We start from the raw sequence: 288,358 nt of genomic DNA on the forward strand, positions 1-288,358 counted from the left end.
CAGCATGAACAGACTTGGTAGCAATATGAATGCTAGAGGTGCTGCCTGTGAGGCCTCAGGCTCAGAAGGAGATGAGGAACATGTCATTGGAAACTGGAGGGAAGGGTGATACCCAGTGGCCAAAAAAAAACCAAACAAAAAACCCCCAAACCTTAGGACTGTGTGCCCTGCAGTTCTGTGGAAAGCAGAACTTATCAACAATGAACTTGGATATTTAGCTGAGGAGATTTCCAAGCAAAGAGTTGAAGGGTGTGGCCTGGTTTCTTGCCACTTATGGTAAAATGAGAGGGGAAACATAAGTTGAAAGAAGAACTGACCAACAAAAAAGAACCAGGACTTGATGATTTGGGGAATTCTCAGCCTATCTAAATTGCACATGATATTAAAATGAAGAGATTCACAGCCAGGAAAGCTGCTTGAGGGGAAAAGCTGAGGATGTGCTGGACAATCTTTTGTTAATTTCTCTGAACGATCCAAAGATTTGCGCATTCAGCCACATAAAGGCTTTTTGGAGAGATTAAGTATGTGACCCAGAGATTCCCCTCAGCTATCTCAACAGAAGCCAAAAATAGAAATGAAACGATCTAGGGAAGATCTGTGGAGGAGCCTCTTGTCTAATGGAGTGAATTCTTGGGACTTACATGAGAGACCTACAAGGTTCTTGAGAATTTTATACCAGGAGAAACAGTGGAACTTGGACTGAAAGGGACAGAGAGGATGAAATGAAAGAAGATTACATGACTCCCAAAATTCTACAGGCAAGAAACAGGCTGATAAAACTAGCCTTGAAACAGCTGCTATCTTTCAAGAAAAAAGAAAAATGACTCAGGAGGCGGATCTGTGGGCCCGGAGAGCTGAGCCTTGAGCTACAGTGTATTATTCCTAGGCCTTGAAACTTACTGGAGTTTGTCCAACTTAACTTTGAAATTACTTGGGACTGGTGATTCCTTTATCTCTTCTTTTTCTCTCTTTTTGTACACGAATATCTATAACTGTTACCTTATGCCAGTAGCACCATTCTATTTGGGGAGCAGAGAGCTTACAGGTCCACAGATGGAGAGAAACTTCACTAGATTATACCGAGTGTCATCCAATACCTAACAAACACAGACAATTTCAGTGGTGAGACTTGAGACTTTTGAGCTGATGAGATTTTGGACTTTGAGTAGATACTTTAATGGGCTGAGACTTTGGGGGAACTTTTTGGAATGAGATGAATGTATTTTTCATGTAAGACAGACATACTTGGAAGGCAGAGAGACGACTATGGTGGGTAAAATAAGAGCTCTCGTGTCCACATCCTAATCCCCAGAATCTGTGAATTTCTTACACTGCATGGCAGGAGGATCTTTGTAGATATAATGAAGTTAAGGATCTTGAGATGGAGAGATTACCCTAGATTATACATGGGTCCAAATGCAATCACAAGGAAATGTGATTTTTTTTTTAATTAGAGGAAAACAGAAGAGAGAAGCATAGAGAAATTTGACTCTGAACGAATGGTCAGAGAGATGTAATTTTTCTGACTCTGAACGAATGGTCAGAGAGATGTAATTTTTCTGGCTTTGAAGATGGAGGATGGGGATCATGAACCAAGGAATGTGGGAAGCCTCTAGAATGTGGAAAAGGCTAGGAAATGGACTCTCCCATAGAGCCTCCAGAAGGGAACACAACAAACAAACAAGGGGCAAAACTGAGGCAAAGAGTCAAATTCAGAGGTGGTTGCAATCCAAGCAAAAGAGGCTGGAGTCCAGAGTTGCAGTGGGGATGGATTGATAAACATATATGAGGTATTGTGACTGGAACATGGTGATAATACTTCTGGGGGAGAAGAGAGGGAAGAGTCCAGGCTGACACCCAGATTTTTGGCTTAAGCAACAGGGCAAAGGAACCATTGGCTGTGTGGGCCACACAGGAAGAAGAGCAAGCTTGGGGGCAAGCGGATCATTTCATTTTGGACATATCAAGTTGGTGGTACCTGGGGAACATCCAAGAAGCAGTTGGATAAGTGCTCTGAGGCTCTGGGGAAAACTTAAGTGATAGTTAAAGTCAGTGGAGTGGGTTAGGTGGCCCAAGAAGAACATATGCATTAAGAAGAAAAGGACAAGACAGGACCCTTTGGAGTGGTAAATAAGGGTATGCAGAGAAAAGAAACCCACAAAGGAGCTTGAGAAGGGACACCTATAGAAAAGCAGGAGGAAAACAAGGAGAATATAACTCATGGAAGCCAGCACTGGGGTTTACCAATGTTGTACCAGAACTGGGAAAGAATCAGATGCAAGAAATGGGGGGAATATGGAACCAAGACCAGGATCGGGCAGTTCACAGGAGTCTGGAGGAGCTCTGCTCTGGCTTGAGAAGGAAGCATGGTGGTTGGCATTTTCTGCTAGGCATATGACAGCAGCCAGAGTCCAGGGGAGCAAACCTACTTAAGGCTGGGGCTCCGCTTAGAATGGGCAGCTGGTTCGAAGAAGGGCTTCTAGCTCCTCTCACTGTGCTGTGGCTAAGAGACCCGTGCTCCGCTACCCCCACCCCATTCCAGCAGGGAGGAGGGCTCATGTTATCTACCCTCTGCTCTGAACATTCGTCCTGTTCCCTGTCTTTACTTACAAAGTTCCTTCTACCTAAAATAAATATCCAAAGCTTGCAGGGCACCGTGCTAAGCACTTCATGGATATCAAGAGGCATTAGTGTTGCCTCTGTTTTACAAATGAGGAAACTGAGGTTCAAAGAGGTGAAGTGACTTGCCCAAGGTCACACAATTAGTTTGTGGTAGAGTCAGGACCCAAGTTTAGCTGAATACAATTTCTAAGCTGTAATTCCCCAGAAGCTGTGATCTCTCCCTCAGTGACTTCCCACCGTGTTTTATCTTCTCTCTCCATTCCATCTCCCTAGGAACTTTTCTACCTGAGAAAAAGGCTTTTATTCACCTTGTGAAGTTTTCAGCATGGTGTTATGCGGCAGAGAACCACTAGGTGACACCAGAGGACCAGAACCCTGATTTTCTGCAGGCCAGGAGTTGGACTCTCCCAGAGAGGGAGGAATGGGTGGGGAAGGGGGCGTGACCTTTTATTCGTGACCCAAGTCCACATCTCCTTCCCATCAGAATTGCAGAGAAAGGATCAGGGATTGGAAGATTAGAGATTAGAGATCCGAGTATTGTAAACTGGAGTGGCACAGGCCTCAAGTCTAAGAATTCACTAAGAGGAATTTCCCTGGTGGCTCAGTGGTTAAGAATCCACCTGCCGATGCAGGGGACACGGGTTCGAGACCTCTTCGGGGAAGATCCTACATGCCGCGGAGAAACTAAGCCCGTGCGCCACGACAACTGAGCCTGAGCTCTAGAGCCCGTGAGCCACAACTACTGGAGCCCGAGTGCCACAAATACTGGAGCCCGCACGCCTAGAGCCGGTGCTCCCAACGAGAGAAGCCACCGCAATGAGAAGCCCGCGCACCGCAACGAAGAGTAGCCCCCGCTCTCTGCAACTAGAGAAAGCCCTCGCGCAGCAACGAAGACCCAACGCAGCCAAAAATAAATACACAAATAAATAAATAAATTAATTTTAAAAAAGAAGGTCTAGGAGCAGCAAAATAAAAGTGATGGCAGGCTTGTGGCAGGGCTGGATTTCATTCCACTCCCTGCTCTGTCATCCATTTTTGTGCAGAGCTCAAATTGCACAGCCATACACGGTGATCTTAGTGGAAAAGGGAGGAAATGCATATTACTGGTACCTACCATAACCAGAAACAGGGGAAACCCAGCTGAGCATCCTTGGGGAAATCACTTCATTCCTCTAAGCCTCAGTCTTCTTTTCATAAAATGGGAATAATCAAGGGACCCACCTCATCCAGGGGTTGTGAGGACTTAACAACCAAATGCACATAACACACTAGTACAATATTTGTCATCTAGCAAGTGCTCAATATGTATTATTATAAATATATAATTATATTATAATAATACAAATATATAAATGATAAATGGTCCTAATAAATAGTAGTTTTTAGCTATCCTTTTTATGATTTTGTCACTTAATTAATTCCTCACACTATAGGCCTGACACATAGTAAGTAGGTCTGTGGGAAGTAATAGTGGAAAAAAAATTTTTTTAATGAATTTCAGTCATGTGCTCTTGGCTAATCCAGGTTGGCTAATCCAGAGGCTGGGAAGACTTTCTGGAGGGGGAGTCTTTAAGGACCAGCTAAGGATAACCACACCCTCTGTAGTACACAGAACAGTGCCTGGGTATAGAAAAAATGTGCAGCGAATATTTTAGAAAGAAGGAAGGGAAAGAAGATAAATGGAAGGAAGGAAATGAGGGAGGAAGAGCAAAAAGAAAGAAAAACTCAAGGAAATTTTTTGGTTGAGCTAAGCATATCTGAGAAGGAACTACAAATAGGACCCCTAGCAAAATCCTTGGTAGAGAGTTGACATCAATATACCCTTGGCCCCCATAGTCCTCCAAGCCTCCTATAACACAGCCTACAGCATGCTTCTTTTTTATCTGACCCCCCCACCCCCAAATGTGAGCTCTGTGAAGCGTCTACCTTGTTCAAAGTTATACCTACCCAGGATAAAGCAGGTGTTCACTAAATAGTGTTAAATTCCTAAATTGGGCTGAGTTCCAGTTCTGGTAACAGTGGAGGAAGTTGTCAAAATATTCAACAAAAAAACTGAATTATGGAACAGGAAAGTGACCAAAAGCAGGCATAAACTGAAGAAGGATTCAGCATTTAAAATAAGGGAGCCACGCTAGATGTGGATTTTCTGCCAAAGGTATTTCTCAATTTTCACAGCACAGGGAAACTAAAATTCAAACAGAAATCCAGAATCCTATCGGTTTGATGAATCAGAGGACAGAGTTCAGAGCTGCCACAGTGACTAAAAATTTAGGGGAAAACACCAAAAACAAAAGAGCCAAAAGGAGGGATGGCCAAAAATTTGTACATAAACTGCCTTCTAATCCTTGGCTAACTTCTGAATTGCACATGCACAAAGAAGACTCCAAGTACCCCACAGAGAAATCCATAATGAAGGATGAGAGAACTCAGCAAAGATTTTAGCTGCTGTCCACTGCAAGAAAGACAGTTTGGAGTTTAAATTATGCTAGGTTAGAAATGCTTGGTAAATACCCAGGATTCTATTAAAATCCCAGAAAGACCACAGCTTAGGAAAAACCTCTACATCCTATAACTAAGAGATATATCCTAGATCTAGGAGCAGAACCAAAAGTAGACTTACCCCAACAAAAAGCTAACATCCGTAGGTTCAGGATGATCCACCAGTAAGTTAACTGTTGGCTGAAAAATATTTTGACACTTTGACACTCTTCAGAGGAATATTACAAAATTCAGAGTCTCTATAGCACATCATTCATGTCCAGTATATATATATATATATATATATATATATATATATATACTGAAGAAACCAAGAAAATGTGATTCATAGTCAAATAGAAAAATAAGTCAATAGAAACAGAGCCATACAGAAATAGAGACACAGATGTACAGAACAAACATATGGACACCAAGGGGGGAAAGTGGCAGGGGTGGGTGGTGGGATGAACTGGGAGATTAGGCTTGACACATATACACTAATATGTATAAAATAGATAACTAAGAAGAACCTGCTCTATAAAAACTAAATAAAATTCAAAAAAAAGAGAAAGAAACAGAGCTATAGACAATCCAGATATTGGAATTAGCACCCAAGGACTTTAAAATAACCATGAAAATATACGTTTAATAGTCTACAAGAAAAGATGGATTTTATATTAGGTAAAAAAATGAGGAAGTTCAGGAGAGACTTGGAAACAGTAGAAAAGAACCAAATGGAAAGCCTAGAAATGAAAAATGCAATATCTGAAATTTTAAAATGTATTGGATGTATTAATAGCAGATTTGACACAACTGAAGAAATAATCCATACATGTAAGACAAGATAATAGGAATCAAGCAGCCTGAATCATAGAGAAAAATAAAAGATTGGGAAAAAATAATCACAAATTTCATGACCTATGGGACACTACTGAAGGGTCAAATATATGTATAATTAGAGTTCCAGAAAGTTTAGAGAGAGATTATGAGAAATAACAAATTTTTGAGGAAATATTGCTAACAAATTTCTAAATTTAATTTTAAAAAACCCCATAGCAATCTATATACACAGGAAGCTCAGAAACACAAAGTATGATTAGTACAAATCAAACCACATCAGAATACATAATAGTCAAACTATTGAAAACTTAAAAATAAAGAAATAACTTAAAAGTGGCCAGAGATTTTCAAAAAACATATTACATACAGGGAAACAACTATAAAAATGACAACTGAGTAGTCACTAGAAACAGTGGATCCCAGATGACACTGGAACAATATCTTTAAAGTGCTAAAACAAAACAAACAAAAAGACCCCTGCAAATCTAGAATTCAAGGTCCAATGAAAATATATTTCAAAAATGAAGACAAAAATGAAGAAATTTCAGTTAGATTGAAGTTAAATTTGTCACCAAAGACCCAAATGTGTGAAATGATGTAGACGGGACTTCAGCTTGAATGGAAATTATATAAAATGTCACTTTGGATTTACACAAAAGAAGGAAGAGCACTGGAAATGGTAAATATGTTGATAAACATGAAGTATATTATTTTTTACTTTCTAAATTCTTTAAAAGTCAGTGGGGGCTTCCTTGGTGGCACAGTGGTTAAGAATCTGCCTGCCAATGCAGGGGACATGGGTTTGAGCCCTGGTCTGGGAAGATCCTACATGCTGCGGAGCAACAAAGCCCGTGAGCCACAACTACTGAGCCCACATGCCGCAACTACTGAAACCTGTGCGCCTAGAGTCCATGCGCTGCAACAAGAGAAGCCACCGTGGTGAGAAGCCCACACACGGCAACAACGAGTAGCCCCTGCTCGCTGCAACTAGAGAAAAGTCCACATGCAGCAAGGAAGAACCAATACAGCCAATAAATAAATAAATAAACTTATTAAAAAAAAAAAGTCAGTGGACTTTTGGAGAGTGATGTCAGCAAGATGGTGCAATAGGAAGTCCAGACCTTGCTCCCCAACAAAGATACAGACTTAACAACAATATACAGTTCAGAATGCCTTTATGAGAACTCAGAAACCAGTTAAGAAGTCACGGTACCCCAGGCAAATGCAAAGCCAAGAACAGCCATGTTGAAACAGTAATAGAAGATAGTACCTAAACTATTTGTGGAATTTAATTCTAAAAATACAAACGTTATAGGTTCTTATGAAGATAAAATATTTTTATTTCTCTTGGAAAAAAGGTCAATGGACTTCTTAAAGCAAAAAATAATGACAACATATTGTGGGGTTTATAACATATGTAGAAGTAAAATATACAACAAAAACAGTACAATGAACAGGACGGGTGGCAATGAAATTATACTGTCGTAAGGTTCTTACATTATACATGAGGTGGTATAATATTACTTCTAAGTAGACTGTGATAAGATAGAGGAGCATATTGTAAATCCCCACAGCAATCACTAATAAAAGAATACAAAGAGATATCATTAAGATGCCAGTAGAGGGGTTTCCCTGGTGGCTCAGTGGTTAAGAATCCGCCTGCCAATGCAGGGGACATGGGTTCGAGCCCTGGTCTGGGAGGATCCCACATGCCGCGGAGCAACTAAGTAGTTGTGCCGTGTGCCACAACTACTGAGCCTGCGCTCTAGAGCCTGTGAGCCCCAGCTACTGAGCCGGTGCGCCTAGAGCCCGTGCTCCAGAACAAGAGAAGCCACCGCAATGAGAAGCCCGCGCACCACAATGAAGAGTAGCCCCCGCTCACGGCAAGCCCGCACGCAACAACAAAGACCCAACACAACGAAAAATAAAAAATAAATAAATAAAAATTTTTAAAAAAATAAATAAAATGCCAGTAGAGGAGATAAAATAAAATGCTAAAATATACTCAATTATACCAAAAGAAGACAGGAAAGAAGGGACCAAGAAACAATGTTCATTGCAGCTCTATTTACAATAGCCCAGAGATGGAAACAACCTAAGTGTCCATCATCGGATGAATGGATAAAGAAGATGTGGCACATATATACAATGGAATATTACTCAGCCATAAAAAGAAACAAAATTGAGCTATTTGTAATGAGGTGGATAGACCTAGAGTCTGTCATACAGAGTGAAGTAAGTCAGAAAGAGAGAGACAAATACCGTATGCTAACACATATATATGGAATTTAAGAAAAAAAAATGTCATGAAAAACCTAGGGGTGAAACAGGAATAAAGACACAGACTTACTAGAGAATGGACTTGAGGCTATGGGGAGGGGGAAGGGTAAACGGTGACAAAGCGAGAGAGAGGCATGGACATATATACACTACCAAACGTAAGGTAGATAGCTAGTGGGAAACAGCTGCATAGCACAGGGAGATCAGCTCGGTGCTTTGTGACCACCTGGAGGGGTGGGATAGGGAGGGTGGGAGGGAGGGAGACGCAAGCGGGAAGAGATATGGGAACATATGTATATATATATAACTGATTCATTTTGTTGTGAAGCTGAAAGTAACATACCATTGTAAAGCAATTATACTCCAATAAAGATGTTAAAATGAAAAAAAAAAGAGAGAAGATAAAAGAAAATAACAAGTTGATAAAATTAAACTCAATCATGTCTATAATTACTTTAAATGTAGGTGGGCCACTCTAATTAAAAGGCAAAGATTATCAGGCTGGAAAACAAATCAAGACCCAACTATGTACTGTTGACAAGAGGTGAAATGTAAATATAAAGACACAAAAGGTTTAAAGTAAAATGATGAAATAAGATGTCATGCAGGGGCTTCCCTGGTGGTGAAGTGGTTAAGAATCTGCCTGCCGATGCAGGGGACCTAGTTTCGATCCCTGGTCCGGGAAGATCCCACATACCGCGGGGCAACTAAGCCCATGTGCCACAACCACTGAGCCTGTGCTCTAGAGCCCACAAGCCACAACTACTGAGCCCACGTGCCGCAACTACTGAAGCCCACGTGCCTACAGCCTGTGCTCCACAACAAGAGAAGCCACCGCAATGAGAAGCCTGCGCACTGCAATGAAGAGTAGCTCCCACTTGCTGCAACTAGAGAAAGCCCACGCGCAGCAATGAAGACCCAAAGCAGCCAAAAAAAAAAAAAAAAAAAAAAAAATGGTGTCATGCAAACTCTAAACACATGAAACCTGGAGTGACTATATTAATATCACACAAAATAGCCTTCAAGACGAGGAGTATTACCAAAGATAAAGTGGGTAAGTTTATAATGATAAACAGATTAATTAATCAAGAATACATAACAATCCTAAATATCAACACACTTAATAGCAGAACTACAAAATACACAAGACAAAAATTGACAAAATAAAATTGAAAATTAGACAAATCCGCAATTGTAGCAGGAGATTTTAACACCTCTTTTAAAATAATTGATAGAATTTATAGACCAACAAACATGAGTGAGGATATAGAAAATTTGAACAACACTACCAGTCAACTTCGCCTAACTGGCATTTATAAAATCTTGAAAGCAGCAGTTGAAAAAACACTTACATTACCTCAAGGGAGGAAAAAGCAATGTGAATGCTGATTTCTCACCAGTAACCATGAAGTCCAGAAGGAAGTGGCACACTTTTCAAGTGTTGAAAGAAAAGACTATCAACCCAAAATCAGTGAAAATAAACTTCAGTAATGAAGGATAGGGCTTCCCTGGTGGCGCAGTGGTTGGGAGTCCGCCTGCCGATGCAGGGAACACGGGTTCGTGCCCCGGTCCGGGAGGTCCCACATGCCGCGGAGCGGCTGGGCTCGTGAACCATGGCCGCTGAGCCTGCGCGTCCGGAGCCTGTGCTCTGCAGCGGGAGAGGCCACAACAGTGAGAGGCCCGCGTACCGCAAAAAAAAAAAAAAAAAAAAAAAAAATCAGGTAATGAAATGTTAGCAAGGATGAGGAGAAATTGGAACCCTCATACACTGCTAATAGGAATGTAAAATGGTACTGCTGATTTGGAAACAGCCTGGCAGTTCCTTGAACGGGGAAGCCCCAGAATTTCTTTTTTTTTTTTTTTGCGTTACGTGGGCCTCTCACTGTTGTGGCCTCTCCCGTTGCGGGGCACAGGCTCCGGACGCGTAGGCTCAGTGGCCACGGCTCACGGGCCCAGCCGCTCCGCGGCATGTGGGATCTTCCAGGACCGGGGCACGAACCCGTGTCCCCTGCATCGGCAGGCGGACTCTCAACCACTGCACCACCAGGGAAGCCCTCATTACCTGATTTTTTATTATAGCCGCCCCAGTGGGTGTGAAGTGCTACCTCATTGTGGTTTTGATTTGCATTCTCCTAATGACTAATGATGCTGCATCCAGGATCTGTGCATCCTTTGGGAGAGATGAGGTTGGTAGGGTGTGATGTCAATGTTTCCTTCTGATCAATGTTTCCTTCCTGGCTTCTTGGGCCACCATTTTCAGGTTTATTCTTGCAGAGGTAATTACTATGGTAGGTGGAAAGACAAGAGCAGACATTTGAGTTTCTTTTTTTGGCATTTTGAGGTGATCTTAAACTTTTCTTCTTTAATAATGTGGTGAATTACATTAGTAGATTTTCTAATTTTAAACTCGGTATAAAACTAACTTGGAATTTATAGACTAAGTTGACATCTTTGCAACGTTGAGGCTTCCTCTCCAGGAATGTGGATATATGACTCTCCATTTATTCCCTGTTCCTTAACAGCTATATGAGATTGGCTGGAACCTCTGATCCATGTCTTGTGTCTAAGATTTCTCCTGATCAGCTCCTGCTTTGAGCTTAAGCTTCCACTGGATTGGTTCAGTTTATAAGCCTGAGTGTGCTAGGTTGTACTTTCCAAAGATGGCTGCACCAATATATGTCCCGTCCTCCATGCTCTTCTTCTTCTTTTTTTTTGGGGGGGGGGGTTGTTTTGTTTTGTTTTGTTGGTTGTTGTTGGCTTAAACAACAGAAGTTTATTTTCTCTCAATTCTGGAGGCTGGTAGTTCAAGATCAAGGTGCTGGCAGGGTTGGTTTCTCCTGAGACCTCTCTCCCTGTCTTACGAGTGGCTGCCTTGTCGCTGTGATTTCACACGGTCTTTCTTTTATGCATGTGCATTCCTCATGTCTCTGCTTCTTCCTACTGGTCTTGGAGGGTCTCCTGGGGAGGTGGGAGGGGGGCCTTCTCTTGGGACATGAAAGCTGGTGGCAAACATACCTGGGAGTACTCACCCGAAGGCTAACATCTTGTTTGGGCCCCCATGCTCTTCTTGAAATGTGACATTGACACTCATCCATCAGGAGTTGAGGGTCTCTGTTCCTTCCCCTTGAAACTGGGCAAACCTTTGTAATTGTCTGCACCAAAAGAATGTGGTGAAGTTGACACTGTGTGATTTCCGAGCCTGGGTCCTGGGAGGCAATTCTGCTTTAGTCTGGTGTTGTCCTGCTCTCACTGAGCTGCTGTGTAAGAAGTTCAGCTACCTAGAAGTTGCCATGTAGGAGATACTTGTGGCAAGCTCACAACGGGATCAAGGAGAGAGCTGCCCAAGAAATTCCATTTGTTCCAGCCTATTGAAGGCTTCCCAGTACAGACACCAGAAACATGAGTGAAGAAGCCTCCTGCTGACCCCAATTCCAGTCACCATCTGACTGCAAACTTATAATAGACCTCAAGTCAGAACCAATCAGCAGAGCCATTCTTGAATTCCCAATCCAAGAAATGGTTGTTTTAAGCCACTCAGTTTTCAGATGGTTTGTTATGCTGCAATAAACAATGAATACACTCATGTGTGCTGTCCAAATGTGAAGCTCATCCCCTTTTCACAAACACACAAAAGAACAACACTTACTCCTCGGAGGCTTTTGTGTGTTTAGTCTACAAAGAGAGGAAGAAATAAACAACATAAAACCAACAACTTTGGACATCCCATTTCTTAGACGTCCTTTACAAATAGTTCCGCACACCCAGGCAGTGCCCATCAGCCCTCTCTCACCTCCTCCTCCTCTCATCTTACTTCCTACAAACTCCAAATCCTTCTTCACTCTGTTAGGCAGTGCAATTAAGTTCTCTCAAGCCCTTTCTCCCAAACTCAGCTCCAGGAACCCCTTTCAAAGCCCAAGGCCCTTTGCCAACATGCCCAATGGAGCTGAACTTTCCCAGGTTCCAGAGAGTATTCTCCTTCACTATTTTAGCTGACCTGCTTGTGGTTGTTTTCCCCACATTGGGTGCAGGACTGGTACACAGAGAGTCCTCAATAAATCATAATGAAAGCAGAAGTGTACCAAGCACCTACTATGTGCTGCTTGCTAGGGTAAGGACATCCTATGCATCATCCCGTTCAGTCTTCACAAAAACCTGCAAGATAGGGACTATTGTTATTTCTTTTTACAGATGAGCAAACTGAGACTTCATATGGTTTTAGGTCCTGTGGTCATACTCAGAGACAGAGTCAGATTCCAAAGCACTCTACCAACATTGCTTAAGTGAATGAAAGGGAAGGTAAGAAACTCTGGAGAGAGGCTATACTTGACAGGTTGGTTTTGGAAACTCTGGTAAATAAGGTGATGGTTGTTTCCATGATCATGGAGGAGATCACTTGGAGGGAGAGAGCTGGCCAATCCCACAGACTCTGGTGCTTAAGGGAGCTGCAGAGAAGAAAAAGCAATAGAAGAAGGGCTGGATGGTGGACACCTGGACAGGGAAGACTTCAAGAATGGAATGGCCAAGGCAGACCTAGGTGCCAATAGCTTCATGACCGGAGGACTGAAGAGGGGTTAAGCCTCACTGGTGACCTCCAGCAGGGGCAGAAGCAGGGAGATGAGAGGAAGATGAGGAAGTTTAGAAGTGCTAGTGAAGCCAGAGGGAGGAGGCGGAGTGGGTATTCACAGGATGGCTGATCCAGGAAGGGTATGTTTTAATACGGAAGAGGCCTGATTGATTGTTTGTGGAGAGGGACGAGGTGGGTGGGGAGGGGCAGAGCCTGCTCCAAGGTCTGCAGAACCTGAGGCACCCTGGGCCTGGGCCCTGGCGTAGAGCACCCAGGCCGGGGCTCGCAGGCAGAAATGGCCGAAGAAATGGCTCAGGGGATGGGACGCGGACTGTGGGTCGGGGGAAGGGGCTGGGTCCTGGAGATCAGGCTGGACAGGAACCTGGGAAGGCTCTCTGCCTCCTCAGAGAGAAACGGAGGCTTGGTCCCCGTCCCGCATCCTGGCGGCTCTTTGGATTACCCGGCCGATGCCTCGGGGAAGCCCGAGGCGAGGATGGAGGGTGGGCGCTGGCGGCTAGACGGAGCGGGGCGGAGCTGGGCCGACGGCGCCGGCCTCCTTCCCCGGGTCCTCTCAGGTGACAGACCCCCGCGGGTCCCCCGCCCCGCCCCGCCGCATATTCAGGAGGCCGGACCCGCCCCGTCCGAGAGCAGCTAGCGCGGCCGCGCCGGAGCCTCAGCGGTCGGTGCGTGCGTGGAGCCGGCACCCATCCTCCTCGAGTCCGCCGCCCGCCATGGCCCCTGAGGCCGCCCGCCGCAGCCTCCTGGTTCTCCTGCAGGTGCTCGGGCTCGCCCTGGCGCAGATCGTAAGTCCCGCGCCGGGGTCCGGAGTGCGGGGTCTGGGTCCGGGGTTCAGGATCCCGCGGTCTAGTCAAGGGCTCCCTCTGCCTGACCTCCACCCTCTGCTGACACTCCCTAGCGCGAGGGGCAGCTTCGGACAGTCCCGCGGCGCACGTCCCCTTAGGAGGGGCACAAACGGGGGGCGTCTCGGCACAGTGAAAGGAGGTGGATGAGCCGGGGAGCCAGAGGGACCCTGTCCCGAGATGCTCGGCCCTGCCTGGGACGGGCAGCGTGCGGCGAGAGCTGGCGCCGGGTCCTGGCAGCCCGGAGAGCCCAGGTGGCGGGGGACACAATGGTGCCTATTCACGGGGCTCCGGATTCTCCGCCCCCGCCGCCTCCCAGGGGGCGCCGGCTCCAGCCAGACGCCGCTCTCGCTGGCTGCTGCCTCTCTGCCGGGCTCGCGCGCTCGCGTCTCACTTTCGAGGGCCGGCTGGGGGGGAGGGGGGCCTAACGGGACGCGGGCGCGGAGGGGCAGGGCCCGGGCGCCAGCCTGGCACTTCTCGGCCTGGGGAGGGCGCGGGCACCTGGCAGGCGGGGGACCCTCACCCGAGTCGGGGGTGGCCCCGTAAGAGAGCCACCTAAGGGAGGACGGAGGAGCGTTGCTGCGAGAGGGGTGCTCTGAGTTAGGAGGAGAGAACAGGCTTCCCTTCCCTGGGTTCCCTCACGCCCCGTCTCTCTGCGCCTCCCCAGCTGTCCCGTCGGACTTTATCCGCACCGGGGGGAGAGGAAGGGGTACCTACTCACCTTCAGTATCTGTTGTTCACCTAAAAATAGGTGAGCAACCGTCCATTGCCGTCCAATGGACGGCGAGCAACCGTCCATTGAGGACCAAGCGTTTCTAGGCACCATCTTCCTTACCATCGGTTATTTATTTGAGCCATCAGCATCTCCATCTGTTCCCACCCACGACAGCGCAAGGGCAACATGGTACAGTGGAAGGAGGTGGGCAGACCTAGGACGGAATTCTGGCTCCACCGCTTACTTCCGGTGATCACGGACCGCTTCATCTTTCTGAGCCTGTTTCCTCAACTGCAAACTGGGGCTTGTTAGTTTCGGCCTCAGAGTTCTGAGCATTCAAGAAGATAATATATGTAATGGTGCACAGTATCTGGTACACAGTGGGTTCTCGATAAACGGGGAGTTCGCGGCTCCCTGAGGAGCTCCCTTTCCTTAGGGAGGGGCGCACTCCTGGATGCCCAGTTCCCTGCACTATCTGAGGGCTGCACCCCTGTATGTGTTTTCAGAGAGGTCCACCAGGAGAGCGGGGGCCCCCGGGGCCCCCGGGGCCACCGGGGCCACCGGGAGTGCCTGGATCCGACGGAATCGACGTGAGTCTCTAACCTGGGAAGGGAGGGGGAGAGAGGCGGCGGACAAAGGGGAACTTTGTGAGTCCTGGGAGTGGGGGGCGGGGGGCGGGGCGGTGAGGTTGACGCCTGGAGATGCAGTGCCCCCTGTTGCCAGTAGGCGGCGCCAGCCTGCACCACAAGGAGACCGTTTGTTCTACAAAAACCTCAAACAGCCCCGAGAGGCAGAGCCCCTTACAGCCGCCGGCGGACAAGGAGCTGCTGTTCGGTCTGCCCGCCACAGCTCACAGCGATTCCTTATCCCTCGCCCCCTCCTCCCTTCTTTTTTCGGGTGGGAGACGCCCTGCCTCCTCTCCCTGCCCCCTGGCACGTCTGGATGCTTCTTCAGGGTAGCTTGGGAGCCTTGGCCAGACCGCTGACCAGCTAGGGCCAGACTCCGGTCTCTTCCCTTTGCATTTTTCTCCCCGATTTTAGCTGGTCTCGTTCCCTGCTCTCCCTACCACAGTGAGGGTTAAATAGCTCATTCTGGATGCTCCCCCAGGAGGTCAGCCCCATGTTTACCCATCTCGACAGCCTTCTATTCAACCTGGTGCCCCACCCTCCAAACACAGGGTGAAGGGTCCCTGCCAGGCTCTCTGGCCGCCACAGGCTCTGAAATGCCTGGAAGCCTCTCTGGGGCTGAATGTGATTCCACAGCCCATATCTGTCCTCCACCAAGGATCCTTTGTCATAGGGGAAGGAGGTCCTTCTTGCCTTGGTGACACATTGAATCTGTCCCCTTGGTCCTTGCCCCTGCCCCATCTTGTTTTCCTGACCCTAACCCAGAAGGCCACCACTGCCCCCTTCACTTACCTCCCCTTCATGTTTTCCTAAAAACCCCATGTTTCTCCCCACACGTGCTCAAATCCAAGAGGCACCTGCTCTCCGAGGTAACTTGGAGCCAACAACCCTGTTCGCAGGTCTCCTAACTGGCCCCTTACTAACACTGGCATGACTAGAACACACTCGCATGCTGTTATCACCCTCTCCAGCCTGCCTGGGATTGGTGTCAACCCACCTATGGTTTTCTTGAGGGAAAGGGAGCTATTTTCCTAAAAAGCACAAGGCTTGAGAGGACCCAGGACAGAAGAGAGGAGAGTGAGGAGAGGAGCACGTGGGACGGGCCAGCCAGGGCTTGTGTGCCCATCTGGGGGAGCACGAGCCATAGTGTGCTGTCTCAACAACTTGTATCTTGCAGGGTGACAAGGGGCCCCCTGGGAAAGCTGGCCCTCCGGTGAGTACTTTTTCCTCCTTGACCTCTGACCCTTCCAGGTCTTGCCCTCTTGTGTCTAATGTTTGCTTCACTTCTGTTTTCAAGGGACCTAAGGGAGAGCCTGGCAAAGCGGGGCCAGATGGGCCAGCCGGCAAGCCCGGGATTGACGTGAGTACCTACCTGAGCGTCAGGTAGAGCAGGTGAGGGCTCCACCCACTGACTTCCAGAACCCAATTCTGGCATTTTCCCTGATCTGCTATTCAGAGCAAGACGGAGACTCTACAGCTGTGAGCCCCCCTCATCTTCATATGAGATTGTGGCCTCACACCCACCCCAGGAGCATTGAATCACAAGCAAATGGGGGTCCAGAGAGGGGTTCTGCTCATCGGCAGCAGGCAGAATTTAGTCTCACATTTCTGGCCCTAAGTATCAAACTGAATACTCTGGGCAGAGCTGTCCTTATGCTCCCTCTCCCTTCCTCTCCTTTTCCCTTCCCCACTCCACCCGTCACAGCCCCAGGCACCACTCAGGAGAGGAACAGTATTTGGCTGATAGCACAGAGTTCCCGGGGACCCCAAGGTCACAGGCTCCTGGACACAGCCAGGGGCAATGGGAAGTCTTCTTGTTGGGGCATGCATCTGAGTCAGTCACTGAAAGATGGGAGGAAGAAGAGGCCCCCATGAGTTGCCTTTGCCCTGTTGGTGCAAGAGGTGCCCATTAGGGCTGTGACCAGCCACCAGGGCCGTTCCAACTCGTCCACGGTTACAAAATATATTGCCTTCCACATCGGTTTTCATAGCCACCCAGAGAGGCAAGCATGATTATTAATCCATTTTGCAGATGAGAAAACTAAGGCTCAGAAAAAGTTGCCAAGGGCAGACATCAAGAAAATGGCTAATCCAGACCTATGTCTCTCTAGGTTTTCTAGACTCCTAGACTGGAGGCATGAGGTCTGGGCTGACAAATCTTTGGGCCTTGGTTTCTCATCTTTCAAAAGACAATAATCGTCAAGGACTATGGTGGGAACTGGGGGAAGGGAAAGTGAGGTGTGGCCGCCCTTAGGCCTTCATGGAGTGTGGTGAAAGGCAGCCTGGGCCCACCCAGGAGAGACCTCTGGACCCGCCCTGCCCCGCGGGTCAGGGAGCAGGTTCGCCCCTCACGGATGAACCTTCTCTTTCTTCGCCAGGGTCTAACTGGAGCCAAGGGGGAGCCTGGTCCCATGGGGATCCCTGGAGTCAAGGTAAGTAGCCTGCTGGGGGCCTCAGCACGGGCAATCTAGCGCCAGAGTTTGGGAGGGGCTTTGGCAGACAGGAGCAGGGACCCAGGAGACCCTAGCCTCTGAGCCTCTCCCATTGTTCTTGCAGGGGCAGCCTGGGCTCCCAGGTCCCCCCGGCCTGCCGGTGAGTATAACTGGCAAGGGCTTTAAAGGACCCTTTGTGGGGAGGGGGACTTGTAAAAGGAGCCATGAACCCAATCTTTTCTTCTGTTCCAGGGCCCTGGCTTTGCCGGACCTCCTGTAAGTCTGCAGGGATGGGGCAGAGTCCCTGGGACTCTCTGGGAAGGAGGGTACAGAGGGCTTCCAGGGGACCGACCAGCATGGGGAGGGGCCAGCATTCTGTGATGGTGTTGGAAATGGGCAGACTTGTCAGAGAACTCTGGGCGTATCCACTGGCTCTGAGATTCTCTGGCCCTTAAAGCCCTAATCTGTCAGCTTCTCTGGTGTTGGTTGCAAAGTGAAAGTGGGGAAGAGGGCTCTGGGTCCCTCTGTGCCAGGACTGGGCTGACCCTCTGAGGCATCCCAGCCACTGATGTCTCTGTCCCTAGGGACCAGCCGGACCTGTTGGCCTCCCTGGTGAGATGGGACTCACGGGCCCCAAGGTGAGCCCCAGCTAGCCCTCTGCTCACCCTGCCTCCTGCCCTCTGCCTTCAAGCTGGCAAGCTCAGTATCTCTCCAGGATTTCCTGAGTCTGCCTCTGGCCACCAGGGAGCTCCTGCAGTTCTGGGGCAGAAACCCCTCCTGCTGAGCCCACCCTGTGGTAGGTCTTCCAGGGAGGCCAAGGGCTGGGGCCATCCCCCCGAAGATCAGGCCTTGATCTCCCCAAGAGCCCAGATCTCAGGAGGTGACCTGGAGGGCAGGGTGGACAGTGCAGTAGCAGGAACTGGAGGAGGGGGCAGGGGTGACCTAGGCAGGACTGGACAAGGGTATGATTTGAGTCCTTCTTGCTTCCAGGGGGATCCTGGACCAGAGGGACCAACAGGGCCCCCAGGGCCCCCTGGGAAACCGGTAAGTGTCCTCAGACCTCCCACATGGCAGTGTGTGGCCGGGGAAGGACAAGAGTCCTTGGCGCCAGCCTGGGGTGGGGACAGTTTGCTTCAGACTCCGTCTCCATACATCTTTTCTCAGGGCCGCCCAGGAACCATTCAGGGTCTGGAAGGCAGCGCGGACTTCCTGGTGAGAGGCGGCGGGGGTTGGTGGGGGGGCCTGGGGCGGGGCTAATCCGGGGAAGGGGCGGGTCATCTTGAGAGGGGCGGGCAAGGAGATAGGTTCCTTCAGGAGGTAGGGTCAGAGGGAGATGGGGAGGGGCTGCAGTTGAGAGGTGCAGCCAGGTGCGGTGGGAGGGGGGAATCGGAGCTGGCAAGATGGGGAAGCACGGCCCAGTTGGCCTGGGGCTGCCCAGTGACCACAGAGCCCTGCGGGATTTCCTTTCCAGTGTCCAACCAACTGTCCAGCGGGCGTGAAAGGGCCCCCGGGGCTGCAGGGAGTGAAGGTGAGCTCCTGGCCCAAGTCTTGGGGGCCGGGGGGTGGGGGGCGTGGGGTGGGGAGAGACCTACTCTGAGCTCTCTCCTTCCCTGCAGGGGCATCCTGGCAAGCGCGGGCATCTGGGAGATTCCGGCCGCCAGGGGAAGCCGGTGAGTGTGAGGGCCCTGGGAGGGTGTGTGTGGAGAGGGGCCTACAGGAGCCTGCCCCCCATCCTTCTCCCTTCCCCTTCCCCTGTGGGGCTCTGGGGATAAAGCCTTGAGCTGGGAGGCAAGAGGCCTAGATTCTAGGTCAATGTGTCCCTGGGCAAGTCTGTTCTCCTTGCTGTGCTTCCATTTCCCCATCCGTCCGTCACATGGGACCGTATGGTTTCTAGGAGGGCTTCCTGTCTGCTTTTGCTGGGAAGAGGATGGTGTCTTTGGTTGTCTGTATGTTTGTCTCTCGATCTGCCTGCCTATCTGACTGCTCTTTCCTGCCCCTTAGGGTCCCAAGGGAGATGTGGGTGCCTCTGGAGAGCAAGGCATCCCTGGACCGCCGGTAAGGAACACTTTCTAAGGGCCCTCCTCACCTCTCCTGGGAGACCTTAGTGGAGTCATTCTCGTGCTCTGGGTTCTAACTTGTGAAAGAGACACCTGTGTCCAGCTGGTGTGTCTCTGGGTGGGGGGGGGGGGGGGGAGGGAGGCTGAGGCTGACTGGGAGAGGCTGGGGGACAGGAACAAAGGCTGTCAGCCAGAAGACTCACCTGAGGCCCAGGTTCTGCCACCGTCGCTTTTGAGTGACCCTGGCGAGTCTCTCCCATCTCCGAGCATCAGTGACCATCTGTGATAGGGACTCCGTGCCTGCCTCAGAGAGGCACTGACAAAATTAGGTGGGGGTCAGGGAAGGTGTCACGAAGTGGGCCTTCTAGTTGCCATCGCTGTCATTCTTCTGTCTTGACAGGGTCCCCAGGGCGTCAGGGGCTACCCGGGCATGGCGGGACCCAAAGGAGAGACGGTGAGTGGGTCTGGGGTGTCCCGCAAGAGCGGCTGGAACCAGCCCCCTGGCCTCTGGGGTCCAGCCAGGACTGACCCGCGACCTCTGCTCTCCCCAGGGTCCTCAAGGGTACAAAGGCATGGTGGGCTCCATCGGCGCCGCCGGGTCACCAGTGAGTCTGCTCCTGCTTCCGCCCACACCCACCTCCTCCAGACACAGCTCCTAGGGCTGCGGAGGGCTGGGGCTCCCCCTGAGCCCACATAACTTGCATTTCTGTTTGTCCTTCTTGCCAGGGTGAGGAAGGTCCTCAGGGGCCACCAGGCCGAGCTGGGGAGAAGGGTGACGTGGTGAGTCCTCAGGCACTCCTGTCCAGTCACGGCCCCTGGGGAGAACTGGGTGGACTCAGCTCCACCCAAGGCTCACGTGCGTGCACAAACGTGTGTGTGTGTGTGTGTGTGTGTGTGTGTGTGTGTGTGTGTGTGTGTGTGCATATGTTATTCTGCGTGTCTGTGCATGTGGGTGACTGATGTGAGGGAGGAACGTCTGTGCCCAGAGCCCAGCCAGCCCCCTCCTCCAAGCCTAGCCTGTTGCTGATCAAATTCAGACTTCGGGAGAACCCTGTAATGCAGTCCCACGGTCCCTGGGGCCAGACAATGAAATTCCTGGGAATCAGTCATGGGGCTAATGGGATTTGGTCCAGATCCCAGTTCTCTTAACTCTCTCTTTTTTTTTTTTAAAGTAGAAGACTATCTCTTTTGAGCAGTTCTGAGTTTACAGAAAAATTGAGCAGAAAGTAAAGTTAGGGTTGTTTTTCTTTTTGTTAGTTTTTTTATTGTGCAAGTTTTTTAACAAACGCAAAAGTAGGGAGAATAATATAGTGATCCCTTATGTACCTACCTCCCCAAATTAACCTTTTACTGCTCTCACTTCATCCATGCTCTTCTTCCTTTCTTTCCTTTACTTCATTGCTTTGCTCTGATATTTTCAAGCAAATTCTTAACATTACGTCACGTTACCCACTTCCGAATGTATCTCTTACAAATAAGGCTCTTTCCTCACATAACCACGATATCATTATCCCTCCAACAAAATTATCAGTTATTCCTGAACATCATCTAATCATCAGCTTGTAGTCAATTTTTCCCAGTGATCTCAAAAATGTCTTTTCAGGGTTCTTGTTCAAAGCAAGACCCAAACCAAGTCCACACATTGTCTTTAGTTGTGTTTCTTCACATCAGTGTCACTCAGGGCCGTGGTGGGTCTCAGGAGCGCTGGCTCCTCCCCTGTCCTGCTCCAGCCCAGCCTGCTTGGTGCTGACCTCTACTCCCTCCCACTAGGTCCAGGGCAAACTCATACAACTAGGCCCCTCTCCTCCAGCCCCTGCACAGCATGGCCTGTGCCACAGGGACCCTGGGACCCGGAGGCCACTGTTCTTAGCTGTTCCCTTCTCTGAACAGCCAGACAGGAGTTCAGCCTCCTGAAGCTGATCTGATCTCTGTCTGCTTTGCAGGGCAGCCAAGGTATCCGAGGACCCCAGGGAATAACAGGCCCGAAGGGAGCAACCGTAAGTGGACAGAGGGCGGGGTCCAGGAAGCTCTCCAAGCCCCCAGAGGAGGAGGAGCCTGGGATTCTAGACTGAACTCTGTTGCCGGTGGGCTGTCACCTCGGGAAATGCCCTCTTTCTGCGCCTTAGTTTTTTCACCTGTAAATAGGGTGGTGATGTAGGAGAGGTCCTGGGACACTCATTACCCACACAAGGGAAGGACTGTGGTCCATTCCACGATATCCCTTCCCACTTCGACTCTCCCACCCCCAATTAGCTGGTGGGGCTTCCCAAGGTGACCTGACCCATACAGGGACACGGGTGGGTGGCCTGACCCCAGGCATCTCCCCATTGTGAGTGTCCCTTCACTTTCCTCCTGAGCAGGGCCCACCAGGCATTGACGGCAAGGACGGGACCCCAGGCACACCTGGCACGAAGGTAGGAGGGGGGACGGCTGGTGGGATTGGGGCAAGGGTCAGGGGCCTTTCCAGCTGAGGCTCTGAGTCCCATCACACTGAGCCTGGAGGCCTAGGAGCCTGGGATCCTCACACATGTCACGGACATATTCCTGGTGGCCTCGGGGCCTCAGTTTCCCTGCCTCCACTCGGGTGGGAGACTCATCTGTGTCTCTGGTTCTATCTCTTGCAGGGCAGTGCAGGACAGGCGGGGCGGCCAGGAAACCCGGGCCACCAGGGCCTAGTGGTGAGTATGGGGCGGAGCCATGGGGGCTGCCACACAGCCAGTTGCTTATCCTCCTCCGGGAGGCCAGGCACTCTGTGGCCCACCTCCCCAAGGTGGCGTGAGTGACTGATGAGATGGAAGTCACACAGCCAGGGCTGTGCTCTAGTCCTTGTCCCCACCCAGCTCAGGCCTCCTCACCAAGTCTGGCCTGGCTTAGGCTTCGTCATTTGGACAGTTGTTCCGGCCTTCTCTTTGACCATTCCAACCGTCCATGTTGGCTAAGTGGAATCTGACCATTTCCCTGCTAAACACCTTCCGTGCTCCCCCTCCCCTGCTGCCTCCAGGAAAGTCACTCTGTCCAGTCATTCAATAGAGTTACTGAGGTACAGTAAGTGGCAGGGAAAGTTACGAACAGGACAGCTACACTCCTCGTCGTCACAGCTCATCTTAGCATCTCAGGACCACCATAATCTGACCCCAGCCTATCCCTCTGCCTCATCAGCCACTGCCTCTCTTCATCCTCTCCCTTCTCAACATGGCCTTGGCTTTTCTGCCTCCACACATTCAAGCCTGTACTGGTCCCTCTGCTTGGAATGCCCTTCCCATCTCCCTGTGCCTTCTCACCGTCAGGCCCACCTCCAGCCCACACCTTCTGGGAACCCCCGTCCCTCCCTGCCAGAGGTACTGAGGCCGAGGCCTGCTAACATGTCCACGTGCAGACTGCGTTCCTGTGCACACTCACACGTGGCCCTCTTCTCCCCATGGACCACAGGCACTTGTAGGCAGGCCCTTCTGTACCCATCTTCTCTCTCACCAGGGATTCGCGGCTAGGCACAGTCAAGTTCATGGCTGGGCCTTCTGCTGTTCAGCTCCCACAAGGCAGGGGAGGAATCCGGGAGGCAAAGCAGTAGGTGCACAGGGCTCCCCCTGCCAGGGGAGAAACTGACATCAGCTTCCTTCTACAGGGTGTGCCCGGCCAGCCTGGGACAAAAGGAGGCCCTGGAGACAAGGTAAGAGGGCAGAGTTGGCTTCATCTGAGCAAGCGAGCCGGGGGGCGGGGGGCGGGGACCAGGGTCACGGCTTAAAGACTGCAAGGCCCCGTCCTCAGCCCAAGCTCAGAGACTTGGCCTGGACACAAGTCCTTTAGAGGAGACAGGATGGCATGGCTGCATATCTAGATGAGAAACAAGAAGATCAATGGAGTCCAGAGGACCTCACCAAGAACCCTCTCCTCTCCCCAGCTCATTTGGTTCCAGAGTCTTTTTCAGGTTCCCTGGGCTTCTCCAAGGCCAAGGGCCTGACTGGGCTACACAGACTGACCTCAGAACTCTGTTTTGCTGCAGGGTGAGCCAGGCCGGCAAGGCTTCCCAGGAGTCTCTGGTTCCCCCGGGAAGGAGGTGAGTGTCCCCTCTTCTGACACAAGGCCTCTTGCTTTGCTCCCTTCCCCCGCTCCCCCAGGCCTGAGGACCCTGCACACATTGTATGGGGCCTGAGTGAGACTGTGAGGTGGAGCCCTAGCCTAGGGGTGCCCTCGGTGCCAGTCGAGGCTCTGCCACTGACGCAGGGAAGCTCTCTTCTCTCTCTGGGCACCGGTTTCCCTGTGTACAATGCAGAGAGGGTGGGAGCTGCTTCTGTCCTGGGGTAGGACCTCTCCAGATGGCCCAGCTGACTGGGGCTGAGAATCCAGCAGGAAGTCATTCATTCATTCATTCCATAAACATTCACCAAATATCTGCAACCCGCTAGACGCTGAGATAGACAGTCTCCTACTCACATGGAGCTTACGGTTTCGTGGGAGAGACAGACATTAAATTAAATAAATGATCGCATGATGACTACAACTGTATTGGGTCCTATGAAGGAAAAGTACAGGGACCGGAAGATGAGGAGGTGAAGGAAGTCTTCCTGATGAAGCAAATTAGCTGCGCCCCAAGGGTGGGTAGGGGCCGGCCAGGTGCGGAAGGGAGGGATCCTCCAGGCTATTGCTCACCTCTGATTTCTCTGTCCCCCAGGGAGAGCCAGGGCCTCGAGGAGAAATCGGTCCCCCGGGCATCATGGGGCAGAAGGTAAGTGCCTGGCACAGCAGCCCCTCCCTGGGGGCCTCTGCAGCAGCTGGCACTGCTGGACCCAGGATCTGGGTCCTCTCAAGGGTCCAGTGCCTGCCCATCCTGCCCAGCCTGCATGAGGCCTCCCAGTCAGGGCCTCAGTCTGCAGGTCTGAAGTGGAGCCCAGGACCTCCACGGTGGTGACAGCAGGAATGGAGGGCACCCTGACCACAGGGTCTGGTATCGGGCAGGGAGAGGCTGCCCCTGCTGAGAGCCAGGATGTGACGTTCACTTTCCATTTCAGGGTGACCACGGTGAGAGGGGGCCAGTGGGGCAGCCAGGCCCTCAAGGCCGACAGGTAAGTGCAGGGTGGCTGGGATGGGCACGGGGAGCCTGTCTGGGCACCTTATCTGACTTATTCCTCTGGTTTCTTTTCTGCTCAGGGCCCCAAGGGGGAACAGGGTCCCCCCGGAATTCCAGGGCCCCAAGGCTTGCCAGGCATCAAGGGAGACAAGGTACCAAATAGGGCTGGAAAATACCAGGGAAAGACGCCTTAAGACTCTGCGGGAGGAGTTGGTGGAGGGCAGTGAGATCCTTGAGCACCGCAAATCTTCGTGGGAAAAGTTCTCCCTGCGGGTCCCAAGGGACCCCGGGGTGTGGGGGGGACGGTGAGAGGCAGAGCTGCAGAGGGGTGTGTGGCCAGGAGCCGGGGTTGGGGGGACCCTGTGGACCCAGCCTCCCCTGGACCCGAGCTCACCAAGCCCTGGACTCCCCGCTTTCTCCAGGGCTTCCCAGGGAAGACCGGGCCCCGCGGTGGAGTGGTGAGTGCCAGCATGTCCCCTTCCCCCGCCGTCTGGCATCCCGCGTCGGGGCGGGGGACGCGGGTGTCACAAGCCAGCACAGCCGCCCCGCCCCTGCTCCCACGCCACGCGGGGCCACCGCGGTCTGACTCGGTCTCAATCTGCAGGGCGACCCGGGGGTGGCTGGCCTCCCAGGAGAGAAAGGCGAGAAGGTGAGCCAGCTGCGGGGGGCGGCGGGCGGGCCCTGGGACCCCACAGCCTCGTGACAGCCCTTCCTTGTGCTTGCAGGGCGAGTCTGGCGAGCCAGGGCCCAAGGGACAGGTGAGTCCTGCAGCCGCGACACCACCTCCCCCCTCTCCCGCCACCCCCCTTCCCTCGGCGCTGCTGGGGACCAGGACCGCGGCTCCCCAGGCTTCCCCCCTCTCCATCCCATCCTTCCCCGACCCCGACCCCCGCTGCTCCCAGCGCGTGCGTCCTCTGACCCCAGCTCTGCCCCGACCCCGCTCGGCAGCAAGGAGTCCGCGGAGAAGCCGGCTATCCAGGCCCCAGCGGGGATGCAGGCGCCCCGGGGGTGCAGGGCTACCCCGGGCTCCCGGGCCCTCGAGGACTGGCTGGAAACCGAGGCTTGCCCGGACAGCCTGGGAGGCAGGGCGTGGCGGTAAGTTGGCCTCCAGGGCAGGAGTCATCTCTTTGGAAGGACATCTCTTTGGGTTGCTGCTTATCGCTCCAAAGGCTGGGAATTCCCAGAGGAAGCTGGCTTCCCTGAGGCTGGTTCCAAACCTCAGGGTCAGAGAGGATGGGTGTGGGTGCAGGAGGGACTTCAGTCAGATGCTGAAAATACTTCTGGTGAGAAAACGGGAACAGGAGGGGGTCATCGCACTGGAGCGGTCAGCCCTGGCAGCCAGGGGCTTCTTCCTGAAAGACCTCCTCTGCTTTTAGGGCCGAGATGCCAGTGACCAGCACATTGAGGATGTGGTGCTGAAGATGCTGCAAGGTGAGGGGCGGAGGGGCAACAACTCCTGCTCACAAGCCAGGGCATCGCCATCCTTCAGGAGCCTCTTCAAGTGGCCTTGCTGGAGTGTCTGGAGTCAGGGGCGGCCATTCCAGCTCTGCCTCCAAGGGGCTGGGGACCTTACCTACATCCCTGCCCTCTCAGGACCTTTGACATCCGTACAATAGCCTGAGGAAGGTGGAGGTTAACCCCCAGGCTATTCTGCGTGCACACGTAGGGACCAGGGGCCAGGATGCTCTGCCTTCCCCAGTTTTACTGAGCTGACACCCAGCTTACAGACTTCTGTCTCCCTCCCTCCCTCCAGAGCAACTGGCAGAGATAGCTGTGAGTGCCAAGCGGGAGGCTCTGGGTGCGACTGGGATGATGGGTCTCCCAGGACCCCCTGGGCCTCCTGGGTACCCAGGCAAACAGGGACCCATTGGGCACCCTGGCCCTCGGGGCATTCCTGGCATCGTGGGAGCCGTGGGTCAGATTGGCAACACCGGGCCCAAGGGTGAGTGCTATTCTGTCTGTGGTGGCCAGGGGATGGGGGTTTGGCCAAGACCAGCCCCTGGGGGTTCCTCAGTTACTGAGTTGATTGCCCTGCCTCCTGTTTTGTCTTTTATCATTCCCCTTCCCAGGATGAGGTATAGACACTTGCACCCGTTTCTCCCACATGTGACTCCTGGGCTTGCTTTTTCAGTAGCAAATTGATAGAAATGAATGTACTGTTTTACAGATTGGGTTTTTTGGGGGTTTTTGTTTGTTTTAAATTTACTTAGTGGTACTCCATAAACCTCCTTCCACGTCTCTAAAAGTGGGGAGGCAGATTAACAAAATACTCAAGAAGGCAAGCTCGAGTCACAAGACAGGTGTGAGTCCAGACTCTGCCACTTTCTCATTGTGGCTCCTGAACAGGTTACCTGTTTATCTTCCTGGGCCTTAGATTTATCATCTGTAAAATGGGGATATTAATAGCAACAACCTTGTAGTTGTCATGAAGATTACATTTATAGGTAACTTACATAGAGTTGGCACATAGTAAATGCCAACTATTGTGATTATTAGACACTTTCCTGTAAAGAACTTTACCAGCTGTATAGCCTTCCATCCTTTGGACTTGCCTTTATTTAATCAGTTTTGCAGTCATTTCCAACTTTCCCCTATTATAAACTAGCACAAAACAAATAATTGTTGTGTGTGAAATAGAAATTAAGTAGCAAGCCGAGAAGAAAAAAAGCATTTTCCTATTCTGAAAAACTAAGGCTTGATTCTTTCTCTGCAGGAAAACGTGGAGAGAAGGGTGATAGGGGAGAAGTTGGACGAGGGCATCCCGGGATGCCTGGGCCCCCAGGGATCCCAGGTAAGATCTTGGCACTGCCCAGTGGCAGTTGTGTCCCTCAGCTCTGGGATTAACGATCCAGAGACAACTGGGTCTCTTCCATGGAGGCCTCATGCTCGGCCAACTCAGTCCCACACAGCCGATTTTTGATACTTTTGGAGCACCCAGGAGCCTCTGGGCGGGGTCTGGCTGAGAACTGGGCAGCTGGGATTCTGAGGACTTCCTGGGTTGCACAAAAATCTGCTTCGTGGAGGGAAAGGAAGGGGCATGTGCTCCCCAGGGACACTGATTGGGAGTTGGGAGGAAAGGACAATCAGACACGACTCTCAGAACCTCTGTGACTGGGGCAGAGTCCCTTCTCTCTGTGGTGTCCTTGGCTTCATTTTCCCCACCTGAAAAGTGAGACAGGAAATCTAAAGCTGAGACAGGAGGAGGCCTTGATGTCTTGACCTTCTCCCTCTCACAGGACTGCCTGGCCGGTCTGGCCAGGCGATCAACGGCAAAGATGGAGATCGAGGGGTCGCAGGGGCCCCAGGAGAGGCAGGCCGACCTGGCCTGCCAGGCCCCATGGGGCTGCCAGGATTCTGTGAGCCTGCGGCCTGCCTTGGAGCCTCAGCCTACACGTCCGCACGCCTCACAGAGCCTGGATCCATCAAGGGGCCATGAGCATCAGGCCAAGATGGAGCCCAGTGGGCATCCTGGGGGGAAAGGACTGGATGTCCTCTGGGTGGACATGCATCCCATTCCTCTGCCCAGGAAACTAGCTTTCCCGGGACCTCTGTCTGGGACCCAGGAGTCTTGAGGAAAAGGAAATTCTAAAACATGGGGGAAGGGAAGGGAGGACATCGGAGTGAAAAGGTGAGGCTAACACAGGGCAAGTGGCACTGGAGAGTGCGAGGTCCAGAGGATAGGGTGGCTTTCCTTCCCGGAGCACCGCTCAGATGTCACCAAAACAAATGTCTCCTTAATTTACACCATCCTCCACTGGCCATCTTGTCCTTGGGGCAAGTGGACTGACGCCTTTGCTGGTTCCTGATTCCATTTTCACCCCCTGGGCTTACTGGGTGACTGCCCAGAGGTGGCCATCCTTAAGCCAGTCCACTACTTCCTCCCTGCATTCCTCCCATCTGAATATTTAAACACCCATCTCCCTTCCCTTTCTGGCATCACCTTCTCCCACCAAACCGCTAGATCCGCCCAGGCCTTTCTGTAAATAAAAGCCCCTGACTTGGGTACAAACAAGGATGCAAATGTTGGGCTTAATTTCTTGTGGATTAGGGGTGGGCCTCCACGACCTGAGCAGGATGGTCAAGGGCTCCAGAAGGGGAGGGTGGAGGACGGGGTACCTGCCTCTGGGCACATCCTGAATTATGAGGACGGTACAGCATATTTGAGGAACACCTGTGGGATGAACCTGCAGGTAGAGTTAGGATGGTGACCCTCTGTCTAACTTTGGGCGGATCCTTCCCAGCCCTTGTACAGCTGGGCAAGGACTTGGCCTTGCCTCATTTATTCAGTAGGGCGCACCCAATGTCTTGCCAGGGCCTGACACACAGGAGGTCCTCTGTGAGATTTGGCACCCACCGTGTGCTGGCCCTGGGGCAGGAGCTGGCAGCCAAGACTGGAAGACCTGGCTCTTGCCTTCCAGGGGCTTCTAGGCCCATGAGAAAAACAGACCTGGACCTGGATGATGAGGGCAGAAGTGACATTCACTCATGCCACTTTCACTGAGGGAACATCTAGGGGAGACTGACTCAGATCTGATGTGTCGGCCTGAGGGCTCCCAGCCTCATAGCCGTGTAGGCCAGCAAGGCCACTCCAAGCAGCAGCAGCAGGAAAGGGCGTGGCAGGTACCTCTGACCCATGCAATGATGGGAGCTTTTGAAATTCAGGGAATGACCAATCCCTTTGCGCCATTATTGATTTGGGCATTTATTCCCCCAAATGAAGCATTCTGCCAGCTTCCTCCTGGAGACACAGGACTCCGGCCTGTGGTCCCAGCATTTGTGAAGCTTGGTCTCTCTTACACCTCACCCTAAACTTGCCTGTAAGTCTCCACTTACGCTGGAGCAGGCTTCTCTTCCTCTGGCCAGCAGATGCTGAGAACTGCCCTCAGTAGCCTCCCCTGCCCCAATACACACACACACATATACCCCATGGGTGACCTCTCAGCCCCCTTACCTCAATCCAGGGACAGACAGGAAGGAGAAGGCAGGGTAGCCCTAAGGGCCACAGAGGTGGCTTCACCCTCAGAGCTTTGGCAAATCCGGAGTCAGCATCCCAGGCCCCTCCGAAGGCCCCGCTGCTGCTGTGGCTGCCAGGGGAGCTGTTGGAATGCAGCATCTAGAGCTCAGTGGAGGGGAGAGGGTGAGGGCTACAGGAGGCAGCTGAACCCTGGCCCTGAGCAGCAGGCTTTCAGGCATCTCCTACCCGCTGGGGGAGGGCTCTCCTTCCCCAGGCCATGTCACTTTACTTGTCCCGGTGCCTGAAACTTTGGGCTTAGAGAGCCAGTCTATTCCTTGAGGTTTCCTCATGCGCTGGCCCTGGCCTCTTTCCTTCTCCTTCTCTGTGACTTTCCCTGAGAGTAGTTCCACTGGAGGATTTGAATTACATGATTCACAGATCTTATGCAGAGTTACACCTCATTCCTTATGACTCAGGCATTTGAAGGAGCCAAAAGGGGGCTGATTCCTAGGAACTAGTGGCTGGTAGCCTTTCTGATACTTCCTGGAGGGTGATTCACTCAGGAAAAACACACGTCCTTACTTTGATCTTACAATTCTCCCAGAAGCCTCTCTGACCTCAGGTCCACGCTTGGACCCTGGTACATTCCATTCCAGCCACTCCAGCCCCTGTGCTCCTCCTCAAACGTGCTGCGCCAACACACATGCTATTTATGCTCTCTACCTGGAATGTTCTTTTTCAAAATATCACGGTCAGCAACCTCACATCAGGTCTCTACTCAAAAGTGACCTTCTCACCCCTACCCCAATATTGATACCCACCTTGGGTTTTACTATTTCTCCTTAGCACTTATCACTATTCAACATATAACAACATATAAGCCCCATAACAGCAGAAACTTTGGTCTTGTTTGCCACTCCATTCCCCAGCACGTAAACCAGTGCCTGGTAAAACATAAGTGACTCTGGTTGATAAGACTATATAATTGAAATTTGCTAAGAGGGTAGAACTTAAATGTTTCACCAGAGATATATACATACATACCTCTGTACATAAGAAAAAAGTCGTTTGAAAAGAGAAGAGAAAACAAAAGAAAGTTTCAAAAACAAAACTTCAAAACGGTGCCTGGCACATAGCAGGTGCTCAATAAAATAGTTGTTAAGTGAATGAATAATATGTTCAGGGTGCTCAAAGAAGACCCCAGCAATCGTCAAACCAGGAAGGAAGGGATTTGGTCTCGGCTTGTTTGTGGCTGAGGCATTTTCCAAGATGACCCAGAGCATCCGGGTTGTTCCCTCCTCCGCCAGGAATGGGTACCATATGATGGCACCAGGTGGGCTTAGAAGCTGACAAACCCTCGGCCGGGTAAGCACTGGCAAGAGCAGTGCAGCAGCAGTAGACAGGCTAATCCAAAAGATCCTGGTAGGGGCAGAAATTTCCCCAGGATAAATGGTGGGCTTGTATCTTACCTGTAAAGGAAGGCTTCCATTGGTGACAGGACCCATAGCCAGTTGTCCTGGTTAATGGGCCTCTGTCCTGCTGTTCATGAGGTTACAACCAACTAAAGTCAAGTGGATGAGAAGAAATGTGTCCTTTGCCCCTTTGCACACCCTCTCTGATAAGCACCTCAAACTCAACTCATCCCAAACTGGTCACTCCCTGCCCCTAACCTGTTCCTTCAGGGTCTCCTATCTCAGTAACTAGTTCTACCATCTACCCGGTACCCAGGCCTGAAACTTGCATCACCTTTAACTCCTTCTGCCTTCACCCCTTCTTGCTAATTCATCTCCAATCTCCACCTTTTCACTCATTTGTTTAGCAAATATTCATTCATTCTGTGAGCGCTGTTGTCTCAAGTAGAATGTTGTGGGATGCATGTGGGATCTAGTTCCCTGACCAGGGATCAAACCTGGGCCTCCTGCCCTTGGGAGTGCAGAATCTTATCCACTGTGTCACCAGGGAAGTCCCTTGTGGAAGTATTGCAAGAGACTCCCAACTAGTCCCCTGCTTGCACCCTTGCTCCTCAACATAGCAGCCAGTGATCCTGTTAAAGCTTAGACCATGTCACTCCCTGGCCCAAAACCCTCCAATGACTTCCACTGTAGTCTAATAAAAGCCTGAGTCCCTCCAATGGCCTACAAGACCCTGTAAATCTGCTGCATCCCTACCCGTCAGACTTTATCTCCCACTATTTCTTCCTAGAACATCCCACCCCAGCCTCTCTGGCCTTCTGGTGTTCCTCAAACAGCAGGCCTGCTCCCACATCAAGGCCTTTACACTTGCTGTTCGCTCTTCCTGGAATGCTCTTTCCCCAAACACCTGCAGAGATCACCCACTCACTTTCTCCAGGTCTTTGTTCAAACATTACCTTCAGTGACACCTTTTATCAACTCCCCTCCTCCCCCCAACCCACAAACACCTCAGGTCCTCCTTTTTCTCTAAGACATGTGTCACCATTTGATACCTGTGTCACCATTTGATACCTGGCGTGACCTCAGCAGGAAGTCCCACACTAGAATGTAAACTCCACGAGGCGGGGATTTTCTAGCGTTTACTTACTAACGTGTTCCTTAGCGCCTGGAGCAGAGCTTGGTACAGCACGTGGGCACAGTATTTGCTGAGTAAATGACAGATGGAGAAATAAGGGCTCAGTTACCCGAGGTCTTCACAGTAAGTGGTGTGCTGCATTCTAGAGCCCTGCCCTGGATCTTAACCCTAGGTTATGCTTCCCTGTTTGTCAGTCATCAGGCAGAGAGCCAGAGGGGAGCTCTGACCTGAAGGCACAGGTTATTTGTTAACTGAGATGCCAGCTTCATCCTGCTCGCTGGGTAAGAACAGTCCTGGTTTCACAGGTTTTTAGAACACATGGAGGTATCTTCCTATCTGTCTCTGGTCATATTGTTTGGCAAACCCTCCTCCCTGGAAACTATCCTGGATAATAAGAGAAGAGCCAGAGGTTTCCCTATCCATATTGTCTGAATAGGGCCATACCATTCCACTATGGATTATTCCTGCTTTTCCACCAAACTGTACATAGCCTGACACAAGAGTTACTTGCTCACATCATCATGATCTTGAATCAGGAGTTTCTGGAAAGAAGTTCTCTGTACTTTTCTTCGTATAGCATCTAGGACAGAACTGAAGGCCCTTGAGGTAAGCTTTCTGCTAAGGTAAAGCTTTTCTGCAAATGACGATAGAAAACTCAAAACAGCCAAAGCTACATAAAGTATATATGTACAAACGAATTCAAAAGATTGATGACAAAGACCAAGTGGAAGAACGAGTCCTCAGGGAGGGGAAATACCACATAAAGGATTAGGGGTGAGCGTGAGAATATACAGGTCAAGGGCAAGCTGGAACCACCATTGATACTAAAGTCGTTGATTTAATCCCAGCTCCTATCCTAAACAGAGGTAGGACTTACTAGCAGCTCTCAGACTTCAGCGAAAAGCCAAGTCAGATAAAGGCAGTATGTACACACAACAAGGACTCTGCCTTAGATTCAGAGATAAACCCTGCTGAGGTCACGCCATTTAATCTGAGGCCTTGATCTACTTCACTCTGCCCCCTGCACACCCACCAAATATTAGGGTGCAGACTGCCACCTCTTTCCCTCCTTGGCTGGCCTCTTTACTCCTTCCCCTGATTGGTCAATACCTCAGGAACCTACCAGTATCCTCTGGCCATCCCTACGCCTCCCATAAACTGTAGGTGACCAGGTCAAAACAATCACATATTAAAAAGCTAGTTACTGGGACTTCCCTGGTGATCCAGTGGTTAAGACTCTGCGCTTCCACTGCAAGGGCCGCGGGTTCGATCTCTGGTCAGGGAACTAAGATCCTGCATGGCACGGGGTATGCCCCCCCGAAAAAAGCTAGTTACTGCTGCCACATGAAAGGAAGACTAAAGAGGCAGCTGGAGCAGACCAAACAGGCCTAAGACAATGAGAGGTTATGGGAATGGAGAAGGAATGGTTCTGAATGACACTTCTGAGAAAACACCAGCAAGTGGCACTCTGGAGTGGAGCACTGAAGAGGACTCCGAGTGAGGTGCAGTGATGGTCCTGCTGCCACTCGGCACTCAGGCCGCTCCTTCACACTACTCTTCACGTAGTGGGTTGGCCAAAAGGTTCATTCTGTTTTTTCCATCAGATGGCTCTAGTAGCACTTAGTTGTCTTTAACTTCATTCAAAACAATTTTGTTAGACTGTACGTGACAGCTGTCATATCAGTGTGCATTTAAAAAAAGACTTATCAAAGTTGGTGAATTTCTATGTAGCCATTTTAATATTGAAGATGGAAGAAAAGAGCAACATTTTCAGCATATTATGCTTTATTATTTCAAGATAGGTAAAAACGCAACCGAAATGCAAAAAAAAAAAATTTGTGCAGTGCATGGAGAAGGTGACGTGACTGATCGAACGTGTCAAAAGTGGTTTGCGAGGTTTCGTGCTGGAGATTTCTCGGTGGACGAGGCTCCACAGTCGTGTAGACCAGTTGAAGTTGACAGCGATCAAATCGAGACATTAATTGAGAACAATCAACGTTATACCACGCGGGAGATAGCCGACATACTCAAAATATCCAAATCAAGCGTTGAAAATCATCTGCACCAGCTTGGTTATGTTCATCGCTTTGATGTTTGGGCTCCATATAAGTTAAGCGAAATAAACCTTCTTGATCATATTTCCACATGCGATTCTCTACTTAAATGTAATGAAAAGTTCCATTTTTAAAACAAATTGTGACGGGCGATGAAAAGTGGATACTGTACGAGAACGTGGAATGGAAGAGATCGTGGGGCAAGTGAAATGAACCACCACCAACCACACCAAAGGCCGGTCTTCAGCCAAAGAAGGTGATGTTGTGTATATGGTGGGATTGGAGAGGAGTCCTCTATTAAGAGCTCCTTTCAGAAAACCAAACGATTAATTCCAGCAAGTACTGCTCCCAATTAGACCAACTGAAAGCAGCACTCGATGAGAAAAGTGTACAGAATTAGTCAACAGAAAACGCGTAACCTTCCATCAGGATGACACAAGGCCGCGTGTTTCCTTGATGACCAGGCAAAACTGTTATAGCTTGGATGGGAAGTTCTGATTCATCCACCATATTCACCAGACATTGCACCTTCAGATTTCCATTTATTTCGGTCTTTACAAAATTCTCTTAATGGAAAAAATTTCAATTCCCTGGAAGACTGTAAAAGGCACCTGGAACAGTTCTTTGCTCAAAAAGATAAGATGTTTTGGGAAGATGGAATTATGAAGTTGCCTGAAAAATGGCAGAAGGTAGTGGAACAAAAGGGCGAATACATTTTTCAATAAGAGGTTCTTGGTGAAAATGAAAAATGTGTCTTTTATTTTTACTTAAAAACCGAAGGCACTTTTTGGCCAACCCAGTACTAGCACTTGGTTCCTCTAGGGTAATAAACATATATCTACTAGGTAACAAATGACAGACAAATTTTGTCAAATTAAAGACATAGAACATCAATATGCATTGGCAATTTTTAATGTTTCACTTGTGCGGAGCTGAAATTTGTATTTAAAGGCACGGAAGGAAGGAAAGGCAGTTATCACAGCATGAATTCACAGATGAAAGATGCTGGATCAAATCATAGCACTGTTCCTCTTCAGCCTTAGGAAAATAAATAATACGGTACTAAACTAGATGTTTATTTTTATTATATTTCCATGTAAAGACATCACCCAAATATCAGCTGAGCAAGAGACTTTCTGGCCAGATACCAAGCACGCACAGTTGATCCCACTTTGGAATAAATGCCCAGAAGGTACACATCACCAGTGGGTGGGAGCTCTAGGCACAAAGTTGGGTCTCATTCATAAAGTGGACAGAGATTTGAATCAGTCAAACATGCAGCTTCAAAAACTGGAAATCTTTCATGACATTTGTTTTGAAAATAAAACTTGTCGGCATATCAAGAACTATAATTTTCTAAAATGGAATCAGGCCTGATTAAATAGCACTTAAGACTTACTGACAAAAATTAGAAAAATAAAAACGAAAACTCTTCTGTCCTTGAAAGAGAGAGAAAATTATATTTTTTCCCTGTAACATCATAAGAGAATCATCAGTATTTCAATCTTACATCTCTTAAAATGTCATTTCTTCTTCTTTCCACATTCTCCCACTTTTAAAATAGCAAAGCCTGTTCAACATGGCAATTTTTGCTAAGTAAAAGGATGCACTATTTATTGAATACAAGAGTATGAATGAGAAAAAGCTGAATGTTTAGAAAAATACTCATTTACCCCTAATGGGATCATACCCACCAGGTGGAAAGAAAGAGAAAGACTTTCTTAAAAACAAAAACAAAACCCAGTGATTTAAAACATTCTGTACATACTTCCTAATTTCAAAGCATTATTAGAAACTCCTGATCAGTGTATAGCAAGAGAGGGAACAGAGAAATTTGATAGAACAGGAGAGAGCATATTTCTAACTACTTTCATTTACAAAACATCAGCCTTACCAATTATTAGCTTTCTTCCTTATTTAAAACATTGATTGGCCAGCTTAAATCATAACAGCATGAAAGTAAAAATAAGTCTCAACTTAGGTATGAGCACAGTGATTCAGGACCACTGTTTCTGCCTTACAGAGAGGATTCAGAGGTGTGTTCCCTTTTAAACATATGCCCCCAAACGCCTTATATGCAGGTTCCATATAAGCATGTAAATAAAACAAGTTCTGTATTTTCTCAAGTAATTTTACAAGTTGACGGTAAACTAGATTTTAAAGATAAAACTAAGCCTTTAAAAACATTAAGCCTCAAAATTTCATCCAGTGTTTTCTTTAAGAAATGGATTATTAAAATCATTTTTGAAATGAGATATTAAATGTATTTAAATCTTGGCTTTTCCATACTTAATAATTTTTCTTAAAAAAAAAAAAGTTTAAAAACATCAAGAGCCAGAACATGCTGCCAGGACAGAAATCATCAGAAACGTCTTCAGTTGCAGACCCTGGGCAACTCAGTCTTGTTTTGAATTTTTCAAAGCCTGGAGTCTCTCTAGTAGCGGAGGATGAGAATAATGCCACATAGAGAACAACCAGTCAGAAACAGGGAAACCCAAGTTATCTTTGTTTAGTTTGATTAAAGCAGAATATAAGTCTTTAGCCTTCCCAAGTTTCTTGGCAAACGCATCAGCTTGAAATTCAAATCTGCGGCTTAGGACTGTTAGGCAAAAAGAAAGAACCTGAAAAAGTAAATAAAAGTGTTTTAACCACTGCTCCCCTCTTTGTTGTCACTAAAGGTTTCATGAGCCAAAACTGTAGAGGAAGTTTGGCTCAGGATAAGAGAAACAGCAGGCCAAAAGAAAGATCACTCATATTTAGGGGACCTAGGGTGGGGGAATTATTAAAAATTGAGCCTTTTCCCCAGCAAGCCAACAGACCAGAAACAGACATATGTCCAAAGGAATGTCAGTCTTAAAGAAATACTAACATTTGAGAACCTGCCATGTGCTGGGCACTGAATTGACACTTTACATATTCTCCAACAATCCTACAAGGTAATTACTCTTTCTCCTGTTTTACGGATGAGGAAGGTGTATCTCAGAGAGGTGAGATAACTTGCTTGTAGTCACACTACTAGAAGGTGGCAGTGCTGAAATTCTTGATGATTCCAAAGCCCATGGACACTACCTTCCTCAGATACAGGTAAGATGTGGTGATTTATATTCAGACTCTTCTTTTTCTTTTTTAAAAAAATTCTTGCTCACTTATCCACCTTTAAATGATAACTGAGAACATTCTAATATATATATGTGTGTGTACACGCACACACACACGTATATATATATTATAGCCACTAATGACAATCTCAAAATAGAATTTTCTAAAGTGTTCTGAGCTACGGTAGCTTCATCAGAATAAATGTTCAGTCCCTGAAGGTGACAACTATGAAGAGGACAAATTTCATCCGAAAATATAAATTTTGAGGGAAAAGTAATTTATTTGCATATTGAAGTATTACAGGTTGAATGACATGATGTCTATTTCTTACCTTAAAATATGTCAGCAATAAAAAAAAAAAAGTTTAAAAAGTCTCTCCTCTGTACCTTTTATTGCCACTAGCAGATATAGAGTTTCAACATAAAGTCTGGGAGTTCCTAATACCTTCTTAGATATGTTCAAAGCTAATATCTGAATTCTACCTGAAATTTCTTTCCAAATCTTGAATGTACTTTTTGGGACAGAATCATTAACTAGTATCTATCTATCTATCTATGTATCTATCTATGTATCTATCTCCTGATTTCAAGTGTCCCAGGCTAACTGTTCCTTGAATCTCACTGTAAGACATAAATAGAAACATAAGCAGATACTAACCTATACCTACCTACTCTGCTGTAGGTTTCCAAGCTCTTCTTGATGGGGCAATTTCCCCATTTTCTGGGAAAATATGTCTTTCCTATAATGACCTCTTAAATGCTGACATTAAACATAAGATTTTCTGTTTAAATATTTAGTCTTTTTGAAATGAATCTCCTGGGCTCACCAAAGTTTTTAAAACAGTTGCTAATATCTCACATTTCAAATTACTCTAATACCCCACGTTTACTTAGACATTTTTTGAAGTGAACTCAACTACTCAATATAAGGAGACAAAGACAAAAACTGAGAGGCCAAATTAGATGCCCAAAGGAGAACCACTAACGTTACTGGTGCCTTCCTTACAAGAGGACACTTATACTCAGTCAAAATCTAGTAACTTTTACTTAATGAGTTTATCTGATTTCCCAGTCTATGATTGGGTGAAGAAGAAAATTATAAACAGATAATGACCATAACAGAAAGTTACACTGATATTAGCAAGGATTATCAGCCTGACAGTGATCGAAGAGATAAGAAAATTAGTTAAACAAATAAATAAACAAACAAACAGCATAACTGCTTAAAGAGCAAAGCAGTCTGGGGCATTTCATATACATGACTCAGTGTCCTTAAGGCATTCCTGAATTGTGACTGAAGACAGAAATGACAATTACCACTATAAGGTGTTCTATAACCTCTTTAAGAAGTAACAGTCTATATACAGCATTTTATACTCTCAGCAAAAGGTAAAATAAAAAATTAAAACATTTAGAGTTTAAAGATAATAAATCTCAGTTCTCTGGAAAATGAATGTATATTCTGAGGACAACGCTATACAAACATGATCTATTCCTCTCCATTTTTCTTTGCTGGTGCCTTACACCCCAGCCCACCCCCACCTTTTACGGAGAAAGTTAAAACCTTAACTCTACAACCTGTCCCAAGACAGAATTCTTCTGAATGGAGACATCTCGAGATCCCCGATACTATTTCTTGGCTTAATGTGGAAGTCTAATCAATTAGTATCAGGACATGTTGCCATCACTGGATTTATTCATATACAGTCTCATTAATCTATGTCTTATCACATATACGAAGTCCCCCTACTGAGTGGTTCTTAAACTACACTTATCATAAAACACCCAATTCTGATTCAGAGGGTCTGGGGTGGGATGCTAAGGCTATTATGAATCAGGTGGTCAGGGAATACAATCAGAGGAACACTGTCATACAGCCTCCCTTATCCAGTCATACTTACACTCAATTATATTTGCTTTGTCCCTTCACACACAGAAGGTTTTCACCCAAGCACTGGTGAATATGTGGTTTAGGACATAGCATTCCAATAGTTAATCTCCATCTACCAAGTCTCTAGGTACCTGTTATATCAAGGTTTTCACCACTAAAGTCTAATTCTCCACTTTTTTTTTCCCCCTAACAGTATGCAAGCACTTATTATTTGGGATTGGGTTTTTCTGCTACTTTCTTATACTAGCTAGTAAATCAAGCGACTAAAACTTTGTTTCATCTGCTTGTTAAAACTATAGCTTTGTTTTGTTTTTTCACTACCCTAAAGGTTCTAGATTTGAAATAGACAAGGGCATATGTGAGATAATTTTAAAGAGTATACGTTACCTCATTGTAAGGTGAAAAAATAAACTGGAAGATGATCAATAGTCCAATTAGAGTGGGTTGGCTGTCATAAAAACCAAATGCAACAAAAAGCTCCTTTCGACCAATTAATACAGCAAACAAGAAAAAACACAGGAAAGAATTCATCTAGAAAGAAGGATACAAAATTTCTAAGTTATTTCTAAGCTGATTTCACTGTGGGATCAGTAGAACAAGACATCATGATGTGATTTTTAAGAATGATGTTAGTGTAATCACAGAAAAAGTTATTTAGGTAGTTTTACAGTTTTACTTTTATTCTAGAAGGAGAGAGGGCCTGAGCTGAGGATATATACATTAATTCATGTTAGTGGACAAATAATGGTTTAGCTGGATGACTAGGACCTTGGAACAAACTAGTGGATGGCTAACAAGAAGATCTGGAAAGGGGTATGTGGTAAAACTGCCAAAATTAGCCCAGAGTATGATAATACTTAGGTCTAACGTGAATGTTCACCAAAAGCGTTCCACGGTAGAGGAGGCCCTCTCAATGATCAGGTGGAGAAGATATCTGCTCTGTGGATGTTAGCCAGCTTCTTTCCTTAGCCACTCTAGGACTTGGTCAAGGGCTCATGAACAGAGTGGCCATGGTGATAGGGATGGAATCAATGCATTAATCAGCAACACAGACATCCCCCCACTGGCTCTTGCTGAGTGTACAATTTTTCAGAAGAGGCAATCAACCCCGGCCCTGATGAGGTACCTCAGGGACCAGTCCACCACCCTCATGGTAGGCTGATTCTATTGGACCCCTTCCTTCATGAAAGCAGCAGTGATTTTCCTTATTAAACTGAGTAACTTACATTAAACTTGGATTTGGACTTATTTAATGTCTTACTCACTGCCATGTATCCGTACAACATAGCTTCCCGCCAAGGAATTCATTTTTATACCTATAGATGTAAGGCAACAGGAAGGTACGTACAGGGGTACACAAGTCTTCCCATATAATCCATCACCCAGAACCAGCTAGCCTTTTAGAAAGGTACAAAGACCCATTTAAGTCTCAGTTGAGGCCATATATGCTCAGAACCAGTCAACAAAACACAGTGCTACTTCACTTAGAGCCTTAAAACTGTGTTCACTCTGTTGGTTTAGTGGTATTAATACCCAGAAGAGGAATATTACAGAAATTATTATGTGCTTTATATTTACTACCTTTTCCAATTTTTTTTTCTATGGGTATAGAATGACCTTTTTCCGCTCCAGGGAAGCCCCTATAATGACTTTTTTAAAAGAGAAAAAATGTTCTTTAAAAAGTATTTTAGGGCTTCCCCGGTGGCGCAGTGGTTGGGAGTCCGCCTGCCGATGCAGGGGACACGGGTTCGCGCCCCAGTCCGGGAAGATCCCACATGCCGCGGAGCGGCTGGGCCCGTGAGCCATGGCCGCTGAGCCTGCGCGTCTGGAGCCTGTGCTCTGCAACGGGAGAGGCCGCCAACAGTCAGAGGCCCGCGTACCGCAAAAAAAAAAAAAAAAAAAAAAGTATTTTAATACCCAAGTTATCTGGGCTCACTCCTTTTGATCTTCACAGCTCCTTCGCTGAGTGACTCAGGAGGTGGTGACGATGACGATGATGATAACAACAATAAATACTTCTATAGTACTTACCATATTCCAGGTACTACTCCAAATTCTTTACGTATATTAACTCATTTAATTGTTACATCAGTCCTATGAGATATCATCACTCAATAAGGGAATGGAGACAGAGAGAGGCTCAGGAACTTGCCTGAGGTCACACAGGTAGTGTCAGGGAGCCGTGATGTGAAGCCTGGCTACAGAGTCTGTATTAACCTCTCTACTATATGAACTCTCATGCCTGCTATATTTATAATTTGACTATCCTGTCATAAAAAGAGAATTGTCACTCCAAACTTACCTGGCTAATAATGATATTTTTGACTGTGTGTCCCAACTTCCAGTGCCCCAGTTCATGGCCTAGCACAGCAAGCACTTCCTCATTTTTACATCCTTGTTTCTTATTCTGAATCGAAGAACAAATTGAAAATAAATTATCAACAAACTTCAAAAAGTTTATACCTTTTAACCCAGAAAGAGACCTTCTTATATTCTAACTTAAGAAAACAATCGGACTTTTGTGCAGAACTGTTCATTCACTTAACAAAACATTCCCTGAACCACTCCACATTAAACACCGGGTTAAGCTTGAACACAGAATCATGAACAAGACAGACATATTCTGACTTCATGAGTCTACTTTAGATTAAAAAAAATATAAATATTTATCAATAGGACAATAGTTAAATAAATCATGACACAGTCATGTGACAGCCATATTATAAACCCATTAGAAATTTTGCTTTCAAAGATTATGTTGCAACATGGGAAACTGCTCATGATAGTGCCAAATAACATTTATGTTATACATCCACTAGATGACTATCCACTAGATGTTTTCAAAGATTATGTTCTGACATGGGAAAATGGCTCATTAGGTGAAGAAAGCAGGAAACAAAACTAAAAATATATAGTATGATTCCAATTATGAAAAAATGCAAATGTGTATGTAAAAATACACAAATATAGAAAACAGACTGAAAGTATATCGAAATGTCAACAATAGTTTTTCTATATGGTAGAATTACAGTGATGTTTATTTCATATCTTTCCTATTTTCCAAATTATCTGCTAATAAGGACATGTCACTTATGACCTCCAAAAACACCAGGAAATGCTATTTAAAAAACAGAGACTTCCAAGCTAAGATGGCAGAGGGAACATTCACATCTAATTTTATTCCCTCTAAAAACTCCAGTAAAACTACAATCAAGAGTTGTTTTTTTTAAGATATAAACCCACAAGGATAGGGAAAACAGGTGAGGTGGCAAGAGCAACAACATTTTGGAAGCAGGAAAGCAGACAGACAAATGATAATAGACTAGGCAGGCCAAAGGAAGTTACATCATAAGCTAGCAGTGGAGAGAAGAGAACCAGCCTGATTTACACTGGCTGAGAACACTGATTAACACTGACAGTCTTTAAAGGGCTCGAGAACTAACAGTACCAGGTAATTCTGGAACTGGGGAACAGGAGGTGGTGGCTGAAATAAGAATTGAGAGCTGTGTGAGAAATGGTTAAAGCTCCAGATTCCTTCTCCAACTCCACACCAAAAGGCAAGTGCTCCTCCTCGTTCTGGCAAAAGCCTGAAAGCTCATTCTCCCTGGATAGGGCAAAAGAACAGGACACTTCAACTGGGAGTTCGACATAGTTGAGGGCCTGGGTACACTAGCAACAGATTTCACATGCTGTGGAGCAACTAAGCCTTTGCGCCACAACTAATGAGCCTACACTCTAGAGCCCGCGAGCCACAACTACTGAGCCCACGCGCCTAGAGCCCATGCTCCGCAGCAAGAGAAGCCACCACAATGAGAAGCCCACGCACAGCAAGGAAGACCCAATTCAGCCAAAAATAAATAAATAAATTTATTTAAAAAAGAAAAAGGTTGGGAGATGATGGAATCTCCCAGAAAATAGAAGAAATAAAGAAATGGAAAAGCAGGAGAGAAAAGCTAAGAAAGTTCAATATAAGGAAGCCAACATTCAAATAATAGGAACTCTGAAAAGAGAGAATAAAAAAATGGAGAGGAGAAAATCATCAACAAAACAATTCCAGAAAGTTTCCTAGTACCAAAGAACCTCAACTTCCAAATTAAAAGGGCCCAATGCATACCCAGCACAATGGGTAAAAACAGACCCACTATGTTGTCCATTAGAAACTAATATAATATTGCAAATCAACTATACTTCAATTTAAAAAAAAGGCTCACACCAAGGCATGTGAAATTTCAGAACACAGAGAAAGGATCCAACAATTTCCTAGAAGCATAAAAATTAAGGTAACATACTAAGGATAAGTAAACTGAATGGTTTCAGACACCTTACCAGCAATGTTGAAATCAAGAAGACAATGGAGAGAGTTCCCTGGTGGCCTAATGGTTAGGATTCCGGGCTTTCACCTTTGCAGCCCAAGTTCTATCCCTGGTAGGGGAACTGAGATCCCACAAGCTGTGTGGTGCGGCCAAAAAATTAATTAATTAATTTTTTAAAATAAAGCAATTAAAAAAAAAAAGACGATGGAACAATGCCTTCACGATCTTGAAGAAAAAGTATTTCCAATCTAGAAATCTAAACCCCAGTCAAAGTGACAGAAAAGAATGTGACAGAAAAGTGAAGGCATTTTGATGCCAGGACTCAAAAACTTTACTATGCAGTCTTTCTCAGAAAGGTACTGGATTGAGGATGTTCTTTACCAAAATGAAGGAGTAAATTAAGGAACAAAAAGTCATGGAATACAGAACACAGGAGACCCAATGTAGGAGAGAAGTGAAGGAAATCTCTAATGGTAAAGGGCAACCCCAGAATGACATTTATACACCAGCTAGAGAGGGTAACCCATCCAGATTTGAACAGTGTGACTCGAAAGAAAATCTGTTAAGGGCTGCCATGATCACACTCTCAGTCACCATACCATCTTTTTAACCTGATGAAACTAGTAGAAGATGTACACTATCAAGAGAACACAGCAAATCAACATGGAATCAAGGATGAGCACAAGGGAAGTCCAGTATGAGAACGAAGAGCAGGGCTTCAGAGAAACCACCCCAAAGAAAGAAAATAGAGATCTCTTTTGGGGTGTGGCAGGGATGAGGGGGACTAAAACTAATAAGGTTAATGATGCAATTAAACTTGTAGGAAATTATACTGAAAGACAGCAGAAGTTGTGAGAAGAATTAGCGAAAAGATAAAAGGAAAACTAAGCACACTTAAAAAAAAGCAATTATTAAGCAAGAGGGAAAAAAGGTGAGGCATGCTCAGCAGTGAATAGGTACAACACTGTTTTACAACAATGTTTACAAAAATGTTTTGATACTGATTAAACCAAGAACTGTAACAGGACTATATTGGAAGAATTGAGGGAAGGGAGGAGCAGAGCGGATGTTAGGACAAGAGCTAAATCCTCATCTACCGTAAGTGAAAGTCAAGAGATAATAGTGTCAGGGACTTCGCTGGCGGCCCAGTGGTTAAGACTCTGTGCTTCCACTGCAGGGGGCGCGGGGTGGATCCCTGGCTGGGGAAACTAAGATGTCACATGCCATGCGGTGCAGAAAAAAAAAAAAAAAAAAGAGATAGGGTCAATAAATAATAGTACACATACAATATAGAAAAATGATATGTGTAAATGTCAGAAGAGGCTAAAAGAGTTGCAGTCTGTGGGCAAAGGGCCCTGGCAGCACGCGAGCAGCACAGAGAAGCGAGAAACATGAAACTGTTATATTTTATTATATGCTTTTTTTGTACTCTGAACTTCTAAACAGTATGTTTGTGTTACTTTAATAAAGTAAAATTTAATGTTAAAATTTATTGGAGTTCTGCTTCCCTAACTTTATGATAGCCTCTCAAACCAACATTACAAATATATATGTAAATACACACACACACATATACACACAAAAATATATACATACACATGCATACATATTTTTTTTTCCTTCAACACATATGAAGAATAGGCCAGGAAAGATTAAAAAAGTAACAACAAAGTTGCTAACATTTATTAAACAGTGACTATGTACCAGGTCCTCTGTGCTAAATACTGTATTATAACTCATTTATACATCATAATCATCATATTAGATAAGTACACTTATTACTGCCCTTTAAAGATGAGAAAAGCTAGACAACTGATGGGAACATACTGTATAGCATAGGGAACTCTACCTAATGCACTGTGGTAACCTAAATGGGAGGGAGGTCCAAAAGGGAGGGGATATCTGTATGTGTATGGCTGATTCATTTTCTTGTGCAGTGGCGGCTAACACAACATTGTAAAGCAATTAATTAATAAAAATTAATTAAAAAAATAAAGATGAGAAAATCTAGGTACAGAGAAATTAACTAATTTTCCTATGGACACACAGCCAATAAATATAAAACCTGGGATGTGAAGCCAAGTAGTCTGATGCCAGAGACCTGTGCTTTCAACTTTCACACAGCTATAAATATAAAAGTAAATTATTCAACATTTATCAAATAAACAATTTTTTAGTCAACAGATATGTAATCATTTGCATATTATTATAGTACTGGTTTTAAAATAACTAAACATAGGGAATTCCCTGGTGGTCCAGTGGTTAGGACTCCATGCTTCCACTGCAGGGGGCACAGGTTCGATCCCTGGTCTGGGAACTAAGTTCCTGCAGGCCGCATAAAAATAAATTAATTAAATAAAATAACTAAACCTAAATGGTAGGTGGTCATATGAATGATAAAATATAATGTTTACAAAGCCAAATAAAATTCTCACCGTTTATAAACTTTCCAGATTAAATTTAAATAGTGCCAAGACACAATGAACAATTTAATCTTATACACACACTCTCACATGTGCATACCCACATTCACTCACCAACACACACATACTCTGAAAAACATCTAAAAATGCTTAATAACCACGATGAAGAGTAGCCCCCGCTTGCCACAACTAGAGAAAGCCCTTGCACAGAAATGAAGACGCAACACAGCAAAAATAAATAAATTAATTAATAAACTCCTATCCCCAACATCTTTAAAAAAAAAAACTGCTTAATAAGGTAAAACAAATATCTTTAAACATACAGTTTAGTTTGTTTTAAAGTAAGAAAAAGCCAAAGGTGAGGAGTTGAAATTAACATCCCTTGAATAATCCCATGAAGGGGTATACTCTGAGTTAAAGAGTGAGCCAGAAAAAAAAAAAAAAAATGCTGGTGAAGTAGCCCAACTGTGTCAAGCTCATCTAAAGTGGAAAAAAAAGAAAAGTCTCCATTAAAATTCAAAAACATTATCTGCATGGTCCAGAAAACCCCAAGATGAGATATTAAAGCGCTTCTGGCTTGGTAGCACTGGGGCCAACTGATAGAAGCAAATACAAATCCTCTATTGAGGAATGTACCCTAAACTCAGACACTTCAAGATTCCTGAAGATTAAGATCATTGACGTATTATGAACTCACAATAAAAATTACCAAATACTTCAGAAAACAAGCCACAATGAGTAAGAGTTAGCAGAAACAATATGGAGCTAGCTGCATTAGCTCCTTAAGACCTCAGATACTGGAATTATCAGATACAGAATAAAAAGAAGCATGTTTTATACAAACAAGGGAACTAAAAACATGAGGAAGGAATAAGAGACTACCAGAAATGACTGATTTGAAAAAGAACCAATTAGAACTTTAAAACACAATGGACTGGTTAAAGAACAGATTAAGTATAGCTAAAGGAAGAATCCATGAACTGGAGTGTAGAGCTGAAAAATTACAGAATGCAGCTCCAAGAGACAAATATAGAAGAGCGGTTAGCACCCATGGGAGACAGAATGAGATGGTATAACATTCATCTAATTGGAATTCCAGAAAGATAGACTAGGGAGAATGGGAAAGAAGGAATACTTTAGATAACGGCAAAGAATTTTTTAAACTTCAGGAAAGACATGAGTCCTTAGATTTAGGAACCACAGTATATCCCAAACAGGACTGGGATAAAGAAGTCCATACTTTCACAACACGAAAATCAAAGAGAAATCTTAAGAATAACCAGAAAGAACTAAACAAAACAAAACAAAACAAAACAAAAAAAAACCCAGTAAGCTCAGAGAAGAATTTTTTTTTGGCCATGCTGCAGGCAGGATCTTAGTTCCCCAACCAGGGATCGAACCCATGGCCCCTGCAGGGGAAGCACAGAGTCCTAAGCACTGGACCACCAGGGAATTCTCACAGAGCTGACTTTTTCAACAGGAACAAAGGAAATCAGAACAGAATAGAAAAAAATAAACAAATATTAGGATGCTAGGATAAATAGCTGTCAATCTTGAATTGATATCTAGAATGAGAGTGATATAAAAACAAAAACAGAGACAACTTCCCTGGTGGCACAGTGGTTAAAAATCCGCCTGCCAATGCAGGGGACACGGGTTCAAGCCCTGGTCGGGGAAGATCCCACATGCCGCGGAGCTACTAAGCCAGTGCGTCACAACTACTGAGCCTGCGCTCTAGGACCTGCGAGCCACAACTACTGAGCCCGCGTGCCACAACTACTGAAGCCCGTGCACCTAGAGCCTGTGCTCCACAACAAGAGAAGCCACTGCAATGAGAAGGCTGCACACCACAACGGAGAGTAGCCCCCGCTCGCCGCAACTAGAGAAAGCCCACACGCAGCAACGAAGACCTAACGCAGCCAATAAGTAAGTAAGTAAGTAAATAAATAAAACAAAAACAACTTTCCAAAGACATTTCTAAAGCATATACTCTGGAAGAAGCAAGGTAATTTCTAAAAGGAAGGTGTGAGATGAATACGGAATGGTAAGCAAAGACACAGGTGAGCACATAGGTAAACTTAAATAATGACTGTATAAAATAATAATAACGCTAATTTTAGGGGTAAAAAATAAACAAGATAAAACTAAAATATAATATGAAGGGGGTATAATTAGATCAATGTGTTTATTTAAGGTTCCTGGATTGTTCAGGAAGCAGTGAAGGTACTGTATATATTAAGATTTTAGGTTATATGGGCATGATTTATTTTTAACAGCAACCATTAAAAGAATAGTCATATATGAACCTTGAAACATTAATGACAACCCAAATATCATTTTTTAAAAACCTTCAATAAGTTCTAAAAATAAAGCAAGAGGAGGATGTGTGTGTATATGTTTGGGGTGGAGGTGGGGGTGATATGAAAAGGATAGAGGGGAAAAAAGGCATAAAATAATATGGTAAAAATAATTCCAAATATATCAGTAATCACAATATACATGAATAAATAAAGCTTGTCAAAAAAAAAAGATAGTGAGTGTTAGATTGGATTTAAAAGCAACCGTAACAACAAAGTCTATCTACGTATGAGCCATCTAAAATATAAAAACCGTAAGGTTAAAAGTAAAAGGATGAATGTGATATGGTGATGGTTGCACATTATATACTAAAAACCACTGAACTGTACACTTAACCAAAACATAAAACAGAAGCAATATTGTAACAAATTCAATAAAGATTTTTAAAAAATGGTCCACATCAGGGACTTCCCTGGTAGTGCAGTGGATAAGACTCCATGCTCCCAGTGCAGCAGGCCCGGGTTCAATCCTTGGTCAGGGAACTAGATGCCACACGCATGCCACAACTAAGAGTTTGCATGCCGCAACTAAGAAGCCTGCATGACGCAACTAAGACCTGGAGCAGCCAAAATAAAAAAGTTAAAAAGTAAATATTTTTCGGGACTTCCCTGGTGGCTCAGTGGTTAAGAATCTGCCTGTCAATGCGGGGACACGGGTTCGAGCCCTGGTCCGGGAAGATCCCACATGCCGCAGAGAAACTAAGCCCCTGCGCCACAACTACTGAGCCTGTGCCCTAGAGCCCGCAAGCCACAACTACTGAAGCCCGCGCGCCTAGAGCCGGTGCTCCCAACGAGAGAAGCCACCTCAATGAGAAGCCCACACACTGCAATGAAGAGTAGCTACTGCTGACTGCAACTAGAGAAAGCCCGCACGCAGCAACTAAGACCCAACGCAGCCAAAAATTAATTAACTAATTAATTAAAAAAATAAAGTATGTTGTTATTTAAAAATAAATATTTTAAAAATATTCTTGTTTTTAAAAAATAAACAAAATAATAAAATACTTCATCTATGGGACACATATCTATCCCGCAACAATTACACAATATATACCCTAGAAAGTGAAGGCTAACGGTTTTGAAATAAACTCCAGCTACTTAAAAGAGTGACGTACAAAAAAAAGACAAAAAGGGAATTTATTTTGTTTTATAGACCTTAGAAAAATGCAACCTAATGGAAACACAGGCAGCAAGATACTGGAATCTAGATATTCTACCACTTTTCCACTCCTTCACCAATTCCTCATTTTTAAGGAAAATGACCACTTCAAAATGAGGCTGGGTAGAGGGATAGATTAAAATGACTGGCAAGATAGCATTTACATTTATTATCTCTTTTCCTTTTAAACATCAGTATTTACGTCAGAATACATTTGGTAGAGAAAGTGAAGAATGAGATAACTAGCCTAGTTTCTTAAATGGCTAAGAGACATGTGTACCTGTACCTTCAGGGAATGGCCATCAAGAGGGAATAATGAACAAAGCACCAATTAATAGACATGTATTCTAAGGGGGAAATAAAGAGGTGCAACTGAAGATTTATATACAAAAATATTCATTGCAAGAATAGTTTTAACAGCAAAAAACTGGAAACAACCCATACACCCAATAAGAGGAGAATGATTTTATTTTATTAATTAACTAATTTATTTATTTTTGGCTGCTTTGGGTCTTCGTTGCAGCATGCGGGCTTCTCATTGCAGTGGTTTCTCTTTTTGCGGAGCACAGGCTCTAGGTGCGCAGGCTTCAGTAGTTGTGGTACGTGGGCTCTAGAGCACAGGCTCGGTAGTTGTGGTACATGGGCTTAGTTGCTCCACGACATGTGGGACTTTCCCGTGGGACCTTCCCGGACCAGGGCTCAAACCCGTGTCCCCTGCATTGGTAGGCAGATTCTAACCACTGTGCCATCAGGGAAGTCCCGAGGAGAATGATTTTAAAAAATGATGATTTAAAAAGATTAGAAATATATATAGTAAGATGTTTACGGTTAGTTGGATTATTCATGTTTTCTAATTTGTCTATTAGTTTAATAATAAGCAAAATAGGCTGCTTTGCTTAATAATAATGATAACAGCTCCCACTCATTAAATGGTCTATGTACTAGACACTGTATTATTAGATATTTTACATACAGTTTGTTAATCTCCACTACTACAAGGCAGCTATCATTATCATCATTTTATATAAAGTACACAGTCTTTAGGCTTCTAGTTTCACTAGTTACCTGCTTCCCAGTATGAACTATGAATTAATTCTTTTATAAAACAAGCAGGTCTCTATTAGATAACATAGGCTCTTGTCTCTTGGTTTGATGTCTGGGTTTAGGAAGCTATTCAGAACTGCATGGAGTCACATTCAAAGATATGGAATGAAAAGAGCTTAAATAAGGGTCACTTTCTGCAGAAAGGAGACTTGTTTATTGGTGGTAGATTCTTAGACAAAACTGGATTTTCTTTTCTTCCCATGCAACTTTCACATACAATAACAAAAATAAGTACCACATATCTTTCACTTTTCTATAGCACTTTTCATAAAATTCATATGCTGATTCATTTGATCCTCACAACACCAAGCTGCACAAGATGGGAAGTAATATCTTCATTTTAGAGATAAAGGACACCGAGAAGTTAAAATGTCTTAAGGTCATCTTGCTAATAAGTAGTAGGTAAAAGCCAAACCCACATCTCTGGATCTTGTCCTCTACTATACTTATCAACTGGGAATACTTTCACATGACCCTAGCACTTGCTGGGGAAATACTTGTTTTCTTCTATAAAAGTACAGCTTTTATATATTAAAAGTTTTCCTTTTACTTAAACTGCTTTTGAGACAGGTTGTTCCAATGATCGAATTTGTCTTCTGAAGGATAAAACTGCAGAGAGTAAGTTTCCTAGTCATCTTATAAAATGTGAATAGCCAGTATGGAGATATTCATCAAAATGTTAATAGTAGTTATCTCTAAGAGGAGGGATTTCAGATAACTTTAGTTTTCTTCTGTTCAAAATGAAACACTTCATCCTTTCTATGTGATCCAGACTTAAAACCATTTTTGCATCCCCCACTGTGCTGTACATAGTAGGTGTTCAGTAGCAGGTGCTGAATAAACCACTATTTCCTAAACTTCTGCCACACCTGTGTATTCTCTGTGTGATTATTTAATATCTTTTAAAAAATCAACTCACTTTTTAAAACTTAACCTTATCCTAAATGACAATTTTCATGAAATCATGATAAGCTAGTTTTATCTTTTTCCTAATATACATTAATACACATATAGCCATTCAAATTTCCAATACTGATATACTACCTAAAATCACCTCACCTGTGGTACATGCACTGGCGTTCTGCGTCAATCTTTGATTTCCTCCTTTACTCCCCATAATAGCAATCACCCAAGTACTTTAAATCCATCTTTTATTATGACTCCACACTTATTCTCACCTCTCACTCTAGTGTAGGCCCTTATTTCATGCTTATCTTGGTTATCTTGATGCAATAGGCCCCTAGAAGTCCCCCTGGCCTCTAATCTTTGCTCGATCATATATGTTGCCACCAAATTTTAAACTTCCTAAAACAAGCTTTGGCCTCTACCCAAATCAATCTAAACTTTCCAGGCCACTGAAAACAACCACTCAATGTCTTCAGGAAGAAGTACTTTACAAACTGGTCCTGGCCTACCTTTCTATCCCCTTCTACAAGAATCCGTTTATTCATTAGTCTCAGAATAGCCATTGTGTAGTTGTCTTTATAGCTTTATTCATTCCATATCTTCAACCTGAAAAGCTCCACCCCCAAGTCAAAATTTTGCCTAGTTCAAATATCCTCTCTTTTAAGAAACCTGTCTGACCATTAGCATCTGCATTAATTTCTTAATTTCTAAAAGCCACACTATTTCAGCCACTCACTTACCACCCTCTGCCTTAAACTGTGAGCCATTTGTATACATATCTACTCTCCTCTACTACAGGTTCTCTAGGGTAGGACTATGTAACTTATACATAGATGCTAAAATATTTGCAGCTACTCTTCAAGAAGCCAACAAAATAACTCAAACTCCATTCAACGTGGTTCAAAAGACTAATCTTTTCTAAGATTTAAGCCAAAGAATACTGTTCTCACAGATACTAAAGGTCAGTTATTTCATTACTGAAATCAGCAGACCACTATCTAACACCCAGGTTTGGCTATAAAGTAATCCACCCTGCATGTGGATACCTCTTCAGCAGGTTGACTTGCTGAACTTGTATGATTCCCCACTGTTGTCACCTGGTTACTCTTTTTGGACTTCAGTTTTCCTGTCTATAAGATGACCTTAAGAGCTCTTCCTAGCTTAAAATCCTATGACTCTTGGTCAGACCAAAATGACTTTTATTACAATATCCGGACAGGATAAACCCACTTGTTTCCCTTTTTTTTTTTTTTTTGGCCCCACCATGCGACATGTGGGGTCTTAGCTCCCCAACCAGGGATCGAACCCGTGCACCCTGCCTTTGGAGCGTGGAGTCTTAACCACTGGACCGCCGGGGAAATCTGATAAACCCACTTAAAAATAAATATAATCAAAGGAGTTAACCTTCACCCAATACTGTTTAAGCCCTTCACAGAATTTTGTTCCATCTACATATTTATAACAGGCTAGGCACTCTATTAGACCATCTCGTTAGAGTCAAAACAGATGCTCAGTGATACAAGTTATTTTCTGGTACTTAAAGTACACAGAGTACAAGGTTATTCACATATATTATTTCATTTAATCTTAACAATCCTAAAAGGTAGGCATCTTTATCCCAGTGTTTTTCAACTAGGAGTGATCTTGCCCCCTCCTTCCAGCACCCCCCAACCCCGCGGACATCTGGCAATGTCCAGTGACATTTTTCATTGTCACAGTTGTTGGGAAAGGAGGGATTGATACTGGCATCTAAAGGGAGAGGCCAGAGATGCTGCTCAACATCTTATGATGCACAAGATAGCCTCCCATGATGAAAAATTGTCCGGTCCAAGATGTCAATAGTGCCAAGATGAGAAACCCTGATGGCATTGTCTTTCAGTTAAGAAATCAAAGATTTAGAGAGCTTAAGTTACTTGCCCAGAGTTACACAGATCCCAAATCATCTCTGAATGACACCAAAGCCAATGGCACATTCCATCACACACACAACTACTGGAGACTGTTTCTGATGAAATATGTACTGTTTTCTTATGTATTTCCCCTCCCCATTTAGTCTTGGTATACTTTAGATTTTGCTAATCAGCATTAGCTGACCTCATCCAGGAGAAGATTCAGAAAAAGCTTTCTCAGACTAAAAGGTCAGATTTAACAAACGTCTTCTCTTGTGCTCTCACTGCATCCAGTATTTACAGCTTCAATGCAGCAATTACCATATTGTACTGTGCTTGTATGACTTTCTCCCCTTTAGACTATAAACTCCTTAAGAGCAAGGTTTGCCTCTTTATTTTTGTATTCCTAGTGCCAAGGAAAGTATCTCAGCACAGAGTTTACAGTTCATAAATATTTGTTAAACAAACAAAAGAAAACTGACCAAGTCACATAGTATACCCAAGAATGCACAGCTACTAAATGACAGAACCAGGATTCAAATTCAAGTCTCTCCACTGCCAAAGCCTATAGTTACTATATCTCAATGAAGCTAAAAGTGAGATGTTTATCACCTTTTTATCTTGCCTGTGGGAATTCTTCAATCATAAACATGTCAGGAATTATATATAAAGTCCCTGTTTTAAAGACAGCTTATAATCATAAGAATTTTCCTACCTTATACTTGTGTACATTCTGTGAAAGCTTGCAAGGTAGTTAGCATGTAACGATAGTGATAATCTCTCCCAAATACCACAGTTATAAAGGGGTCACTGTGTTTTTATTTGATAGTCTCCCTGAATTCAACACTCACTACATAGAAATTAATGTTATTTTGAGTTGTCACAGGAACTGTTCATAAAAACTAAGCCAGGGTCTCTTAGGAAGAGAAGAACTCACTTTAACTTTAGCTTTTATTTCTTCACTGTCCCCTTCTCCATCATTGCAGGGTTCCATGCCAGACTCCTCCTGGATGTCTTTGTTTAGTACAGAATACTCTTCTAGTAGAGTGTCAAACAAAACTATTCGCTTGTTCTTGAAGAAGCCATAAAAATAAGCATTGCTGTGGGAAGAGCGTTTAGATCCTAAGGAAAAGACAGTTCAAAGCATGGAAAATAATTAAAAAGTATGGGGTTTTTTGGAGAGACGCCTAGAAACTGAATTACTGGAAAGGACGTTAACATTTTCAAATTGTTTAACACCTGAAGAATATTATATCAACATAAATCACCACCAGCAGTGGAAAGTGCCTGTTTCTTTGCAGTCTTGACAACAAATATTTATGCTCACTGCAGCTTTATAGCAATAAGTAAATAAATAAAGCCTAAATAGCCAACAGTCATGGAATGATTAAATTATGGTAAAGCTATGAAATGGAATTTTAAGCAGCCAGAAAAAAAGTATACTTTTGAAATATTTTAACAAGATAGGAAAAAGCTCACCAACATAACTGAAAAGGATGTAAAACTTCATGTATATACAATTCCATTATTGTCATGAAAAAATGTACATGTAAATAGAAAAGCAGAAACACAAACCTATTAAGAAATACATTAAAATATTGAAGTGTTTATCACTGGCTTCTAGAAATATGGATTTTTGTTCCCTCCCTTACACTTTGCTCTGTTCCAAGGCTTTTAAAGTCAGTATACTTATTTAATCAGAAAAAATTAAAACTATCTTAAAAAGACTGAAAAAAAAAACCCTAAATTTTTAACAGTGGCTAACAGTAGCTGAACTATGGTTGATTTTTATCTTCTTCTTTATAATTTTCTTTGTTTTCTATACTTTATTTTCTTTATATTTTATGTTCTAGCATGTGCAGTGAATTTAGTGGTTAAGAATGACTTTAGGTTCAAATCTTGGCTCTGCCATGTATTAGTTGTGTAAATGTAAGAAACTTTCTTAATTTCTTTAAGCTTTATTTTCCCGTTTATGATATGAGGAGAGGACTTTTTTGGTTTGGTTGCCTGGAAGTTAAGAGCCAAATATGTGGTCCAATTTTATCAATAATATAGGACCTTAGGATCTGGAAAGCTGGGTATCTAGATCTCATACTTCTATCTCATTTCTATCTTCTCTGATTCTAATTTTTAAATTAATTTAAAAATATTTCTTAGAAGCTACCTGAAGTTACCTATGGAAGTAGGCAGATAAATAAAACAAAATGAATGTCTTAGTATCTTCCACTGGTCTAAGTATCTCAAAGTGTGGCCCAAAGAATGCCTACACCAAAATCACCTACGGGTACTTGTTAGACGTAAATACTAGAAACACCCAATATCTGAGAATGGAGCCGAGGAATCTTTAAACAAACTCTCCAGGGAATTCTTATATTCACTAAAGTTTTAAGAGTCCCTGCACTAGACCATAAGCTTTTTGTATCACTATGCCTTGCATGTAGTATTTATTCAATAATGCTTGTTTACTGAATGGATTTATCGTACCACTTGAGGTATGAAGTAATGTATTTGGGAACTCTGAAAACCAAAACGTTCTATGAGATTGTAAGGCATGGCCAGCTGTCTCTTCATCTTTCGTTTATGATGTCTTATCTCAATCAACTTCTTGGCAGCATTTGATACCGTTGACCACTCCCTCCTTGAAACACTTCCTTCTCCTATCTCAAGAGAAATACCATCTTCTCCTGGTTTTCTTCCTACCTCAGTGGTCTCTCCTCTTCAGCCTCCTTTGCTGGCTCTTCCTCCTCTGCTGACTCTGACCTGAGCCCCCTTCTCTTCTCTAAGTGCCCTCATCCAAGGAGGTATCTACATGCCAGATACAGATACTTCCATATCACTATTTCTAGCCCTGACCTCTCCCTAGAACTCTGGATTTATATATCTGGCTGCTTATTTGACAGGCCTACATCTCCACATGGATGGCTAAAGTGCCTATCTGTTGTTTATATTCTCAAGCATAGTTTTTTCCCTGACCAGTATTAGAATTCCCTTGCAGAGTTTAGGGAATTTCACATCATGCAAGTCTTGTGAGAGACTGCTTCTCATTTGAGAAATCTAAAAAGCTAGCTATCTGCTTCCCCAAGCACTCCTGGCAGCTAGCCCAGTGCCCTGGCTCAGTCAATCAGATGCACCCACTGGGGACTCTGAAACAGTTAGCTAATTACATAAAGAAGCAGGGCAGTGAGGAATGAATTCTGCAGGTGCTAGCGGAAGGGATGTTAGGGATACACACTGCTGACTCCAACATCAGGAGCCACTAGCAGTGTCCTCCCCAGACTGGTTCTGCAGGATGATTCTGAGTTCCTGGTCTCCCGATGGAGAGTCCACTTCCCAAGTTTGGTAAACTTAACTTTCCTGGTGACTTTGTGAGTTATCAAATATTGTTTCAATAAGGAATTTCTCTGGTTAAATCAGCTATAGTTGGTTTCTATGGCTGGCATGCAACTAACTACTGCTTGCAGAACTCTAGTACAATGTTCAATAGGTATATAACACACCCATCAGAACTTAAACCCTCACAGACCTGCTCTTCTCCCAGTTTTTTCCCATCTCAGTAACCTACCATTTATCCAACTGCTTAGTCCAAAAATCTAGGTCGTTATCTTTGATGTCTCTTTCTCTCTTATTCCTTTACATGTCATCTACCAGCAAATTCCATCAACCCTACCTCTAAAACACATCCCCAGTATATCCACTTCTCTCCATCAATTACTACTATTCTAGTCTAAGCCACATTATCTCCTCCTGAACAGCACTGGCCTCCTAACTGCTCTCCCTGCTTCTACTCTTGCCTCCCCTACCGTCTATTCTCTATACAGCAACATAAAATAGGTAAAAAGTACAAACTAGGCCATGTCACTTTCCTGCCTAAAACCTTCAATAGCTTTAACCCTAGACTTAAAATAAAATCCAAGCTCCTTACTCTGATTTACAAAGGCCTATGTGGTCTGACTCTCGCCTATGTCTCAGATTTCATGTCATAACACTTTCCTGCCATGAGGTAGCCACACTGGACTTTTTTCTGTTTCTTGAAGATACAAAGCTCTGGAGGGTCTCTCCATTGATCTTGGCACGGATGGCTCCTTCCTTCAGATCTCAGCGTAAATTCATTTGCTCAGAGATGTCTTGTCTGATGACCTAATCAAAGTATCTACTCAGCCATTCTTTATCACTTCACATCAGTTTAATTCTCTGCACAGTACTTACTATCTGATATTTTCTGAGAGCAAGACTCTTGGTTTTTCACTCGGTTTTTCCTTTCAATTTACAAATCCATCATGTGTGTTGTTATTGTTATTAACAACATTCATTTACTCAAAATATTTTTGACAACATTATTAACAACAACAGAAACATGCATTGCAGATGAGTAACTTCTGTTTAGCAGAGGTAAGTTGTCCAAAGTCACACGGGGAATCTGTGCTAGAACTAGAATTTAAACGCAAACCTATTGGCTCCACAGCCTGACCTCTGAAATGCTACCCTCCACCTACTCAAATCTTGATTTTCCACAAAGTCCCAGCTTATGTTATAACCCTCCATAAAGCCTTCCCTGACTATTTCAGCTAAAATCATATAGCACTGATGGTATAGATCACATATCTTCCCGACTACCTCTACTGTCATAGCATTAGCATTCACGTTATCTGATTATAAGTGATCGGCAACTTAGGTTGCCCCTTCAGTAAAAGCGCCTCAGAGATTGTTCTACTATACTGATCATTGTGCTACTAGTTTAATATTATTAAAAGACTAGTAATCTCAGAGGCCAAAGCAGTAGTATGAATTGGCTTCTTTTTCTACTATTTCCCGATAGACACGTTCTAATTGTGCCTTTAGTTGGCTGCCAAATGCCTGAGATTTCTATACTCTTCTCGTTGCTGTTAATTCATTCTTTCCAGTTGTGACCATCTCTGTCCTCCTGGACCCTGCAATTACTTCTCAGTTTCTACTCCTTCATCCGCCATAGCTACTTCTCAATGGGGATTTTTACTTTAGAGGAGGAATGGGCAAACTGTGGCTTGCAGGTCAAATCAAACCTGCCACTTATTTTTATAAATAAAGTTTTATTAGAAAACAGCCATGCTTGTTTCTTTATGTATTACTATGGCTGCTTTTGTACTATCATGGAAGAGTTGAATAGTTGCAACAGAGACCGTGTGACCTGCAAAGCCTAAAATAATTACCGTCTAGCCCTTTACAGAAAGCATTTGCCAGACCACAGTTCAGAGGAAGCAAAACTGAAACCCACAGATGCAAAGTGACTTGTCCAAGATCCCACAGCTGGTAAGTGGCAGAGGCAGAACTACACTCATTCATTTACATGGATTTTAATTTACAGATTCTGAAAGTCATGGTACCACACAGTTTTTCTTTGCATCTTTGTAGGTTTCCTTGAGACTTTAGTAGTCTTACACAAGCTAACAGATAGATAGCTTAATTTTCAAAAGCAATCATCAGAAAAGCAGAGTATAACTAATCCAAAATACCAAGTGGCACCAATCTTGGGTAATCTGCAGGTGAAATCAGAGTCCTGCAGAACACTGGAAGTTTTCTTGGTGGAGACAAAGCCAATAACATTGGTTTTGTTTTTGAGCCCCCAAACCACTGCCAAATGGAAACTAAGCAAGAGTCCAACTCAGTTACATATAGGAGCCAGGCAGGTAACAGAAGTGAAAAAATCAGTCTAATATTATGACATAGCAGGGAGTGATAAAGGCCTTGGTGCAGAATTAAAAACAATAAAACCAACCAAACATAGCTGCAGGCAGGAGCAGGACTTGGCATCAGGCCACCAGTTTCTATCACTGGACTATGTCATCAATTCTTATAAATCTTCAAAAGCCAAAATGTAAAATCCTAATCTTTAAATAACAAAAACAAACAAACAAACAAAACCCCAAACCAACTGATTTGTTCTTTTATTAAAGTTTTAAGAATAAACTAATCAAATAAAACAAATCACTCAAATAAAATCTTCTTACCCCGGGGAGCCTTACCTTGAACAACATACACCTTAGTCAAAGGGAAGTCAATACTCTTTGCCATGATTTCAATTTCTTGTTTAAGCTTTCCCTCAGGAAGAGGTGTGAATTTGTCAAATAAAGGGGCAATGTAATCAGCATAGATGGTGACAAGCACCTGAAACGCAAATATGAGAACAACCTATGAATATGTCCTTAAAGAGAAACTACTCTATACAGATTCAATATTAAAACTATGTGATCCCAGCCCTGAGAACAGGGACCTTATCTTATTTGCTCTGGTATTCCCAGCCCGAAATAGTACCAGTACAGCATTCAATATCTGTTTGATGAATTAAATCAAAATGAATAGTCTCTATACGGTAATAACTGAAAAGCCAAATGGTCCATTCAAAACTATCTTGGGGATTTCTGACACTTCATGAGCCCATCATAACTTGGAATTCTGTCTTTCAAGGTAATCATAATAGACTTGAAGTGTTTGCTAAAAAAAGAACTACTAGAGCTTGACTGTGTGCTATTATTTGGTTTGCCTGCTAATATTACTGACCTGCAGTTCATAACTATACACACTGGTTGAAACAGTACTTCCTTAAGCATTTTGGGAGCATTTCCTCTGCTCTCTCTCCTGTCACTTCAATTTGCCATACAACATATATTTGTAAGTCCAATTAGCACCCATTTTCCAGTCATGATCCCACCAGCAGGAGGTGAAGCAATAAGCATCATGGTAATTCAGACTAAAAGAAACCTCACCATCAGTGCAGTTGAAGAGCTGATAGGACGTATTTTCTGGGGGCTGTTAACAGGCCATTTTGATTGTGTTGTAGTGTTTGTGCTGTGAAGCAGTTTGGAATATCGGAAAGAGAAGAGGAAAAGAAGATGTGAAGAAGGGACAATGGGGAAGCGGAGAGAGGAAAAAGGAGGGAGAAGGAAGAGAGGGAAGAAGGGGGTGCTGTGAGGTGAAAAGGGAAGAGGCAGGGCGACGGGGAGGGGCAGGAGGAGGGGGCAAGGGACAGAGAAGAAGGGGTAAAGGGCAAAGGGGAGAGGAGGAAGGGAAAGGCAGGGGAAGGAGGGCAGGAGAAAGCAGACACGTTTATGCTTTCTTTTTCTTATCCCGCTTACATCTATTCTCTCTCCAAAATATCCATGGTTTTTAGACACTGGAGCTCAGTCAAGAGTCATCAAATTGTCAAACTTAGTCATCACTCTGGTGGCAACTCACAAATGCACAGCCCCAAACTGCTTGACAACTGCATCATTAAAGGTAACTAACAACTAGCTTCTAGAATCTATAAGAGCCAGTATAAGGAGAAGAAAATCTATGGTCAGAGTCAACTCTCCCATTTCTATAGCTAAAAGCAGAAAACAGAAGGGGAATTTATATGAGCACCTATTTATATTTCTTCTGCTTCTTAAGAATCATTTAGATGCTAATGAAGATTAAATGACAGTTATCTCACCAAGGAACATTTTGTAAAAGAAAATCGAAACAAAGATTTCACTTACCAGAGACACAACTAGTGTGAACAGCCAGGCATAAATAAAAAAATAGTCTCCCCCAATTTTAATAATGTAAAGTAGAAGTGCAGACACGGGTAATAAAATGCACTGAGTCACAATAAACTTCTTGATTGCATCTTTCATGAAGAACCCCAAAGTCTGAAAAAATAAAAGGTCATCATGAGAAACTAAGAAACTGCTTTTAAAATAACAAATAAGTGAATAGAAAGGATACATTATTAAAGCAATTTTAAATATTAAAAGGCAGTGAGACTACATGACAACAGGTAGCCTAAGACAATAAGTCAATGTCTTGCATTTTATAGTTTAAAATAAACTCATTTAAATGTTATTAGCTGAAAAAACACTAGACATTAGTGCTAGAAGAGTTTATGGCAAGACCTTAAACTGTGATCTTTACCATATCTTCAGTTCCTTTTCCCTCGATTAATTCATGCTCTAAAATAGCAAATTATGTTTTAATTATTCCCAGCAGAGGACAAAAGCACAAAAGAGAACATTGCATTCTCTATTTTACCTGCTGATTGAAACCATGTTTTTCTTCTATCACAAAAGTATTATAAAGACTCCACGGCAAACCAGTCAATGCACTGAAAAGTGTAGCCAACAGCAGAAACACCAAGGACTGAGTGATCTAAACACAAGAAAAAAAGAGGCAGTTTTTTAATATTAATGCATTCTTCAAATGAAATATTAGGGAACCAATCAACGAGTATTTGCTGAGTACTTACTATAACTCAAGCAATGTGCTTGATTCTACGGGCCTGAAACATCACTGCTACCCTCAGAGTTTATTTGCAAGACAGGGAGGCACTAAAACACTTCCTCTTTTATTACACGGGCACCATATGAAAGTTAATTGAAGTCATAGAGACAAAAAGGTTAAAAGAACTTAAATTCAGCCACATATGCTGGTGAATTCAAGAAAGGCTTACAACACTGATGAGAAATGGAATGCTACTCTGAAGAAAGAGATAAATTAGTGGGACAGAAGAGGCAAGGAGGAATTCCACACAATTTGCAAAAGCAAGGAGAAAGAAAAGAGCACCTTAAAAGTGAAAGATGACAAGACGACGGGCCTAGTTGGGACCAGGCAGAGAAACATAATGCAGCATCAGGAAAGCTGGGCCAGGGCAGGTGGGGCAGAGTGTGCTAAAGTGTAAACAGAGCCAAAACTCAAGAGAGAAAATAACCCTCTAGAACTCCTTTAATTGCCTCAACAACAGGTCCTTAGGAGATCAAAAGCCAAGAACTGCCTCATTTTTCTTTACAAATATCTTTTCCTATGACAGTGGAGGATGAGGGCTAATTGGTATGAAGGGACTTGGGGGGAGGGGAAGGCAATGAAGCAAATAAAACCCTCGCTCTCCCTCCCACCACACCATCACTCTCCCTCTTACTCCCCAGTGTAAAACTGAATTCTTTTAAGTGTGAGTACACCACCAAAGCATATTTGACGTGGTAGTAAAGATGCAGCCACTATGTTTCTAAACATAGGAAGAGGGAGAAGGGAAGAGGAAGAGGAGATTTGTCTGGCTACAACATGCAGGGTGGTTTATGCCGGCATTTGTCCCCAAATGGGAAATGAGAAATTTTTTAAAAGTAGATTCCAGGACCTTCCTCAAAATTACTGAATCGGAATCCCATCTTCAAAAAATACAACCATATTGTATAGATTGTTTGAATACCTGCTTTACTCATTTAACATATCACGAACATCTTTCTATATCAATAAATATAGATCTACTTCATTGCTAATGGCTCCATTACATATATTTCCATTATGTATGTAGCATTCATTCCAATGCTACAATGAACCCGTTTCATTCATTCCCCATAAATTTGTAAAAGTGAAATGTCTGATGTCAGACTTTTTTTTTTTTTTTTTTTTGTGGTACGCGAACCTCTCACTGCCGTGGCCTCTCCCGTTGCGGAGCACAGGCTCCGGACGCGCAGGCCCAGTGGCCATGGCTCACGGGCCCAGCCGCTCCGCGGCATGTGGGATCCTCCTGGACCGGGGCACAAACCCGTGTCCCCTGCATCGGCAGGTGGACTCCCAACCACCACGCCACCAGGAAAGCCCTGGTGTCAAACTTTTAAAAGATTTTTGATACAAACTGCCAAGGTGTCCTCTAGAAAAACTATACTAGTTTTCAGTCTGACAGCACCATGAGACTAGTTCCCTATCCCTCAACAATTCTGTCCTATGATTCTTTTAACTGTTTTTTACCCAATATGATATGATAGGCCAAAACAAAGAAAGAAGCACGACTCCTCGATTCTTCATTTTTGTATTAAAACACATTTCTTTGATTGTCAGTATGGATTTATATTTTTCATGTATTTTATGATCATACGAATTTCTTCCTTTGCCCATTTTTGTGTTGAGGTACTCAATTTTTTCTAAAGTGTTCTTTCGGGACTTCCCTGTTGGCATAATGTTTAAGAATCCGCCTGCCCATGCAGGGGACACGGGGTTGAGCCCCGGTCCGGGAGGATCCCACATGCCGCGGAGCAACTAAGCCCCTGCGCCACAACTACTGAGCCTGCGCTCTAAAGCCCGCAAGCCACAACTACTGAAGCCTGCGTGCCTAGAGCCTGTGCTCCACAGCAAAAGAAGCCGCCACAATAAGAAGCCCGTGCACTGCGATGAAGAGTAGCCCCCGCTCACCGCAACTAGAGAAAGCCCGTGCGCAGCAACGAAGACCCAACACAGCCTAGCTAATTAATTAATTAATTAATTAATTAAAAACTCTAGATCATATTAAAATTTATAGTTTCTTCAGACTCACAGAATTAGAGAACGAACTTATGGTTACCAGTGGGAATGAAGTGGGGAAGGGATAGTCAGGGAGTTTGGGATTGACATGTACACACTGCTATATTTAAAATGGATAACCAGAACCTACTGTACAGCACAGAGAACTCTGCTCAGTGTTATGTGGCAGGCTGGATGGGAGTGGAATTTAGGGGAGAATGGATACGTGCATATGTATGGCTGAGTCCCTTTTCTATGCACCTGAAACTATCCCAACATTGTTAATCGGCTATATTCCAATATCAAATAAAAAGCTAAAAAAAATTATAGTTTAAGTATTGTCAATGTATCTTTGTTTATATTTAAATACTCAATTCATCTAAGTCTTTCTTTTTCTTGGAGGATATAAAATTGGAATTTATTTTTTTCTCAGTTGTCCTAAGAAAATTTATAACCTATATATTCCTCACCAATCTGAAATGCCACATTTATCATATACCAAGATTACATATACTTAGTTAGGCCTGTTTCTGGTACCAATACACTATTTAAAATTTATGATACATTTTAATATCTAAAAGTTACCACTCATTATTTTACTTATTCAGAATCTTTCTGGCTATTTCTCTGTCTTTAGTCTTTCAGATTAACTATAAAATGTTTTATCATGTGCCCTTCACAAGCTGCTCTGGGATTATACCTGGGCTCTATTCTTTTTTTTTTTGGCTGCATTGGGTCTTAGTTGTGGCACGCAGGCTCTTCGTTGAGGCATGAGGGCTTCTTTCTAGTTGTGGTGTGCAGGCTTCTCTGTAGTTGTGGCGTGTGGGTTTTCTCTCTCTAGTTGTGGCACAGGCTCCAGGCTCCAGAGCATGTGGGCTCTGTAGTCTACGGCACACAGGCTCTCTAGTTGAGGTGTGGGGGCTCAGTAGTTGTGGCGCCCGGGCTTAGTTGCCCTGCAGGATGTGGGATCTTAGTTCCCCGACCAGGGATTGAACTTGCATCGCCTGCATTGGAAGGTGGATTCTCTACCACTGGACTACCAGGGAAGTCCCTCTACTCTTTTTTTTAAAGTTTATACATCTCTTCTTTAATAATTCACTGAAGAATTGTGATAAGGCACTGATTATCAAGTTTAGCATTCTGCACAGAATGTACCATTTTCTCCTTTTGAAAGTCTAGATTTTTTTTTTTTTTTTTTTTTTTTTTTGCGGTACGCGGGCCTCTCACTGTTGTGGCCTCTCCCGTTGCGGAGCACAGGCTCCGGACGCGCAGGCTCAGCGGCCATGGCTCACAGGCCCAGCCGCTCCGCGGCATGTGGGATCCTCCCAGACCGGGGCACGAACCCGTGTCCCCTGCATCGGCAGGCGGACTCTCAACCACTGCGCCACCAGGGAAGCCCTGAAAGTCTAGATTTTGCTCACCTGTAGTCTTCTGAAACATTCTCCATTCTCCCTAGTTTATCAACATATGCCATAAGTTCAAGTTCCTTCTGCACACTAACATATAAATCATCTACGTATGGAGCCTTGAATTAATTTAAGATAACTTGATTTCTTCTTAATCTCACTTATCTTATGCATAAATACCATTTAAAATGAATAATTCTATCAATAAGCCATTTTTCTTCTTAAAGAAGATGAACAGTAAGTCTAATTCCCCAATCAGTAGGCTTATTCCCTCCTTAAAACACTAAGATTCCAAGAGCATTGTAAATTATTTTGCCTTAAACAGTAAAACAGCCTCTGAAATGGTCCCCCTGCCTAATATCAATCCCTCCCCTTTCGATCCATCCTACATACACACCAGATGAATCTAAAACTCCACTTCTCTACTTTAAAAGCTCGTAATGGCTCTATAACAGGGGTCCCCAACCCCAGGGCCACAGACTGGTACTGGTCTGTGGCCTGTTAGGAACCAGACCACACAGCAGGAGGTGAGCAGTGGGGGAGCGAGCGAAGCTTCATCTGTATTTACAGCTGCTCCCCATTGCTCGCATTACTGCCTGAGCTCCGCCTCCTGTTCAGATCAGCTGCAGCACTAGATTCCCAGACCAGCGAACCCTACTGTGAACTATGCATGTGAGGGCTCTAGGTTGTGCACTCCTTATGAGAATCTAATGCCTGATAATCTGAGGTGGAGCTGAGGCAGTGATGCTAGCAGTGGAGAACAATGGCAAATATAGATTATCATTAGCAGAGAGGTTTGACTGCACAGAGACCATAATAAATCAATTGCTTGCAGACTCATATCAAAACCCTATCAGTGAGTGGCAAGCAACAATTAAGCATCTGGTGGCAGGCTTTATTGTGGCAAGTGAGTTGATGTACATCAGTTGTACAGCTGCATCTAGTGGCAGGCTTTAAGTCAGAATCCGACACGTTTTAGTCTGCGCGTGGCCCGCCCATTAATTTATCTACTTCCATCCATGCCTCTTTCCCACACTGCACACTTGTCTCAGCCACCGTTTTGGTAAGCCCACAAGCTAACCCTAGCCAGGATGAGTAAAAAAACAAACGTCACTGGAGAGCTTCTTTGGAAAGGGGGAAAGACCCAGTGATGAGACAGCAGAAGACTCTAAGACTGCCAACAAAAAGAAAGCTACATTTAAAAGAAAATACCAAGAGTCCTACTTAAATTACGGGTTCATTGCAACAGGGGATTCACATTCTCCAAGCCTGCTTTATATAATACGTGGCCACCGGCTATCCAATGAAGCCATGAAACCTTCAAAACTGCTTCGCCACATGGAGACCAAGCACCTGCATTGAAAGACAAGCCTTTGGAGTTTTTCAAAGGAAAAAAACCATGAACACGAAGAACAGAAGCAATTATTGAAGGCCACCACTTCATCAAATGTGTCTGCACTGAGAGCATCCTTCTTAGTGGCTAACTGCATGGCTAAAGCTAAGAAGCCCTTCACTACTGGTGAAGAGTTGATCCTGTCTGCTGCTGAGGACATTTGTCATGAACTTTTAGGAGAGACTGCAGTTCAGAAGGTGGCACGTGTTCCTCTTCCGGCTAGCACCATAACTAGACGAATTGAGAAATAGCAGACGATATTGAGGCACAATTGTTAGAGAGGATTAATGAGTCACCACGGTATGCAATCCAGGTTGATGAGTCTACCGATGTTGACAACAAGGCAACAAGGCTTGTTTTTGTGCGATATATTTTTCAGGAAGGTGTGCAGGAGGATATGTTATGTGCACTTTTGTTGCCAACCAGCACCACAGCTGCGGAACTATTCAAGCCTTTGAACAATTACATATCAGGAAAACTGAATTGGTCATTTTGTGTCGGTATATGCACGGACAGGGCGGCTGCCACGGCTGGACGGCTTTCTGGTTTCACTACTCGGGTCAAAGAGGTCACTTCTGAATGTGAGTCTATGCACTGTGTCATCCATAGAGAACTGCTGGCTAGCCGAAAAATGTCACCTGAACTTAACAACATTTTGCAGGATGTGATTAAAATTATCAACCACATTAAAGTACATGCCCTTAACTCACATCTGTTCGTGCGGCTCTGTGAGGAGATGGATGCAGAGCACACACATCTTCTCCTTTTTTAAAAAAAAAAATATATTTTTTTTTCTTTATTTATTTGGCTGAGTTGGGTCTTAGTTGCGGCGTGCGGGCTTCTCTCTAGTTGAGGCACATGGGATCCACAGCGCAAGGGCTCAGTTGCCCTGTGGCATGTGGGATCTTAGTTCCCTGACTGGGGAGCAAACCCACGTCCCCTGCATTGGAAGGTGGATTCTTTTTTTTTTAATATATGATTTATTTAAATTTATTTATTTATGGCTGTGTTGGGTCTTCGTTTCTGTGTAAGGGCTTTCTCTAGTTGTGGCAAGAGGGGGCCACTCTTCATCGCAATGCGTGGGCCTCTCACTATAGCGGCCTCTCTTGTTGCGGAGCACAGGCTCCAGACGCACAGGCTCAGTAATTGTGACTCACGGGTCCAGTTGCTCCGCGGCATATGGGATCTTCCCAGGGCTCGAACCCATGTCCCCTGCATTGGCAGGCTGATTCTCAACCACTGCGCCACCAGGGAAGCCCTGGAAGATGGATTCTTAACCACTAGCCTACCAAGGAAGTCCCATGTCTTCCCTTACACACAGAAGTGAGATGGCTTTCTAAAGGTAGATCACTGGCCAGAATTTTTGAGGTAACGAGAGCCGCTCCAGAAATTTCTTTTAGAAAAACAGTCACCACTGGCAGCACATTTCACTGACACAGAATGGGTCACAAAACTTGCTTACTTGTGTGACATATTCAACCTGCTCAACGAACTCGATCTGTCACTTCAGGGGAGAACAACTGTGCTCAAGTCGACAGATAAAGTGGCTGCATTCGGAGCCACACTGGAATTATGGGGTCGACAAGTGAACACTGGGATTTCTGACATGTTCCAAACATTAGCAGAGATTTTGAAAGAGACTGAGCGAGGGCCTTCTTTCTCCCAGCTGGTGCATGATCACCTATCTCAGCTTTCAAAAGAGTTTGAGCATTACTGCCCAACCACAAAAGACCCCCGAACTGGCAAGGAATGGATCCGCGACCCATTTGTGAATAAGCCAGGTGAACTAACTTTGTCTGTGCTAGAAGAGGATCAACTGCTTGAGATCGTAAATGACAGTGGCCTTAAAAGTGTGTTTAAGACAACTTCAAATCTCCATACATTCTGGATGAAAATCAAGGTGGAATATCCTGAGATTGACACAAAAGCACTGAAAAGCCTGCTTCCATTTCCAACATCCTGTCTTTGTGAAGCAGGGTTTTCTGCAGTGACAGCAACCAAAACGAGACCACAGAGACATAAGCAACACACTTCGGGTGTCACTGTCTCCCGTCACCCCCAGATGGGATCATGTAGTTGCAGGAAAACAAGCTCAGGGCTCCCACTGTTTCTGCATTATGGTGACTTGTATAATTATTTCATTATATTTTACAATGTAATAACAATAGAAATAAAGTACACAATAAACGTAATGTGCCTCAGTGGTTAAGAATCCGCCTGCCAATGCAGGGGACATGGGTTCGAGCCCTGGCCCAGGAAGATCCCACATGCCAAGGAGCAACTAAGCCCGTGCGCCACAACTACTGAGCCTGCGCCCTACAGCCCACAAGCCACAACTACTGAGCCCACGTGCTTAGAGCCTGTACTCCGCAACAAGAGAAGCCACCACAATGAGAAGCCTGCGCACCGCAACAAAGAGTAGCCCCGGCTCGCCAGAACTAGAGAAAGCCCACGCGCAGCAACGAAGACCCAACATAATCTAAATAAATAAATTAATTTTTTTTAAAAAATGTAATGCTCCTGAATCATCCTGAAACCATTCCCCATTGTCCCCCCACCCCATCCATGGAAAAATTGTCTTCCATGAAACTGGTCCCTGGTGCCAAAAAGGTTGGGGACCACTACTCTATAAGACTGCAAACTCATTATACTTTTAAAGATTTTCATAATCCAACCCCAAAATGCTACTTTTCACTACTCTTCTCTAAGACCCTTCTACTCCTAACAGACAACTGTGAGCTGGAGTTTAGACAGGTGACTGAGTTAAGGAAGATATTCTATCTGAAAAAAAGGAGTTGTGACAGTCACACTGGGGAAGTTGGAGAATACACAAACTTCCAGGAGTTTTTCTCAGAAGATCTCTAATTCTAATTCAGGAAGGAGAAAATATCCTAGGAATAAGATCTACTGGGCAGTGAGGGGAAGGGGTTTTGACTCATAGCTTCTCAAAGGCAACAAGATCTGGGCTCTAGCCCTATCAGTGAACACTTGAAGACTCCAGGACACAGAACATTATAAAGTGCTGTGCCATGAGGGCAGAGTGATCCAGACCAAAACATCCTGATGGCACAGTTCACCTCTTGTCTGAGATGAACCTATTCATTCCATCTTATATGTATAATGTAGCAACAGAACTCTGGAGCATCCTGAGTCATTAAGTTGATTACCTGCTGAAAAAGGCTGGGCCAAATATCACTGTCAAAAAATAAGGACACTGATAATAAGACCATTTGTTGGTAGTTTGGAAAGCAGAAAGTCCTGCCAAAAGACACACTGCCTATGCCTAAGGATAAGCTGAGGTCCACTTAGTTTTCTTCTTCTTTTTCTAGTGAAGAAATTGGTTTTAATTATATGAGAAGTAGATGTTCATTGCTGAATTTTCTTAAGAGATAAGCAAAAATAAGGAAATAAAAATTACCAAAATTGTCTCCCGAGAAAACCACTTTTGGAATTTTGGTATATACTATTTCAGACTTCTTATAGATGTGGAATATGTGCACAACGACATGTGTACAAGGATGGGCACGAGTGTATGCAATTAAGAAAAATTGAACTGTACTTCCCTGGTGGTGCAGTGGTTAAGAGTCCACCTGTCAATGCAGGGGACACGGGTTCGATCCCTGGTCCAGTAAGGTCCCACATGCTGCGGAGCAACTAAGCCTGTGTGCCACAACTACTAAGCCCGTGTGCCACAACTACTGAAGCCCAAGCACCTAGAGCCTGTGCTCCGCAACAAGAGAAGCCACTGCAATGAGAAGCCCATGCACTGCAACAAAGAGTAGCCCCCGCTCGCCACAACTAGAGAAAGCCCGCGTGCAGCAACGAAGACCCAACATAGTAAGGAAGGGAGCTGGGGGAGGCGGGCGGAGGAAGAAAGGAAGGAAGGAAGGCAGAGAAGGAGGGAAGGAGGGAGGAAGGAAGATTGAACCAATCTAAATGTTCATCACCAGGACACTAGTTATATTAAAAATCTGTATGGATATTCACACACACTTTTACTTACTTATGGTGCTTCATAAGTGACTTTTCCATTCAACAAGTTCCATTCAATAAGTTGTATGAAATAACAGCACAATAACATTTTTTCCCTGACTGGCAAAAGTTAAAAATCATGTATATAATAAGTACTGGTGAGGATCCAGGGAAAGGGTATTTTAGTGCTTCATACATTATGAAACAACAAAAACCAAAAAAGCTTGTTTCAGGTGGGAATGTGGTCAGCTGTTTCCTCTGTACCATGTACATTAGATTTGAATTTCTTTTTCTTTTTTTTGGCCGCGCCACACAGCATGCAGGATCTTAGTACATCAGCTAGGGATTGAACCCATGCCCCCTGAGTGGAAGCGTGGAGTCTTAACCACTGGACTGCCAGGGAAGTTCCTAGATTTGAATTTCAATTCCAGTGTTATCATCTTCTATTTCTTTGCTACACTTTCATCCTTGTTGGCCAATTCCCTCTTTCAGTGATCCATCTTTGTAAAATGTCATGTGGATGTATAGCCGGGAGACCAGGAGGCAAGACGACTGCACGCTCTGAATCACTGAATAGCAGATGTGCAGTGACCAGTCACCAGCAGAATTTGAAAAGACTGATATGATTGGTCACTGCATGAGCATCTGTTATTTGCACAGTGATCTGTGAACTGAAGAGCTAGCAGGGAACTTGTACTTTATGCAGTTATGCCTGTAACATACTGTGGTAATTGAAATTTGAACCTGCTGAGGGACTGGTGTTACTAACTAAACCATGGTAAGTGAAATGTGTGTATATCAGAACTGTGCAGAGTGAGGACTGCCAGTACCATGCAGCCATTAAAGAAAACAAAGATCTATATAAACAGGAAGAGATCTCTAAAGCATTGTTAAATACAAAAATAAGGTCTCAGAACATTATATAAAATATGTCCCATTAACGTAAGGAATATTTTTATATGTATGTATATAAATTGGGTTTATTCGTTCAACAAATACTTATGGAGTACCTACACCATGACTGGCATTGTTCTAGGCACAAGTCACAGCAGTGAAGAAAATATGTAAGGTCTCTGTCCCCTTGGAGCTTAAAAGTCTTGTCAGGGTGACAGATAAAAAGTAAACGAATAAACAGTAAGATAAATGTAAATAGTGGTAAGTGCCTCTATAAAGAAAATAAAATAAGGTGATATGCTTCACTAAAGAGTGACAGAGGGGGAATCCCCCGGCAGTCCAGTGGTTAGGACTGTGCGCTATCACTGCCAAGGACCTGGGTTCAATCCCTGGTTGAGGAATTAAGATCCCACAAGCCACGTGGCTCGGCTGGGGGAAAAAAAAAAAAGAAGAGTGACAGAGGGATGCTATTCTAGATGAGAGTGGTCAGAGAAGGCCTCTCTGAGAAAGTGACATTGAAGATGGGAACTAAAATAGGAGCCAGTCATGTTTATACAAAATCACCTTAAATTTTTTATGAAACAATACAGAGAACATGCAATTAAACTCTAACAGCGCATATAGCAGGTCAGGACAGAGTCTATGAAGATACAGAGATATCACAGGAAGAAGAGGTCTTAAAGAGTTTGGCTCCTTTAGAAAACGGTACACAGAAAAGGGATACAGGATGAGCTGAATTAAAGCCCAAGGTACCTACATGTATAGATAAGACCCAACATTTCAAATAAACAATCAGGAAGGAGAGAACAGACTTGGCAATTTCCAAGAAAAAGTCAAAAGCAGTGTCCCAGCATCCGTTACAGGCAGAAAGTCTCAGGTTGAAGGCTTTGATTCCAATAACTGGAATTCCTGGAAGAGTGGGCAGTCAACTCAAGCAGCTCAGTGGAGATTCTAAGAGGTATACTCTCTGTCTCTGTTGAAAGTATCTGCTAAGCATGTGTGGCACAGGGTATCTGCTTAGCATGAGTTCAACATAATTCATGCTTCCCCTTTCATAGAGTTGTTCCCAAGAAGCAGCTGCCTACCAGAGACTACATTACTCAGCTCTCTTGCATCTGAGACTAAATGATTGGCTCACCAATGAAATGTGAATGCAAAGGACAGGTATCACTTCGGGGCCAAGGGAGTTAAGAAGAGGATGTACTTTGTCCGCCCTCTCATTCCATCTGCCTGTTGGATGCAGAGAACTTAGGGGCACTTAGGGAATGGCAGAGCCATATAAGAAAAGACTGGGTCTCTGACTTACCACATAAAAGATGTCACCTGCTGACACCCAAAATACTCACACTGGGTTATTATGTGATTAAGAAATAAACTACTGTGATAAGCCATTGAAATTCTGGGGTTTGCTACAGTAACTTGCATTATGCTAACACAGGTCAACAAGGACTGCAGAGACAGAGAAGCCTAATAACGGTAGAAGCCAAAAAATTAACTTTAGTAGAAAGCTGGCCAAGGAAAAAGAAAGACTGACAAATATATGCTAATGAATGACATACCTCATATTCTGGTCCAAAGCCAGCATAGCCACAGAACCGCCCAGAGAGTCTCCAGAGATAAGGGATTCCTCCAAAGAGAAGAATAAGCTACAAAACAAAGCACATGTTGGTCACATTGAAGCAGTACTAGAAACTATCATATGAAAGTATGTTAAAAAAAAAGAGAGATCTTATTTAGGATAAAATATGCATTTAGACAGATACAAACCAATTGAGATACTAAGTTTACACTGTTAAAAGGTTTTTGCCTGTACGCTTTATATGGATGAACTGTATGATTTGTTAATTTACCTCAATAAAGCTGTTTAGAGAAAAAAAAAACTTTTGTCAAAAGACCTTAATAATCAGGAACTAAGCTTAGAAAGGCTAAGCAACGTGTCGAAAATCCCACAGCTAACAAGTGAAAGAAATGGAATTTGAGCCAGGCTTTATGGCTCCATAGCTGGCTTTTCCTTGAAAGGAAATAGCCTCTTGGTTAGGACAAAGTATTAGTATCGGTATAAGTACAGAGTCATGTCCACCTACCATGTTGGGGGACAGAATGAGCTATCAGAGCCTTCTCTGGGTCAGGAAAAAGTGAATCCTGAGGTAGGAGTCAGGGTATCATAGGAGTAAGGCACTTTCTCAGCACCACCCTTTGTCTTGGGCAGATAAAGCGAACACAGATATTCACCAAACCAATAAGACATATGAACGACGGAGCAGCTCTTAAAATGTGAAAAGAATACATGCTTACAAAACACGACTTCTCACAACAGATACCAAGTTCGTGGAATCATTTTGCCCAGAGGAGTCAACGTACTGTTTCTTCACTTGTGGAGCCCCGGAGTGTGATCACACTCCTTGGTTAGAAGCACAATATTCCCATCCGTTCAGACATAGTTCCTTGTGGCTTTGAGGGGTTTGGGCACTATCATATATTTCTTAGGTGTCCTTCCAATCTACTTTCCATTTTTATATATGTATCCATAAATAATAAAGCGGTTTACATATGCTTTTTAAGAATATATATATATGTGTGTATATTTATACACACACACACACACACACACACACACACACACACACACACACACAGGGACTTCCCTGGTGGCGCAGTGGTTAAGAATCAGTCTGCCAATGCAGGGGACACGGGTTTGAGCCCTGGTCCGGGAAGATCCCACATGTCGCGGAGCAACTAAGCCCGTGCGCCACAACTACTGAGCCTGCGCTCTCAGCCCATGAGCCACAACTACTGAGCCTGCATGCCACAACTACTGAAGCCCGAGCACCTAGAGCCCGTACTCCGTAACAAGAGAAGCCACTGCAATGAAAAGCCTGTGCACCACAATAAAGAGTAGCCCCTGCTCGCCGCAACTAGAGAAAGCCCGCGCACAGCAACGAAGACCCAATGCAGCCAAAAATAAATAAATAAATAAATTTATTTAAAAAAAATTTTTTTAAAAGAATATATATATATACACACACATATAAATGACATCATATTGTATTTATCATTCTACAACTTACTTTTTACACTCTACACCTTTTTAGACCAATATATGGTGAGTTTTAACTCTATCTGGTATTATCAGCTTTTTCTTTAAAGTGTTTACATCAATTTACACTCCCATTAGCCATACTTGAGCATTCTTATTTCCCCACAATCACACTCATACTTGATGCTATTCATCTCTTAGACTTTTACCAGTATGCAGGGGATTGATACAATACCATGGGTCGCAAATATGGTCTCTGGACAGCAGCATCAGCGTCGCTGGGAACATGCTAGAAATGAAAAGTCTCAGCCTCCACTCCAGAACTACTGAATCAGAAACTGGAAGTGGGGCCTAAGAGTCAGTCTCCAGTTAAATGTGATGTACACCAAAGTTTGAAAAGCACTGTTTTAATAGACTGCCTTTTTAAAGGCCCCTTAACTCTACATCCAGCTTAACTCAATCTTGGATATAAACTGTTTTCCCAGAAGACAGGCTTTGGCACCACTGTATGTGGTATATGCTCCACTTGTTGAACTAATTGACTTGGGATGGCATTTCCTTCATCCTATTCTCAATACTAATAAATAATGCAGAATTAAGGATTTATAATGCTTTGGGGGAAAGGCTGGAACACCTACTATTGAAAGTCCAGCTTTTTTTTTTTTTTTGGCTGTGTTGGGTCTTCTTTGCTGCATGTGGGCTTTCTCTAGTTGCAGCGAGTGGGGGCTACTCTTCGTTGTGGTGTGCGGGCTTCTCATTGCGGTGGCTTCTCTTGTTGCAGAGCACGGGCTCTAGGCACTCAGGCTTCAGTAGTTGTGGCTCGCGGGCTCTAGAGTGCAGGCTCAGTAGTTGTGGCGCACAGGCTTAGCTGCTCCGCGGCATGTGGGATCTTCCCGGACCAGGGCTTGAACCCATGTCCCCTGCATTGGCAGGTGGATTCTTAACCACTGTGCCACCAGGGAAGTTCCAAAAGTCCAGCTTTTAAGTAAGTATCAAGGGTACCTATAATATGAACTTTGAATGCATTTATGAATGCATTTGGAAACTGCTATTGCAAACTTGCTTAGCATGCTTTGGGGAATAAAAAACAAAACACAGTGAACAGTAAAGTTTCTCTGTATTGACAGGATGTCCTGTAAAAAGAACTAATGATGCCTGCGAAAACAAGTCCTGTGCTTCCACATATATTATTTCACTAACGTCTTGAGAAGCAGGCAGGGCAGGGAGCATAGTCATCTCGATTTTACAGATAAGGCAACTGAAACTCAGAAATGTTAAAGTAACTTGCCCAGAGAAACCCAGTGACTAAGTAATTGCTATGTGTTGAGTACTATACTAATTGCTTCATTACATTATCTTACTCAGTCCCTGCCACAAAACATACGAAATATGGTTTAATATCTATCTTCTTCTCATCTTAAAGAGGAGAAAAAAATGAGACTCAAAGAGGCTAAACTGCTGACTCAGAAACAAGCAGAAATTGGAGAAGCTGTAATTTGAACTTTTCTACTCTGCCCGACTCTACTCCCCAGTCATTCCATTTCTTGAGAGGGCTCTTTATTGACACCTATGAGATATCAGGAAAGTTTGTCTCAGAAAGGGGGGACATTTTATCTCTGGGTGCTCTGTCACATTTGTGTGAACAGTGGCATCTGTAATTTGTCACAAGGGCCTCTTATGTTCCCTCAGGTAGAAAGTACCATGGCAAAAAAAAAGTCTAAATTAATCTTTGCACTTGTTCTTTGTGACCAAAGCTTACAAACCAATTAATTTTAATCAACACAAAATAGGAATTAATGAAATTGTTTTCAAACAGAACAGGATTTCAAAGTAACACAAAATACTTCCTATCTAATGGAAAATGTAGTTTACTAATTCCCCAAGGATAAATTTAGCACCTTCATGTTGCAGTCCCTAGAGTTTCAAAAATGGTTTCTTCTGTGTAATTTTAAAGACTCAGAAGAGCAGAGTTTGAAATTCAGTTCTCCCATTTAGCAGTGAGTGTCACCTGGCCATTATATGGGCAAGCCATTTAATTTCTCTGAGTCTTTGCTTTAAACCACACTAGTCTTAGTATTCAATATTTGTCAATGCAAATTTTGTGACTAACTAGACAATTTTGTAATCATTTAACAAAGCTACAAACAGCCAGTTTCTTCTCTTTAAGTGAGGAAGCAATTATGGTAGCCAATCCCAATTATTTTTACATGTCTGTATCTTTGCCATAAGCTTCTTTGCCTTAAATACCTTGCTGCAAACATTTTCGCTGCATAACCAAACGGCTGTAAGGAAATTTTGCTGTGAAAGATAAAATAACTGGTTGACAGTTTTGGGGTTGACAGTTTGGTTTCAACTGGTTAGTATATCCTCCAGTTAGCGATGTTATTGATGGCTTTATTGAGCTGACAGATGATTTGCCCCAAGAGTTGGTTTCTTACTTTGAAACACACTACTTTGGAGGAGAAAGAGGTCTCCAAGGTGCAAAGTTGAACCCACATTTCCCATAGAGCTTCGGAACATCTATCAGTGGACATCTGACTACATACCAAGAACGAACTATGGTATAGAGGCTTTCACAACGCAATACAGAGCTCAGTTACAAACATGCCTCCTAGTATTTGAAAACTGATACTTCTCTTAACAAAGGAAGAAGTTTTAGCAAAAAAGAAAAAGTGCAATGCTGAACGATGAGACAAATCAACAAGAAAAAAACTATAAAATACTATGAACAGAAGACTTGGAAGACAAGTGCTTAGGTACAATTCACAAAATAAAATCAGTTATTTGTGCAGTATTGTCATGAATCCACACACATTTTAAATGTATTCAAATGTTTTGTATTTTGCAATAAAGTCTTTTTAATTTTGTTATTCATTTTACGTGTTTATGTCCTTTTTAATGTCCCTCTTTTATTTTTCATTATTTTATCTTTTACTGCAAAATTGCCTTACAGTCAATTGGTTATGTGGTGAAAATGCTTACAGCAAAGCTGTCTACAGCAAACATGCTTACGGTGAAAGTACCTACAACCTTATTATCAATTTAGGAATCTTTCTCTTAGTGGTACTGAGGGACCTAAAAGAGTTCTGGAGGAATTATGACAGAGCATTTTTTCAAAAAGAATATAAAGTCAAGCCATGCAAAGACATGGGAGACTCTTAAGTGCATATTACTAAGTGAAAGAAGCCAATTTGAAAAGGCTATAAACTATATGATTCCAACTATATAACATTTTGGAAAAGGCAAAACTATGGGAATGACAAAAAGATGAGTTGATGCCGAGGATTAGCGGGGAGGCAGGGATGAATAGACAGAGCACAGAGGATTTTTAGGACAGTGAAGCTATTCTGTATGGCACTGTAATGGTGAATACAAGTCATTATATTTTTGTCCAAACCTATAGAATGGAAAACGCCAAAGGCGATGGTAATGTAAACTATGGATTTTGAGTTATAATGATGTGTCAGTATAGGTTCATCTATTCTAACAAATGTACCACTGTGACTCGGGACATTGACAGTGGGAGAGTTCTGCGTATATGTGGGGGCATGGGGTGTATGGGAACGCTCTGTACTTTCTGCTCAAATTTGCTGTCAACCTAAAACTGCTCTAAAAAATAGTTTATTTTTTAAAAAGAATATATACCCATTTTTCATTAATATAAACTTCTGGATTCTGTTCATGTTTATATCACTTTATATTGCACTATTTTGTAGCCCTTAAAAATTTCAACAAGGGATTTCCCTGGTGGCACAGTGGTTGGGAGTCCACCTGCCAAGGCAGGGGACACGGGTTCGAGCCCTGGTCCAGGAAGATCCCACGTGCCAAGGAGCAACTAAGCCCGTGCACCACAACTACTGAGCCTGTGCTCTAGAGCCCGCGAGCCAGAACTACTGAAGCCTGCACGCCTACAGCCTGTGTTCCGCGGCAAGAGGAGCCACCGCAATGAGAGGCCCGCGCACCGCAACGAAGAGTAGTCCCTGTTCGCCCCAACGAGAGAAAGCCCGCGCAGCAACGAAGACCCAATGCAGCCAAAAATAAATAAATAAATAAAAGCACAATAGCCAATGCTTCTGGAGCACTTACTGCAGATCCAGCACTATTCTAAGCGTCCTACATACATTAACTAATTTTCAATCCTCTCACCAACACTATGAATGAGGAACTATTATTACCATACGATTTTAACAGAAAACCGAGGCACAGAAATGTTGAGTGACTTGACTGAGGTCTCATAGCTGGTATGGTACAGCTGAGACTCAAACTCAAGCCACCTGAATTCAGAGTCAGCGCTCAACCTCAACGCCATGCACTTTCAGTTGTTCTTAGGAGTAGAGAACCAAGAACTGGTCTGTGGTGGCAGGGGGAATCTTACTCATTTTATGTGTAAAGCACACACACACACACACACACACAAACACACACACACACATATATATGTATACATACAGTACAGAAACAAACATACAGTATATCTCTGGTATTAAAATTTCATGGAGGGGCAACTAGGAAAATTGGCTAAAAAGGTACCAGGGTCAGGGGCCAGGGGAGATCATGAAAAGAAGACTGAGAAACATGGCTCTGTACTTTACAGCCTCTCTTCTTTTAGCATGGGGGAAGACTGGCCCTGTTGTACTAAGTAAAAATTATCTGTGACTCATTATTTCATTCAATACATATGAATTATGTGCTTATTATATGTCAGGTACTAGGTATAAAATGATGAACAAGACTTTAAAGTACCCTATCTTTAGGGAACTACCAGTCTGTCAGCTAAACAGCAAATTCAATACAATATGCTAAGTACTCTGATAGGAATAATAATGGGATGCTACTTTATCCAGACTTGAGAGATGGGGAAGTTTCTTAGAAGAGATGATGTCTCAGCTGGATCCTAATGGAACAGTAGGGATTTATCAGGCCCAGTGAGAGAGTGGAGACAAAGTGGGAGAGGAAGGGCACCCCAGACAGAGATACCAGCATGTGAAAAGACTCAAGGTCATAAGAAACCAAGCTGGGTATGAGATGGACAATAAAGAAGCGGAAAGAATTTGGGGGAAGGAATAAAAAGATGAGGCTCAAGTAAGCAACTGCCAGGTCAAAAGGACCTCATAAAGCGTGCCAAGAAATTTGGCCTTTACCCTGAAGGAAACAGCGGGCCAGCAAAAGGTTTTATGTAGGAGAATAACATGATCAGAATCGTGTTTCAGGATTCCTTGGGCTACAATGTAGAGGACAGGTTACAGAGTTGAGAGGCAGGAAGAGGAGCTGGGATTGCTACAAGAATAACTTACAACAAAAGGTTCGTTTTTGAGACTTCCCTGGTGGTCCAATGTGTAAGACTCTGCGCTTCCAATGCAGGGAGCCCAGGTACAATCCCTGGTCAGGGAACTAGATCCCACATGCCTCAACTAAGAGTTCGCATGCTGCAACTGAAAGATCTCGCACGTTGCAAGGAAGACCCAGCACGCAGCAATGAAGATCCCATGTGCCCCAATGCAGCCAAATAAATAAATATTAAAAAAAAAAGTTCTTTTTCATACCTGGCCTCAGGGTGACAGTTATCATATTCTACAGTTTTCAACTGCCTAAATAGTTATGTTTCTGCCTGTTTTGCTCCACACTCATTACCATCAATAACAAAGGTTAAGAAAGCATTCTGGGATTTGTAGGTGTGGTACCCTCTTTTGTGTCACAAAAATACAAAAATGAAAATAAACATTCCAAAGTATTAAATAAGTTGACAGACTGTCTCCCCAAGAAGTAAATTACTCACAGTGCCTTCAACCTCTGAATAGAGTCCTGACCAGAAGCTGAAAGTACTTTTATCCAGCTGATACAGTCGAGATTTCTCAAATGTTTCTGAATCCATGATCTGTCCTAACTCCAGTGGTACATGAGTTGTTGTTTTATATATCCGTCTCTGAAATATTTTGAAGAAAACACCTTAAGGAAACAGTCAAGCTAACTCATTACTTATTACAAGTCATTTACGATCAAACTTTGGTTTATAACATTAACTTGTCACTTAAGCCTGTTGAATTTGCTTTATACATACACAAATACTGCGTTTGATGAAGTACACTGACCACTAAAACAACTCGTGCAGGAAAGTAAAAGCATGAGAGAACCTGCAACTAGTTGACTAGTGAAATTAAAATCAAAGCTGTCACACACTTTGGTTTGCAGAGGTAAACCAAAATTGTAACATTACAAAGAGTACTACTCATTCCAGGTACAGCATACATCCTATAATATAGAAACTAAATTCATGGACAGAAGGAAGTAAATATGCTAATCATGAGTTTTAACAGATAATGTGGCTAGTCATTAAATTTGATTCTAGAAGACAAATTAAGGGAAATTTGAGGAACGACAGAAACAGATCAGGTCTTCAAGAAAGACAAACTTTCTCGTTATACCAAATTCTAGAAAGTAATTTCAGCCCATGGTACATAATACAGAGAACAGATACCAAACAATATAATGGACAGCATTTTCTACAATGGTTTTACAATAAATCTCTATTCTCTATTTATTATTGGATACCTTACCAAACCCTTGATAAAGGGCATTACATGAAAGCATAACTGAAGAAAGAAGACATTATTGAAAAGTAGTTACTGTAACTAGGCTTATTATTAAAGTAAGACAAGTAGGTAGATGTTCAATACCCCATCTCCAATTTAGACAGTACATACTGTGTGCTTACTTTCTGCAAAGGATCTTCTCTAGGCCTACAGCATTCTGTACTAATGAAGCTATCTTAAGAGCTAGTCAGAGAACCTAGTGCTATACAGCTTAACACCTCTTTGAATATCCTGGACTAAAAAAAGAAATCTAGATATAACCCAGACAATGACAGATATAGAAAATTTTTTAATTTTCAATTTAAAGATTCATACAGAATGTAATCTGAGAAGAGAAATTTGCAGAGGAAAAAGATTGTAGTGCTCAAGGAAAAGGTTCCAGCAGTTAAAAAAAGAAAGGTTTTCCTAACCATTACAGTTGACTTGATTCAGTGCCAACACAGAAGAAAACCAGCAGTGAAAGACTGCCATAAAGTGGTCAATTAAACTTCAAATCTATCTCATTTAAAAGTTCAGATCTCAGAAATTCCCTGGTGGTTCAGTGTTTAGGACTCCGAGCTTCTACTGCCCGCCAGGGTGGGAGAACTAAGATCCCGCAGGCCACATGGTGTGGCCAATAAATAAATAAATAAATAAAGTTCATATCTCTAATCCATCAAACTGTTAATTGTGATTATCTCCAGGGAACTGTTATTAAGTAACTTTCACTTTCTACTTTACTGTTTAATTGTTTGAATAAAAACAATAAAGAAGCCTTTAAGACAATGTTCTTTGGGCAAAAACAACAATATACACTTTTTTTTTCTTTCTTTTTTATTTTTTAAAGGGAAAAGAGTTCAGGTCTTTGGAAGGACTGAGAAATCTTCATTTTCAGAAAATGGCTTCCCAGTGCTGTGGTTGAACATGACACAAATATCGTGGGGAGGTTGTGATTATAAAATTTTAGTATCTTCTTTCTGAAGGTTTATGAGTTGCTGCCAAAAATAAAGGAAGTAAGTCTGGGCCCGAGAATCCTTAGGAAGCTGTGGGGCAGGTACAAGAGCTCAGGCCTGAAAAGGCGGCAGCCCTGCCTTCCCTTTCACCAGATCCTAAGTGGCCTGGGGCCCATGATCACGTTGCGGAAAACGTCCTGAAGCACCAGATCCCCTCAAGGCCTACCCCATCATCGGGCCAAGTTAGGAGGCTCAGTAGGGACCCATAAGGTCGAGGCTGGTGCTGGGGCCGCAGCAATCATCCAGGGACTTGGAGTCGAGACCGAGGCTGGCCTAGAGCTGGCCGGGTGTCGGGGTCAGGTGGGCCCTGTCTAGGCTCACCTGCCGCCGTGCTAGGAAGGTCTCCCAGAGATACACTGTCCAGGAGAAGAGCAACACGGCCCCGAAGATACGCTTCTCGGCCGACATCTCCCACACCGCGTCCAGCGACGCCCACATCCCCATGACCACCCCGTTCCGCCGGCTCCTTCAGCGAGCACTGGTGCCACACCGACACCCGTCCCCTCAGAGCATCCCCGCAGTGTCACAGCGATATACGTCCCTCCCGAGAGCTCCTATACCGACACCCGTCCCATCCCACGCCCTCTGCTCAGCCCGCAGTGTTACACAGACACTCTTCCCCCGGCTGACGCTCCCTAGGGCCGCCTAGTGTCTGCAGGAACAGGATAAGCTCCGCCTTCCTCACTTCCGGCCCACAGTCCGAGTTCCGACCTCCGCCAGCCGTTTTTCCCCTGAGTTGTGTTGCACCGACATTCTTTCCCCTCCCCTCCACGGCGTGTTCCTGCCGAGGGTCCGGCTTCCCTCCTGGGCCTGGCAGAGCCGCGGACTCTCCGCTGTCCAGCCTCCCGAGTGGCAATTTCTTCTCTTCGTTCCGGGGCTTGCCCTGGCTGGGCTGCAGCCTGCGCCGTTCTTTCCGCGGTCAGGACCACTGGTCTTCGGGCTAAGCGGGAACGGACAGAGTGGGCCGCCGCTCCGGCCCTGAGGTCGCTGGGAAGAACAGCAGAGGAGCCGGCTTCCCAGGCTCTAGAAATCATTCCTCTGAACTGGTGCTTCTCGGACTGTGGTGTGTTCATCCCTGGGATACCTTAAGACTAAAGAGCGGGACTAGGCATTATAAGTGTGTTTTGGCCTATATTGGGCTGTTCTGAATTCAGGCATATTAGAAAGTGGGTAATGAGTTTTGTTTTTATTTTGAACCCCTCGTGCAGCTTGCAGGTCTTAGTTCCCCCACCAGGGATTGAACCCGGGGCCGCGGTAGTGAAAGCCCAGAGTCCTAACCACTGGACCGCCAGGGAAGTCCCGTAGGCAACATTTTTTGTTTACTGAAATGGCAGGCAGCATTTTTTTTTTGTCCACAAAACCAAAGAATTGATTTAATATTCTAACAAAACTACAAGTATTATCATACATTAATGTGAGTAATATTTCTCGGCACCGTATCTACTAAAACAAAAAAGAAATAAAATTGAAAGTGGACCCTGCTTATCTAACAGTAAGAAATAGTCATTCAGATACATGAATTAATTGGTGGAGAAGCCCCATCTATCTCACTGAGAGATGCATTTCCAGTAGAATTTTACCTTTTATGTTTATGTGTTATCGAATTTGTAATCGTGTCAAAAGAGCAGCTACATGTTAAAGGTAATTGTAAAATTACTCAGTTCAGAAGAATTCTAATATGTAGAGCCATACAATTACAGGAAAAAAATTTAAATTTTACTTTAATACATACATATTTTTATTGCAAAGATGTGATCTATAAAATGTTTTTCAAACATAAAAAGTGTTACATTTGGATAACATGGGGAAGTGGAACATAAATATAAGTTATAAAGGAACAGTGTAGAATTATCGAATGTTAAAGAGCTCATTCATGTACTTTTAAATGGGTGATGGTTATTCAATTGTTATGTAGATTCTGTTGGACACACTATGAAGAAAGATTTAACAGTTTTATCTTATATTGTCATTATTTACAATTTGCCAGAATTTACATCCATTGCAACTATTTCAATTTATGATGAAAACTTTTAGATACCAACTTAAAAATATGAGGGGATAAACATTTTTTCAGAATGCTCACTTGGACTATCACTGCTATGTCCTCTTCAGTCTTGTCTTCTCCTGTCTGGGTCCACCCAGCCTGCTGCAGTTAGTCCTAATCCTCACAAAGCCCCTGCCACCCAAACTGTGTGGCTAAGGGCACAGGTTTAGAGTCATTGTTTACGTTCTAGTCACAGCTGCACCGCATATTAACAGGTTAACCCCTCTGTGCATCACTTCCTCATCAGTAAAATGAGAATAATAGTATTTACCCCCTCACACTGTGAGGATCAAATGAGAAAAATCATATAAAACTCTTAGTCATGTGTCTAGCTCTGAATAAGTGTCCAATAAGGATTAGCTACTAGCTCACCGTACTTGGGAGAATTGCACCATAGTTGATCTGTCACCATGTGTCTGAGGAGATAAGGGATCAGGAAGCTGGTATGAGGTTTCTAAAAGTCAAAACTGGAATTCACTCATTTATTCAACAAATACTGTGTGTCTGCTAAGTACCAGACAGGGTTCTAGGTGCTGGGGATATAGCAGTGAACCAAAGCCCCTTCCTCTCCTGAAACTTAACATTCTTAGTGGGCTAGGGTGGATGAGGAGTTGACAGATAAGAAGCATATATGTAACAGTAAAAGCAGAGGAGGTGATAAGTGCTATGAAGAAAAAGCAGGGAAAGAGGGATGTAGTGTGTTGGCAGGGGCGCTGTAAGATGGTCAAGGAAGACCTCTCAGGTTGTTACTCAAAGACTGGGTCACCTCTTGGTGGGTATCGAGCCAAAACACACAACCAATGGGAATTCCCTGGCGGTCCAGTGGTTAGGACTCCATGCTTTCACTGCCGAGGGCCTGGGTTCAGTCCCTAGTCGGGGAACTAAGATATTGCAAGCCGCGTGGCACAGCCAAAAAACAAAAACAAAAACAAAAGACACAACCTAGCCAAAGAGTGGGAGAAGGAAGGATTTACTACTTGCAGCAAGTAAGGAGAACACCAAGGATCTTTCCCAAAGCAGCGTCTCCCCGAACAGCAAAATTGGGGAAGTTTAAGCATATTCGTGAAGGAGCTTGAGCAGAGGAGAATTCAGCATAGAATTGGGGCAAAGGTTGCCAGAGCCCAAGCTCTAGTTGACTGAAGTCATGAGGATCAGAAAAGGTCAACATCATCATTCCTTTGGTTTCACCCAGTTTGGGATCTTTGCATGTAGTTACCATCCTTCACCTGGGTGGGGACTTAAGTTCCTGAAGAACAGCTCAAAGATATGTACCAGATTGTTACAGGAATCTGTTTTAGCACTGAACTATTGTTTCTTTTCTTTCTTTCTTTCTTTTTTTTTTACTGGTGTATAGTTGTTTTACAATGTTGTATTAGTTTCTACTGGACAGCAAAGTGGAGTTCCCTGTGCTATACAGCAGGTTCTCATTAATTATCTGTTTTATACATATTAGTGTATATACGTCAATCCCAATCTCCCAATTCATCCCACCTCTCTTTTCCCCCCTTGGTGTCCATACGTTTGTTCTCTACGTCTGTGTCTCTATTTCTGCCTTGCAAACCAGTTCATCTGTACCATTTTTCTAGATTCCACAAATATGCGTTAATATACGATATTTTGAACTATTGTTTCTTGACTGCTTTTCCTTTTGTTCCCTGAAACTCATTAATTACTGAGACCTGTTCAAGGGCAAGCATTGTGGCCAGGCTTAGATCACAAAATGGCATAGGCCTAAAATGGCTTCTCTTATATCAAGAAAGCCATGCCTGGTTCTTTTTCTCTGGGGACCCCTACCCTATCTGCTTACAAGGTTAGCTGACATTTGAGTACAGACCCAAAGAAAGTAAGAGAAGAAGCCAAGGCGTGTGGGTCTGGGAGAAATGGGCCATGCACGGTGAACAGCAAGAGCAAAGGCCCTGAGGTGTGACAATGCTTAGCATATTTGAGGAGTAGTAAGAGAGTGGGGAAAGAGTGGAAAAAATAAGAAGGAGGGGTATGCAGATCATGCCGTAATGCAAAGTCTTTTAGTTAAGAACTTGACCTTTACTCAGAGGGAAATAATAAGCCATTGAAAGGTTTTGAACAGAGAAGTAAAATGATCTTTTCAGCTACTCTGTAGAGAATAAATTGAAAGGGGACACAGATGGAAGCAGGGAGTCCAGTTAGGAGGCCAATTCATAAATCCAGGTGAGACATGCTGGTGGCTTGGACTAGGGTGGTAGGGGTGGAGGGAGAAGGGAATCATGGAAAGTAATAACTTGTTCCCCTTTGCAGAAAGATAGTGTTAATAGATGGGCTGGTCCGTGTGGAGACTGACATGGGAGCCTCAAAACAGGCTATTGTCAGGGTTTTGCTAAAGAAGAGGATACAGATGCTTCTCCCTAGAGTGTGGCCACTGGTGTAAGGTAGTTCATCTACCCCATCTAACCTGAATGATAAAATGGCTCTCAAACCCTTTCCCTATTTTGCCTTGATTCTCTGTTTGCCAAGCATCCAAGATCTCTTAATTGATGCCTTGGACATAAGTGATCTGATCGCAAGAAAAGAATGACCCCCCACTAGGAATGAATACTTGGTATCAATCTCTTATGATTGTGGTGAGAATCATTTATCTTTTCTGGGGAACTGAGGGCCAGGAACAAGGTGACCCCAAAGCCGTGTAACTCAGATTGGGACTTGAACCCACGGTCTTTTAACTGAGATCACACCTGGTCTCAGGACTTAATGAAGCTCAGGTTCTTGATGTCTCATCACAGAAAGGATTCAGTGAGAGACAAAGTGATAGGTAAGAAGTGGGTTTATTTAGGGAGAAACACGCTCCACAGACAGTGTGAGCCATCTCAGAAGGTGAGAGTGGCCCCAGGGTATGGGGGTGTCAGTTGTTATAGGGGTGGGTGATTTCATAGGCTAACGAGTGGGAGGAGTATTCCAGCTATTTTGGGGAAGGGGTGGGGATTTTCAGGAATTGGGCCACTGCCCACTTTTTTTTTAAAATTTAATTTTATTTTTTTATACAGCAGATTCTTATTAGTCATCATTTTATACACATCAGTGTATACATGTCAATCCCAATCTCCCAATTCATCACACCACCACCACTCACCCACACCAGTTTCCCCCCTTGGTGTCCATACGTTTGTTCTCTACATCTGTGTCTCTATTTCTGCCCTGCAAACCGGTTCATCTGTACAATTTTTCTAGGTTCCACATATATGTGTTAATATACAATATTTGTTTTTCTCTTTCTGACTTACTTCATCACTCTGTATGACAATCTCTAGATCCACCCACGTCTCCACAAATGACCCAATTTCCTTCCTTTTTATGCTGAGTAATATTCCATTGTATATATGTACCACATCTTCTTTATCCATTCGTCTGTCGATGGGCATTTAGGTTGCTTCCATGACCTGGCTATTGTAAATAGTGCTGCAATGAACATTGGGGTGCATGTGTTTTTGAATTATGGTTTTCTCTGCGAATATGTCCAGTAGTGGGATTGCTGGGTCATATGGTAATTCTATTTTTAGTTTTTTAAGGAACCTCCATACTGTTCTCCATAGTGGCTGTATCAATTTACATTCTCACCAACAATGCAAGAGGGTTCCCTTTTCTCCACACCCTCTCCAGCATTTGTTGTTTGTAGATTTTCTGATGATGCCCATTCTAACTGGTGTGAGGCGATACCTCATTGTAGTTTCTTTTTCTAATTAATTAATTTATTTATTTATTTTTATTTTTGGCTGCGTTGGGTCTTCGTTGCTGCATGCGGGCTTTCTCTGGTTGTGGTGAGCAGGGCCTACTCTTTGTTGAGGTGTGCGGGCTTCTCATTGCAGTGGCTTCTCTTGTTGTGGAGCACTTTTTGACCTTTATGGTTGGCCTTGGAACGGTCACGGTGCCTCTGGCTGTGTCATTTAGCACGCTGTATTACAATGAGTGTATACTGAGGCTCAAGGTCTAGTGGAAGTCGACTTGTCCGCCATCTTGGACCTATCTGTTTCTAATCAGTTTATATCGTGTCCTCGGGCTATGTCATTCTTTTAAAGGTTGTGCCCTGCCCCCTTCCCTACTGTTTCAACCCCATCAGTTTCTTTTGCACCTAGCTCATTCTATCCTCTGTCTCCCACACAGACTACCAAATCTATGTTACTCCCCTGTTTAAAAACCTTCACTGGGCCATTCCCAACAGTATGGCATGAACTTTAAGGCCCTTCATTACCTGACATCACTCTACTCTTCTAGACCTTCTTCTGACACTTTCCTTTGATATACCCCAGAGTGGTAACCAAGACAAGAAGACTGGAACTATGCACGAAGACACTGAAATTTAGCGCAAAAAATTGAGACACTGACTTTAAAAGATTGCATGGCACTCCTTCAGCAGCACAGTTCAAAACCTTCCCACCTACACCGTCAGATAATGCACATTGTTGATAACTCCCGTCTGTTCTGTTCACATCAGAAATTAAAGCTGATCTGAGGATGAGGTTAGTGTGTCCTTCCCTGAGGCCAAAGTCCTTCATTTGTCGCTCTGGAAATAGGCAGTTCTCAGTCACCCTGAAACTCTCCTTGCCCTCCAAGTAAGCCATCCTCTTTCTCACATGGCTCTGTGGTAAGCCCACCAGCACGAATACTTTCCATTTCAGTGTCTGCCTGTGTAACCCCTTATGGGACAACTCAGTGTCACCTCCTCTGCCAAGGCTTTCCTGGCCCCGCCCTGTATTCACCAGCCTGTTTTTGCACTACACAGTGAAGTCTCATCTTTATTCGGGAGTTGCATTCTAACTCCCATGCACTGGACAAAAATTATGACCAGAATTACCTGCAGAAATCCCTTAGGAAGATGTCACTTGTCATGCCAAAACCTTGGTTCTCTGTACACCGATGCCAAACAGAAATACAGAGACAGAGTTATGGAGGAGAAAGAAAGAGTGGCTTTATTTCTTTGCCAGGCAGAGAGGGAACACCGCAGGCTAGTGCCTCAAGAACTGTGCCCCACCTCGTCCGGGGTAGTGGTCAGAGGTATGTGATAAGGATCTAGGCAGCGACAGTCTTACATTCTTCTTTCTTCAGCAAACTTGCAAAAGGGTGGGACTGCTGACAGGATCAGGGTGTGTGCAGGGTCTCTGGTGGTCTCCTAATCTTGATGAGCTTCTCTGGTCCCTTTAATCCTGCCTCAGGTGGCTTCCTGGCTGCTCCTCCCTAGAAGAGCTACTGTTCAGATCTGCCCTGTGGCACTCAGGGAAGGTCATGGAGGCTGGAGTCTTGCCTACAAGAAATGGGGGACAAAAACCCCTCCATGCCCGGCAACCCCACAGGGCCCTGCTTGGCATCACTTGGGAGACTGCTGTGTTGTGTCCTGTGGAACAAGGCAGCCAGTTTTCCTCCAGCATGGCAATAAACCACTGTTTATAAAGTATTTCACTTAGGTGTCAGATGGTTACAAAGTATTTCAATGACTGTAATCACATTTACTGTGGCAAAATGCGCACACTATAAGGCTTGTGGAATCTGAGACCCACTGAGACAACCATCTACCACCATCTCCCCAGTACGCCATCTTTCTCAGCAGGGGACACACTCATTGAGTGGAATGGCAGGTAGGTGCCTCCTTCCCTTCTTCCCTCCCTGCTAAGCTAGGATTCACATGAGGAGAATTCACCTAAGCTAAGATATGACCCTTGTTCTGTATTATCTTTTTTTTTTTTTTTTGGCTGCACGGCTTGCGGGATCTTAATTCCCTGACCAGGGATTGAACCCACGACCTCGGCAGTGAAAGCGCGGGGTCCTAACCACTGGACCGCCAAGGAATTCCCTGTATTATTTTTATAATTCCTTGTTCTGAAATGACCTGTCCAACCAACCAAACTGAGTGCTCCAGAAGCACTCAGAACAGATTCCCAAGGATGATCACAATGCTTTCTTAGCACAGAATAAGAATTAGTAAAAGTTGGATAAAATCAAACAATCTCCTTTATGTCCAGCCCCACCCTTGCCCACCTCTGAATAATTAATGCAGGGAGACTCCAGGCCACATATTTATCTTTAGGCCAAAAACCAGCACAAGAGCCAGCCTCCCTCTCTATAGGACAGTCCACAGCATCACCCTTAAGAGCACTTTCTTGCTGTTTTTATTATATCGAATCCAACCTCTTCAGCATGGAGCTCAAGGCCACCTCCCTGACCACTCTCCCTTCTGTCCCCACTCCCATGATTCCTTTTCTATATGGCTGCTTAGGGTCTCCAGCCTGCCAAGTGGGCACCACAATCTCAGACATTTTTAACCACCACGATCCCCCACGTAACCCCACCACACACACAAGTGGAAGCTGGGCCCTGCTGAATAGAGAGCCAGTCCTGGCTGGGTAATTTCAATATAGTTCTCCGTCTTTATTGATACACCACTGCACACATGAGGGAAACAGTGCTTTTCTAGAAAAGATTGGAGTCCATCACATTTCAGATGTGGATGTAAACCCTGATGTAAGCAAGGGACTCTGGCAGTGAGAGCAGCTGCAGCTGCGCTCAGAGGAGCAATCCCTCTTTGTGGCAGGTTTTTGGGAAATGATCATCCTTTCCAGGTCCTTCATTTTGTTTTCCACTGTCTGAAGTTTTTCCAGAATTTTCTCTTGCAGACCCAAAGATAGGAAGATATTATTGTCTTGAAATGGGAGACCATTCCCTTCTGGGTTGACCAGCAAAGCCTGAAAAAAATCTGAGCCTTTCTTGTAAAGTGTGTAGAGTGTGATTGCAAACAACAATATTTTCTAAAATAAAACAACAGAAGTTGAACGTTACTTGTTTATAAATGTGAAATGCCACAGTTTACTGTAGATGCAAAAACAAAAGATGACTCTAAAAGTAATTATAATCCCTCATTCCTATGCCAAGGCTTCTGTCTAACAAAACATCTTCACACCTATTTTGTCTTTTGATATTTATCACAAAATGGAGTGGTAGGCAGGTCAGGGATTATTATAATTAATATAATTAAAAAAATAATAGTAGATACTGTTTGCTGAAAGTCTGCCTCATGCAAGGCTCTGTGCTAGGAGTTTCCTTCTCTATGCAGGACCTATTTATGTAGAAAAAAACAGAGCTGGATAACCATTTAGATGCCTTCCAGTTCGGACTCTGTCATTGTCCAAGGTCATATATTTGGAAATGGTAGAGCCAGGACTGGAATCCAGGAATTCTGATTTCCATATATATATTCCATATATATATTCTCTTAGGACACAGTGGTCTGAAATACTGGATTTCCTGGTCATAGAAAAAAAATTTTTTTAATGTGCTAGGACAGAGTCCTGGTAGGAAAAGAAAATAAATCAACTTTTTTCCTTATAATAACTAGCACTGCTTACTGAGTACTACTGTGTGCTAAGCTTTATACATACAAGATCTCCTTTAATCCTCACCAAAACCCTGAGGGAGGCACTGTTAGCAAACCGATTTCACAGATAAGGAAACTGGGGTTTACAGGCTAAGTGACTGCCCTCACATCACACAGCAAGTGATAGAATGAAGAAGCCCCCGTAGTCTGACTCCAGAGCTTATTAACCACTGTTATACTACCTCTTTTTGGCTGAGGTGTCTGGAGGGCTGCGAATTCATCTTTCTGATTGAATTAAACAATAACCAAACAAGAGCAGAACCCAGAAGTACAGATAAGAGTTTGGCGTTTTGCCTTCTATTCTTCTATATTTCTAATTGAAATACATGTATATGAATGTGTAGACACACAAATCCCTGTTGGGGATTTAGGTCAGTTGGACTATATTAAATGAGATTTTTGGAGAAGAATTTAATTTAGAATCCTAAAAATTGGGTTCAAATCTCAGCTTTTACAATCTATGTCACCTTGGGTCAGTGATAACCAAGTTCGCTCACCTACAAAATGGAGATAATAATCCCTGCCCTGCCTACCATGCAAGGTTTTGAGAGATTAAGAGAATGCATGTGACTGATTTCTCAACAGTAGTGACATGAAAATAAGTGAGCGCAACAAAATAATCCAGTAATAACTTATCTCAGCATTTACCAAGTAAACCAGTCACCCTTTAACAAAGCCCTCTTTAAGTCCCGTCTCCTTAAATTTAGGCTGAACCTCAGTGCACCTCAGTTTCCTAGTTCGTCATATGAAAATAACCTCTATTTCATGGAACTGTTGGGATTCTCAAAGCATTTTAACTATATCGTCAATATAGCTATAATTGGTACTTAAACAGAGGTATGCTTGTAAAATCCTAAATGTTTTTCATAATCCCAGCCAATTGTACTCCTACTCCCCAAAAGAGCCCCTGTATATTCATTGTGATTACTAAATAAATATACACGCTTCCTCATCAGTTACAGAGCAAAGGCTCAGTAAGAACAGAAAGGCGAAACCCAAGATCCCAGTTATACTTGCAGTGCTATTCTATAAGAGGTACTCCATATGGTGTCTGGCACACGGTTAGACACTCAAAGATGAATACAAATATATGATCAAATAAATTTGGAGGTCAGGCTGCCTTCTCAGATTATGAACTTCTTTAATGTGTTTTATCATAAGACAAGCCAAAGATCATTGTGAGAAAGACCATTTTTATGCCAAAAACATAACTGATGGAAGTTTTTAAGGATAACGTAGTTTCAACCAACTTCAGAGACAAAGGTTCACTCTGGTTTATATGCATGGTCTTAAAACTGGGTGGCAGCAATATGGGAGGGAACCGACCAAATTTCAATGTAAAACTATTTAAATTTCTCTGTAACGAAAGAGTATAACCTGAATTGACTGAACACTTCGTTTCCATAAGGCATATACTCCTATTCCCAACAAAATCAAAAAGGAAATCTCCAGGATAACTTGCACAGCCGGAGCAAGATTATCTAGTAGCCCCAAACTTGTTTGCTGAGGCACACTAGTCCCTCTCAGAAAAGTTGCTTGTAGATAATTCCATATCGAGCTCAGAGAGATGATGTCCCAGATAGAAGACAAAGGTGACATTTTAATATAACAGCAGCTCCAGGAACTGCATGTGCAGAGGCTTTAGGAACCTAGATAGAGTTAGAAAGAGTTGTCTGGGAGTCCAGTTCTGAAGCCATTGTGAGCTGTGCTTTGTGATATCACTGTTCTGAAGTTCAGCTTGTTTCCCGCTCACCCACTGAACCTTCTCACTCAAAACCAAGCAGACAGTGGTCTGAATTTTCAGTTCAGTCATAGCACTCTCTCTAATCTTCGGCAAGTCCTAGCTCTAACACAGCACTGTCCAACAGAACTTTCTGCAATGATGGAAATGTTCTATATTTGCTCTGTCCAACATGGAAGCCACTAGTCACTTGAAATGTGGACAGTGTGGCTGAGGAACTGAATTTTACATTTTATTAAATGTAAATTTAAGTAGCCACATGTGGCTAGTGGCTACCCTCTTAAACAGTGTATAGAACATTTCCAACAATCCATGGGACGGAGAGCAATTATTTTCACATTTCAACTGAGAAAACTGAGGTTAAGTGGAGAGGAGAGGAGACAGGATTTAAAAAGGGCTTTTCTAAAGAGCGAACAGTTTACTTGGTAAATGTGGAGGGAGGTTCTTACTGGATCATTTTGTAGCATTTCCTTTTTCATATGTCACTACTGCTTAGAAATCGTGATCTTTGGAAAAGCTTTTGACATATTTGAGCCTCATTTTGCTCATCTGTTTACATCTCCTTCATAAGATTTACATTAGGAACAAATGGTATCATTTCCTAAGCACTTTGTAGACAGTAGCATGCTGTACCATAACCTATACGCCATGTTATCAAGTCCATTATTTACTGACTAGTACCTATCTACTCAACAAGGAGGTATGGAAGTATAAAATATAAGGTCTGTTCCCAAAAATCTTACATGAAAAAAAGGTAGTTCACACACAAGCGTATAATATAAATTGTGAGATCATTTACCAAGACAGCAAGAATCCAAAAGAGGGTTTGCACCAAGAGGAGGGGAGGGGCATGCTAAGTAAGGAGAGAAAGGGTCAGTTATGACAACTTTTAGAAAAATATTGTCTGATGCTATTCTGATTTGTTCATCTGGTTGACTAAAAGAAAGAAGATGAATAGGGAAGCCTGGTGGAGAAAGAATAACTGTTTTGTTCTTGCAGGAATCAGAGGTATGGCAAGTTGCTTGAGGTGTCAGGGACACATCCAGGAAGTGGAGTCTAGAATGTTGTTGGATATATAGTACCATGTCAGGGCGAAATGACCTACTGATTTAGGAGCGACTGCTAATGATGTTAAACCCATAGTCTGCTAGTGACTGACCACAACCAGAATCTTTTCTAGAAAGGAATACAAATTACTCAGATAAGACTTGGGATTTTACTATAACAAGTTAAACATATGTCAGAAACCATTAAAGAATGATAACCAAAAACTTTTTGGAGAAAAATATGGTTGTGACAACCGAATCATTACCCAAGACTTCCTATACTAGATGAGATCCCCCTGTTACATGGCACCTTAGACTTTACTTTCAAAGCACTTAACACGATTAAGGTTATTTGTGCAATTTTGGGTTTAATATATCTTCCCTGACTATTGTAAACTCAAGGAAGACAGGGACCAAGTCCATTTTATTGACTACTGTATCCCTAGTGCTTGGTACTTAGCAGGCATTCGAATATTTTTAAGTAAATACAAAGTCCCCTAGAAGAATTCCAAATATCCTTATAGCCTAAACTGTTCAATCATCAAGTGCCCATTACCATATTTGTATACTCGTTTCTATAGAAGCTTTATAGAGTAGCTGTTAAGAGGATAGGCCTTTGGGAGTATAATGGATCTGGGTTCAAATTTTGGCTGTACTATTCACTAACTTTGTTACCTTGGGCAGGTTACTTAACTTGAGGCTCAATATCTTCATTGGTAAAGTGAGAGTAATTCCTACCTTGTAGGGCTACTGTAAAGAGAACTCGATAATTTGTGTAAAAGAGGGCAACTATTATTTATAGTGATGTTTATGACCAAATGCAAGGTATTGTGGATCTCAATAGTATAAAGTTCCTCAAAGAGAATCTAGTCTGAAAACCCATCTATTGTTTGACTCGCCTCTCGGACACCAGAACACCTCCAGCGATGAATTTATCACCATGCGAGGTATCTCAGCCCACCTTTAGTGTCATCCATCCATCCATCCCTCAGTCACTTCCACATTGTGCCCTGTTAGGACTTCTTGACTTACACTGCAACTTATGATTTATGCAGTGCCTACTTTCAAAGCTTCACTAGGTTCTTCATTGTCCTTCAAACAAAATCCAAAATCCAGACCATAGTGACAGGCACTAAAATACCTGGTTCCTGCTGACCTATCCAATCTTCTCTCCTACCCCTTTCCCTTTTATTCTCTTAACTCTATAGCTCTACAAGATTTGTCAATGTCACTAACACACCAAGCTGTTGTGCCACAAAGCCTTGGCACATAATTGGATTATCCTAACTCCTATTATTTGTTCAGGTTTAAACATTGCTTCCTTTAAGGAAGATTTTCCTGTCCTCTTTTTTGGTTCCCTCAGTCAGGGCATCTTTTGTAGCACTTTTACTTAACTAATTTTTTGTAGTGTTTTGTTTACTGTCTGTCTTCCTGACTAGACTCTATTCTCCAGGATGCAGGAAACTTACCCTGTCATGTTCAACGTTCTCCCCAGAAGCTGGCAGAAGGTGTGTGCTTAGTAAATATCTGGCTATAGCTTTCCTATTGCCTCTTGTCTTCTCTTTTCCAGGCTAAACCTGCCAAATACAGGTTGACAGGTTTTTAAATCTCCTGACTATCCCAGTTACTTCCTCAGAGAGGTTCAGGCCTCCAAATGCAGGCTGTCACAGACTGTATTTCTGCAAGTGTAGACAAAGCAGGCCTGCTAGCACAGTGGGCCACTCTTTGCAGACTCAGCTGTACATAATAGGAGGTTGTGTCCCGAATCAGGAGTATAAAGCCGCGAGGCCTCACAGTCTACCGTGGGGGTGAAGAGGGGACACCAAGCAACTTTTCTGATTTTCAGAAGTTTCTTTCCGAAAGAAAAACTGACTTTTCCATAGGTCACACGATATTCACAGAAACAATAGTTTCTCCTTTCCACCTCTTTCTCAAATGAGGAACTGTCAACACTGGACATATGGCTGGAGTTGGATCTGCATGACCTGGCTTTTACCTATGCTTCAAACTTTATTTCCCACTACTCACTTTCACAAAAAATACAGCTTAATTACAGAACTGTGGTATTTGTGGTACTTTAAATACCACCTGCCACTTTCCATCTTTCTTCTTTCACATTAAGTTCCCCTCCCTGACATTTTTCCAGTCAGATGAGATTGGAAACTGGGCTCCACCTCTTCCTAGCTTTATCAGCTAGGCAAGACACTTCATCCCTCTCTTAAGTTTTCATCTGTCAAATAAGAATACTAACAGTACTGACTTCATGGAGTTATGAAAATTCAACAAGGTAATTTTATGTAAAGTGCTAAAAAAAAAAGTGTAATTATCCTGCATTCTCACAGCACTTCCCACTTCGTATTCTGGGCCACTGCTTCTAGAACTTTTCTGTGCCTATAAATCATCTGGAGATCTTACTGAAATGCAGATTTTGGACCAGGAGGTCTGGACTTGACATTCTACATTTTGAACAAGCTCCTAGGTGATGCCCATGACCACACTTTGATTAAAATGTTTAAGCTACCCCAGCTCTCACATTAAAGCTCCATGATAGCAGATCCTGTAACAAATCTGCTTTGTTATTTTTATCTCCCCAAACATCTGGAATTATCTTTAAATATTTGGCTAATGACTAACTCTGTTCTCCAGTGACTGTCCTTCACAGTGCAGGTCAAAAGTAGGTAAGCTGGGACAGGCTTCCCTGGTGGCGCAGTGGTTGAGAATCTGCCTGCTAATGCAGGGGACACGGGTTTGAGCCCTGGTCTGGGAGGATCCCACATGCCGTGGAGCAACTAGGCCTGTGAGCCACAACTACTGAGCCTGCGCGTCTGGAGCCTGTGCTCCGCAACAAGAGAGGCTGCGATAGTGAGATGAGAGGCCCACGCACGGCGATGAAGAGTGGCCACCGCTTGCTACAACTAGAGAAAGCCCTTGCACAGAAACGAAGACCCAACACAGCAAAAATAAATTAATTAAATTAATAAACTCCTACCCGCAACATCTTCTTTAAAAAAAAAAAAAAGTAGGTAACCTGGGACCGAGAGGATAGGTTAGGGATGAAATCCCTAGGAAGGCTAATCACTAATGACTCGGTCTCTTTCACACATGTGCTCATGAACATGGGGAAACATGGAAGCAAGAGAATTCTGGGTAAAATTCAAGAATCAAAGTGTCTGGCATTCTCGACTTCCACCTATCATTTTAGGGGGCACAAACTCAGTGCTTCCAGGTCTGTGTCAGGGGTTGGGGACAAACCCCAAAGAGACATCAAGTAAAAATGACAGTACTAAAAACTTCAAAAATAACCCTCTGATCTTCTGTATCATCATATAATCACACATGCTGGTTTTTAACAGAACATTGTCTTCAATAAAGATCAGACGAAGCAAGCCGCTACAACTGGAACAGAACATGATCTTAGCGTCACCTTAAAGCAAACCTTCAACTGGGTTCTGAAAATTAGGGTTTGGGTCCACTGCAAATGGACTCACTTGGTCCTGCCAGGAGGTAGGAGTTAGAGGTGGTTGAATGGATATAGTTGAGTGTATTTTATTTTGGCCGAACTGGGCGGCATGTGGGATCTTAGTTCCCTGACCAGGGATCGAAACTGCCCCCTGCAGTGGGACTGCAGAGCCCTACCTACTGGACGACCAGGGAATTCCCCTTTATTTTTATTTATTTTAAAAACTTATTTTATTTTTGGCTGCGCTGAGTCTTCATTGCTGCGTGCAGGCTTTCTGTAGTTGCAGCGAGCCGAGGCTACTCTTCGTTGCGGTGCACGGGCTTCTCGTTGCGGAGCACGGGCTCCAGGTATGCAGGCTTCAGTAGTTGTGGTGCATGGGCTCAGTAGTTGTGGCTCGCAGGCTCTAGGGCGCAGGCTCTGTAGTTGTGGCTCACTGGCTTAGTTGCTCCGCGGCATGTGGGATCTTCCTGGACCAGGGCTTGAACCCATGTCCCCTGAACTGGCAGGCGGATTCTTAACCATTGTGCCACCAGGGAAGCCCTCCCCTTTATTTTTAAATTTTTACAATTTTTTTTTTTTGGCTGGATATAGTTTAGTCTTAAACAAATTAGCAGCTTTCTCTTGGTCTGATCTAAAAATCTCTAGTATTAGGAATTTTTAAAATGAGGCCACTGGTTATTTCTCATGCTCAAATCACAGATAAGGACCTTTCAAAATCATCACCTACACCGCCTCACTTCGTAAGTGAGGAAACTGAAGCCCACAGAAGAAATTAGCCAAAGATCCCAAAGGAGTCAGGAGTGACCTCAACCTCTAAGATGTTCTACTCTGTCACTTTTTCTTTCAACAGAATCTTGTTTGAGAATCCTGTTACCTACTACGACCTGAGCCAAGAAATGACTTGGGCTTGGGGGGTGCTTTAGACTCTTAGGGTGAGGAGGTGGCAGAATGAAATCCCTGAAGAGCTGATAAAACAAGGTTTAAGGGTTAGAGAAAAGATCTTAAAATCTTAACCAGAGGCATAAGAAACGGATATTAGTAGTACGAGTCGTTCCATTGCTAGCTAATGAAAGTGGCTGCAAACTTTAAAAGGAACAGAGAATAAAGCTGCTGTATTTATAAGAATACATTCCATCCTCTTCCCCCAAATCCATTTCTTCCTTTTGTAGTCCCACCTCAATTGGTTGTACCACTACTGAACCTTAAGTTTTCCTCAAAACGTTTTCTTCACCCTCCAACATCCAATAATCCTCTTGAATTTTTCAATTTCGTCTACTCATCCCTCTGCTGCAGTTGTCAGTACAGACTCTCACCAAGTTTGCCTCAATTACTTCAACAGTCTTAATATCTACTGTTTCCATTCTCAGCCCCTCAAATCACACTCATTTCAAGTGATCTACAGATTATTAACATGAATGTTTTGTTTAAAATTCTTCAAAGGTTCTCAGCTGCCTATGGACTCAAGTCCAAAGTCCTTAGTGTTCATGGTTTGGTTCCTGCCTATCTCTACAATAATCTCATCCGCTCCAGTGCTCCCCTTTTACTGACAGCCTATCAAATTATTTGTAGTTGCCTGGAAACATGACTTTACATCTCTGAATTTGCTGTGCCCTTCACATTATGTTCGGCATACGCTCTCCTTTCTACCTGGACAACTCCTGGACATCCTCTTCTGGGAGCTATCTTGACTCCCAGAGTTAATTATCCTATCTCGGAATTTTCTTTTCACAAAAATTTTAAGACAATAGTCATTCAAAAGGAAGCTTCATCTGAATGGTTTGGTTAATAAGAAACAAAAAACTACTGGGGTAAAATATAAGTGCACATTCGAGAAAATATAAGTGCAATTCCAATTTATGTGTGGCATGAAAACTCATTATGACTAAACAAAAAATGGGTGAAAAATTGTAATTTATTGAAACTCAACTCAAAAAATATAAGATGCTGTAGTGTACAATATATTACACAGAGCACCCTCAGGTGCACATTCAAGTCAAGTAAGAACATATCCCTTTCCCTAGCCCTCCCACCCTGGGATCTTAGTATTTGTTCCATATACAATCATGCACACTTAATTTGAAAAAGGAAGCCCCAATATATTTTGATGTATTAATTAGCACCAAACAAGAATACAGTTCCATTTTTTTTAATAAACAAACAAAAAAAAAACCAATCAATAAACCAACTGGAGAGCTAATGGACTCAGCCAATACTGCTGACATAGATATTATACATTCATGTAAATACACAGCCTATTCTACCCTAAACAATGGTGTGGCTGGTTCTCAGCCTTTGTTCGAGTTGGCAATTGTCCCCATGTTGCAGTGTTGGAGCCAGTCTGTTTCTAAAACAAAATTGCTATTTAGGAACTTCCTACACAAAGCTCATCTGTCTTTTTTGTTGGAAACAACTCTAAAATTGGTGTGGAAAACTTAGATCTTTCAAGGACAACCACTGGCCGAAGATAATGAAGCTGTTTTAAGGCAAGTTCTCCACAGTCTGTTAATGCTTTGTCCAATACGACCCTCAGGTTTTCCAAGGGAGGAACTGTTGTCGTCTCAGCTACTATTAAAGGTGGGATTGCAGTCAGGTTCTCATGAATTGCAGAGTCACTGGAAGAATGAGGTATGTCAACTTCAGGGTCATTGTCATTCACCATATTATTTGCCATAACACTCCCTGTTAAGTCATTACTGGGTTGTGAAGAATTACTTAATGGTAAGTGCTCTGAAGGCTCCCAATCATCAAAATCATCTTCTTTCTCTTCACTTTCCTGAATAAATTTCAGAAATGAAGATTCAAATCCCATGGGTTTGTAAGTCTTCAAATCAAATGACCTGGGATGTGGATGCTTCCTAAAATTCTCTTTTGGGACATGGGTTGAATTTTTTACAGTGTTTTCTTGCCCTGAACTTTGCTGCCCGGTTTCTGAGTCTTTGATCCTTGGTAAAGGCAGCTGGAAACTTGTGAAATAAGTCCCACTTTCAGTCCCATCAGGATTAGGTATGGAATTTTCTATTTTACAAGGAGGAGGCTGAACTGTATTACACTGTTCCAAAGAAGTGGTTTCTGAACTATGGTTACATTTCAAAGTTCCTCTGTAGAGCAGAGTATCTGCATCAAAAACTGGGCTGCTTTCTGTACATCCTTTCTGACCTCCATCCCTTTCACCTGGATAAAGGGAATCGGCGGTCTGGACAGGTATGCTACTGTCACCTGGGGAATGGCTGTGCTTTGCGAGCTCTGATTCACAGCTTCTATCTTCTTCTTTCTTTATACAGGGCTCTGCTTCAGAAGGGGGCTCCTCCTTAATTTTGGTACCGTACTTAACACAAACGACAAGATTTTCCATCTGTTGCTCTAAATAGGCACTACTCATCTGATGGGTACGTTTGTAATGCCTCACTATGCTGCTCTCCAACTTCACCACAGATAAGCATCCTTGAACCATGCAAGGGTACTGCGTGTGCTCAGAATGCTCCACACACATATGGAGGGCTTCAGCTCTTGTTTTAAAACTAATCGGAGCTTTCTTTTCTTTGATTAAGCCACACTTTTTAGCCTTAGCATTAAACGATCTCCTGGTAGTCTGATGTTCATGCCCCTGAGGGTGAGTTTTTTGACACACCTTTTCACTCCTTAGTAGCCTTTCATTTGCCACTTTCTGGCTTCTAAACAGATCATCATAATAGTCCTTATGTCGATAATATACATGTTGAGAATAATTACTGCGATGGGTGAAAATCTGGCCACAGCCGTTAAGATCACAATGAATTTCATAATCTGAATGTATTTCTCCTTCAATATTATGCTGTTCCATCAAGTGGTGCTTCAACTTGCTGAATGTATAAAAAACAGCCGGGCACTGAGGCTGGTTACAGGAAAACCTGGCCGCTGACTCTGCTTCAGAAAGCACTTTCGGCTCTTCAATGTGGTCTAGGTTATGAGAGTCACTACAGTGCTTAGCAAGAGCTTTAGAACACAGAAAACGCTTGTTACATTCCTTATATTTGCAAGCAAATATCTTTTTGCATTTGACAAGTTCCCTTTTGGTTCTCGCTTTATCTTTCTCTAAACATAACTGTTCTTTGTTGTATTGATGTACAGTCCTGTAATGGCGAATCAAGCCTTTTAGATTGGTGAATGAGGAGTTGCAAGTTTTATGGATACAATGGAATGGTTTGTGGTATTTATTCAAAATATAGCAGAGATTTCCTTTAGCAACAGTTCTCCTGCTACCTCTCCCCTCTCTTCCTTCTCCTTCTTCTCTATGGCTACCTATTGGTGATGATATATCAGACGTTTTACTTTCTGTTTCTTCGCATGACGACTCCAAATCTGTTTCTGAACTGCATTCATCCTTTTTAGAATGACAGTGTGGCTTCTCAGAGTTACTGTTGGGATCACCTCCAAGTTCCACGGAACAATCACCTTTCAACCTGTCTACTGAGCATGGACCTTCATGATCACATTTTTCATTATCTAATAGTTTTTGAGTTACTCTGTCACTGCCAATTTGATGTTTATTTTTATAATGAATCCTAAGGTGTGTTTTTCTTGTAAATGACCTTTGGCAGATATGACACTGGAACGGGGAATACCGATGTTGAAACATGGTTAGCTGAAGGACTTTTTCTTTTGAGTAATTATGTTTCTTAAGATAATGCATTAACAAAGCCTCTCTGGTCACAAATTCATATTTGCATCCTTGAAGCTCACAGAAAAAAGGCTTGGCTGCCAGCTGTGCCAGGTACTGACTTGGCATATTTTCATCTTGATTCTGAAAATTAAGGTCTGAGATTGTAGGTGACACCGCTTGAAGAGACTTAGCACCACTGGATGGGTACCCCTGCAATGACCCTGAGAAAGATCCATGTGTTATTGAGTTTTTCAAGCTTAAATGCTTCAAGCGTAACAGAAGTTCCAACATGGTATCCTCTGTACACGGCCTTTTAGAAGCACAAATGGTGGCTTCTGAGGAATAACCCTGATGTTCTCGTTTACATTTAGTATGAATATTGTGATCTAGACCTTCATCTGGGGAGTCACTGTTTGTATCTGAGCTAGGTTTAGGTTCTGCATCAAACTTTTCAGTTGTTGGATTATGTTCATTACCCAAACAGGGAAAGAGATCTTTTGTCTTCACCTTTTTGGGTTTGAAATGGTATGGATGAACCTTCCTTAGATGCTTCTGCATGCCTCTTGCGTTTTTGTACGTGGAACCACAGCCATCAAAACCACAGGTAAACTTAGTCCCATCAAAACAAACTGCCACATTGGAACATTTTTCTTTTAAACCGGAGGGCACAAAGACTTTCTCGTGAGACAATAATATATCCTGCATGGTTTCAGAGTGATCCAGTGTGTCAATTAACTCTTCGTTCATGGAAGCTGAAGAGCTATGACTTAACTGATCACTAGAATTACTGTCACTGTTTTCTTTCAGATTTTCTGCAGTTTCTATTTGAGAACTAGCTGATCCTGCACAGAAAAGAAGATCCTCTGGTAAATGTGATTTATCAGTTTGGTCAAGTAGATGGGGCTGATCAATACAATCTTGCTTGTCACCTGCTGCAGGCTCAAGTTTCACTGATTTCTTCACATCTCCATTTGAACTTTCAACATTATGCATTGAGAGGTGATTCTGGTATTCAATTTTGGAATAATAGAACTTTTTACAGCCAACGAAGTTGCATGTGTAAGACGCATCCCTAAAGTGTTGTGCTTCATGGTGGTAAAGCTGTCCCAAGTCACTGAAAACAATATTACAGCCATTTAATTCACATTTATAACGCAGATCATCATGTTTTTGTTTATGGTTAAGCAGTTCATTCACTGATCCAAACCTAGCATAGCAATCTATAGATACACACATATAAGGCTGAGGACCACAATGCACTTGTTCATGCTCTCGCAGGTGAAAAGCAGACATGAAATGTCGTCGACAGTAAGTACACTTCTCTCTTCTATTTTTCATATCTAAGTAGTGCTTGGCATTTTCATCATTATTTTGGTGTTCAGCTTTAAGATGCACACTTAAGTATTTAAACTGCTTAAACACACGGGAACAGTCTGTGCCAGGACATGGGTACAAATCTCTGTCTTGCAGGTGGCAATCTTCTAATTTGCTGAATGTGACATACTCATGTGACTCTCCTTTGGCTTGTTCATTCAATGACTGACCTTGCTCTAGGGTTGCAGAAGGGCTCTTGGGACAAACTCCCTTCTGAGAGCCTTTCAACAGTAACTTCTTTCTAGAGCGGTCCCTTCTGCTTGGTGGCATTTTAACATGTTCCATCACATGAGGAACAAATATTTCTTTTCTCTTGAATTTTTTAATACAAACCGGACAGGTGTAAATTCCATCTTCCATATGCATCTTAGAATGATGAAGAATCCTGGCCTCTATACATTCCCGCTTACATAACAAACAGAAAAATTTATACTGAAGCCATCTCTGGTATCTTTCAGAAGAACCAATGGGTTTTTTGTCTCTTTTCTCCTTTTGGTGATCTGTCAAATCTCTTCTTCTATATTGTTTATCTTCTTTACTTTCCTCATAATCACTAAGAAATGACTCTAAAACATCTGTGTCATTAATAGACAGTTCATAGCCACTTAGGTCATCATCAGAATCTGAGGCTTCTTGTCCCAGAAGTTGGTGGCAGTGTCGTTTTAAAGTTTTCCAGTCCCAAAATTCAGGATCAAATGGCCAGTGGGCTTTTAAAGCTAGTAAAAGCTCACATCGGAGAGAATTCGGAACTGGTGCATTTTCTTCATCAAATTTTTGATCTGGTTGAGAATACAGTTCTTCCAACATATTAAATCCATCCAAACTGGGTTCAATTAAGAATTCTGTAAGCTGACAGGCTCGTCTAACTTCTAAATCTTCTGGTAAAAGACAAGCAATTGTTTTACAAACTGATGCCTTCATTTCTTCATCCTCACTTGATCTGAGTTGAAGAGCTCTGACACATAGTAAAATCGACACCCCAAGACCAGCATCTTGTGCCTGTTAAGAAAAATAGGGAAGAAAAGGTTTTTTTTCCCCAGTTTGGAAACATTACATAACTTTCACTGATAAGACACACACACACACACACACACACACACACACACACACACACTTACTTCTTAAAACTTAAAGTTCTTAAATCTTTCTTCCTGCAAGTTACATTTAGATCCTCCTTCTTTCAACATGCAAAGGACTGGATTAGATGTTACAACCATGAACAACAACAATGTACATTTATAGAGTATCCAACTTTATAAGGCACTGCATATTAAAGCAGTCCTTAACCCTCAAGGAATTTATCTGTGTGCCAAATGTATAAAAGCACATAAATGCAAAGGAGCTCAGTCAGGATAAATAAGGTCACTGAAGGATTCAAAAAAGAATTGTCTCAAGCTGGGCAGGAAGGATAGGGCTTAAATAAATGGGTGCAAGAGGAAACACATGCATAAAAGTGAGTCTAAGATTGAATTAAATTTAAAAAACTCATATGTCTATGTCATGAACAATTGGGTGTTTTCAAAACCTCAAGGCTTAGAATAAACGATCCTTTCCATTTCCTCCTAAAAGAATTAATACTCTATAGTTACAGGTGTACTGAAATCTCAGTTTCCCATTGAAAAACAACAGAAAATTTCTCTATAGCAGGAGGTTCTCAGAAATCAGTCAAAAAATCACAAAAAAGATCTGGTTGTATATGATAAAAGGTAAGTGCATTTAAGATGATTCTTTTATGTGAGAGGCTGAAAGGGTGCGTGAAAATAATATAAACCAAGAAAAGGAGGATCTTATGGCAGAGTGGCTTAAAATACAGTACTTAAGAGCACAGAATTTTGAGTATGACTCTGACTGACTTTGAACCCCAGCTTCACTACAGTGAGAAGTTTTTAACTCCTCTAAGCCTCAGTTTCCTCATCTGTACAATGATAATTATAGTGGCAGTATTGGATTTTCCTCCTAATGCTGTTATAAAAATGAAATAAGGTAACACAAAATGAGTATTACAATGTTGGAACATAGTAAATATTCAACAGAACCCCATAAAATATTTGAGGATAAATTCCACTGTTCAAACATCAATTTGCTAAGCAATTATTCTCGTTGGGCACCATTCTAAATGCTGAGAACACAAAGAAATAATTGCCATCAAGTTACAGACTCCTTACTACATCCTAGGCACTATTCTAAATAAACTTTTACTACATCCTAGGCACTCTTCTAAATAAACTTTTTGCATACATCATTCTCATTTTATAGATGAAGGAACCAAGGCTCAGAAAATTAGTTGCCAATGTCACCAGCTAGTGAGCAGAGGAGCAAGAATTTAAACGTAAAGCATCTTTTCCCAGCGTCTGAGTCTTAACCACTTTACACTCTATACCAACTCCAAAGTTAATTGACTTGGCGATATCCCATGTGCCCTTGATACAATATGCCAAGGCACTTCTTCAGCTTCCTGGTTTAAAACCTAACAAATTATTCATATCTATCAGTTTCTTCAAAATTCAGCTCCACATTCCATATCCTAATTCTAATTTATTCATCACTCCTTTAACAAGTAACTTCTTGGTATATCTGTTCAGAATGTATAATGGTAGTTATTTTTTTTTTGAAAAGTGTTCTTTTTTTTTTTTTGAAAAGTGTTCTTAATGATTTCACAAATTTTACCATTTCAACTACATTAGGCTGTTTAAGAAACAACACACATTCTTTGCTGTTTATCTCACAGTCTTCCAAAGGGGTTAAGTAACTTGTTAAGAACCTATGATTTTAAAACTTAACAGACTTTCTCCAAAAGTCACGCATCTCTAATTTTCAGCTTCTTTATTACTAAAGAGAAAGGATTAAACTAAATAAAGCCATGTTTTGCAAAACAGTACTACTTATATGTTCCACCAAAAAGGGCCCTAAGGCCAAATAAACTGGCTTCAAGATTATCCCTCTTCTTATGCCTTCTACTTCAAATATAACCACATCCACATCCTTTCTTCTGTCATACTATTTTTGAAGTCTTGAGAGAGACCCTGGATTCTCTAAAGTCATCCCTTCCAAATGACTTTCTCAAGTCACAGAATCAAAATTTAACAACTCTGAGCACTTTTAACTGATCATTTGGTTTAAGTTCTTTGTTTACAGAAAACTGAAGCCCAGAACATAAGGAGGTTCTATTACAAGGCCCTCCTTCCGCAAGAGACCCAACGCCCACAAAAGCTTTTCAGCATCATTAACCTTTTCCTTCGCAAGGTTGCTAGCTGTGCTAATATCATTTCACCTCTTCTTTTACAAAAACAGAACACCTGGTTTTATCTGGTTACAAAGTCACCTGGAATAATCAAATAATCAATATATCTCCTAGCTTTCCCCTGCAGCTAGATGTAACTGTGTCTGTGTGTGTGTGTGTGTGTGTGTGTGTGTGTGTGTGTGTGTGTGTGTGTGTTGGAAGGAGTGGGGGAAAAGGTGTGTCATAGTGTGGTTTGCTCTCCACTCCACTTCTCGCTATCTGGAATGGAGACATTATAGCTGGGATTGGAATATGAGATGGAAGCTAAGTGTTAACAGCAGATAAAAGGAACCCGGGTTTCTGATATGTGGAGCCATGAGAGCAACCCTGGCCTGTCTACCTGGGTTATCTACCTGTATAGGAGAGGGAGAAACTTCTATCTTCTTTACACCGCTATCACTGTGGGATATCTACCATTCACAGTAGAACTACATCCCAACTGATACAGGTTAGATCACCTCTCTTTTAAAAAGCTAGAGGTTAAGTCTCTCAATTTGAAAAGAATTCCACATTCACTCCCCTTCTACCTACCAGTCCATAACTTTCCTACCCTTCAGGACAAATATAAACAAGGATTACAGTGGAAAATGTCCTAGACTGAGATGAAAAAGAAATGGGTTTTGGTTATACAAATGGACAGCAAATTCCTTGGTCTGTGTCAGAAGCCCACCTTCCCTAATCCTCTAGCATCTTTCCCATTTTTTGTGGTTCCTTGAGGTAAACAGAAATCTAAGATGACCCCCACTGACCTTCACTTTTGTATAATCTCCTTGCTTTGAGTATAAGCAGAACCTATAAATATCATTCCTATAATTATGTTACGTTACATGGCAAAAGGGACTTTGCAGATGTAATTAAAGCCTCAAATCCACTGATCTTAAGACAAGTGGATTACCTAGACCTGACCTAATCACTCAAGCCCTTTAAATCTAGATCTGGACGTCAGAGGTAGAGGAGGTCAGATTTGAAGAACTCCTAGTGCCTTTGCTGGATTGAAAATGAAGGAATGGCATGAGGGTGGCTTCTAGGAGCTGAAAACAGACTGTGGCTGACAGCCAGCAAGAAAATGAGGACTTCAGCCCTATAACTGAAAGGAACTGAATTCTGTCAACAATAAAAATGAGCTTAGAAGTGGATTTTCCACAGAGCCTCCAGATAAAAACTCAGCCTGGCCAACACCTCATTTTCAGCCTTGTGATACTGAGCAGTGAACCATGCCACACTGTGCTGGACTTCTGCCCTACAAAACTGTGAGCTAATAAATGGGTGTTAACTGAAGTGCTAAGTTGTGGTAATCTGTTATGCAGCAACAGAAAATTCATACCTCCCTTAAAGATTGGGAGAAAAACAACAACTTTTTAAAGGCCAGTTGTACCACTAATTTTTTTTAAACAAGGCAAGTTCTGTAATTACTTGAACATGTTCTCTATGAGATAGGAGACACAACTTCATTTGCAGTGATTAGAAATAATTATCACCTAGCTTATCTGACCATGAATTTGCTTCAGACAACTTTTACCTTTTCCTGTCTTCACCGGAGAAGACTAGATACACGTATTTCAAATAAAGTATAGGATATGGAAGGTTACATTAAAGGAGATGGGAGGTATCAAAGATACAACTGTGCCTTGACTTTAGTATAAACAATCCCTGGATGTTGTCAAAGATGTAACCCATAAAACATACGCATAAACCATTATAGATATGGGTATATAGAGATCTCAGTCATGAGTAGGTATTAAAAACAAAACAGAAACAGAACATAGCATAAGAATCATCTCAAATCTCCAGGCTGGCAGTCTTAGCATACATTTATGGGGCTGAACTAAAAAAACAAGGCACTTCATTTCATTTTAGGAAATATTTATTTCTTTAAGAAAAACAAAAAACGAAAAAAACCTAACTTGTTTCCTAATTTGCACAGTTTATAATTTGTGTACAGTCGATTCTGGAAATGTTCTGTTAGTCTGAAACCTAGAATCTATCACTCCATCCTGAAGGAGCTGAAAAATACAATTTTACTTTCTTTCTTTATAATTATTATGTTAATTTGCAAACAAACATGCCTGTATAAAATACAGAACACTGTTCTAGGAAAAGGAGATATAGGGTGGTTGAGGTGACAACCAAGAAACATAATCTTTCCCTCCTCCAGTGGTCTGTCAAGTCAATCACTATTTCCCATGAAAAAAAAATTGTAGATTCCTAGGAAGTAAGTCTGTAGAAACAGCTAGATATGTCCCATTCCATAACCTTATTAAACCCCATTATTTCTCATTTTCCCTTATTTAAAAGGAGTTTCCTGAGAAGTTATCTCCCCACTCATTTCTTCCCTCCACAACAATCAGCATAAAAAGCATAAATTACTCACTTCAGTTTGTATAACTCTAATCAGGCAAAATAAATGCTGCTGTGTTTTAGCTATGACACCAAACTGACGACAGCGCTCCAAAAAAGTGTCTATAGAAGGATCGATTCTTCTTTGCAGTTTACTCCAAAAGAGAGTCAATTCCCTATAAAAAGAAAGATTATGGTAAAACATTTAAAGCAACTGGTATTTGCTACCCCAATTTTTTGGTTTGTGAAAAAGTGACAGTAAGTAAAACCTAGAAGAAAAAACTCTATATTCTACTTCCTCTCAAACTAGTAAAATTATTAAGAAGAATCCTCCTTGAAAATTCCCCCACTTCTTTCTTCTTTGTACCTGCGCAAAAATAAAAACAACAAAAGACTACTTCCTTTATGCTGACATTTTCAAAGACTTACTTAGATCCCATCTTGTTCCAAAAGGTTTTACCCCTTACATTGGTAATTATACTGACTGAATTAAGCCCTGTCCTAGTGCGCAAGGATCATCAGACATCAATACGCTGCCAACAAAGTGTATACAACTATGAAATATTCTAATGGTATAGTACTTCACCACGTTAATCTCATGGGCCCTTTCCATCTCTAAAATGTCATGATGCTACTTAGGCCTGTATCTTGGAATGATAATATCTTAAATATTACTAATAAAATTATTAAAATGGCACTCTTGGAAATGGCTAAAATACAAGAATCCCACAAATATTCATTATGAAAACTAAGAAAAGCTTGAAAAGAATAAGTTAAATAAAAGTACTGAATGGGCTAAGAGAAAACTCTAAAGGAAAAGCACTAGAAACTCAACAAATGCCCAGAATAGAAATGCTAATGTTAATATGAAATGTGAATTCAAGGAAAGTTCCTCAGCAAAACAGAAGAGAATGCTATCACTTTAAAAAACGCGACTGGGGACTTCCCTGGTGGGGCAGTGGTTAAGAATCCACCTGCCAATGAAGGTGACACGGGTTCGAGCCCTGGTCCGGGAAGATCCCACATGCCACGGAGCAACCAAGCTTGTGCGCCGCAACTACTGAAGCCTGCACACCTAGAGCCCGTGCTCCGCAACAAGAGAAGCCAATGCAACGAGAAGCCCGCACACTGCAGCCAAGAGTAGCCCCTGTTTGCTGCAACTAGAGAAAGCCCTTGTGCAGCAACGAAGACCCAATGTAGCCAAAAATAAAATAAATAAATTTATTTTAAAAAAATTTTGGGGGCTTCCCTGGTGGCGCAGTGGTTAAGAATCTGCCTGCCAATGCAGGGGACACGGGTTCGAGACCTGATCTGGGAAGATACCACATGCCGCGGAGCAACTAAGCCCATGTGCCACAACTACTGAGCCTGCGCGTCTGGAGCCTGGAGAGGCCGTGACAGTGAGAGGCCCGCGCACCGCGATGAAGAGTGGCCCCCGTTCGCCGCAAGTGGAGAAAGCCCTCGCACAGAAACGAAGACCCAACACAGCCAAAAATAAATAAATTTATTTATTTAAAAGCAAAAAGTTTTAAAGTGACTCTTTTCTGTACAACCTCAATGGATACTGTGTATTTGTTAAATGATTTCCATTAAAAAATATTATTTTCATGAGCCTGTTTTAGAACACTAATATCCTATTATTGCTATTAACACAGACTATTTCAGGAAACGATACAAACCCAAAGCTTAAGAAATGAATACACCTCTTTTTATAATAGATTTAAAAACAAACATGTTTAACAGAACGTATTTTCTTACATTTTTAAGGAGGTAACTGGGATTCTCATATGGTAAAATTCTTACGTAGATATAAAACTTGCTTCAAAGACTGAAATAAATATGTCTCAAGACATATATGATTAAAGCTTATAATATTTAATGATGGAAAATTTGAGCTATATATAACAAGTAAAATTAACTTAAAATGTCTTTAAATATTTGTGTTTGGTGACTAGCATTGCTTTCCTAACCAGAAAAAGTAAAAACTGAGAACAGCTACCAGGCAGGCAAGTAACTGGGGTGACTGTTCATTTTTAAACTTAGAAAACTGCTTCATTCACATGTAAGCATGTTACTTATAAAACTTGAGAGAATAATGCAAAATTCTGAATAACGAAGGAAATGGAGAATTACATATGCTCTCAGATAAAGTAAGTACCTACCAAAATATATGTGAAATCTATGCTATCTGAAAAGAACAAAATTATCAAAGCTAGTAAAACCTGATTATGAAGATAAAAGGGTAAAGGATATCTACTATCTAAAATTCACCAGCTAGCTACAAGTTTAAAGTTAGGCAAATCTGATAAAGTGATAAAAGGCAGGTTGAGAATTAAAGTCTCTCAAAATGATTTTTTTAAAAAAAATCAGAATGTCTAGGGCTTGATTTATTCCAAATTTAATATTTCAAACTCTAGTTAACTCCAAATAACCACGATCAAAAAAGAACATTTCTATCATGTGTTTTATATTTGTACACTTATTTCCACAGTTACAACTGAGCGATTTAAAACTATTACCAAAACAAACTAAAACTACTATTACCCACCCAAACATACAAACATGCCTGACACCATGAAAACCGGTGGATTACTAGTGAGAATGCCAAGATGTCACTTTAATCATCCATTCAAATCTGCACACTGGAACAATGAAACCACCAACAGCAACTTATAGCCTCCTGGATCATACATGCACTAGGACAATACTTCTTCCACCACTACAATGATGTGATTTTTTAAAAAATGGACCACCATTAAAGAATGTATTGAAAATGATTCTACTATATGGATGCTTCAGATGATTTACTGCACCCTCAAATTAGCCCACCGCCTACCTCAAGACAACAAATTATATACAAATTCATAAAAATTGGAGAGGAAATTTAGTTCTATTAATAGTAGGAAACACATTTTGGTAGACATCTAGCTACCAAGCAAGAACCTTAAACTGCACTGTTTCTGCAAAGCAGGAGGCCCACAATGTCAAACTGTGATCTAGAATTTAGGTGTTTTAGAAATGAGGCAAAGAAAACTTCGTGGAATTAAGGAATGACCACTCCCTAAAGAGGGCTCCTGCAAATACAGATGATTCTCATGACTTCATTTTTCCTCTAAAAAATTCTGTTAAATAAAACATGAATGGATATCTGGATCTGGTCTTCGCCAGGTGCTGGGGACTGAATTGTAAATTAGACAACATACATGACGACCCTGGTATATCACAGTCTAGTTGGGAGAGAAGCGACACGAAATTACATCTGAAGAAACACAAACATACAACATAAAAGATTTAAAGCTCAGAGGTGTTACAGAAACCAAAGGTCAACCTATCAAATACTCACTGAAAGCTTAGTGTAGAGGTTTAAGGTTCAACTGTATCATTTTATTTTAAAGAAGCAGCAGCAATTACACATCTGTATGTACACTGTCCCATTCAAAAGGGTTATCTTTCTCACTTGCATAGCTACTCTAATTATGTTACCATTGCTAGACAAATATAGGGAACTCATTCCTCCAGCACTTCTTTGATTTTTGCAAATAGCCAAAAATCTTTCGGGGTTAAGCTTAATGAATAAGCTGAGTGATATACATTTTGAGATCAGTAATATGGTAATTGCTATAAAGTAATGATATATTTTATTGTAATTTGTAAATGTCTCTGAAGGAAATTTAAAAGAATAAAAAACTGTTTTGGGTGATAGTTACATAGTTTCCCTTTCAAATATCTTCAATGGTGACCAAATTCGAGAATGACACTTAATAAATTCTAATATGTGTATTTAAAATAAGTGCCTGCTCTTATTATCATATTCCAACTTTACTGTCATCAATAAAATACCAATTAATAAAAAATTTTTTTCTTTTCTAGACAAATACTCCCAAATAGCCTACTATCTTCAACACAGGACACCTCTAGCACAACAAAAGAATCTATCCTATTTGAACAGAATTCCTGGGACTCATTTTCCTTAGTAAAATTCACTGTTTTTATGTTATGGCTATGCTAATTCCAATATCCCACTACCACCGCCTCCCCACCCACCCACCCCCAAAGCCTTTGAAAACAGAAGGGCAAAAAAAATGTTTTAAAATTCTAAAATTTTATATTCTATTTCCCTCTGAATTGCTTGGAAGAAGCTTACTTTTAACAAAGTGTGAAGTGATTTAAGATTTTCCTTCCTCTCCTTTACTCATTATAGCTCCTCAGGAGGCCAATAAGAGGGAAATCCCTTTTAATCCCTTCCTGCTGCAGGAGAACAGCATTAATCCTAGACTCACTAAAAAAAAGGGAAGCTATATCAAGAATATTAAAAGAACTGTGTGACTATAGTTTGAAAAACACTTTATAATCTGTAACACATCCCATATGTGATTTAATGTATTCTTTGCACTAAAAACCTCGCTATAGCTAGCAGATATTTTTTTCATTATAGGCAAAGAAAACAACTGTAAAAAGAAAAAATGGGGGTTATTCCACAAGTAAATACATCTGCTTTACTGAGGTTAAATCTCTAATGAATGAAAAACAAATTCTTCTACTTGATAATGATCAAAAATCTCACTGCTCTGCTAAAATTCTTTTTACTTATAGCACCTTTTTTTTTTTTTTTTTTTTTTGGTTAGCTAACAAAATGCCCACAATGATATTTAAGCCCCTATCCCAGTATCTCCTTTCTCAGAGGAGATATAAGTCTGGCACAGAGGACTTAGTAGAAGACTGCGATGTGAATTCTGTCCCTGTGCCAAGAAAACAACTGCACAGAAGAAAAGCACTGTATTAGGGGTCAAAACGCCTGGGCTTTACTCTCTACCACTTTAGCTCTGAGACTGTGGGTAATTATAAGACTTCTCAGATCCTGTTGATCCTCCACTGCCTTATCTGTACAATGATTATTAGGAGGATTGGGAGAGATAATTTAAGGAACTCAAATAGTATTTGTATAAAAATTAGTAAATAAAAAGAAATACAGCAACATAAAAAATACTAATAATTATAAAACTTTATAGATATACACAGATGGTCCAAAGGAAGATCAATAAGGGCTGAAGTATATGAAAGGTTTTATTAGGTTTTCCTATATACAAAATGCTTACTTCCAACTTCAAGCCATTCTTAGAAGCTCCTCTAATCAAGGTTATGCAAATCCAACCCATTCTTTGAATTAAAGCTCAAATACTACCTCCTCCCTGACACCTTCCTTAAACACTGGTGTACAGTGAGCACCCTTCTCTAATCTCTTACAGTGTTTTCTGTACCACTAATCTGATACTTATCCATAGAGTCTTGCATTTTAGAGGTTTCCTGTGTACCACATTTGTCCTGCTGTTCTAAATAGTTTCAATACAGTTAGGATGAAAGAACCAAGGGTTACACTTACTGTGACCTTTTTAGCAACTAAGTACTCTGTAGGCAAACAAGATATAAATTGAATTAAAACCAAATAATGCAATTGTGCTAAATAGTACCAAAGTTGCAAAAAAAGATTACAATTCAAATGGGTTTCCTTCTCTAGTGCAAGTTTGACCTAGAAACCTAGATAATTAGTGAGTTTCCAAATAAGACGGGAAAAGTGACTATCAGAAGATGTAATAAATGTAAAGGAAAACAACCTAACGCCAATTTGGTTTACACGGCCATAATTTTATCTTCAAAGAAGAAGATATATATTGAAGTTAACAGACAACTCTCCATGGAATAATCAAGAGGAGCTCAGACTTTTTACTCTTTATTTTTGGACTCTCCTGGAAAAGATTAAACCAATAATATTTTTAATTGAATGGTTTAGCTTTTAAGAAAGATTTAATTCCCATGTCATCATTTAATCTGCTTAGTCTTCAAGTTTGAAATAAACCAACATTTTACATAAACCCTAAATGCTATATACTATGTACTAACAAATAAAGGGAATAAAAACTAAATATACTTACCAAGAACAATATACACTTGCAGTTTGGAGCTGCTGGGTAAGGTAAGTCGTACAAAGAACAAATGCTGTGTTATCCTGACCCTCGGATTCCAGATTACATATGATGTCTAGTACCTCCTTGCAGTCGACCTTTGCAATCTATCAAAAATGAGATGACTAAGTCAAAAAGAAAATGGTGACTTTTCTGTAAACTTTGTTATATAACATGAAGCTTCTTTGTAACATTTTCTATCTTTGGTAATTGATGAGGCAAGAATTAAGGGAGATATAATTTTCTTCTACTAACTAATAGCTGAGTCTTCTGGAATAAAAATTTCATATAAGAAATTATTAAACAGAGAAGAGAACAGATGCTATGAAGAAGTTTCACTGCAGTCCCAACACAGATAAAACATTTTTGTACAGTTAAAAAAATTACTCATGAACATTGTTACTATATAAAAGAATCAAATTATGTATAACTTCAGGTTATTTTCACCTTTAGTATCATCAACTTTTTTCCCCCTGTTTTTTCTTTCTTTTTCAATTTAATTCAAGTCCCTCTAGTTATACAGAAAAATAACAAGCTTACCCTTACTCCCAGTAGGGCTAAAGGAGGCCAGCTGAGAAACTTTTAAATATAAATACTATATCAACATATCATTTTCTCATGTAATTAAGGAAAAACTATTTTGTATAACTGAGTTTTTCACACAACTAAAACACTTTTCGAAACACATCTTTTTCATTTACACTATTTATAGGAATCTTAAAAAAAAACAAAAACAACCAACCTCTGGGCAAATCAGTAGAATTTTCCGGGGCTCTTTTTGTATAGTGGTAAAACAGTAGATTAAGACTTCTGAAGACCCTTTCTCACTCTCTATTTTATCATTTCCCTGTCTTAATAAACAGAATATGAAGAACAGAGTCTATTTCATGACTGTGTCAGCATTATAAATGTCAATTATACTAGGCACCAAATATACAAAACAGTGATACTTTCAGGACAAATGAAGTGTGTATCAGGGCAAATGAGGCATATAGAGTTTAGCTCATCTCCTTCCAGAGTGCTATGCAGAACCACTCTGGTGGTTCTAAGTCTCTAATTTTAGTTACACCCTCAGGTAGGCAAAGAAAGGCTTCTTTCTCAGCTTAGCTCAAATGCCATTTTCTCACTGAATCCTTCCCTAACTGCTAAAAGCACGTTTGAATCCCTGGCAAAAACTCTACTCTCAAATTCTCCTTTGTAGCATTTACCACAGCTGCAATTCGATCATTAGTTGAACAACTTATTAGCATGTCTTCTCTGCTAGAATATAAAATCCATGTGGTCAGGATTATGTACATCTTGTTCAAAACTCAGCACTTATCACAGTGTCTGGAACATAGAAGACACTCAGTAAATACGTGCTGATAAATGGAATAAATGAATCACGTTTAATTTAAAGGTAAAAAGTTCATGTTTAAAAAGTGAAACTTATTTAATACTGTGTTTTCTAATCTTTGGAAAGACAATGCAATGACATAATAAGCAGTGTAGTGCAGTGGTTAAAAGCAATTATTGTAGAACCAGACTATATACATTCTCTTCCCAGCTCTATAGCTACTAGCTGTGTGATCCTGGATAAGTTACGTAACTTCTCAGGAACTTAGTGCCTCAGTTTCCTCATCTTTAAAATGGGAATAACAGAACCTTCCTCATAGTTATTATAAGAATTTTTAACATGTTTCAGTACAGCACAGTGACTATAGTTAATAATACCATATTGCATATCTGAAAGTTGCCGAGAGTTTATCTTAAAAGTTCTCATCACAAAAAAAAAATTTTTTGTAACTATGTATGGTGACAGATGTTATCTAGCTTTATTGTGATGATCATTTCACAATATATACAAGTACTGAATCACGATGCACACCTAAAACTAATATATGTCAATTATACCTCAATTTCTAAAAATGTGCTATGTGTACCTATTAGAGCTAAATTTAAAAAATATATATGTTTTAAAAGGGATTGGCAGGGCTTCCCTAGTGGTGCAGTGGTTAAGAATCTGCCTGCCAATGCAGGGGACACGGGTTCCAGCCCTGGTCCGGGATGATCCCACATGCCGTGGAGCAACTAAGCCCGTGCGCCACAACTACTGAGCCGGCGCTCTAGAGTCCGCGAGCCACAACTACTGAAGCCCACGCGCCTAGAGCCCACGCTCCGCAACAAGAGAAGCCAGCGCAGTGAGAAGCTGGCGCACCACAACGAAGAGTAGCCCCCGCTCGCTGCTACTAGAGAAAGCCCGCACGCAGCAACGAAGACCCAGCACAGCCAAAAATAAATAAAATTAAATTAAAAAAAAAAGGGATTGGCAAAAAGGAAGCACTTTAAAAGTGCTGTTAAAAATTGTTTTCATTGGGCTTCCCTGGTGGCGCAGTGGCTGAGAGTCCGCCTGCCGATGCAGGGGACACGGGTTCGTGCCCCGGACTGGGAAGATCCCACATGCCGCGGAGCGGCTGGGCCCATGAGTCATGGCCGCTGAGCTTGTGCAGCTGCAGCCTGTGCTCCGCAACGAGAGAGGCCACACAGTGAGAGGCCTGCATACCGCAAAAAAAAAAAGAAAATTGTTTTCATTAAAAGTAATAAATAAAATGCTAGACAAAAAAATTGTTTTCACAAAATATATAAATTTTTAAAAGAAAAAATAAAAAAGAAAGTGAACCTTAAGAATACTAGAAAGTGGGCTTCCCTGGTGGTGCAGTGGTTGAGAGTCCACCTGCCGATGCAGGGGACACGGGTTCGTGCCCCAGTCCAGGAAGATCCCACATGCTGTGGAACGGCTGGGCCCGTGAGCCATGGCCGCTGGGCCTGCGCGTCCGGAGCCTGTGCTCCACAGCGGGACAGGCCATGGCAGTAAGAGGCCTGCGTACCGCCAAAAAAAAAAAAAAGAATACTAGAAAGTATTTCAAAAGATCACTCTCAGATGCAAAATCACTCGATGTAAATTTGTATCTAACGAGTATTGGGAGGGAAAGTTAAGTTGTTAAAGCCTAAACATAATTAAAGTTAAACTCAGGTTTCAGGGAAAAGAATAACATCATACATTATGAAGATGGAATTATACTGATGCCCTAAACAACCATATCCTCATCCATAGCTGAATGAATCAGAAGGGTCATGCAGAGAGGAAATGCTCACCACAGAGCCACTTCAAATTGTACTGACTGAAGGACCAAAGTGAGAATTCACAGCAAGTAAAACCAGCTGTTCCAGAACAACCACCACCTACCATCCACACCATGTTAAAGCTCCTGCTGAAAACCAAGAATTCTAAAATTCAATTTTGGCAGCAATATAACATCTCCAAGCTGAGAAATAGCATGATCAGCTCTCTATGCCAGACATATAAATCAGAATGGAAATAACACACAACTTATACTTCTAGAATATTTTTTATCCATTTCAAATAACTTTTATTGTATTTTCTCATTTTATCAACATGGTAAGATCTGTAAGACTGGCAAGGCTTTCTGGATATATATCTGAAAGAAATGACTTGAAATCAGTATAGTTTTTAGTTTGATTAGCTTCTATTTATTAGATTTCTCCTGATCATAAAAATGTTTATAATAGAAAACCTGAAAAATATAGAGAATAAAAATTAGCCTTAGATCTTACAACTCAATAATAACCAATGTGAGTTTTACTCCAGTATTCTGTCTATACACACTAACTGTATAGCAAACAATATATGACTACTGCAAATATGTACCTATTTTAAAGAAAGGTTGGATTGTGTTGACTGTATATCTGTTATTTTATCCTAATATTCTGGTGTGACTTAAGCAAGAGTTTTTATCAGTCCACAAGATAGACAGGAGAGGGTAAGTGGATTGTCGAGGCAAAGAGAGCAATAAGGAGATGTGAAGAAGAAAAAAACAAAGGCAGTGATGGGGCCTCCCTCGTGGCGCAGTGGTTGAGAGTCCGCCTGCCGGTGCAGGGGACATGGGTTCGTGCCCCGGTCCGGGAAGATCCCACATGCCGCGGAGCGGCTAGGCCCATGAGCCATGGCCGCTGAGCCTGCGCGTCCGGAGCCTGTGCTCCGCAACGGGAGAGGCCGTAACAGTGAGAGGCCCGCGTACCGCAAAAAAAAAAAAAAAAAAAAAAAAAGGCAGTGAAAAAGTAATAATAATGATAATAATACTTCTAAATCTTATACAGCATTACTATATGTCAGGTACTGTTCTACAAATTCACATAAACATCCCCAGATCTACCCCAGATAATCTGGCTCCAGAGTCCATACTCTTAGCCACTATGCTACAGTGAGATGCTTTAACAGTGGAAATGATAATACCTTATTACTGTGTGCTCTTTGAAGGCTTGGAATATGGTGACTGTTCTATGTCCAAGGGTAGTCAATAAACATTTACTGAATCAAAATGAATGGATAGTGAGCAGAACCAGCCAAGAACTCAGAAGCATGTGAAAGACGATTCAGGCTCATTCATTCCACACCATGTTCTCACCTTAAGCCTCTTTCAAATCCTCACCAGTCCCCTCAGATCTTTCCTTATCAAGGTCTACCTCATAACGAAAGTCTGATAAACTTAATGATACAAAAATATAAATCATGCGTAAGCACTATCAATGACATTGGAATTCACCAGAATCAAAAATTTTTAGGATAAAGACAAGAAGTGGCTAATGCTGGGAACTCAGGTGTCAAAGATGAAAACATACCACCTTACCCTATGAATTTTTTTTTTTTTTGCGGTACGCGGGCCTCTCACTGTTGTGGCCTCTCCTGTTCAGGAGCACAGGCTCCAGACGCGCAGGCTCAGCGGCCATGGCTCAGGGGCCCAGCTGCTCCGCGGCATGTGGGTTCTTCCCGGACTGGGGCACGAACCCGCGTCCCCTGCATCAGCAGGCGGACTCTCAACCACTGCGCCACCAGGGAAGCCCCACCCTATGAATTTTATATATAATGGTTACATACTTTCCTGCCAGCCCTGGTGCTGAATAAGGAATAAAAACAAAGAGTTGGACTTAACAAGAATAATGGCTTAAGGGCTCCCCTGGTGGCACAGTGGTTGAGAGTCCGCCTGCTGATGCAGGGGACACGGGTTCGTGTCCCGGTCCGGGAAGATCCCACATGCCGCGGAGCGGCTAGGTCCGTGAGCCATGGCCGTTGAGCCTGTGCTCCGCAACGGGAGAGGCCACAACGGTGAGAGGTCCACATACCACAAAAAAAAAAAAAAAAAAGAAGAATGGCTTAAAATTCTCCTGTGACAAAGCACTTAGAAATCCTGGATAAAACACAACAAATATGTTTCCTAAATACATAGCTGAAAACTCAAGAAAGAAGTTTAAGTGTGAATGGACAACTGCCTTAACTTGCTGGGTTGTAAATAATTTCACTAAGAGGCTTGGGTTTTACAAGTCGTGGTTAGGAGATGATAAAGCCTGAACCTGAGAAGTTGGCACTGAGCCCTTTGGCATAAAGTTGGAACCCCTGAAGAACTAAAAACTCAGAGAAAGTGTAGACTAAAAAAAGGTGGGCGGGGGGGGGCAGGGATATAACAGGAAAATGTATTTGTCCACCTCAACCTGGGTTCTTGTGGGATCAAAAAAATTTTGAGAATCTATAATCTTTCCTCGTTCAAACTTGGAGTCTGATATAATACTATTGTCTAAAAAACCCAAACTGAGAAAAACAAATAAAATAAAGATTCTGGCTGGTAATATCTTTAAATCACCCGGCAGAAGCAAACATAAACATGATTTATACAGATATATGCTAACTAAGGCCTATGAGAATTCTAAGACATAAAGTATTCCCTACCCCCACTCAACCCGCCAAAACTTAGGCTCACAATCCCAAACTATAAAAAGCACAAATAAACAAGCCACTCCAGAAAATGTCAGCACATACAATAAACAGCAAGATTAGACGCCTGAGAATTGCAGATTACAGAATGCACAGCACAAAGACTGAACCCTAACCATGGAGTTTGGTTGGTTAAAAAAAAATTAAATAAGGGCAATATGAGTTTGATAATAACTCGGGAAAAAGAGAGACAGAGACAAAAACACGGAAGAACCTTCAATGTCAATCTGAAGCCAATCTGAAAAGGCTACATACTATATGATTCCAACTACGTAATATTCCAGAAAAGGTAAAACTATGGAAGCAGTAAAAAAAATCAGTGGTTGCCAGAGGCCTGAGAGGAGAGAGTGAGGGATGAATAGGTAGAGTATAGGAAATCTTTAGGGCAGTGACACTATTCTATATGATTCTGTGATGGTAGATACATGTCATTATACGTTTGTCAAAAGCCATAGAATGTACAACACCAAGAGTGAAGCCTAATGTAAACTACGGATTTTAGTAAATAATAATGTACTGGCTCACCTACTGTAATAACTCTAACACACCAACTGCAAGACGTCAATAGGTGACTCTGGGGGTGAGGGAGAACATATGGGAACTCTGTACTTTCCACTCAATTTTTCTGTAAACCTAAAACTGCTCAAAAAAAAAATCTAACGATTAAAAAAACCCTTTGATCATTTAAAAAATTAAATTGTCTTTTGATTACTGATTATTAAAGAGTTCTACATGTATTCTGGGCTCAAGTCCTTTATCAGATTATATTACATATATATGGTTTGCAAATATTTTCTCCCCTTCCGTGGATCAACTTTTCACTTTCTTGACTGTGACAAAGTTGGATGAAGTCCTATTTACTTTTCCTTTTGTCACCTGTGTTTTTGGTGTCACATATAAGAAACAACTGCCTAATCCAGGGTCTTAAAGATTTATTCCTATATTTTCTTCTAACATGTTACAGTTTTAGCTATTACATTTAAGTCTATAGGTCATTTGGAGTTAATCTCTACGTGTGGTATCAAGGGTCAAACTTCATTCTGTTACAAGTAGATACCCATTTGTTAAAGAACGAACTGAAAAGATTATCCTTTCCCCCATTGAATTATCTTGGCATCCATGTAGAAAATCAACTGGCTGTGTGAGGGCTTATTTCTGGACTCTCTCTTTTTTTCTTTGGCTGCACCACACAGTATGTGGAACTTCCCCGACCAGGGATCAAACCCATGCCCCTGCATTGGAAGCACAGAGTCTTAACCACTGGACCACCAAGGAAGTTCTATTTCTGGACTTTCAATTTTAGTCCATTGATCTTTTCGCCTACCCTTTTGCCGGGAAAACACCGGCTTGATTACTGAAAATTTTTAGTGAGCTCTGAAATAAAGAAGTGAGTCCTCCTACTTTGTTCTTTTTACAAGATGGTTTTGGCTATCCAGGGTCCCTTGAATTTCCACATGAATTTTAGGATCACCTTATCAATTTCTGCAAGAGAGGAAGGCAGAATTTTGACAGAGATAGCATTGAATCTGAGGAGCATTTTGAGGAACACTGCCATCTTAACAATACTATCTTCTGGCCCAACAACATGGGATGTTGTTCCATATACTTAGCTTCTTTCAACAACGTTTTAAAGTCTTCAGTATACAGGGGCTTCCCTGGTGGCGCTAGTAGTTGAGAGTTCGCCTGCCGAAGCAGGGGACTCAGGTTCGTGCCCCGGTGCGGGAAGATCCCTCATGCCGCGGAGCGGCTGTGCCCGTGAGCCATGGCCACTGAGCCTGCGCGTCTGGAGCCTGTGCTCCGCAACGGGAGAGGCCACAACAGTGAGAGGCCCGTGTACCGCAAAAAAATAAAAAATAAAAATAAGTCTTCAGTATACAAACAAGTCTTGTACTTCTTTTAAAAAAATTATTCTGGGCTTCCCTGGTGGCGCTAGTGGTTGAGAGTCCGCCTGCCGATGCAGGGGACTCGGGTTCGTGCCCCGGTGCGGGAAGATCCCACATGCCGCGGAGCGACTGGGCCCGTGAGCCATGGCCGCTGAGCCTGCGCGTCCGGAGCCTGTGCTCCGCAACGGGAGAGACCACAACAGTGAGAGGCCCGTGTACCGCAAGAAAAAAAAAAAAGTCTTCGGTATACAAACAAGTCTTGTACTTCTTTTAAAAAATTTATTCTGGTCTTCCCTGGTGGCGCAGTGGTTGAGAGTCCGCCTGCCGATGCAGGGGACACGGGTTCGTGCCCCGGTCTGGGAAGATCCCACATGCCGTGGAGCAGCTGGGCCCGTGAGCCATGGCCGCTGAGCTTGCGCGCCCGGAGCCTGTGCTCCGCAACAGGAGAGGCCACAACAGTGAAGAGGCCCGCGTACCACCAAAAAAAAAAAAAAAATTATTCTAAATATTTTATTCTTTTTGATGCTATTGTACATGGAATTGTTTCCTTAATTACATTTTTTGTACTGTTCATTGTTAGATGTACATAAATAAAAATGATTTTTGTATATTGATCTTATTAGGATCATTTATATACAAGATCGTGATATATGCAATTAGAAATACTTATACATCTTCCTTTCCAATCTAGATGCCTTTTAACTATTTTCTTGCCTAACTGCTCTGGCTAAAGCTTCCAGCACAATATTGAATAGAAGTGTCAAAAGCAGACATTCTTGTTTTGTCCCTGATCTTTGGGGAAAACCACTCAATCTTTCATCACTAAGTATTATGTCAGCCGTGGTTTCCACAAATGCTCTTTATCAGGGTGAGGAAGTTTCCAGCTTATTCCTAGTTTGCTGAGTGTTTTTAACACGAAAGGGTGTAGGATCTAGTTAAATGCTTTTTCTGTCTCTTGTGACAAACATGTAGCTTTTGTCTTTTATTCTATGGCACAGCATTTACATATAACCTACGCACATCCTTCTGTATACTTTAAATCACTTCAAGAATACTTATAATACCTAATACAATGTAAATGCTATAGAAATAGTTGTTGGAGGGGGCAAATTCAAGTTTTGCTTTCTGGAACTTTCTGGAAACTTCCCCTGAAGATTTTCAATCCACAGTTGGAGGTGGAACCCATGGATACAGAGGGCAGACAGTACTCCTTTTTCTATACTGCTGGATTTGTTTTGCTGGATTTTGTTGAGGATTTTTGCATCCATATTTGTTACAGATATTGGTCTGTACCTCTCTTTCTCTTGTTATCTTAGTCTGGTTGTGGTTATCGGATAATAATGGCCTCACTGCATGAGTTTGGAAGGATTCCGTCCTCTTTTATTTTCTGGAAGACTTTGCGAGGGACTGGTGTAAATTCTTCTGTATATGTTTTGTACAATTGACCAGTGAAGCCATGTTGGTGTGGGCTTCTCTTTGTAGGAAGTTTTTAAATTACCTACTCAATCTCTTTACTAGTCATAAGTATATTCAATTTCTTTGTGAGTTAATTTCAGTAGTTTGTTTCACTCTAAGATTTGTCCATTTCATCTAAGTAAATCTAACATTTTGGTGTATAGTTGTTCATGGTATGCTCTTATAATCCTTTTTATTCCTGTAATATCATTAGTCATGTCCTTTTATTCCTGATTTTAGTAATTTGAGTATTCTTTTTTTCATGTTCAGTCTAACTAAAAGTTTATCAATTTTGTTGATCTTTAAAAACAAACTTTTATTACTTTTTGCTATTGATTTTGTATTCTCTATTTCATTTATTTGTACTCTAATCATTATTATCTCCTTCCTTCTGCTAGCTTTGGGTTTAGTTTGCTCTTCTTTCTAGTCTTTTAGGGCAGATGGTTAAGTTATTAATTTGAGATCTTTTTTTTTGGCCACACTTGCGCAGCTTGCAGGGGGATCTTAGTTCTCCGACCAAGGATTGAACCTGGGCCACAGCAGTAAAAGCCCAGAATCTTAACCACGAGGGCACCAGGGAACTCCCAAGATCCTTCTCTTTTTAAGATTGACATTGTACAACCGTAAATTTCCCCTAAGTGCTGCTTTAGTTGCATCCGATAAATTTCAATATGTTGTGTTTTCATCCTTCATCCCAATGTGTTTTCTAACTTCCCATTTTTTTTCTTTGATCAATTGCTTATTTTGAGGTGTTGTTTAATCTCCACAGATCTGTGACTTTCCCAAATTTCCTTCTGCTACTGATTTCTAATTTCATTCCACTGTGGCCAAAAAACATACTTTGTATGATTTCAATCCTTTTAAATCTATCAAAGTTTGTTTTATGGCCTAACATATGTCTATGCTGGAGAACGATCCACGTGCATTTGAGAAGAATGTATATTCTGCTGCTCTTGGATATTCTATAAATGTCTGCTAGGTCTAGTTGGTTTATAGCACTGCTCAAGCCTTCCATTTCCTTGTTGTCTATTTGGTTTATCCACTACTGTAAGTGGGGTATTAAAGTCTCCAACTACTATATTTGAATCGTCTATTTCCCCCTTCAACGCTGCCAGCTCATGTATTTTGGGGCTCTTCTGTTCCTCAGATTGAGTAATCTCGATTGACTTCTTTCTTTTAAGTTTGCTAATTCCTTCTTCTGCTAATTCAAATCTGACGTTGAGCCTCTTCAGTGAATTAATTTCAATTATTGTACTTTTTCACTCTGCAGTCTCTATTTGGTTCTTTTTTTCTATTTCTTTACTGCTATTGTCTACGTCTTGAGACATTTTTCTCATACTTTTCTTTAGTTGCTTTAGTTCTTTGAATATACAGTTAATCTTCATTATTTGCAGATTCTGTACTTATAAATTAGCCTACTTGATGAAATTTATTTTTAACCCCCAAGTTCAATACTCACAGTGCTATCACAATCATTCACGAACATGCATATAATGGCAAAAAATTTGAATCCTCTCTTGAGCATGTTCCCAGCTAAGGTCAAACAAGGTGTTGCTCTGCCTTTTTGTTTCAGTTCTCATACTGTAACAAGTATCTTTTTCATGTTCTATTTAGTGCCACTCTTTAATGTTTTTGTATTTTTCACTGGTGATTTCACTGTTTAGAATAGCCCCTAGTTGTAGTGCCAAAGTGCTGCCTAATTTCCTAAGTGCAAGAGACTGTGATGTGCCTTATGGAGAAAATACATGTGTTAAATAAGTTTCGGGGGCTTCCCTGGTGGCGCAGTGATTGGGAGTCCACCTGCTGATGCAGGGGACACGGGTTTGTGCCCCGGTCTGGGAAGATCCCACATGCCACGGAGCAGCTGGGCCTGTGAGCCATGGCCGCTGAGCCCGCGCATCTGGAGCCTGTGCTCCGCAACGGGAGAGGCCACAACGGTGAGAGGTCTGCGTACGGCAAAAGTTTCATGCAGGCATGAGTTACACTGCTGTTGGCTATGAGTTCAATGTTAATAAATCAATAATATAAATTAAATAAGGTATCTTTAAATGGAAGCACACATAAAACAAGGTTATGTATTGATCATATGTGACGAGAGGCTTGCAGGAACCTAACCTTGTATTTCCCCTAGGAGGAATGGATTCAATATAAGCTAATGCAGTGTTTGCAGTGACTATATAGAACATAACTACCACAAATTGAGTGTATTTGCAACAACTGATTTAAAGTTCCTTTTCTAGCAAGTCCAGCACCTGGGCATCCTAAGTTTCTGTTGGCTGCCTTTTTCCCTGTGTATGGACTACCATATTTCTTTCTAATGATAAGTGGATATTTTAAATAATATATTGTGGCAACTCTGGAAATCAGAATCTTTCACCTCTTTGGGGTTTATTATTGTTACTGTTTGTTTAGTGACTTTCTTGGAATAATTCTGTAAAGCCTGTATTCTTTGTCATGTGTGGCCACTACAGTCTGCTTGGTTAGCTTAATTCAAGATGTTGAATATGTTGCTTAAATGCCTTGAACAAGCAAGTCTCTCTGCTTTTGCCAAGCAGCTGTGTGTGTGTGTTGGGGAATCCTTTCAATAGTTCAGAAGGCAGTTTAAAGCTCTAACCTGCCCTTCATTTCCTACTTGTGTGAAGCCTCAAGGTAACCAAGAGGTGAGGGATTAGAGCCTTCTCGGGTCATTCCTTGACAGACATACAGCACTATACATTTGTGTTACCTGCCAGAGTACTAGGAATACATCAGAGGTTTTCTAAGTCCTCTATGGACATCTTATATCCCAGTTTTTCTTTTTAATTTTTTTGTCAGTCTTGTTAAGCCCAACTGGTAATTCCTCCTCAGACAACTGTCATGTTAAACAATTACCAATCATTATTTTTGATAAATGCCCCGGGACAGAACTTTTGGTAGAGTGAGCTCTGAGTCAAATAAAGACAAATCCTGAGAACACAGCTTTTCAGAAAGTTGCCAAGTAGGTCAAATAGTGACAATTCTGTGGGGATGGGCTTTTGCAGAGTTCCAAAACCATTCTGCTTCCTCGGGTGGCTGCTAGGCTGCTGGTTTTCAAGGTTACTGTGAAGCTAGGGAGAGGGAAATGAGAAGTAGAGCAAGTTAAAATGCCACCAAGCTCACTGTTCTGAGATTCATGCGTTTTTCTTGAATAAAACTTCCAGGATTATGGTAAGCCTTTAGTTAATTTCCGGAGTTCTACAAAGTTAATGCCCTCCACTCTCTGGTTTCAAATGCTGATAACTTGGAACTCAATTTCCAGCACAGGCCTTTCCCCAAGCCTCACATTGTGTGAATACTGTCTGCTGTTGCTCTCCTTTGTGTCTTTTCACCTCTGTATTCCCAGTGCCTAACACAGTCTCCAGTGAATATATATTAAATGACTGGAAGGCATGACTGTATTATTTCTTACAATAACATCCGAATCTAATATTATCTCAAAATAAAATGCCTAATTTCATTTAAAAAAGAAAAAAGATCACCTCAGCTATTGCAGAGAATGAATTCTGGGGACAAGAACAGATGCAGTTAGAAGGCTTTCACAATAATCAGCGAATTAAACAGCAATGGTATGACAGGTAGCCAACTGGCATAAGAGAAGGTGGGTAGAGATGGCTTATTTGTCTTCTTAAGTTATCTTCATGCTTAGGCTAACCAAGGTAAACTAGTATTCTGGCCAGTGCCATTACTGGAATATTTTAACATTTATCTTTCTCTAGAACTATGGTTTTCAATCTAGTATTTTCCTGATCAGTTCCGGGGTATAATGCAAATAATTTGTTCCTAATAATGGATTTTAAAAAACAAGCTGGTAAATGGTTTTTTCAAAAAGGAATCAAAGTGGAAGTTATCCACATAATAAGATTTCTCTCACTTGCATCCCTGAGTAGGAGAAAGGGTGGAGTCAGTTAGCAAGCCTCCATTTCATGTAACCCTGGGTCTACTTTGGAGAGAATCATCCCTGTTAGGTTCATAGACATCACCTGGAAAAAAGGTTGTGCTTCTAAAAACCAAGTTTCTTTTAAACTGCAGCAATACCACAGACCAACACTATGATATTGAGCGGTCACTTGTATGTTTCCTAAAGATATAAATGGTCTCTGATGCTTCTAGTTAAATCCTATGACTCTGAGTATCTGAGAGAAGCCTGAATTGTCCTACTGAATTCTTGAAAATGACTGTGTCTGACTAACTCTCCATGATGACCCCTCCAATATAATCATATATCAACCAAAATACCCACACATAACCCATGAAAGTAACAGCAGAGATGAGATCCAAATATATACTAAGTTTTAGGAAGATGTCTCTTCAAAGCTTTTTAAAAGAACTCTGCTTTTGGAGATAAAATATTTAAATAGGCAAATCTTCCACTTCTTCATAAAGGCTTCTACCTTTAGTGTATTTTCTGAAAGTACATCTCATTCACCATATGACCATAAGGATACATAAAGTAATATTATCGATTTTAATTTTAATTATACACTTTATTATTCCTTGTTCAGGATCCATCTTAATGTTCTTATTTAAGGTACATCTGGGGACTTCCCTGGTGGTGCATTGATTAAGAATCCGCCTGCCAATGCAGGGGACACGGGTTTGAGCTCTGGTCTGGTAAGATCCTGCATGCCGCGGAGCAACTAAGCCTGTGCACCACAACTACTGAAGCCTGCGGGCCTAGAGCCCTTGCTCTGCAACAAGAGAAGCCACTGCAATGAGAAGCCCGTGCACTGCAATAAACAGTAGTAGCCCCCTTTCACCGCAACTAGAGGAAGCCCGCGCGTAGCAACGAAGACCCGACACAGCCAAAAATAAATACATAAATAAAAATGTAAAAAAAAGGTACATCTGGAATCTCTATGCTGTTGTTTACTGTTTCTTCTACTCCCAAACTGGATTCCTAATGGGTCCTGTTTAAGTGTCTTTGCTCTGTTTATCATTTATATACCTAGTGACTGTGTCAATTCCCAACAGTGTTAGACTGGTGAGTAAATCAGGTCCTGTTTGTCTTTTCCTTTCCTCATCAAGAGAAGAAGCAAGCCTTGTAACCACATCAGACACTGAAGATGCAGTTCATTCAGGGATCAAGACTGAAATGAACCACTTCTTTATCTGTGCCAAGAACTCTGCAGACAGATTTCTTGCTCTTCATAATAAGAGAAGTGCTTCATGTTTAAAACATCATTATCCTTTATACTATATGTGGGAAACTTGACCTTTGCAAAGATTTCCTCTTTCAGTAATAAAAAATATACACATAGGAAACATCCACTTGCGACACTAGGCCATGGCCATGTCTGTAACTTTCCTTAAAATCCTTTCATATGTAGGGACTTCCCTGACGGTCAGTGGTTAAAGACTCCACACTCCCAATGCAGGGGGCCCGGGATCGATCCCTGGTCAGGGAACTAGATCCCGCATGCCGCAACTAGGAGCTGGCACATTGCAGCTGGGGATCCCACACACCACAATAAAGATCCCTCGCGCGGCAACAAAGATCGCCTGTGCCACGGCTAAGACCTGGTGCAGACAAATGAATGAATAAATAAATATTTTTTAAAAAATCCTTTCATATGTAAAGTGAATAACAGTGTCATCTCATCCAATTCTAAATAAGGTATTTACAACCTAGAACTTGAGGATTCCATGGAGTTCTAAATTTGGGGTTCTGAATTCTGGCTTTCAAGCTGACCCCATCAATTAATCTTAATTGTACGTGTTTGGCTAAATCTTCCCCAGCAGAGGTTTCCTATTACACACACCCATTATTGTGATACCCACAGGTGCCAAAATATAAGTACTTTTATTCCCAGTTGTTACTCAAGTTAATTTGACTCTTCTCCTGAACTCAGCTGAAGTAGATGGCAAATGTTGTGTATAACTTTGCTGCCTTAGAACATGTGCTGATTTTAAACTCCAATTAACGAACATCTAGTGATTCACTGGTCCTCTCCCAAAGCAAATTTTTAAAGATTTCTTTAATTCTGCTCTCACTTGCAAAAGAAAGCATCGCTGGATAAGAGACTAATTATGATGTTACCGGTGTTCCTTTTAAAATAATTTTATGATGTATGCCCAATGTTGTCACATTGACATATTTAACAAATGAATCCCAATCATTATAAAAATATTTTAAGTTGCACCTATACATAAATGTATAACTATGAATGGAATGAAAATACCACCAAAATGTTTCCTGTTAGAACATGACTCATCAGTGTTTACCAACTAGAAGTAAGCTGTACAGTGTAAAGAGAGCTGGCCAGGGAGCCAGGAGATCTGTGTTCTAGCATGGGCTTGGACTTAATAATTAGCTTAATGAAGGTAGGGCCTTGGAAACATTACCTCTTGGCCTCAGTCTCACCATTGGTAAATCATGGAAGGTTAGACTAAATGATATTTAATGGTTTTAATACACTAGGAAATCTGAATCTTGCATAGCAAAGGTCAGCAAACATTTTTTGTAAACACCCAGACAGAAAATATTTTCAACTTTGCAGGCCAGATGGTCTTGGTTACAGCTATTCAGCTCCGCCATAGTAGAGCAAGACCAGTCATAAACAATAAACAAATAGGCGTGACTGTGTTCCAGTAGAACTTTATTTACAAAAACAAGTAGCTGGGTGGATTTGATCCACAGACCACAGTAAATCAGATCACATTTCCAATAACCCAGTTCCTTGCATTCTCCACAAATTTGTTGAAAGGAATTAATTCTATAACTTCAGGAAGAAATCCTGTTTTCTTGATTTGTTATTAATAAACCAGGAAAGATCCTGTACAAAGCATCCCATATCCTCCCTGTTCTCCCATACCCCCTTCTTCTTTGCCATTCTTGTCAGTAGCAGAGCAACCCCATTCTTCCAGTCTCCCAGGTCTTATGAGTCTCTTAAAGGGATCTCTGCACATTATCCCTTATTTTTGTCCTGTCAGCAAGTCCCATCCTTTCTCCTCTTGCTAACTCCAATCTCTTCTCCTAAATCTAATATATACTCTTTCTGTCTATGCTTCCTAAAACACTGTTTCAGTCATTTCACTTCCTATCTTCAAAACCTTCCTAATTTCTACTGCATTGAATCTAAGTTCAAATGCAGTAGAGTTTCCAAGGCCTTACTTTTCCCTATGCAACAGGTCTTATTTCTCATAAGACCTAAACATCCACTCTCTGCCCCAGGCAAGGTGTTCCCTAGTGGTTCCCTACAAAGTGCATATTCATTTCTGTGCCTTTACTACCACAGTCAGTTATCCCCAAACCATTCTTTCTACCCACCCAAACCCCACCATTATTTCAAGGTCCAACTCAAGGATCAATTTTTATAAAGCCTTATACGCCAGTCCACAAAGATATTCTCTACCTCTACACTTCTACAGAATTCAGAGACACTATCGTATGGCTTAGTACTTATCTTCCTATTACTGTTTCTGGCAACCAAACTAGGCCATGTACACCCTTATGTATTTGCCAATGCTTAATACAATGCTAAAAACAAAATAGGTTTTAAATAAAGGTTGAGAGAGAGAGGAATCAAATCCAAGGTCTAGCATTTTTGCTTCTTCTGAATTCTTTTGGCATATATCAGGTGCTGAGAATAACCATTACTCCATCTTATTCTGGTTAAGCTTCCCAAACACATGATATTGCAGCTGTTATTAGAGGTAAGCAGTCTCCCATCTCCTTACCCTTCCCAATATTGCAAACAAATAAATTTACAGGCTTATATTTAGTCCCTACTATGTGGCTACGTATTTGTCTAGGATGTAGAGATACAGCAATGGACAAACTTATGTCCCTGTCCTTACAATGTTTTCAATCTAGTGGGGGCAAACAGAGAATAAGCAAATATTATGTCCAGAAATAGTGGTATGTACTATAAATAAAAACACGTAGGTAAGGGGGCAGAGAGTGATGGGGGCCATTTTAGATGGATTTGTATATATTTATAATAACTGACAGGAGATATTTATTAAAGAAAAACAAGACTGAGTAGGGGGAGATAGGGTATTATTTTAGGTGGGACAGTGAGGAAGGACTCTCTGATATGGCAATATTAAGGGGAGTTGTGAATGATGTAAGGGAATGAGCTATCCAAACTATCTTGTGGCAGGGCATTCCAGGGAGTGATCTAACGCAAAACTCTAAGGTAGGAATATGTTTGGCTTGTTCAAAAAACAGTAGAGACAAGAGGGCTGGAGAGGAGTGAGCATTAAGCTGTACAAGATATAGTCAGAGGGCTTCCCCGGTGGTGCAGTGGTTGAGAGTCCGCCTGCTGATGCAGGGGACACGGGTTCGTGCCCCGGTCCGGGAAGATCCCACATGCCGTGGAGCGGCTGGGCCCGTGAGCCATGGCCGCTGAGCCTGCGCGTCCGGAGCCTGTGCTCTGCAATGGGAGAGGCCACAACAGTGAGAGGCCCGCATACCGCCAAAAAAAAAAAAAAAAAAACGATATAGTCAGAGATGGTTAGACAAGTAGCCAGGGGCCACGGCACACAGAATATAAAGACTTCTGGATTTATTCTGAGCAAGACAGAAAGCTATTGAGTGGTTCTGATCAAGGAAGTGACATGGCCTGATTTACGTTTTAGAGATTATTCTGGCTACTTTGGGGAAAAATAAAATGTAGAAGGCAAGAGTGAAAGCAAGTACACCGTTCAAAGGCTTCTAGATTCATCTTTGTATCTCCAATGCCTAAGACAGCATATGACATACAGACACTTAGGTATACACCACCTAGAATAGTATTTATCATCCTATATCTTTAATATAATATTAGTGGTAGTACACCAAACTCAGGTTTGAATCTCAGCTTATCTGCTTTAAGTTTTATAACCATGAACATATTACTTAATCTGAGCCTCACTTCCTTACCAAAATGGAGCTACCTAAGAGTTGTGAGAACTAAATGTGACAGTGTATACATAGCATTTAGCATAGTGCCTAACACATGGTAAAAGCTCAAAAAAGTGGTAGCTGGTTATTCTCTACACGCCTCCTCCCCCTCCAACAATGAGAATATAGTTGGAAGGCAATTGACTTCATTTATATTTATTCTTATATTTTTATTTCTTAACTATTGTCTTTTTTTAAAATTAATTTTTATTGGAGTATAGTTGTTTTACAATTGACTTCATTTAGAGGAAAGCTCATAAAAACAAAACAAAGCCCTAATACCAGGAATATCAGGAGCTTAGTTATAGACATGTTAAGTTTAAGATGCCATTAGCCATGCAAGTCGAGATGGTGATTAGGCAGTTGAATATATGAGTCTGGAGCTCAGAGGAGAGGACTGAGCTGGAGATAAAACATCTGGGATTCAGGCCATAATTGGCATTTAAGACCGTGAGCCTAAATGAGATCACCAAGGGAATACGTGTAAATAGAAAAGAGAGGACACAAAAAGAGTCCTAGAGTAATATAACATTCAATCATCAGAGGGAGGAGGAGGAAGAGCAAGTAGAAATGAGAAAGATCAATCAGCCAGGTAGATAGAAAACCAACAGAGTACCCTAGAAGCCAAGTGGAAAAATCTGTTAAAAGTTTAAAAGACAGAGTTAATAAGTCAGATGGAGTAAGGTGAAAACTGGGAAGTCATCGTTGGATTTTTTTCTTCCAGTTGTATTGAGATAATATTGACATACAGCACAGTATAAGTTTAAGGTGTACAGCATAATGATTTGACTTACATACATCTTGAGGCCATTATCACAATAAGTTTAGTGAGCATCCATCATCTAGTACAGACACAAAATTAAAGAGATAGGAAAAAAACTTTTTTCTTGTGATGGGAACTCTTAGGCTTGACTCTTTTAACAACTTTCATATGTAACACAGAGCAGTGTTAACTATATTTATCATGTTGTACATTACAATCCCGGTACTTACTTATTAACTAGAAGTTTGTACTTTCTGACTGCTTTCATCCAACTCCCCTTCACTCCACTCCTCACCTCTGGTAACCACAAATCTGATCTCTTTTTCTATGACATTGTTTGCTTTTGAAGTATAACTGACCTACAACAGTATGTTAGTTCCTGTTTCACAACACAGTGATTCAATGCTTCTATACATTTCAAACTGATCACCACAATAAGTCTAGTTATGCTATGTCACTATACAAAGATATTACATAGTTATTGACTATATTCCCCATACTATATATTTCATACACATGACTCATATATTTTGCAACTGGAAGTTTGTACCTCTTAATCTCACCCATCTATTTCTTTCCTCCTCCCTGCCCACTCTCCTCTGGCAAACACCTGTTTGTTCTCTGCATCTAGAACTCTGTTTCTATTTTAAGTTTGTTCACTTGTTTTGTTTATTTAGACTTCACATATAAATGAAATCATACAGTATTTGTCTTTCTCTGTCTAATTTATTTCACTTAGCATAATACCCTCTAGGTTCATCCATGGTGCAAAAGGCAAGATTTCATTCCTTTTTATGGCTGAGTAATATTCCATTGCATATATGTATATGTATACACACACAATGTGAGATATATATATATATATATATATATCACATCTTCTTTATCCATTCATCAACTTAGGCTGCTTCACATCCTGGCTACTGTAAATAATGCTGCTATGAACATAGAGGTGCATGTATCTTTTCTAATAAGTGTTTTGGTTTTCTTCAGATAAATACCCAGGAGTAGAACTGCTGGATCGTAAGGTAGTTCTATTTTTAGTTTTTTTGAGGAACCTCCACACTGACTCCATAGTGGCTGTGCCAATTTACATTCCCACCACCATTCCCTTTTCTCCACATCCTCGCCAACACTTGTTATTTGTTGTCTTTTTGATAACAGCCATTCTGACAGGTGTGAGGTTATACCTCATTGTAGTTTCAATTCAAAGTTCCCTGATGGGGCTTCCCTGGTGGCGCAGTGGTTAAGAATCCACTGCCAATGCAGGGGACATGGGTTCGAGTCCTGGTCTGGGAAGATCCCACATGCCATGGAGCAACTAAGCCCATGCGCCACAACATCATTTACTGAAGAGGCTGCCTTTTCCCCACTGTATATTTTTGCCTCCTTTGTCATAGATTAATTGACCATATATGTGTGGGTTAATTTCTGGGCTCTCTATTCTGCTCCATTGATTTAGGTGTCTTTTTTTGTGCCAGTACCACACTGTTTCGATTACTGTGGCTTTGTAGTATAGTCTGAAGTCAGGGAACATGATACCTCCAGCTTTGTTCTTTCTCAAGATTGGTTTGGCTACTCGGGATCTTTCATATTTCCATACAAATGTTAGAATTCTTTGTTCTGGTCCTATGAAAAGTGCCACTGGCATTTGATAGGGTTTGCACTTTATCTGTAGATTGCCTTGGGTATGGTCATTTTAACAATATTAATTCTTCCAATCCATGAACACAGTATATCTTTCCACCTGTTTGTGTCATCTTCAATTTCTTTCACTGGTATCTTACAGTTTTTGGAGTACAGGTATTTTCTTCCATAGTTAGATTTATTCCTAGGTACTTTACTCTTTTTGATGCAATTGTAAATGGGATTGTTTTCTTAATTTCTCTGATAGTTCACGTTAGTGTAGAGAAGTGCAACAGATTTTGTATCCTGCAACTTTACCAAACTCATTGATGAGCTCTTCTAGTTTTTTGGTGGTGTCTTTAGGATTTTCTACACATAATATCATGTCATCAGCAAACAGTGACAGTTTTGTTACTTCCTTTCCAATTTGGATTCTTTTTATTTCTTTTTCTTGTCTGACTGCCTTGGCTAGGACTTCCAATACTATGTTGAATAAAAGTGGTGAGAATGAACATCCTTGTCTCGTTCGTGATCTTAGAGGAAACGCTTTCAGCTTTCCACCACCGAGTATGATGTTAGCTGTGGGCTTGTCAGATATGGCCCTTGTTATGTTGAGGTATGTTCCCTCTATACACACTTTTTTAGAGTTTTTATCATACATGGATGTTGCATTCTGCCAAAAGCCTTTTCTGCATCTATTAAGATAAACATATAATTTTTATTCTTCAATTTAATGTGGTGTGTCACACTGATTGATTTGTGAATACTGAACCATACGTGCATCCCTGGGATAAATCCCACTTGATCATGGTGCATGATACTTTTAATGTATTGTTGAATTCAGTTTGCTAATGTTTTGTTGGGAATTTTTACATGTATGTTCATCAGTGGTATTAGCCTGTAATTTTCTTTTTTTGTGCTGTCTTTATCTGATTTTAGTATCAGGGTGATGCTGGCCTCATGTAATGAGTTTGAAGTATTCTTTCCTCTACAAGTTTTTGGAACAGTTTGAGAAGGATAGGTGTTAACTCTTCTCTAAATGTTTGGTAAATTCAACTGTGAAGCCATCTGGTCCTGGACTTTTGTTTGTTAGGAGTTTTTTAAATTACTGATTCAATTTCATTACTGGTAATTAGTCTGTTCATGTTTTGTATTTCTTCCTGGTTCAGTCTTGGGAGATGGTAAATTTCTAGGAATTTGTCCATTTTTTCCAGGTTGTCCATTTTATTGGCATGTAGCTGTCTATAGTAATTTTTTATGATCTTCTGTATTTCTCTGGTGTCAGTTGTGACTTCTTTTCCATATCTGAATTTACTGATTTGGGCCCTCTTTTTTTCTTGATGAGTCTAGCTACAAGTTATCAATTTTGTTTTTTTTTCCCAAAGAACCAGCTCATTGAAAGTTTCACTGATCTTTTCTATTGTTTTTTTAATCTCCATTTCATTTATTTATTTATTTTTATTTTGGTTGTGCCGGGTCTTAGTTGCTGCAGGTGGGCTCCTCAGTTTCAGCTCGTGGGCTTCTTAGCTGCAGCACATGAACTCTTAGTTGCGGCATGCATGTGGGATCTAGATCCCTGACCAGGGATCAAACCTGCATCCCCTGCATTGGAAGGCAGATTCTTAACTACTATGCCACCAGGGAAGTCCCTCATTTATTTCTCCTCTGATTCTTTACAATTTCTTCCCTACTACTAACTTTGGGTTTTGTTGGGTTTTGTTTTAGTTCCTTTAGGTGTAAGGTTCGGTTGTTTATTTGAGATTTTTCTTGTTTCCTGAGGATGTTATAAACCTCCCTCTTAGAACTACTTTTGCAGGTGGATTTAGTGATGTGGTGGACTGGCACAAGTCAATGCCATATTAGAATACGTTCAAGGGGAAAAATGTTAAACAGTAAATTCAGACGATGGTTCAAGAAATTACACTGAAAGGGCAGGAGAGAAATGGGGTGGTAGCTGGAAGAAGAAGTCTTTCTCTTTTAAAAATGGAAGAAATAACAGCATAAATGCTGATGAGATAGTGACAGCAGAGGGGGAAATTGATAAATGCAGTAGAGAAAGGGAAAACTGCTGCAGCACTATACTTGAGGGGGCAAGTGCAGACGGGATCTGATACTGAAGTCAAGGGGATTGTTGGCCTTAGCAGGGGAAAACAGATATAGTTTATCCTTAGTAACAGAAGAGAAGGTGTAAATGCATAAATGCAGGTAGGTGAATAGATGTCATGGAAATTCTCTTCCAACTGTCCCAGTTTCCTCAGAGAAATAGGAAGAAAGTTCATCAGTGGAGACAGAGATGGGACAGAAGGTATTGTAGTATAGGTTTAAAGAAAAAGGAAAAAGCATGAAATAGTAATCTAAGGGAATAGGAGAGTGAATGAACTCAAGAAACACAGTGTGACTGAATTAAAGTAAAATCAGTTGCCAGGTTATTCTCCACCTAAGTTTGGCCCCACTGGTACAGGTAAAGATACAAAACAGGTGGAGATGAAGGGATAATGAGGATACAGGTTAGTCAAAGAAGTACAATTAAGGGAGAGACCAGCAGAGGAATTGAGGGTGTATGCAAAGGAGTGCTAATAATGATTGACTATGGAAAAGCAGAGTAAGGAGAGTGAAAAGCTGATCAGACTGATAGACTGTTGGTCCTGGTGGAGTCTGAATATTAAAGGGAGTGAAGTGGAAAGGTGGAGAGTTTCATTTGGAGAGTAAGATATTTACAGCTGAAATTGTCATAAAAGGTTAAGAATTACTATAGCATAGAACCAGATCCTTGGGATTCCCACATTTAATAAGAAAGTTCAGTGTAAAGGTAAAATGAGAATCTATATGTAAGACCTGAATGGCAGGTAAGAGAATTAAAGGTAGATGATGGAATATAGCCTTGGAATTCCTCATTTTCTCTGTATAATTTATCAAAAACTCTTAGAGAAAACTAATTCCAACTTTTCTAAGGAAAACAATGATTCAGGTTAAAAAAAAAAACCCTGTTTGTCTGCTTAATCATTGTTCAAAATGTATTCATGGCTTCTAAAGTCCTACACCTTTCTGCTTAGAGTTAAATATATAAACTAACTTAAATAAAGTTAACTGCCATTCTCTTTAGTTTATCTCTTGACACCAGTATTAATAATTTCCACATTTCCCAGAGAGAAATCATTAGTTTAAGAAGAAAAAGCAACTTTCATAAAGATTTCAAAGCAAACCATCACCCAAATATATAAACATTCATCTGCATATTCTTTAATTATCTACTTTTCAAATCCACCTACAAGACATAACTTTATATCCAATCTATTGAACAGTTAAATATACAATTAAAATGGTACTTTTCATAGCCTGAAAAAAAATGAGTCTTGGGAATTTCAGCCTGGCATACAACAATTATTAAAATCTATTAAATTCATAGTTAGTGTGAATGACAACAGCAGTTATTTGCTTTACTTACCTCCTTAATAGCATCTTCATTAGGAAGAATGGAACATAAGCACGTCATATAGGCTTGCTGAAAAGATGACACATTTGAAATTTCTTTAGATTCTGCACATAGTTTTGATAAAGCAGTAGCCTGGGGGATGCAGTTAGATTTCAACAAATGTTTTATTCGCATTTGCAGAAAGAAAGGTCCTTCTTGTGCAATCAATTTATTGACTAGAAAAAAGGAAAAATAAAACAGTTTGATAACATACCACATTACATGTCAAGGTTGTAAAGATGAAAGTTTGATATCTTCTGTTGTTGCTTATTTTTAGTGGACAAAAAGTCAGCTGATATAACTGGAAGTTTATTCTGATCTCAGTACTCATCTAACAGAGCAAAGAGCAAAATTAATGTTGCTAATTATTCCCACATTACTTAGTAGTTTTATTTTGAACACCATACCTTTTAAAAAAGCTACTACTAACATTTCATCAAAATTCATTCTTTCACCTTCTCCTCCCTCACTTTCTTATAAGGATAGTAAGGAACAATGAAATGAACTATAAACTTAAGTACAAGGCAAAAAGGCAAGTATCCTGTGTAATATTAACAACTACCACTTGTACACTTATGAGGTACCAAGCTTTAAGCTGACTGTTTTTATATACCTCTCATTTATTCTTCACACCACCACCAAGGCAAGTATTGTTATCCCCAGTTTAAGGTTAGGAAAATTAATACTCAGAGAAATTAGGTAACTTGCCAAGGATTCCAAAGCCAGTGGTGGTCTTTCCTCTAAACCAGGCATTTCTCAAAGTGTGTTCCACCGACCAAAAGACCTGAGAGATAGTCCTAGAAAAAAAAAGGATTCCTTGGTCAAATCTCTGAACAGTCCTGCAATGAAGAAAACTGTTCACTTTTATTTAACCCAAGGTTTCCCAAACTGATTTGACCAGAGAACCCTTTTACACATATCATTAGCACAACGTAAAATCTACGTTCCTGGTTCAGTACACACTTTGGAAAATGCTGCTCTGAGCAGTACTCAATATTAAGCACCTGAACACAGATTTGTACAGTGTTCTGGACAAGCCCTCGATTTACAAATAGTAAATACTTAACAAGTGTGTGGCATCGTTACACAGTATTATTTAAAGAACAGAGGTGGGAATATACATGTCAAGATGAGTGGCAAGCAAACAAACTGCTTTAGGTGGTTCACCTAAAACGGTGTTCCTTAAACTCAAAAGTGCCTTCTGAATCACCAGGGGAATTGTAGTAGAATGCAGATGCTAATTCAGTAGGTCTGGGATGGGACCTGAGACTGTGCTTTTCTAATAAGCCTCTCAGGTAATAGCCATGCTACTAGGTCTACAGGCCACATGTGGAATAGAAATCATTAATATTAATGATAAACCACCAGGACGGTGGGGAGGGGAGGGAGAGACCACTGGCCCAATCTTAACTACATATCAGAATCAACTGTAGAGATTTAAAAATTCTCTTCTGTAAAAAAATGGGTAACACCATATATGCAAACAACACAAAATTCAAAAGGCACACCAAAAGGTATACAGTTAAAAGTTGTCTCCCTCCTACTCTGACTCCAGTCCCCTAGTCTCTCTCCCCAAGAAACAATAATCATTTCCAATTTTTTGTTTATCCTTCCAGAAACATTCTTAGTACAGAAGACGTATTTCTTTTCCCACTTACTATATCATACAGGTCATTCTATCACATCACTGTACATTGAGAGCTACCTCAATACTTTTAACAAATAAGCATTGTTCCACTGTAGGGATATAATTAATTTAACCAATCCCCTCCTGATACACTTGCAAGTTGTTTCCAATCTTTGACAACTGTCAATAATGCTACAATCTACAGTCCTGTACAAAGGCCATTTCACACATGCACGACTGTATCTATAGCAAAAATTCCTAGAAGTGAAATTACTGCCTAATTAATCTCCAGAGATTGTACCAATTTACACTCCCAGCACTTATAGGTGGAAGGTGCCTGTTTCCTGTGGCACTTCAAAAAGGTCTGTATTCCAGAGCTCCAACACTGGAGATTTTGATTTAGCAGGTAGTGCCTGAACCTTGGGGGTGCGTGTGTGTGTTTTGGTTTTAAATTCCATAGATACTCTAATACACAGTCAAGGTCAAAAGGCATGGACAGAAAATAGATCATTTGCATTTGGACTTTTCTCTATTTTAGTCCCACAAGCACTAAATCCCACAAAATGAACTCACAATCATATCTCAAATAGCTCCTTGTTCCTTACTTCTATTTTCAGTAATGGTATTCTCTCAATCATAAAGAAATGAAATTTTGGCATTATCCTTCCTTGCCAACTCCTTTCCTAAGGAAATCAACTTAGTTACTGTGTCCTAGCAATTCTTTTTAAAATTCTCTCCAACCTAGTTCCTCCATATTATTTCCTGCCACATCTGTCCCCTACATCCTAAACTGCCTAATATCAGATTATGCTCTATTTATCTGCTCTACCAACTTGTATGCATTTTCACAAATCTCACACCTGAAAACAGGCATGTTATCTATACAAGCCACTCCCTTCTAAATTCCCACAGCATTTTACTTCTTTTGCCACACTTAGTTTTCTCTTTAAGTACAATAATAAATGATTAGAGTGTATGAAGGTTAAGATCTCAGGTTGTGGAATCACAAAACTGAGGCTGAATCATGACTCTCACATATACTAGCTGTGAAGCCCTTGGAAATTAGTAGACCTGTCTGAGCCTCAAGTTTCTTCATCTATGAAAAGGTTAGTAATATCTACCCCAAAGAGATGAAAGAATCATAAATGAAATACCGGAATGCAAGTAAGACACGAAGCACAGGGCCAGGCAGAGTAAATGCTCAATACTACTTGCTATTATTTGTCCCTGATATCCCCCTTATTACACTGTCAGCAATTTGTGTACAAATACCATGCCTTGTTAACTTTTGTATTCCCTACAGCGCTAAGCACAATGCTTTATATATTACAGATGTTTAATAAAACCATGTATTTAGCAACCAATGGTTATCACTTTAGTCAATCAAAAACTTTTAGATATCTCCTCATCTGGGCCCAGATCCTGCCTCCACAGTTTTAACTACACGGCCTTGGGCATGTGTAATCTCTTGCCTGTTTAATGGATTACAGGAGATAGAAAGCACTAATACTGTGCCCATCACATAGCAGGCACTCTATAAATTGTAGCTATTATTTCTATGAGGTAAAACTATTTTACTCAACATATTACAGCCACAGTTAAACCACTATATCAATTTTTAACACACAGATCAGACTTGCATTTTAAAAATCATTTTAAGTTATGTTAAAATCAATACTTAACTGTATTTTTAAAAAGGAAATCCATACATACATTTCAATATTTAAAATGACACAATGAAGTGTACACTAAGATGTCTCACTCCCAACTGTGATCCCTTCTGTATATTATTTTTTCTAAACATTTTAATACAAAAAAAATGTTTAATCATATACCCTCTCCTCCATCTAGGTTCAACAATTGAACTGTTTTGCCATATTTCTTTATTTAGCTTTTCTTTTTCTCAGCCACTTAAAAGTAAGGTGCAAACATCATGACAGTTTACCTCATATATACTTCAACATGTAAAAAATGGTAACATTTAAGGTCCAGCTAAAAAGTTTGTTTTCTTTTTTAACAGAAGAGAGTGTTTTTGTTTTTACTGAAGGCTCAGGTGGCACATGATAATTCATAAAATGGCTTCAGAGGTAGGTAGTAGAAGGGAAAAAATGAACTGGGGTGGGAAAGAAAAACCACCAGGAAGAAGTAAGAGCTGGCTGGTTCCTTCTCAGCTTGATTTAGGGGAGGAAGTTAGTACCTCTGAACAATTAGGATGGATCTCTTCCTTCAACCCTTGGTAGGGGAGAGAAAAAAAAGAACAAAAGGCTGCTGCTTTGGCCCTCCTGAGTCTCAAGAAAAATGGGGAAAAGCCAGTGCTTTGATGTCATGAATTAAGGGGGGAAGGAGGGTGCTGGGTAGGGCACAGGTCAGCTGGAAAAACTAGCAGATACCAGATGGTAGCTCTGGGTTTCCTCTAGTTGGAACCACTCTAGTACAGTGGAAGGGGGGTCTCCAAGGTTGATGGGCCTGAGGTCTTTAGGGCTGTGGGCTGCTGCCATCACCGTTGGAACCAGGGGTGGTTTGTGGGCACTGGGGCTCAAGTCAGGAACCATCAGTGGGGCTGGGCTTGGTCTTGCCAGCCCTATGTTTTGTGGTAGGCTGCTGGGGTGACCTGAGGTAGAAAGGTGTTTGATACCTGGGTGGGAGGACCTGCTCATTTCCCTGACGATCATGGCAGGCAGAAGTGTCAACAATTGGCACTTATTACGTACTTCAGTAATAACTGTTTTTTGGTGGGGACGGGGTTACAAAATTCAAGAATTTGTGGCAGGAAAAATAAAATTCTTATACACTTTTTTTTTAATTCAAAAAACTAAACCAAAAAGCATTTATTGAGTTACTTGGGAGGCTAAACACTTTGTACTTTTATGCTTCTGATTACTATGTTATTGAAAAAAGGCAATTAATGAAATGATAGTCACTGCTTTCTAGCATCAAATATGTTGATATCTGGGCTGCAAGGGCAATGGAGCTATAAAGGAGGCTTTCTAAATCTGTTGACCTGAAATTAGTAAGGGCCAGTTGCAGAAGTAAGCAGGCAACAGGCTGCCCACCACTTATGCTGTGGTTCTCAGAAAAATTCCTTACATATGTAGGTAACCTATACCCATTCAGTTTATAGATAGTGGGTACTTAACTTAATCTTTATTGAATATATAGGATACCATGGGATATTAGGTAAACAGTGCTTCTCCCCATTTCTTGATTTTTTCTATGTGAAAAGAAATTGAGTACTGTTAACTCCTGGGGTGGGAGGGATATATTTGATTAATATGTTGGGGAAAATAAATTGGGGACATTTAATGCAACTCCATCTTTTCCCTCTGGGGCTTGGGCCTATCTACAAAGGTCATGCATTCTTCACTCCTGGAGCCTTATCTGGACTGGGATCTGCCTAATTCTGGGATCCTTTTGCAACTATTTGGCCCTGTCCTCTAACAACTTTTAATAATAATAAAGGCAATAATTTAGCCTCCACCTGCCTATATTTACAAAAGGATGCCATTTACTGGGAACCTCAACAGAAAACAATAAATAGCAATCTATTTTCTATTTAACAGCTATTCTCCTTATTCATTTTTTTCTTGTCCGTGTAACTGATAAGCAGTAGAATTATCAGAGGAAAGGGACCAAGAGAAAATCTAAACACTCTTATTATCAATCTTCTGACTATACAGAAAAACCCAAACAGCATGTATACAATAATAGGTGATCAAACTTGGTGAATGAATAAGCTAACTGTAATATTTTAAGATATCAACATTCAAAAGGCCTGTCCTGAGAACTGAACTAAAGATCTATAAAAAATGGGACGTCCCTGGTGGCGCAGTGGTTAAGAGTCCACCTGCCAATGCAGGGGACACGAGTTCGAGCCCTGGTCTGGGAAGATCCCACATGCCGTGGAGCAACTAAGCCCGTGCACCACAACTACTGAGCCTGTGCTCTAGAGCTCGCGAGCCACAACTGCTGAGCCTCCGTGCCGCAACTACTGAAGCCCGCATGCCTAGAGCCTGTGCTCTGCAACAAGAGAAGCCACCACAATGAGAAGCCCATGCACCGTAAAGAAGAGTAGCCCCTGCTCGCCGCAACTAGAGAAAGCCCGCGCGCAGCAACAAAGATCCAATGCAGCCAAAAATAAATTAAAAAAAATTTTTTTAATAAAATAAAAATTAAAAAAGTGTAAATATCTAAATATCTATCTAAAGTGTAAATAAAAACTGTTCTGAAACTCATTCTTATCCCAGAAACATACTTAACAGAATGTGATCCTTTTTTTAACTTTCCACTAACTTAAAGCAAATGAAATCATAATTGTTGGACATATAAAATGAGATATTTTGTGTGTCTAAAATGCAAATGTCAACTATGTCAACTCAAACCCATAAATCTTCTGGACTTAAACTGACAACTTTGTAAGAATTTTCTTTCTTTGCATATCTCTATAAAAACGCTAAATTCCAATGTTTCATAAATTTAAAATAAGAAGTAATTTTTTTTCATAATCCTCAGCTGTAGTAACCAGTAAACAAAATATCATTATAAGCAAAGCTCTACTATATACCAAGGACTGGAAGCAGATTATTAATTTCTATCTCAGGAACTCTGCATAAACATTGTCAGTCAGTGCAACATTTAAAAACAAGTATAAAGGGATACTTTTAAAACACTATATAAATATTCAAGAATCCTTAAGCAAAACATTAAGTGCTAATGGTTAGTTTTTACTATTCAAAGGATAAGAGAACGATTGGTTATAGATACACAGGTGAAATTCACAAAATTTTAACAGAGAAAAAAATTTTAATTCCCTTAGAACTAAATCCTCCTTCAATAGTCAGTATAGTTTTAAGCTTACCTTCTTCTGTTTCTACTGGCTGTTGAGACAGAATTTTAAGAAGAACAGGGTTTTTCCACACCCCCTCCTTGGTAACGTGAACCAGTATTTGTAGGTTGTTATTCCCAAATTCCAATAATGCATCATGTGACTCCTTTAAAAAAAAGAAGAAAAAAAAAGCATATCCAGAAAACAGGCAATATAAACAATATAAAAAGTCATTTTGCCCTTTCAATATATCTGAATGTCTATGAAAAGACCTATATCTTGGATTTCCTAAAAATAAATAAGCAGAAAAAAAACTATCCTCAAAGTTTTGTGAAATTCTGTTGCTGCTTTTTAAAAAATGAAACTAGGGCATTTTCACTAAGTTAAAGAGTACCTTTAAAATGTTTTCCTGAATTCTCCTAGGTAAAATGATCACAATTCAATTTCCATCCTTGAATTACTCAATTATTTTAAGGCCACTGGCACAGATTTCTTTTTTTTTAAAAAGATTCTGCAGTATTCACACAGGCAACCTATTCCTTCTAACAGAAGTATGACTTAATGACATCTATTGTTATATATCTTTTTAATTGTTTAAATTCTTCTATCAAAGGACTTTTAAAATGATAGATGGCTCCAGGGACTTCCCTGGAGGTCCAGCAGTTGGGACTCTGTGCTACCAATGCAGGAGCCGCAGGTTCAATCCCTGGTGGGGGAACTGTGATCTCACATGCTGCGCAGCCAAAAAATTTAAAAAGTACACAGAAAAATGACAGATGGCTCTAGCTAAAAGTCATGGAAATGCAAGTTATTAGCTGTCATTCTATCTCCTCAGAAAACAAACAAAATATAATTGCCAATAGTTTATTCTTTAAAATACTTATATACACAAAGGGCGGGGAGGTAAGGGGTCAGAAATTTAACTTGACATAAATAATTAAGCATATATCTCACTGTCCTTTCTTACTAGTGAGGATTATTGGTTGTTTCCATATTCTGAAATTTTAACTTGTTTTCCCTTATTTTAGACTGCTGAAATTCTCAAGGAACATAAGCTTTCACTGGTAGCAGTATTTCTTTGGAAAATAAAATATAGGTTAAAAATGTTCACAGACCTAAGACTATAATCTTATATTCACCTAAATGAAATATAAAAAATAAAGTTCGCTTTTTTCCCCTTAATTTTCATGTCAGAACGACAGGGTTTTAATACACATACATATACACACACACACACACACACACACACACACGCACCATATACTGAGTTATCTTCTGCTAAGAAAGGTTTTAAAACTGACACTGAAAGTGATATTTCCAAATAACAGTTAACTAACAGCAATATTTAAATGCTATAATTTTCCTTTAATGGCTTGACCTGTCCTCAGGCTTCTTTTTCCTTAACTTAGGACAACAGGCATTTACTTTGCAGTGAAGATGAAGATTCTGTCAGAATGTGCTGTGTCTGGTTAACATATTTGTAATACCTAACAGCCCTATACCATTACACTTTAGCAGAACACTGTCACCCCCATGATACATAGCAACTAAAATAAAAAGCCACTGTTTGGGTTAAAAACAAAAACAATTTTCTAATTTTTCATCTGTTCAAAATACAGTTTATTCTGAGTAAGAATGATGTGTAATCCTTTATTACATATATATACACATACACATATATATATTATAGCAAAGTTACTTTTAAAAAATAACATTAGGTGGTCCAGTGGCTAGGACTCTGCGTTTCCACTGCAGGGGGCATGGGTTCAACCCCTGGTCAGGGAAGTAAGATCCCACAAGCCTCACAGTGCAGCCAATGAATGAATAAATGAATGAATGAATGAAGAGAGAAGAAGGAAGGAATGAAGGAAGGGAGGGAGGGAGGGAGGCAGGCACTTTAAAAAAATAAAAAATAACATTAAATAGAGTCCTTAAAAACTATGGTGGAATTTTAAAAGTAATTTAAAAACTTAGATTTGTTTCTTTTTTAAGGTAAAACTATCCGTATCTTGAAATCTACAATACAGAAATACTAGCACAAGATGTTCACTCTACCACTGTTTACAATAAACAGCAAAGAGATTTGGCCAAATAATTTATGGTGCAACCACATAACAGAATCCCAGGCAGTCATCAAGGGAGAACTACATATGCAATCCTAGATACATGTCCATGTTAAAATCATTAAGTTAAAAAAAGTTGCAAAAAAACAGGATCTCATTTTTCTTTATTTAAAATTTCATTTCAGAACGTATTTTTATATCCATAATGAAAAGGTCTGGAAGGGTTACACAGCTATAAACAGTGGTTGAGAATGCTCTCTGTGGCCTGCTCTTGTAAAACTATTCTCTTACCAAAAGTATCCTCAAAACTACCTGCTGCCTTACCCGTTTACCACCTAAAATAAGAAAACCTCAAGGTTTTATGTTTCAGATTTCTACAGGGACCATGTCTTATATTTATCTGTACCTCTACTGCATTTATTAAACACATATTCAGAAATGTGAATATATATATCCTAAATGTCTGATAAATACCGGGCAAAGTTACACAGGTCGGAGGGAAGGCAAATATTTTATTCAGGCATACAATCTAAGAAAAGAATGAAGAAATATGAGAGTATTCTCTCTTCAAAGGATACTACTAATAATAATAGTAACAGCCTTAATAAGAATAAGTACACTTGCCCTTCTAGAATGTCGTATGCCAGGACAAAACTACTGGCAGGCAGAATGACAAAATCAATATGCTCTGTATGAAAGATGATTTTAACAGCAGCTGTATGAATATGTGAAGAGTTAGGACATTACAGGGATTAAATCAGGCCAAGAGCATGACAAAGAATTCTTCTCCTCAAACAGAAAATCTAAAGATTAACATTATATCATTTCATTTTGGATTTTTTATCCTAGAGGAAAGAAACTTCCAGATAACGAGGTGTGTCTGTTAACATGCAAATCTTTACTTATGCCTTCATGAAACAAGTGCAAGCTACTATGGAGTTTGTGTCCTCGAGGAAGCAGTTAAACAAAGCAAGCTCTAGGTATTAATCTAGGTGTAACTTTGGGCAAGCTAATTCACCTCTCTATGCCTGTCTCCCCATTTATAAATGGAGATTCAAATGATCTCTACGGTATAAGGTTTGCAATTTGATTAAAAGATACAAAATGTAAAAACAATGTAGAGTACTGTTTGGTACATAATTAATGATAATAAATGAATGGTAGCTATTTACTTAATTATGTCTATTTTCTTTAAATAGTTTTTCTATCTCTACTGGTAACAGGCAAATTTGCTTCCTATTGTTTTTCCTCCTACCTTACTCTCCTCTCCCCAACTTGCTACTTTCTGATCTGCTCATCTAAGAATTCTGATAATCAAGCCAATGTAAGAGCCAACGTAGCTCTCCTGTTGAAAATGCATGCACAGAATCTCTGATGACTATTTTGACGGTTTAAGAGACTTAGCACTGTAAGTCCCTGAAGTGTTAGGGGGAAATTACTAGATAAGTGTACTATCAATGATGCAAATACTGCTACCTTATAAACATATACAATTTTACATTTTTAATAGCTTTATTCTGCCTAAAACTTTGTGTCTGAAGAATGAAAACTTTTTTTGTTGTTTCTAAGCTATGTAAAGGCTAACAAAACCAAATGATAAGCAAAAAAAAAACTTTTAGCACACTCCCTTCATCTGGAAGGCCTCCTCATTTCATGAACTTACTACCAATATATAATGAATTTGTTTTTGTTCTAAGTTTCCAATTTTAGTTTGCTGGGAGAAATTAACTACATGTCTTGAATACCTAAACAGAGACCTTTTTTGAGGCCACATCAACTCACCTGTAAAGACTGAAGGAAGAGTACCCAGGCTTCACATGGCAGTTCACTTTCAGACACTGAAAGCAGTAATTCAAAGCAACTCCTAGAATATGAATAACTAAGTCAGTATATAACGGTGGTTATAGTCATAATCAAGTACAGTATGACAGTGATACTGAATATACATTTTACATTTATTTAGACTATTTTAAATTTGTTTCTCACTCTTCAAATTTTCATTCAACATTGTTATATTTTCAACTTTAAAAAAGAGAAAAAAGAAAAACTATGAGGCTTTAGAGGAGGAATAATGGGATTATAAAACCAGGAATGTTTATGTTGCAAAAATAAAGTATAAAGTTAGAGGTTTGGGGTTTGGGAAAATAGGAAGGAAAACAGGTAAGACCAGAGAAAAATAAAATGGACCACCCAGACTAGAATTTATCCCACCAAACAATCTGCAAACTGAATCAAGGTGATTCCACAACTAAAAACTAACAGCTGTTGTATTTTTTCAGTTTGCAAATAAATACATTAAAGGTGTAACTCTGTCTGCTATTAGGCAGCCAAATATTAAAACAGCAGCTAGATTATCATGGACCCTTGGGATGGTAATCTTATACTGTACCCTGATATTTTCTGCTAGTATAATTCTTAGTTCAAATAATATAATTGTATTGCAGAATTTCACAGCGTTTCCCCCCAAAGTGTTCCTCAAAGACCACCACAGCTTCCAGACACTCTTGTCACTTCACTTGATCTATTCCTAAGGACAGAGAGAAAATGCATCATTCTAAGCCTGAGTAGGAAAAGAGACTCGAGGCAATTAAAGATTATGTTGCTTGGCTGGACCTTCACTTATACTTTATCTCCTGAAAATGTGAATACAAAGGCTCAGAGCTAAGGAAATTTCATTCAAAGGTATGACCCTGATGTTGCTTTGAACAATGTGATGCCATAGTAAAGAGAAGTCAGGCAAACATTACAACCAAAAATACTCAATTTTAAGAGGGATTTAAGTTCTTAAACTTACAGTACTAATCTGCCAAGCACTAAGAGGACATCTTCGCATTCAGTAGTTAAATATGGGCGAGCACTGGCAAAGCTTTGGATGGCAAGTCGATATACCTCCAGAAGATACACAATATGTTCTGATGCATTCTTGCTGCTTGCATATTGCAATAAGGTCTAAAAAATAAAGTTAGAGTTTTAATTATTAAAAAAAAATAAAGACAATGAAACAAACAAGACTATCTTTGTTCTCAAATGCACTACCCCTTCCTTTTTGTCTAATAGATGCATACACCTTTTATTTGCCTTTTTGTTTTTCTAACATCTTTATTGGAGTATAATTGCTTTACAATGGTATTAGTTTCTGCTTTATAACAAAGTGAATCAGTTATACATATACACATGTTCCCATATCTCTTCCCTCTTGCGTCTCCCTCCCTCCCACCCTCCCTATCCCACCCCTCTAGGTGGTCACAAAGCACCGAGCTGATCTCCCTGTGCTATGCGGCTGCTTCCCACTAGCTATCTATTTTACGTTTGGTAGTGTATATATGTCCACGCCACTCTCTCACTTTGTCACAGCTTACCCTTCCCCCTCCCCATATCCTCAAGTTCATTCTCTAGTAGGTCTGTGTCTTTATTCCCATCTTACCCCTAGGTTCTTCATGACCTTTTTTTTTCCCCTTAGATTCCATATATATGTGTTAGCATACGGTATTTGTTTCTGACTTACTTCACTCTGTATGACAGACTCTAGGTCCATCCACCTCATTACTAATAGCTCAATTTCATTTCTTTTTATGGCTGAGTAATATTCCATTGTATATATGTGCCACATCTTCTTTATCCATTCATCTGTTGATGGACACTTAGGTTGCTTCCATGTCCTGGCTATTGTAAATAGAGCTGCAATGAACATATTGGTACATGACTCTTTTTGAATTATGGTTTTCTCAGGGTATATACCCAGTAGTGGGATTGCTGGGTCGTATGGTAGTTCTATTTGTAGTTTTTTAAGGAATCTCCATACTGTTCTCCATAGTGGCTGTATCAATTTACATACCCACCAACAGTGCAACAGTGTTCGCTTTTCTCCACACCCTCTCCAGCATTTACTGTTTGTAGATTTTTTTGATGATGGCCATTCTGACCGGTGTGAGATGATATCTCATTGCAGTTTTGATTCGCATCTGGTTTGTTTAGAGGATTCTATTTTCATCACTTAATGAATTGTTTCTGCTGAGTTAAAGAAAAGGCAGACTGCTCTTTTGACATGAGAATAAATCTAAGAATAAAGCCATAAAACGCCTATAGTTGTTCTCACTAGAGGTCTGGAGTTACCAACTCTGAAATTCAGTAGCGTTTCATTAATACAACATTAAATTGAACACCAACCATGTGCCAATACACTGGGTATACAAGGATAAGAATATGATCCCTGACTTACACAAGAGACTTATTGCTGAGTGTAGCCCTCTCAGCTCTTTTTTCTACACACGTAGAACTTATTAGGCTTAATTTATACTTACCAATTTATAAAAGGTTGAGGTTTTTATTTTTAATGAAGTTTATTTCAAAAACTAATATACATGCCAAATGTCAGTTCATTTGTTTACAATGGGGGACAGTCATATTACCACCTATGGTCCCCATTCCCCATACTTTGACATAAGAGGTTATCTGGTGAGTTTAAAATCTAAAAAAAAGGAAAACACAACCACAATAAAGCCTGATAAATTACATGTGTTCAAATGACGACAGAAAGCTGGCTTCTGTTCTCTTTGGACAGTGTGGAAAATCTGCCAAATTCTGGTTTGGGGTCTCTCTTTCTAGGTTCCACAAAGTTGCTCTCCCTACTATTAATATATTTCTTTCCTCTAACAACTGAATAGGTTTTGCTTATGCTTAACTGATACATCTCGTTAGGTTAAGACTTGAATTGTGCAAGTTTTCCCCCCCTAGAACACACATTCTGACTGGGCTAGGGAGTTAAGGCTACTTCAATAATAATTTCTTCTAACTTCCTGTCTTCTGATTTTTCTGCTTAGCAAACTACCAATAGCTGTGGTGGCACTGCAGGATTCCACTGATCTTCTGCAGTTTTTTCTGCAGTTTTCACAATAACAGCCCCTATATCTGTTCTGATAATTAAGAACTGACTAGTCTTGATTATTTAAAACAAACAAACTTAACAGGGAAATATATGATCAACCATTATACCACATACAGTAAAAGCTCTCTTAACTAACACACTGGATTATCTGATCTTTGCATACTTGAATGATCAAGCCAGTTAAGCTATTTTAGTACACCCATTTCAATTCAGTATCTTGCTGCTTTATCACAGTCACTTTAGAGAAGTGGGCTCTTTCTGTATTTTCAGAAAAGCATTATGTCCCCATCTAATCAAATCCCAAATTTTAGTAAAATAAGAAAAAAAAATAATAACAGGATCATAAAACTGACCCCACAACAATCCTTTCTAGCTAAAACAGTGAAGAGAAGGAATGCAGAATCATGTGCTTATCAGTTACATAAAAAAGATTTCACATAATCTCTCTGAAGAAATTTATTAAAATCTATGTCAGAAAGAGATTGTTTTAGATCAGCAAATTACTTACTGTCTGCATTGGTTAATCTGAAAACCAGAGGGCTTTACAAATTTATATTCAGTAGCAGATTTTATGCTCCGGAGGTCAGATTTATCTTATCAATCTTTACAGGCCTAACACTCTTCTACCGGCTTCCATCTCCATAGGACATTCAAGTCTCATTAAATGTTTACTGAATAAATTTACCATTTTACTGAATAAACTCATCATTCTATTCATTTGACAAATATTTTTTGAGCGCCTACTCTAGTAAGGAGTTAGGTACTGGGGGGAAAGAGATGGGGGCCTATCCTCGTGGAGCTTTCAGAATGAGTCAACACAGCATGATAGTTGAAACCACACATGCAAATTAACCAACTACTGGCTAAAGTATGCAAAGAGAAGGGCATAGTGCATACAGATGAGGTTATTCTTTCCACAGTCCACCTTCCCACTCAGAAGCTCCTGCCACCAATCTAGTATCTTCTGACACAGACATTCCAATAAGACTCCCAACAAGTTACACAATTTCAAAGATTCAATACCCCATGACTATTTATGTTTACGTTTTTCCCTTTACTGATTTATATATTTTTTAATTCCTAAATGTTTTCCCCCCTTACATGTTAATCACATTAAGGAGGTGTCCTTAACATGTCCACTATGAGCATACTCTGGACATTGGAAGAATCACTGGAACAATCTTCATTATCATCTTTTTTAAAAATGCAAGATGAAACTGAATGAATTACAGCCATCCAAATGACATTTTAAGTACCTCATGTAAACAAAATTCCATCAGAAGCAGAAAAGAAAAATGGAAGTCTCTTATTTTTCTTTAGACATTTAAATTTTAGACACCAACAAAAATGAATAAGAAAGGGGCAATAAATGATAACTGTGACTCCCTCAAGTTCACTGGCATTCTTCAGAGACCAAATTAATGGCCTCTTCTCTTTGTTTCAGTAAATGCATTTACGCTACAAAAGCTTACTATGTGGCAATACTGTGCTGGGTACTAGAGATGAAGACTCTTATCCTGCCCTTAAAGAACTAAATACACTGAGAGGTCAGATAAATTAGCCCAATCAGGTACCATCTTTGATTATTTTAAACATTCTTACTGGGGTGCTCTCATTCATATCCAAGGCAGATTATCTCTCAAGTCCTTGCTATATACCTCAAATGCCTGTTAGACATTTCCATCTGGATGTCCTAGTCAAATCTAAAATTCAACATGTTGAAAACAAACATCTTCCCCAGCAAATATGTTCTTCCTCCTATGTTCCATCTGCTTCTTTTCAGGAGCCAGAGCTAAAAAAACCTGTCCTTGAAACCACCACACCAAAGTTTGCTGATTCAACTGCAGAAATACCTTTGTCTGTGATCTTATGCTTTATTTCTACAGACAGTAACCTAGACCAGGCCCCCAACATCCCTCACCTGGAATGCTACAACAGTTTACTTCTCTAGGCTAAATATCCTTCAGTTCTGTGTATGTGTTGTAGTCATAACGTATTTGTACCCCAAAAAATTAATGCACAGGGAAAATAACTAGAAGGAACTCAGCTAATACGGTTATTAGCACTGGAGTAGTAGTAGGATTATAAACAATTTTCTATCATTTTTATAATTTTCTGAAATTCTTCCCAAATTTTCTTTAATAAGTATTATGTTTACAGTGAAGGAAAGAATCTCTTCCCTATCCCAATTCTATCTATATTCCTCACTACATGGTTTCATACATTCCTTACTACATGGTTTCAAAGAGACTGGTAGCATCCTATTCTCTGAAACTATCAAGGAAGGAGAATTCTTTTCTTCATGATGGTCATATTTTATGCAGGGATGCATTCCAATTTAAAACTCAAATGGTTCAAGACTAATTTTTCCGGTGGAATAACCATAGTTATTGTTTTTGAGCACACAGTATGCACTAGGTATCTTCCTAAGAGCTTTACATGCTACGAACATTTAATACAACAACCTGAAGAGCTAGGTGATTTATCATCAGCTCATTTTTTTTTTTTTACATCTTTATTGGAGTATAATTGCTTTACAATGGTGTGTTAGTTTCTGCTTTATAACAAAGTGAATCAGTTATACATATACATATGTTCCCATATCTCTTCCCTCTTGCATCTCCCCTCCTCCCACCCTCCCTATGCCACCCCTCTATGTGGTCACAAAGCACCAAGCTGATCTCCCTGTGCTATGCGGCTGCTTCCCACTAGCTATCTATTTTACGTTTGGTAGTGTATATATGTCCATGCCACTCTCTCACTTTGTCACAGCTTACCCTTTCCCCTCCCCATATCCTCAAGTCCATTCTCTAGTAGGTCTGTGTCTTTATTCCTGTCTTACCCTAGGTTCTTCATGACATTTTTTTCCCTTAAATTCCATATATATGTGTTAGCATACGGTATTTGTCTTTCTCTTTCTGACTTACTTCACTCTGTATGACAGACTCTAGGTCCATCCACCTCATTACTAATAGCTCAATTTCGTTTCTTTTTATGGCTGAGTAATATTCCATTGTATATATGTGCCACATCTTCTTTATCCATTCATCCGATGATGGACACTTAGGTTGTTTCCATGTCCTGGCTATTGTAAATAGAGCTGCAATGAACATTTTGGTACATGACTCTTTTTGAATTATGGTTTTCTCAGGGTATATACCCAATAGTGGGATTGCTGGGTCATATGGTAGTTCTATTTTTAGTTTTTTAAGGAACCTCCATACTGTTCTCCATAGTGGCTGTACTAATTCACATTCCCACCAGCAGTGCAAGAGTGTTCCCTTTTCTCCACACCCTCTCCAGCATTTATTGTTTCTAGATTTTTTGATGATGGCCATTCTGACTGGTGTAAGATGGTATCTCATTGTAGTTTTGATTTGTATTTCTCTAATGATTAATGATGTTGAGCATTCTTTCATGTGTTTGTTGGCAGTCTGTATATCTTCTTTGGAGAAATGTCTATTTAGGTCTTCTGCCTGTTTTTGGATTGGGTTGTTTGTTTTTTTGTTATTGAGCTGCATGAACTGCTTGTAAACTTTGGAGATTAATCCTTTGTCAGTTGCTTCATTTGCAAATATTTTCTCCCATTCTGAGGGCTGTCTTTTGGTCTTGTTTATGATTTCCTTTGCTGTGCAAAAGCTCTGCAGTTTCGTTAGGTCCCATTTGTTTATTTTTGTTTTTAATTTCCATTTCTCTAGGAGGTGGGTCAAAAAGGATCTTGCTGTGATTTATGTCATAAGGTGTTCTGCCTATGTTTTCCTCTAAGAGTTTGATAGTTTCTGGCCTTACATTTAGGTGTTTAATCCATTTTGAGCTTATTTCTGTGTATGGTGTTAGGGAGTGATCTAATCTCATACTTTTACATGTACCTGTCCAGTTTTCCCAGCACCACTTACTGAAGAGGCTGTCCTTTCTCCACTGTACATTCCTGCCTCCTTTATCAAAGATAAGGTGACCATATGTGCGTGGGTTTATCTCTGGGCTTTCTATCCTGTTCCATTGATCTATCTTTCTGGTTTTGTGCCAGTACCATACTGTCTTGATTACTGTAGCTTTGTAGTATAGTCTGAAGTCAGAGAGCCTGATTCCTCCAGCTTCATTTTTCATTCTCAAGATTGCTTTGGCTATTCAGGGTCTTTTGTGTTTCCATACAAATTATGAAATTTTTTGTTCTAGTTCTGTGAAAAATGCCAGTGGTAGTTTGATAGGGATTGCACTGAATCTGTAGATTGCTTTGGGTAGTAGAGTCATTTTCACAATGTTTATTCTTCCAATCCAAGAACATGGTATATCTTTCCATCTATTTGTATCATCTTTAATTTCTTTCATCAGTGTCTTATAATTTTCTGCATACAGGTCTTTCGTCTCCTTAGGTAGGTTTATTCCTAGATATTTTATTCTTTTTGTTGCAATGGTAAATGGGAGTGTTTTCTTGATTTCACTTTCAGATTTTTCATCATTAGTGTATAGGAATGCCAGAGATTTCTGTGCATTAATTTTGTATCCTGCTACTTTACCAAATTCATTGATTAGCTCTAGTAGTTTTCTGGTAGCATCTTTAGGATCCCCTATGTATAGTATCATGTCACGTGCAAACAGTGACAGCTTTATTTCTTCTTTTCCGATTTGGATTCCTTTTATTTCCTTTTCTTCTCTGATTGCTGTGGCATCAGCTCATTTTTAAAATGGGGAAACCAAAGCACAGAGAGATTAAGTTATTTTCCAAAAGACACCTGGTATTAAATGTTAGGATTTGAACTAGTGTCATCTGACTCCAGAGCCCACACTTAGTTACTATGCTACAAGACTTTTCAGAATGCACAATTCTACAACTATTTTAGGTGTGTTTTAAAACTCTACTTTCCCCACCAGGTGTTAACTTTAATCTTTTACAGCAAGTAGTATCATGATCATCATTTGGCCTTCTTCCTGAGAGTTTACAACATTTAATTTCCATTTAAAATGACTGCTTCTGGGGAAAGTTTTCCAGCAATAGTGCTGATTAATACTCCACAGTTCAGAATGCTGGTGGTTCACAAAGAAATGACAAAAAATATCTGGTACTTGTTAAAGCTGCATGTCCTATGGCAACAGGAAATTATGTGACTTTTAATAGAGGAGGATTTTCATTATTTCAAATTTTGCACATAAAACGAGAAATCTTACTGATTTTAATTTCTCAACTCGTGAAATTCCCAGAATTACATAAATTTGAGTAAAATGTGATTGCACTATGACAGACAGGCTTTCAGCAGGGAATAGCACTTGAGCTGGATTTCTGAGGTACGGGTCAAGTTTGAAAATTCAAAAGTGAGGGGAACAGGATTCCAAGTAGACAGTAACTTGAACAAAGTCAGAAAAGACCAATAGAACAGATACGGCAAACAGTGACAAGACTTTACATCCGTTGGTGAGGAAGCACGGGAGGTTTCCCTAGAAGAGACTAAGCTGGGTGTGAGATGGAATGGGAAGAGAACAGCTGGCTGCTTACATTCAGAAAGTGGCCAGAGTAAATTACAACTTTTAAGTCTTTTACATATGTTGCTATTAGGCCCCACCTCACACTTTCTATATTGGTTACAGTTGTTTTTTTAAAATCTAGAAATATTACTTACTTATTACTCTATCTACCTACCTATTCATCTATCCTGGATTCAGTTCATCATCCCAGCCTACCAAGATTATTTTTAGATAGTAATTCTGTCATGGGATTTAACTATGCTTTCTAACTTCATTTCATTTTCAAAAATATCTTTTGCTGTTTTTTCATAAAATTAATATCTTTTATTGTTTAAGAAATATGGATCAACAGAGAAGTAAAAATGTCAACAATCTACACTATCACTACCCAAAAGTAGACCACTGTTAACAGGTAATATTAAGTTTGAGGGCTTTTTAATGCCTAAATAGCAGTATTTTAATGGACTCAAACTATACATTGTTTTGTAAAATTTTCTTCAACATCAGTATTTTTATAGTTCATGTGTGTATCACAGTTTATTACTCAAGTCCCTGTTTCTGGGCACGATGGTTTCTAACTCTGCATTATTATATATAATATTTAGGACAATGTTCTATAAATGGAATTGCTGGGTCAAAGGATGCATAATTCTTAAGACTACATAGTGCCAAATTCTGCACCAGAAAATTTGTTCCAATTTACATTCCTATTATTTATGTAAGATAGTAACAGACTGAGGAACTGTCACAATTATTGTACATTACAACCTAAATACAACTTTTTGAGGGTCAACTGGATAAGGGAAATACATTATTTTGTTTATTCAATTTATCATCTTTTCATTACTACTGTGGTTGAATGAAAATTTTCATGTTTCCTTTACAGCACCCATATGGTATCTTCATTTCAGTTATCAATAACAGTAAGGAAGAGAGCTTGGATGAGAACAGCATCAACAGTTAATCTTCCCAAAAAACTGAAGAGGTAATACATCCTAGCTCATTCTATGAGGCCAGCATTACCTTGATACAAAGCCAGACAAAGACTACAAGTAAAGAAAACTACAGATCCATAGGCCTTATGAACACTGATACAAAAATCATCAACAAAATACTAGCAAACTGAATTCAATGCCATATTAAAATGGATTATACACTATGACCAAGTGGGATTTATTCCTGGAATGCAAGGATGGTAAAGCATATAAAAATCAATTAGTGCACTACACCACGTTAAGAGCATGAAGGGAAAAAACCTCACATGATCACCTCCACTGATGAAGAGTGTTTGAAAAATTCAACAATCTTTCATGCATGATTAAAAAAAAAAAACACTCAACAAACTAGGAGTAGAAGAAAATTACCTCCACATAATATAGACCATGAATGAAAAACCCTAACATTATATTCAATGGTGAAAGACTAAAAGCTTTTCCTTTAAGGTCAGGAAGAAGGATATCCACATTCACCACTTCTATTCAATACAGTACTGGAAGTCCTAGTGAGAGCAATTAGGCAAGAAAAAGAAATAAAAGGCATCCAAATTGGAAAGAAAAATACAGTATCACTGTTTGCAGATGACATGATTTTACATATATTAAATATTCCACACCAAAAAAACTATTCATATAAACAAGTTCAGCAAAGTTGCAGGATATAAAATCAACATACAAAAACCAGTTGTGTTTTTTGTTCTTGGCCACGCCGCACAGCTTGCAGGATCTTAGTTCCACAACCAGGGATCAAACCCGGGTCCACAGCAGTGAAACCACACAGTCCTAACAACTGGACTGCCAGGGAATTCCCTCAGTTGTGGTTTTATACACTAACAATAAATAATCTGAAAAGGAAGTTAACTATTCCATTTACAATCACATCAAAAAAACAGGAATAAACCAAGGAAGTGAAAGACTTGCACACTGAAAACTATTAGAACTTGATGAGAGGGCTTCCCTAGTGGCACAGTGGTTAAGAATCCGCCTGCCAATGCAGGGGATACGGGTTCGAGCCCTGGTCCGGGAAGATCCCACATGCCGCGAAGCAACTAAGCCCATGCGCCACAACTACTGAGCCTGCGCTCTAGAGTCCACGAGCCACAACTACTGAGCCTGAGTGCCACAACTACTGAAGCTCGCGTGCCTAGAGCATGTGCTCCACAACAACAGAAGCCACTGCAAGGAGAAGCCAGCACACCACAATGAAGAGTAGCCCCCGCTCACAGCAACTAGAGAAAGCCCGCGCACAGCCACGAAGACCCAGTGCAGTAGCAATCAATCAATAAATAAATTTATATATTAAAAAAACTTGAAGAGAGATATTAAAGAAGACACAAATAAATGGCAAGACATGTCATGAAAATGTCCATGGATTGAAATACAATATTGTTAAGATGTCAATACTATACAAAGCAACCCACAGATTCAATGCAATCCCTATCAAAATCCCAGTGACTTTTTTTGCGGGGGTAGAAATAGAAAAATCCATCCTAAAATTAACATAGAATCTCAAGGGACCTTGAACTGCCAAAACAAACTTGAAAAAGAAGAATGAAGTTGTAAATCTGATACTTTCTGATTTCAAAATTTACTACAAAGCTACAGTAATCAAAGCAGTGTGTACTCAAGTAAAGACGGACACACAGACCAATGAAATAGAGGAGTCCAGAAATAAACCCTCGCATATATGGTCAAATGATTTTCCAGGGTGCCAAGACCATTCAGTGGGGGAAAGGACAGTCTTTTCAACAAACGGTGTTGGGAAAATTGAATATCCATATGCAAAAGAATTAGACTCTTACCTTATACCATAAATTAGCTCAAAATAGATCTAAGATCAGACTGCAAAGGCAAAAGAAATAAAAGCAAAAATAAACAAATGGGACCTAATGAAACTTAAAAACTTTTGCACAGCAAACAAAACCATCAACAAAATGAAAAGACAACCTATGGAACAGGAGAAAATATTTGCAAATGATGTGACTGACAAAGGGTTAATATCCAAAATATACCAACAACTCCTACAACTCAGTATCAAAAAACCAAACAACCCAATAAAACAATGGGCAGAAGACCTCAACAGACATCTCTCCAAAAAGACACACAGATGACCAACAGGCACATGAAAAGATACTCAACGTCACTAATTATCAGAGAAATGCAAATCAAAACCACAATGAGATATCACCTCACATCAGTCAGAATGGCTATCATCAAAAAGTCTACAAATAACAAATGCTGGACAGAACGTGGAGAAAAAGGAACCCTACTACACTGTTGGTGGGAACGTAAACTGGTGCAGCCACTATGGAAAAAAGCGTGAAGATTCCTTTAAAAACTAAAAATAAAGCTACCATACCATCCAGCAATTCCACCTCTGGGCATATATCCTGAAAAGACAAAAACTCTGATTTGAAAAGATACATGTACCCCAATGTTCATAGCAGCATTATTCACAATACCCAAGATGGAAACAACCCAAGCGCCCACCAAGAGACAACTGGCTTAAGAAGATGTGGTATGTGTGTGTGTGTATACAACACACACACACACACACCCCACAACAACAGAATATTACAGTCATAAAATAGAATGAAATATTGCCATTTGCAGCAACATGGATGGACCTAGAGAATATCATACTAAATGAAGTCAGTCAGACAGAGAAAGACAAATATCACATGATATCACTTATATGGGGAATCTAAAAAATAATAAAAATGAATCTATATACGAAACAGACACAGAAAACAAACTTATGGTTACCAAAGGGGAAGGGAGGGATAAATTAGGAGTACTATGGGATTAACAGATACAAACTGCTACATATAAAACAGATAAGCAGGGCTTCCCTGGTGGCACAGTGGTTAAGAATCCCCCTGCCAATGCAGGGGACACTGGTTTGAGCCCTGGTCCAGGAAGATCCCACATGCCGCGAGGCAAGTAAGCCTGTGCGCCACAACTACTAAGCCTGCACTCTAGACCCTGCGAGCCACAACTACTGAAGCCCATGCGCTTAGAGCCCGGGCTCCACAACAAGAGAAGCCACCGCAATGAGAAGCCTGCGCACCGCAACGAAGACCCAATGCAGCCAAAAATAAATAAATTAAATAAATAAAAAACAAAACAAAAAAAACAGATAAGCAGCAAGGATTTACTGTATATCACAGGAAACTATATGCAATATCTTGTAATAACCTATAATGGAAAATAATCTGAAAAATATATGTATAATAATTTTACTGTACACCGGAAGCTAACACAATATTGTAAATCAACTACACTTCAATTAAAAAAAGAAAAGAAAAAGGGAAAAAATAGATCTAAGAGCTAAAAATCATAAAACGCTTGGAAGAAAACAGTGGAAAAGCTTCCTGATATTGGACTTGGAAATGATTTCTTAGTCATGATACTGAGAGCACACGTAACAAAAGTATAAACAGATAAACTGAGCTATATCAAAATTAAAAACTTTTGTACCCCGAAATTTGGATACTATCCATGTGGTAAAAAGAAAACCTGCAAAACAGGTGAAAATATCTGCAAGTCATCTATCTGTTAATGGATTAATATCCAAAATATATAAAGCTTTAAAACTCAACAACAACAAAACCCAATTAATAATGGGCAAAGGACTTAAACAGACATTTCTCCAAAGAAGATACACAAATGGCCAATAAGCACATGAAAAAATGTTCAACATCAGTAAGTAGGAAATGCAAATCAAAATCACAGTGAGATACCATTTCACACTCATTAGGATAGTTATTATCAAAAACAAACAGAAAATAACAATTGTTTGCAAAAATGTGGAGAATTTGGAACCCCTGTGCACTGTTGGTGGGAATGTAAAATGGTTCAGCCACTGTGCAAAATGTATGATGGTTTCTCCAAAAATTAAACAGAATTACCATATGATCTAGTAATTTCACTTCTGGATATACACCCAAAAGAACTGAAAGCAGTGACCTGAAGAGCTATTTGTTCCCATGTTCATAGCAGCATTATTTACAATAGGTGGACGCAATCCAAGAATCCATCAAGGGATAGATGAACAAATTGTGGTATATAAACAGTGGCATATTATTCAGCCTTAAAAGAAAGGAAATTTGACACATGCTACAACCTCGATGAATCTTAAAGCCATTACGCTAAGTGAAATAAGCAAGTCACGAAGAGACATAGGTTTCCACTTATAAAAATGCACCATAGTCAAATTCATAGAGGCAGAAAGCAGAATGGTGGTTACCAGAGGCAGGGGAGAGGGACGAATGGGGGATTAATGTCTGATGAGTTCAGAGGTTCAGTGTGGGAAGATGAAAATGTTCTGAAGATGAATGGTGGTGACAGTTGCATAACAACATAACATACTTAATGCCACTGTGAACTGTATGCTTAAAAATAGCTAAAGTGAAAAATTTTATATTATGCATACTTTACTACAATATAAAAAAATACCCAAAAAAGTTAACTTTATGTCTTAAGATTTAAGAAGAGCAATTTTCAAGAAACAGAAGTGCATAAGCATGATTAGGAAGACTGGGGAAAGAGAAGGATAAATTCAAATACCCCACATTTCTGTTTTAGTAAGTCACTAGTACTAAAGAGATTGATCTAGAATACCTCTTAAATCTTGAGATTTTTAAATCCAAGCTTTATCACACTGGGGAAGAGGATCACAATTCTGAGGCAGTTGTGTAATAGAGTGAAATAACATGCCTTTCGGCTGTGGATTCAAACCTCTACCCCCCATCATTTGCCAGCTAACCTCTCTGGGTCTTGATTTTTAAAAATCACTTAACTGAAATGACTGAGTACTCATTTTGCACCAGACATTGCACAATACAGTTTAAAAAACTGTGGCAAAATACACGTAACAAAACTTACTACCTTAACCATTTTTTTAAGTGTACAGTTCTGTGACATTAAGTATATTTACACTGCCGTGCTACCATCACCAACATCCATCCACAGAACTTGTTTCACCTTGCAAAACTGAAACTGACCCATTAAACAATAACTCCCCATTTCCCCTTCCCTCCAGCCCCTGGCAATCACCATTCTACTTCCTGTCTCTATGTGTAACATAGCTTTCATAACATTGTATTTTCTGTTTGAAAAAAGCAACACAAGAGTGTGGTAACGGCATCAGGGTATACAAATAGATCAACAGAACCGAATAAAGTCCAGAAACAGACCTACATACATATGGCTAATTGATTTTCAGCAAAGCACAAAGGCAATTTCTCAATTCAATGGGAAAGCAGTCTTTTCAACAAATGATTCTGTAACATTGAGATGTTCATATTTTTAGAAAAATGACTTCCACCCATCACTCACACAATACACAAAAATTAACTCCAAATGGATCACAGATCTAAATGTAAAACCTAAAACAGTAACATTTATAGAAGAGAACATAGAAAGCTTTTGTGCTCTTGGGTTAGGCAGATTTCTCAGACATAACATGAAAAATACAATCAATAAAAGAACAAGTTGGGCTTCCCTGGTAGCTCAGTGGTTAAGAATAGGCCTGCCAATGCAGGAGACATGGGTTCGAGCCCTGGTCCGGGAAGATCCCACATGCCGCAGAGCAACTAAGTCCGTGCGCCACAACTACTGAGCCTGTGCTCTAGGGCCCACGAGCCACAACTACTGAAGCCCGCGCGCCCTAGAGCCCGTGCTCTGCAACAAGAGAAGCCACCTCAATGAGAAGCCTGTGCACCGCAACAAAGAGTAGCCCCTGCTCACCACAACTAGAGAAAGCCCGCGCACAGCAACGAAGACCCAACACAGCCAGAAATAAATAAAACTAATTAATTAATAAAAATAAATAAAAGAACAAGTTAATAAACTGAGCTTTATCAAAATTAAGAACTTGTGTCCTTCAAAAGACACTGTTAAGAGAATAAAAAGACAAACCACAGCCTAGGAGAATATATGCCAACAAGCAAGCCATGGCTTGGCTGCTCTTATGCCCATCTAGTAATGCAGGACATTTCGCTCCTGTTAATGTCTCACCCAGTTTTTCTCTGAAGTTCTTGATAGTGTCTCTCATGCGTTTAGAACAGTTCTGTCCACAATGTGTGTCTGCCACCATGTTGTTCTGCCTCAGTTCATCCTTGTCATGATCTGCTCCTTCTAAGCTGGTAGAGAGCACCTCAGGCTTTCTCCATGCCCACATCAACACAATGGAATCTGTGTCACAGCCAAGGGTGTTCCCTCCAGAGATCCCAAGTGAACCAGAGGCAGAATGTGTGTAACTTAAAAGTGATACAAATCACCATCCCCAATCTGTCTACCCTTTGCCACCTAAGTCACAACATTTAAAGAAGGAAAAAAAGAAGAATATATTGCATAAAGGACTTGGGTCCAAAAACACACACATACACCCCTCAAAACTCAACAGTAAGAAAATAGACAATCCAATTTTTTCAAATGAGCAAGAGTTGAAAAGATACATTCCCAAAGAAGATACATGGTTGGTAACTAAGCACATGAAAAGATACTCAACAGAAGTCATTAGGGAAAGGCAAATGAGAACCACAATGAGCTGCCACTAATTTTAAAATGGCTAAAGCTAAAAAGACTGGCCACACCAAGTGCTGATCAGGAGGTGGAAAACTAGAACTCTCATACATTGTTGGTAGGAATGTAAAATGATACAACTACTCTCAAAAACCTGACATGTGACCCAGCCATTCCAGTTATTTACCCAAGAGAAAGTGAAGGCGTTTGTTCACACAAAGACTTACACATGAATGTTCATAGCAGCTTTGTCTGTATTAGCTAAAAACTGGAAACAAGCCAAATATACCAACAGGTGAATAAACAAATCATGATAAAGCCATAGAATGAATACTCAGCAATGAAAGGAATTAATTATTAATATATACAACATCATAAAAGAATTTCAAAATAATTATACTGCAAGAAACCAAAAAGAGACTTACAGGTTTATTTATGTAAAATTCTAAAAATGCAATATAATCTATATATAGAGAAAGCAGCATAGCTGAGTGAGGATGTTATGGTTATGTACGGGAGGAAAGTAAGAAAGAGGAAATACAATGGGAGTAGAAAGAAAGTTCTAGGAGTGACGGATATATTTGTTATCTTGATTGTGGTTTCATGGGTATACAGATATGCCAAAGCTTATCAAATTGTTCATTTTAAATATGAGCAGTTTACTGTATGTCAATTATACCTCAATAAAGCTTTTTTTAAAGAAACACAATGCTCCACAAAATGCACAAAATCATAAAAGGAATTTAAATAAATTTTACATTTCAATTGTCAGATTTACTATTTTTACTGCAATAAAGTGTAAAAATTCTGTGCATAAAAATAATATAAGGGACTTCCCTGGTGGCACAGTGGTTAAGAATCCTCCTGCCAATGCAGGGGACATGGGTTCAAGCCCTGGTCTGGGAAGATCCCACATGCCGTGGAGCAACTAAGCCCGGGAGTCACACCTCCTGAGCCTGCGTGCTACAACTACTGAAGCCCACATGCCTAGAGCCCGTGCTCCACAAGGGAAGTCACTGCATCGCAATGAATAGCCCCCACTCGCCGCAACCAGAGAAAGCCCGCATGCAGCAATGAAGACCAATGCAGCCAAAAATAAATGAAATGTTAAAAAAAAGTTTAAAAAAAGTGAAAAGATAAACAGAAAAAAGATAATTCCAAAGTAATGACCAACAAAAAATTCATATCTAGAATATAATTTCATAAAAACTGTTAAGAAAACCCAAATGAAAAATGAGCAAAAAATAGGAAAAAGTAATTCAGAAAAGAGGAAATCTGAATAGCAATAAATATAACCAAAAAGATAAGCAATTCCTCACAAGTAAACAGAAAAAAAAATTAAAACCACAATGAGATACCACAGTCTATCCATCAGAACGGCTACAATTAAACTGTCGACTATACAAAGTATTGGCAAGAATGAAGGGCAATGGTAACTTTCATACACTGATAACTGCATAAACTGCTACAAATACTTTGGAGAGTAACTTGGCAGTATTTATTATAGTTGAAGATAGGCTTATATATGAAGCTAGCAATTCCACTGTAAGCATATACCCTAAAAGAAATTCTTGCAGCCATGTATAAACATATAAGGAAAAGATATCTACCCCAGCAGTTAATGTAAATGCCTCTAAATCCATCAGTAAAAGAATGGACAAATGAACTGATATATTTACATAATGAAATACTACACACCAGTGAAAAATGAAAGTATCAAGACTATACATAACAAAAACTATACATACACACTAGATACACCTTAGAAACATTATGTTGAATTCAAAAAGCTTCAGAATACATACAGTAAATCATTTAAGCAAAGCTGAAAATATAAGAAATAATATTACACATTATATTAAAATACACAAATACAAAGTAAAGAGATGGAGGAGAGATTAAATAGCAAAATCAGGATGATGGTGGGAGGGAGATGATGTCTGTAACAGGGTACATAGGTAGCTTCAATTATTTTATTTCTTAGGTTGTGTTCATTTTAGTATGCACTTTACTACCTGTATGCTGGAAATATTTGATTTTTTTGAAAAGTAACATACCATTCAAAGTTCTGAGCAAAACTGATTTTCAACCTAGATTCCTACACCCAGCCTAACTAACACAAAAGAGAGGGGAAACCTTCTCAGGAAGCTACTGGAGGGTAACTCCTCACACCCCAAATAGGGGAGTAAAACAAGACAAAGACAGGAGGGCTAGGAAACAGTATCTAACAAAGGAAAGAAGCAAAGACAAGTACTGAAACAACAGTTGATAAAATGAAAATTAATTAAAAAGGGTAATATATAAGTATAAACCGTACAAAAACACAAGAAACATAAAGTGAACGTCCCACTTATTCTTCACTGAAATGCAACAAATGATAACACTTTAACTGTCTTTCAAAACTTTTTCTATACATCATTGCTTTATAAAATGGGATACTATATAGTTTTCTGTTTCTAAAACAACAGATCTTGGATACCCTTTCATACCAATACATATAGTACTACCTTTTTGCCTGTTTAAATTTAATTTGAAAAATACTGAAATACACCAAAAAGGGAAAATCCACTCATAATTCCCCCACTTTAAAATTTTCCATGCAACAAAGAAGTGAAAGATCACACCAGTGCCATCTAATTCTACCGCTACTCTCTATCGCCAAATAACCCCAATAAATACAATTTGGTACATATGCCTTATATACATAAACAAAAGCTTTCTAATTCTTTGTAATAATCTCCTGTGCTCAAATGTTTTATGGCTCTGGGGTGTTCAAAGGGTACTTATTTTTTGGCATTTCCAAATCTAAAATATCTTATAAAAGCCCTCATCTAGTCCAAGACGGATTCCTGGCATTCCTGCACTCCCTTAAATTAGTAGGGTCTTCCCTTCTTAACCATACACTTGCTTCAAATTTTCAGTTTGGCAACAAACACTAATGAAGCCGATAATAGAAAAGTGGCACGGAAAATCATTTCTTTATAATCTATACCAATTGGAAAGAGCAATAATGTTGCTTACTCAAAACCATTTATGTTAGACCTAAAAATGATTATGTAATAGTTAAGCAAGGGAATTGTTTTGCTTATGTTCGTGTTACCTAAGGACAAACTAGTTGGAAGGTAGATAAATACATATAACCGTCAAACACTGACTACTGCTCTTTTGTACCAATAAGCATATGTAACAGGAAAAACTGCTTAATATTTATCTTCTCCACTAGACAATAAGCTCACTGCAGACCAGAACCCCAAGTAGCACATAACACGTATTTTGTAATTATTTGCTTTTGATTCTTTGCCCAATTATTAAAGGATATGCTAACTTATTTTTGAAGTTCGATTAAGACAATTTTTCCAATACATATCTTTGATTAGCATGAAATATGCCTGTATACTAAAACAAATTCAACTAAGTAGATTGAACTCCCAAATTCTCACTGCTTCCTTCAAACCCTGTAAAGGAGAAGAGCAGCATAATATTGACCAAACTGCACTTGTGGGAATTTTAAAAAGAAAATGCTTAAGATCACAGTATTTTTTAGAAAGGTGCTCACATCAGATTACAATGATAATCAATTTTGCTTGATAGTAAATAGATATGTCAAAGTTCAGAACTTTATTGATATTACAGCTGTTATATAATATCACACAATACTGATATAATTATTCTGATCCTCGGCTAACATCCTCGACTGAGAGGGAGTTTCTAACTTACAAGTTTTAAGCTGGAAAGGGAATGGGGCAGAAAACCTCCAAAGTTCTTCCCCCAAACATAAGATTCTACAATTTTATGAAAACATGGCCAACTTTTTCCCCAGAACTCAAATCCATGTTACAAACTCAAATCACTTTCGATATATGCACATTTCAATAAAATGAAACACAAAATTTAAATGCCAAACAATAAACCAAGTTAAAGCCAACAGCCAAATGAATAAAAAATATTTCATATAGAACGAACTATTAGTTGCAACACATCAAACGCATTATACCTACTATAAACCCCAAAAGGCATCCATATTGCTTCAATGTAATAGAAAGTTACTGTAAATTACACTTCCAGTCTACAAAACTCATCATAGGCTCTCTGAATCTAAAACTATGTTAGCAAATGCTCTGAAAGCATTTAGGTAACTTTTCTTTCAGTGAGCTCTACATTGACAGGAAAATGGAGGAAAACCACGCTACATGAAATACTTCTTTGAGAGTCCACCTGCCGATGCAGGGAACACAGGTTCGTGCCCCAGTCCGGGAAGATCCCACATGCCGCGGAGCGGCTGGGCCCGTGAGCCATGGCCGCTGGGCCTGTGCATCTGCAGAGGGAGAGGCCACAGCAGTGAGAGGCCCGCGTACCGGAAAAAAAAAACAAAAAAAAAACCAACCAAAAAAAAAACAATATTCAGTATAGAAACGAAATAAAGAGACAGACACGCTGGGTACCTATCTGCTGCTACCAAAAACTATGCTACGGGTACTGTAATATTGTCCCATTTGATCCTCACAACAACCTACGGGGTAGCTTTCTATTACCCCCAATTTTATAGACAAGAATATAGACTCACGGCAAGGTTTAAGATCACAAAAGTGTTGGAATGAGAATTTAAACCGAAACCTCTTAACTTCAAACTTAAAATGTACTTTCTATTGTATATGTTCTCCATTTTATAAGACAATAAAACGTAATATTGACGAAACATGATGTTTTACCCACATTTACTGTTAGAACTTCATTGGATAATTTGCTCTAGGTTTAACATTTTCATTTACCAAAATCAAGCTTTCATTATGAAGGAAAGAGTCAAATAAGGATAGTGAGCATAACAACTAATGTAAACAAATAATTTCAGCTCAAATTAGTAGAGTGGTTTCCACTGGGATGGGCATTTACCCTAAAGGTGTAAATGATAACCCATCAAGGGGCAGAAATATAATATTGAAACTTTTATTTAAATTAGTTTTAAAAGTCTCATCCCTTTTATACTTCTGTGTTTGCTTGTAATTTATATATTGGTACTGCATAAATAGAACATTTAAAATTTATTTATTTCAATAAGGATACACAAGGCAAATGTTTGGAGGTGACTTAGAAAATAATCCTTAGCAAATGTTTCCCAATAGACTTATGTAGTTTTAGAGGAGAATCACACCTAAAAGGCCATCTCATTTAAGCAGCAATTTGAGGCCCCATAACAAACTGATTTGGTGCAAGGTAATACATCCATTCAGTGACACTTTATCTGAAAACATATAAAGATAACAACATAAGAAAGAGTTAGCTAATGTAATGCACTAGGGTCTTTCCATTTATTCAGCTATGACTCAGTCTTCCCAAAGATTCCCAAATCTCCCCAAAGTAGTAATGATCAATAAATGTTTGTTGGAAATACGTACACTGACAAATCTCTCACAACAACAATCAATCACTAAATTGTATGATACATTCTGATGGCCTCAGGTTAGGCTGCAACTAACTCTCTGTAGTATGTTCTGCTTCTTGAGAACCTCAAAGCAGCATGGAATCTTAAGATTACAAGGTCACACTCGATCATTAGACACAACCAAATTTTAATGACTTTTAAATAATAACATTTTAAAACAGAAGTATGTTAAAAAAAAAAAGGTAAAGACAAACCTCACAGGAAAAAAAAGTAAATATCTAATACACATGAAAAAATAACAAGGACTTCCCTGGTGGTCCAGTGGGTAAGACTCCGTGCTCCCAATGCAGGGGTCCAGGTTCAATTCCTGGTTGGGGAACTAGATCCTGCATGCATGCCGCAACTACATGTTCACATGCTGCAACTAAGAAGCACGTATGCCGCAACTACGAAGCCAACATGCCACAGCTAAAGATCCCGCATGCCACAACGAAGATCCCGTGTGCCACAACTAAGACCCGGCGCAGCCAAAATAAATGAATATATAAATTTTTTTAATGCTGTTAAAATACAAATTAATAGTGTGATAGCAATTATCTGCCACTATCAGATGGGCAAATATTAAAAAGTTTAGTAATACCAGGGTTGGCAAGGATATAGTGAAACAGGGACTCCATAACACTATTGGTGGAAGTACATACTCAACTTCTCGTAGGCCAGTATCTATCAAAATTTTAAAAAAACATTCTCTTGGGGCTTCCCTGGTGGCGCAGTGGTTGAGAGTCCGCCTGCCGATGCAGGGGACGCGGGTTCGTGCCCCGGTCCGGGAGGATCCCACATGCCGCGGAGCGGCTGGACCCGTGAGCCATGGCCACTGAGCCTGTGCGTCCGGAGCCTGTGCTCCGCAACCGGAGAGGCCACAACAGTGAGAGGCCCGCGTACTGCAAAAAAAAAAAAAAAAAAAAAAAAAAAAAATTCTCTTTAGTCCAGTACTGTAATGTCAATGCCAGGAATTTATGCTATGGATATAAATAACTAATGCTTAATGCTTAAGGTTGTTCACTTCAACATTATTTGCGGTAACAACAAAAAAGAATACAAATTATTTAATTATGGTAATGTTCAACGTGTACTGATACAGAAAGTTGTCCTCAGTATATTAAATCAAAATGTAGGGACTTCCCTAGTGGTCCAGTGATAAAGAATCCGCCTTACAATCAATGCAGGGGATGCGAGTTCTATCCCTAGTCAGGGAGCTAAGATCCCACACGCCGCGGGGCAACTAAGCCTGTGCGCCACAACTACCGAGCTCGTGTGCCTCAACTAGAGCCTGCGTGCTGCAAACTACAGAGCCCATGTGCCCTGGAGACTGCGCGCCACAACTAGAGAAAAGAAAACCCGCACACCACAACTAGAGAGAAGCTTGTGCACTACAACGAAGAGCCCATGCGCCGCAACAAAAGATCCCGCATGCCTCAAGGAAGATCCCAAGTGCTACAACTATGACCCGACGCAGCCAAAAATAAATTTAAAAAATAATAACTCTTTTCAAAAATTAATTAATTAAAATATAAATTGCAGAAGAGTGTGCATTTTAATTTTTAAGAACACATAAGACACCGTTAACTGCTGTGGGGAGTGACTGGAGGAACTGAAGGCAAGAAAGGGCTTCTACTTTTTCCTAAAACCTTTCTGTAGCTTCATATATTCTGCCTTGAGCATAGCTTTTACAGTTTTAAAAATTTTTAAATTAAGAGTGTTGAAGGTTTTGGGACTTCCCTGATGGCACAGTGGTTAAGAATCTGCCTGCCAGTGGGCTTCCCTGGTGGCGCAGTGGTTGAGAGTCCGCCTGCCGATGCAGGGGACGCGGGTTCGTGCTCCAGTCCAGGAAGATCCCACATGCCGCGGAGCAGCTTGGCCCGTGAGCCATGGCCGCTGAGCCTGCGCGTCCGGAGCCTGTGCTCTGCAACGGGAGAGGCCACAACAGTGAGAGGCCCACGTACCGCAAAAAAAAAAAAAAAGAATCTGCCTGCCAGTACACAGGACATAGGTTCAAGCCCTGGTCCGGGAAGATCCCACATGCTGTGGAACAACTAAGCACATGTGCCACAACTACTGAGCCTGCGCTCTAGAGCCCATGAGCCACAACTACTGAAGCCTGCACACCTAGAGCCCATGCTCCACAGCAAGAGAAGCCACAACAATGAGAAGCCCGCGCACTGCAATGAAGAGCAGGCCCTGCTCACTGCAACTAGAGAAAGCCTGCACACAGCAGCGAAGACCCAACACAGCCAAATAAATAAATAAATATAAATTAGGAAAAAAAAAAAGAGTGTTGAAGGTTTTGCTACTTGCATAATTTAAAATCAATGCAGTTTTGGACTTCCCTGGTGGCACAGTGGTTAAGAATCCGCCTGCCAATGCAGGGGACATGGGTTCAAGCCCTGATTCAGGAAGATCCCACATGCCGTGGAGAAACTAAGCCCGTGAGCCACAACTACTGAGCCTGAGCTCTAGAGCCCGCGAGCCACAACTACTGAAGCCCATGAACCTAGAGCCCACGCTCCACAACAAGAGAAGCCACCGCAATGAGAAGCCCACGCACAGCGATGAAGAGTAGCCCCCGCTCAGCCCCCGCTCACCGCAACTAGAGAAAGACCCGTGCACAGCAATAAAGACCCAACGCAGCCAAAAGTAAATTAATTAAAAAATAAAAATAAAATCAATGCAGTTTTCAATGGAATACTATGCAGTTTTTTTAATGTAGTTAATATGTGTGTGTTCCATGTGAAAAGATATCTACAATATATTAAATGAAATAAGCAAGTTTTAGTATATAAACTTGACAGTATTTTTCTAAAAATAATACATATCATATGGAAAAATTCTGTAAGTATACATTCCCAAACTGTTAACCTAAGAAAATGTAGTACTGAAGTATAGGGAGTATATGGTAGTTTTCATCTTAACTTTCTCTTCTTTTACGTTATTCTAAGTTTTTACAATTAGAATGTGTTCATGAGTTGCTTGGGCAACTAAAAGTTTTAATATTTATATACACACATATACTATATGTGCTTTTCCAAAAATCAGAATAATACATCAAGTTATTAACAGTGAGGCTATATGGTACTTTCACTTTTTACTTTATGCATTTATACATCTTGTCTTAAGCTTCTAGAATGTGCATGTATCAGTTTGGAGTCACAAAAAACAAAAACTATATATAATTAGTTTTATTTCTTTAAGATACCTTATATATATATATATATATGTATATATATATATATTTTTTTTTTTTTGGCGGTACGCGGGCCACTCACTGTTGTGACCTCTCCCGTTGTGGAGTACAGGCTCCGGACGCGCAGGCTCAGCAGCCATGGCTCACGGGCCTAGCCGCTCCGCGGCATGTGGGATCTTCCCAGACCGGGGCACGAACCCGTGTCCCCTGCATTGGCAGGCGGACTCTCAACCACTGTGCCACCAGGGAAGCCCAGGATACCTTATATATTTTAAACATACATATGGAAAAAAGAAAATGAAATCCCAAATTAAAATATGCCTGTTTTACACAACCATATATCATAAAAATACAATTCCCAAGCTAAGTCATTCATTCTATCATATCTGGTAATAATTCTTCTAAGTGTCCATATTAGAAGGCATTACTGTGCTGGCTAATGTGACACACTCAGGTTATTTCTTTGGGAGTAAAAATACAATGACATCAAATGTCAGCACAATAAGCTACTAGATCCCCCCAAAAAGAATAAGAAAAGTCCTCTAAAAAACACATTAGCGAAATCAGGCGCAGCACAAAAGTGAGGAGAAAAGACAAATACATCAGTAGTTCCCAAGCTTGCTATGTGCAGAAATATAGGTAAACCTAGATGAATAAATAAACTTGAACTCAAAATATGTCTGAAATGTAATTCATTCTCAACTTCCAAAAAATTGTAATACATTAAAATATTTTTCATTTGGGACAATAAGTATAATCTAACACCTGCGAAAACTTTGGAGGGAAATTGGTTTTATAAAAAGCTCACAGTCAGGACTTCCCTGGTGGCAGAGTGGTTAAGAATCCACCTGCCAATGCAGGAGACACGGGTTCAATCCCTGGTCAAGGAAGATCCCACATGCCACAGGGCAACTAAGCCTGTGCGTCACAACTACTGAGCCTGCACTCTAGAGCCCATGCGCCGCAACTACTGAGCCCACGTGCCACAACTACTGAGCCCACACACCACAACTACTGAAGCCCACGTGCCTAGAGCCTGTGCTCCACAACAAGAGAAGCCACCGCAATGAGAAGCTCGCACACTGCAACAAAGAGTAGCCTCTGCTCGCCGCAACTAGAGAAAGTCCACGCGCAGCAACAAAGACCCAATGCAGCCAAAAAGGAAAAAAAAAAGCTCACAGTCATGTTTAGGCTAACAGCAGGAAATCAAAACTCGGTGGTGTGCAGAAACATAAAGCAATCAACTCTTCACCACACTAATTTGCTTTACTATAATGAAAGTAAAGCATGTGATTTGGGGGCTGACATAAGGTTTAGAACATGGCAAAATGTTTCATTTATTTTTTTAAATTAATTTTTATTGGAGTATAGTTGCTTTACAATGTTGTGTTAGTTTCCACTGTACAGCAAAATGAATCAGCTATACATATACACATATCCCTTCTTTTTTGGATTTCCTTCCCATTTAGATCACCACAGTGCATTAAGTAGAGTTCCCTGGGCTATACAGTATGTTCTCATTAGTTATCTATTTTATACATGGTATAAATAGTGTATATGTGTCAATCCCAATCTCCCAAATGTTAAATGTTTTAGACACCTTAATTTTGGCAAATGTTGTACAATACTTAAATGTCTCTCTAGAAGAGTCACAATGTGTCATATTAAAAAAATGTTTAGGAACTGCTCTGGTGGCGCAGTGGTTGAGAGTCCGCCTGCTAATGCAGGGGACACGGGTTCGGTTCCTGGTCCGGGAAGATCCCACGTGCCGCGGAGCAGCTGGGCCCGTGCACCACAACTACTGAGCCTGCGCTCTAGAGCCCGCGAGCCACGACTACTGAGCCCACTTGCCTGGAGCCCGTGCTCCATAACGGGAGAAGCCACCGCACTGAGAGGCCCACGCACTGCGGCAAAGACACCGCAGCTAGAGGGGGACCGTGCGCAGCAACAAGGATCCAAAGCAGCCAAAAATTAATTAATTAATTAAAAAACAACAACACTGGGCTTCCCTGGTGGCGCAATGGTTGAGAGTCCGTCTGCCGATGCAGGGGACACGGGTTCGTGCCCCGGTCCGGGAAGATCCCACATGCCGCGGAGCGCATGGGCCCGTGAGCCATGGCCGCTGGGCCTGCGCGTCCGGAGCCTCCGCAACGGGAGAGGCCACAACAGTGAGAGGCCCACGTACCGCAAAAACAAAACAAAACAAAACAGAACACAACAACAACAAAAAACGTTTATCCCAACATTTTCCCAACTTATATGAACAAATAATCCTTATTTCAAGAAGTGCTTATGCATACATATATTTCATGGAACAAAACATAATTTAGGAAATGCTGATATAAGAAAAACAGCATGGGCTCTGGAGTCAAAGACTTCGCCACAGCTGTGTGATCCTGGGAAAGTTTCGTAATTTCCCTGGGTCTGTTTTCTACCGTAAAAGGAAAATACCACCACCTACCCAAGTGCCTGGCACACAAAAGATGCTCAATAAATTAAATATCCCTCTATTTTTTCATATGGTTTCTATGTTGCTTATGTCAGCAATGAAAGTTTTAGGAATCTATTTTTTATACCATCTTGCAATCTATGTTTGGGTTGTAAAGTATGGTGTCAATCATATCCAAAATAAATGCTTCAATCTGGCTAAGAAAGTTTGCTGAAAAATTCATTACTTTAAATATTTGTGGAATATAAGCAACCAGGGGAAGTTCTTAGAAAATATAAATGAAATTAAAATGAGGTTCTACTCTTAGTTAATCAAGATACAAAGAACAATAAAACCTGATCCCTACTAGGAAGCAGCATAAATCTGCTGACAAGAAAAGTTCCTATTTCTTGATAAAGATAAGCTAAGTCTTGCTTGTTACTCTTAAGAAGTCTAGTCAGGGATTTATGGAAGGAAGGAGATAAAAGATCAATAAATACTGATTGAATAGCCATTAAGTGCCAGGGACTATCTAGGCACTGGGTAAAGAAAACAAACACCCTCATGATGCTTACATTCCAGGTGGGGATACAGACAAATACACATATCAGACAGAGTCAGTGATTAAAAGAAATATAAAGCAGTGTAAAGAAGATGGGGAAGTGCTGTTTTAGATAAGATAGTCAAAGAAGACCTCTGGGAGAGATGACAGATGTCTACAACTGAATGAAAACAAAGCACATTTTAGTTTGCCAATGCCTTTGCAGTCTTGAAATAAGCGGTGTGTTCTATCTAGACTTTTTAACTAACATTGTTCAGAAGAGCATGATCCACAGGTAGACACAGAAGTCACTAGGGACCACAGTACAAGAGACTGGGTGGTACCACAGTAAATAACAGCACCCAAAGTTCTCACTGCTTCACAGGTCACATTTATAATAATATGTTTTGGTTACACACACTGAAAAGCTAGCTTTTGCTGTTATAACTGTCATTTAGTTCCTATTTAGACATCTCCCAGGAGAAGGCAGCACAAGAAGAAAAGCTAATGCATTTAATAAAAGCCCTTTAAAATAAATAATTGAAAAAGGTAAAAATAAATGAAAGAGGTAATGCTCAAGAGTCTTCACGGCCACCAACCTCAAGGAGTTAGGAAGACTGATCCTCCCTCTCTCAACATCTCCAAACTGTTGTCCTATTAGACTGGTAACTCTTCCTCAATACTATATAATGCCTCCTATTTTCTCCCTTCATCAACACTAGTCCTCAACCCACACATGTAAATGTGTATTTTATTATATTTATTATATTAATGTAAGCTAAGTTGACAAGTATTGTCTCTAAGAAAGGACCAAAATCTCCTATCCTGTTCCTTTATAGGAATTTCTTATGGTAGAACTGCCTTTTAACATACTAGATTTTACATTAGGTGTTTTTTTTGAAGTACTCATCTCTTGAGTATATTATGAAGTTCCTACAATATAATTCATTCAACAGATTAGTTTTGTGGGCCAGGCATTGTATTAATTGCTAGGTACCAGGTATACAACAAAGACTCGTTGGTTTACTAGTCAATAGAAGAGATAAACATGGACAAAAACATTGAGGTACCGTGCCGATGTACAAGATGCTACTGGAGTCCATATTCTGTGAAAGAATCACCTCATTCTGTCTGCTGAAATCAGAAAATGCTCTAAAAAACTTATTATTTGAGTCAGGTCTTAAAGGATAAATAAGCAGATGAGGAAGGGGTGACCCTGGGGTTAATCAAGTGGACTGAGAGATGAACACTGGGATGAAGGTAGACAAAAAAAAAAAAAGTTGGGTGTAAGGGGTGGAGCAAGTCCAGATCCTAAAAGACTTTGCATGCCAGGCTGATAAGTGTGAATTTTATCTTGCCTTTGGGGAAAAAACCATTGAAGAATTTTAGGGAATAAAGTGACTAACAAGATTATGTTTATAATTTAAAAGGAACATCAAAATGCATTGCTGATAAGGCCAGTAAGAAGGCAAGAAAGATTAGTGAAGAGTTGCTGCAAAAGGACATTATGAAGCCTGAACTAAGACGGTGACAGCAAGGAAAGGAGTTAAAACCATAGGTATGTGCAAAGTGTCAAAAGAACACAAACAACTAAGAGGAAATCTATCTAGTAAAATCAAAGAAAGCTTCACAGACAAGGTAACATTTGCACTGGGCCCTAGAGAAGGAAAACTTGTCATGCAGAAAATGAGAGAAAAGGATAGAACAGCACAATGAAAGGGAAAGACATAAAAATGCTTAATGAGCTGAGTTTTTGTTAAAGGAGTAATTCCATCCTTTTGTAGATCAGTCACTTGGGAAATATTTACTGAAAACCTAACATGTGTCTTGGATCTTGAAGAATCCAATGAAAATTAAGGTCATCTTTTCCAAAATAATGCACCTGGAAATTCACAGGCAAAATTTTAATCATAGGAGTAACTGAGATCCCAGTTTGATCCATGAACTCCAAGTACTCCTGAATAAGTAACAGTAGAACTGGGGTGATGGGAAAGGCTAGGTAAGAGCTGAAAAGTAAGCTGGGGGCAAGACTGTTAAGACTTTTTATTCCAAGAAATCTGGATAACTCAGATAATTCTGGGGCCATTGTTTTTTACAGAGATTATTTTATTTAGTCCACACAACAGTGTATTTACATAGAGAACAGTAAGTACTGTTATCATTCCATTTGCAAATGAGAAAACTAAGGTTTAAAGAAAATAACATGCGCCAAGGTTACACAGCTAGTTTAAATGGTAAAGCCAGTATGCCCATCTGATTTAGGCCCTTTGAACTCAATCACTAATCTAGGGGAAAATGAAATATTCAGTACTTACCTAATTTAACATTTAAAAATCTACAAAGTCACTGTTAGTTCCAGAACTCAAAGTGTCTCATAAACAAGGTTTACTCATAAAACTACTCTGCTTGATAGTCTCAAAGTATAATTTCAAGTTATTAATGAAGTCTACTTTAAAAAAGTGTTCAAAATTTGTGTTACAAATACAACAGCCAGTTGGAAAACTTCAGGAATCTGGGTTCCCAAAATATAGCAAGAATTTGAGAGGATATCATCAATTTTTCAGCAAAACAAAGAAAGACTGTTTTCTGGAGTTAATCTTATCCACACTGACTGTCTGGCAGACAATGTTTTCAGAAAAGGAACTGAGGGAAGGGGAAAACACACACACACACACACACACACACACACACACACACACACACCCCATAATCACTGAATACAAATTTTCACGGACTACAACTTCATCTAAATATCATTTTCTTAGTAACTATTACTTCTGAAGTTTCATTTTGATCATCTTCACAAACTTCTGAAAATTGAAAACATGCCCAGAATGAAACAAGCTTCTCTATCCTTTCATATGTTAGTTCATTTCTTGATTTGGTGCAATTCCAAAGACAGAGCCATTTCTTTTAAGTGCTGCAAGAGCTAGAGAGAATACGGTCCCAGCCTGTTGCAGGAGGGATCTACTTGGCACAGTATAAGTCCTTAAGACAATATCTCTAAAGTAAACACATGATGGAAATAATTTTGTGGCAGTTAAGCATCCCAGAGAGCACAGGTCAGGCCTTTATGATAATGTAATACAACTACATCTCTCTACACATTCATTAGGTGCTCCTGCAGAGCAGGCTCCTATCTCCAGCACTTAATGCAATGTCAGGCGCACACACACAATCAGTAGATGAATAAATTTTATTCTGCCTTTCAAATGTGAAACCAAAAGCTATTCAACCAAATTTGGATAGTGAAATTATTCCTACTTCATCATAAAATTTTAAAAAACTTTTCTGTATCTGGTAAGAAAGGATACTCTACTGATTTTATCTGGGCTATGGGGAAAATGTAACAAAAATATTGTGATAAATACTGTGAAGGGTTGAATATAAACTTTCTGTCTGCTGTTCGTATAAAGCGCTACAAGATAAAGGTCAGAAAACAAAACAATCTCACAGTCATTGTTTGCCCCAGGTTATTAGCTAGTAAGTGGTAAAGTCATAATTAGGACCCAACTAATTCGTAATCCAATGTGCTTTCTATTACAACATACCGTCACAGATACTCCTTTTATTTTGTTAGTGCAAAACATTGTTTTGGGAAAACTTCAGGCCAAAAAAAAGAACTTCATAAAAAAGACAAATTACAAAAGTACTTCCTTTTTAAAATTCTTCTGTGCCCTCACATATCTAAGTATCACTAAGACTCAATACATTAAAATTCAGTTAAAATAAAATCAGAGCTGCCAGCAGTAGGCATAAAGCAGAATATATATATATATGTTATCCTCTGACAAGCTTCAATTTGATGGGTTATATCCATTCTTGCTATTCTTCTAGGAAGACAACGCAAGCTTAGGAGACTTACCCAAAACCAACAGTTTTTCTGCTCTCCTCCTCACTAATCCGGGTCCAATTAGCTCCCTCTTCTCCCAAAGCACTGTTTTCCTTCTCATCTCTACCTTTGGCACTGGAATACCACCCCCTTCCCCGATATTCAAGACTCATTTTCATCCCTTCAGCCATAGGGCCTTCCCAGGCCACCCCATCTAAACTGGCCTCTCCCAGTATTTCTACAACGCCTCCTCTTCCATCATTACCAAAACTGCATTGACAATACTGTTATTTCTACTACCGCCTCCCAACCATAAGCTCATCAAGGGTAAGTGCAGTCTTATTTACGTTTCCTCAGCACTTGGTAAAGTGTTTGGCACCATCCTATGGAGTCAGTAAAAGTTTGTAAAGTAAATATGCGTACTAAGAATGTTCACTGCTAGTGAAGAAGCAAAGAACACCTTAGTACTTCAGAGTTCAGGGAAAGACTGACGGTTGTAGACATAAAAACTGGAGTGATACAACGTATGGAAAAGATTATCAAGGACAAAACCCATTTAGAGATGAAGTGCTTCTGGCTCAGCAGAGAGGAGGGAGAAAGACATTCAATCAAGTCAATTTTTGATTCTTCTCCGGACCAACAGAGCAAATTGTCCCTCAAAATTATAACTGTGGAACACCGCAATTTATTCAGCACACTCAACTACTCATTAAGAGCCCAAGTGCCAACGACTATTTTGCATTTTCTAAGGTGCATCAGGTGAGAAGCAGAGGGGCGGCTCCAAAACCTGATTAGAACAAACAAGCAAACGTAGAAATAATAATGGCACATCTTTAAATTTATAAAGAAAAATCTCGGCGTGATCCTGGAAACGAAACTAAGCATACCAAGAAATATGTAATCATAGGTTTAGGACCTACTACGGCACAGAAATGGTCACAGAACTGCCAAAAGAGACCACACTCCTCATCTTTCCCAATCCTCTTCTACTCAAAGAGCCTAATAACCACTACAAGGATCACGAGCCTCATTTCTGGCAGCACAATTCTCAAAGGAATATAGAAGAGGCGAAAGAACAGCTTTGATGCCCCCCCCAAAAAAGGCAGCAAAAACCAAACAGCCAACCAGCTCCACAATCCTTAAGCAGAAAGCCCTAGACGTCTTTCAAAGCCAACTGTCATACCTTTTAGGGGCCCAGAAGACGTTGACTCCAAACATAAGTCTCTGGCCCCAGCATATATCTCCGGATTATTTAGGAAAACCCAGGTTTTCCAATTTGGAGATCTGCACTCTACTCAAAAAAGCATCTCCGGGAAGGAACGAGCGAGCAATCAATCCCTCAGGAGGCAATGGCGCTCCAACCACCAGCCGGGGGGACAGGCAACGACGACAGGGCACGGCCCTTCCAGGGAGCTGCCGGCGCCCTTCGGGCTCTCAGTCTAACCCAGCGCAACCCGCCCTGGCGGTGGCCGAAGTCGGGCAGTGGCTGAGGGGGGCCAGCGGTCGGGCTTCCGAACTGGGCCTTCCCGGCCCGGGGGCGCGGCAAGACATGGAGGTGGCGCCTTTCAGTCCGGCCCCGGCTGCAGCAACGGGTCCGGGGCCTCTTCCCCCGGCCTCCCCGCCCTGCCGCCCTCAGCCAGCCAGTCCGCCCCTCACCTGGCAAAAGCTCCGGCAGTAGTTCAAAGATGAGACCTCCGACACCTCCTGCTCCCTCAGCTCTGTCTCCAGCTGCCACAGACAAGGTCGCAGCCCTGAGGCTCCCGGCACCGGAGATGCAGGGCTCTGACCCCGAGCCATGGACTCTGTCTCGGTTCCGTCTCCGGCTCCGACTCCCGCCGGAGCCTCAGCCCCAGCCCCGGCGACGGCGGCGTCTCCCTTTCCGTCCGCCATCTTCCCACGGCCCAGCAGCGCGTAGGCAACCAAGCCACGTGACTCAGACCTGGCCCCGCCCCCGGTCGACCGCGCTCTGTGACGCACCCCTGGGCGACTCCGGCGCCCGCTGGATTCCGTCACTCGAACTCGGGATGTTCCTCCCCTCTGCGGCCTCCCCGACAGCCGCCCGGGCAACGGCCTGGCAACAGCTGAACAGTGGCTCCTGCCTACTGCAGTCCTTCCAGACCTTTTGGAGTCGTGAGGTCCCCGAGACGGACATACCTGTACATATAATCTAGATATGGAGGAATGACATTTGAGCTGCGATCTGAAGAACGAGAGAGATGCAGCCCTGAGAAGAGCGATAAAGGAAAGCATCCCCAGTAGAAGAAAAATAAGCCAGTGGAGGTTGTGAGGCCGAAATGAAGACTAGCCCATGGGAATGTGGTTTATAATAGAGAGGGCATTACAAGTCAGTAGGTAAAGGGTGAACTTTTCAATAAATGGCGCTGGAACATTTTTTTCCAAAAGGGGGAAGAAAAAGTTAAATTGGATTTTTAACTCAGAGCATATCCAAAAATTAAATGCTGGATGGAGTAAAGAAAATATAAATATCTTTATGTTATCAAAATAGAGAAGACTTTCTTAAATAAGATCCAAAAAACACACACCATAAGGCAAAATATTGTTGGCTTCACTGCATTAAAATTTGTTAATTCTGTAATAACAGAAGTTTTAAAAGATGGCACACAACGACAAGCCAAAGATTAGATAATATTCACCATATATATAGCCATCAAAGGATTAATATCCCAAGAAGTTCCCAGAATCAAAAGGAAAAAAGCAAACAATCCAATAGAAAAGTAGAGAAAGGATATTGAGGTAGATCACCAAAAAAAGAAACCCAAATGGCCAATAAACCCATGACAAGATATTTAACTTTACTGTAACTATCAAAGTACAAATTAAAACAACAGTGAGATATAATTTCATACCCATCAGATTGGCAGAAATTTTAAATTAGTACCATGTGTTAGGAGTTAGGAAAATGGAACTTATGTACTGTTGGTGGAAGTATAAATTGGTACATCATTTAGGAGAAGAATGTGTAATACTTAGTAAAATTAAAGATGCACATGGACTTCCCTGGTGACGCCATGGTTAAGAATCCACCTGCCAATGCAGGGGACACGAGTTCGAGCTCTGGTCCGGGAAGATCCCACATGCCGTGGGGCAACTAAGCCCATGCGCCACAACTACTGAGCCTGTGCTCTAGAGTCTGCGAGCCACAACTACTGAGCCTACGTGCCACAACTACTGAAGCCCGCACGCCTTTTCAGTGAACTAGCTATTTCTATTCTTGCCCTCCTCCAGTCAGTTCTCCACAGGATAGCCACATAACTCCTTTTAAAACATAGTTCAGGGACTTCCCTGGTGATGCAGTGGTGAAGAATCCACCTTCCAATACACAGGATACGAGTTCGATCCCCGGTCAGGGAACTAGATCCCACATGCATGCTGCAACTAAAAGTTTGCATGCCACAACTAAGGAACCCACGAGCCTCAACTAAGGAGCACACATGCCGCAACTAAAGGAGCTGGTGAGCCACAACTAAGAAGCCTGCCAGACACAACTAAGACCTGGCGCAACCAAAATAAATTAAAAACAAAACAAAACATAGTTCAGATCACATCACTCCCCCCTGCTCAGAACATTCTAGTGGCTCCCCGTCATCCTTACCAGAGCCTACAAAGTCCTATCTGTATTTGCCCTGTTACCTCTCCAAATGCTCTTCCCACCACTTCATCTCACTCATTGGGCTCCAGCCACACTGACCTTGCCATTCTTAAACAAGACAGACAATCTCCATGACTTTTGTACTTACTGTTTCCTCTCTCTGGGGAATCCTTCCTTTTTTCATTTCATTCAGGTTCAAGTATGACCTCACAGGGGCAGATGACCCTGTCTAAAATAGCCTTCTCTACCCCTTGCTGTCTTTTCATTTTGTTCATATTAATTGGCTTTACATTATCACTATTTTGTGTGTCTCACCTGCTAGAAGGTAAATTCTTTGAAAGTAGGGTGACTTATTTTACTCAATGCTATATCCCTAGTGTCTGGTAGGTAGTTCCTGGCATGTGGGCAATCAATATTTGTTAAACAAAAGAAGAAAATGTAAAAGTTTATGGTATTTAAGTGGGACTAGATGAGATTACCTGGGGAAAGGTAAATCAGGCGTCATAAACTCATATTCCTACGTGACTTAGACAGGTGACCTAAATGAGTAAAGCTGGCTGGATATTAGATGTTTGGAAGTAGCGAACTGGTTAAGGAATGACCCAGGCACGCCAGGGAATTCCCAGGTTTGGTAACTTTTAAAGAGAAATATAAAATCTTCAACTTACCCACTTTAACATTAAAAATGAGGAACACGCCTTTATTCAAAAATTACAACAAATATAAAAAAGGAGTAGCATAAGATAGTAGAAGGAACGTTGGATGAGAAATTAGTAGAACTGGGTATGGTTCACTTTTTAAAAATTTATTTTATTTAGTTATTTTTTGGCTGTGTTGGGTCTTCATTGCCGTGCGTGGGCTTTCTCTAGTTGTGGCAAGCAGGGGCTACTCTTTGTTGCAGTGCGTGAGCTTCTCATTGCGGTGGCTTCTCTTGTTGTGGAGCACAGGTTCTAGGTGTGCAGGCTTCAGTAGTTGTGGCGAATGGGCTTAGTTGCTCTGTGGCATGTGGGATGTCCCAGACTAGGGCTCGAACCCTGTCCCCTGAATCAGCAGGTGGATTCTTAACCACTGCGCCACCAGGGAAGTCCTGGTTCTCTTTTCATTAACTAGTTTTATAACCTAGAAAAGGTTGCTTAGCCTCTTTGGTGCCTCATTTTTTTCAGGTGTAATATGAAGCCCACCCCATGCTCACTCACTCATTCTTTCAAGAAACACTGATTACGCCTAACTGTTGGGAGATATTGTCATGAGAAGTGAGATGACAGGAGACTTTGACTTTCTACTTACACATTTCTGTATAATTTGATTTTTAAAAAGCATAGATTACTTTTATAATCAACAAAGATCATAAAGATGTTATGGGATGAATTTTGCCCCCTAAAATTGATAATGTTGAAACCCTAACCCCCAGTAACTCAGAATGTTACTGTTTTTGAAGACAGAGCCTTTAAAAAGACAATTAAGTTAAAGTGAGGTTGTTAGGGTACTAATTCAATCTGACTGTTACAAAGCATGATATTAACCCAATCTGACCAGTGTCTTTATAAGAAGAGGAAATTTGGATGCACAGCCACCAGGGATCCATGTGCACAGACGAAAGACCATGTGAGGACACAGTGAGAAGGTGACCATCTGGAAGCCCAGGAGAGAGGCCTCAGAAGAAACCAATCGTGCTGACATCTGGATCTTGGGTTTAAAGACTCTATAACTGTGAGAAAATAAATTTCTGCTGTTTAATCCACACACACAAAAAGAAATGACCCAGGCAGAAGGTACTCAGCTCCAGCAAATTACAGCAGTGTGAGAATGCAAACCCTATTTTGCTAGATCTAATTCTCCAAGAGAAATTGGAAATATGGGCTTGTTTTTTTTTAAACACAATGTCGCATTGTAAAAACTGCAAGACATATAATACCCACATGTGAGTTCAGTTTGGGTGATGAGTTGACAGTTTGTGACCTCAAACAGAAAAAAGAGGAGAGTCTTGGACCACTCCAAGATCGACATGTCAGAAGAATAGGATCCAGCCAGCAAAGAATGTTGAGAAGAAGCAACCAAAGAGGTGGAGGGAAAACCAGAAGAATGTGATATTTCTGAGGACAAAAGAATAAAGTAGCAGGAAGAGAATAGTCAGTGGTGTAGACCATTAACAAGAGTTTGGGTAAGATGAGGACAGAAAGTGATCATTTGATACGACATCATGAGTATTGTTGATAACCTTAACTACAGAAGTTTCTGTGGCTGTCTGGTATGGACCCTGACTAGAGAGGGTTGAAGAATTAATTTAAGAAGAAGTGAAAAGGGATAGGGTGGGGAGAATTAACCCCTTTGAGAAGATTTTTCTGTGAAAAAGGGCATAAAAATGGGGTTGTGCTATAAGGGGATATGAGGTTGCTGCACTTGTGCTTTCTCTAGTTGTGGCGAGTGGGGGCTACTCTTCATTGCGGCGTGCAGGCTTCTCATTGTGGTGGCTTCTCTTGCTGCGGAGCACAGGCTCTAGGTGTGCAGGCTTCAGTAGTTGTGACGCACGGGCTCAGTAGTTGTGGCGCACGGGCTTAGTTGCTCCGTGGCATGTGGGATCTTCCTGGACCAGGGATCAAACCCACGTCTGCCACACAGGCAGGCGAACTCTTAACCACTGCGCCACCAGGGAAGTCCCAGGCTAGAATTTCTAACTTGCAAATTCAAGAACTTGATTGTGTCATTTCACCTAGGTGGTGATTAAATCACAAGAGCCCAATTTACTAATTTATCCTAAGAAATATAATGGCATACCTATAGAAAAGTTGGCTTGGGAAAAATATTAGCATCAGAAGGTTGCTTACGGAGGGTAAGAGTCAGTGTAAAGGCAGCTAAAAGATCTTAAATCACCCCTGTTCCAACACCCAGGCTTCTCTCATAATTATTTTCTATTCTCTCTTTCCTTTCCTCAAAATCTAATCAGGTTAGATGCCAAATCTATCAATTTGTACTTAGGAAATTTTCTTCCACCCATGTCTGACCTATTTCCACTTAGCCATGCCCAGGGAAAGACAACATATCTTCTAAAGGTCTAAGAAGAGCTTGGTGGGAGGGAGTAGCTGCCGCATGATGTAGCAGTATTTATACCCTAGAACCTCCTTTTGAGTGATTATCCCCCATGACTGTCACCACTCCTTCCCAGGCCCTCTCCTTTGGACTTGCTCTCATCAGCTCACGGGAACCCCAGGAACTTAGGTATTCCTTGCTAGGAGGCTTTGTTGCTGTGTTTTGATGAAGAGTCAGGGGCCTCAAAGGCAGAGAACCCCCAAAGGAGGTGGAAACTCTGAAAACCTCACAGACACTGTTTCAACCTTTTCCCTCCTGCCAGAGATTTCCCCTGGAGAACTCTTCTTTGCTCTTCCTTTTGGGGAATTTTATATCTGTTGGATATAAGGAAGGGGCAGTTCCTTCATTGTACCACCTACCCTTAGGCAAGTCTTACTTTCCTCTTGCTTGGGCTATTGCAAGAGCGCTCCAAGGATATCGCTGTTTCCAGGTCATCCACTTACTCCCTGGCCATCTTCCTAAATTTACCTCCATTGTTTAAACATGTTAGCCCCTTCTTGCTTCAAATAGAATAAAAATACTCAACCTGGCTTTTAAGTTCAACCGCTTGCTACTCCTAAGAGCACAGAGTTGCTTGTTAGCTCCCCAAACATGTCACCACTCCGCCGCACTTTATAGTTTTCCCGCCTCTGTGTCTTTGCTCAATCTGTCACCTCTTCCTGGAACTCCCTCCCACTTGCGCTAAATGGAATTGAGACACAGTATCATCCAGTGATAGTTGAGCGGCCCCAGCTACACTGGCCTTCCTTCAACTCCTCAAGCCCTCATTTTTTTGTTTTGTTTTGTTTCTTTGTCGTTTTTGTGTTGTTTTTTTTTTGTGGTACGCGGGCCTCTCACTGTTGTGGCCTCTCCCGTTGTGGAGCACAGGCTCCGGACGCGCAGGCTCAGCAGCCATGGCTCACGGGCCCAGGCGCTCCGCGGCATGTGGGATCTTCCCGGACCGGGGCACGAACCCATGTCCCCTGCATTGGCAGGCGGACTCTCAACCACTGCGCCACCAGGGAAGCCCAAGCCCTCATTTTTTATTACTTCAGGGCCTTTGTACTTGCTGTTCTCTCTGAAACATTCTTCACCTGTCCAGTGCCTTCTCAATCTTTGGGGTTCTTCTTTTAAAGTAGGTTCCTTTCTTTTCTCTCTTCTAGCAAGCTGTTCTTTTCCCTTCATAGCACTTACCACAATCTGTAATTATACATGTGAGTGTTCATTTATTTGTTTATCCCTCCCCCTCCATGAGATTGTAAACTTGCAGACAGTGTTCATATCTGTTTGTTCCCCACTCCATTTCAGCACCTAACGCAGCCCCAGGCCCTTGTGAGCTTGAATATTTCATGAGCGATTGCATGGGTTACAATGCATGGAACTTGTAATTTTTCATCAGCAAAATCCCCGAGAGCATCAGTCTCCTCTCTGCTTTAACTGAGACCTGGTTCTCCCCAAAGAACATTTCTCCTCACAAGTTCTGTCTTTTCTCTTTTGTTCATGTCATAGATTGGGGCCTGGCACAGAGCAGTTGCTCCGCATATATTTATTTAATTACTCCTTACTTGCTATGTCCTTTTCCCTTTAGTCTAAAGAATGGTCAGGAAGATAGCCCAACAGAGTGAAAAGCAGTCGTTGTTTGGAAGTCAGACAGATTGAGATTGAATCCTAATTCTGTTGCTGACCAGCTGGTGATCTTGACCAAGATTTTTAACTTCTCTGAGTCTCAAGCTTCATCTTTTATGTGTAACTTGAATTTCAACTTGTGCAGAGCTACCTCCTTAGGTCAGCCCAAGGAGTAAATCTACACTGCCCCCTAGAAGACCTTTGTTTCTGGAATAGTGAATTCAGAATCCCAGGACTACTGGAGAATCTTTGTGAGCAACCCTCACACCCTGGAGAGGGAGGAGGGCTCCAGCACAGCCCTGTGGGAGTTGGCTCCAGAGTAGACACTGGGCCAGAGGTGAAACGTTCACTGGTCAAGGAAAGGGCAGCACAGACTTGGACAAGATCAGCGATCCTTGAGCCACAGAGTGACAGTGGTAGTTCTGGTTATTTCTGAGAACTAGGGAGGGCACCTGGTTTAACAGGATTTACTGCTACTTAAGTATGTGGTGGGTTGTTTAGAGCTTGGAGATTTGGGGTATTGTTAAATGTGTGATGCATTTGTGTTAACCATACTTAGTTGAGGTCAGGGGTACTTGTAAGCCACACGCAAAATGATTTTAATAATGAATACCCAGCTGTTGGGGTGGCTGTGAGGATGGAATGAGAAAATGGATTCATGTAAAGGGTCAGTATGGTGCCTGGTGCGTATTAGATGCTCAATAAATAGCAATTGCTATTATTGCTCTTGAAAATACAGCAGGCTTTCCACTTTTCCTTCTTTTTTTTTTAATTGCTTAATACTTTATTTGAAAATTGCACAGTGTATGAAGAATGGTAGAGGTTCAATGTAATGTTATCTTCTTCCTGTAAGAATCACAGGCTCCGGACGCGCAGGTTCCACAGCCGTGGCTCACGGGCGCAGCCGCTCCGCGGCATGTGGGATCTTCCTGGACCGGGGCATGAACCCGTGTCCCCTGCATCGGCAGGCGGACTCTCAACCACTGCACCACCAGGGAAGCCCCTCCACTTTTCCTTCTTATGCCACATGACAAATTTACTCTCTCATAAAGAATGAGAAAAAAAAATGAATTGAAATAAGAACATGGTCAAACTATGCACTTTTTTTGTGTGTGGGCCAGCATTTGCTTTTTGATTTAATAGCAAAATACAGACTTTCTGTTAATAAATTAAATGTGTGTAGTTAAATATATTTGAAATCTATTAATAGATGGTAATGTGATTATTTAGTGGTTGCCAGTGGCCAAGGGTGGGAGGTTAAAATTGATTGAGAAGGGGGGACCTAGAACTTTTTGGGGTAACAGAAATTTTTTATCTCTTGATTGTGGTCATTACATGTGTACATACGTTTGTCAGAATTCATCAAACCCACTTAAATGGGTGTTTTATTGTTTGTGTACTATTCCTCAATAGAGTTAATTTTTTTAAATTCCAGTGTTTTTATAGGCTTTATTATTTTAACATTTATCTCATTTAAATTAGTTTAATAATTGAATTTGAAATTTATCATTTTTATTATTCATTAATTTTTATGTTTGACATTAAAGAATTTAATACAGTTTAATTTAACTGAGGTAATATCAGTAATAGCAATGGAAATGAATCAGTGGGGGGAAGGCTATTTTTATATATGTATAAAGAGCCAAAATTATGACTCTGACCTGGACACAGTGCTGGGCTCTTGGAGTACAAATTGAAATGGATGTGGTCCCTGACCTCAAGCAGTAGCTTACTGTCTAAGGAGGGGCATACCTACATAAGCAGATAATTTTGCCTTTAAAAAATTATATTTTTCTCTCTTTTTTGGCCTCACCACGCGGCATGCACGACCTTAGTTCCCTAGCCAGGGATCAAACCCATGTCCCCTGCAGTGGAAGTGAGGAGTCCCAACTACTGGATGGCCAGGGAATTCCCCCCCTGCCACCCCACCAAATTAAATATTTTTGAATAATTAAAATATGCACTTAGTTTTTTTAATTAGTACAAAAGAATAGATAGTAAAAGTGTCTCCCTCACATCCCTGTCTCTCAGTCTCATAGTTTCCCTCCTTGAAAGTCACCACTGCAAAACAGTTTATTTTTATCCCTTCAGAGATACTTTATTCACAGCTTTGTATACAGTAGCTTTATTCCCTTTATTCTAGTTCTTCTCCTTATTTTATTTTATTTTTTCACTAAACAGTCTACTCTCGAGATAATTCCACAACAAACATATAACATAGATAGTTTTCAATATAAGAAGTGATGACAAATTGAAATTATAATGGGGGTAATCACAGTTCAGGCATACAAAAATGAAGTCAGGTGACCATTGAGGATCTGGTCTCAGACACCTCTCTGCATCACTGAGAACGTGAACTTTCTTTGAACCATACTAGACCCAAGAACACTACCAGCTGTATTCTGAACAACACCTGCCAGCTGCAACCTTATGGTCTCAAGGTCTCCCTTGTAACTATGCAACCATTTCTGATCCCAACCAATCCTTACTTAACAAGCACACTTACTGCTTGCCAGCTCCAATTATAATTCTTGATAAACAACTCATGTAACTAACTGTAACCTTGCAGTTTTGGCTTTTATAAGCCTCCCTCATTTTGTAGTCCGGTGGAACACAATTCAAGTGCTTCTTGAATCTGTGTCTCCTGGGCTGCAGTCCTAACAAACCACAAATAAACACCTTTTCATTTCAATCAGGTCTTTGTTTCTAAAATTTTGGTTAACAGAAGATAAAAATACTGGTAGAGGAATGAAAAGAATGCTGTGGGTGTACAAATTACTGGCTAACTATGTAAAGCTTTCTGGAGGATGGCATCTCCTTTATGAGTATTCAGAGATAAAAACACATGAACTAATTAGTAAACTAAACTCTCTAGTTGTAGACTAAACTGCGTGCAACTGTCTGTAACTCTGACAGCTCTTTGGAGGGGAACAAAAGCAATATGTGCAGGTCAAGGGCAGAGAAAAGGTGTGGTACAGAAAGTAAGCGTAGAAAGGGGCACACCTTGTGCCTTTGAAGCAGAAGTGTGAGGTGGAAAGAACTCAGTACAGGAAGAGCTAGGAGCCCAGCGTGGGCAGGGAAGTCTTGAGTTATAGATGGTGTTTCAGGATTAAAGGAAGCTTATTTGTATAGTTCTCTCTAACTAGGATTGCCAGATTTTGGCAAATAAAAATGCAGGACATCAGTTAGATTTCCAGTTCAGATAAATAATAAATAATGTTTTATTATTTACAAGCATGTCCCAGATGGCAACCCACATGACTGAGTCAAATTGATGGCTTGTCACCATGCACTTAAAAACAATAGGGAAATAAGCATTTTTAATGGGAAGGGTAGACAAAGAAGGAAATATGAGGAGCTAAGGTCAAGATTTGGCTGTTGAGTTTAGGGCAGGTGGGGCCCAGGCCAAGGAGGCAATTCCGATGGCCTGGGCTGGCAGGGCTGGGGCTTAGGTATAGCTTGAAAGGTCTGTCAGGACCAGTAGGTCCAGGGCCAGATAAATGGCCCTCATGTTCAGGGCAAAGGAGGCAGTTCTCTTGGTCAGGGTCAGCGGAAACAGGACCAAGGAGATGGTTCATGCAGTCAGGAAAGTGAGTAAGTAAGTCAATATATTGAGAATAATGGGAGTCAGGTTTCTTACTACTGGAGAAGATAGTTACAAATATAGAAACAGGAAAGACTAGAACAAACTGTGTGATGTTGGACTAGAATTAGAGGTAGAGGTGTGAGCCCAATGGGTGTATGTATGTGTGTGTGTGTGTATCTGTGTGTGTGTGTATACTTATGTATATAATATCAAATATTATGTATAAAGAGAGAGAGAGAGGGTATGTGTGTGTGATACATATGTAGTAGTGTGCTGGTAAAGTGGCTTTCTCATTTTAAAAAAACATTGATTTTAAAGAAATAAGAAAAAAACCCACTGATTTGTAATGTTTGCTGATTTCCATGGTGTAAATATTCCCACCATAGCTTATTCAAACTGCCATTAGTTTAACAGTCACTCACAGAATTCCTGAATATATAACTATTGGCTTTTGCAAGCCCATACAAGCTGACTCCAGCCCAACACTTCAGAATGCACGCAAAATGTATGTGTGTATGTGTGCGTATATGTGTGTGTGTGCCCATACGTTATTTCCTAGTCCTAGTGAAAGGATGTACAAGAATGACACCCTAGTAGCAATAAGCCCACCTAGCATCTACATTTTGACTTTCAAATTATCATTCTTCACTAAAAAGGAACAAAAACTTCTGGAGAAACGGCTGATCCCATGACTGGGGCAGTAAAGCATGTTACTGGTTCCTCATTAAAGAAAGGAAGTGGTCAAAGAATGAGGAGGTAGTAAGCTAAATAATGGCCCCCACAGACATCAGGTTCTAATCTTTGGAACCTGTAAATGTTACTGTATATGGAAAAAAGATCTTTGCAGATGTGATTAAGTTATGGATCTTGAGATAGGGAGATTATCCTGGGTTACCTAGGTGGAGCGTAAATGCAATCACAAGTGTCCTTTTAAGAAAGAGGTGGAGAAGGATAACATGGAAGAAGATGACAAGGCAGGACGGAGAGACTGGAGGGGTGTAACCACAAGGCAAGGAATATCAGCAGCCACCAGAAGCTGGAAGAGGTAAGGAACAGATTCTCCCCTAGAGCCTCCAGCATGACCTCTCCCCATCCAGTGGACTTGCCATTCTTATCAAAAATCATTTGACCATATATGCAAGGGTTTTTTGGGGGACACTCTATTCTTGTCCATTGGTCCATATGTCTGTCTTTATGCCAGTACCACACTCTTTTGATTACTGTAGCTTTGGATTAGCTTTGAAATCAGGAACTGTGAGACCTACAACTTTGTTCTTCTTTTTCAAGATTGTTTTAGCTATTGGGGATTCCTTGAGATTCTATATGAATTTCAGGATGATTTTTAAATTAATTAATTAATTATTATTTAAAAAAATTTTTTTGGCTGCGTTGGGTCTTTGTTGCTGCACACAGGCTTTCTCTAGTTGTGGCGAGCTGGGGTTACTCTTCGCTGCGGTGCACAGGCTTCTCATTGTGGTGGTTTCTCTTGTGGTGGAGCATGGGCTCTAGGTGCATGGGCTTCAGTAGTTGTGGCTTGCAGGCTCAGTAGTTGTGGCTCACAGGCTCTAGAGTGCAGGCTCGGTAGTTGTGGCACACGGGCTTAGTTGCTTCGCAGCATGTGGGATCTGCCCAGACCAGGGCTCGAACCTGTGTCCACTGCACTGGCAGGCGGATTCTTAACCACTGCCACCAGGGAAGTCCCCAGGATGATTTTTTTACATAAAAAAAAATCAAAAAAATATTTTTCTATGGAAAGAAATGGTACACATTCTTTATTTTTAAATATTTATTTATTTGGCTGTGCTGGGTCTTAGCTGCAGCATGCAGGACCTTTAGTTGTGGCATGCAGGAATCTATAGTTGAGGCACATGAACTCTTAGTTGAGGCATGTGGGATCTAGTTCCCTGACCAGGGATCACACCTGGGCCCCCTGCATTGGGAGCTCAGAATCTTAGCCACAGGACCACCAGGGGAGTCCTTTTTTTTTTTTTTTTTTGCCATGCCACACAGCTTGCAGGACCTTAGTTCCCCAACCAGGGATCAAACCTAGGCAGGCAATGGCAGTGAAAGCACCGAGTCCTAACCACTGGACCGCCAGGGTATTCTCTGGTACACATTCTTATAATTCAAGAGTCTCCTTAGAAAGCTCGTGACTAGCCACACACATGAAATTAGGGACCCTTTTGAGACACGCCTTAGTGGTACTGGATCCCTGTAACAAAGAATGTTGAAAAGCCCAAGACAGTATTTTATGAGATCTCCCATCCCTGTTTCTACCCATAAGACATCAGGCCCAATAACCCTCCAGGTCCACTTTCCCCAAGGCTATTACATCAAAAAGAGAGCTTATCTGTCATTGGTGTTTGTTCCAAAGACATTTTCAGAGCTATGAGGAGTTTAGTGGTTCTTGATAGGATTGCTTTATCCTATTCATGGAGAAAAAATAATTCAACAAATACTATACAGTCACAACATCTTTAATGACCCAGTATCACTCAGCTGTATAAAATGACCTTTGATTAATTTGCTCAAACAATACATTTGAAATCAAATCATTCAACATGACCCTTCTCTAAGACAAGAAAAATAATAAGTAATATATATTTTTAAAATATGCATACAAATTCTGGCTCTGCACTTAGATGTCTCTTAATTTCTTTGTGTCTCAGACCTTTAAAATGGAATAATGATAGAAATAGCATCATGGGGGCTTCCGTGGTGGCGCAGTGGTTAAGAATCCACCTGCCAATACAGGGACACGGGTTCGAGCCCTGGTCTGGGAAGATCCCACATGCCGCGAAGCAACTAAGCCCGTGCGCCACAACTACTGAGTCTGCACGCTAGAGCCCGAGTGCCACAACTACTGAAGCCCGCATGCCTAGAGCCCATGCTCTGCAACAAGAGAAGCCACCGCAATAAGAAGCCCGTGCACCGCAAGGAAGGGTAGCCCCCGCTCACCGCAACTAGAGAAAGCCCGAGCACAACAACAAAGACCCAATGCAGCCAAAAATAAATAAATAAATAAAATAAATTTATTGAAAAAAAAGGAAATAGCATGATGGGATTGCCAGAGGATCAAATGCATTAATATATGCAAAATTTTTAGAACAATATTATATAAATGTCAACCATTATTACTGCCTTATCAAGCATTGTGAAGATTAAAGGAAATGAGATAACCCTTGTGAAGCTCATGGTACAGTGCCTGACACATAGAAAGTGCTAAATAAGTGTTGGCTATCGTTATAAATAGATATTTCTGTGATTTCCTATGAAGCCCACCACTTTATTAGGTACATCTTGCCTTTCTTCACAACTTGGACATATGAGGAATATGTTATCATAGTAAGCATTGATTTTTTTTTTCCACAGTTATTCTTCAGCCAAGCAACTCATTTTTTTTTTTTTTCCAGTACACGGGCCTCTCACTGTTGTGGCCTCTCCCGTTGCGGAGCACAGGCTCCGGACATGCAGGCTCAGCAGCCATGGCTCACGGGCCTGCCGTTCCACGGCATGTGGGATCTTAGCAGATCGGGGCACGAACCTGTGTCCCCTGTATCGGCAGGCGGACTCTCAACCACTGTGCCACCAGGGAAGTCCCAAGCTACTCATTTTTGAGACCTTACGTCTTCATTTCCGAACATGGTAGCCTGTGGCCACATATGTCTACTGAGCACTTGAAACGCAGCTTGTACAAAATAAGACAAGTTATGATTGTAAAATACACATCAGTTTTTAAAGTCTTAGTATGAAAAAAAAGATTGAAAAATCTCATTCATAATTTTACATTGATCACATGTTCAAATTGTTATATTTTGAATATATTTGATTAAATAAATATATTATTAAATTAATTTTAATTTTACCTTGTTTTTTTAATGTGACTACTAGAAAATTTAAAGTTACATATATGGGACTTTCCTGGTGGCACAGTGGTTAAGAATCTGCCTTTCAGTGCAGGGGACACGGGTTCAAGCCCTGGTCCAGGAAGATACTACATGCCACAGAGCAACTGGGCCAGTGCACCACAACTACTGAGCCTGCGTGCCACAACTACTGAAGCCCACGTGCCTAGAGCCTGTGCTCCACAACAAGAGAAGTCACTGCAATGAGAAGCCCGCACGCCACAATGAAGAGTAGCCCCTGGTCGCCACAACTAGAGAAAGCCCAGGTGCAGCAATGAAGACCCAATGCAGCCAAAAATAAATAAATAAAATAAATAAATTTATTTTAAAAAATTTAAAAAATAAAGTTACATATATGAGAATGTGGAGAAAAGGGAACCCTATGCACTGTGGGTGGGAATATAAATTGGCGCAACCACTATAGAAAACAATACAGAGTTTCCTCAAAAAATTAGAAATAGAACTACCAGTGGATCCAACAATTCCACTACTGGGTACTTATCCAAAGAAAATGAAAGCACTAATTCGAAAAGTTATATGTACCTCCATGTTCATTGCAGCATTATTTAAAATAGTCAAGACACAGGAACAACCTAAGTTGTGGCCCTAAGTGTCCATCGATGGATGAAAGGATAAAGAAAATGTGATATATATGTATAATGGAATATTACTTGGCCATTAAAAAGAATGAAATCCTGCCATTTGCAACAACATTGATGGACTTTGAAGTCATTATCCTAAGTGAAATAAGTCAGAGAGAGAAGACAAATATTGTATGATCTCACTTATATGTGGAATCTTAAAACAAATAACAAATGCACTGAGCTCATAGATATAGAGAATAGAGAGAACAGACTAGTGGTTGCCAGAGACAGGCGTGAGGGTTGGGGGAGGGGACTGACAAAATGAGTGAAAGGAGTCAAAAGGCACAAATTTCCAGGTATAAAATAAGTCATGAAGATGTTTAAAAAAAATAGAGACTTACTATAAAGCTACAGTAATCAAGGCAGTGTGTTATTTGTGAAAGAATAAACAAATAGATCAATGAAACAGAATAGAACACTCGCAAATAGAGCCACATGAGTATAATCTGCTGATCTTTGACAAAGGAACACAGGCAGCACAATGGAGCAAACATAGTCTCAAACGAATGGTGCTGGAACAACTGGACATCCACATGAAAAAAAAAAATCCAGACACAGACCTTACACCCTTCACAAAAATTAACTTGAAATGGATCATAGACCTAAGTGTAAAATGCAGAACTGTAAAATTCCTAGAAGGTAACAGGAGAAAACCTATGGTGATGTCTTTGTGGATAAAATACCAAAGACACAATCCATGAAATAAAGAATAAGCTGAGCTTAATTAAAATTAAAATTTTTTGCTTTGTGAAAGACAATGTCAAGAGATTGGAAAGACACCACAGACTGGGAGAAAATATTTGCAAAATATATATCTGATAAAGGACTGCTATCCAAAATAAACAAAGAACTCTTAGACTCAACAGTAAGAAAACAAACAACCTGATTAGAAAATAGGCTAAACATCTTAACAGACACCTCAAACATCTTAACAGACACCTCAGATGGCAAATAAGCATATAAAAATATGCTCCACATATGTCATTAGAGAAATGCAAGTTAAAACAATTATAAGATACCACTATACACCTATTGGTATGGCCAAATCCAGAACACTGACAACATGGAACGCTGGTGAGGATGTGGAGCAACAGGAACTCTCATTCATTGTTGCTGTGACTACAAAATGGTAGAACTACTTAGAGGACAATTTGGCAGCCTCTTACAAAACTGAACCTACTCTTATACAAACCAGCAACGTACTCCTTGGTATTTACCATTTACACAAAGAAGTTGAAAAGTTATGTCCACAAAAAAACCCATGTGTGAACATTGATAGCAGCTTTATTCATAATTGCCAAAACTTGAAAGCTACCAAGATGCACTTCAGTAGGTGAATGGATAAATAAACTCTGGTATGACCAGACAATGGAATACTGTTTAGGTCTAAAACGAAATGAGCTATCAAGCCATGAAAAGACATGGAGGAAACTTAAATGTATGTTACTATGTGAAAGAAACCAATCTGAAAAGACTACATACTGTGATTCCTCTATGACATTCTCAAAAAGGCAAAATTGTGAAAACAGGAAAAAGATCAGTGGTTGCCAAGGCGATAGGGAAGAAGGAAGGATGGATGAGTGGAGCACGAAAGATTTTTAGGGCAGTAAAATTATTTTATATGATACTATAATGGTGGATACATGTCATTATACACTTGCCAAAACCCATAGAGTGAACAACACCTAGAGTGAACCTTAATGTAAACTATCGACTTTGGGTGATAATAATATGTCAATGTAGGTTCATCAGTTGTAGCAAATGTGCCACTCTGGTGGGGGATGTTAATAATGGAGGAGGCTGTGCCTGTGTGGGGACAGGGGGTATATGGGAAATCACTGTACCTTCCCTCAATTTTGCTGTGACCTTAAAACTGCTCTAAAAAATAAAGTCCACTAAAAATTTTTTTTCATAAAAATAAAGTTACATATGTGGTTAACATGTCATTTCTACTGGACAGTGCTGCCTCAAAGGATAATAATTTTTGATCGTTTACTCAAGTCACGATCACAGCTTTAAACTGGACTTCTCATAATTTCGCTTAATCAATAAGTAATATTTCCAAATGTTTATAAAGATATATCAATAATTTATCTCTACAGTGCCATTATATTTTAACCATACTTCACGTTAAGATCTCTTTTTTTCATATTATCCTGGATTCAAGGCAATTTTTTTTTTTTTTTTTTTACGGTACGCGGACCTCTCACTGTTGTGGCCTCTCCGGAGCACAGTCTCCGGACGCGCAGGCTCAGCGGCCATGGCTCACGGGCCTAGCCGCTCCACGGCATGTGGGATCTTCCCGGACCGGGGCACGAACCCGCGTCCCCTGCATCGGCAGGCGGACTCTCAACCACTGCGCCACCAGGAAAGCCCCCAAAGCAATTTTATAGCTTCAACTTGTTCCAGTTGATTACAGTCATTGATTTTCAATATGCAGCTTGTCGTGCTTGACTGTCCCTGGGTGTGAAAACTTTCTTCTCAAACTGGCCTGTTTGCCTCCTCCAACGCTATACATGAAATTCCTAAAGAATTGCTGCTTCCCATCAGTAACAAAACGTACCAGGAGTTTCTCTGCCTGGAGATTTGGCACTGGCTGCCTTCCAAGAAGCACTGTTTCCTTTTAGTGAGGGGTAAACGTGAAGGATTTAGGCCCTAGGGCTGCATTTGTATCATTCTCAGTGACTGTTGGGTGTCAGCTGGCCAAAAATAAACATTAACCATTTCACTGGCTGAGTAGAAGCCTTTCAGAGTCATGAGTTCAATTTTACCCCAACCTCATTACTTTTATCTTAGTCTAACATAAATAATAATTCTAAATAAAAATTTTAATTCTAATCATTTAACAGTGCAATTCGCCCTCTCCAACATTCCTGATCCCTCCTCTTCTGCTCTATTTTTACCATGGTACTTATATTTTCCAACATACCTCTCTCAATTTTCATTTCTTTTCTTACCTAAAATTGTCAGCTTTAAAATTTTTAATACATAATATATTTATATCACAAGCATTCTTAATATCATGAGAAAGTGAAAGCAGTACCTAAATGCTTTCTGGAACTGTCCTGGAACTCACATCCGGACCTTCGCATAGCTAGGAGCTAGCCTGGTACTCACAGCTTGGCCATAGTGTTCTCCTGTTGGACATAAACACAAATGTCAGATAAGACCACTCTGATTTTGACAGAGGCAGACAAAACAAGACCACTCCATAATCATGTCTGAGCAGATGGAAACAAGAGTGTTGTCTAAACCACAATAAAATATTCCGTTTTCCTGGATAATATGAGTGACTACTGCTTCTTTCCCAAGTACAGCTTTAACTCTGGTTTATTCCTCCTGCCTTCTGGGTAAAAACCACAAGAAAGGAGGAACTTCCCTGGCGGTCCAGTGGTTAAGACTCTGCGCTTCCAACACAGGGGACACGGGTCTGATCCCTGGTCAGGAAACTAAGATCCTGCATGCCGTGGGGCAAGGCCAAAATAAAAAATAAAAAAACAAACCACAAGAAAGGAAATTTATTTATATACATTAGAATTTATGATTTGGCTTTGCTCTGAATAATAATTACATAGTCAAAACAACAGAAGTATTATGTTGTTGATTTTCACTTTTGGAATCAACTTATACACAGAGCACAGAAGACCAGATGTAAGTATTTCCAATCTTGATCATATAAAAGTGAAAATACAGAGGATAGAAGTTCGGGGGGTGAAAGTGGGAAAGATGCTGAAGGGTAGAGGTTCATGACAAGGGTCAGAGGGGAGGAGGGTTTGTTCCAGGGGACATTTGGCATTGGCTGGAGACATTTTGGGTTGTCTCACTGGCAGGGTGCTACTGGCACCTAGTGGGGAGAAGCCAAGGATGCTGCTTACCATCTTAAAATGCACAGGACTGTCCTCCATAACAAAGAAATATCCAGCCCCAAATGCCAATAGTGCCATATTGATCTAGAGTAAAAAGCAAGGTCCTCACCATGGCTGATACAGCTCTACCTGCCCTGGGCTGGTTACCGCTGTTGTCAGCTCCTTCCACTGTCCTTCAGTCACACTACTCTATTCTTCTTTCTCACCAGGGACATTTCTGCCTTGGAGGCTTTGCATGTATTAGTTCCTTTAGTTAGGAGCCTCTTCCCCAACTAACCACATGGCTAAATCTCCCTCCTTCTACAGGTTTTGAACAAATGTCCCTTCTCAATGAGATCTACCTTGACCATGCTACTTAAAATTACAACACCCTCACAGGCACTAGCAATCCTTGCCCAGTTCTATTATTTTTTAAATTCCATTTTACTTATTGCCTACTAACATTATTTACTTGACTTATTTTTTGCATTTATTGCTGGTGTCTGTCTTTCCTATGATAAGCACCACAAAGAACTTTGTCCAGTTTGCTCACTGACCTATCCCAAGTGCCTGGAACAGTGCCTGGCATATAGCAGCTGTCAATAAATATTAATTGCATGAATTCAATGAGTGAACTTGATAATTTCCAAAGCCTTTTAAAGCATGTAGGTATTGTCAATGCCATTTGCAGCAACATGGACGGACCTAGAGATTATCATACTAAGTGAAGTAAGTCAAAAGAGAAAGACAAATACCATATGAGATCACTTATATGTGGAATCTAAAATATGACACAGGGCTTCCCTGGTGGCGCAGTGGTTGAGAGTCCGCCTGCCGATGCAGGGGACATGGGTTCGTGCCCCGGTCCGGGAAGATCCCACATGCGGCGGAGCAGCTGTGCCCGTGAGCCATGGCCACTGAGCCTGCGCGTCTGGAGCCTGTGCTCCGCAACGGGAGAGGCCACAACAGTGAGAGGCCCGCGTACTGCAAAAAAACAAAAATAAAAAATAAAAAAATAAAATATGACACAAATGAACTTATCTACGAAGGAGAAACAGATTCACAGACATAGAGAACAGACTTGAGGTTGCCAAGGGGGAGGGGGGCGAGGAAGGGATGGATTGGGAGTTTGGGATTAGTAGATGCAAACTCATATATAAAATGGATAAACAACAAGGTCCTACTGTATAGCACAGGGAATTCAATATCCTGTGATAAACCATAATGGAAAAGAATGTGGAAAAGAATGTATATATATATGTATGAATGAATCACTTTGCTCTACAGCAGAAATTAACACAACATTGTAAATCAACTATACTTCAATAAAGTAAATTTTTAAAATATATAGGTATTCTCTATTCACTACCAATTCCAAATATCCAAAAGACTTTTAAAAATCAAGAATTTTCAAAAACTCCATATTACATATTACAAATTATACCTAACAATACACTCTCGCCTGCAGACAAGACTTTTTTGAAAGTCCATGGATTGAAGTAGGAAACGATCAGACTATCTGTGCTGGGCTCCTGGAGATAAATTGCACAGCCAGTTAAACTCTAACTGGGTTCCCAGAATCTCATTGCTTCCATATTAAGGATTCAAGATAAAATTGCATTCTCATAAAGCAGTGGGCCAGCCTGCTTATCCCAGCTCTGTCTATTACATTTTGAAAATGCATTGCATTTAGATATTAACAAAATTAATTAAGTCAAACTCTGTTCATTTTTGGTTTTGCCCCCAAATTTTCCAAATAACTGCAGACACAGAAAACACACCCCCTGTACAAACATCCACGCACATGCACACAAACTACAGGAAAAATTTCTCCTTAAAAACAATAGTTTTTTTGTTCATAAAAATTTGGAAAGCTCCCAAATTATTTCCATGAGTCAGGCAGCTCTTATTTGGCAGTCAACAACCCCACCATATTGAATCAAATAATTAATTTTTAACCCATAATAACTTAAAAATTGGTCAGGAAGACAGCTTTTGCTTATTTTTCACTTTGTAATATATTCAGTCAACAAACATATCATTTTATTTTATTTTATTTTATTTTTTATTTATTTTGCAGTACGCGGGCCTCTCACTGTTGTGGCCTTTCCCGTTGCGGAGCACAGGCTCCGGACATGCAGGCTCAGCGGCCATGGCTCACGGGCCTAGCCGCTCCGCGGCATGTGGGATCTTCCCGGACCGGGGCACGAACCAGCGTCCCCTGCATTGGCAAGCGGACTCTCAACCACTGCACCACCAGGGAAGCCCTTGTTTTTTATTTTTATTTATTAACTTATTTATTTTTAAACATCATTTTAAAACTTATATGTTGATAAATTATGAATTTTCTTAAATAATTAAGTTGAAATAAGTTAAAGAGTGTGTGTCAGTTGTCAGATTGGAAAAAGTTTATCTCTCTGTCATAAATATAATTTAAAAACTGTGCTAAAAATGAACTTTATAATAATAACATATTTAGAAATGCTAAACTAAAAGAAGCTTTACTAGAGTATAGGTTACACTGAAAGGGGTTCAAAAACAAGGTGTGTTAAATGTTGATCTCTAGCATGAGTATTTCAATATATTTTAACGTTACTTTATTCTATGCTTTGCTCAGTACATGTCTTATAGTTAATAAACTAGCTTGCTAAATTTGTATTGTCTTAAACTGAAATTTAAGAGTATTTTATTTTCATATTAAATATGGAGCTGTTGCCTACAACTTTAAATTCTTAAATATGGTACAATTTTCTTTGCTCTCTTCTTTTTAAAAAATGAAGTAGGAAACTACTAAATTCAGGTCTACTGATAAATCTGACCCCATAGAACCCCAGAATCTTGGAGCTGAAAGAATTAAACAGTAACTTAGCCCATTGCACCCCACTCCTAGTTTTATAAGTGAAAAAACTCTGGTAAGAGATGTTGTAGAATGGTCTGGTTCCTTCTCTTGATCTCTTTATACCACATCCACCTCTCATAAGTAAAAAAGGAGTTTCTGTACCAACAATATATGACTTATTAAATAGATTTATTTGTGTTCAAACTCATACAAGATAAAAAAATATTTGAAGAAACTCACAGCCAGAACACATGCAATAAACTAGAAATTGAAATGGAGCACCATATCCACTGAGAAAGCCAGGCACCCAGCTTTGGGTGCAAAGGCCTGCCGTCCTTGGACACCTTGACCTGATACCTCTTCCTTTTCTTTGATTCTCTTTCACTAGTATGTTTTACAATCTCCTTTGGAGTGTGGAGAACAGTTGGGAAAATGTTCTCAGGATTTATCTGCTCTTGGTGTATTGCTAGATAATTTGGGGAAGGAATAGCCTTGTTTTGAAAGTATCAGGCCTTCTTGGGGGGCCATCTGAGGGCTTTTAAAGGTTCATGGGAAGGTGCTATATATCACAACACTCCATGATGCCACAAGAAGATAGGGCAGCATGAACCCCACACCTTCCCAGAAAAACACCTCTTAATCTGGGCCTAATGGTTTCCTCTTTCTAGCTGTCCTGGTTAAAAATCTGTTCCACCCACCAGGGTTTAAATGCTACTAATATATAGGATTTGATTAGGATGAATGAGGCGGGACTGGACTGGGGGGAATGGTTTAGCATGTGCAGGCTTAGACCACATAAAATCCTTTATAAAAGTTGATTCCTCAGAATTGTGACTCCAGGATGCCATTGTGCCTTGTGGGTTCGTAAGTCTCATAAGAACTCGCAAGTCATAGGTAGCAGTGGTTCTCTGGAGTAAAAACTGTTGGCTTCAAATTCTGTTTCCTGCCTGCTCTCTCACCTTGACGACTTCACATCTTGGGTTCTTCATCTGAAAATTGAGGATGACTGGGCTCACTTCATGAGGTTGTTGTTGGCTTAATTAAATAAACTCCATAAACTTCTGTGAAATAATGGAAAAAATATGTATTGTTCTCTGCCCCCCAGTTCTTGGCACACAGCTCCTAAAACCTTTGTAATTTCTCAAGTGATAAGAGCACTTAGGAGCATCTTTTGTTCTAATATTTGGTCTTTGTCTCTGCTTCCCGAAACAGAGCTCCTAAATCCCTTGGAATTTCATGGGCAATAGGAGTGTTGTTTTGTTCTAATGAGGCAACTCTTGGTGGGCTCCTGGATGGGGCTGGTCACCAGAAAGAACAAGCCATGATTAGATACTTAGAACTGTCAGTCCCACCCACCTCCATCCTGTGGGAAGGGGAATGGAGCTGGAAACTGAGTTAATATCAATCATGCCTACACAATGAAGCCTCCATAAGAATCCCGAATGTACAGGGTTTGGAGAGCTTCTGGATTGGTGAACACGTTTACATGCCAGGAATGTGACACAGCCCAGCTCCATGGACCTGACCCTACGTATCTTTCCATCTCACTGCTCATTTACATCCTTTATTATAACCTTTACAATAAACCTTTATAATAAACTAGTAAACAAAAGTGTTTCCCTGAGTTCTGTGAACCATTCTAGCAAATTATTGCACCTGAGGAAAGGGTCATGGGAATCTGGATTTACAGCCGGTTGGTCGGAAGTACAAGTGACAACCTGGGACTTGTGATTAACATCTGAAGGGTGCAGGCAGTCTTGTGAGGGTTAGCCCTTGACTTGTGGGATCTGACAAGTTAGTGTCAGAACTGAATTAAACTGTAGGACGTCCAGCTGCTGTTGGAGCATCACTCGATGTGTGGAAAGCCCACACATCTGGTGTCAGAAGCAAAGTGTTATAGAAGTGTGAGAGTAAAGGAGAAAGACACAGGAGGAGTGTAGATTTTCCTTTATGACCTCCTACAAAGTTCATGGCTCATAGCAAGTGCTCCATAAATGTTAGTGTTGTTGACCTTAAAAATAAAACAGTTCTTTTACTAGCAAAAATGGGTTTATTCAGGAATAGCAGGGGAATTGCATTTGGGACAAACAAGCCATAGCAAAAGCCGTAGGCAAACCCAATAACTAAAGGAGAGGAATGTTACTTTATAGAGAAAAAGGAGGAAGTTGGAAGGGGTTGTTTTGAATGAAAGTCCATTGGAGAAACGTGAGAGTTCAGGGTGATGATGGTTTCTCATTGACTGAGTTGCTGGTGTAGTCAGTTTCTTGCAGGGGGTGCAGTGTACATCTTTTCCTGTTAGGGCCTTTAATTGATGGTTCTTTCCTGTGAATTCTTCCAGTGGGGTCTGTAATTGACAGCTTCTCCTGTAATCCTCCTATAGTGCTACTGCGGTGAGAGCTCCCCCTTCTGGCCTTCTGACTTCACGTTAGTGAGGTTTCCCTTTATTAATTTTCACAGTGATAATGACCGGTCTTTGTCTTTTCTCTGGGCCTCCAGGGAGGCTATGGCTACTAACAAATACTAACAAACAAACACATAGCCTGGTTTTGATCTGACCCCTAGATGGTGTTAAGATCCCCCCTTAACATGCTACTGAGCACGTCGGCTCAGTAGTTGCGGTGCACGGGCTTAGCTGCTCCGCAGCATGTGGGATCTTCCCGGACCAGGGTTCGAACCCAAGTCCCCTGCATTGGCAGGCGGATTCTTAACCACTGCGCCACCCGGGAAGCCCCATGATATTATCTTGTGTGCATTTTTTATTTCACTTAGATAAAAGTTTTTATTTGTTTTAAGCAAATAAATGACCATGTCCACTTGAATAGACTCCGTCTGCCCTGCTGGCTTAGTGTTTCTGGCTAATATCCAATAAAGCTGAGCTTCAAGCATCCCAGTGCTTTTCAGGGCTAACCTGCTGCCTTTTATTTTGCTTCTCAGCAGACAAGAGCAACTCCTCAAAGAGAATATTTTTGAATAAATTGGGATCTCTTTTGTTCTGAATGGTTCTCAAGTGAGCCAGAAGAATTAAGAATAGAAGAAATTCCAGTTCTTCCTAATCCATCCACAAGAGGCAATTGAAAGGGTCCCTCCTAATGTGAGGCTATTAATAGATGGGAGAAAGGTGCTTGTTTATTGGGTACCAACAGACAGAGGAAAAATCACGGCACCAATGGCCTCATTCTCCCCAAGTGCCCATCCTTCTCCCAACAATGCTCTCCCTCGGGACGGAGGTAACTAGAAGTGCTGTTCATGGTTCCTCCTGAAACAAGACTATTCCTGGGCTATCGATAATTTGTGTATTCAGAAGGAGAAAGCCACTGAGTCATCTGTGGTCTCAGGATGTCATGTGAGCGAGCAGGATGCACCCAGCAGGAGGCCTACGCCCAGAGCACTCAGTCCTCTTAGAGGGTTTCCAGTCCTCTCTGCCACTGAACTATCTCCCACTTTCCCACATGAACAGACTAACCCCTGTACTCCTTTTCTCATCTCTCAAGGCATGACTATCACAAGCAGAACTTTCACAACTCCTTCACGAAGGCTCCAACTTATACCCACTTAGTTGGCTCTATCCTAAGAACAAACCTTGTAGATGTTAAAGGGACACACCATGGTTCAGAAGAAGCTGGCAGTGGGGAAGGGAAGAGTTACATCCCCTCAACCTAGAGTGTTCAAAAGCAGAGCTATATTCCACCCTTACCTAAGACCCATTCATTCAATCATTCTTTCCCTCAACAAATATTGGCTATCTACTTATGCTTTGACTTGTTTTAGGTGTTAGGGATATAGTAGTAAACAAGACAAAATTCTTGCTCTTATGTATCTTACAAAGCAAGTAATAAACTAATGTATGTATAATAGGTGGAAATTAAACAGGAAAGGGGATAGATAATTGTATACATATAAACACGTATTATTATTTTTATTATTCATTTATTTATTTATGGCTGAGTTGAGTCTTTGTTGCTGCCCTCGGGCTTTCTCTAGTTGCAGGGAGCGGGGTCTACTCTTCGTTGCGGTGTGCGGGTTTCTCATTGCGGTGGCTTCTCTTGTGGAGCATGGGCTCTAGGCGTGTGGGCTTCAGTAGTTGTAGTGCGTGGGCTCAGTAGTTCTGGCTTGCGGGCTCTAGAGCACGGGCTCAGTAGTTGTGGCGCATGGGCTTACTTGCTCCACGGCATGTGGGATCTTCCTGGACCAGGGCTCAAACCCGTGTCCCTTGCATTGGCAGGTGGATTCTTAACCACTGCGCCACCATGGAAGCCCTAACACGTATTATTTGCTGAAAGCTTTACAGAGGTGACCATTGGACAGAGATGAGAATGAAGTGAGGTTGTCAGCCATGCAAATACTTGGGGGAAAGAGCATTTCAGGCAGAAGGAATGGCAAGTATCGCTCTCTCTTTTTTTTTTTGGCTGCACTGGGCAGCTTGTGGGGTATTAGTTCTCTGACCAGGGACTGAACCTGGACCATGGCAGTGAAAGCCCAGAATCCGAACCACTAAGCCACCAGGGAACTCCCAATAGCAGGTATCTTGAGGCGGGAGTATGTTTGGTGGGCTCATGGAGTAGCAGAAGGCCAGTGTGCTGGAGCTCAGGAGATAAAGTGAGAGCCGTGAGAGATGCAGCCAGGGACGTGAGGCTGGAGGCTGGGTACAGATAATGTAGGGCCTTGCAGGCCATCGTAAGGATGTTGGGCTTTATTCTAAGTGCGATGGGACCTTACTGGAAAGTTGAGAGGAAGGATTAACATGATCTGATTCACATTTTCAAAGAATCTCTCTGGCTGCTTGTGGAGAACAAACTGTAGGGGCCAAAGTGGAAGCAAGGGGACTCGTTACAAGGCCTTTGCAGTAGCTCCAGGGAGAAATGACAGACAAGGATGGTAGCAGTGGAGGTGGTGAGAAGTTGTCAGGTTTTGAATGTATTTTGCTGATGGGATTGGATGTGGATTATAAGAGAAAGAGAAGAGTGAAGGATGACTCCAAAGTTTTTGGTATGAGCAGCTCAATATTAAAAAAACAAACAACCCAATCCAAAAATGGGCAGAAAACCTAAACAGACATTTCTCCAGAGAAGACATACGGATGGCCAAGGAGCATGTGAAAAGCTGCTCAACATCACTAATTATTAGAGAAATGCAAATGAAAACTACAGTGAGGTATCGCTTCACACCAGTTAGAATAGGCATCATCAGAAAATCTACAAACAACAAATGCTGGAGAGGGTGTGGAGAAACGGGAACCCTCTTGCACTGTTGGTGGGAATGTAAACTGATACAGCCACTATGGAGAACAGTACGGAGGTTCCTTAAAAAACTAAAAATAGAATTACCATATGACCCAGCAATCCCACTACTGGGCATATACCCAGAGTAAACCATAATTCGAAAAACCACATGCACCTCAATGTTCATTGCAGCACTATTTACAGTAACCAGGACATGGAAGCAATCTAAATGCCCATCGACAGACGAATGGATAAAGAAGATGTGGTACATATATACAATGGAATATCACTCAGCCATAAAAAGGAACGAAATTGGGTCATGTGTAGAGACGCGGATGGACCTAGAGACTGTCATACAGAGTGAAGTCAGAAAGAGAAGAACAAATATCATATATTAACGCATATATGTGGAACCTAGAAAAATGGTACAGATGAACCGGTTTGCAGGACAGAAATAGACACACAGATGTAGAGAACAAACGTATGGACACCAAGGGGGGAAAGCGGCGGGGGGGTGGTGTTGGTGGGATGAGTTGGGAGATTGGGATTGACACATATACACTAATATGTATAAAATGGATAACTAATAAGAACCTGCTATATAAAAAAAATAAATAAAATTCAAAAATCCAAATTAAAAAAAAAAAGGTTTTGGTATGAGCAGCTGGTTGAATGTAATGTCATTTACAGAGACAGGAAACCCTGGGAGAGGAAGAGGGTTTTGCGGGGGTGGGGAGGGTGGCGGTAGAGAGGGGGGATGGTCCAGCGTTCATTTTAGACATGTTGAGTTTGAGATGACTGTTAAACAATCAAGTAGAAATGTTGAATAGGCAGTTGAAAATTCTTGTCTGAAGTTTAGGGAAAAAAAAGTCAGGGCTTGAAGCATAAATATAGAAGAGTTCAGTATATAGATTGTATTTATTTGCCTGGATTATGGAAAAACATTTTAAGCACGTACAAAAGTAGAGAGAATAATATACCCATCACCTATGTACCCATCACCTAGCTTCATCAATTATTAATATTTTGTTAGTCTTGTCCCATCCTCCCCTGCTCCTCCCTGGGTTGGAGTATTTTAAAGCAAACTGGATATTTATTGCTTTCCGCATAAATACTTCAGTATGTAATAGATTGTTTTTAAACAAATGACATTACCCAGGGAGTGTGTATAAATAGAAAAGAGGTCAGAGAACTGATTTGTGACTCTGCCTTTAGAGGTTAGGACTAGGAGAAGGAACCAACTAAGGGGGCTAAGAAAGAGCAGCAAGTGACATAGGAGGGAAAGTGTCGGGAGTGGGCGGTCTCGGAAGCCAAACGAAAAATGGGTTTCAGGAAGGAGGGAATGATCACTTGTGCCAAATGCTGTTGAGAAGCTGGAGAAAGGTGAGAACTGAAAAATAACCCTTGGATTTAGCAAAGTGGTAATCACTGGTGACCTTGCTGAGAGCAGTTTAGTGGAGTTATAAGCATAAGAGCTTAATTAAGATGGGTTTAAGAGAAAATGAGGGCTCCCTGGTGGCCCAGTGGTTAAGAATCCGCCTGCCAGTGCAGGGGACGTGGGTTCAAGCGCTGGTCCGAGAAGATCCCACGTGCTGCGGAGCAACTAAGCCCGTGAGCCACAACTACTGAGCCCATGCGGCACAACTACTGAAGCCCGTGCGCCTAGAGCCCATGCTCCGCAACAAGAGAAGCCACCTCAATGAGAAGCCCGTGCACCGCATTGAAGCGTAGTCCCCGCTGGCCGCAACTAGAGAAAGCCCGCGTGCAGCTACAAAGACCCAACACAGCCAAAAATAAATAATAAATAAATAAAAATCAAGATAAAAATTGGAATATTTTTTAAAAAGAGAGAAAATGAGAGGACAGGCAATAGAGACTTCTAATACCTACAACTTTAAAAGGGACCTTTTTTTTTTGTTAAGAGAAACTGGGAAATGTGGTAATTGCCAGAGGAAGGTGTGAGTTTCAAGGGAGGTACCCTTTTTAAGTTAGGAGAAATTACAGCATGTTTGTATGCTCATGGAAACAATCAAATAGAGAGGGAAATTCTGATGCTGTAGAAGTGAGAGGAAATAAATTAGTGAGCTAATTCCTGGAGTAGTTAAGAGGAAGTGGGATCTAGGGTTGTAGATCACTCATTTCAGTAGCTACAGGAAATTCTGAAGATGCAGGCTTTGCCTCTTGTGGGTCAGGTCCTAGGGTAGTGGCAGACCCCCTTCTTTATCAGTACTGGTTCCAGGGAATGAGTATCTTTGCCCAATGCATGTTTGGGGCTGGTCACTGAGATAGATGGGATCCTCTCTCACTAAGTGGAGTCATTTGGATGTGTCTTACCCATTGTCGAATCTGCATCTATCTAGTGACTCCCACAGCAAGCCCAGTCCCAGCCATACAGAGATGGGGGTCCCCCCAAGAATTTGCAATAAAGTTGAGTAGGTCAGATATTAAGAATAGAAAACTTTTTTTTGGTCTCTCCTCATAGTATTCATTTTGTCCAGGGAAGCTGACTCTAATTCAGGGGTGGAGCAGATCAGTGCACACTTGACCACAGTCATAGATCCAGGGGTGGACATGTGATCTAATCCAATCCAATCACATCTTTTTAGGAATGCTAGGCTAAAGATTCCCTGTTTTCTATAAAATATAAAAGAGAAAGTGCGAGAATAGTACCAGCTCTTACTTGCATGAAAGTGATATTTGATGATGGCAGAGTGACTATTCTGTACTCTGATTGATGTTTAGAGTAGATTGCCTGGGGTTCTCAATTGTTTTTATTTATACCTGTTGTTTTCTGGAAAAAACTTTTTAACAAGTTAGAAGACTTTGTGACAAGATAAACCTCCTGCTTTATATATAGTTTCTTGGATTCAACTGAGATATTTAAAAACTAATGGCATAAATGGCCCCAAGCAACCTTGGCAGTTATTTTCTAGCAGGAGAATACTGTCTTCATAGTCTATTCCTTTTAAATTCTTTCACAAGGCAAAATAGGATTGCCCTGTATTATGTACAAATAAAAATGTCTATACAGAGCTTGTATGGTTTGCTGGGTCAAACAATGGTTCCAACCTAAAGTCTATCTCATTTCCACTTTAACTACTTTTAGTCGTATTTATTAAGTAAGGCAGCTTGTACTTTTTAATTTTGTAATGTTTTGTGATTTTTTGGTACAATACTGTATTTGTACGATAGAGCAATTCTCAGCTGATGGAATGAATGAATAAAATGAGTGATTTTACTTTAAAAATAAAGAGGAAGTGTGTAATTCTGGAGCTCTGGGCATCAATCAATCAACAAAAGAAGTCAGTCTTATGATGAAGCCAACATTTTAGAAGGCAGAGTTAAGGGATGAAAATAAATTACATCCTTGTTGAGCTGTTGGACTAAGTATTGCCTGAAGTTCTGATAGTAAGTTTCAGCATAGTTCTGAAAAAAATTTTCAGTTATGTGGAATAATAAATCCCCTTTATTGCTTAAGCCAGTTTGAGTTGGACTTTCTATTAATTGCAACCAAAAGCATCCGAACTGAAACACAAAGAAAGGCACAGTTCTCTACTGGGGTATGCATTTGTTAAACATGCTTATCATACACCAGTTCTGTGTCAAGCATGTGCTATGCTCCAGGGATATAGTAGTAAACAAGGATGTGTCCTCACAATCTAAAAGCAACCCCCCAGGCACTTTCTTCTTGAAGGGCTTTTGAGTTATTTACTCTTTGTGTGAGCCCCAGGGATTCAATCTTCTCTCTTCTCAGAGCTGTCACCTCCTGCCTTTATCACATGGGATCTTCTCTAGCCAATTTCGTCTTTTTAAACATTTTTTTTTTGTTTTTTTGACTGCACCATGTCACTTGTGGGATCTTAGTTCCCCAACCAGGGATGGAACCTGGGCCCTCGGCAGTGAGAGCACTGAGTCCTAACCACTGGACCACCAGGGAATTCCCCTAATTTTGTCTTAAAGCATGTTTATCTTCCCAGCTCTCCTTGTCTTTGTCACTGTGTCAGTGGAGATCAGTCAGGGAAACAGAAATTATTTTAGATGTTTCAAGCAGGAAGGAATTTATTTCAGGGAAATAGTCTTTTAATCAAACCATTAGAAGAGCTGGAGGATTGAAGGTCAGAGTAAGTCATCCTTTGCTCTCAGACTTGTCACTAGCTTTCAAAGAGTCAGAAGTTTTAGGAACTACAATGATTACTCCTGCATGCAGCACCAAGGCGGGCAATCTGTGGGGACCTACTTGGAGGCTACTGTAAAACCTCTTGTCTTCCTGCAGCTGGCCAAGAAGCAATAACATATAGCTTCCGCTTCTTGTTTGCTTTCCAAATCTCATCTGAATGCCTTTCATTGACTGGCAGTAACCTGAACTCCACTGGTGAATTTCCAACAGACAATCTGGCACAGCCATTCATCAAATGAAGAACCTAACTATTTTCTTTTAAGGGGTTGTCTGCTAATCACATCATACCTTCTCTTTGAAGACAGTGGGGACTTGACTGGAGCAGGCTCCTAGAGAGAATATTTCATCTGACAAAAGGTAGATCTTGTATAAAAGGAAGGGGTGGGTGGGTGGGACAGCAGCTTCACTCAGGAATGATTCACGTAATGCACTCCATCATCATGAAGGAGTCAGTTATAGAGGTCACCAGACTACCTGCCTGCTCCCCATGCACGCTACAATGAAGACTGCCTAATGATATGATATTCACCTCCTGCTCACATAGAGCCCAAAGTTAAGGGATAGGCCCATTGGAAAAACACAGACACAGAGGAAATTCAAGCTAACTCCCTATGTAGGAATATGAGTGGGCAACCAAGCATCCAAAGAGGAAGAAAAGCAAACAAACAAAACAGGTTCTCTTATAAAGGAATGAGACTTGTCATCATTAGCAATGAATGTCTTCAAAGGTGTGAGGAAATAATTATTTGAACCGAGAATTGTTAAAAAGAAATAGAGCCAGACACTAGTCAAAGGCTGTAAAGACAGATTTTATTTAGTACCATTGCAACAAGGGAGAGAGGTTTCCGTAAAACTGAGCTCAACTCCAAATACAGCAAAGACAGCTGGCAAAGAGCAGAGTGAGGGAGTCAGTGGATGGAAACTACAAAGAGGAGAGACCTGAAGGGTGGGGGGATTCTTGTTAAACTTGCCTAACAGGATTCTTGCTAAGGGCAGGACTTAGACATCAAGGGTGGGGAATGAATAACTTCATCAGGTATCAATGGTGATCAGATATTAAGAATGGGGGAATTCTTGCTAAACTAATTTAGCAGGTTTCTTGCTAAAACTGGGCTAGGCAAGTTGAGTACAGAGCCCAAGGGTGAAGAATAGTCAAAAGGAGGGCTCAGAGTAGCCTGTCTAAACTTTGGTCAAGAAGAGAGTCTTTTTCAGAATTCTATACATAGCCAAACTGTCAACTGAATGTGAGGGCAAAATAAGAAGCATGTAGAATTCAAAATGCTTAACACCATATATTCTATGTGGAAAAACTACTCATAGATATACTTCAGCAAAATGAAAATGGAATCTAACAAAGAGGACCATATGGGATATAAATAATAGAGGTATAAGACTAAACAAACTGAAAAAACCTTGGGAAAAAATTAAAGACCCATAAGATTCTGATACATGGAAGAAGGCTCCCTTTCGAGTTACAGAGTTTTAATGACATAGGAGTATATTTCCATCACTAAGGATCTAATCATGTTACTAGGTTCTACAGTTAATATTTATAGAATTATAATATGCTGTCACTTGGTGAAATCTCTGTTTACTTCATTGAAAAGTCAGTGGGTGTCTAGATCTTGGTTATCAATAATCATGTTTTTTAATAGCAAGCAACTTTATTAAATTTTTTTAATCTATAGAAAGCATTTTCGGGCTTCCCTGGTGGCACAGTGGTTAAGCATCCACCTGCCAATGCAGAGGATATGTGTTCGAGCCCTGGTCTGGGAAGATCCCACATGCTATGGAGCAACTAAGCCTGTGAACCACAACTACTGAACCTGTGCTCTAGAGCCCGCTAGCCACAACTACTGAGCTCGCACGCCACAAGTACTGAAGCCCGTGTGCCTAGAGCCCATGCTTCGCAACGAGAAGCCACTGCAATGAGAAGCCCACGCACAGCAACGAAGACCCAATGCAGCCAAAAATAAAATAAATAATAAATTTATATTTTAAAAATTGGGTATTTTAACGACAACAAAAAAAAAAGCATTTTCATTTCTTGTCTGCGAAAAAGAAAACTGAAACCTATGAGTGTTCAGATACTCCTCTAAGTTCTCATTGTTCCCTGCCTACTCAGGGAATGTATACATATCTTATGAACTTTCAGTACTCTTTGAAGTTACATTGAAATTTGGACTTTGCAAGCTCTCACTTCCTGTTATAATATTAATAAGCGTCAGAAGCTACTTATTAAAATAACAACCTGGAATTGACTTAAATTGAAAGAACTTTGTCTCATTCTAAATGGTTCCTCTTAAAACCAAACCCAGAGGAAGTAAGAACTCTACTGCTACTTCTCTACATGGATACCTTTAACTATTTTATTAAAAAATGCTTGGGGGCTTCCCTGGTGGCGCAGTGGTTGGGGGTCCGCCTGCCGATGCGGGGGACATGGCTTTGTGCCCCTGTCTGGGAGGATCCCACATGCCGCAGAGCGGCTGGGCCCATGAGCCATGGCCGCTGGGCCTGCGCGTTCGGAGCCTGTGCTCCGCAACGGGAGAGGCCACAGCGGTGAGAGGCCCGCGTACCAAAAAAAAAAAAAAAAAAAAATGCTTGGGCAGGGGGTGAATTCTGAAGAGGTCAATGGAAGAGACAGACCAGAGGTTGAGCTTTGTGCGATGGACTGTATTTGCCAGGAATAAGGATGGTGACCCCATTGAAGATGGTATAAATTATTTGGGAAAAGGAGCAGAGCAGAGATTTTCAGGGAATATCTCTTATAGATCAGCCCTGTTAATTTGAGAGTAAAGGGAGATAGGTTTGGAAAGATAGTTTGGTTTTTTTTTAAGACAAAAGCATCAATCATATCCTGAAGACTAGGGAGAAGTGTTGAAAGTTTGTTTTTCAATTTGCTTTGCTTTAAGAAAAATTCAGTTGTTGTTCTTTTAAAAAATAACATTTTCATTGTAAAGAATTTAAGCAATGCAACACACACACACGGGGAAAACATTTTAAACCCCTTAAAACCCACCATCTAAAATAACAATTACTAGCAGTTGGTTAGCATCATTCTAAATCTTTCCATGCTTTTACACAGATAGAATGGTAGATAAATAGGTGTGTTAATGGATATACCTAATTTTAAAAAATAGTATCATAATATATGTGTTATTTAAAAGTTAAAAAGTATTGCATTCAAGCTTAGTTAAATTTAACAGAATTTTTAAAAACTAAAAGAAAAGCTGGACATCAAATAAGGGTTTATTTACTACAAGAGTTCTCATTTTTTAAAATATCGATTTAAGGTTAGAAAAAATGGTTTTGATATTATGTTATTCTTACTAATGTTTTCAAAAAACATGTTTTAAGTTAAAATCAATTGACCTTGATGTGGAAGATCAGGACATTGGCGCACTCATCCTATCTTTCATAACAAAATCAATTGACCTTGATGTGGAAGATCAGGACATTGGCGCACTCATCCTATCTTTCATAACCCCTTCCCATGGGGCCAATATTTCTTAGTCATAGTATTTTACATTGTTAATCTGTATAACATGTATATGCTCCAAAACAATAACTCATTCAAGTGTTCATTATTAATTCTGTATTTAAATGGATTCAATGATCATCACACATCCTTTTACCAAGACTTCTCAATTCTTAAAATCTTAATTTTGCCCTGTTTCTTAATTGGCTGAATTTCACTTTCAAGTATTTCCCTTTTCTATGAGTTCTTTTATATTTGTCGGAACTGCCCAGTACCTTTATTTTTGAATGACATCTTGGCTGGGTATACTATTCTTGGATCACACTTTTGTCCTTTCAGAACTCTGTAGACAATGCTCCACTTCTTCTGTCTCTGAATGTTGCTTTTGAGGTATCTGAGGACAGACTGACTTTTTTTCTTGTAGGCAATTTGCTTTTTTTCTGCCTGGATGTCTGAATTTCAATTAATTAACTAAAATATGTCTCAGGGTTAAATATTTTGTATGAAATATTTGACCTTTCAAGCTACAGATTAACTCATCATTTTAGAGGAACTTCTGTACATATATATATATATTTTTAATAAATGTATTTATTTTATTTATTTTTGGCTGTGTTGGGTGTTTGTTGCTGCACGCGGGCTTTCTCTAGTTGTGGCCAGCGGGGGCCACTCTTTGTTGTGGTGCACAGGCTTCTCATTGCGGTGGCTTCTCTTGTTGCGGAGCATGGGCTCTAGGCACATGGGCTTCAGTAGTTGTGGCACGTGGGCTCAGTAGTTGTGGCTCGCGGGCTTAGTTGCTCTGTGGCATGTGGGATCTTCCTGGACCAAGGCTTGAACCCGTGTCCCCTGCATTGGCAGGGGGATTCTTAACCACTGTGCCACCAGGGAAGTCCTGTACTTAAATTTTTGAATAATTTTTCTGTTCCATTTAAGAGTTCTCAACTCCAGGCACACAAACAACCTCTGTCTTCCATATCTAGTAGCTTCTCTCTGATTGTTTTAATCTCTTAGTGTTTTTCACTTCCCTTTATTGTGATTATTTCAAGCATTTTTCCACATCAATAATTCAACCTCCAGCCATGTCTATTCTGTTCCTTGCTGTTTTGATGCATTTATTAGTTCTTTAATGACATTGTTTTGGTCTTCGCTTCATCAAATGTGCAATTTCCCTATTCATCTCTTTCAGTTGTCTTATTATCTCATTTTTGAATTTCATCTACTGAGCTCATTTTCTCTTTAGGTTATTCTAGTGCTCAAAGCACTTGGGGTGAATTTTTTCTGTTTCTCTACTTGCCTCCTGAATTCCTTCCCACTTGATCTGAAACTGGTTTGGTTTTCCTAATGAACAGCAACTTGAGGCTGTTATTTTATGCTGTATGCACTTTTTCTATGACTTATAAGCTTGTCTGAAGGAGGGGAGGGGGAAGAACTCAGGGAAGGTGAGGTGCAGTCTTTGTTAGAATGCAAACTTTTGCAATCACTTCTGAGGTTTTAAGTGTCTATTCCAGAATTCACTCTCTTATGGGAAAGAGCCTCCTCCGATTCAGTATGCTTTCCTGGAGTCTTCACTGCTATCTAAAGACTTAGTCTATTCTTCACTTCTCACTCCACCTTCATCTCCCCAGTAGCTATTTTCACTTTTCCAGAGAGAAGAGATAAAAGATAAGGAAACCACTTAATTTTCTTCTCTCTTGGAATACACGCTTATATGTATGTGTTATTTTCCAGGATTTTGTGGACCTAACAGTATGAGTTTTGATGGAATGGAGGCAGGATTGGAAGCCGTGACATGCTTGTTCCAGACCAGATCTTCTATTTCTTTCCTTGATTGCCGCTTATTGACATTTAAGATACTGAGCTGTAACGCTTCGCTTGCCGTGGATGAAATTTTAACTTTTAAAACTTTCTTGGGTATTGGTGGAAACAGAGTCTATGAGAATTCCATTATCTTAACTGAGAAATAGAATAATTTTTAATGTGTATATGTATATATATCCTTTTCTCTGATTATAAAATTTATGTATCTGTACATACATCATTCATCATGTTGTCTACCTTAAACTAATGCAATATTTTAATTATATTTCAATAAAACTGGGGGGAAAACCTGGGGAAAATAAAAGTTATGTATCCTTCCTATAAAAATTCAAACCATACAGAAGCATATAAAGTAAAAAATGAAAGTTCCTTATAATTGTCAGCTAAAAATTGTTGCTCATCATGTCACCCCACAAGAATGAAGTCACTAGCCACTGCAGTCTTTGACCTTCAACACCCCCTGAAAGGAGCTCAGGAATGAGGCACTCTGCGCTTGAAAAAACTGGCAGAACAGGCCTCCAGATAGTTAGATATTTTCGGGAGAAGATTTTAGGAGCCCAATTTCTTCTCATATCCAGGAAAGCACTGAAATCATTAACAGAAACATCTGCTCCTCCTGACTAGCAGCTACCTTCTTGTCGCTAGCAGCAACCCTCTGGCAAAATGTGTGTGTTTGACTGCATGCATCCCCCTTCACCTAAATTACATATATACTGACCTCTCCCTTATCTCTTCGGAGCAGTTCCTCAGAGCTAACTGAGAGGCTGCATCCGGGACTATAGGGCTCACTTTGCCCCAAATAAAACTTAACTCACAACTCTCATGTTGTGCATTTTTCTTCAGTCAACATAATACAGCCCCGAGAATATCACTCTTAACAGTTCCCTGATCTTTTTGTATATTTATTTTCTTTCTTTTTGCTTGTCAGTTCTTGGGCCTTTCAGTCAAAATCACTAGAAACACGTGAATATATAGATTAAAAAACAGCTGTTTTAATGTAGGTTTTACATACCATAAAATTCACCAATTTCATGTGTACAACCCAATGATTTTTGGTTACTATAGAGTGGTGCAACCATCACCACAACACATGTACTTCTTGCAAAAATACAGTTACTAGCTCTTCCTTTACAATATATAGAAAACATTTTTGTGTCACTATATACAAATTTACCTTATCCTTTATAAAATCTGATTCACAATATTCCTTTGTACAGTGGATACACTTTAATTCACTTAACATATTCTCCATGTAAACAATTTCAATGTTTTTCCGAAAAAAAATTTTTGAGCAGGGAACTAAAATGGTGAAAGTGGATTGAGATAATGAATGTGGAGGCAAATGAAAAAGGGTAAAATGGTGGATGAGAGTTTCCTGCAATAACCCAGCTCTAAGATTAGACCAGGAAGTGGCAGTGGCTTTTTCCATCACTCTTGCATCCTTCAGATGCTCTTGTCAGTCTGCAAGCTCTGCCATTCCTAAAAAACAGGTAGCTTTCCTGTCTACCTTAGCTCATAACAGTCCTTCTCCCGCATTTCATCTTTGCCTGTTGAAGTCCTATCTTTCCTTCATGATACAGAATACCACACTGCCATGATTAACCCTGGAAAGTATCCCTCCCCTTCAATTTCTGATAGAGAGCTGAGTCCTTCCTTCTTTTCTTCCTTCCACAAAGTACTTTTCTTCCAAAGGCAGTGCAATGCAGAGGTTAAGAGCAAAGACTTTGGATCCGCCAATTTACTCTCTGTGAACTTGGTTCCAAACCCAAATGCTCAGCGCCTCAGTGTCCCGACCCATAAAATGGGGAGAAGTGTATTCGGCGTTGTTACGAGGATTAAATCAGATACCAGATGTAAAGCGCTTAGAATAGTGTTGGATGCGTAGGAAGCGCTGAATAAATGTTGGCTTGCGTTTGATTCCTGCGGGCGGTCTGTTCGCTAGGGTAACACTCCAGGACAGACACCAGTCCGCGCAGCTTCCCATGCGGAGATGCGGAGGCTGCGGCCCAGCCCCTCCCGCGCCAGGCCCAGGAGAGGGGAGCGCGGTCATGTGATTGAGTCAAGATGGCGTCGTCCAGCTCGTTGTGGCTCTTGGCTCTCGCTTTCCTGCCGGGGTCCTGCGCTTCCCTGGCGCTGGGGCATCTTGACCCGCCGGCCCCGCTGCCTCTGGTGATCTGGCATGGGATGGGTAAGTGAAGGAGGGAGTGAGAAGAGTCAAAAGGTTTTGGCGACTCTTTCCCTCTCCAAACCTGTGTTCGCTTCTGCAAAGTGCAAGTGTGGAGGGCGAGGACCGTGGTCACCCAGCACCCGGCAGTACCCACGGTTTAGGATTTGGGGGTTACTCTGCATTGGAAAGGGAGATGCGGAAGGAGCTGTCCTTTGGTGAGCGCTCACAGAGTGCTGTGCACTGCGGTAGGGTTTTACGTGGTGTCCTGGTTTAATCCCCGTGGCAGTGGCGTCCGGGTGCAGCATCACACACTTGCTCGGGGAAGGCTGGGCTGTGGCTGCATGACCGGGGCATCCATCCTTTTGTTCATTCACACATTGAAGAGATTTGTTAGGCACCAGTAGTTCATTTGACACATAGTTATTGAATACCTACTGGATGCTGAGGATAGAGCAGTGAATGAAATAGACTAAATTCTTTGCTCTTTTAGAACTTTCCAGTGGGAGAGACAGACTATAATATAATATAATAATATAATGTAATATAATATGTTAAATGGTGATATGTGCAATGGAGAAAAATAAAGCAGAGAGGGGGAGAGGGACTGCAAGTGGGGGCTTGCAGTTTTATAGAGCAAGGTCAGGAAAGGATTCACTGAGAAAGTGACACCTGAACAAAGACCTGAAGTCGATGAGGGAAGATGCTGTGTGAATATCTGGTGGAAGAAACAGCAGATGCAAAGGCCATGAGGCAGAAGTATGTCAGGTCTGGTGGTATGTTCAAGGAACAGCATTCAGGTCATTGTAGCTGGAAGAAAATAGGTGTTTAGTTCAGGGATGGGAGGGGGATGGGGGTGGCCTGCTGATGTTGTTGGGCCTCCTAAGGCTACTGTAGGAACTTTGGCGGGTTTTGAGCAGATGAGTGACATGATCTGATTTGCACTTTAAAAGCACTCTAGTTGCTATATGGAGAATAGATTGTAGGGGGTCGTGGATCTTTGCAAGGAGAAAAGTTAGGAAGCTTTTGCAGTAATCTAAACAAGAGGTGATGGTGACTTGAAACCGTTTAGTAATAGAGGAGATGTTGAGAAGTGGTCAAAGTTTGGATATAGTTTGAAGATGGAACCAACGGGATTTGATAACAGGTTAGATGTGGGAAGAGAAAGGAGTCAAGGATGATTCCACGGGTTTTGGCCTGGACAGTGAGAAGGATGACGTTGTCATTTTACCAAAATGGGGAAGCCTGTAGGGTGAGCAAATTTGGGATGAAAACCAAGAGTCTGCTTTTGGACTTACTAAATTTGAGTTGTTTGTTACACATCCAGGAGATGTAGAGGCACTTGGAGTGTGGAGTCCAAGACAGATACAGGCTGGAGGTTAAAGTTGGGAGCCTTTGGCATATGGCTGATATTTAAAGCCATGGAACTGGGCGAGATCACTTAGGGAGTGAGTGTACACAGAGGAGGGAAGAGGTCTAAAGACCGAGACCTGAAGCAGTCAGGTCTGGAGGTTGAGGAGATGGGGAGGAATTAGCAAAGGAGACAGTGATGGAACGACTAGGGAGGCGGTAGAGTCAGGAGAGGGCAGAGTCCTGGAAGCCACGTGAAAATGTTTCAAGAAGAAGGGAGTAAAAAACTGTGAGATGTTGATGACAGGTCAAATAAGATGAGGGCTGAGAATTGGTTATTGGATTTAGGAATAGGAAGATCACTAATGACCTTGACAAAAGCACTTTTAGGGGAGTGGTGAGAGTGAGAGCCTTTTTGAAATGGCTTAAAGGAAAATGTTCAGAGTGGAATTAGAGTCAGTAAATAGAGACAGTTCTTTCAAGGCTCTGTGCCAGGGCCTGGGGCTACTACAGTGGAGTTAAAGGAGAACAGGGGAGCTCCGTGCCCTCCCAGAGCACAGTCACTCTGTATGGGAGGCAGTTAAGTAACCCACAATTATAGTTTAGTGCAAGAAATCAAAGATGCTTGAGGCCTTTTCCTTCTTTAAAAACAAGTTCTTAAGCTTATTCTCAGGTTGAAAATGGAATGATTAAATTCAAAATGGAAAATGATCTCAGCCCAGTTCTCCCACTCAGCGGCCACTTTGCTTCCTATTCTTAGTTCTGGTTCCTTGAAACAGGGAAAAAAAAAAGCAAAATGTAAGTGCAAGGCCAGCACTTACATGAACTCAAGAGTTAGCACCTCCTTAAATTTTGTGTCCTAGGCGCTTTACTTGTCTTACTGTAGTCCTGGCCCTAAAGAGAAATCAGATTCCAAAGTGTTTTTGAGTCTATTAACCCCAAATGTTCTAGATGATAAGGGAATCTGCACCCCTGCTTATTTTCAGTTGTGAATTTGGTGTCCCCATTATATTGTGTGGGCTTTTGAAGTTTGTTATTACCTGATGAACATGAGCTGAGCAAAAAACATTGTTCTCTCTTTTTGTTGTTGCTGAGGTGAAATTCATATAACATACAATTAACCATGTTAAAGTATACAATTCAGTGACATTTAGTGTATTCACGTTGTGCAATCACCACTTCTCTCTAGTTTCAAAACTTTTTCATCACCCCAGAAAATACCTGTACCCATTAAGGAATCACTCTTCATCCCCCACTTCCCATCATCCCCAGGAAATGTTCAGTCTGCTTTCTGTTTCAATGGATTTGCCTATCCTGGATGTATCATATAAAAGGAATTATACAACATGTTACCTTTTGTCTCTGGCTTATTTCACTTATAATAATGTTTTCGAGGTTCATCCACATTGTAGCATGTGTCAATACTTTGTTCCTTTTTATGGTGGAATAATATTTTATTGTATATATGTACCACAGTTGTTTATCCAGTCATCCATTGATGGACATTTGGGTGTTTTCCACCTTTTAGCTATTACAAATAATGCTGCTTTAGTCTTCTACAAATCTCTGTACGGACATATGTTTTCACATCTCTTGGGTATGTATCCAGAAGTGAAACTGATGTGTCATATGGTCATTGTATGTTTAAATTTTTGAGGAACCATCAAATTGTTTTCATGGTGGCTGCACCATATTACATTTCCACCAGCAATGTAAAGGGTTCCTATTTCTCCCTATCTTTGCCAACACTTGTTATTTTCCATTTTTAAATGAATTAATTAAAAAAAAATTAAAGCCATCCTAGTAGTTGTGCAGTGGTATCTCATTGTGATTTTGATTTGCATTTCCTTAATGACCACTGATGTTGAACATATTTTCATGTGCTTGTTGGCCATTTGTGTGTCTTCTTTGGAGAGATGTCTGTTCATGTCCTTTTCCCATTTTAATTAGATTGTCTTCTTGTTGTGGAGTTGTAGAGTTCTTTGTATATTCCACGTATTAAACCCTTATCAAGTATATGTTTTGCAAGTATTTTCTCCCATTCTGTATGTTGTCTTTTCACATTTTCATTAATGCCTTTAAAGCACAGAAGTTTTTTTTAAAAAATAATGGTTTTTTTACTCATGAGTTTCCACGATTGCCTTTGTTTTCTAGGAGACAGCTGTTGTAATCCCTTAAGCATGGGCGCTGTTAAGAAAATGGTCGAGAAGAAAATACCTGGAATTTACGTCTTGTCTTTAGAGATTGGGAAGACCCTGGTAGAGGTGAGGCCCCTCATGGCTCTGTTCCTTTGAAGGTTTGCTGACTGATTTCATAGAATATACGATTAAGATGCTTAACCTTGTATTTTTAGCAGCAGATCATACAGTGATACTTTAGTTCTTGAGTGGCTTCTGTGAGGGTACCAACCTAAACAAGTTTGCTCTTAGAGAAGGTGCCAGTGATAGTTTTCAGCCCCATCCTTTCACTTCTCGTGGCTCTTCTTTTAGGATGTGGAGAACAGCTTCTTTTTGAATGTCAACTCCCAAGTAACAACGGTGTGTCAGATTCTTGCTAAGGATCCTAAATTGCAGCAAGGCTACAATGCTATGGGATTCTCCCAGGGAGGCCAATTTCTGTAAGTCCCTTTTTGTTATATCACTTACATGGAACTGATTTTTTTTCCCTTTGATTCAGATAGATCTACCCATTCAGTTCTTTTGGAATCTTCACCTATTTTGGAAGGGAAACTCTTCTAAAATATCCCCATAGAAGAAGTTCTATGGAGCTTAACTTATTTTCTGTGAAGGAATAAAGACTTGTTTGGTTGTATCAGAGGAAAGTCCTGAAACTTTGTGGCTTTGGGGAGCCACAGAGGATTAAGTAGCTTAATCTGGAAAGTTAATTGTTTTTGTCTTTGTTTTCTTTTAAAGGAGAAAAGCTGTGGTTTTCTTTTTTGTTTTTTGAAGATGTTGGGGGTAGGAGTTTATTAATTAATTACTTTATTTTTGCCGTGTTGGGTCTTCGTTTCTGTGCGAGGGCTTTCTCTAGTTGTGGCAAGCGGGGGCCACTCTTCGTCGCGGTGCGCGGGCCTCTCACTATCGTGGCCTCTCTTGTTGCGGAGCACAGGCTCCAGACACGCAGGCTCAGTAGTTGTGGCTCACGGGCCTAGTTGCTCCACGGCATGTGGGATCCTCCCAGACCAGGGCTCGAACCCGTGTCCCCTGCATTAGCAGGCAGATTCTCAACCACTGCACCACCAGGGAAGCCCTGGGAAGTTAATTGTTGATGATGCATTTCCATCTGACAGTTGGAACTGATAATCCTTTTTTTTCTCCAGGAGGGCAGTGGCTCAGAGATGCCCATCACCTCCTATGATCAATCTCATATCAGTTGGGGGACAACATCAAGGTAACTTTGTCCCCTTTGCCTAAAAAATTCTAGCAGCTCTATTTGTACAAGAAGTCAGCCATCCTTGCAAAAATCCTGTTTTTCTAATTTATAGTAAAGTAGCCAGGAGAGATGATGAAATAGGATTCCAGAGGCCTGGAACACAGGTGAATCATTAGGTTACCACCTACTTCTCTCTAATTTAATTGACATGATTTCATGGAGGTGAGGTGGTTGCAGCCATGTAACAGGTGGTGGTTTAGGAGTTAGGAAAGTCCAACAACCTTTCCATTTTTTTTTCTTTAAAAAATTTATTTATTTGTTTGTTTGTTTTTGGCTGCATTGGGTCTTCGTTGCTGTGTGTGGGCTTTTCTCTAGTTGCGGCGAGCAGGGCTACTCTTTGTTGCAGTGCACAGGCTCCTCATTGTGGTGGCTTCTCTTGTTGCGGAGCACGGGCTCTAGGCGCGTGGGCTTCAGTAGTTGCGGCATGCTGTCTCAGTAGTTGTGGCGTGTGGGCTCAGTAGTTGTGGCTCGCAGGCTGTAGAGCGCAGGCTCAGTAGTTGTGGCGCATGGGCTTAGTTGCTCCACGGCATGTGGGGTCCTCCTGGACCAGGACTCGAACCCGTGTCCCCTGCGCTGGCAGGTGGATTCTTAACCACCGTGCCTCCAGGGAAGTCCCCCAACAACCTTTCCTGTTTTCTGACATGGGTGATGTCCTACTGAATTTAGACTTAGGCAAAGAATAGTGTCTAGGCTTTTTGTTAATTTTATAATTAACAGTAGAGATTAAATCTTTCAAAAAACAACAGGTTTGCTATTTAGACAGAATTATTTACTTTTGGGGGAAGATGTGTCTTTGGGATAGAACGTTATCTCTGTTCTGATGGATAGCTGTTAGCTGGTAGGGTGTAGGAACAGACGGATTCTCCTTATAATTAGGAAACTGGCTTCACCCAATTAACGGTTACTGATGGGCAAGTAATTCGGTATCGTAGGTCCGTTTCACAGATGAGGGAAACTAAAATAAGACCCTGCCCATCTTGTGGGAATTTTTCAGAGGATGAAATGAAATAATAGGTAGGAAGGTACTTTTTTAAAGTACATGTATTATTTAAATGCAAGTTGGTAGGAACAGCTTTATCATTCATTCAATGATTCTACAAATATTTATTAAAAACCTAGAAACAAGACAGACAAGGTTTCTGCCTTCATGGAACTTCCATTCTAGTGCGGGGGGGGGGAGAATAGACATGAAATAGGTAAACAAAATAAATACAGATAATGGTAACTATGATAAAGAAAGAAAAATAGGATAATAGGAAGAATGGTGGCTGTATTGGTGAAAGGTGTGGGCTCTGGAGCCAAACTGCCTGTGTTCATATCCTGGCTCCATCACTTACTGTCTAACCTTGGACAAGGTATCTAACCTCTCTGTTTGAAAGTTTCCTTAAAAAAGGAAAAAAAAGTTTCCTATCTGTAATATGGTGCAAATGATTCTACTCTACAGGGTGGTTATGAGGATTAAATTAATTATTGCCAATATATGCTTAGAACTGGTATGTCTGGTATCCCCCAAAATGTTATTAATGAGGATGCAAGTATAATTGGGGGAGGGGAAGGAACTGGGATTGGGCACTGCTTGAGTTAGGGCACTCAGGTATGACTTCTCTAAACCAAGACCCAAGAGATGAGAATGAGGCCAGCCATTGAAGCAGTAAGAGAAGTACATACTCCAGAGAGAAGCAGATGCAAAGGTCCTGAGGCAGAAAAGAGTGTGGGAACACCAGGAGGAAGCTGGTTATAGTATTAATTCTCAAAACATTATTTTCTTGAGGAATAAATGAACAAGATCAGGGTCTAGTTCTGGTTTTGTTTCTTGCAACGCCCTGCACATAGTAGGTATTCAGTACATGACTACTGAAGGCATGGATGTTTGTCTTCTACTACTATAGGTGTTTTTGGACTCCCTCGGTGCCCAGGAGAGAGCTCTCACATCTGTGACTTGATCAGAAAAACACTGAATGCTGGAGCTTACAACAAAGCTATACAAGAACGGTATGTATGGTTAGCTGAAAAGGATACAGAACTGTCACTAATGAAAATATCATGCTCACTTTCATGCTAACCGTGATTCTAGGAGTAGTTGCTAGTGATTTTCAAATGAGATATTTATTGTAAATATGTCTGTACTACCTGCTTCATTTTATTGTAAACCTAAAACTGCTCTAATATTAATTTAAAGGAAAGGAAGACATTTTTTCTATAAAAGAAGACTGTAATTACAACAATTTTTTTTTTTTTTTTACTTTTCGGCCATGCCACGAGGCGTGTGGGATCTTAGTTCCCCAACCAGGAATTGAACCCTGGTCCCCAGCAATGGAAGTGCAGAGTCTTAACCGCTGGACCACTAGGGAAGTCCCCACAACATTACATTTTCATCTGTAAAAATAAAACCAAAAAAGCCTTTAGAAAGTAGTAGGCTCAAGGAATTGCTGTTAATATTTGGAGGACAGATTCTTTCTGTTGTCAGCAATGAGGGGTTAGCTTCCTATGTCAATGTCCTTAGCTACCTGTGTTTGGGTATTTAAAAATATACAAGATCACTTTCAGAGTGTGTTCTCCTTCAGTTGTTTCCAAACTTAAATTATACATCAGACCCCCTGGGAAATTCATTAAAAATGAATTCCAGGGCTCCATCCCTAGAAGTTTGAATTTAGTAGGTCTGGAGTATTCTGGGTGATAACTGAGATTTGGGATCAACTAGTATGGTTTTGGTATCTATCCTATGGGTCTTCCAAGTGTATGATTCTTGTTTGATAGCAGCTTTTCAATACAACACTTCCTTGAAGGCCTGTCCAAGGTACAGCCTTGTGAATGACTGGCCTGTAGAAAAGACCTGCAGCTAGCTCTCTTTTCCTTTCCTACCCATTGGCTGGCTACACATGTAGCCACAAAGCTGTCTTGGGTCAACAGTGCCACCTGATGGTCAGTGAAGGAAACTAAGACACTTTATATCTCCACCACCTACCCACTCAGGCAACTCAAACCACTGCTAAGCTTTACCCCTTCCCTGGTTTGACTAGTCACAGCTTGGTTATTTATGTCCAAATATTCTCTGTTCTCATGGGTATGTATGATCTGTTTAAGCTACATTGTTCTTTATTCTTTACTCTTTATTCTTCTATTGCCCAGATGCCTCAGAAAGAATCCACCCTTTTCTTTCTTTGTGTTTCCTTCTTTGGTGAACCAAACACAATTGGGATTATTATTGACTGTAGAGGGGCAGTCAGCTGGGGGGTGGGGGGACAGTGACACCTAAGTACTGATTAAAAGTGGTACATGGATGTGTTTATCTTCACTTCCTTCTTAACCTTTAATAAACTGGTAGCAAAAGAATAAAAAGTGATAAACCCACAAGGGCAAAGAGAACAGGAGAGAAGAGATAATAAAAGATGTCAACATTTTTTTTTAAAGACAGAAAGCAAATTAATGAGTGATAACTGTTTTAGTAGAGCAGAAAATTCTGAAACCTTTATGTCTGTGGAGGGATACACTGACAAGAAGGAACCAGCTTCACTTTTTACAGTCCCAGAAAGACTCAGGAATTAGATGCCTAAGATACCTTGGAAGGTAGAGTAAGTGCATGGGACTTTTTGTTGAAAATCTATATAAACAATGATCAGACTCCTTAGTTTCCTGAAATGCACGTCCAAGTGACTGCTCCTCCTCCACCCTGACAAGAGAAGCCAAATTTATTTTCTGGAGCAGTTTGACTAAAGAAGTACCAGGGGGGCTTCCCTGGTGGTGCAGTGGTTTGAGAGTCCGCCTGCCGATGCAGGGGACACAGGTTCGTGCCCTGGTCCAGGAAGATCCCACGTGCCGCGGAGTGGCTGGGCCCGTGAGCCATGGACACTGAGCCTGCGCGTCCGGAGCCTGTGCTCCGCAACGGGAGAGGCCACAACAGTGAGAGGCCCGCGTACCGCAAAAAAAAAAAAAAAAAAAAAGTACCAGGGGAATTCCCTGGCCGTCCAGTGGTTAGGACTCCATGCTTCCACTGCAGGGGGTATGGGTTTGATCCCTGGTCGGAGAACTAAGACCCTGCATGCCGTGTCACATGGCCACAAAACAAAAAAAATTAATTAAAAAAAAAAAAGTAGTACCAGACTTCGAGATAACAAGCACCTGACAGTGGTAAGACACCATATTGAAAACCCACCCCGTCCCATTCTGCTCCTAGAATGATAGCAGCCAGGCTTATTACCTGCTAGGCAGAAGTTTGACGGATCCCTCTCTGAAAAAACTGATTGGTCCCAGAGAAAAGACCTTTAGGTTCATGTTTTGGAATCCTTTAAGAAGTTAGGACGTAGTCAAGCCACCAGTAGATAAGCTCTGTTCTTGCGTGAAGAACTTTCAGTCAGCTTCTTTAAATATGAACAGTGAGCCAAGGACCCCCAGTCAGACATCTGGGGAAAGCTTCCAAAATGAAAGACCCAAACAAGCAAAAAGTAAAAAGGAACTTGGAAGAAACAGATGGCAATTCAAGGAGCTGAAGAAAACCTTAAGGGAAAAAAAAAAAAAAGCCTGTATTGTTATCTTCAGAGATAAGAGATCATCCATGATGGTAGAAGAGAATGCAAATAAGTAAAACCAGTCATCCGAGAGAAAGAGATCCTGGAAGCTAAAAATAAGATAACCAGAACAAAAATGTGTTAGCGGTATGGGAATATAAAGTTGAGGACATTTCTTGGAAATTAGAACAAAATCTCAATGAGGTAGAAAAAAGGGGGGAATGGGTAAAATTAGAGAAGCCGTTCAAGAAATTCAATACCTGCCTGATCGGAGTTTCAAAAAGAGAACAGAGGAAGGAGTGGATTGGAATTATCAAAGAAGTAATATGAGAACACTTCTCAGAACTATGGGACATGAGTTTCCACATCGAAAGGGCTCACCAAGTAGTCAGGGGTGAAAAAAGACCCACATCCAGGTATATTCCCGTGAAGTGTCAGAACACTGGGGGTAAAGGGCAGAGCCCCGTGAGGCCACACACTGACTCCCTGACAGCAAAACTACTAGGTAGAAGGCAGTGGTGCAGTACCTTTGGCTTCTGAGAAAAAACGATTTCCAATGTAGAATTCTCTACTGAACCTGGAAGTAGCAATCAAATGTGAAGGGAAAATAAAAGACGTGGCCTTCCATATTCTCTCTCTAGGGGGTTGTTGGAGAGGCTCAGTGCTACACTGTCCAGCTGTGTGGCCTTGGATGTCCTTGAGCCTACTTCTCACCTCCAGCACGAGGCTAATAGTGCTTTCCTGCAGGGTTGCTGTGAGGATTAGACCAATGGAGTGTGAAGCTCTCAGTGCAGTGCTCAGCTCGTAGTTAGTAGGCAGGGTTGGGCTGGTACCACGAGTGGTGCTGTGTTGAAAATATTTATTCAACTTAGCTTTCTCTTTCCTTTATTTATAAGTATTGCAGTGGTTGTGTTGTCTCTAAGTTTTAGTCGCACTTAAAATACTTTGTTCATAATTTAATCAAGTACTGAACTATTACTGTTTGCCAGGCCCCATTGTAAGTCTTGCAGATACAGTGGAGAATAAGACAATTAGGGTAACATGCTCTTGTAAATAAGACATTTAGGGTAACATACTCTGTTTACTTGGGGAAAGGGGGTCTCCAAGTAAACAGATGCACTAGATAACAGTGCTAAGCCCATGGCAGAAAGAAACAGGGGGCAGCAATGGACAGTAATGGAGGAGGTGCCTACTTTGGACAGAACGGTCTTTGAAGAAAAGATATTTAAGCTGGGATCTCAACAACGAGAAGGAGCATAGGAGATGCTAAGAAAAAATGGATCAGGCAGAGGGAACCGAAGGCTCTGGTCCTTTGTCCCTTTGAAGTCTCTTGGTGGCCTGTGCACAGGGGCATGCCCCGGGAGTGCTGACCGAAGTGCAGCTTGGTCACCTTTCTTTCTTTTCCTCCCACAGCCTGGTGCAAGCGGAATACTGGCACGACCCCATAAAGGAGGACATGTACCGCAACCACAGCATCTTCTTGGCAGATATCAATCAGGAGAGAGTAAGCACCCACCCCAGGCTACCACAGATGTATTCATTTTCCTGTTAGGGGCATTATAAACAGATTAGCAGTGACCGTTTATTCAGAATATCCCGGGCAGAATATCCCAGGAAACAAGAAGTTCTGTCTTTTGGGAGGCGGTGCTTATGAGATTCAGTTCCTTTTAGGGAGGCTGAAATTCATGTGGCTTTCTTCCTGTAGGTTCTTCCTCTTTCCCAGTGTTGAAGCAGCAGGGTGAGCTCAGTAGGTGCTGGCTGGCTTACATGGAACTTCAGCTGCTGCCTTACTGAGGGAAGCCTTTCTAGTGGATCCTTTTTGGGTCATATTTTCTCAGAAGAGTAATTTACTTAGAAGAGAGACTGCAGAGGGGACTGAGTGTGTCCCAAAGATGAGCATGCTTTGGGAGATTCTGGTAAACTAGATGGCTCAATTTATATTGGGCTTATCCGGAGGTTTAAAACAAACAAAAACAGAATTTGAAGGGGGGCGGTGGGAATAGAATAGTATAGCAGAACCACTCCGAGTTTGTAGTTTCTTATTTTGCCTTGGCTTTCTCTGGCTAGAAGCCTTGAACCTATGTGATGGGGGTCTTTGGAGTGCAGTGACGGATTCATGGTGGCACCAGTATGCCATGGTTGGTGGGAGCATTGTCAGTCAGATAGGATGGTAAGAAAAGGCTGTACCTGGTATATGCTGGGAAGGAAACTAGAAAAGCAGCCCATACCATGGAGAAGAAACATGGTGGCCCAGGGTCAGGGAGACCAGAGTACTGAAAGGTTTTAATTCCCCAGCTATAACCTGATGGTGGTGTCCCTGAGGCACTTACTGTTCGCCTTTTCTCCAGGGTGTCAATGAGTCCTACAAGAAAAACCTGATGGCCCTGAAGAAGTTTGTGATGGTGAAATTCCTCAACGATTCCATTGTGGACCCCGTGGATTCTGAGGTGAGATGCTGCTTAGGCCACAGCATGCCAGGAGACCATCAGAGTAAATGGCATTAAAACACAGCTGCATGACTTCCCTGGTGGTCCAGTGGTTAAGAATCCGCCTTCCAATGCAAGGGACGCAGGTTTGATCCCTGGTTGGGGAACTAAGATCCCACATGCCGCAGGGAAACTAAACCCGTGCACCGCAACTACTGATCCCATGTGCCCTGGAGCCCACGTGCCACAACTAGAGAAACCTGCACACCGCAACTAGAGAGAAGCCCGCAATGAAGAGCCCACGCGCCGCAACAAAGACCGAGTGCGGCGAAACTAAAAAAAGACAAGAAACAAACGAATAAAAGCCCACAGCTGCCTGCTGGGTAAAACTGTCAGTCCCTTTCACCCACCTTTGTGTAGAGCAGGGGTTCTGAGGTCTACAAATGGGACACTGAGGGTTGTAGCCCCCCAACTGCCCCAAATTGTGTGCAAACTTAGTTGACCCTTGAAAAACGTGGGGGTTAGGGACGCTGACCCTTGGCACAGGCAAAAATCTACATACGACTTATAGTCGGCCCTCAGCATCCACAGTATTGGAAAAAAATCCACGTATAAGTGGACCGGAGCAGTTCAAACCCGTGTTGTTCAAGGGTCAACTGTAGTTGCACCCTCTGAGGAAGGGTCTATAATTTTTACCAGATTTTCAGAGATCCGTGATCCAAAAAACGTTCAGAACTACGAGTCCAAAGTCTATAAATTCCTGAGGTTCACATTCAAGGTCTGCCTTGACCTGTCTTCGACCTGTCTTTCCAACTTAATCTTAACTTCATGACCACTTCATATCCTCTCTCATCAAGCCATACTGTATTACTTGAAATGCCCCGGGCCTGGCATGTGCTTTTTCTTTTGTGTGTCTGTGTTCCTTGTTCATGCTTTTCAGTCTCTAAAACGCCCTTCTGTGGGCTTCTCCGCCTGACAAGCTTCTATTCAGCTGTCAAGGCCAATCTCAAATGTCACTTCCTCCATCCAGGATGCCACCCCTCTTCCAAGCAGAATTTGCTACCACCCACCTGCTTTTTTTTTCGGTCGTGCCGCACAGCACGCGTGATCTTAGTTCTCAGACTAGGGATCGAACCCACGCCCCCTGCAGTGGAAGCGCAGAGTGCTAACCACTGTGCCGCCAGGGAATTGCCTTTGCTCCCTCTTTTAAAGAATCATCAGCCTCTGTTCTATCAGCATTCATCACATTGTGTCAGAGCACCAGGGACTAGCAAACTACACCTGTGGGCCAAATCCAGCCTGCCACATGCATTTGTATGGCCCACAAACTAAAAATGGTTTTTATTATTTGTAAATGGTAGAAAAAAGTCAAAAGAATATTTGATGATGTGAAAATTACATGAAATTCAAATGTCAATGTCTATAAATAAGGTTTCATTAGAATGCAGCCATATTCATTTCAGAAATATTGCCTGTGGCAGCTTTTGCATTACAATGGCAGCATTTAGTAGCTGCAACCACGTGGCCCTTAAATCTAAAATATTTTGTATTTGGTCTTTATGGAAGTTTGCTGACCCCCATGCTGAACAGTTAGTTGTTTCTGTGCATTGGACTAGAGCTTCTTGAAAACAGGGACTGTATACATATTCATCTTTGAATATTTAGACTTCAGCACAAGGATTTTCACAGAGTAGGTGCTCAATAATTGTAGGAAGCAGCAATTCTGGGGAGTTGGAAAGCTCTTTGGAATGATTAACTCATACCTCAGGACCCACCCTTAAGAAGAGATGACTCAGGACACGCTGTTTTCCCTCCTTGCTGCAGTGTTAGGGTGTTCAGTTTGTTGGTAGTCTTAGCTACTAGCCAGTCTTAAACCAGTTTGGCAGTATATGCGCCATGTGTCTGATCTGACCTCATTTCTTCCTTCTCTCCTGCAGTGGTTTGGATTTTACAGAAGTGGCCAAGCCAAGGAAACCATTCCCTTACAGGAGAGCACCCTGTACACACAGGTAACTGGGGAAGAGAGGCGCAGTCCTTTTCAGCTCCTGCTTCCGGAAGCTGCTAGGTGCTTTGGTGACACACCTTGTCTTGTACATCCCAGCACAGCAGGTGCTCAAGAAGCGTCTGACTCGTGTCTGATGTGGACGAGGCTTGTTAGGCTGTTGATTGTTGCACTAGCTTATGAGGCATTGGTTTACCGAAGCCTACATCCTGAAGGTTGCAGGACCTGTGCGTCGTATGTTTTCAGGCATGTACAAGGGACACGTCATCTCTGGCTCCTTCCTTCTGATAATAAGGTTTAGAACCAGCTTCCTTTGCTGAGGTGTAGTCCACTACAAATCCAAGAAGCCCCCACGCGTGACAGAAACACAGAGGGCTGTTACTTTAAAACAACAGATGCGCAAGTCCTGTTTTTAAATCAGGCACTGACACGGGGAGCTCCTCCTGCAGGAGACTGAGGAACAGAGCAGCAGTAGGTCCTGTTTCTCAAGCACAGGTGGCAGCATTTCACCACCTCCAGTTCTGAGGCCTTCCGTACTCTTAAGGCTTTTATCTTGGGAGATACTCTCCCCGAAATGCAGAAGTGTTACATCTGAACCACTTGCCTTCTTTCTATTCAAATTCCTCCAAGTAATTTAAGAGGCCAATTGTCATCTCTTGGCTTTTCTCCTGCATCTGGTGCCCCATCTTGGGTGAGGTAAAAGGACAGGGAAGCTAGGATCTGTTAAGAGTTTTGGATATTACAACTAAGAACTTGTCAGGAACTCAAACTGATGGTAGCTACAGCAGAAGCAACATGCTGGCAGGCACCATCATAACTGCTCCTCTTCCCACCCATACTTGTTCGTCAGCACCCCAGCTGTGGGTCATGACATGTTCAACTGCAGGATATGAAAGTGTCTGAGTTTTGTCATCTAAGGGTTGGATCTGTTTTAAGTTATCTAGCTAATGTTCTCTTGTCTTTAGCTCAGTCCCACATAACTTGACATTTTGAGGCAGTTTTGTCCATGGCTTGCCCACTCATAGGTGGTCCTCCAGAAGCTTTGGGAAACATTTCAGAAAGCAGAATATAAAACTGTATAGAATAACCTCAATTGCACATACATTTTTAATGCATAGGAAGAAAACTGGAGGCAAGTATCCTTTTTGGCATTTTCAACAATACACCTAAATTTTAATACTCAAAAGAGAAAGGACTGCATTTTGAGAATATATCTCAAGTTAACTTTCTTTATGATTTCACTATGAAGCTTTTCATTAAGCCTCTTGATTAATTATGGCCTTTCTCTCTGCAGGACCGCCTGGGGCTAAAGGCAATGGACAACGCAGGACAGCTGGTGTTCCTGGCTCTCGAAGGGGACCATCTTCAACTGTCTGAAGCATGGTTTTATGCCCACATCATACCCTTCCTTGAGTGAAACCCTTGTAGTTTGCACCAGAGCTCAGGGAACCCCTCACACTTCCAAACCAGTTCCCTCCACGCCCAAGCCTGAGCTCAGATCCAGCTAGAAACTAATCCTTCTCTTGTCACCGTCTAACATGCCCTGCTTGGAAAGATCCAAGATAGGAATCTTATCCTTTGCCTCATCCTATTAGCATATGGTGTTGAATGCAAGTTTAATTAGCTAATAACCACGGAGATTATTTTACAACCCTTTGATGTGGTCAGAGTGTTTTAGGAATCAGGAGTTTGCTGCAGGTCAGTGGCAGAACTGTGCCCAGGCCCGGAAGAGACTAAACAAACTAAACCAATGAGATAGAGTCTAAGGCAGATGCCTTTCTCAGGAAAATCTAGCCACATCTCAAGCCAAGGGGCCAGTACCCAGACCTAAGGTATTCACATAAATGCTTTCTCAGTTGTGCTGGTGGAGATTTGACCAGTGCTTGGAGAAGTATTGCTTGGATGATGTGTCCACATAATTTCTTGAGGCTGTCCTCCTCTTTGTGTTGCTTTCTGTGGTGTCTTAGCTATTATTGGACAAATTCGGGCAGCCCACCATCTTGCCTTGGTAGCACTGTTTTTTGTCTCCTCAGGTAGTGATGAATTTGTTGCTCTGTCACAAAAGGAGGGAACTAGCACCCAATTAGATTGCTTAAGGGAGGAAGTGTACATATTGCTTAACTTAGATGGGGCGGGGGAGGTTTAAAGAAGAATAGGAGGAGGTAGTTAGTTCTTTCCATTCCATCCTTGATGAACCTGCCCTTTCTAAATATGACTAGTGGTGTGGATTCTAGAGTCACTCTATTGCTGGCATTAGCAAAGAATGGGAGGAAAAATGCAAAGAGATCAGGCTTTCTAACTTCCATCTCAAAAATTTGAGATTACCGCACACTTCAAACTGCTTCTGATGTGTTCTGTGAAAAAAAGAGTGCTCAAAAAGCTTAGGGAGTATTCCATATCCCTTTTCTCCTCTTGAAGATCAACCCACCTTAGAATATTAAGGACTCTGAAAATTCCTGTTACAGTAAAGAAAACTAACCTTAATCTACCGTTTCCCACGCTATTTGAGCATGGACGTCTTAACCTCCAATCCCTTATCCCATGAAAACCTAGCAACACTTTTTGGAAGATTGTTCTGCAGAATGCCAGTTTGCGGAAATGGGTAGCTATACTTGAGGGAAGCACTTTGTTAGTGCTGCAAAGTTTACCCTCTGATTTTTCTTTCACCTCTCTCAAGACTTTTCAACTAAGAGGATGAAAGGCAAGAAGTGGGGACGTGTGAAAATAATTTTATGAAGTTGTTTAAAATAAAGAGTAGTTTCTTATCCTTAGTGTCATTTTTCTTTTCGAAGTCCTTACATCTCTGTACAGCAAATATCATACATAAATACTAAGCAAGTTTGGTATTAATTTTATTCTATTTTCTGTATAACTTTAAGTACATAAAGGTTCATTTCCGCAGGCCTCAGGAAATGGGTAGAAATCACAGGACAATCTCTCTTCCCACCAAAAGAAGTTGCATATTTTGGTAAAGTGTTTGTCCTAGAGGAAAAACTGAAATTTACATTAGCAATGCTGTGCAAGACTTTTACACAAGACCTAAAACCAGCCTGCAATGGAGATTTTAGTCCTCTGTTCAGGTGCCCAGACAGAAGCCAAAAGCTGTTGAGCATGACAGGGCAAGGAAGCAATGAAGACGGATGATGGACACCCAGCATGGAAGGAGGAAGGGAAGCCAGATTCCTGGGAATGGTGTGGTTTTCCTTTTTTTTTCTCTCTTTTTAAGTCATCTCTGTAGGAAGGTGCTGGGCAGGGGCCCCAGAGAGAGGAAGGGTCCAAGACTCCTTTAGCTGGCCTGGGTGCAGGGCACCACCACAGCAGCTAACACAGGACAACCTACTATCTCAGGTTCGGGCAGATGCAGGACGGAATGCAGAAGAAAAGGAATGCTTACAGGAAATCATTTTGCTTGGAATGCTAGATGGCCAAGCTTCAGCCTTTGGTCCCGTGCAAACCCTTGCCTCACTTGTCAATAGTGAAAATTAGTTTAAGTTAGGAGAACCAACTAGGATCACACCGGCTTCTGCTACCTTCACGCTCATTGTTAGAAAAAGATTAACTTGTGTGAACATTGTGATCTGTTAATTCCTGGGGACTGCTTTATCCTTCCCCGAAGACTATTTGTTGGTCAAATAACCCCAAAGGCTGAAAGCTAAAACACACCTGTCCTGATGTGCAGTTCCTGAAAAATGGACTGGCTGTATGGTTGAGCTGATACGGAAAAGCTGCACCTTCCTGCAGAAGATCAAAGACCTGCTATCCCACCCCAAATCTCAGCCTGAGGTATATTTCAGTGAAGGCAGGTAGCTGTGCTTCTCAAAGCAGAGAAGCAGTTTAAGAGCAGAAAGGTAGAGGAAATCTAAAAAAGAACCGTCTTGATACAGATTTGTCCCACGGTGTGAGGGAGAGGGCAAAGAACCCAGTGGCACTTCGCTTATCCAGCAATTTCTGTCACTGTGGTGACCAACTTCCGCCCATTCCATACGGTCTTGAACTGCTCAGGGACTGGGAACTCATTCTGCAGATAAAGAAACAACAGGTTTAAACCCAAGCTAGGCAATACCCTGGGGTTAATTAAATCTTAACTTTCTCCCAATGCTTGCTCGCACTAAACTCTGAGAGCAAGTAGGATGTAATGAGAGAGAAACTGAATCCACCTGAGAAAGCAAGGCCGTGGAACTGGCAGCACTAGCAGCGCCACATCTTCTAGACCACCTCCCCCACCGCTGACAGTGAAGCAGCAGCGCAGTGTAGGAACGAGAACAAAGGCTCCAAAGCTAGACAGATGTAGGTTTGAGTCTGTTTCTTACTGTTCACTGATCAGTGACCTTGCAGACTGTTAAACCTACGAGGCGTAGATGGGAATGTGTATGGCTTCACGGCACCAGCTCAATAGGGTGCTGTGATTCAATCCCATTCCTTTTTGACTACCCTGAGCATCTGCTCTGCCTAAGAAAGGCAGAAACCACCCTCCTTTGGGGGTCTACTTCGTGGGACTACCTCATGTGTCTGTGCCTGAGGTGTGCACTGCTGGGCTGCACCCACTTGGTGCAGAGTGTCCATCAGCTGCGTTGGAAGACTTCTCCTCCAACGCAAGTCTTCAGTCCCTTCTGATTTCAGACCATACTACTAAAGAGATCAAGGAACTTACGAAGTCATCGCCTTCTGTAGGAATGAGGACATTCATCTCAGAAGATTTGGCACTGACTATCTCACAATCCAGTGAATTCTTGCTCAGGTAAACGTGGCAGCCATCTGTTTTGTTGATGGAAATGGTTGGCACTTTACCCATTACCTGCAGGGGAAACCAAGAGCACTGAGTCCCAGCAGCCAGCAGAACAAGTTAGCTGTGGGAAAAGCTTTCACTGTTTCACGGGATTACATGAAAAACTCACAGGTGTACAAGATACTGGATACTAGGGGCGGGTGAGAATGGGTACTGGAAAGAGCTCGTGATAAGGGCCAACTCTTCCTGCCACGTCCAAAGCAGCTCAGCTTACAGACTCTGTAGAGTCAGATTCCCACCATAGCAACATCTGTGGGTCGGCTGTGTCTCTTTCAATTAATTCCTCAGGGACTAAAGGAAGGAGCCAAGTATCAAGTTACCTGAACTTTGACATCCCTACTATTGATTATCTCCACAATGCCCACCACGTCATCGAACACCAGACCGAGTTTCTTACAGTTATCTAGGAGAAGAAAGGGAGCGGGTCAACAGTATAACTTTAAAGGAAAGTACTCGATTTAAGAATTAAGAATTTAAGAATCTCTAGAAATAGGGTAGGTATGGTTCCAGCCCTCTCAAGCTCTAGGACAGAGCCTGCCTAGGTCAACAACAAGAACTCACCTACTGTAATGGAGTTAATTTTGCCCTTGATTTGCAATGTTGAGTTGACACACTTGAATATGTAAGCCACCTGTTTCAGCTCTGTGTCATCTATCACCAGGTTGGAAACATTCTCCTGATTTTCCTGTTAAAGAGATACCCCTTTTAGGAATCTCATCATTAAGCACATGCCACCCCAAAACACAGACTATGCCAAACTTTCATTCTTGCAATCTAAGCCAGAACCCTGTACTCATTTGGCTGTGCTCCGTTTAATCGCTTTGTCCCCACTCCTTGTTCCCCCAGTCCTGGCATTTTTAACTCACCACTCTCCACTTCTTGCCCTCCAGTTCAAGTAGAGCTGGCTCCTTCTTTGTGACTGGTTTGGGGGAAGGACTGACTCCTGGTTTAGATGCAGAGAATGGTTTGGGGCCACTTCGTACTGGAGCACTCTGAGCCTTCAAGGCAGGGTTCTTGTGAGTCTTCAAGTCATCAGATACATGTTTCAGGGCTGTAAGAACAACAGCTGCCTTGTTCCTGTCCTTCATACCAGGGCTTTGGGCTGAGGCAATAACCAACTTCTGCTATCAGAAGTTAAACTGATCCTTAAGAAAAAATTCAAAGCCCCAAACCAGAGCCTTTGAGATGTTCTCTCACACACAGCTTTGGAGAAGCACTTTTATAATTTTTCTTCTACCCCAAGATTAAATTATAAAGTTCCACTTAAAAAAAAAAAAAAGTGGAATGTGTGTGTATGGGGGGATGGGTATGTAAAAAGATCTAGAAAGACATACTAAGTATCAGTATATACTCACAAAATACGTACGTAGTTTTTAAAGCAACAGAGGAAGAAAAAGTAGTATGTGATAATAAAGAAAATTTGGTAAAAGGAAAAGAACCCTCACAGCTAACCTACGACCTCCAATCAGTGTTAGCATTTGCAACTCCCCTTCCAATAATTTTTCTATTCATAGTTGTTTTTTATTTAGATATAAGCATGCACACTGTTAAGAAATTTGGTTTAACCAATTAACACAATAAAAATTTTCTCAAGTTAACCTATAGTTTCTAACAATATCTTTTTTGGGGGCTTCCCTGGTGGCGCAGTGGTTAAGAATCTGCCTGCCAATGCAGGGGACATGGTTTCGAGCCCTGATCCAGGAAGATCCCACATGCCGCGGAGCAACTAAGCCCATGCGCCACAACTACTGAGTCTGCACTCTAGAGCCCGTGAGCCACAACTACTGCGCCCACATGCCACAACTACTGAAGCCCACGCGTCTAGAGCCCGTGCTCCGCAACAAGAGAAGCCACCACAATGAGAAGCCTGTGCACCGCAACGAAGAGTAGCCCCCACTCGCCCCAACTAGAGAAAGCCTGAGTGCAGCAACGAAGACTCAACACAGCCAAAAATAAGTAAATAAATATATTTAATAAATAAATAAAAGTATCTTTTTTTTAAGGAAAAACATTCGATAATCACCCTCAACAGGCTGACACGTGCCTTGCTTGTGGACACGGCCCAATCTATATAACCAATACTGGCGTTTCAGCTCCACCACTCCTAAACACTGCATGGTTCACTGCAGAAAAAGATTTAATGGCTGCATAGTATTGCGTCAGGAGGAACATACCACAGTTAACCATTTCTCTTACAGTGGGATATACAGGTTGTTACACCATTTTTAGTTACTGTGAACAACAATGTATAAAAGTTGTTCTTTCAGTGTTTTTATAGGTAGATTCCTAGGAGACTGCTGTATAATTTAGACTTCCACCTACTGTGTATAAGGGTGTCTACTTTCTCTACACCAACATCAGGTCATTCTTACGCAAATTTTCCATATGCCTAACATACACCCTCTAAGGACGTGAACCACCCCCTCCAAGATGACCTCCTGAAGAGACCACACGGTAACTGGGAAAAACCTCTAGGGAAAACTGCCAGCACCACGTCTTGGCACCACAGGGTAGTTACTCTGTATATGCCCCCTAATATTAAATCACTTTCCTCTGGGGAGAGAGATTCCCCCAACTATAATGAGCTATTGTCAATTTCCATTTGAGCCAGCTCTGCTATCCCTTTAGGCAACCTGAAGGAAGGTGACACCCCAAATGAATCTCCCATATATAAACCACGGTTCTGGTTTACGGACTGTCAGGTCTCTAGTTGGTAAGTTCTTGCCAAAACAACTTATTCACCAACTCTTCTTGCCAAAGCATTCACTTACCATGTGTGATGCTCTCCCCCTGATTAATCTGTGCAAACAGTGCTGAGCGTGAAGCAGACTCATCTGAGCCTGAACTGGTGGGGGCTGGAGGGGGAGGTGGGCCTGGTGGGGGGGGAGGAGGACCCGATCCAGCAGAGGGTCCCGATGGCAATCCACTCAGTTCTTTTGCCACAGGCCCCTGGAACAGTAAGTGCAGGTAACACAGTCAGCGTCTCTTCCCCTCTGTACCATCCCCAGTAGGGCCCTGCATGTGTCCAAGATACATGGGGTACCCACTGTGGCCCTTGATGCAATGATTAATGCTCCCTACCCACACCCAACTTGGCTTTATTCCTTCTCACCCTTTCCCAAGGATCCAACTCAACTCCATTTTTCAACCTTCACATTTTTCCAGCTCTGAACCTATAGTTCTAAATACTTACTTAGTGTGTCACTGGTGCCTCAGACTCACAAAGTCCAAGACTGATTTCACCATCACACCCATGTCTCTATTTCAGTGAGAGATATTATCAACCAAGCTTGACCATTCAATCTTCTTTGAGTCTTCCAACCCCCTCGATCTCATTAAATCAGTTTATTACCTTGGTTATATCTCATTCTTTTTTGTACCAGCCCCTAGCGCCATGAGCACTTCCATAGTCTGAGCATAAGCCCTTACCCCTAACCTATATGCTAAGACTCTCTTAAGGACAAATAGGATCATTATCACTCTCTTGCTCAAATACCTCTGATAGTTACTTATCACCTATTATAAAGTCTAAAGGTCTCAACTACCTTCCTTTCCAGCCTTTCCTCCTAAATATGTGACTCTCTCTCCTTATTGAAGCCAGATGACCAATCTCTACACTTACTCTGCATTTACTTTGTTTAAGCTTTGCTGTTTACTAGTATTCCCATTTCTCCCACTTCTGTCCTATACCGGAAAAGTCTGAGTATACCTCTTCAAAGTACAGTCTCTCCCAGTGAGAATCATTCTTCTCTTCTTCATACTCTGTAGTGTGTACCTTTATTATAGCACTTAGCTTGGTGATTTGAAGTGGGGTTTCGTATCTGTATTTTTAAGCTTCTTGAGGGTTGGCACAGTGTAACTCATTCATCTATCTCTCCTTCCAGCCCAATCATTGTCCCTGACCCATGTTTACTGACGCTGAATAGAACTGACTATTCCTTCTCTGACCCTTGCTTTCTTTACTCTTTTTCCCCTTTCCTTCTCTCCTTTTTCTTTCTACCCTCCACTGTGAAGACTAACATTCCTTCTTAGACCTTGGTAGTGCTAAAGTCTAAGAAACCTGCAGATCCTGGAGGTTTCCTGGAGCGATGAAGGGAGGGGAGGAGCACTCACCGTTTTGCTCCAGGCCAGGCCAGTGGCATGGAACTCCTTAATGTAAGCCTGCAGCTCTGTCCATATACTCAAGTAAGCTTTGACCCAGTCCACATGCTTCTTATCCCTGGGAGAATTAAAGAAGAACTCATCACAGGCAGTCAGGGTACATTACAATAGTGATTCCAGATCCCCTCCTATCTGTGAACTCACATCCTCTTGCCTGTGGCGTTTTTTAGGCTCTGATCAACGGCGTAACTGAGCTTTCCTTCTTTTTTTGAACCTATTCTCTTACCCTAATTAGACCAAAGTCCATATGGATAGGGACTCCAGATTATATCTTTCTATCTCTTACAGCAGTATTCCTCAAACATTTTTTAAAAGTAGCAAAACCACTATTTCAAAGTAGACCTTAGGCAGAACCTAATATACAAAACTGATAAAAGCAAACATTCTGTGCATGAAGCCATGGTAGAGAGGTCTCTCGAGCATCACTGTGGATCTCTAGGACTCCAAGAAACTCAAGTGCCTTATAGCATAAGCCTTATGTCAAAAGTATGCCCTCCTCCTAAGAAATTAAAAATAAAAACTTCTGTTAGGAGGAAATAGTCAGTATTAAATTATAGAAACAGCACTGCACTATAGTTCAAGTCTCCTCTCTCTCTCTAATTTAAAAAAAAAGTTAAAAAAATTTTTTTGGCTGCGTTTGGGTCTTCATTGCTGCACGTGGGCTATCTCTAGTAGTGGCGAGTGGGAGGCTACTCTTCGTTGCGGTGCGTGGGCTTCTCATTGCGGTGGCTTCTCTTGTTGCAGACTGCCAGCTCTAGGCCCGTGGGCTTCAGTAGTTGTGGCACACAGGCTCAGCAGTTGTGGCTCGTGGGCTCTAGAGCAAAGGCTCAGTAGTTGTGGCGCATGGGCTTAGCTGCTCTGCAGCATGTGGGATCTTCCCCAACCAGGGATCAAACCTGTGTCCCCTGCATTGGCAGGTGGATTCTTAACCACTGCGCCACCAGGGAAGTCCTCCTCTCTTCTTATACATTATTAGCTGGAAGAGTTTATGATTGTTTAGCATAAAGCCTAATTTCCTCAACTGTAAATTGCAGAGTATATGGTGGAGTATAATGAAAACATTGTGATGCTTAATCCCAGGTTACTGGAAGGATCAAGGAGCAGCCTGGTGTTCTGGGACATTTTTCACCCACATGAAGGCTTATTCCTTCACAGATGTTGGATAACTGATGATGGACGGAAGAAAGGAAGGGTTTGGAGATTTATGCAGCTAAGTAATACCTGCCTGCAGTCATTCCAGCTCAAAACCAGCAATGGAGAAGTAGACACTGGTGGCCACGTGTGGTTGGACGTACAATGACTCCCCTTGTGCAATACCTGCAGTGGTCAGGCAGCCTTCATCTCACTTTACCTGACCACGTGAATAGTCAGGGTAATTTTCTAGTAAATCTTACTGAATCTTTTGCAACTGGGCCAGTTAGAAGTTTTCAACAAAGGAACAAAATCTTGACCACACAGGCAAATAAAAGGGCATTAGACCATTTTACCCCCTAAACCTGGAAGGGTAAGGATGAGAAGACTCGAAAGTCCTCTACAGGGCTTCCCTGGTGGCGCAGTGGTTGAGAGTCCGCCTGCCGATGCAGGGGACATGGGTTCGTGCCCCAGTCTGGGAAGATCCCACATGCTGCGCAGTGGCTGGGCCCGTGAGCCATGGCCGCTGGGCCTGTGCATCCGGAGCCTGTGCTCCTCAATGGGAGAGGCCACAACAGCGAGAGGCCCGCGTACCGCAAAAAAAAAAAAAAGTCCTCTACAAACCCTGGAGAAAAAGCAGAAGAGGAAACAGAAACACTTCCTGCTTGCAAATACAGCTTCTATGAGCCAATATCTATCAAACTTTCCAAAAAGCAGCCCTGAGATAAGAGAACCAACACAGCAGCCAAAGGCAGTCTTAACTTAACACAAAGCACTACTCCAGCAAGTAACCAGCTGGGTTTGTCCTTTACCCCTTGAGGACAGGCTGGACTTACACATCTTTGTACTCCTTGAGGACTCGGTTTGTATAAAACATGGCAGCATCATTCATTTCCTTCACATAGGGACCAGGCTTGGGAGCCTAGAAAAAGAGAAGCTGTCAGTGACTTGGGGCCTCTCCAGCCATATCACCTTGCCTCTTTCAATCTGTCCCTTCCCTCCCATGGAAGCTGTGCCGCTCACCATAGCCACCCAGCCCAGGGCCTGGATACTTTCGCTGACACCTGACAGGTGATTGAACAACTTGCTGCCTCTGTTCTTCTCCCGAAAGGTTATCACTTCTTGGATCTGCTCGGAGATGGGTGCCAACAAATCGGAAAGCTTATTCTTGAAAAAGATGCAAGAAAAGACTGAGGTTAGTGTATTTTTACAGAAGCCTTTATGTTGCTCAACTCTGATCCTCAAGGCAAGAATTCTTCACGAACTACAACAGCATGCAAATAAACTCTGTATTTATCTTGCAAAGATTCACACGGCTACAATACTGCTCATCATCTCACTCTCCTTAGACAGCTCTAACTACCCAGGCTGGATTTTGTGGTTCTTCATGATCAGGACCCATACTCCAGCTGTACCACAAAATTCTACCATTTCTGCCACTTGCCTCTTTTCTGTCCCACTAACAGCAGACACTAGTTCATTTCTGGGCTCCTCTCTTTCCATCTGTCCGTGTGCTCCTCTGCGTCATGAGGGACAGCACTCCACCAACCACACCGGCCTCCTACAGCATCTATCGTCAGCATAACCAATTCTGGCACCTTATCACACACCAGCACAATTTATTAATGGACCCATGTAAACATGATTTTCTTTGTCATTGATTCTTCAAAGACAAGGGCTTTGTCTTAGCCCTCTTTTATAATCCGTATAGCCCTCAACACGCTGCTAGCCATATAGCAGCTGCTGAGAAGAGATCTGTTGAATCAAATGCAATTAGAGGGCTTGGCACTTGAGCAGACAGCTTAGCAAAATGGATGAATCTTGTGTTTCTGTGTTTTCATCCGAAGCTTGGTTTCCTGAACATCTCATTTCTCAGATCTTAGCATGAGAACAGTCTAAAGCAGGAGTCGGCAAACTTTCTGTAAAGAGCCAGACTGTAAATATTTCTGGCTTTGCAGGCCATACGGTCTCTGTTGCTATTTTTCAACTCTGCCGTTGTAGTGCACAAAGCAGCAACAGACAATACTTAAAAGAATGGACATGGCTGTGTTCCAAAAAAAACTTCATTTAAAATAGGTGTCAGGCCAGATTTGGCCTGTAGACTACAGTCTGCCAATCCTCGATCTAAAGCAAGGGAAAGATAATAATGTCTCAGCTGCCTGATTTGTTGTGGAAAGTGTGGGCTTGGAAAAAAGGTTTAGACAAAATGCTTTAACTATTCGAGACAGATTAAAAATTAGAGTCTAACATATTTAACATTATCTTACGCTATTTTTACATTATTTAGGCATGCCAAGGGTTCACAGGTTTTAATACAGCATTAGTAGGAAGACTTATTTTATTAGCCTTCTGCCTAGGAAAGCCAAATGCAAAAAGAAGAAATGAAACAAAACTAAAATGTTTGGCTCTGAGAAAAATCTAAATTTTCTCTAATTTATTTTCATACTTGTGGCAGCATAAAATCTTGAGGTAGGAATAAAGTTAAAGAGAGATGCCTAACCACTGAAGGGTGAGGGGAGAAGCAGTGCTTTAGGAGTTTTAGGATCTCCCCAGCAGCCTTACTAAGCCCACCCATAGTGGAGCAAGAGAACCACTCTCTGGGTCCCAAAGGGCATAAGGGACAATATGATGAATTTGGGCTAAGAATGTCTATTGAGAGAAGCAGCAAAGTCCCAGGGATAACTACAGTCCTAAGTAAAGTGATAGAAAAAAAGCCATTAGAGCCCAATAAATATATACTCAATGGCACATTCCCACAGTGGTGCTTAAAATCTGACTCTCCCTCTGGGACTTGGTGTGAACATACATGAGCCTAGTAGGTCTATCTTAGCATGTTGTGATAGCTTAGCAGAAAGCTCTCAACCTGTCCTGTGCATCAAACCAACTAGTAATGAACTTACGCCTGCTGGCTGCTGGCATTGAGAGGCTGTAACCAAGAGCGCTCGCTCCAACTTCAGACCCGTGTGGACCATCTCCGCCTGAAAAGGAGAGGAAAGGAGAAGAATCAGCTATCAATGACACTTTACAACTGGAGAGGTCCTGGTAAGAATAACCTGAAACCTCCACTTGCATGTACTCTGGTAGTAACCCAGGCACTTCATGTTGATTTCTTCAAGTACTCCTGATTCTTGGGACTGATGGCAGACTAATATATCATTATTCCTGCTGGAACTAATCAGGGATATAATCCAGAGTTGGAAATGAAGATAATTGGGGCTAGCTTTCGATGAAGTCAAGTCAGCAACTGAACATGCAGTGCGATATGAAGTGCACTGAAAATCCCTCTTACCTCTCATCACCTCCCCCGCCCTCCCAAATCTGTTCTCAAGAACTAGAGGTAAGAGTTAAAGCAAAAACCTAAATTTATGCCTCAAATTCTCAAGGTATTTACTCCTTTGTGTTAAAGCTATTTTTCAAATGTTGGACCGTGACCTATCACAGGTAATTAAATCAACTTTGTGACCCCATAACCTGCACTTTATTAAGTGAAGGAGAATAGAACAATGAGTGCAATACATCAACTGGAAATTATTTCCAAAAAAAAAAGTGCAACACAAGTAGCATAATGTGAAACTTATATCTTAGCTACATATATGCATTTCTTTTTTTTCTTTTTCTTTCTTTTTTTTGGCTGCGCTGTGCGGCATGCGGGATCTTAGTTCCCCAACCAGGGATCGAACTCATGCCCCCTGCAGTGGAAGTGCAGTGTCTTAACCACTGGACCACCAGGGAAGTCCCACAAATATGTATTTCTTACTGAGGGTCATGACCAAGCGTTTAAGAAACATGAGGCTATAAGCACTACAAATACAAAAATTCAAATTCAAGTCATATATTTTTTCTGGATTTGTATTTTTAAAATATAAAAGTAAAAAAATATATATAAAAGTGATACGTTTTAAAACCTTTTCAAATGTGACCTACTGTATAAAGTAAAAATGCAAGCCCCACACTCCTATCTAAGTCCCAGTCCCACCCTCTAGAGTTAACACCATTGCCAACAGATGGTATATAAGAGGCTCCAAATAGCTCTTCCGAAGATCAAGCAACCAGTTTTGCTGACGGGTCAGGAAGATCCTAAACATGGTTCTTGCTGACAAAGGATCACTTAGAGACTAGCAGGAGGATTCTGGGTCTCAGAGAGAGAGACAGAGTAGGGGCGGGGGTGACAACGTGGGTAGCAGCACATGAAGGGAGGTTGGTGGAGAGGCACCTGTCATTGCCTACTTCACATTCGTACTGTGGGCTAAGTATGAAAATAACTCACATTAGCATAGCTTTAGCATAAGTACCATGCTTAGTTTTATAAATGCTAAGTCATGATGATGACTCCTTTGAATAAGCCACCCCAGGCTTGGTTATATAACACACTGGGATCAGACTGGTAGCATGTTCTCACTACAAAGATGAACCAAGCCACATTTTATGCACGAAGCAAACTATCTGTAGAAAAGAAGCCCATGCGGAATATGTGATAAAAGCAGGGAGCCTGGAAAAACCTGAGGAAATGTTCCAGTGTGTGGACTGAGTTCCTCAGTGCAGGTAGAAGAGAAGGAGCCAGGAGCCTCTCAAGGGGCTCTTCAACCAAGAATGAGTAGGATCTGAAGAAAGCCACCAGTCCTTAAAAGAGGGAAAAAGGGGCCAAACCTCCTTACATGCTTCTGCACATCTCCCCCAATCTCTTTACTGATCTTGAGGTACTCTGCCACAGGACCGGCCAAGAGTGAGTCAAATGCTTGCACATATGGAGTCGTTCCTGCTGAAGACAGACACACCACGAAGAATTGGTCACACATCAGAAAGAGGATTTGTTAAAGGCACTTCCATATGAAAGCAGAGAGGCAAGGTAACACAGTAAACAGAAGGCTGGAGCATGAGTCAGGAGCCTGTGTTCTAGCTCCAGAACCACCATTAACTTCTTGTGCGACCCTGGCTAAGTCCCGTTTTCTTGCTGAGCTTTATTTTCTTTACCAATAGAATGAAAATAAACAAAATGATCCCCCTCAAGGTTCCTTTTAGCTCTAACATTCTGACTCAATTGGGCATGTGCAAAATGGCCAATTTGCCAATTGTCTGGAGAGAGGAAATTTAATATCACTTGTCATTTGACTTATACTAGAGTCATTTTGCTAAAGAAAGAACAGGAAATATCACACAAGCAGGAAGTTCTCGTGTTAAAATAACTTAACCACAGGCCTCCCTGCACAAGTCACTTCCTCCCTTATCCGTTCACAGCAATAACGAATTATAGGCAATGAACTTTCTAGATTAAACGTTTTAGGGAGTTAGCTCCAAAGGAAGGAATATACTGCGACAGAAGAATTTCCGGCCAGGACACCAAGTATTCACCACTCAAGGTATTCTGCTGGCTTGTATGCTGCTTACCTTTTGCAGCACTGTCTGCATACCCACAGTGCATGTCAGAGGCCTGGGAGACTGCCTCCAGGCGGCCCACTGCTCTCTCCAACCTTTCTACCAGATTTTGCATGTCAGCCATAATGTAGCACCTGCTGAAACAGATCAAATGTCATTTGTTGTTTTAATATTACATAGAACCTAGGGAGAAAAGAAAAAAAGAATACCCTGGGAGTGAAGAGGATGCCAATTCTGAGGAACAGAATCATTTTACAGTAAAATAAGATGGAAGATAGTCTAGCATATTTGCGAAATCATAGAGACTTCATTAAGCAAAAGAACTACCCAGGAAACAGTGTTAACTGAAAGCAAATGCTTACTCATTCAAATACTTACTGGATATCACCAAATAAATATTTGTGTAAGAATTTAGAATTTACAAAGTACAGTCTCATATATTATCTCAGTTTAAGCCTCTCAACAACTATTTAGGAATGGAAAGATAATTACTATACTCTCAGAGATAGGAAACAATTTCAGTGAAGTTAAATGACTTGCCTATAGTCTCACAGTTAGCTGGTAGGGAAGCCAGTCCTCAAATTCAAGCCTTATGGCTCTAAGTTTTGTGTTTTTTCCTACAACATCCTGCTGCCTACATATGGAATGCCCAAAACCAAGATGAATAGGGTATTTATCCTGCCCCCAATAACTTACAGTCTAATAGAGAAGACTTTACATGTGCACTAACGACTGTAAAACAAATAGAAAAAAAAAATTAAGGTGACATAAGTTGCAGAGAGAATAACACAGGATTTCAGAGAGGGGAAGAATATATCAGCTGGAAGGATCAGATAAGGCTATTATGGCAAAGCTTCCAATTGAGCCGGCTTCAAATGAAGGTGGGTAGGATCTGGATATGCATCAGGGAAGGAGAACAGACACACCCAGAGAGCTTGTTACAGATCTTTCACAAGTACCAACTTATCTGAACTAGCCTCATTCAATGTCTAATATCCTAAAGAAAGTAAGCTCCAAAAGAGAAGGGACCTTCTCTGGTTTGTTTCCTAAACAAGTTTATCCTCTACCATCTAGACCACTACCTGGCAGGTAGAAGGTGTTCAATAAATATTTTAGAAGTTAATGAACCTGAAGTATAGTATCCCAGAACTCCAGAAACAAGGGTTCTGAAAGTTACCCACAAATATACATAAATGAGTGTTAATGTTATCAATATACATCGACATAAAGTGCTTTAGATTATAGGTGATCTCATAAAAATCAGTCAGTGTAATCACAATCAAAGACTTGACTTGGAGAGATGTCATTTCAAAGCGTTAATTTATTCAGGCAACTGAAGCCGAATGAACTCAACTCCCTTGAAGCCACCTAAAATGACCATAGCAATTATAATTCCCTCAAAGACAGCTACATGACAGAATATCTCATTCAACACACATTGTCTTCCCTGTGGAAGAGAGAAGCAACTCAAAAGATAAACTAAGGAAGACAATATCATCCCTGTCCATTCTTTTCTGTGTACAGGCTCTGATCTCTCAGAGCCCGGTGATTTGCCAGAGAATGTTGTTTAAAAAAGAATCAAGGAAAAAAATAAGAATGCGAACCAAATAAACCTTTCCATTCGCCGGCCTGAAGAGGTAGCAGAAGCCTCCAAATCTGTACTCTACTCAAAATGGAACAGACTATGGAGCAGACTAGAAGTATCCAATATACTCTCCCTTATGTTATGGCACAATCACCCAAATATCCAAACTGCTGCCCTGTTCATTCTGGATACTATCCAGGGACAGACACATATAATCCACCACACTCTGTAAATCCCAGGGGAAAAGGCAGTGACTGCAATAAACTCCCAAGCTACCTTGCATTAATAAATACCACCCATTCTGTTATAAAACATGTTCCTTCGGACATAATGGATACTATAAGTTCCGGCCAGTGTGAACATGATAACACAGTACAAGCATCTCTAAAGGCTGCCAGGGTTCGTGAATACTTACCAATCTGAAAAGCTTAATAATACAGCTTCATGGATTTTGGTTCCTTCTTTTCCATCTTTTACTTGTACTTTAAGCTTTCAATGCTAAACAAGCTATGGTTCTGCTGTTTAACTTAAGCAGAATGAGAAAAGACAAAACAGCTATCATTATAGCTAATCTCATTCCACCACAAATCAAATATAGGAGAAGAGTTCCTAGTTTTTTGTTTTTGGTGGGGGTGGAGTTAAATTTGAGATGTTATGGGAAAGAGTGTCTAGAATTGAAGGACCAAAAGACACACCTTGTCTTATTCTTTATGTATGCATATTCGTTCTTTAGGTGGTCATGTCCACTCCAAAGCTGTCAACTACCATTATCGCGTTACTATCCAGTCCACTTGCTGAGTGATACCACCACAACCACCTATAGACTAACAACTCCCAGAGCAGTGTATCCAGCTCAGGCCATCCTTCTGGGATTCAGAATTCCACCTAGACATCTCTACCTGGATGTTCCAAAGGACATCTGAAATGTCCAAAACAGAACTCATCATTTTCCCTAGCACTGCTCCCCCAGACTCACTGTCTCAGTAATCCAGCACTACCAGCAATCAAGATAGTAACCTGGAAACTGTTAAGCAGTACAGTATAGTGGTTAAGATTGTTGTTCTTGGGGCTTCCCTGGTGGCGCAGTGGTTGAGAGTCCGCCTGCCGATGCGGGGGACACGGTTCGTGCCCCGGACTGGGGGGATCCCACATGCCGCAGAGCGGCTGGGCCCGTGAGCCACGGCTGCTGGGCCTGCGTGTCCGGAGCCTGTGCTCTGCAACGGGAGAGGCCACAACAGTGAGAGGCCCGCGTACCGCAGAAAAAAAAAAAAAAAAAAAAAAAAAAGAGTGTTGTTCTTTAAAGAAGTCAGAGAGACTGGGAGTTTGAATAGTGGTACTCACTGGCTCTGTGTCTCAGTGTTACCAAACTTTCTCAACCTCAGCTTCCTTATTTGTAAAACAGGGACAACAACAATATAAAATCCAAAGGGCTATAGTGAGAATAAATGAGGAAATACATGTGGAAGTGACTGGCTCGCTCAGTCCTGAAAAATGGTTAGGATTCCATAAACATTAACTAAATGACCTCCTTACTAATCTCATCAGTCATCAAAATCCATAGGCTCTATCTTGCATATCATAAATAGATGCCCCTGTCTTCATCCTGATTGATAAAAATTCGGTCATCATGACTTTGCCTAGATTACTGCAATAACCTCCTCACTAGTCTCCTCTAATTCCAGTTACAAACCCTCTTTATCCATTCTCCTTATTACCACAGTGATTCAGAGTAAAGTCCAAGCAAGGGTTTCCATAAACTGGCCCTGCTTTATTTCCTACTACTCTGCCAGTTTTATCTCCTGCCACACCTTTCCTCAACATTCTACAGCAACCCAGAACTACCTGCATTTTCCAGAAAGAGTTATGCTTTCTCTCACTTTTGAGCCTTTACAGTGCTATCCACTCTGCTTGGCTGCTTTCCCTTCCCAACCTGTTCCTTTTCTCATAACTCCTACTGCCTTTTTCAGATTCAGCTAAGGTGTCACCTCCTCTAGGAAGCTTTTCCAGTTTGGTATGTTTTCCCTTCTCAATCTGCCCCCTCTCCAGAATTCCTACTGTCCATTCAGTCTCAGCCAAGGTATGACCTCCCCAAGAAGCATTTCCAATATGTGCTCCCACATATCATTGTGTACTTATCTCTACCACACTTTAACATACTGGTTTAAAATCATTTAATAGTCAACAGGCAATCAGTCACCCTACAGAAGAGACCATGTCTTGCCTTTGTAATTCCAGTACTATAAACATGGTAGGCACTATAAATACAATAGGTTAATAAAGGTCCTTGGGAAAAATAAACACATAAGTGCCTTTACCCCCTTCTCCCCTCAACGCAAGTCTGGTTATCTCCTCTCTGTGTCAAATCTGGGGAGAAGTGTGTGTGTGTGGGGGGGGGTTCCTTTCTTTAAAAAAAAAACATTTTTTTTTGCCTGTTTGTAGGCTCTAGCAAACATTCCCATCTTTCAAATAAACGCTGCCTTCTTGGGCAGAAATTAAATTGATATCGAGATCTTCAAACCAAGTGCCATAAGGCAGATAACCTTGTTTATTAGATGATATAATATTAATTAAAAACAGAACTCCCTAGAGTTGTACGTGCTTTATATCATCAAACTGCTGCTTCTTTTGAGACTTAAAATAATTCTGTGACATATATTATAAAGATACTGATCCCCATCTTTAGAATGAAGAAACTGACAGAAGTTAAAAAGCCTGCTAGGTATCAAACAACCGGTGGGAGAGAACCTAACCTTGAGCACAAATTTTCTGAGGCTCTTTTAAGCAATTAAGTGACTAACCGGTTCATCACAGCATGCAGCCCCAGCTGTTTGCTAAGCACAGCACTGTGGGTTCAAGGTCTCTTTATGGTGTCTTTAGGCACATTATTAGCAGCTTTCAATTCCACTGCTCTCAGTTTCCTCTATGGAGGCCAATATTTTTTCACATTCAGTAGACGACACATGTTTGGAAAGCAAATATTTAAAATAAGGTTTTTCCCAAGAATACAGAATTGCCAGAGCAGAAAACTATAGCTCTGCCTAATCTTGCTCCCTGCCATTTCTGACTGACAGTAGCCAAGAACTATATGTAAGCCTCCGTAAATGAAGGTGCAGATTCCCAACTATTTATGCATTCATCATAAAAGCTTCAGAAGGAGAGGCAGTCCTAATTACCCAAGTCTAAATAAAACTTGGATTCAGGAGACCAAGGTTTAAGTCCCAATTCTGCCACGTATTAACTGTGTAAGTTTAGGATAGTCATTTAATGGACCCTCACTTAGCACACAGAGATGTAAGGATCAAAGGAGTTGGTTTTATAGATGAGTAGTTACTTCGGGAGCCTTAAAATGCAGTTCAAATGTAAAATGTTATTGCTGCATACCATGTAATAGAATACAGGCTCCAGAAACATGGCAATTTATCCATTCTCCCCACCCCGCTCCCCCAGCTGCCCCCACCCCCAAAATCTGCAGCACCTAGAACAACCTGGCACACAGAAGACACTCATAACACGAAAGTCCTTAGCATTGTGACAGCTACTGAAGAAACAGAAGACCCGCGGTCTCTGCCCTCTAGAAGCTTTCATTCTTATTGGGAAGGGCAACGCAAATGAAATACCAATGGACTAAATACTGAAGACTATATTTTTTAAAGTTCTGTTAGAGATTAACTAATTTCATTTGGATTGGGAAAAGTTAAAGTTACCAGCTAATACAGTGGAGCTTTTTCTTTGCAGAATGTTGTATGGTCCTGAATTATATAGTATAAATGACTACATGCTTGGAGAAGAAATCAATGAGGACTAAAGGTAGTCTCAGGAGGTTTCAGGAGGGAAGTGGGGCATTTTGACAGAAAAAGTAAAAGAAAAAAGGGAAGACATTCCAGAGCAATCAAAAGCAAAGAGAGACCAAGAAGGCTATGTACAGAAAGTGTGAGAAGGTGAGCCCACATAGTCTCACGGGAAATAAGCAAGCTGGGCTAGGTTATGGAGGGCACTGAAACCTGGGCAGTATTTGAATTTGATGTTGTGATAAATGTGAAGCCATTCAAGGGTTTTGAGAGAAGGAATAATATGACGAAAGCAAAATTTTTACAAGTACTGTCTGATAGCATGGGTTTTGGAGGAAAAAAAGGGAAGATATTAGGTTGAAAGCTGTTCAACTAGCTGCAAAACAAAAAAGTGGTACTGTAGGGCTTCCCTGGTGGCGCAGTGGTTGAGAGTCTGCCTGCCAATGCAGGGGACGCGGGTTTGTACCCTGGTCCGGGAAGATCCCACATGCCGTGGAGCGGCTGGGCCCGTGAGCCATGGCCGCTGAGCCTGCGCGTCCGGAGCCTGTGCTCCGCAGAGGGAGAGGCCACAACGGTGAGAGGCCCACGTACCACAAAAAAAAAAAAAAAAAAAAAAAAAAGTGGTACTGTAAAAAATATTTTTGCTATCGCAAAGGAAAATAATAATCACTTTTAGGCTGCTAAGTGACCAGCACCTGAATTAACAGTAAAATAGTTTCTCTACCCTGAGGGAGTCTAGCAGGAGCAACAAAGCTACCTTCCACTGAATCATTGGCTCTCAGGATGAGGAGGGAGTCTAGAAAGCACCATCTGATGACAGAACAGACCTTTCAACATTCTCAGCAATTAGTCAGGTAGCCTCTATTCAAACACCTTCAGTGTGGAGAACCCAAGACTTCTGGAGGCAGCCCATTCCATTCACATAGCTCAAAGTATTTAAAAGTTCTTCCTTATATGGAGGCAAAACCAGTCTCCCTGCAACTTCCACCCACTGATCTTGGTTCTGCCCTTGGAGGTCACACAAAACAACTAAGCATTAAACACAGAACAAGTATTAACTGTGTGGTACTAACTACTGAGTGACAGTAGCATTCAGAGAAGGGAGTCAAAGATGACTCCAGAGTTGCAAATCCAGGGGAGTAAGAGAATGATGACACTATAGGAAAAAACAGGTTTCTGGCACATTCTAGCTAAGGCAAGAAGATGAGGTCAGTTTTGTATACACAGTTTGAACAGAAGATGAAGCTTCCAAGTGGGAATGTCCAGTAAATAGTTAGAAATGAGCTTGGGGAAGAATCAAGGCTAGAGATCAATGTTTACAAAGTCATCAGCAAGGAAACATCATAAAGTCATGAGACTGCATAGGCTTTTGGAGGGATATCATGCAGAGCGAAAAGAAACCAGGAGCTTGATTCTCCAGCAATTTCTTTTGTGGTCTGAAACCAAGCAAAATCAGAAATGGTCAGTGATTCCTGCCAAAGCTGCTTCATATTCTCATCATTCTAACAATTCAAGCAACCCAATTCCTTCTGCCTGTCATTCAGAAGTAAATGGAACCAGGTTACTCCTGCAGTTCTTGCCTCTTCTCACCAGGCAATTAAGGCAGTGGAATGAATTTCGACTCATAAGAAGTTGCTATGCTTAAAATGTTTTCTACTTTGTCAGGTAGTTGTTCCTCTAAGTCATACCCTTAAGTAAAATCGAAAAGAAAGCAACTACACAAGTCACCCTGTATGCTATGGTAGCCCAACTGATCTGCTTCAAAATGCTTCTGTTGGCCTTTGCTTTGTAATTCTGTTCCCTAGATGTTATCCTAAGAAAATAATACTAACGGGAAAACTGATAGGCACGAAGATGTTTAATGCTGTGTTAGCTTAGACTTCTAATTACAGGGGAAGAGCTAAATGCACTGTGGAAAAAGACCTGAAAAAGAACACAAAATTTACAGTATTTGTCACATTCGAGTGATGGAGTTTTAGACAATTTCCCCGTTTTCCAAAATTTTTTTAACATAGTAATATAATTTCTTTATAATAGAAGACAACAAAACAAAACAGCTCCACTTGGATATCTCTCCTAAGCTACCACTAAACTATAAGGCATTAGTTAGTTCTGCTCCTAACAATATAGAAATTCTCATCACTAGACTCTAACATGCTACAGAGCAAAACCTACACATGCTAATAGGATACTTACAAGTTGGCTGATTTAACCCAGAAACCAAAGAACAGACACCACTTTGCCCCAGTAAGATGCCATCTAAATCTAACCCAAATCAGGAGCCACTGTTCTTCCCCAAGCATTTGGTTTCTCTGATGAAACCAATGACATTTAGTGCCTGAGTCACTGCCACCTGAGGTTTAGATTAAAACAGAAAGAAAGGCCTGTCTCCTGCAGAGGGAAAGAATTCTACCCAATATCAGCACTTGTCTCCTGACCATTAAACATGGTCCTCCATCTAAAATTCCAGGAGTGAGTAAAGCTAGTAATAGTGTACAAGCTGAAGTCAGACTTGAGAACTAGCTGTTTCAATGCTCTGGGGCAAATAGATAACTTTGTGTGGTCAAGGGCTCCCCTCTCTCTCACATTCAAGGAATATTACGAAGACTAACACCATAAAAGCATTCAGCAGGCATATTTTATATTGTGTAAGGAAAAACTGCATTGGTTGATTTCAACTGGTAGTTGCTGTAAACAGAACAGCATTTCCCATTCTCATGCATAAAGATAGATTCAAGGATGCCATTTGTCCCTAACCATGATTCAGCTACAGCTAGAGATACAAAAAGATCTGCAACTGCAAGTCTATAATTAACTTACGTGTAGGAATTTTAATGACCTCTGGAGGGAAAAAAAATAAAAAACAAAACAAAAAAGCAAGCTCACTTCTTCCATTAAACATTTCAACTATAACTACTTTCCAGTAGAATAGAAAAATTTGATACAACAGGTCTGGTAATACAAGGCAAACAAAGCTGCACTGTAGCTGGGGAGTATTTTTAGAGTTGATGGTTTTTATTAGGTTTACATGATGGTATATCAAGAACAAATAGTTTCATGGTGAATGCTAGAGCTGCATTAATTTAAGGTTGATGAAACTACAGTCGACCCTTGAACAACATGGGGATACGGGCGGGCACTGGCCCTCAGTGCAGTGGGAAATCCTCCAATAACTTTACAGCCAGCCCTCCATATCTGCCCGTACAAGTGGACCTGCACAGTTCAAATCCATGTTGTTCAAGGGTCAACTGTATAACAATTTTATCAGTCAAAATAAATCTTGAGTAACAACATCATAAACTACATCCAATGTAAAATAAAAGATAATCCCTATCCACTAAACCAAGCTGTCTAAATGCAGGCAAAGAAAACAGGAATTTATATAGCCCCAGTATAGGGGAAATATAAATCTGCTGACTTGCACTGTCAACTAACACCAACCTCATTTCTAGTGAGTGCCTAAACAATGGCCTTTCTCTATTAAGATCACATCCTCTGAGGGAAAAAAACACAAAAAGGTAAGTTCTTCAAGGCCCACCCAGAAATTCCTTGAATGAACAAGAATTCTTGATGCCTCAATGAAACCCATGATTTATTCCTTGCAAGGTACCCAGCGTTTATCATGTGCCATACACTGGGCTAACCACGGCCATGGAGCCTCCCCTCAGAGAACTGAGTTGGAGCGATAAGACACTGCACAATCAGAGCTATGATACTTTCTCATGCATTGTTCTCAATCGGGGCAATTTTGTCCTCCAGGAGACATTTGGCAATGTCTGAAAACATTTTTGGTTGTCACAGTTGAGGGAGTGCCCCTGGCATCTAATGGGTAGAGGCCAGGGATACTGCTGAAATCCTACAATGCACAGGACAACCCCATGAAATGAAGAATCACCTGGCCCAAAATGTCAGTTATGCTGAGGTTGAGAAACCCTGTTCTAATGTAATAATGAGCAAAAGGTAGTGCAAGAGGTACAAATAAAATGCTGATGTAATAGTTTAGGACTTTCTAAATTAGAATGTCACTCTGTACCACCCAATGAAAACTAAGATGAGGGTCTGACTGTGGAGAACTCTGTAAATTGGACAACAGAGTTTAGACTTGATTCTTTGGGAAAATGAAGCCAGTGAAGGGTTAAGATGAAAATGGTTCTTTTTAAAAGAGTAGTCTGGGGCTTCCCTGGTGGCGCAGTGGTTGAGAGTCCGCCTGCCGATGCAGGGGACATTGGTTCGTGCCCGGTCCAGGAAGATCCCACATGCCGCGGATCGGCTGGGCCCGTGGGCCATGGCCGCCGAGCCTGCGCTTCCGGAGCCTGTGCTCCGCAACGGGAGAGGCCACAACAGTGAGAGGCCCGCGTACCGCCAAAAAAAAAAAAGAGTAGTCTGGTTATGGTAAGAGAAGCTGAAGTATAGATATGAAAGCCAGTTTAGTAGAAAGTGAAGAAAGAAACTGATGAGGACAAGTCAAAGGAATAATCACCAGGACTGGCTAAGATATAGCTTGAGGATCCTCAGATTTCAAATCTCAGGATTAAATTTCAAACCAGAGGGTTCAACTTTCACTGACACTGCATTTGCTTGTTTAAGTAAAATGAATCTTTGACTCACCATACTTCACAGAAAACTGAAAGGAGGAAGTCACTTTTTAAAGGCTCAGTCCCTAGTTAAAAAAATAACTGCAACTAAACAAAGGTATATATAAGCAAGAAAAGGGGTGAAAAAAAAGTTCATCCTTCAGGTTGGAAACAAAACATTTTACAAACTAAACAGCTAACCTCCTCAAGGCAAAAATACACTCACTGAATCTTAACAATACCACCACTTTTGGTTTGCATGACAGGTTGTACTTGACAAAGTACTTTCACAGTTACCATTTTATTTAAACTCCGCTGAAACATAAATTATGTCCATCTCATTGATGAAGTATTTCTGGGGAAGAAAAAGGGGGGGAAATTCCAACAGAAATTTCTTTATACTGGACAGCAGCAAGTCAAACAATCAGCAAAATGCCAACCACAGAATAAATCCAAACGCATTCATACAAGGCATCAAAAGCCCTTCACAACCTGGCAGCACCTACCTTTTTTTCTGGTCTTATCTGCTCCTACAAACCCCAGGCTCCAGTACTTCCCTGAACAATATAAACCCTCTCCTGCCTCCACACCTTTGTCTTGCTCTTTCTTCTAGTTGAGATACCTCATTAGACACCTTTGCTTAGATGTGCTGCAAACACCTCAAACTAAATATGTCCAAAATTCATTTTCTTTCCATGGCACCTCTCCAACTTGACCCTCCTCTCACAGTACCTATATTGGTGAATGGTGCTACCCAGTTCCCTAAACCAGAAAACCAGACAATCATCCTAGGCTACTGCTATCTTTTCATTTCCATAAACAATCGGCCTTCAACTCTATGGATTCCATCTTTTTAATATTGCTCAAATTTGATCCCTCCTCTCCTTCCCATTCTCATTGTCTTCATGGTTCAAGCCATGTTCAAGCTTCCAAACACTGGTCTACTTCCTCATTATGTTCCTTCCCCCTTGACAGGCTGAACTAAAACATCAATCTGACCACATCATTTTCCTACATAAGAGCCTGCAAAGCCTCCCCACAGCTTTCAGGGTAAGCTCCAAATTCCTTAGCATAGTTTACAAGGGCCTTCATATGGGAACCACCCCCACCCACTTCCTCCACTTCTCTGAGCATTACTGGAATTCCAGTCATGGTCTTTCACATGTCCAGATTCCATGTCCTTGCACTGGACCCTTTGGCTGGAAATCCCTTTTCCAGATTCACCATACGGCTAAACAAATCCTGCAGGACTTAGCCGCCCACTTCCTCCCTAAAGCCTGGAAAGCTGGCTCAGGTATTCCTCCTCTCAAGAGCCCTGTGCTCACACACTATGACACTGTAAGCCACCCCTGATTTACTTGTCTGCCTCCCCCTCCACTCCATGAGAACTACTTTATTCTTAGTCACCAGGGCTAGATGCCTCATTTAATATGTGCCTCACACATATCAAGGGCTCAATAAATGGCTGGTGAATGACTGATGTGCTGGGCTGCTCCGGTTTGCACTTGAACAGGGAACCCTATAAAGAGCTTCAACTGACAGTTCTGATACTAACTTCTGCCTTAAGTTTCTCATGCTCTCTTCACTGAGCTCTTCATGCTTCGAAACTCATCTTAAACCCTGCTTCTGCAGAATGGATTTCCCTGAGCCCCTCATTACATACTGCCAAAGCACCCTGTTCCTCTTTCCTAACACTCATCACATTTATAATTATTCGTTAAATTCCCGGCAAACACTGTCAGCTCCGTGAGGGCAGGGTCTGCCTTGTTTTGTTTCTGCCTTCCCTGGATGTGGCCGAGTGCCTAACAAAGAATAAACACAATTTGTTACACTGAATTTAATCCTGTGAGGTGAGCAGAGATCTCCACTTAAAAGATGACAAAAATGAGGCTCAAACAAGTTAAACACAGCGCCTATGGCTACCGATGCTTGGCAGCGGGACCAGCCCGAAACTGAGCCAACTGGTTTCACATCCAGAAGTATGCAACACCTTCAACAAAGTTAACTTGGCTTTTCAGGATCAGAGCTATAGACTAGGAGAAAGGGGAGGCTCTCTGACTGCAAACACAAAAACCCGATCCTCTCTTTTTAAAAAAACTGCCCAGGTGTGCCAAACAGGCTGCATTTTTAAAAAGTTCCACGCAGCGAGTAGCCTTTAACCTGCAACTGCCCGCGAGACGATACCTACTGGAAGACCACCCCAAGGTAGAGAGCGGTTCCTGGGAAATGAACGGGGGAAGGATATGGGGCCGGTAATCTAAGGAGCTGAGGTCTAGACTCCGACTGTTTCCGTCGCTCGCTGTAAGATCTTGGACCAGCCTCCTCTCTCCGGGGATCAATTTACCCATCCGAGCAATGGGGGCGAGACCAGGGATAGAGAAGATTCGAAGGTCTCGGAGGTTCCCTTCAGTCAGAGCACCTTAGGAATCAGGCCTCCGCTGAGGCTGATGGCCAGAACCGCGAAGTCCAGCGGAAGGGGCCTCCCCAGGAGAGCCTGGCTCAGTTGGTCACCGCGGCCCCACCTCAAGAGACCGCGCCCAGGATCCCGGGTCGGCCTGAGGGTCCCGGCGCCGGCCGCCTCAGGGGGGCTCACCGCATGCGCCTAGGCCAGAAGGGTCATTAACAACGCCAGGGGCCAGTGGGCCGCGGAGGGGACCATAGTCCCTACCCCGCCGCGCACACTCACCTCAGAGATCCGCCTCACCTCGGGACTGCGATCAGCCGCTCTCCACTTCCGGCAAGAACCGCCCAGCAATCTTCGCGCGACCCACTTCCGTGCCCTCACTGGGCGCGGCACCCCCACCGGAAATGAACCGCCGGCCGAAACGCCGGCCCAGAGGAGGGACCGGGGAAGAAGACTGGCAGCTCCGCTCTTGACTCCGCCCCCTACTCGCCACGCCGGGGAGAGAGAATCCCCACTAGCCTGGGAAAAGAGTCCCGCCCCCAAGGCGGGAGCGACGGGGGCGTGCCTAAGGCTAGCCACGCCCTTCTATCAACCGCAGCTGCCGGAATCGCCCGGACCAATGAAGGGCCGAAATTACTGGCTAAGCTCCACCCCCGGAGAAGGAGGACAGATGAGTGGTTAATTCTCCTGTCAGTTTGGCCTCATTGGCAAAGGCCGGTCCCTTTTCACAGTAGTCGGGAAGGGGTTCAACCCTTCAGTCCCTAATAGGGTCAAACCGGAGGATTCTCTGAGGGCGGGAATCACGGGCGGCCGTCTACTCTCCGAGGGGGATCAAGGCTAAGCTCCGCCTTCCTCTGGGCGTTCAAACCTCAGTTTCCCCGTTTGTGACGTGGGGAGGCTATTGCTCTGGACAGTGTTTCGGGAGGACCTGCGGAGGCTGGGTGTGGGGAAGGGTCGGCGGGGGGGTCGGCGGGGGCGCTCGGGCCCAACCCCGCGTTTCCGGGCATGCCAGCCGCCGCCCCACTCGCTCTGCCCCGGGCTGGGAAGGTGGAAGCTCGCCCCACTTCCTGTTTGTTCGGTGCGCTCTGTGACCATAGATGGTCAGGTCTGGGGCCGCGCGGAAGCCTCCGTCTGGCGGTTTGGGAGTCCTTCCTCTCTGCGCGCAGGGTGGTGTCCCCGAGAATAAGATGAGCGGGGGAAAAAAAAGAAAAAGATGAGCGGAATTAGAAGGTATCCAGCTCCACTCGGCTAAAACCCGACTTATGAGGCACCTTGCCCGGGCTGGGCGTGGCCAGCTGCCTGCCACTCAGACCGGGGGAGGTTCTGCACGGTGGCCGCGGCGCGCGGGGAAGACTTCTCTTCGGTGCTTCTTGGGTCTGGGGATCAGAGCTTTGTTCCCTCAAGGCTCACACTTTCCAACCAGTGATTATCCTCCTACAAAGATTTTATTTACAGAAAAAAGTGGCAAGTTCCCACCCCTTCAGTTGAACGGCTGTGACGGCTGCAAGCTTCAAAGTTGAATGCAAGCGTTATATGCCAGAGTCACTCATTCAACAAATACAATTCTTATAATAACAGCTACCATTTACTGCGCGCTGAGTACATGCCAGGCCTGTGCTGAGTGCTTCAAGCGCATTTTCACTTTAATTCTAACGAACTCTCTGCGGTAGGTACCATTATGGCCTACAGTTTTAAAATGAGGTGGCTGAATTACTTGCCAGGTTCATAAAGTGTCGGAATTTTGAAGGGGACACATCTATCTAACTAAATCCCAGAACTTAACCCCTATGATAGACCGAACTGGAATCATTTGCTGCAATTTGGAGGCAGTGATGCCCCTGGTGGGGAGACATCCTGGGTTCCAGTCATGGCTTAGGCGCTTACCAGGGGTCAGACTTGGGTCAGGTTACCTGACTTCTCTGAACCTGGGCCTCTTCTCAATTTTATGACTCCCAGAATATTTACAAGAAAATGACCACATGACAAAATATGGAACAAAAACTGCAGTACCTTTTAAATATTTACATTTAACAAAAACACTGTCTCTCACACATGCACACCAACTCTATTCAGACATAAAATTGAAAGGTTATATTTGAGTGATTCATGTGTGTGTAACCTAGGGCAAATAGCCTCCCTGGCCCTTATCATAATCAGCTCTACACTTAGCCCTTCTAAATCTCTTTCCGGATTAGAGACAGGAAATACCAAAACATACATGCATCCTAGAGGAAGGGGAGAGAAAGTGGGAAACAGGAAGGAGAAGGAAGAAAATAAGGAAAAATGTTTCCCCATGCATAAATTGGGGATAGTAATTCGGGGTTGTAGTGAGAAATAGAAGCAATGTTCACAATGCCTGCCCTTCAGGAACTTCTAATCTTTTAAGAAGTCTGAACACAGGTACTTGTAACTCCAATGGGAGGCAGTTTAAGAACAGTATATGTGACTTTTTTTTAAAATAAATTTATTTTATTTATTTTATTTTTGGCTGCATTGGGTCTTCATTGCTGCCTGCGGGCTTTCTCTAGTTGCAGTGAGCAGGTGCTACTCTTCGTTGCGATGCGCGGGCTTCTCATTGCGGTGGCTTCTCTTGCGCAGTACGGGCTCTAGGCACGTGGGCTTCAGCAGTTGCAGCACGCGGACTCAGTAGTTGTGGCTCACGGGCTCTAGAGTGCAGGCTCAGTAGTTGTGGCGCATGGGCTTAGTTGCTCCGCAGCATGTAGGATCTTCCCAGACCAGGGCTCGAACCCGTGTCCCCTGCATTGGCAGGCAGATTCTTAACCACTGCGCCACCAGGGAAGTCCATGACTTTTATTTATTCATTTATTTATACATGGGAAAAAAATTACTGAGTTCTTCTGTGCTAAGCACGATGCTACTTTGTACCAGGCACTACTAGGAGTACAGCAGTAGAGAAGTCAGACCGTGTCACTGCCCTCGTGGACCTTCCACAGTCTATTGTAGAAACCAGTATCACCATCTGGGGAGGTCATCAGTAGATGTGCTGACTACTGGCTTCCAGTTTTTTTCCTCCTCACTGATCTTGCCCAGTGCCCAGTCAGTACTCAGTGCCTCATCCATGGTGGGCTCTCATCAGGCTCATGTTCATGAGCCCCTTGAATTCAGAACAGTCATATCCTGGGCTGAGATGGATGGGTGGAACATTGCAGGGCAAACGTGAGTAAACAGTAGTGGAGATGGGAATCTGTGTCTAGATGAGGTGAGAGGTTCCTGTAGGAGAGGAATAGGAGATAAGGCTGGAAAAGAAAAGAGGTTGAGCAAGCTGTGCCAGGCAGGAGAGGTGAAACCCTAGTGTGAAAGTGAGAGGGAGCTGGTCAGATCGCATTTTAGAAATACAATTCTAGCTGTGGTGTAGAGCATGGGCTTGAGTGAGTAAAAAAAGAGGCAGGGAGACCTGTCAGAAAACAGATGCAAAGATGTAGTGATGTCTGAATCAAAGCTGTGGTATCGGGGATGCAGCAAAGGGGACAATGCAGGAGATAGCATTCTTATAAAGGGGCTAGGGAGGAGGAGGAAGACAGATGGAAACGGGATGATTTGAATATGAACCTTCAGACTAGGTCTAGCTCCCCAGGGATACACTCCCATTGAATATTACTTTTCCTTCTTGGCAGATATCACAATCTTAATTAAATAACTATTTGTGCAATTTTTTTTTTTTTTTTTTTTTTTTTTTTTTTTTTTTGCGGTAAACAGGCCTCTCACTGTTGTGGCCTCTCCCGTTGCAGAGCACAGGTTCCGGACGCGCAGGCTCAGTGACCATGGCTCACGTGCCTAGCCGCTCCACAGCATGTGGGATCTTCCTGGACCAGGGCACGAACCTGTGTCCCCTGCATCGGCAGGCGGACTCTCAACCACTGCACCACCAGGGAAGCACTTGTGCTATTATTTTTTATCTTCTTTCTTTCTAAGTACCTTGAAGTTAGAGTCTTTGCCTCTCTAGCACAAAAATCTATCTCAATGGATAGTTATAGAAAGTTGTGACTAAGTGAAAAGGGTGGGAAGGGCCTGGGTGGCTCTGAGACTTGGAGATGGGTGAATGGGAGATGGGCAGAAGACTGGATTTTGGGGTTTTCAGCCTCAGACCTTGGGGAGAGAAAGGGAGAAAAGAGTGCAGTTAATCATTTTTCAAACGAGAATTGTCAGCAGAGGGTTGATTGATTCTCACACATGCCCCCTCTTCATGTATTTTGCCTGGATTTCAGCAAAATTCTAAACCTGCAGAATCGCATTGTCTCTGAGGGTGCCACCCAAGATTCTTCCTTATCGCTCAGAGTTTCAGGCACAGAAGTCTGGTGGTTCATCTGGAGTGTTTCCCAGCCTGGCTCAGAGGAGCGCCTGCATCTGTGCTGCCTGGCCCAGAGCCTCTCTGCATTTGGGCAGATCCTGTATCCCCCTGCCAGAAGGGGCTGATGACAGACAACGATCTATGTGAGCCCATCTTTCTTCTCCTCCTAGGATAGAGTCCCTGGCTCCAGCCTGAGTTAAGGTCTCAGGTCCAAAAATTACAAGTAGGCAAAAGAGATATTGGCAATATAATAATGTAGTGGTTAAGATCTGGCTTTGGCATCACTCTGACCTGAACCTGAACCCCAGCTCTTCCACTTAATGTATGATCTTGGTCAAGTCAGTTAGCCTTAGAAAAAGATATTAAAATCCATCTTGAGGGACTTCCCTGGTGGCACAGTGGTTAAGGATCCGCCTGCCAATGCAGGGGACATGGGTTCGAGCCCTGGTCTGGGAAGATCCCACATGCTGCAGAGCAACCAAGCCCATGCGCCACAACTACTGAAGCCCATGCACCTAGAGCCCGTGCTCCGCAGCAAGAGAAGCCACCACAATGAGCAGCCTACGCACTGCAATGAAGAGTAGCCCCCGCTCGCCACAACTAGAGAAAGCCCATGCGCAGCAACGAAGACCCAATGCAGCCAAAAAATAAATAATTTTTTAAAAAATCCATCTTGAATGGTTGAGATTACAATTAAGAGAGAAAATTTATAAAACATTTGGCTCACAGTAAATATGCAATGAGTAGTAACAATTATTATTCAATACAGAGAGTCTATTGTCTGTGTCCCTAGTGAAGGCCACCAGGAAGCAAAATAAGGTCTGAAGGGTCAACACACTGGATGGTGCCACCAGAGGCACTGCCACTACTGCCCCATCACCAAAAATATCTACTTCTTTTTTTTAATTAATTAATTTATTTTTGGCTGTGTTGGGTCTTCGTTGCTGCACGGACTTTCTCTAATTGCGGTGAGTGGGGGCTACTCTTTGTTTCGGTGCGCGGGCTTCTCATCGCAGTGGCTTCTCTTGTTGTGGAGCTTGGGCTCTAGGTGCGCGGGCTTCAGTAGTTGTGGCACATGGGCTCAGTAGTTGTGGCTCGTGGGCTCCAGAGCACAGGCTCAGTAGTTGTGGCACACGGGCTTAGTTGCTCCGCGGCATGTGGGATCTTCCCGGACCAGGGTTTGAACCCGTGTCCCCTGCATTGGCAGGTGGATTCGTAACCACTGTGCCACCAGGGAAGTCCTTATCTGCTTCTTTATATCTCTAACTTTTTTTTTGGCCACTCAGCTTGTGGGGTCTTAGTTCCCCAACCAGGGACTGAACCCGGGCCCTCGGCAATGAAAGCGCCAAGTCCTAACAACTGGACCAGGGAATTCCCTTTATATCACTAACTGGTTTTTTTTTGTTTTTTTTTTTTTTTTTGACTGCGTTGGGTCTTCATTGCTGCGCTCAGGCTTTCTCTAGTTGCGGCAAGCGGGGGCTACTCTTTGTTGCAGTGCACAGGCTTCTCGTTGCGGTGCTGAGTTGACGTGACACGAAACCTTTCTGTAACTGATCACAAGGCTTTAGTTGATAGTTGTGACTTCACATATCCACTACCCGTTCCATATTCTCTTTGTCTTCAACCAACACCTAGGTTCATCAGGGTCATAGCGATGGGAAAAGAAAGAGGGCATGAAGGAAGCACGCTACTGTCTTAAAGTTCCTGACCCAGAAGTGGCATGTATCACTTCCACTTATACTTCATTAACTAGAACTGAATCACATAACTTAGTTGGGGCTATAACTGATTTTCTATAGGTCACCCAAACCTTTTTTCTTGAGGGATTGAAGACCTTGGTGGTCCTGCCTGTATAATATTTCCATATTTTTTTGCACTAAGCATGGCAGAACGAGGAGGTGCCCTAGGCATCCTCTGGATTATATCATAATCCTCCCTCCCTCTATTGCATAGTGACAATTCTCTTTTGCCTTAATAATGGCTCATTCACCTAACCAACCATCATAATCAGAGGTATGCAGGTAAACTTTAACAATATGCCCTCCATGGGTAAAATACCGGATTTGTAGCATTTGACGATTTCTGTATTGTAAATACTCTCACCATGGCCAACTTTAAGCTACCAATGTTATATTACTGAAGAAAAATGCACTGTGGTATGTGGAATAGTGGCCCTTCAAAGATGTCCACATCCTAATCTTTGGAACCTGTGAATGTGGTACCTTACATGGCAGAAGGGATTTTGAAGATGTGATTAAATTAAGGATCTTCAGATGGAGAGATTATCCTGGATTATCCAGGTAGGCCAAATACAATCACATGGAACCTTATAAGAGAAAGAAGGAAGCAGGAGAATCAATCAGAAAAAGAGATGTGACAATGAAAGCAGAAGTCCTAGTGATATGACCAAGGAATGTAGGTGGCCTCTAGGGGCTGAAAAAAGCAAGAAACAGATTTTCTCCTAGAGCCTCTTGAAGGAACACAGCTGGGCTGACACCTTGATTTCAGCCTGTAAGCTGCATTTTGGATTTCTGATCTCCAGATATGTAAATAATAAATTTGTTTCTTTTGAGTTTTTTTTAAATTTTACTTTATTTATTTTTTATACAGCAAGATCTTATTAGTTATCTGCTTTATATGTATTAGTGTATATATGTCAATCCCAATCTCCCAATTCATACCACCACCACCACCACCCACCACTTTCCCCCCTTGGTGTCCATACGTTTGCTCTCTACATCTGGGTCTCTATTTTTGCTCTGCAAACTGGTTCATCTGTATCATTTTTCTAGGTTCCACATATATGCGTTAATATATGATATTTGTTTTTCTCTTTCTGACTTACTTCACTCTGTATGACAGTCTCTAGATCCATCCACATCTCTACAAATGACCCAGTTTCATTCCTTTTTATGGCTGAGTAATATTCCATTGTATATATGTACCACATCTTTATCCATTCGTCTGTCAATGGGCATTTAGGTTGCTTCCATGACCTGGCTATCGTAAATAGTGCTGCAATGAACATTGGGGTGCATGTGTCTTTTTGAATTATGGTTTTCTCAGGGTATATGCCCAGTAGTGGAATTGCTGGGTAATATGGTAATTCTATTTTTAGTTTTTTAAGGAACCTCCATACTGTTCTCCATAGTGGCTGTATCAATTTACATTACCACCAACAGTGCAAGAGGGTTCCCTTTTCTCCACACCCTCTCCAGCATTTGTTGTTTGTAGATTTTCTGATGATGCCCATTCTAACTGGCATGAGGCAATACCTCATTGTAGTTCATTTTTAAAATTAATTAATTAATTAATTTTTATTTTTGGCTGCGTTGGGTCTTCGTTATTGAGTGCGACCTTTCTCTGGTTGTGGTGAGCAGGGGCTACTCTTTGTTGAGGTGCGCGGGCTTCTCATTGCAGTGGCTTCTCTTGTTGTGAAGCATGGGCTCTAGGCACGTGGGCTTCAGTAGTTGTGGCACACAGGCTCAGTAGTTGTGGCACATGAGCTCTAGAGCACAGGCTCAGTAGTTATGGCGCACGGGCTTAGTTGCTCCGCAGCATGTGGGATATTCCCGGGCCAGAGCTTGAACCCGTGTACCCTGCAATGGCAGGCAGATTCTTAACCACTGGGCCACCAGGGAAGCCCCTCATTGTAGTTTTGATTTGCATTTCTCTAATAATTAGTGATGTTGAACAGCTTTTCACGTGTTTCTTGGCCATCTCTACCTCTTCTTTGGAGAAATGTCTGTTTAGGTCTTCTGCCCATTTTTTGATTGGTTTGTTTGTTTTTTTAATATTCAGCTGCATGAGCCGTTTATATATTTTGAAGATTAATCCTTTGTGTGTTGATTCCTTTGCAAATATTTTCTCCCATTCTGAGGGTTGTCTTTTCATCTTGCTTGTAGTTTCCTTTGCTTTGCAAAAGCTTTTAAGTTTCATTAGGTCCCATTTGTTTACTTTTGTTTTTATTTCCATTACTCTAGGAGGTGGATCAAAAAAGATCTTGCTGTGATTTATGTCAAAGAGTGTTCTTCCTGTGTTTTCCTCTAAGAGTTTTATAGTGTCCAATCTTATATTTAGGTCTCTAATCCATTTTGAGTTTATTTTTGTGTATGGTGTTAGGAAGTGTTCTAATTTCATTCTTTTAAATGCAGCTGTCCAGTTTTCCCAGCACCACTTACTGAAGAGACTGTCTTTTCTCCACTGTATATCTGTGCCTCCTTTGTCATAGATTAGTTGACCACAGGTGCATGGGTTTATCTCTGGGCTTTCTATCCTGTTCCATTGATCTATATTTCTGGTTTTGTGCCAGTACCATATTGTCTTGATTACTGTAGCTTTCTAGTATAGTCTGAAGTCAGGGAGCCTGATTCCTACAGCTCCGTTTTGTTCCCTCAAGACTGCTTTGGCTATTCGGCGTCTTTTGTGTCTCCATACAAATTTTAAGATTTTTTGTTCTAGTTCTGTAAAAAAAAAATGCCACTGGTAATTTGATAGAGATTGCATTGAATCTGTAGATTGCTTTGGGTAGTATAGTCATTTTCACAATATTGATTCTTCCAATCCAAGAACATGGTATATATCTCCATTTATTTGTTTCATCTTTGATTTCTTTCATCAGTGTCTTATAGTTTTCTGAGTACAGGTCTTTTACCTCCTTAGGTAGGTTTATTCCTAGGTATTTTATTCTTTTTGTTGCAATGGCGAAAGGGATTGTTTCCTTAATTTCTCTGATCTTTCATTGTTAGTGTATAGGAATGCCAGAGATTTCTGTGCATTAATTTTGTATCCTGCAACTTTACCAAATTCATTGATTATCTCTAGTAGTTTCCTGGTGGCATCTTTAGGATTCTCTCTATATAGTATCATGTCATCTGCAAACAGTGACAGTTTTACTTCTTCTTTTCCAATTTGTATTCCTTTTATTTCTTTTACTTCTCTGATTGCTGTGGCTAAGACTTCCAAAACTATGTGAATAATAGTGGCGAGAGTGGACATCCTTGTCTTGTTCCTGATCTTAGAGGAAATGCTTTCAGTTTTTCACCATGGAGAATGATGTTTGCTGTGGGTTTGCTGTATATGACCTTTATTATGTTGAGGTAGGTTCCCTCTATGCCCAATTTCTGGAGAGTTTTATCATAAATGGGTGTTGAATTTTGTCAAAAGCTTTTTTTGCATCTATTGAGATGATCATATGGTTTTTATTCTTCTATTTGTTAATATGGTGTTTCACATTGATTGATTTGCATATATTGAAGAGTCCTTGCATCTCTGGGATAAATCCCACTTGATCATGGTGTATGATCCTTTTAATGTGTTGTTGGATTCTGTTTGCTAGTATTTTGTTGAGAATTTATGCACCTATATTCATCAGTGATATTGGTCTGTAATTTCCTTTTTTTGTAGTATCTTTGTCTGGTTTTGGTATCAGGGTGATGATGGCCTCATAGAATGAGTTTGGGGATGTTCCTTCCTCTGCAATATTTTTGGAAGAGTTTGAGAAGGATGGGTGTTAGCTCTTCTCTAAATGTTTGATAGAAACCTGTGAAGCCATTTGGTCCTGGACTTTTGTTTGTTGGAAGATTTTTAATCACAGTTTCAATTTCAGTGCTTGTGATTGGTCTGTTCATATTTTCTATCTCTTCCTGGTTCAGTCTTTGAAGGTTATACCTTTCTAAGAATTCGTCCATTTCTTCCAGGTTGTCCATTTTATTGGCATAGCGTTGCTTGTAGTAGTCTCTTATGATGCTTTGTATTTCTGCGGTTTCCATTGTAACTTCTCCTTTTTTATTTCTAATTTTACTGATTTGAGTCCTCTACCTTTCTTTCTTGATGAGTCTGGCTAAAGGTTTATCGATTTTGTTTATCTTCTCAAAGAACCAACTTTTAGTTTTATTGATCTTTGCTGTTGTTTTCTTTGTTTCTATTTCATTTATTTCTGCTCAGATTTTTATGATTTCTTTACTTCTACTAACTTTGGGTTTTGTTTGTTATTCTTTCTCTAGTTCCTTAGGTGTACGGTTAGATTGTTTATTTGAGATTTTTCTTGTTTCTTGAGGTAGGCTTGTATTGCTATAAACTTACCTCTTAGAACTGCTTTTGCTGCATCCCGCAGGTTTTGGATCATTGTGTTTTTGTTGTCATTTGTCTCTAGGTATTCTTTGATTTCTTCAGTGATCTCTTGGTTATTTAGTAACGTATTGTTTAGCCTCCATGTGTTTGTGTTTTTTACATTTTTTCCCCCTGTAATTGATTTCTAATGTCATAGCATTGTGGTTGGAAAAGATGCTTGACATGATTTCAATTTTCTTAAATTTACCATGGCTTGATTTGTGACCCAAGATGTGATCTATCCTGGAGAATGTTCTGTGTGCACTTGAGAAGAAAGTGTAATCTGCTGTTTGGAGCTGGAATGTCTTATAAATATCAATTAAATCTATCTGGTCTATTGTGTCAGTTAAAGCTCGTGTTTCTTTATTAATTTTCTGTCTGGATGATCTGTCCATCGCTGTAAGTGAGGTGTTGAAGTCCCCCACTATTATTGTGTTACTGTCGATTTCCTCTTTTATAGCTGTTAGCAGTTGCTTTATGTATTGAGGTGCTCCTATGCTGGATCCATATATATTTATAATTGTTATATCTTCTTGGATTGATCCCTTGATCATTATGTAGTGTCCTTCCTTGTCTCTTGTAACATTCTTTATTTTAAAGTGTATTTTATCTGATATGAATATTGCTACTTCAGCTTTCTTTTGATTTCCATTTGCATGGAATATCTTTTTCCATCCCTTCACTTTCAGTCTGTATGTGTCCCTAGGTCTGAAGTGGGTCTCTTATAGACAGCATATGTATGGGTCTTGTTTTTGTATCCATTCAGCGAGCCTGTGTCTTTTGGTTGGAGCATTTAATCCATTCATGTTTAAGGTAATTATCAATATGTATGTTCCTATTACCATTTTCTTAATTGTTATGGGTTTGTTTTTGTAGGTCCTTTTCTTCTCTTGTGTTTCCCACTTAGAGAAGTTCCTTTAGCATTTGTTGTAGAGCTGGTTTGGTGGTGCTGAATTCTCTTAGCTTTTGCTTGTCTGTAAAGCTTTTGATTTCTCCGTCAAATCTGAATGAGATCCTTGCCAGGTAGAGTAATCTTGGTTGTAGGGTCTTCCCTTTCACCACTTTAAATATATTGTGCCACTCCCTTCTGGCTTGTAGAGTTGCTGCTGAGAAATCAGCTGTTAACCTTATGGGAGTTCCCTTGTATGTTATTTGTCGTTTTTCCCTGGTTGCTTTCAATAATTTTTCTTGGTCTTTAATTTCTGTCAACTTGATTACCATGTGTCTCAGTATGTTTCTCCTTGGGTTTATCCTGCCTGGGACTCTCTGTGCTTTCTGGACTTGGGTGGCTATTTCCTTTCCTATGTTCAGGAAGTTTTCAACTATAATCGCTTCAAATATTTTCTCGGGTCCTTTCTCTCTCGCTTCTCCTTCTGGGACCCCTATAATGAGAATGTTGGTGCATTTAATGTTGTCCCAGAGGTCTCTTGGGGTGTTTTCATTTCTTTTCATTCTTTTTTCTTTATTCTGTTCCGCAGCAGTGAATTCCACCATTCTGTCTTCCGGGTCACTTATCCGTTCTTCTGCCTCAGTTATTCTGCTGTTGATTCCTTCTAGTGTATTTTTCATTTCAGTTATTGTATTGTCCATCTCTGTTTGTTTGCTCTTTAATTCTCCTGGGTGTTTGTTCTTTAATTCTTCTAGGTCTTTGTTAAACATTTCTTGCATCTTCTTGATCTTTACCTCCATTCTTTTTCTGAGGTCCTGGATCATCTTCACTATCATTATTCTGAATTTTTTTTCTGGAAGGTTGCCTATCTCCACTTCATTTAGTTGTTTTTCTGGGGTTTTAACTTGTTCCTTCATCTGGTACATAGTCCTCTGCCTTTTCATTTTGTCTATCTTTCTGTGAATATGGTTTTCATTCCACAGGCTGCAGAATTGTAGTTCTTCTTGCTCTTTGTCCTTCAAATTTGTTTTGTTTTAGTCCAGTAAATTTGTGGTCATTTGTTATAGCAACAATAGGAAACTAATACATATACACAATCAACTCATATAAGTCTGTATGAGCTGGCTCTAGCAGACCACTGAATTAATCTTTTTTTTTTTTTTTTTTTTGGTCTGTTCACCTACTGGCATGACAAATTTGCCCAAAATTGGCAAATGGCAGCCTTAGCTTCCAATCCAGTGGAACTATTTTCATGTCCTCTGGTAGAGGCATTCTTCCCTTGGGTAATAAAACTTGTCAATAGCCATAGTCAGACTCACAAAGACATGAAGATAAACATTTAAACGTAATCATTTAGGTATAATAGAAGTGTCACTCCACATATACCCTTTTCTTCTGGGATCCATCTATTTTGGCTATGAGTGAAGCGCTACCATACATTGGTTACTGGTTCAGAACAAATAGTGCATTGTATGTAGGCTAAAACTTCAATCTGGCAAGATGTTGTCTCTTACTTATGGCCATGTTTTGGGCACTTTTTTGCCTCTGGGCGCAACTTCTACTCCAGCTATTGCTATGGCAACCAGGTGGGTGCAGGTGTGACCTGACAGTCCAAATCTTCATCTGCTTTCTCCAAATATCTCGCTTTCTGCCCTCAGGTTTCTCTCATGGAACTCATCTCAGGGGTTGCCTGGGAGAACTTGCACAATCACTTTGACTCATGTGTCATCCTGAAAGTGCCAACTTTAGAGAGTGCAAGGGAGTTTACCAGTAGTCAGGAAACCCTTGACCAGTAAAGAACAGGAGCTGGTGAATAAATACTCGCCTCTTCCTTCCCTTAGTTGGACAAATGAGAGTCACGTTCTACACGGCCTCTTCAGGGAAATCGAGCCCTACATGCCCAAAGCAGTGACCTTCTGGAGCACTCCTCCTCGGATTGGCTTTCCTGGTTTGCCCGTTTTATTCTTCCTAGTCAATCTCTGACTCTTGTCCCTTAGGATCACTTCTGAGAATAAACTATGTATCTGTTTGCAAGCCCTTGTTCAGGCTCTGCTTTAAATCAAGTCTAAAAGTTTTGGTGGTAGAAGTGACCCTAGAAAGCAGATTCTCAGCATGGGATTCTGGAACAAGATCAGACCCTAATGAGTACCCCATTCCTGGTGCAGTGGTGATAGCCCTTGACATGCAGTATCCTCATAATTACTAAGTTCCTTACCAGTGGTATCTTGTAATAAGGTGTAACGGGGGGGGGGGTGAAACGTTGATTTAAGAGACAAAGGTAGCATTTGAATGGCCCAGAGCAATGGTATTATAAGGATTATGGTGTCAGCTGGCTTTTCTTTTTTTTTTATTTTTTTAATTTTATTTATTTATTTTTGTCTGCGTTGGGTCTTCTTTGCTGCGTGTGGGCGTTCTCTAGTTGTGGCGAGCCGGGGCTACTCTTGGTTACGGTGCACAGGCTTCTCATTATGGTGGCTTCTCTCGTTGCGGAGCACGGGCTCTAGGCGCACAGGCTTCAGTAGTTGTGGCACGCGGGCTCAGTAGTTGTGGCTCACGGGCTCTAGAGCGCAGACTCAGTAGTTGCAGCGCATGCGCTTAGTTGCTCTGCGGCATGTGGGATCTTCCCGGACCAGGGCTCGAACCCGTGTCCCCTGCATTGGCAGGCGGATTCTTAACCACTGCGCCACCAGGGAAGCCCCAGCTGGCTTTTCTTAATGCCTTCTGAGATCTTGGAAAAAACAAGATAGGATCAGGTTAGCTAACATTGAAGATAGGTATGTCAACCCTGGCTTGAGTGTTACACCAGGCTATACTTGTGCACTTGTCCTCCTCCATCAGTCACTCCTTCCTGCCCCTTCCCCTGACTTCTCTGCTGCATGTGACAGTTCCTGAAAGTTAAGTTCTAGGTTCTTCATTCCCTGCTCTTTCTGACGGTGAATTACCCTTGTCTCGTGTCTTTTATTATCAGCTTCATTCCAATGTCTCTCTGGTGTGTTTGCCATCCTTTTAGGTAGCTCTAGATTCTTGAACATTTTACTTCAAATGTGCTTAGTGACATTGGACAGTGTGTCAGTAAATCTCCACAAGATGGCAACCTTGCTAACTTTGGCCACACTGTATGCACTCCTTCCAGTTGGAGGGGGTAGGAGGGACTTCTAATAAGACTTTAATCTTATTTATTTAACATTTGTTGAGAGCCTGCTCGATACCAATCCTTTTAATATATTAGTATTGTTTGTTTTTAATATTTGCAAAAGTATAGTCCCGTTTGCAGATGAGAAAACTGAATTGAAAATGATTAATTTGCCTGAAGTCAGGACCTAGATTTGAAGCCAGTTTTCTGACTCCAAACCCAATTCTCTTTTCATTACATAAATGAATCTCAAGCTGTAACAGTATTATTTAAGGTTTTTTGTTTTTGTTTTTTAAAAATTACAAGTAACAGAAAACCAACTTGAGCCAGCATAACAACAACACAACAAAGCATTTGGGAGTGTCTCATGGAAACCTAAACAGAAATGATGCCCTGGCTTTAGAAGAGCGAATAGAGCCAGGAACTGGAAAGTCTTCAAGACCTGGGGGAGAAAGGATGAAAAGTGAGAGAGGGGAAAAGAAAGGGAAAGCTAGGGAGGCCTAAGAGGTGAAGCTCTGACCCATTTTAGTGCATCTTACATTGGGGTCCTATTCCAGGTTCTATTTGAAAAATAGGGATTAGATCTATTAGACAATTATTTTAAACCACTGGTGTAATATATGAAGTCATTCCCACATTGTTGGATATTTAGGGGCTATTGGCTTCTTCTGATTTTTCACTCTAATAAGTAAAATTGTGATGAATATTCTTTCATATTGTACTAGACAGTGCATGAAGTCATGCAGTACTTCCATTTCCCCTGGCCCTTATAACTGCCCTTAAGGGAGGAAAGGGTGGAGGGGTTATAGCCTCAGGCAATTCTAGCCTGTGCCCAAAGGACAGTGCGACTTAGGCCCTCCCCAATTGTCAACCAGCCCAGAAATACTTAGTGAGCATCTAACTATATGCTCATCTACAATGGTGAGTAAAATAAGCATGGTCTGTCATAATGGAGCTAATGCTCTGGTGGGGAAAATGGACACGAAACAGATACTCTACAATGATTACAAGAATCACAAGCAAAGTGCTGCCCAGCAGAAGTTCAGAAGGTTAAGAAAACACACAACAGAGTGAGCTGGGTTAATCTGGGGTGTTAGGGTAGGCTGCCCTGAGGGAGTGCTATTTAATCTGAGACTTGGAGGATGAGTGAGAGCCAGACAAAGAGAATGGAGAAGAGATGTTTAAGCAAAGGGAAAGTGTGAAGGCCCAAAGGTGAGAAAACCTTGGCAGGTTCAAGAGACTGAGATCAGATCGGTGTGACTGGCCACAGAAAAAAAGGGTGGTGATGTGAGACTGAGGTGGAAGAGACAGCAAGGTCCAGATCATGCAAAGTCTTATGAACTATACTAAGCAATTTGTAGTACATTCCAAGGATATAGGAGATCATTGAAAGACTTTAAACCAAGGGAGTGCACGGTCCTATTTGTGTTTGAACAAGAACATAGCATGGAGGGCCAAAGTGGATACAAGGAGGCCAGTGGATAGAGGTATGGGGCTGATGCAAAAGTCCAGGCAAGGGATAATGGCTTGGACCACAGTGGCAGCAGTAGATGAAAAGAAATGGACAGATTTGAGAGTGAGTGTTAGAAGAGGTGGAAATTACAGGAGCTCTTGATTGATTATCTGTGAGGGTACGTGTAAGAGAGGGTGAGTAGCCAAGACTATTAGCTTTCTGGCTTGAGTGGTTGGGTAGATGGTATTTCCTTACAGAGACTGGGGACCTGGAGGAAGAGTAAGTTTGTTGGGGAAAGTGATGACTTCTGTTTTGACAAGTTCAGTTCAAGGTACCTGTGGGATTTCCCGAACATGCAAGTAGACATATAGAACGGGAGCTCAGAAGACAAGTCTGGCCAGGAGGTGTTGGTTTAGGAATCCTAGGATTGGTGGAGTATCGAGTGAGACCAGAAAAGGGTCATTCAGAGCTACTGATCTACGTTAATAATGAATTAGAAGAGAAGCCAGAAAAGGAGAATCAGAAGGGGCAACCAGAGGGGTAGCAGAAAATCAGAAAAATACATGGTTCAAGAAAGACAAGAGAAGAAAATGTTTCAGAAAGGCAGTGGATACCTGTACTAAAAGCAATAGAGTGATCAAATAAAAAGAGGATGGGAAAGTGTCCATTGGATTTAGAAACACGGTGGTCATTGATGATACTGTCAATAGCAATTTTACAGAGGTAGTAGGCAGAGCCTAGCTAGGAGTGGGATGACAAGTGGGAGGTGAGAAAATGGAGACAACAGTGTAGGTCATTCTGGAAAATTCTGCTCTGAAAAGAGGCAGACAAAAGAGGTTGAAGGGGGACATTCACCCTGTTCTTCCAGATAGAGATTATGAAGCCATGTTCAACTTTTCTTTTTTTCTCATGTCCTAATCAAATATATCAACAAAGCCTGTTGGCTCTAATTTCAAAATACATTCTGAATCTCACCACTTATCATTTTTTCCACTGTTGCCTACTCAAAACCACCACTATCTCTTGCCTGGGCTATCTTATGAGCTTCTGAATTTATCTCCTAATTGGTCTCTCCCTCGCACCCCTTCCCTATATAGCAGATCTGTAAACTAAAGGGGCAAGTTATCTCTCCCCTACACACATCTTACATACCATAGTGGGAAAGGCAAAGGATAACCTCAAAAAGAGGGAAAGCGGGAGGTACACAACAGAGCCAGCTCTGAAATGCTTGTTGGATTAGAGCTTTGCCCGATTGCTTGAGAGTCATTCTTGTTCCCTGTGGTTTTTGGCTCCAGTGTCTGGGCTCTTGGTTCCACCCTCTGAATCATCCTTACTTTTCCAAAAGAAAATTGAGTTTGCAACTGAGTAGCCTTCTCAGTCTCCTTCTTGCCTATAAAAGGGATGCAAAGGCCTCTTTTCATTCTGTACTATGCCTATAAAAGGGATGCAAAAGCCTCTTTTCATTCTCTACTATGTCCCTGTTAGTCTGAGCTAATTATGCTCCTGCCAGGACAATTCCCTTAAAGGATTTATGGGGTTTTTGTGTATCGATTTTTAACCCACTCCATTCAACAAAAGCCACACCCACAACTGTCTTTGAGATCAGCTCATCTCTACCCTGGGCTCCCTGAGAGACTGCAGTGAGTGAACCTCCGTAAGATCTTCAGAGAGACTTCTCTCTGACAGGTTCTAAGGGGCCCCTACTTAGATCTTTTTGAAGTCTTAACCCTTAACTTCATTTTTAGATAATGTTTTCCGAACTGTGTCTTGGATTTTATTTTTGCCAAGGGACACTTTTTTTGCGGGGGGTGGAAGGCATGCTGCATGGCTTGCCGGATCTTTGTTCAAGCCTAGTAAGTCCTGGTCCTGGATATACAGGAAGGCTTTACATAGCATACAATTCACCCATTTAAAACATACAGTTTGGTGGGTTTTATTATATTCACAGAGCTGTACAAACATCACCACAATCAATTTTACTTATTTTTTATTTTATTTTTTTGGCTACGTTGGGTCTTTGTTGCTGCGCACTGGCTTTCTCTAGTTGCGGCAAGCAGGGGCTACTCTTCGTTACGGTGCACGGGCTTCCCACTGTGGTGGCTTCTCTTGTTGTGGAGTACGGGCTCTAGGCGCACAGGCTTCAGCAGTTATGGAACGCGGGCTCAGTAGTTGTGGCTCATGGGCTGTAGAGCGCAGGCTCAGTAGTTGTGGTGCACGGGCTTAGTTGCTCTGCAGCATGTGGGATCTTCCCGGACCAGGACTCGAACCTGTGTCCCCTGCATTGGCAGGCGGATTCTTAACCACTGCGCCACCAGAGAAGTCCCACCACAATCAATTTTAGAACATATTCATCACCCACAAAGGAACCCGGTACCCATTAGCAGTCACTCCCCATTTCCCCCTAGTCTCACTGCCCAGCAACCATTAATCTGCTTTCTGTTTCTACAATTTGCTTATTCTGGGCATTTCATATAAAGGGAATCATACAATATGTGGTCTGCTTTATAGCTAAGTTTATTTTTTTAGTTTATCTCTCTCCTTTCATGTTTTATCATAGGCAACATGTAGAAGGCAGGTAGCACCTTCAGTATTCTGCCTAGAAACCTCCTTGATTGGCTCCTTGAGTTCAACAGGGACATTTCTTATTTGCTGTATTACTTCATGTGACAGTATTGCCAGACTTTCTGGGAAAGGACCCCCTTTCCTCTCTTTCCTTTGTGTCCCCCAACAACCCTTTTCAGGCCCTTTAGGTTTCAGCTCACACTCTTACTGAAGCTCTTTGAAAGCCTCTTCCCTCAAGGCCCTTCCAGCCTCTCTGCCAGGCAGTTCCAAAGCCAGTATTTTAGGCTTTTGTTATGGCAGCACCCACACCAAGCTGTTTCATTATCTATTGTTGTACAATGACTCACCCCAAACTAAATCTGAGTCCTCTAGCAAGCAGATGCTGAAGATGGAACTAGAAGTTCCATGAAAGGAGGAATGAGTAGGAAGAGCCTCAGAAGGCCATGCAGACAGCTCTGAGAAAGCCTTGGCCAGGCTGATTTCCCATTAGAGGGGCCCTACATGAGGCAGAAATGGCCCAGCTCCAGGCCCACTGGACTCAGTCATGGACTGGGACTAATCCAGGGAGAGTGTGCCTTGGCATGAATGTTGTGGCACATCCCAGCAGTATATTAGCTGGAAGCTGTCAGCCACCTACTCCTCACAGCACTTCTCTTTTTGAATGTAGATCTAAGAGGTCATGCACACAGTCCACCCCTTACTGACACAGTCCATTCCTTGTACGGTTCGGGGATCCACTCTTCCACACAGGTTTGGAAAGCAGCTCCTCCTCTGCGCTTCTCACAGGCCCCTCCTCCTGAGGGCAAACTTAGAAGAGGGAGGTTAATGGGAAGCAATGTAGCCCCCAGTGCTGCAGAGGGTTGACTTGCCTTTTTTAAAAAAATTAATTTATAGACTCTCATTGTATATTGCAGGTATTAATCCCTTTTCAATTCCATGCACTGCAAACATTTTTCCAATCTATCTTTTGGCTTTGTTATCTTTTCCTATTTAAAAAAAAAAAGAATTTTTATGAGTTCAAATAAACCTAATTTTTTCTTGATCTGAATTTTTCTCTTGTTTAAAAGGGTTTTCTACTCACAGACATAGAGAATAGATTTGTGGTTGCCAAGGGGGCATGGGGAGGGAAGGATCGGGAGTTTGGGATTAACAGATGCAAACTATTACATATAGGATGGATAAACAACAAGGTCCTACTGTATAGCACAGGGAACTATATTCAATATCCTGTGATAAACCATAATGGAAAAGAATATATATATGTATAACTGAATCACTTTGCTGTACAGCAGAAATTAACACATCTTAAATCAACTATACTTCAATAAAATAAAAAATAAATAAATAAAAGTTCTTTCTAAATCTTAAATTATATGTTTAGACTCCAAAATATTATTTAAAAATTTTTTTTCTTACCTTTGTTTCATGTATCCAGAATTTATTTCTGAATGTAGTGAGTTTAGGAGTCCGATTATATTTTTTTTCTGATGGATGGCTAATTGTGCCAGTGCCATTTATTAAATAAACTATACCTTCCTCCCTGAGGAAGGATGACAATTTTGTGATTCCTAAAATTCCCATGTACACTGAAATGTACATCTGAATTCAGTCTATTTCTATGCTACCGTATACATTTTTATAACCAATTTTTTATTATTTTTGTTTGATGATCAGAACATAGACACTATGATTCGTTTGCACATAATTCTTTTTTTTTAAATAAATTTATTTATTTATTTTTGGCTGCGTTGGGTCCTCATTGCTGCATGCAGGCTTTCCTCTAGTTGCAGCGAGCAGGGACTACTCCTCGTTGCAGTGCACCGGCTTCTCATTGCAGTGCCTTCTCTTGTTGCAGAGCATGGGCTCTAGGCACACAGGCTTCAGTAGTTGTGGCTCACGGGCTCTAGAGCGCAGGCTCAGTAGTTGCGGCGCATGGGCTTAGTTGCTCCGCAGCATGTGGGATCCTCCCCAACCAGGGCTCGAACCCATGACCCCTGCATTGGCAGGCGGACTCTCAACCACTGCACCACCAGGGAAGCCCCTGCACATAACTCTAAATCTAAGTATTGAAAAGTGCTATAAGTTATATGGTTGTAATATTTTTTGTACAATTTTGCAATGACTTTCCAGCTTAAAATTTGGAATCAACCTTTTCATGTAAAGGGGATATCAGGGGAATACCCTGGTGGTCAGTGGTTAGGACTCCAGGCTTCCACAGCAGGGGACCCAGGTTTGATCCCTAGTCGGGGAAAGAAGATCCTGCAAGCCACGCAGTGCAGCCAAAAAAAAAAAGATATCAAATACCAGTATCTTAAAATATTAACAAACTATTAAGTGTAAGACTCCATAAATTCATAGTTTAATATCAAGTATACTGCCTACACCATAAATTTTTGAAATATTTTATATCGCATTAACAAAAAAAGGAAAACTGGATTACCCCCTGCAAAAGATGTCACAAATGGCATACAATCATGACAGGGGACCCAAGACTAAGACACAGTTCTTTTTTAAGGTGTGATTTAATAGATTTTATTTAGAAAATTTACCCAATATTAGAGAGTATATATTTTCATCAATCATTTCCATGGAACTTCTGTAAATATTGACCATACTCTAGGCCATGCTCTAGCCTTGTTGAAAAACAAATCTCAAATACCAAAGAATAAGTATTATACTTACCACATTGTGTGTCTAAATCATAATTAGAGGACAATAACAGCAGCTACTAAAAATGCCCTGTATGTTTGGAAAATTTTAAACATACTGCTTAACTGATCATGGAAGACATCAGGCAGGAAATCAGAAAACACTTAGAATGAAATGACTTTGAAACTTGTAGGATGTACTTCATGCAAAGCCTTGAGTGCTTATATTAGAAAAGAAGATAAGCTAAAATTTAAATAGCTAAATGTTAAAGTCAAGAAGTTAGACAAAGAGGGAGCTCCCTGGTGTCCTAGTGGTTAGGATTTGGGGCTTTCATTGATGTGGCCTGGGTTCAATCCATGGTGGGGGAACTGAGGTCCTGCAAGCCTCAGGGCATGGCCGAGAGAAAGAGAGAGAGAGAGAGAGAAAAGTTAGGCAAAGAACAACAGAACTAACCCAAAGAAAATGGAAGTAATGAGTTAATAAAAGAGGAGAAACTAAATAAGCAAGAAACAAATACATGTGAATTTTAAAAGATTGACATAAACGGAAGTTGATTCTGTGAGAAGAATAATGAAATAGATAAATCTCTGGTGAAATGATGCAGAGAAGTCACACAAAATTTTTGGAGTAAAAAAGAAGCTACAGGAGAGACTGATGGTGTAACATATGTAAAGACTACCTACCACAGCCCACCCTCTGGACAACACAATTCGCGTCCATGGAATGTGCAAAATACACTCACCCTTCTCCCACAACTCCCCAAATCTCATTTGATTATAGCATCAGCTCAAAGTTCAGGATCTCATCATCTACATGAGGTCTAGGTGTAGATGAGGCTCTTTAGATGTGGCTCTTTGAGTGTGGTTCCTCTTGATCCGAAGATCTATGAAAAAATAATCGAGTTGTCTGCAACACAAACACAACATACAATGACGTTATAGGGATAAGATAACGGCAATAAATACTTCTGTTCAAAAGGGAGAAACAGGGCTTCCTTGGTGGCGCAGTGGTTGAGAGTCCGCCTGCCGATGCAGGGGACGCGGGTTCGTGCCCCGGTCCGGGAAGATCCCACATGCCGTGGAGCGGCTGCACCCATGGGCCATGGCTACTGGGCCTGAGCATCCGGAGCCTGTGCTCCACAGCAGGAGAGGCCACAGCAGTGAGAGGCCCACGTACCGCAAAAAAAAAAAAAAAAAGGGAGAAACAGGGCACACATAACAGTCAGTGTTCCACAGCAGTTCTGAAGTCCCAGCCAGGTACATGTTTCCATTTCTTTGATTGGGACTCAGTCCTGCTCCCAGGGAGCGATTCTCTGTGGCTTTGAGCTCTGCCTTCTAGACTCTTGGTTCTTCACATTGAGTCATCCTTCCTCTCCCATCAAAAGTGGCTTCTATTTCCTGCTGTGTAGCTTTTTTTTTTTTTTTTTTTTGCGGTATGCGGGCCTCTCACTGTTGTGGCCTCTCCCGTTGCGGAGCACAGGCTCCGGACGCGCAGGCTCAGTGGCCATGGCTCACGGGCCTAGCCGCACCGCGGCATGTAGGATCCTCCCAGACCGGGGCACGAACCCGTGTCCCCTGCATCGGCAGGCAGACTCTCAACCACTGTGCCACCAGGGAAGCCCACTGTGTAGCTTTTACAGCCTGCTTCCTGCCCGTAGGAATTTGGGTGTTCCAAGGGCTCTTTTCATTTTGAACCGTCCTTTTTACTTGAAGCTGGTGGTACTTCTAAAAATGCAGTTCTCCTGAACATTGTGTTTTCTGGGAATTTTATTTAGGTTCTCAAAAGTCACATCCACAAATATCTTCAAGATATGCCCTTCTCTACCTTGGTCTGAGATTCAGTATGCTACAGGAAACACCCTTAAGATTCTTAAAAGCTCTCTTGTCTAGTAAAAAAAAAAGTCTAAGAGGCATTCTACCATTCTTAGAAGCCACTTCATTTACTTGAGAGAATCTATAAAACATGCACTTAAAACTTTCTGAAGTCTTAACAAAAAGTCTTACAAACGCACTCTTGACCTCTTCTTTATTTGAACAGTATTCTTCCTTTGAGAAACTTTTAATGGCTGGAAAAACTGTCCTGAGCCCTTCATATAGCCTCTAAATTTTTCTAAAAAGCCGACTAGTTCCCTTTTAACGTATCTCTCTCTTTCAGTACCTTACCATTGACAGCTAAAAGAAGCCAGTTGGCACTTGGAACAGTCTACCTAGCAATCTCCTTAGCCAAATTCACCTATGCATTAACTACATTTTCTAGTTTGTGTTTTACCACAGGTGACGTTCTTCTGAACTTTTTGCTACTACCTAACAGGAGTTATCTTTTCTCTGGCCTCCAATAACAATTTCCTTTCTCTCCTTCAAGTCTTCACTAACCGTCTCCCTGAGGCCCTTCCAGCTTCCAAACACTCCTTGGCCCCAAGCCATTGCCACATGTTTTAGGTTTTTGTCACAGCAGGATAACACTTCTGGTATCAATTTCTTTTCCAGTTATCTATTACTGCATAACAAACCACACTAAAACTTAGTAAATTAAAACAATAATTTATTAGCTCTCATGTTCCAGTGAGTTGCCTGGGCCCAGCTGGGCATTCCTCACTTGGGCGGTCTCTCATGTGATTACTGTCAGATGATGGCTGGGGCTGGAGCCATCTGAAGACTTGACTGGGCTGGATATCCAAGATGGCTCGTTCACATAACTGGGAATTCATGTTGACTCTCTACTGGGAGCTTAGTTGGGGCTGTCAATCAAAGTGCCTACAAGTGACCTATCCGTGTGGCTTGGGATTCTCACACCATGGTGTCTGGGTTCTGAGGGGGAGTGTCTGAAGAGAAAACATTCCAAGAGATCCCCATGGAAGCTGCAGTATTTCTTATGATCTAACTTTGGAAGTCCCAGAATGATACTTTCTCTGCATTCTATTGATTAAGCAAGTCAGCATTCTATTCTTTTGATTAAGTGAGTCATTAAGTCCAGTCCAGGTTTAAGGGGAGAGATAACTCTGCATCATCAAGGGAAGGAATTGATCACATTCATCTCTGGAGACTGTCTACAAAATCAAGTTAAAAATTATTTTGTCCATTTCAAAAAAAATATTGTTTATAATTCTAACTGTATTAAATGTATCAATTTTGATAGACTGGACATTTCAAGTCTTCCCTTCCAAGAACAGGAGATGTTTTTCTGTTTGTTTAGATTTTGTCTTGTAACTCAGTCATATTTAACTGGTGAGAGAAACTTTCTTTTTGGAACAAGAATGTAAAAGAAACAAAGCATTGTGTATACTTGGAATACATTATATTCATCCGAGTTCCTATATGAGGCTACATTGTACAGATTTATAATTATTATGTTTAAGAAATTTTTTAAATTATAGAATAAATCTATCAGTATCCTTGTGGGAATAAATGTCTGCATGAATTGAAATTATGGCTGATGGATAAAGCAGTGGCTTAAAGTCAGAAAAATCCAGTGACTTCTAGATTTTCATTCATTCATAAGTTGTCTGAACTGAGAAATAGTCCACTCTCCTCTACTCGACCTGACTCCCTTTTTTCAGCCCATAAAATTAAACCAAAGTCAGATTATTGGTCTTTGAGGGCAAAGATAGGCAGTCTCTACCATAATCAATATCGTTTAATGAGTACCTACTATATGATAGGTAATGGCTAGATACTTTGCACCTATTTTCTCACTTAAGATTAAATTAGCCCAATAGGCCAAATAGAACAAAAGAGAGATCTCAGAGATAGACCTATGTATAAATATGGGAATTTAATATATGATAAAAGTATAGCACAAATAAATGAGAATATGACTGTATCAGTCAGGGTCCAAATGAGAGACACACACCATACAGTAATATGAACAGGAAAAGTTTAACATAGAGAACTATTAACTATAACACGGGATGAAATAACAGGAGATTGAGTAGTAAGAAATAAAAAGAGAACCTAAAGAATACAAGAATCTCAGATGTAAGGAATAGATACTACCTCTAGGACAACGCCCACAGAAGAGTGGGCAGCCTGAGACCCAGAATGGGTTGACAAAGGAGTGTCCTCTTCACCGGATGATGAAGTTGCACCAGTGAATTTTTCTGAAAATCTACCCAAGAGGGTGCCAGGAGAAGCTGCTGCATACTGGGCACTGCAGGCCACTGCACAATCTAGGAACCAGGTGCTGGAGAAGTTATGTGCTGCAAGCCCAGTGTCACAGAAACTGCATACTGCAAGAGCCTGATGAGAGAAGGAATCAGGAAAAATCCTTTTCCTCAGTGTTCCTCCAGCATCCTCTACTGACTAGCTTAACATTGTGCCAGATGCTAATAGAGAATGGAGAAATATTTAAAGAGATCATCTTAAGTGTTGCTGAGCAGGCAATGACGGGTAGATTTGGAACTGTGAGGCAGTACATTGAAAACTGGCACAGAGGCTAACTGGATTGTTTAGTAGATAGTTTTTGATAAATTGGCTCACTATATGGAGAAAAATACTAGATCTCTATTTAACACCCTATATAAAGGTGAGTTCCAAATGGGTTAAACACCTAAACATAAAAGGTAAAGTTATGGGGCTTCCCTGGTGGCGCAGTAGTTGAGAGTCCGCCTGCCGATGCAGGGGACACGGGTTCGTGCCCCGGTCCTGGAAGATCCCGCATGCCGCGGAGCGGCTGGGCCCTGTGAGCCATGGCCGCTGAGCCTGCGCGTCTGGAGCCTGTGTTCCACAACGGGAGAGGCCACAGCAGTGAGGGGCCTGTGTACCGCAAAAAAAAAAAAAAAAAAAAAAAAAAAGGTAAAGTTATGAATTTAATAAGAAAAAAATTAGGAAGATATTTTGTAACCTAGAGGCAGAACAGAAATTGTTTTTTAAACTTCAAAAAAGTGTAACTTGAGGTAAAAAAGAAAAATTAATGGATTTGATTACATTAAATCAAGATTCTTTTTGGTTCAATAAAGGACTGTATAGACAAAG

The 288,358-nt window shown here is 41.6% G+C and overlaps 6 protein-coding genes across 10 annotated transcripts; 2 read left to right on the forward strand and 4 right to left on the reverse strand.

The window, feature by feature from the left end:
• Nucleotides 1–13,515: 13,515 nt before the first annotated feature.
• On the forward strand, nucleotides 13,516–27,975 carry COL9A2 (collagen type IX alpha 2 chain; the record flags this gene model as incomplete). The annotated part of the gene is made up of 32 exons (XM_082833719.1): nucleotides 13,516–13,587; nucleotides 14,866–14,949; nucleotides 16,163–16,198; nucleotides 16,283–16,345; nucleotides 17,364–17,417; nucleotides 17,542–17,577; nucleotides 17,670–17,693; nucleotides 18,002–18,055; nucleotides 18,408–18,461; nucleotides 18,582–18,629; nucleotides 18,889–18,945; nucleotides 19,034–19,087; nucleotides 19,419–19,472; nucleotides 19,875–19,928; nucleotides 20,026–20,079; nucleotides 20,201–20,254; nucleotides 21,418–21,471; nucleotides 21,835–21,888; nucleotides 22,099–22,152; nucleotides 23,097–23,141; nucleotides 23,475–23,528; nucleotides 24,144–24,197; nucleotides 24,481–24,534; nucleotides 24,620–24,691; nucleotides 24,962–24,997; nucleotides 25,144–25,188; nucleotides 25,265–25,297; nucleotides 25,488–25,634; nucleotides 25,916–25,970; nucleotides 26,293–26,481; nucleotides 27,253–27,330; nucleotides 27,776–27,975. 32 exons carry the CDS (start codon nucleotides 13,516–13,518, stop codon nucleotides 27,973–27,975), a joined length of 2,076 nt encoding a protein of 691 aa, XP_082689845.1.
• A 5,801-nt stretch (nucleotides 27,976–33,776) lies between these two features.
• On the reverse strand, nucleotides 33,777–82,243 carry ZMPSTE24 (zinc metallopeptidase STE24). The gene is made up of 10 exons (XM_082832431.1): nucleotides 82,106–82,243; nucleotides 79,979–80,125; nucleotides 72,725–72,811; nucleotides 61,260–61,376; nucleotides 60,728–60,880; nucleotides 59,234–59,375; nucleotides 54,172–54,356; nucleotides 41,386–41,490; nucleotides 39,471–39,614; nucleotides 33,777–36,715 (listed from the first exon to the last, which is right to left on the reverse strand). Exons 1-10 carry the CDS (start codon nucleotides 82,226–82,228, stop codon nucleotides 36,491–36,493), a joined length of 1,428 nt encoding a protein of 475 aa, XP_082688557.1. The 5' UTR covers nucleotides 82,229–82,243; the 3' UTR covers nucleotides 33,777–36,490.
• An 8,037-nt stretch (nucleotides 82,244–90,280) lies between these two features.
• TMCO2 (transmembrane and coiled-coil domains 2) lies at nucleotides 90,281–92,820 on the reverse strand (the record flags this gene model as incomplete). The annotated part of the gene is made up of 2 exons (XM_082859645.1): nucleotides 90,281–90,595; nucleotides 92,599–92,820. The coding sequence occupies 2 exons, from the start codon at nucleotides 92,818–92,820 to the stop codon at nucleotides 90,281–90,283; spliced, it is 537 nt and encodes a 178-aa protein (XP_082715771.1).
• Nucleotides 92,821–99,830: 7,010 nt separating this feature from the next.
• RLF (RLF zinc finger) lies at nucleotides 99,831–182,678 on the reverse strand (the record flags this gene model as incomplete). Its single annotated transcript, XM_082834616.1, has 8 exons — nucleotides 99,831–104,480; nucleotides 109,133–109,274; nucleotides 115,029–115,165; nucleotides 138,960–139,162; nucleotides 145,469–145,601; nucleotides 149,281–149,362; nucleotides 150,293–150,447; nucleotides 182,445–182,678. 8 exons carry the CDS (start codon nucleotides 182,676–182,678, stop codon nucleotides 99,831–99,833), a joined length of 5,736 nt encoding a protein of 1,911 aa, XP_082690742.1.
• Nucleotides 182,679–220,665: 37,987 nt separating this feature from the next.
• On the forward strand, nucleotides 220,666–237,239 carry PPT1 (palmitoyl-protein thioesterase 1; the record flags this gene model as incomplete). Its single annotated transcript, XM_082834820.1, has 9 exons — nucleotides 220,666–220,789; nucleotides 224,270–224,379; nucleotides 224,605–224,732; nucleotides 225,435–225,505; nucleotides 227,437–227,539; nucleotides 231,466–231,556; nucleotides 232,401–232,499; nucleotides 234,416–234,487; nucleotides 235,775–237,239. 9 exons carry the CDS (start codon nucleotides 220,666–220,668, stop codon nucleotides 235,895–235,897), a joined length of 921 nt encoding a protein of 306 aa, XP_082690946.1. The 3' UTR covers nucleotides 235,898–237,239.
• Nucleotides 237,240–237,324: 85 nt separating this feature from the next.
• CAP1 (cyclase associated actin cytoskeleton regulatory protein 1) lies at nucleotides 237,325–262,623 on the reverse strand. 5 transcript variants are annotated; one of them, XM_082833162.1, is made up of 13 exons: nucleotides 262,565–262,623; nucleotides 249,944–250,065; nucleotides 249,214–249,314; nucleotides 247,459–247,536; nucleotides 245,582–245,725; nucleotides 245,395–245,480; nucleotides 243,380–243,485; nucleotides 242,038–242,215; nucleotides 240,133–240,317; nucleotides 239,828–239,951; nucleotides 239,587–239,669; nucleotides 239,132–239,275; nucleotides 237,325–238,498 (listed from the first exon to the last, which is right to left on the reverse strand). In XM_082833162.1, exons 2-13 carry the CDS (start codon nucleotides 250,053–250,055, stop codon nucleotides 238,415–238,417), a joined length of 1,425 nt encoding a protein of 474 aa, XP_082689288.1. In that variant the 5' UTR covers nucleotides 250,056–250,065; nucleotides 262,565–262,623; the 3' UTR covers nucleotides 237,325–238,414. The 5 variants fall into 5 exon arrangements, with proteins under 5 accessions (XP_082689288.1, XP_082689285.1, XP_082689289.1 ...); XM_082833159.1 differs by having other exon boundaries at nucleotides 249,214–249,317; XM_082833163.1 differs by having other exon boundaries at nucleotides 262,583–262,615.
• Between the last annotated feature and the right edge of the window lie 25,735 nt (nucleotides 262,624–288,358).

The sequence above is a fragment of the Leucopleurus acutus genome (assembly GCF_964270905.1).
Source record: "Leucopleurus acutus genome assembly, chromosome: 2".
NCBI classification, from domain to species: Eukaryota; Metazoa; Chordata; class Mammalia; order Artiodactyla; family Delphinidae; genus Leucopleurus; species Leucopleurus acutus.

Coding starts and splice junctions, on each gene's coding strand:
- ZMPSTE24 (XM_082832431.1), bottom strand. CDS start 82,228: ATGGGGATGTGGGCGTCGCTGGACGCGGTGTGGGAGATGTCGGCCGAG. Junction 59,376..60,727: donor TCACACTAGTTGTGTCTCTG/GTAAGTGAAATC, acceptor TTTGCGTTTCAG/GTGCTTGTCACCATCTATGC. Junction 39,615..41,385: donor AAAATATCATTATTAGCCAG/GTAAGTTTGGAG, acceptor CCTTCTTTCTAG/ATGAATTCTTTCCTGTGTTT.
- CAP1 (XM_082833159.1), bottom strand. CDS start 250,055: ATGGCTGACATGCAAAATCTGGTAGAAAGGTTGGAGAGAGCAGTGGGC. Junction 247,537..249,213: donor GGGGAGATGTGCAGAAGCAT/GTAAGGAGGTTT, acceptor TCTCCTTTTCAG/GCGGAGATGGTCCACACGGG. Junction 239,670..239,827: donor AATTAACTCCATTACAGTAG/GTGAGTTCTTGT, acceptor TTCTTCTCCTAG/ATAACTGTAAGAAACTCGGT.